This window comes from Choloepus didactylus, chromosome 2 (assembly GCF_015220235.1).
Source record: "Choloepus didactylus isolate mChoDid1 chromosome 2, mChoDid1.pri, whole genome shotgun sequence".
NCBI lineage: Eukaryota > Metazoa > Chordata > Mammalia > Pilosa > Megalonychidae > Choloepus > Choloepus didactylus.
Genome location: NC_051308.1, coordinates 129,514,352 through 129,802,709, shown reverse-complemented (window position 1 = coordinate 129,802,709; position 288,358 = coordinate 129,514,352). Strand labels below are relative to the sequence as shown.

General features: G+C 40.0%; 6 protein-coding genes and 3 pseudogenes across 15 annotated transcripts; 6 read left to right on the top strand and 3 right to left on the bottom strand.

Moving 5' to 3' along the window:
• Nucleotides 1–62,244: 62,244 nt before the first annotated feature.
• DRAM2 (DNA damage regulated autophagy modulator 2) lies at nt 62,245–95,370 on the bottom strand. Of its 6 annotated transcripts, XM_037826399.1 has the most exons (10): nt 95,234–95,293; nt 93,057–93,120; nt 90,443–90,524; nt 89,051–89,200; nt 75,104–75,171; nt 73,748–73,887; nt 68,318–68,495; nt 67,725–67,807; nt 66,667–66,759; nt 62,245–64,947 (listed from the first exon to the last, which is right to left on the bottom strand). In XM_037826399.1, exons 4-10 carry the CDS (start codon nt 89,179–89,181, stop codon nt 64,840–64,842), a joined length of 801 nt encoding a protein of 266 aa, XP_037682327.1. In that variant the 5' UTR covers nt 89,182–89,200; nt 90,443–90,524; nt 93,057–93,120; nt 95,234–95,293; the 3' UTR covers nt 62,245–64,839. The 6 variants fall into 6 exon arrangements, with proteins under 6 accessions (XP_037682327.1, XP_037682326.1, XP_037682329.1 ...); XM_037826398.1 differs by lacking the exon at nt 93,057–93,120 and having other exon boundaries at nt 95,234–95,370; XM_037826401.1 differs by lacking the exons at nt 93,057–93,120; nt 95,234–95,293 and adding an exon at nt 94,019–95,206.
• Nucleotides 81,510–87,941, bottom strand: LOC119528153 (annotated as a pseudogene).
• Nucleotides 95,364–138,585, top strand: CEPT1 (choline/ethanolamine phosphotransferase 1). 4 transcript variants are annotated; one of them, XM_037826395.1, is made up of 9 exons: nt 95,364–95,453; nt 101,753–102,163; nt 109,197–109,344; nt 110,734–110,875; nt 130,655–130,739; nt 135,770–135,901; nt 136,392–136,550; nt 137,055–137,180; nt 137,796–138,585. In XM_037826395.1, exons 2-9 carry the CDS (start codon nt 101,825–101,827, stop codon nt 137,913–137,915), a joined length of 1,251 nt encoding a protein of 416 aa, XP_037682323.1. In that variant the 5' UTR covers nt 95,364–95,453; nt 101,753–101,824; the 3' UTR covers nt 137,916–138,585. The 4 variants fall into 4 exon arrangements, with proteins under 4 accessions (XP_037682323.1, XP_037682322.1, XP_037682325.1 ...); XM_037826394.1 differs by having other exon boundaries at nt 95,392–95,488; XM_037826397.1 differs by lacking the exon at nt 130,655–130,739 and adding an exon at nt 124,239–124,323 and having other exon boundaries at nt 95,392–95,488.
• A 2,315-nt stretch (nt 138,586–140,900) lies between these two features.
• Nucleotides 140,901–160,024, bottom strand: DENND2D (DENN domain containing 2D). 2 transcript variants are annotated; one of them, XM_037826392.1, is made up of 12 exons: nt 159,752–160,024; nt 154,311–154,486; nt 152,695–152,807; nt 151,888–151,957; nt 151,100–151,177; nt 149,765–149,905; nt 148,401–148,549; nt 145,828–146,005; nt 142,877–142,918; nt 142,397–142,481; nt 141,851–142,090; nt 140,901–141,417 (listed from the first exon to the last, which is right to left on the bottom strand). In XM_037826392.1, the coding sequence occupies exons 1-12, from the start codon at nt 159,807–159,809 to the stop codon at nt 141,341–141,343; spliced, it is 1,407 nt and encodes a 468-aa protein (XP_037682320.1). In that variant the 5' UTR covers nt 159,810–160,024; the 3' UTR covers nt 140,901–141,340. The 2 variants fall into 2 exon arrangements, with proteins under 2 accessions (XP_037682320.1, XP_037682321.1); XM_037826393.1 differs by lacking the exon at nt 159,752–160,024 and adding an exon at nt 155,087–155,553.
• LOC119526891 lies at nt 153,796–229,472 on the top strand (annotated as a pseudogene).
• LOC119526889 (protein lin-28 homolog B-like) lies at nt 166,249–167,548 on the top strand. Its single transcript, XM_037826404.1, is given in 3 exon segments — nt 166,249–166,809; nt 166,811–166,860; nt 167,404–167,548. Coding segments are annotated over 3 exon segments (756 nt in total).
• Nucleotides 181,081–216,456, top strand: LOC119528152 (annotated as a pseudogene).
• A 41,882-nt stretch (nt 229,473–271,354) lies between the features above and the next one.
• On the top strand, nt 271,355–272,064 carry LOC119526890 (acidic mammalian chitinase-like). Its single transcript, XM_037826406.1, has 2 exons — nt 271,355–271,494; nt 271,599–272,064. Exons 1-2 carry the CDS (start codon nt 271,392–271,394, stop codon nt 271,799–271,801), a joined length of 306 nt encoding a protein of 101 aa, XP_037682334.1. The 5' UTR covers nt 271,355–271,391; the 3' UTR covers nt 271,802–272,064.
• Nucleotides 272,065–274,028: 1,964 nt separating this feature from the next.
• On the top strand, nt 274,029–284,386 carry LOC119513300 (acidic mammalian chitinase-like). The gene is made up of 11 exons (XM_037808375.1): nt 274,029–274,153; nt 275,487–275,510; nt 275,615–275,816; nt 277,013–277,069; nt 277,559–277,724; nt 278,569–278,693; nt 279,176–279,299; nt 280,864–281,049; nt 281,899–282,015; nt 282,900–283,045; nt 284,078–284,386. The coding sequence occupies exons 1-11, from the start codon at nt 274,129–274,131 to the stop codon at nt 284,307–284,309; spliced, it is 1,404 nt and encodes a 467-aa protein (XP_037664303.1). The 5' UTR covers nt 274,029–274,128; the 3' UTR covers nt 284,310–284,386.
• Nucleotides 284,387–288,358: the final 3,972 nt, after the last annotated feature.

Below are 288,358 nucleotides of genomic sequence, written 5' to 3'. Positions count from 1 at the left end.
GTAAACAATTGAAAGTACGATTTGTTTTGTATGACTGCGTGGTATGTGAATATATCTCAATAAAATGACGATAAAAAAAAATAACCCATTAGATCTCTGAGGAGGGCCCTTTTTTTTTTTTAATCCTTTTTTCTTTTTCTAAAACAATTACTCTAAGAAGCCCAATACAGAAAGCTTCAAAGACTTGCAATTTGGGCAGGTCAAGACAAGAGCAGAACTAAGAGAGCTCTGAGACAAAACGCAATAATCCAGTGGCTGAGAAATTTTACTAAACACCACAACTTCCCAAGAAAAGGGGGGTGTCTGCTCACAGCCATCATCCTGGTGGACAGGAAACACTCCTGCCCATTGCCACCCCATAGCCCAGAGCTGCTCCAAACAACCCAGTGTGACGGAAGTACTTCAAATAACAGACACACTCCACAAAACTGGGCGTGGACATTAGCCTTCCCTGCAACCTCAGCTGATTGTCCCAGAGTTGGGAAGGTGGAACAGTGTGAATTAACAAAGCCCCATTCAGCCATCATTTCAGCAGACTGGGAGCCTCCCTACACAGCCCCGCAGCCTAGAACTGCCCTGGGGGGACAGCACTCACCTGTGACATAGCACAGTCATTCCTCAACAGAGGACCAGGAGGTGCACGGCCTGGTAGAGGGACCCATTTGCAAGTCTCAGGAGCCATACACCAATACCAAGGACTTGTGGGTCAGTGGCAGAGACAAACTGTGGCAGGGCTGAACTGAAGGATTAGACTATTGCAGCAGCTTTAAAACTCCAGGATCACCAGGGAGATTTGATTGTTAGAGCCACCTCCACTCCCTGACTGCCCAGAAACACGCCCCATATACAGGGCGAGCAACACCAACTACACACGCAAGCTTGGTACACCAATTGGACCCCACAAGACTCACTCACCCACTCACCACAAAGGCAAAGCAGGGGAGAACTGGCTTGTGGAGAACAGGTGGCTCGTGGACGCCACCTGCTGGTTAGTTAGAGAAAGTGTACTCCACGAAGCTGTAGATCTGATAAATTAGAGATAAGGACATCAATTGGTCTACAAATCCTAAAAGAACCCTATCAAGTTCAGCAAATGCCAAGAGGCCAAAAACAACAGAAGATTATAAAGCATATGAAAAAAACAGACGATATGGATAACCCAAGCCCAAGCACCCAAATCAAAAGATCAGAAGAGACACAGCACCTAGAGCAGCTACTCAAAGAGCTAAAGATGAAGAATGAGACCATAGTACAGAATACAAAGGATATCAAGAAGACCCTAGAAGAGCATAAAGAAGACATTGCAAGACTAAATAAAAAAATAGATGATCTTATGGAAATTAAAGAAACTGTTGACCAAATTAAAAAGATTCTGGACACTCATAGTACAAAACTAGAGGAAGTTGAACAACGAATCAGTGACCTGGAAGATGACAGAATGGAAAATGAAAGCATAAAAGAAAGAATGGGGAAAAAAATTGAAGAAATCGAAACGGACCTCAGGGATATGATAGATAATATAAAACCTCCAAATAGAAGATTCATTGGTGTTCCAGAAGGGGAAGAAAAGGGTAAAGGTCTAGGAAGAGTATTCAAAGAAACTGTTGGGGAAAACTTCCCAAATCTTCTAAACAACATAAATACACAAATCATAAATGCTCAGCGAACTCCAAATAGAATAAATCCAAATAAACCCACTCCGAGACATATTCTGATCACACTGTCAAACACGGAAGAGAAGGAGCAAGTTCAGAAAGCAGCAAGAGAAAAGCAATTCACCACATACAAAGGAAATAGGATAATACTAAGTAGTGACTACTCAGCAGCCACCATGGAGGTGAGAAGGCAGTGGCATGATATATTTAAAATTCTGAGTGAGAAAAATTTCCAGCCAAGAATACTTTATCCAGCAAAGCTCTCCTTCAAATTTGAGGGAGAGCTTAAATTTTTCACAGACAAACAAATGCTGAGAGAATTTGCTAACAAGAGACCTGCCCTACTGGAGATACTAAAGAGAGCCCTACAGACAGAGAAACAAAGAAAGGACAAAGAGACTTGGAGAAAGGTTCAGTACTAAAGAGATTCGGTATGGGTACAATAAACGATATTAATAGAGAGAGGGGAAAAATATATATGACAAACATAAACCAAAGGATAAGATGGCTGATTCAAGAAATGCCTTCATGGTTATAACGTTGAATGTAAATGGATTAAACTCCCCAATTAAAAGATATACATTCGCAGAATGGATCAAAAAAAATGAACCATCAATATGTTGCATACAAGGGACTCATCTTAGACACAGGGACACAAAGAAATTGAAAGTGAAAGGATGGAAAAAAATATTTCATGCAAGCTACAGCCAAAAGAAAGCAGGTGTAGCAATATTAATCTCAGATAAAATAGACTTTAAATGCAGGGATCTTTTGAGAGACAAAGAAGGCCACTACATATTAATAAAAGGGGCAATTCAGCAAGAAGAAATAACAATCATGAATGTTTATGCACCCAATCAAGGTGCCACAAAATACATGAGAGAAACACTGGCAAAACTAAAGGAAGCAATTGATGTTTCCACAATAATTGTGGGAGAATTCAACACATCACTCTCTCCTATAGATAGATCAACCAGACAGAAGACCAATAAGGAAATTGAAAACCTAAACAATCTGATAAATGAATTAGATTTAACAGACATATACAGGACATTACATCCCAAATCACCAGGATACACATACTTTTCTAGTGCTCATGGAATTGTCTCCAGAATAGATCATATGCTGGGACATAAAACAAGGCTCAATAAATTTAAAAAGATTGAAATTATTCAAAGTACATTCTCTGACCACAATGGAATACAATTAGAAGTCAATAACCATCAGAGACTTAGAAAATTCACAAATACCTGGATGTTAAACAACACACTCCTAAACAATCAGTGGGTTAATGAAGAAATAGCAAGAGAAATTGCTAAGTATATAGAGACGAATGAAAATGAGAACACAACATTCCAAAACCTATGGGATGCAGCAAAAGCAGTGCTGAGGGGGAAATTTATAGCACTAAACGCATATATTAAAAAGGAAGAAAGAGCCAAAATCAAAGAACTAATGGATCAACTGAAGAAGCTAGAAAATGAACAGCAAACCAATCCTAAACCAAGTAGAATAAAAGAAATAACAAGGATTAAAGCAGATATAAATGACACAGAGAACAAAAAAACAATAGAGAGGATAAATATCACCAAAAGTTGGTTTTTTGCGAAGATCAACAAGATTGACAAGCCCCTAGCTAGACTGACAAAATCAAAAAGAGAGAAGACCCATATAAACAAAATAATGAATGAAAAAGGTGACATTACTGCAGATCCCGAGGAAATTAAAAAAAATTATAAGAGGGTACTATGAAAAACTGTATGGCAACAAACTTGATAATGTAGAGGAAATGGACAATTTCCTGGAAACATATGAACAACCTAGACTGACCAGAGAAGAAATAGAAGACCTCAGTCAACCCATCACAAGCAAAGAGATCCAATCAGTCATCAAAAATCTTCCCACAAATAAATGCCCAGGGCCAGATGGCTTCACAGGGGAATTCTACCAAAATTTCCAGAAAGAACTGACACCAATCTTACTCAAACTCTTTCAAAACATTGAAGAAAATGGAACACTACTTAACTCATTTTATGAAACGAACATCAATCTAATACCAAAACCAGGCAAAGATGCTATAAAAAAGGAAAACTTCTGGCCAATCTCCCTAATGAATATAGATGCAAAAATCCTCAACAAAATACTTGCACATCGAATCCAAAGACATATTAAATAAATCATACACCATGACCAAGTGGGGTTCATTCCAGGAATGCAAGGATGGTTCAACATAAGAAAATCAACGTATTACAACACATTAAAAATTCGAAAGGGAAAAATCAAATGATCATCTCAATAGATGCTGAAAAAGCATTTCACAAAATCCAACATCCGTTTTTGATAAAAACACTTCAAAAGGTAGGGATTGAAGGAAACTTCCTCAATATGATAAAGAGCATATATGAAAAACCCACAGCCAGCTTAGTACTCAATGGTGAGAGACTGAAAGCCTTCCCTCTAACATCAGGAAGAAGACAAGGATGCCCACTGTCACCACTGTTATTCAACATTGTGCTGAAAGTGCTAGCCAGGGCAATCTGGCAAGACAAAGAAATAAAAGGCATCCAAATTGGAAAAGAAGAAATAAAACTGTCATTGTTTGCAGATGATATGATCTTATATCTGGAAAACCCTGAGAAATCGACGATACAGCTACTAGAGCTAATAAACAAATTTAGCAAAGTAGCGGGATACAAGGTTAATGCACATAAGTCAGTAATGTTTCTATATGCTAGAAATGAACAAACTGAAGAGACACTGAAGGAAAAGATACCATTTTCAATAGCAGCTAAAAACATCAAGTACCTAGGAATAAACTTAACCAAAGATGTAAAAGACCTATACAAAGAAAACTACATAACTCTACTAAAAGAAATAGAAGCGAACCTTAAAAGATGAAAAATATTCCATGTTCATGGATAGGAAGGCTAAATGTCATTAAGATGTCAATTCTACCCAAACTCATCTACAGATTCAATGCAATCCCAATCAAAATTCCAACAACCTACTTTGCAGACTTGGAAAAGCTAGTTATCAAATTTATTTGGAAAGGGAAGATGCCTCAAATTGCTAAAGACACTCTAAAAAAGAAAAACGAAGTGGGAGGACTTACACTCCCTGACTTTGAAGCTTATTGTAAAGCCACAGTTGTCAAAACAGAGTGATACTGGCAAAAAGAAAGACATATAGATCAATGGAATCGAATTGAGAATTCGGAGATAGACACCCAGATCTATGGCCAACTGATCTTTGATATGGCCCCCAAAGTCACTGAAGTGAGACATAATGGTCTTTTCAACAAATGGGGCTGGGAGAGTTGGATATCCATATCCAAAAGAATGAAAGAGGACCCCTACCTCACCCCCTACACAAAAATTAACTCAAAATGGACCAAAGATCTCAATAAAAAAGAAAGTACCATAAAACTCCTAGAAGATAATGTAGGAAAACATCTTCAAGACCTTGTATTAGGCGGCCACTTCCTAGACTTTACACCCAAAGCACAAGCAACAAAAGAAAAAATAGATAAATGGGAACTTCTCAAGCTTAGAACTTTCTGCACGTCAAAGGAATTTCTCAAAAAGGTAAAGAGGCAGCCAACTCAATGGGAAAAATATTTGGGGAACCATGTATCTGACAAAAGACTGATATCTTGCATATATAAATAAATCCTACAATTCAATGATGATAGTACAGACAGCCCAATTAGAAAATGGGCAAAAGATGTGAAAAGACAGTTCTCTGAAGAGGATATACAAATGACCAAGAAACACATGAAAAAATGTTCAGCTTCACTAGCTATTAGAGAGATGCAAATTAAGACCACAATGAGATACCATCTAACACCGATTAGAATGGCTGCCATTAAACAAACAGGAAACTACAAATGCTGGAGGGGATGTGGAGAAATTGGAACTCATTCATTGTTGGTGTGACTGTATAATGATTCAGACACTCTGAAAGTCAGTATGGCAGTTCCTTAGAAAACTAGATATAGAGTTACCATTCGATCCAGTGATTGCACTTCTCGGTATATACCCGGAAGATCGGAAAGCAGTGACACGAACAGATATCTGCATGCCAATGTTCATAGCAGCATTATTCACAATTGCCAAGAGATGGAAACAACCCAAATGCCCTTCAACAGATGAGTGGATAAATAAAATGTGGTATATACACACAATGGAAGACTACACAGCAGTAAGAAGGAATGATGTTGTGAAACATATGACAACATGGATGAACCTTGAAGACATAATGCTGAGTGAAATATACCACGCACAAAAAGAGAAATATTATATGCTACCACTAATGTGAACTTTGAAAAATGTAAAACAAATGGCTTATAATGTAAAATGTAGGGGAACTAGCAATAGAGAGCAATTGAGGAAGGGGAAACAATAATCCAAGAAGAACAGATAAGCTATTTAACGTTCTGGGGATGCCCAGGAATGACTATGGTCTGTTAATTTCTGATGGATATAGTAGGAACAAGTTCACAGAAATGTTGCTGCAAAAAAAAAAAAAGAGGCTAGGCCTCTCTATAATTGTGCCTAAGACCCTCCTCCTGAATGCCTCTTTGTTGCTCAGATGTGGCCCTCTCTCTCTAGCTAAGCCAAATTGGCAGGTGAAATCAATGCCCTTCCCCTTACATGGAATTTACATGGGATTTACCCCGGGGTGTAAATCTCCCTGGCAACATGGAATATGACTCCCATGGAGGAATCTAGAAACAGCATCATGGGATGGAGAACATCTTCTTGACCAAAAGGGGGATATGAAATGAAATGAAGTTTCAGTGGCTAAGAGATTCCAAAAGGAGCCAAGAGTTCACTCTAGTGGGCACTCTTATGCACAATATAAATAACTCTTTTTAGGTTTCAATGAATTGGAATAGCTAGCAGTAAATACCTGAAACTATCAAACTACAACCCAGTAGCCTTGAATCTTGAAGACAATTGTATAACAATGGAGTTTATAAGGGGTGACAATGTGATAGTTAAAGGCATGTGGATCATACTCCCCTTTATCCAGTGTATGGATTGATGAGTGGAAAAATGGGGGCCAAAAAAAAAAAAAAAAGCTAAAGGAAATATAGGGTGGAGTTGGGACAATATGGGTGTTCTGTTTTTCCTCTTAACTTTTTATTCTTACTTTCACTTTTTCCTGGTACAAGGAAAATGTTAAAAAAAATAGATCAGATGATGAATGAAGAAATATATGATGGCAATGTGATCAATGGATTATATACTCTGGATGATTGTACAATATGTGAATAACTCTTAATAAAAAAAAGGAAAAAAAAAACAAGAGTTGAAAAATTCTGATCAACTAAATAGAACCTAAATTAGAGGTCCAGGATAAGTTGAACTGAACACCAAAATTTAGAGAACAAGGCCAACCAATAAGAAAACCCTAGCTAAAAGAGTGAATATGAGCTCCAGGATCATATAATCAAGAAAATAAGATGCATAGACAGCTTAAGATAAGGAGCCATATTAGGAAAAATGAAAATATGGACCAGCCAAAGGAACAAACTGATAGTTCAAATGGGATACAGGAGTTGAGACAACTAATCCTAAATCAACTCAATGAAATGAGGGAAGATATGGCAAAAGAGATGAAGGATATAAAGAAGACACTGAGGACCATAAAGAAGAAATTTTGAACTTGAAAAAACAAATGTCAGAACTTATGGAAATGAAGAGCATAATGGAGGAGATGAAAAACACAATGGAGGGATACAACAGTAGATTTGAACAGGCAGAAAAAAGGATCAGTGAACTGGAAGACAACATTTGAATTCATACACACAAAAGAACAGATGGTGAAAACAATGGAAAAATATGACCAGGGTCTTAGGGAAGAGAGTGACAATATGAAACACACGAATATACTTGTTATGGGTGTCACAGAAAGAGAAGAGAAGGGAAAAGGGACAGAGAGAAAAATAGAAGAAATATTCACAGAAAATTTCCCAACTCTTATGAAAGACAGAAATCTACAGATTCAAGAAATACAGCATACCTCAAACAAAATAGATCCCAATAGACCTATTCCAAGACACTTACTGATCAGATTGTCCAATGTGAAAGACAAAGAGAGAATTCTTAAAGCAGCAACAGAAAAGCAATCCATCACATACAAGGGAAGCTTGATAATACTATGTATAGATTTCTCTGTAGAAACCATGGAGGTAAGAAGACAGTGGTATTCTTACCACTTTCAGTATTTAAGGTACTGAAAGAGAAAAACTGCCAACCAAGAATTCTATATCTGGCAAAACTGTCCTTCAAAAATGAGGGAGAGATTAAAATATTTTCAGACAAACAGACCCTAAGGGTTTGTAAATAAGAGACCTGCACTACAAGAAACACTAAAGGGAGTTCTTAAGGCTTATAAGAAAAGACAGGATAGAGCAGTTTGGAGAAGAGTGCAGAAATGATTATCAGGAAGGGTAAAAGGTGAGAGACAGAAAATAAGATATGACATATAAAAGCCTAAAGACAAAATGGTAGAAGAAAGTACTGCCCTTACAGTAAAAATGCTAAATGTAAATAGATTAAACTTCCCAATAAAAAGACATAGACTGGCAGAATGGATTAAAAAACAGGACCCATCTTTATGCTGTCTACAAGAAACCCACTTTAGACAAAAGGACAAAAATGGGCTAAAAGTGGAAAGTTATAAAAAGATGTTCTATGCAAACAACCAGAAAAATGCATTAGTAGCTATACTAACATCAGACAAATTAGACATCAAAAGTAAAACAATTAAAAGAGACAAAGAAGGAAACTATATATTAATAAAAGGGTCAATTCATCAAGGAAACATAACAATCATAAATATTTATGCACCAAGTCAGAGTGCCCCAAAGTTCATGAGGCAAGCACTGAACACACTGAAAGGAGAAGTAGAGAACTCCACAATAATAGTTGGAGACTCGAATACACCACTCTCATCTATGGATAGAACATCTAGACAGGGGATTAATAAGGAAACAGAGATGTTGAACTGTATGATAAATGAACTAGACTCGACAGATATTTATAGAATGCTACACCACATGACATCAGGATACACATTTTCTCAAGTACTCATGGAACATTCTCTATGATAGACCACATGCTGGGTCACAAAGCAAGTCTCAACAAATTTTAAAATACTGATACTATACAAAACATTTTCTCAGATCATAATGGAATGAAGATGGAAATAAGTAACAGGCAGATCATAAAACTTACAAATATATTGAGGCTAAACAACACACTCTTAGCAAACCAGTGGGTAAAGGAAGAAATTACAAGAGAAATTAGGAAATACCGCAAAGCAAATGACAATGAAAACACAACATATCAAAAATTATGGATCCTGTAGACAGCGTTTTGAATGAAGTACACCAGAAATAAAGGCAAACACTATAATGTATAATATCTCATGGATATGGACTAATTACAATGTGTAAACTCAGAATTGAATCTTAGAGCACAGCCTAACAGGGAAATGGTTATTGTAATGGTTCCTAGATTGTAAGCTCTTACAGCAGTCAAATCTATTCCTGAATTGTAATGGCTATCTCCAAACTCTGAGATGTTAATCCCTTGGTGTATAACCTGATAGGTCTCTGGAACATTGGGTATCTGTGCAACACCTGAAACTCAGAGCTAGAGCTCAGCAGATATGAATATCAGTATTAATGCATACAGCAACTGTTAAAAAAAACAAAGCTCAAAAAGAATCCAAACTTCAATTAGAGATATGAATGAAGCAGATCTGATTAAGACTTGGCAAATTGGGCTAAAGGATAAAGGTTGAAACTGACTGTGTGTTAAAGCTTCAACTTCCATGTGAGACCAAGGGAAGAAATGTTTATTTGGTGTAGGATCTATATTTTCTAAACAATATAACTTGTACAGTCAGTTTGTTCAAACACTAGAATTACATGGAACTTTGAATAGGAATTGAGATATAGTAGGTGTTATAGGCTAGAGTGAAGTAGCAACACATCCCAATGTAATGTGGGTGGAAAATTAAAATATGCATTTGGGGCCCCCCCTGAGGAGCTGGGGGAGAATGCAGAGGTGTTGGACTTCCACACCTGGATTATTGCTGAGGTTCTCAACAAACATTGGGGACTGACAGCTTGACATGCTGAGCCCTCTATCTTGGGACTTGCCCCTATGAAGCTTGGTACTGCAAAGGAGAGGCTAAACCTGCTTATAGTTGTGCCCAAGAGTCTCCCCCTGAGTGCCTCTTTGTTTTCAGATGTGGCCCTCTCTCTCTAAGCCACATTGGCAGGTGATCTTACTGCCCACCCTGCTATGTGGGACCTGATTCCCAGGGGTATAAAACTCCCTGGCAATGCAGGATATGACTCCTGGGGATGAATCTGGATCCAGCATCATGGGATTTAGAACATCTCCTTGACCAAAAGGGGGATGCAAAATGAAATGGAATAAGTCTTCAGTGGCATGAGATTTCAAATGGAGTTGAGAGGTCACTCTGGTGGACATTCTTACACACTATATAGATAACACTTTTTAGGTTTTAACATATTGGAATACTTAGAAGTAAATACCTGAAACTACCAAACTCCAACCCAGTAGCCTTAACTCTTGAAGATGATTGTATAACAATGTAGATTACTGTTACCCAGTGTGATTGTGAAGAACTTTTGGATTTCACTCCCTTTATCCAGTATATGGATGGATGAGTAGAAAAATGGGGACAAAAACTAGATGAAGAATAGGGTGGGATGGGGGGTGATCTGGGTGTTTTATATATATATATTTATTTATTTTTATTCTTATTCTGATTCTTTCTGGTATAAGGAAAATGTTCAAAAATAGATTGGGGTGATGAAGGCACAATTATGTGATGGTGCTGTGAACAGTTGATTGTATATCATGGATGGTTGTATGGTATGTGAATATATCTCAATAAAACTGAACTTAAAAAATGACTGATAGATGATAGAGATGATAGATAGATAGATAGATAGATAGATAGATAGATAGATCAACCAATAGCCAGGCAGATGGAAAGCACTTTTCCATTTACAAAAGCAATGCACTTCTCCTTGTAGAAAATGTAGAAAATACAAAACAGGAAAAAAAGTATCAGTGGAAAAATGTCCATGCTCCTACCTTCTGGCAGCAGGCTTCTTTTGACTCTCTTTATATGCATGCTTCATATAGTTGAAATGATACTATATGGATTATTTTGTATCCATCCATTTTTTATAACACTATCTCATAGACTTTACCTCAAGTTTTCTTCAATGGCTTCATGATATTGCATTAAAGGTCTATACCATAATGTACATAACCATTTCCTGAGGTTATTTCCAAAGTCTGGCTATTATAAATGATGCTGGGTTGAGCATCTTCTCCTCAACTTTTCCAGTCCTTCACTGAGTTCAGCCTCATAGTGATCTAGCCAGTGCAGGAAACCCCTTCAGTCATTCTTCCAGCAGGTCAAGGATTACAACTGCCTGGATTAGTCTACCTCACAAGATGGGGCTTTTCAGACGTTTGATGGGAAAAGGAAAAGAAAAGCCACATGTTGGAAAAACTCATTAACGAAAGGTGGGACAAGATGGTGGAGTGGTGAGGTGTAGGTTTTAGTTACTCCTCCTGGGCAGCAGGTAGAAATCCAGGAACTGCATGGACCAGACACCACAGAGCAATTTGGCTTTGGGCATACTTCATAAAACATTCATGAATATGTGGAAGGAACAGCTGAGATCAGTGAAATCTGTAAGTTCTTGTGGCCAGGGGATCCATGCACCTCCCTGCCAGGCTTAGTCCCATGGGAGGAGGGCCATTGGTGCTGGGAACCAGGAGGAAGAACTACAGTTGCAAGTCTGATTGAAAACTCAGACTGTTGATCAAAAATTCCAAACAGAGAGAGACTGAGACACAACACCAGAGAATCTGGGAGCAGTTAGCCCAGTAGAGAGGAGATAGGGCTAGCAAAAACAGCAAAAAATAAAATAAAATAAAATAAAATAAATAAAAATAGAGACATTTTGGAGTTCTGGTGAACATAAAACAGAGAAGGGCAGGGCTCAAACAGAATCAGGCACACATGCAAATCCAGAGGGCAAGGACCCTTATCTGAAGAGCCAGTTTCTCTGCTTTCTTGATTGTTCCTTAATGGCCCTAAACTCCTTGTCTTTTAGCACTTCAATACCCCATTAGATCTGCAAGGAGGGCCCTTCTTTATCTTTTCTTTTCTTTTTTATCTTTTCTCTTTTTCTAAAACAATTACTCTCAGAAGCCCATTACAGAAAGCCTCAAAGACTTGCAATTTGTGCCAAGACAAGAGCAGAGCTAAGCCAGCTCTGAGGGACAAAACAATAAGTCTACTACCTTAGAAAATTTGCTAAACACCACAACTTCCCAAAAACAGAGAGGCATCCACTTAAAGCCATCTTCCCAGTGGGTTGGGAATGCTCCTGCCTGGGGCCAGTGCCACAGCCTAGGGCTGTCCCCAAAAACCCAGTGTGATGGTGTCCTAGTTTGCTAATGCTGCAGACTGCAAAAAACACCAGAGATGGATAGGCTTTTATAAAACGGGGATTTATTTTGCTACACAGTTTCACTCTTAAGGCCACAAAGCATCCAAGGTAACACACCAGCAATCGGGTACCTTCACTGGAGGATGGCCAACAGCCTCTGGAAAACCTCTGCTAGCTAGGAAGGCAGCCGGCATCCACTCCAAAGCTCTGGCCTCAAAACAGCTTTCTCCCAGGATGCTCCTCTCTAGCAAGCTTGCTCCTCCTCAAAACGCCACTCACAGCTGCACTCACTGAGTTCCCTCTCTCTGAGTCAGCTCATTTATATGGCTCCACTGATCAAGACCCACCGTGAATGGGCGGGGCCACGTCTCCATGGGAACATCTCATCAAAATCATCACCCACAGCTGGGTGGGGCACATTCCAAGCAAATCTAACCAGCACCAAAACGTCTCCTCACAAGACCACAAAGATAATGGCAGTTGGAGGACACAATACATTCAAACAGGCACATTCCACCCCCTGGACCCCAAAATGACATCATCTTTCCAAATACAAAATACATTCATTCCATCACAATATCACAAAAAACTTACATCATTTCAGTAACAATAGTTAAGTACAAGATCCCATCAAAATCAATTACAGGTGTGGTGGGTCCTAAGGCACAATTCTCCTTTAGCCTTGGATCTGTGGACTCAGAACAAGTCATATGCTTCCAATATAGAAAGGAGGGACATTCATAGGATAAACATTCCCATTGCCATAAGGAGAAAGAGTAAGGAAAACAGGGTTAACAGGACCAAAACAGTTCCTAAAACCCGCAGGACAAACTCCATTAGATTCCAAAGTCTGAGAGTCATTAACAGAATAATGTTGCATCCATTGGGCTTGAGAAAGCGGGAGTCTAACGCATCCTAAGTGCCTTTGTGGCAGCCCTTTTCTCTACAAATGCTTGGGTGAGTGCTCCAACATATCCACACATTGGGGAGACCACCTTCTCGGCCCCACCCCCCTCAAACATTGGGGCAGCTCCCGGATTCCCTTCCATCTCCGGGACACACGCTCAACCCCTTCAGAACAGTGTGGTGGCAGCCAGGCTCTCCCCAATTCCCTGGGAATGTGTTCCGCCCTCTTTGGGACCTCAGATGGCAAAACTCTTCCAGAGAATCGAGGTGGAAAGCCCGCCCTCGACCTCCAAGGCAAACTCACCCTTTCCATGCATGTGGGCTGCTCCGCTCTCCCAGCCTGAGACCTCTTGACTCCAGACCTCAACTTCCCTGGCTCTGTCTTTGAAGAAATTTTTCCTTTAATTTTTTCCTTGTCTGTCTCCTCCAGTCCAGACTGGCAATGGCTCCGTCTATAAAGATCTCACAAAAATTCTGTTGGCTTTGCATGAAGCACACAGGGGTCAAAGCCATCAGACAATAAGACTTTCCACAAATCCTTTCTGCTTAACTCCTTTTCCAATCTTGGCTTGTACTGAAATGGCAGCTGGGTTCCATGATTGGTTACATCCTCACGTTGGGCTGTAGCTTCTGGGATTCCACCCCCTGGAAGCTGGTAATTTTCCAAGCCATCAGCTTCTGGTTTCTTTAAACCCAAGAGTTCAGTTCTAAGTTTATCTCTTTCTGCTCGCATTTTACTATAAGCTGCAAGGAGAAGCCAGGGCACGTCCTCCACACGTAGTCTGGAGATCTCCTCAGCTAAGTATTCCAGGCTGTCGCTTTCAAATTCTTCCTTCCATCTGACACCAGGACTCAATTTTGCCAAATTCTGTGCCACTTTAAAACAAGGATCACCTTTCTTCCAGTTTGCAACAACACATTCATCATTTCTGTTCAAGGCCTCATCAGAAGTATCTTTAGAGTCTATATTTCCACAAACAGTCTCTTTAAAGCAGTTTTGGCCTTTTCTATCAAGCTCCTCACAACTCTTCCAGAAACTCCCCATTATCCATTTAAAAAGCCGTTCCAGCATGTTTGGTATTTGCAAACTCAGCAGCAAAAGCACCCCACTTCTCTGGTACCAAAATCTGTCCTAGTTTGCTAATGCTGTGGAATGCAAAACACCAGAGATGGATAGGCTTTTATAAAATGGGGATTTATTTCGCTACACAGTTACAGTCTTAAGGCCACAAAGCATCCAAGGTAACACACCAGCAATCGGGTACCTTCACCGGAGGATGGCCAATGGCCTCTGGAAAACCTCTGCTAGCTAGGAAGGCAGCGGGCATCCGGTCCAAAGCTCTGGCCTCAAAACAGCTTTCTCCCAGGACGCTCCTCTCTAGCAAGCTTGCTCCTCCTCAAAACGCCACTTACAGCTGCACTCACTGAGTTCCCTCTCTCTGAGTCAGCTCATTTATATGGCTCCACTGATCAAGGCCCACCCTGAATGGGCGGGGCCACATCTCCATGGGAACATCTCATCAAAATCATCACCCACAGCTGGGTGGGGCACATTCCAAGCAAATCTAACCAGCACCAAAACGTCTCCTCACAAGTCCACAAAGATAATGGCATTTGGGCAACACAATACATTCAAACCGGCACAGATGGGAAGTGTTTCCAGCAACATGTGCACATGCCACAATATCTGGCATGGATAATAGCCTTTCATGCACCCACAGCTAACTGTCCCAGAGCTGGAAAGGCAGAGCTGTGTAGAAAGGGGAAAATTAACATGCCTCATTCAGATATCCTTTCAGCAGGCTGGGAATGCCCCAACATGGCCCTGCAGCCCAGAACTTTTCTTGGGGAATGGTACACACATGTGATGTAGCACAGTCTTCCCTCAGCAGAGGCCCTAGGAGGGCATGGCTTGGAAGAGGGACTCACTCACAAGTCCCAGGGACCATAGGCAAATACCAAGGACTTGTGGGCCAGTGGCAGAGACAAACTGTGGTGAGACTGATCTGAAGGATTAGACTATTGCAACAGCCTTAAATCTCCAGGAACACCTGGGAGATTTGATTATTAATGCTGCCCTTCCTCCCTAACCACTCAGACACACACCCCACATTCCAGGCAGGCAGCACCAACTACACATGCAAAATTGGTGCACCAATTGGACCCCCACAAGACTCAGAACCCCACTCACCACAGAGATAAAGTTGGGGAGAACTGGCTTGAGGGGAATAGGTGGCATGTGGATGTCACCTGCCGGTTATTTAGAGAAAGTGTACTCCATCAAGCTGTAGATCTGACAAATGAGAGATAAGTGTTTGAATAAGTCTACATATCCTAAAAGACCCTATCAAGTAAAGCAAATGCCAAGAGGCCAAAAACAACAGAAAATGTTAAAGCATATGAAAAAAACAGATGATATGGATAATGCAAACCCAAACACCCAAATCAAAAGATCAGAGGAGACACAGTACTTGGAGCAATTAATCAAAGAACTAAAGACAAACAACAAGAGCATGGCACAGGATATAAAAGACATGAAGGAGACTCTAGAAGAGCATAAAGAAGAAATTGCAAGAGTAAATTAAAAAATAGATGATCTTATGGAAATAAAAGAAACTGTCAACCAAATTAAAAAGATTCTGGATACTCATAGTACAAGACTAGAGGAAGCTGAACAGTGAATCAGTGGCCTCAAGGATGACAGAATGGAAAACATGAAAGACCAAAAGAAAGAATGGGGAAAAAATTTAAAAAAAATTGAAATGGACCTCAGGGACATGATAGATAATATAAAATCTCCAAATATGAGTCATTGGTGTTCCAGAAGACAAAGAGAAGGGTAAAGGTCTAGGAAGAGTATTCAAAGAAATTGTTGGGGAAAACTTCCCAAACCTTCTAAACAACATAAATACACAAATCATAACTGCCCAGCAAACTCCAAATGAAATAAATTCAAATAAACCCACTCAGAGACATATTCTGATCAGATTTTCACATACTGAAGAGAAGGAGCAAGTTCTCAAAGCAGCAAGAGAAAAGCAATTCTCCACTTACAAAGAAAACTGCATAAGACTAAGTAGTGACTACTCAGCAGCCACCATGGAGGTGAGAAGGCAGGGGCATGACATATTTAAAATTCTGAGACAGAAAAATTGCCAACCAAGAATTCTTTATCCAGCAAAGCTCTCCTTTAAATTTTAGGGAGAGCTTAAATTTTTCACAGACAAACAAATACTGAGAGAATTTGCCAACTTGAGACCTGCTCTACTTTACATACTAAAAGGAGCCCTACTGACAGAGAAACAAAGAAAGGAGAGAGAGAGATGGAGAAAGGTTCAGTACAAAAGAGATTCAGTATGAGTATATTAAAGGACATTAAGAGAAAGAAGGAAAAAATATATCTGACAAACATAAACCAAAGGACAAGATGGCTGATTCAAGAAATGCCTTCACAGTAATAACATTCAATGTAAATAGATTAAACTCCCCAGTTAAAAGATATAGATTGGCAGAATGGATCAAAAAATATGAACCCTCAATATGTTGCATACAAGAGACTCATCTTAGACACAGGGACACAAAGAAATTGAAAGTGAAAGGATGGAAAAAAATATTTCATGCAAGCTACAGCCAAAAGAAAGCAGGACTAGCAATATTAACCTCAGATAAAATAGACTTTAAATGCAAGGATGTTATGAGAGACATAGAAGGCCACTACATACTAATAAAAGGGGCAATTCAACAAGAAGAAATAACAATCACAAATCTTTATGCAACCAACCAAGGTGCTGCAAAATACATGACAAAAACACTGGCAAAACTAAAGGAAGCAATTGATGTTTCCACAATAATTGTGGGAGATCTCAACACATCACTCTCTACTATAGATAGACGAAGCAGACAGAAGACCAATAAGGAAATTGAAAACCTAAACAATCTGATAAATGAACTTGATTTAACAGAAATATATAGAACATTATATCCCAAATCACCAGGATACACATTTTCTCTATTGACCATGGAACCTTCTCCAGAATATATCAAATGCTGGGGCATAAAACAAGCCTCAATAAATTTAAAAAAATATTGAAATTTTTCAAATTTCTTTGACCACAATGGAATACAATTAGAAGTTGTGTGGGTTTGAATGTGTTATGTCCACCCAAAAGCCATTATCTTTGATGTAATCTTGTGTGGGCAGAACTATCAGTGTTTATTAGATTGTAATTCTTTGAGTGTTTCCATGGACATGAGCCCCACCCAGCTGTGGGCGATGACTCGGGATAATTTCCATGGAGGTATTACCCCACACATTCAGGGTGGGTCTAAATTAAATCACTGGAGCCATATAAAGGAGCTGACAAACAGAAGGAACTCATGCAGCTGAAAATGACATTTTGAAGAGGAGATACAGCCAAGAGGGACACTTTGAAGAATGCACAGAAGCTGAGAGTGTAGCTACAGATAAGAGACAGTTTGAAGATGGCTGTTGAAGGTAGACACTTGTTCTGGAGAAGCTAAGGAGGAAAAATGCCCCAAGAGCAACTAAGAGTGACATATTTGAGGAACTGCAGCCTAGAGAGGAACATCCTAGGAGAAAGCCATTTTGAAACCAGAACTTGGAGCAGACGTTGGCATGTGCCTTCCCAGCTAACAGAGGTTTTCTGGACACCATTGGCCATCTTCCAGTGAAGGTACCTGATTGTTGATGCATTAGCTTGGACACTTTATTGCCTTAAGACTGTAACTGTGTAACCAAATAAACCCCCTTTTATAAAAGCCAATCCATTTCTGGTGTTTTGCATTCCAGCATCATTAGCAAACTAGAACAGATTTTGGTACCAGAAGTGGGGTGCTTTTGCTGCTGAGTTTGCAAATACCAAACATATTGAAATGGTTTTTTAAATGGATAAGGGGAAGATTCTGAAAGAACTGTGAGGAGCTTGATGAAAAAGGCCTAGATTGCTGTGAAGAGACTGTTGGTGGAAATATGGACTCTAAAGATACTTCTGACGAGGCCTTGAACAGAAAGGATGAATGTGTTGTGTACTGGAAGAAAGGCAATCCTTGTTTTAAAGTGGCAGAGAATTTGGCAAAATTGAGTCCTGGTGTCAGATGGAAGGAAGAATTTGAAAGTGACAACCTGGAATACTTAACTGTGGAGATCTCCAGACTACGTGTGGAGGATGTACCATGGCTTCTCCTTGCAGGTTATAGTAAAATGTGAGCAGAGAGAGATAAACATAGAACTGAACTATTGGGTTTAAAGAAACCAGAAGCTGATGGCTTGGAAAATTACAGGTTTCTAGGGGTTGGAATCCCAGAAGCTACAGCCCAATGTGAGGATGTAACCAAAAATGGAACCCAGCCACCATTTCAGTACAAGCCAAGATTGGAAAAGGAGTTAAGCAGAAAGGATTTGTTGAAAGTCCTGTTGTCTGATGGCTTTGACCCCTGTGTGCTTCATGCAAAGCCAACAGAATTTTTGCAAGGTCTTCATAGACAGAGCCATTGCCAGTCTGGACTGGAGGAGAGAGACAAGGAACAAATTGAAGGAAAACTTTCTTCAAAGACAGAGCCATGGAAGTTGAGGGCTAGAGTCAAGAGGCCTTGGGCTGGGAGAATGGAGTGGCCCACATGCATGGAAATGGTGAGTTTGCCTCAGAAGTAGAGGGTGGGCATTCTACCTTGATGCTCTGGAAGAGTTTTGCTACTCCAGGTCCCAAAGAGGGTGGAGCACATTCCCAGGGAATTGGGGAGAGCCTGGCTGCCAGCCCACTGTTCTGAAGGGGTTCAGCATGTGCCCTGGAGATGGAGGGGAATCTGGGTGCTTACTTGATGTTTGAGGAGGGTGGGGCTGAGAAGGTCATCTCCCCATTGTGTGGATATGTTGGAGAACTCACCCCAGCATTTGGAGAGGAAAGGGCTGCCACAAAGGCCCTTAGGAATGGTTAGTCTCCTGCTCTCTCAAGCCCCAAGGACGCAACATCATTCTGTTAATGACTCTCAGACTTTGAAATCTAATGGAGTTTGTTCTGTGGGTTTTAGGAACTGTTTTGGTCCTGTTAACCCTGTTTTCCTTTCTGTTTCTCCTTATGGCAATGGGAATGTTTATCCTATGAATGTCCCTCCTTTCTATATTGGAAGCACATAACTTGTTCTAAGTTCACAGATTCACAGCAAAAGGAGAATTATGCCTTAGGATTGACCATGCCTATAACTGATTTTGATGGGATCTTATTGTTACTGAAATGATTTAAATTTTTGTGATATTGTTGTGGGATGAATGTATTTTGTATATGCAAAGATAATGTCTTTTGGGGTCCAGAGGGTGGAATGTGCCAGTTTGAATGTATTATGTCCCCCCAAATGCCATTATCTTTGATGTAATCTTGTGTGGGTAGACCTATCAGTGTTGATTAGATTGTAATTTTTGAGTGTTTCCATGGAGATGAGCCCCACCCAGCTGTGGGTGAAGACTCTGATTGGATAATTTCCATGGAGGTTTTATCCCACCCATTCAGGGTGGGTATAAATTAAATCACTGGAGCCATATAAAGGAGCTGACAAACAGAAGGAACTCAGTGCAGCTAAGAGTGACATTTTGAAGAGGAGATACAGCCAAGAGGGACACTTTGAAGAATGCACATAAGCTGAGAGTGTAGCTGCAGATGAGAGACAGTTTGAAGATGGCCGTTGAAGGCAGACTCTTGCTCTGGAGAACCTAAGAGAGGACAGATGCCCCAAGAGCAACTAAGAATGACATTTTTGAGAAACTGCAGCCTAGAGAGGAACATCCTGGGAGAAAGCCATTTTGAAACCAGAACTTGGAGCAGATGCTGGCCACAAGCCTTCCCAGCTAACAGAGGTTTTCTGGACACCATTGGCCCTCTTCCAGTGAAGGTATCTTATTATTTGTGCGTTACCTTGGATGCTTTATGCCCTTAAGACTGTAACTGTGTAACCAAATAAACCCACTTTTAAACAAGCCAGTCCAATTCTGGTGTTTTGCATTCCAGCAGCATTAGCCAACTAGAACAGAAGTCAATAACCATCAGAGACTTAGAAAATTCATAAACACCTGGAGGTTAAACAACACACTCCTAACCAATTAGTGGTTTAAAGAAGAAATAGCAAGAGAAATTGCTAAATATATAGGGACAAATGAAAATGAGAACACAACATATCAAAATCTATGGGATGCAGCAAAAGCAATACTGAGGGGGAAATTTATAGCACTAAATGCATACATCAAAAAGGAAGAAAGAGCTAAAAACCCAACAACTAATGGAGCAACTGAAGAAGCTAGAAAATGAACAGCAAACCAATCCTAAACCAAGTGGAAGAAAAGAAATAACAAGGATTAAAGCAAAAATAAATGACATAGAGAACAAAAAAAAAAATAGTGAGGATAAATAACATCAAAAGTTCGTTCTTTGAGAAGATCAACAAGATTGACAAGCCCTTAGCTAGACTGACAAAATCAAAAAGAGAGAAGACCCATATAAACAAAATAATGAATGAAAAAGGTGACATTACTGTGGATCCTGAAGAAATTTAAAAAATTATAAGAGGATACTATGAACAACTGTATGCCAACAAACTGGACAATGTAGAGGAAATGGACAATTTCCTGGAAACATATGAACAACTAGACTGACCAGAAAAGAAATACAAGACCTCAACCAATCAATCACAAGCAAAGAGATCAAATCAGTCATCAAAAAGCTTCCCACAAATAAATGTCCAGGGCCAGATGGCTTCACAGGAGAATTCTCCCCAACTTTCCAAAAAGAACTGACACCAATCTTACTTAAACACTTTCAAAACATTGAAGAAAATGGAATACTACCTAGCACATTTTATGTAGTTTACATCAATCTAATACCATAACCAGGCAAAGATGCTACAAAAAAGGAAAAGTATAGGCCAATCTCCCTAATGAATTTAGATGCAAAAATTCTCAACAAAATGCTTGCAAATTGAATCCAAAGGCACATTAAAAAAAATTATACACCATGACCAAGTGGGGTTCATTCCAGGAATGCAAATATGGTTCAACATAACAAAATCAATCAATGTATTACAACACATGAACAAATCAAAAGAGAAAAATCAAGTGATCATCTCAATAGATGCTGAAAAAGCATTCAACAAAATCCAAAATCACTTTTTGATAAAAACACTTCAAAAGGTAGGAATTGAAGGAAACTCCCACAATATGATAAAGAGCATGTATGAAAAACCCATAGCCAGCACAGTACTCAATGGTGAGAGACTGAAAGCCTTCCCTCTAAGATCAGGAATGAGACAAGGATGCCCACTGTCACCATTGTTATTCAACAGTGTGCTAGAAGTGCTAGCCAGGGCAATCTGGCAGACAAAGAAATAAAAGCCATCCAAATTGGAATGGAAGAAGTAAAACTGTCATTATTTGCTGATGATATGATCTGGAAAACCCTGAGAAATTAACAATACAGCTACTAGAGCTAATAAACAAATTTAGCAAGGTAGCAGGACACAAAATTAATGCACATAAGTCAGAAATGTTTCTATATGCTAGAAATGAACAAAGTGAAGAGAGACTCAAGAAACAGATACCATTTTCAATAGCAACTAAAAAAATCAAGTACCTAGCAATAAACTTAACCAAAGATGGAAAAGTCCTGTACAAAGAAAACTACGTAACTCTACCAAAAGAAATAGAAGAGGACCTTAAAAGATGGAAAAATATTCCATGTTCATGGATAGTAAGTCTAAATGTCACGAAGATGTCAATTCTACCCAACTCATCTACAGATCCAATGCAATCCCAACCAAAATTCCAACAACCTAATTTGCATCTTTGGAAAAGCTAGTTTTCAAATTTATTTGGAAAGGGAAGATGCCTCAAATTGCTAAAAACACTCTAAAAAATAAAAAAGAAGTGGGAAGACTTACTCTCCCTGACTTTGAAGCCTATTATAAAGCCACAGTAGTCAAACAGCATGGTACTGGCACAAAGATAGACATACTAATCAATGGAATCAAATTGAGAATGTGGAGATTGACCCCCAGATCTATGGCTGACTGATCTTTGATAAGGCCCCCAAAGTCACTGAACTGGGACATAACAGTCTTTTCAACAAATGGGGCTGGGAGAGTTGGGTATCCATATCCAAAAGAATGAAAGAGGACCTCTGCCTCACACACTACATAATAATTAACTCAAAGTAGATCAAAGATCTCATTATAAAAGACAGTACCATAAAACTCCTAGAAGATAATGTAGGGAAACATTTTCAAGACCTTGTATTAGGCAGCCACTTCCTAGACCTTACACCCAAAGCACAAGCAACAAAAGAAAAAATAGATAAATGGGGGAACTCCTCATGCTTAGAAGTTTCTGTACCTCAAAGGAATTTGTCAAAAAAGTGAAGAGGCAGTCAACCCAATGGGAAAAGTTTTGGAAACCATGTATCTGACAAAAGACTAATATCATGAATAAATAAAGAAATGCTACAACTCAATGACAATAGTACAGACAACCCAATTATAAAAAGGGCAAAAGACATGAAAAGGCAGTTCTCTGAAGAGGAAATACAAATGGTCAAGAAACATGGAAAACTCTTCAGCTTCACTAGCTATTAGAGAGGTGCAGATTAAGACCACAATGAGATACCATCTCACACTAATTAGAATGGCTGCCATTAAAGAAACAGGAAACTACAAATGCTGAAGGGGATGTGGAGAAATTGGAACTCTTATTCATTGTTGGTGGGACTGTATAATGGTTCAGCCACTCTGGAAGTCAGTCTGGCAGTTCCTTAGAAAACTAGATATACAGTTACCCTTTGATCCAGTAATTGCACTTTTGGTATATACCCAGAAGATCTGAAAGGAGTGACACGACCAGATATCTGCATGCCAATGTTCATAGCAGCATTATTCACAATTGCCAAAAGATGGACACAACCCAAATGTCCTTCAACAGATGAGTGGATAAATAAAGTGTGGTATATACACAAGATGCAATACTACACAGCAGTAAGAAGGAACGATGTTGTGAAACATATGACAACATGGACGAACCTTAAAGACATAATGCTGAGCAAAATAAGCCAGGCAGAAAAAGAGAAATATTATATGCTACCACTAATGTTAACATTGAAAAATGTAAAATAAATGGTTTATAATGTAGACTGTGGGGGAACTAGTGATAGAGAGCAATTAATGAAGGGGGAATGATAACCCAGTAAGAACAGGTAAGCTATCATGGGTAAATTTAATGTTCTGGGAATGACCATAAATGACTATGGTTTGTTAATTTCTGGTGGGTATGGTAGGAACAAGTTCACAGAAATGTTACTATATTAGGTTATTTTCTTGAGGTAGAGTAGGAACACGTTGGGAGTAAAGTAGTTATTTTAGGTTAGTTGTCTTTTTCTTACTCCCTTGTTATGGTTTGTTTGAAATGTTTTCTGTTGTACTTCTAAAAAAATTTTTTGATATAGTTAATAGTTAATTTAAAAAAAGAGTTAATTTTTTAAAAAAAGAAACAATGAAAAAATATGCAGAGCCCCCTGAGGAGCTGGTGGAGAATGCAGGGGTGTTGGGTTTCCCCACCTCGATGGTTGCTGATGTGCTCACAGACATAGGGTGGTTTGATGGGCTGAGCCCTCTACCATGGGACTTGCCCTTGGCAATACTGTTGCTGCAAAGGAGAGGCTAGGCCTGCCTATAATTGTGCCTAAGAGTCTCCTCCTGAATGCCTCTTTGTTGCACAGATGTGGCCCTCTCTCTTTAGCTAAGCCAACTTGGCAGGTGAAATCACTGCCCTCCATCCTACATGGGATCTGACACTCAGGGGAGTAAATCTCCCTGGCAATGTGGAATATGACTCCAAGGGAGGAATCTAGACCCAGCATCAGGGCATGGAGAACATCTTCTTGACCAAAAGGGGGATATGAAAGGAAATGAAATAAACTTCAGTGGCAGAGATTCCAAAAGGAGCTGAGAAGTCACTCTGGTGGGCACTCTTATGCACAATATTGACAACCCTTTTTAGGTTCTAATGAATTGGAATGGCTAACAGTAAATACCTGAAACTATCAAACTACAACCCAGAGCCCTTGAATCTTGAAAATGATTGTACAAAAATGTAGCTTATGAGGGGGTTACAATGTGATTGGGAAAGCCATATGGACCACACTCCCTTTTTCCAGTGTATGGATGGATCAATAGAAAAATAGGGGCAAAAAAAAGGCACCCAGTGTTCTTCTTTACTAATTGCTCTTTTTCACTTGAATTTTTATTCTTATTTTTGTGTGTGTGGTAATGAAAATGTTCAAAAATTAATTTTGGTGATGAATGCACAACTATATAATGGTACTGTGAACAACTGAATGTATGCTTTGTGTGACTGCATGGTATGTGAATATATCTCAATAAAATTGAATTAAAAAAGAAAAAAGAGAAGTCATGTGTTGTCTTGTGACTCTACAACATTCTGTTCTAGAGACACATGGTTTGAGAAAAATAGATTAAATCAATGTGCCAAAGCAGGAGGTGATATCCCAAAAGCCTGGCATGTCAGATTCCCCATATGTCATTTTTAGAATGATTGCTTGGTGTTTAGCGCAATTCTTCAGCAGGGATCAGGAACAGCATTTCCACTGTATACAAACAGGTGTTTTCCCTAAGAATAAGAATAAAGGTGAGCCTTCCCATCTCAATCTCTGAGTGCTCTGTGCAGACCAATGGAGATTTAGCCCTACCAGGTAGCTGCCTGTGGACATCAGGACGTATCAGGATGTCTGTAGTGTTGGAGGCAAGGCAAGCCCAATGCAAGATGGCAGTGTCTCAGATGAAGGTGTGGGTATTATCTAATGGAGTGAAGATATGGAAAATATTTTGCAGGGAGAATTGACAAGTCTTGGCAAGACTAGATGAGAGTGGGGAATTGGTGAAGGATGGGATGATATGGGTGCCTGTTAGACATCTGGCTTCAAGCAGCCAGCCATTTACCTAGAAGGAAAACATTGAAAACCAGCAAAATTGGAGATGGAAGATAAATATTTCAGTGACTGAACTTTTTTTAAGCAGCATTAAAATGATTATGACTTTTGTACTTATTTAAGACCTCTGACTTGCTAGGCGTTCTTAGAGTGTAAGATCTCAGGAGCTTACCATGATGTGAAACACAGGTATTATTACAAGTGTCACTAATTGTGTTTATATTAGCAATTATATCCTGGTCCTTACCACATGTCATACTTTGCATGTCTCATTTTAGGGGTCCTAGGGATATTCACTCCTACCCCACTAACTTTCCATGCCATACAATGTTTTTAAATAATGAATATAAATGTTAAGTCCACTCACCACCCCAAATGGACACATTATCTGTTTTTCACCTCAAGTTGAGCCCTGTTATCTACATTGTTCTGGCAACCAGGGGGCATCTGATTCTTAGGAGAGGTTTTAACAAGGTTTCTTAGGAGTCATTACAATAAGTTCTTTAAAGGAAATTGCATCCTTTGTTTTTTTCAGCAACTAAATAATGGCATTTGTGCCATTATAATTCATGATGGATTTCCATATTCTCTAAAATTTCTCTTAGAAAGGAAAATTAAGGCTGCTATACCATGGGATCACTTTCATTATCTTTAGCATACAAATGATTTTTAAAAAAATTTTTCCTCTACATATGTACAGTATCAATTATATGATTTATATTGCATCCTTCAGATTAACACTCTGATCCATCATCACTAACAATGCAGGGTCTTTGTTTGAGGGGCTGTTGGAAAAATGTTTTAGCTTGTGAGAATAAAATTGTTAGCATTTGAACAGAGAATGGTACAGGAAGGATTAATAGCCTCCTTTGATGGATTAGAATGTGGGGAAATTACTCAATATTAATATGAAACTGTTTGTGAATTGGTTACAAGGTGCCATCAATGGAAAATGATTATGTCTCCAAGGCCTTATCAGTTGAGACTTGACTCTTTGCAAAGACTTTCACAAAGAAAGACTGATTAGGGGGTGGACAATGGCTGGTGCTGAGAGCTGGGGCAAACCACCACCAATCCCACTCAACCATTGAATCCTTGTGTCACTTTGGGTGCCCTTTCTGTAACATGGCATGTCTTTATATTACCATAATTGAATATGATTATATAATAAAAAATAAAGGAAACTGCAGGTGATGTTATTAGTTCTATAAAAAAATTATGGGATGCAGCAAAGGCAGTGCTGAGAGAGAAATTTCTTGCCCCAAAAGCCTATATTAAAAGAGAAGAGAGAACAAAAATTGAGGAGTTACCTGTTCACCAGGAAAAAATAGAGAAAGAACAGTAAAGTAAACCCAAAGCAAATGGAAAGAAATAACAAAGATTAGAGCAGAAATAAATGAAATTGAGAACAAGACAACAATAGAGAGAATCAACAAAACCAGAAGTTGTTTCTTTGAGAAAATCAACAAAACTGATGGACACCTACTGTGCTGGTTTGGATGTACTAGTCTCCCAAAATGACATTATCTTTGAAGCAGACTTGAGTGGGCAGGAAACATATTGGTGCTGATTGTGTTAGAGACTTTTCATTGGAGGTTTCCATGGAGATATGATCACTCAACTGTGGGCAAAAACTTTCATCAGATATTTTCCATAGGTGTGGTCCCACCAATTCAGCATGGATCATGATTAGTTTACTAGAGCAGTATATAAGCTCAGACAGAAGAAGCAAGATTTCTACAGCTGAGAGGGACACTTTGAAGAAGGCATGGAAGCTGAGAGAGGAGCTGCAGATGAGAGACAGTTTGAAGACAGCCATTGAAAACAGACTTTTGCTCCAGAGAAGCTAATAGAGGAAAAATGCCCCAAGAGCAATTAAGAGTAACATTTTTAAGGAGCTGTGGCCCAGACAGGAATGTCCTTGGAGGAAGCCATTTTAAAACCAGAACTCTGGAGCTGATGCCAACCACATGCCTTCCCAGCCAACAGAGGTTTTCCAGAAACCATTCACCATCCTCCAGGGAAGGTAACCAATTGCTTATGACTTACCTTGGACACTTTATGACCTTCAGACTGTAACTTTGTAACCAAATAAACCCCATTTATAAAAGCTGATCCATTTCTGGTGTTTTGCATTCCAGCAGCATTAGCAAACCAGAACACCCACCTACGCTAACAACAACAACAACAAAAACAACAACAACAACAACAAAAAAAACAGAGAACAAGTGCAAATAAATACAATTAAAAATGGGAAAGGAGACATAACTACTGACCCTACAGAAATAAAGAAGCTAATGAGAAGATACTACAAGAAACTCTATGCTAATAAACTAGACACCCTAGGCAAAATGGACAACTTCCTTGAAAAGCATAAACTCGAGAAAAGCATTGACTCAAGAAGAAATAGATGACCTCAACAAAGCAATCACAAGAGATTGAGTCAGTCATCAAAAAGCTCCCCAAAAAGAAAAGCCCAGGATCAGATGGCTTCACATGTGAATTCTACCAGCATTCAAGAAAGAAATAGTAACAATTCTGCTCAAACTCTTCAAAAAATTGAAGAAAATGGAAACCCACTTAACTCATTCCATGAAGCCAACATCACCCTAATACCAAAATCAGACAAAGATACTACCCAAAAAAAAAAAAGAAATTTATAGACCAATAACTTTAATGAATATAGATGCAAAAATCTTCCCCAAATACCTGCAAATTGAATCCAGCAGCATATTAAAAGAATTATACACCACAACCAGGTGGGGTTTATTCCAAGTATGCAAGGCTGGTTCAACACAAGAAAATCAATTAATGTAATACACCACATAAATAAATCAAAGCAGAAGAACCACAAGATCATCTAGATCAATACAGAAAAGGCATTTGACAAAATTCAACATCCTTTCTTGAAGAAAACACCTCCAAGAATAGAATAGAAGGGAACTTTCTCAATATGATAAAGGCAATATATGAGAAAACTACACCTAACATCATACTCAAGGCGGAAAGACTGAAAGCTTTTCCCCTAAGATCAGGAACAAGCCAATATCACCCCAATACCAAAATCAAAGATACCACACAAAAAAGAAAATTATAGACCAATCTTTTTAATGAATATGCATGCAAAAATCCTCAATAAAGTACTTACAAATCAAAGCAGCACATTAAAAGAATTATACACCATGATTAGGTGGGATTTATTCCAGGTATGCAAGGCTGGTTCAACACAAGAAAATCAATTAATGTAATACACAGCATCAATAAATCAAAGCAGAAGAAACACATGATTATCTCAACTGATGCAGAAAATACATTTGACAAAATTCAACATCCTTTCTTGATGAAAACATTTCAAAGGATGGGAATAGAGGGGAACTTCCTCAATATGAGAAAGGCAATATATGAAAAACCCACAGTTAACATCATACTCAATGAGGAAAGACTGAAAGCTTTCCCTCTAATATCAGGAAAAAGACAGGATGCCCACCATGTCACCATTGTTATTCAGCATTGTGATGGAAGTGCTAGGTAGAGCAATTAGTCAACAAAAAGAAATAAGAGACATCCAAACTGGAGAGGAAGAAGGAAAACTTTCACTCTTTGCAGATATGATTCTATACATAGAAAATCAAGAAAAATCTACAGTAAAACTACTAAAACAAATCAATGATTACAGCAAAGTGGCAGGCTACAAAATCAACACACAAAAATCTGTAGTGTTCCCATACACAAGTAATGTGCAACAAGAGGAGGAAATCAAGAAGAAAACTCAATTTACAATAGCAAGGAAAAGAATCAAGTATTTAGGAATAAATTTTACCAGGGCCACAAAAAGACCTATACAGAGAAAACTATATGAAAATGCTAAAAGAAATTGAACAGGACCTTAAAAAAAATGGAAGAACATACTGTGTTCATGGATCGGAAGATTAAATATAGTTAAGATATCAATTCTACTTCAACTATAAATTGATTTATAGATTTAATGCATTACAAATTAAAATCCTGTGCTGGTTTGGATGTATTCTGTCCTCAAAAATGCAATTATCTTTGTTGCAGTCTTCTATGTGCAGGAAACGTATTGGTGTTGTTGATTAGGTTGGAGACATTTGATTGGATGTTTCCATGGAGATGTGATCATTCAACTTTGGGCAAGATCTTCCATTGGATAATTTCCATGGAGGTGGGGCCCCACTCATTCAGAATGGACATTGATTAGTTTACTGGAGCACTATATAAGCTCAGACAGATGGAGCAAGCTTGCTACAGCCAAGAGGGACACTTTGAAGAATGCATGGAAGCTGAGAGAGTAGCTGCAGAAGAGAGACAGTTTGAAGATGGTCATTGAAAGCAGACTCTTGCTCTGGAGAAGCTAAGAGAGGACAAATGCCTCAAGAGCAATAGACAGTGATTTTTTTTTTAATCTTCATTTTATTGAGATATATTCACATACCATGCAGTCATACAAAACAAATCGTACATTCGATTGTTCACAGTACCATTACATAGTTGTACATTCATCACCTAAATCAATCCCTGACACCTTCATTAGCACATAACAAAAATAACAAGAATAATAATTAAAGTGAAAAAGAGCAATTGAAGTAAAAAAGAACACTGGGTACCTTTGTCTGTTTGTTTGTTTCCTTTCCCTATTTGTCCACTCATCCATCCATAAACTAGACAAAGTGGAGTGTGGTCCTTATGGCCATCCCAATCCCATTGTCACCCCTCATAAGCTACATTTTTATACAATTGTCTTCAAGATTCATGGGTTCTGGGTTGTAGTTTGATAGTTTCAGGTATCCACCACCAGCTACCCCAATTCTTTAGAACCTAAAAAGGGTTGTCTAAAGTGTGCATAAGAGTGCCCACCAGAGTGACCTCTCAGCTCCTTTTGGAATCTCTCTGCCACTGAAGCTTATTTCATTTCCTTTCACATCCCCCTTTGGGTCAAGAAGATGTTCTCCGTCCCACGATGCCAGGTCTACATACCGCCCCGGGAGTCATATTCCACGTTGCCTGGGAGATTCACTCCCCTGGGTGTCTGATCCCACGTAGGAGGGAGGGCAGTGATTTCACCTTTCAAGTTGGCTTAGCTAGAGAGAGAGGGCCACATCTGAGCAACAAAGAGGCATTCGGGAGGAGGCTCTTAGGCACAATTACAGGGAGTCCTAGCCTCTCCTTTGCAGCAACCATCTTCCCAAGGGTAAAACCTATGGTAGAGGGCTCAACCCATCAAACCACCAGTCCCCTATGTCTGTGGTCATGTTAGCAACCATCGAGGTGGGGTAGGCCAATACCCCTGCATTCTCCACAGGCTCCTCAAGGGGGCACTACATCTTTTTTTCCTTGTTTTTCTTTTTGTTTTTTAACTTTCCTTTCTTTTTTAAATCAACTATATGAAAAAAAAATTTTAAAAAAATACAATAAAAAAACATTTCAAAGAGACCATAACAAGGGAATAAGAAAAAGACAACTAACCTAAGATAACTGCTTTACTTCCAATGTGTTCCTACTTTACCCCAAGAAAGTTACCTAACATAGCAACATTTCTGTGAACTTGTTCCTACTACATCCATCAGAAATTAACAGACCATAGCCATTCCTGGGCATCCCCAGAACGTTAAATAGCTTATCTGTTCTTCTTGGATTATTGTTCCCCCTTCCTTAATTGTTCTCTATTGCTAGTTCCCCTACATTCTACATTATAAACCATTGGTTTTACATTTTTTCAAGATCTTTATAGATGGAGCCATTGCCAGTCTAGACTGATGGAGACAGACAAGGAACAAATTGAAGGAAAAATTTATTCAAAGACAGAGACATGGAGGTTGAGGTCTGGAGTTCAGAAGTCTTGGGATGGGAGAGCAGAGTGGCCCACATGCATGGAAATGGTGAGATTGCCCCAGAGGTTGAGGGTGGGTCTTCTGCCTCCATGCTCCAGAAGAGTTCTGCCACCCCAAGCCCCCAAAGAGGGTGGAGCACATTTCCAGGGAATTGGGAAGAGCCTGGCTGCCACTACACTGTTCTGAAGGGGTTGAACATGTGCCCTAGAGATGGAAGAGAATCTGGGTGCTGCCCCAATGTTTGAGGAGGGTTGGGCCAAGAAGGTGGTCTCCCCAATGTGTGGATATGTTGGAGCATTCACTCCAGCATTTGGAGAGAAAAGGGCTGTGGAAAAGGCACTTAGGAAGGGTTAGTCTCCCAATCTCTCTAGCCCCAAGTAAGCAATGTTGTTCTGTGGATGGCTCTTGGACTTTGCAATCTAATAAAGTTTGCCCCATGGGTTTTGGGAATTATTTTGGTCCCTTAAACCCTGTTTTCCTTTTGGTTTCTCCTTATGGCAATGGTAATGTTTGTCCTGTGAATGCCCCTCCTTTTTATATTGGAAGCAGATAACTTATTCTAAGTTTCACAGGTACAGAGCCAGAGAAGAATTTTGCATTAGGACAGACCATGCCTGTAACTGATTTTGATGGGATCTTGTACTTAACTATTGTTACTGAAATTATTTCAGTTTTTGTGATATTGTGAAGGGATGAAAGTATTTTGTATATGGAAAGATCATGTTTTTTGGGGGTCCAGGGGGTAGAATGTGCTGGTTTGGATGTATTATGTCTCCCAAAATGCCATTATCTTTGATGCAGTCTTGTGTGTGCAGGAAATGTACTGGTGTTGATTGGGTTGGAGACTTCTGATTGAATGTTTTCATGGAGATGTGATCACTCAACTTCGGGCAGGATCTTTCATTGGATAATTTCCATGGAGATGTGGCCCCAGTCATTCAGCATGAGCCTTGATTAATTTACTGGAGCACTATATAAGCTCAGACAGAAGAAGTGAGATTGCTACAGCCAAGAAGGACACTTTGAAGAAGACATGGAAGCTGAGAGAGTAACTGCAGATGAGAGACAGTTTGAAGTTGGCTGTTGAAAGCAGACTCTTGCTCTCGAGAAGCTAAGAGAGGACAAATGCCTCAAGAGCAATAGAGAGTGACATTCTGAAGAGGAGCTGTTGCCTAGAGAGGAACATCCTGGGAGAAAGCCATTTTTTAACCAGAACTTGGAGCAGATGCCAGCCACATGACTTCCCAGCTAACAAAGGGTTTCAGGATGCCATTGGCCATCCTACAGTGAAGGTAACCAATTGTTGATGTGCTACTCCAGACATTTTATGGCCTTAAGACTGCAACTGTGTAACCAAATAAACCCCCTTTATAAAAGCGATACATTTCTGGTGTTTTGTGAAAAGGCATAATTAGCAAACTGGAACAAATCCCAACAACTTACATTGCAGAAATAGAAAAACCAATAACCAAATGTATTTGGAAGGGCAACATGCACTGTATAGCCAAAAACAACTTGAGAAAGAGGAACTTTTCTTTGAAACATATTACAAAGCTACAGTGGTCAAAACAGCATGTTACTGGCATAAGAATAGATATATGGACCAATGGAATTGAATTGAGTGTTCAGAAATCAATCCTCCCATGTACAGACAATTGATCTTTGATAAGGCTGTCAAGCAAAAGCAACTGGGACAGAGCAGCTCCTTCAACAAATCATGTTTGGAGACCTGGATATCCATTTCTAAAAGAATGAAAGAGGACTTCTATCTCACACCTTATACAAAAATTAACTTGAAATGGATCAAAGAACTAAACATTAAAGCTAAGACCATAAGACTCTTAGAAGAAAATGTATGGCAATATCTTAAAGCACAAGCAACCAAAGAACAAATAGACAAATGGGATTTCCTCAAAATTATACACCTTTTTCATCACAGGACTTTGTCAGAAAAGTAAAAAGCCAGGCTACAAAATGGGAGACAATATTTCAAAATGATATATCAGATAAGGGTTTTAATATCCCAAATATATAAAGGGATCCTACAACTGAAAAACAGAAAGACAAACAACCCAATTTAAAAATCAGCAAAAGACATGGACAGATACTTTTCTGAAGAGGAAATACAAATGGCTCAAAAACATATGAAAAAATGCTCAACTTCACTGGCAATTAGGGAAATGTAAATCAAAACCACAATGAGGTGTCATCTCACACCTACCAGAATGGCTGTTATTAAAAAAAAAAAAAAAAAAAAAAAGGAAAATTACAAGTGCTAGAGAGTATGTGGAGAAAGAGGCACACTTATTCGCTGTTGGTGGGAAAGTAGAATGGTGCAACCATCTGGAAGACAGTGTGGTGGTTCCTCAGGAAGCTAAGTATAGACTTGCCATATGACCAGGCTATTCCATTACTAGGTATATATTCAGAGGAACTGAAAGTTAAGACATGAATGGACATTTGTAAACTGATGTTTATTGTGGTATTATTCATGATCACCAAGAGATGGAAACAGCCCAAACATCTGTCAATGCATGAGTGGATTAACCAACTGTGATTCATACATAAGATGGAATATTATACAGCTGTAAGCAGAACAAAGACACAGAACATATAATAACATGGATGAACTTTGAGGATATTATGTTGAGCAAAGTTAGCCAGAAACAAAAGGACAAATACTGTATGGTCTCACTAATATGAACTAACATAAATGAGTGAACTTTGAGAGTTAAAAGCTGATAGCAGTCTATCAGGAGATAGAAAGAGGGTAGAGATCAGGTATTTGATGCTGAAAGACTACAGAATGTTCAGCAGGATTGACTGTATAGATCCAGAAATAGATAGCATAATACTGTGTGATGGTAGCATAATATTGTAAGTACACTGAACAAAGATATCTGTGAGTAAATCTGAAAGAGGTTGGCTAGGGGCATGTATGACACAAGAGGTAAAGGTAGACAATAAAGACTGGGACTGCATAACTTAGCAAAAACTGGAGTGGTCAATGATTTTGCCTAAGTGTACAAATATAAAAATGTTCTTACATGTGGGAGAACAAATGAATGTTAACCACGCAGAGTGTTGAAAAAGGGATGTTATTGGGGAAAAAATATAATCAAAGCAAACTGGAGTCTATCATCAACAGTAACACTGTAATATGCTCCCTTTAAATGTAACAAAGGCAGTATAGTATACCAAAGCTAAATGTGTATGAGAGGTAGATATAAGGGAGGGATATGAGATTCTTTGTGGTGGTGTTGTTATCTGACCCTACTATAATAATTTATGGTATGATATTTTATTTTTCTTTTTATTATCTTTTTATTATTTGTTAAAAAACTTTTTTATAGTAATCAATATGTTCAAGTGCTGACTGTTGTGATAAATGCACAACTATATGATGATAACATGAACAACTGATTGTACACTGTGGATAATTGTATGGTATATGAATATAGCTCTATAAAATTGTAGGAAAAAATGTAAATGGGATAAAATTGCTGGAGAAAACATGTAGAGTGATGTACCTATTTACTGTTGGTGAGGAGGCAGAATAATCTTTCTGGAGGACAGTGTGGTGGTTCCACAAGAAGCTAAGTATGTGGGGGCCATAAGGTCCTGCAACCTCATTATGGGGAATATACATGGAAGATCTGAAAGCAGGGATATCAATGGATATTTGCACCCTGGTGTTTATGGAGGCAGTATTCATGATTTGCAATGGGTGGAGGTGGCCTAAGCTACATCGGGTGAGGAACAGAATCGTGTACAATGGAATATTGAGCAACTGCAAGGAGTGAAGCTGTAAGGCACACAATGAGATGAATGGATCCTGTGGACGGCATTTTGAGTATGTCAGAAACAAAGGCAAACACTATAATGCCTCACCAACATGAACTAACTACAAAGTATAAACTCAGAATTGAATCTTAAAGCATAGCTTATCAGTGGAATGCTTATTGTAACAGTCCCTAGATTATAAACTCTTATAGAATTCACATCTATTCCTGAATTGTAATGGCTATCTCCAAAATCTGAGTTGCTGATTCCTTTGTGTCTAACCTGATTGGTCTCTGGAAATTTGGGTATATGTGTGATACCTGAAATTCAGAGTTAGAACTCAGCAGATAGGAATGTCAGTATTAGTGCATACAGCAACTGTTGGGAAAAAAAGCTGATAAAGAATCCAGTCAATTAGAGATATGAATGAAGCAGACCCAGTTAGGACTAGGGCAAATCAAGCCAAAGGGTAAAGGATGACACTGACTGTGTTTTAAAACTTCAACTCCCATGTGAGACCAAGGGAAGAGATGTTTATTTGGTGCAGGATCTATATTTTCTAAACAATATAACTTGTACAGTCAGTTTGTTCAAACACCATAATTACGTGGAACTTTGAACAGGAAGTGAGATCTGGTAGGCTTCTATTGGTTATTATGAAATAGTGACACATCCCAAAGTAATTTGGGCAGAGAATAAAAGCATATATGCAGGGCCCACCTGAGGAGCTGAGGGGAAATGTGGAAGTGTTGGACTTCCTCACCTGGATTACTGCTGATGTTCTCACATACATTGGGGACTGACGGTTTGGTATGTTGAGCATCCATCTTGGGGCTTGCATTTATTAAGCTCATTACTGCAAAGGAGAGGCTAAACTTGCTTGTAATTGTTCCCTTCTGAGTACCTCTTTGTTGTGGCCCTCATATGTGGCCCTCTCTCTCTAGCTAAGCCAACTCAGCACATGAACTCTCTGCCCTCACTCCTATGTGGGATCTGACTCCCAGGGGCATAAAGCTCCCTAGCAATGCAGAATATGACTCCTGAGGATGAATCTGGACCCCAGCATCATGGGATTAAGAACATCTTCTTGACCAAAAGGGGTGTGTGAAATGAAACAAAATAAAGTTTCAGTGGCTGAGAGATTTCAAATGGAGTCAAGAGGTCACTCTGGTAGACATTCTTATGCACTATATAGATAACATTTTTAGGTTTTAATGTATTGGAATAGTGAGAAGTAAATACCTGAAACTATCAAATTGAATCCCAGTAGCCTTGACTCTTGAAGATGATTGTATAACAATGTAGCTTACAAGGGGTGACAGTGTGATTGTGAAAACCCTATGGATCATGCTCCCTTTATTCAGTGTCTGGATGGATGAGTAGAAAAATGGGGACAAAAACTAAATGAAAAATATGGTGGGATGGGGGGGATGATTTGGGTATTCTCTTTTACTTTTTTTTATTCTTATTTTTATTCTTTGGGGTATAAGGGAAATGTTCAAAAAATAGATTGTGGTGATGAATGCACAAGTATATGACGGTTCTTTGAACAGTTGATTGTACACCATGGATGATTGTATGGTATGTGAATATATCTCAATAAAACTGAATTTAAAATTAAAATAAACTTACTACATGCCTACTCTAATCAAGAGAGTGTACTAATGGCATCAGAATAGACATACAGATCAATGGGATAGAATTAAGAGTCCAAAATTAAACCCTTAGATTTACAGTTAAATATTTTTGATATTATTATCAAGACAATCCAATGGGGAGAAATAATAGTCTTTTTAATGAATATTGGTTTGACAACCAGATATCCACATGCAAAAGAATGAAGCTGGACCCTTCCCTTACCTGATATATAAAAATTAACTCAAATGCATCATAGATCAAAATATAGGAGCTAAAACTATAAAACTCTTAGAAGAAAAGTTAGGAGTAAATCTTCATGACCTTGGATTAGGCAATGGTTTCTTAAGCATGCCATCAAATCACAGGTGACAAAAGGAAAAAAATGATAAAAATGGACATTAAAATACTTAAAACTATTGAGCATCTAAGGACACCATCTTGAAAATGAAAAGACACTCCAAAGAATGGAGAAAATATTTGTAAATAATGTATCTGCTAAGAGACTTGTATCCAGAATACACAAAGAACTCTTTCTACTCAACAATAAGAAAGACAAATAACCCAATTAATAAATGAACAAAGGATTTCAATAGGTATTTCTCCAAAGAAGATATGCAAATGGCCCATAAGCACACAAAAATAGGCTCATCATCATTAGTCACTAGGGAAATGCAAATCAAAACCATAAATGAGATGAACTTCCAATCACATCTTATTCATCCCATTTGTGAAATGGGGATACTCCACCCTAAATAGAATAAGGCTGAACATATGATACCCAGTACTGTCCAGATGAGATTAACAGCAGTTTATTAGTCACATGTATTCACACCACTGTGGAGGACCCCAGGTGCCATGCAAGACCACACGGAGATTGCAGTCAGGAAGAGAGTGAAGCAGCAGGGGCTACGGGAGGTAGGCTTTGCAGTGATAAGGTGGTGGAAGTGCACCTTGTTCTGCAGGAAGATGTGGTTGCCTTGTTTGAATAATTTTGAGGCCTAGCAGGGAACTGAAACACATTAGGTTTGGGTGGAGTGTAACTGGTCTGGCTAACAACAACTAGCCAGGTGGGGTGGGGGCCTATTTGGTGAGAGTAGGGGAATTCATGGTTAGGCCTTTTCTCACCCTGTAAGACTCAAAGACAGCACATGGATATTCACGTCTTACACCCACTAGGATGGCTAAAATAAAAATGACAGGCAATCACGAGTGGAAGATGTGGAGAAATTGGAAATATCTTTCATTGTTTTGGTAACTGTAAAATGGTGCAGTCATTTTGGAAAACAGTTTGACAGGCCTGAAAAATACGTTAAACATAGTTCTATGACCCAGTAATTCCAAACTTAGTTATATAATTAAGAAGAATGAAAACTCTTATGTCCACACAAAAACTTGTTCTCGAATGTTTATAGCAGCATTATCCATAATAGTAAAAAGTAGAAATCCAAATGCCAATCAACAGATAAATGGATAAACAAAATGTGATATATTTATGCTATGGAATCTTATTTGGCAATAAAAAGAATAAAGTACTGATACATGCTATAACAAAGATGGACTTTGAAAAGTTAACTTAGGTGAAAGAAGTCAGTCACAAAAGACCACATATTGTATTATTCCTTTTACATTAAATGTCCAGAATACACAAGTCCATAGAGACAGAAAGTAGATTAGTGGTTGCCAGGGGCTGGGGTGCAAGGGGGAATGTATACATGGCTATTTTTTGGAATGATGAAAAAAAAAGAGCCAAATATATTCTGCCCACAAGAAATACACTTATATAAAGATATGGAAAGTTCAAAATAAAAAGAAAAGATGTACCATGAAATACTAACCATAAGATGGTTGGTTAGCTATAAAATATTAGATAAAGTAGACTTTAGCACAAGCAATATTATTGAAGAAAAAGAGGAACATTTTGTAAGGATCAAAGTATTCATTCATCAATAAGACATAGCAATCCTAAATCTGTATGCACCTAATATAACAGCTTGGGTCTTGCTTTTGTTTTTTTAATTGAGGCTGACAATCATTGGCTTTTAATTGCAGCATTTAAACAGTTACATGTAATATAATTATTGATATGGTTAGGTGTAAATCTACCATTTTGCTATTTATTTTCTATTTGTCTCATCTGTTATTTTCAGCTATTTGTCTTTGATATATATATATATATATATATATATATATATATATATATATATATGAAATTGAGAAATCTAAACTATTTATTAACTGACCTTTTAAAGAAAATGATTGCTGACCCTTCCTTAAACTTAAAAGCTGTTTTTGGATGGTAGCAATTCAAAGATTTTATCAGGACTTATTAAATGAAAAATAAACTTTGTCATATTTACATTTTTAATGCATTATTGAGATATATTCACATGGCATACAATCATCTGAAGTGTACAATTGACCACAGTATTATCATATAGTTGTGCATTCATCTCCAAAATCAATTTCTGACCAATTTCATTACTCCAAAAAATAAAAATAATAAAAAATTAAAATAGAAGTAAAAAATAATACCCAAAATGTCTCTTACCCCTCCCAACCCCTATTATTCATTTACTTTTTGTCCCCATTTTTCTACTCATCTGTCCATACAAGGTTTTCACAATCACATGGTCACACCATATAAGCTATATAGTTATACAATCATCTTCAAGAATCAAGGCTACTGAGTTGCAGTTCAACAGTTTCAGGTATTTCCTTCTAGCTATTCTAATACACTAAAAACTAAGAAGGGATATCTATATAATGCATAAGAATAACCTCCAGAATGACCTCTCAACTTCATTTGGACTCTCTCAGCCACTGAAACTTTATTTTGTTTCATTTCTCTTCCCCCTTTTGGTCAAGAAGGCTTTCTCAATCCTATGATGCCAGGACCAGTCCCATGTTTGAGAGTCATATCCCACATTGCCAGGGAGATTTATACCCCTGGGAGTCATGTCCCACATAGTGGGGAGGGCAGTGAGTTTAACTGCCAAGTGGGCTTAGAGAGAGGCCACATCTGAGCAACAAAAGAGGTTCTCTGAGTGTGACTCTTAGGGACAATTATAAATAGGCTTAGCCTATCCCTTGCAGTAACAAGCATCATAAGGGCAAGCCCCAACATCAAGGGCTCAGCCTACTATACTGGTAGTCCCCAAGGTTTGCAAGAATACCAGGTATTCCCCAGGTGGAGTTTAATATTACCACATTTTACCCCAGTCCCTCTAGAGGGCTTTGCAAATACATCTTTATTCCCTGCCCAATTACTCTGGGATGTATCAGGGCTTCGTGCTATAACTTGTACTAACCAACAAGATCTCACATCCTTTCAAGTTTCCATGTAATTATGGTGTTTGAATAATCTGACCATACAAATTAAATTATGTGGTGTACTACAGAAAACATAGATTTTGCAACAAATAAACATCTCATCCTTTGCTCTCACATAGAAGCTGAAGTTTTAAAACACAGTCAATATCATCCTTTACCCTTTAGTCTCATTTACATTGGTTCCAAAAAAAACTCCATTTGGTTCATATTTAATGAAGTCTGATCTCTTTTTCAGCTTTTTTAACAATTGCTATATGGGGTTATGCTGATATTCATAGCTGTCAAATGTTGGCTCTGAGGCTCAGGTGTTACACAGATACCCAAAATTACAAGGACCACCTAGGTTTTACATGAACAAGTCAGCATCTGAGAATTTAGAAATAACCATTACAACTCATGAATGAATGTGACTGCTGTTAAGAGCTTACAATCTAGGAACCTTTACAATAAGCCTTCTCCTGATAACTTATGCTTTGATATTCAATTCTAAGAGTTTGCATATTATAGTTCACCCATATTAGTGAGGTGTTATAATGTTTGTCTTTTCTATTCTGGCTTATTTCACTCAATTTACTGTCCTTAAAGTCAATTCACCTAGTTGCATACTTCACTTCATTCCTTCTTGCCATCACTCAATATTTGAGTGAACATATATGCCACATCATCGTTCATCAGTTGATGTACCCTTAAGCCACCTCTATCCATTAAAAATCATGAATAATGTTGCCATAAACACTGGTGTGCAAATACCCATTAATGTCCCTGCTCTCAGTTCTTCAAGGTATGTATACCCAATAACAGAGTTGAAGGACCATATGGCAATGCCATTCTTAGCTTCTTGTGGAACTACCACACTGTCTTCCAGATGGGCTGCACAATTCTACTTCCCTACCAACAGGGAACAAGTACATACCTCTCTCAACATTTTCTCAAGCACTTGCATCCCTCTGCTTTTTTTTTTTAAGTTTTATTCACTCACCATACAATCCATCCTAAGTAAACAATCAATGATTCCTGATACCACATAGTTATGCATTCACCATCACAATCTCTATGAGGATATTGCAAATTCTTCCACAAAGAAAGAGGAAGAGGAGAAAAAATGAAGAAAAAGAAAATCAAAGGTAGAAGGAAAATAAAAATAAAATACAATCAACACCACCACCAAGAATCCCATACCACTCCCTTTTATCCCCCTCTTATAGACATTTGGCCTTGGTATATTGCCTTTGTTACAATTAATGGAAGCATCTTACAATGTTACTGTTAACCATAGACTCTAGTTTGCATTGATTGTATTTTCCCCCATACCATCCAATTTTTAACAACTTACAATGTAGACATTCATTTGTTCTCTCTCATTTAAAAACATTCTTACTTTTGTGCACTTAATCACCATCAAAGACCACTCTAGGTTTTTCTAAGTTATAATATCCCAGTCTTTATCTTCTCTCTTTCCTTCTGGGGTTATACATTGCTCTAGCCTTCCTCATTCAAACATGCTCACACTCATCTTTGTTCAGAGTGCTTACAATGTTGTACTACCATCACAAATAATGTGATATTCATTTCTGGATCTATACATAAATCCTGTTGATCCTTCTGTACTCCTTCAGTATCAAATGCCCAATCTCTATCTCCTGATAAACTGTGTTATTAACTCTCAATGTTTGCTCATCAATGTTAGTTTATATTAGTGAGACCATACAGTATTTGTTTGGCCTCATGTTTCTGGCTAATTTCACTCAAATGTAATGTCTACTATCTACCATTTTGTCTTTGGATTTTATATGTCATATTTTATTTTGTTTTTCTTCCCTCTTTTTAACTTTACTGATAGTCTTCATTTCTACACTCTTCTCTAAACCTCTCTCCTTGCTTTTCCTATCTGCTTTTACTGCTTCCTTTAGTATTTCTTGTAGAGCAGGTATCTTGTTCAAAAACTCTCTCAGTGTCTGTTTTTCTGAAAAAATTTTAAACTCTCCCTCATTTTTGAATGACAGTTTTGCTGGATATAGAATTCTCGGTTGGTAGTTTTTCTCTTTCAATATCTAAAACACATCATATTACTGCCTTCTCACTTCCATGGTTTCTACTGAGAAATCTGCACCTAGTCTTATCAAGCTTCCCTTATACCTGATGGATCAATTTTCTCCTTCTGCTTTCACAATTCTCTCTTTGGCTTTGATATTTGACAATCTGGTGAAGTGTCTTGGAGTAGGTCTGTTTGGATCTGTTCTGTTTGGGGTATGCTGTGTTCCTGGATTTGAAATTTTATGTCTTTCATAAGAGATGGGAAACTTTTAGTGATTATTTCCTCCATTATTGTTTCTGCCCCTTTGCCCTTCTCTTCTCCTTCTGGGACAACCATGACACATGTATCTGTGCACTTCATGTCATCATACAATTCCCTGAGATGCTGCTCATATTTTTCCCTATCTGTTCTTTTATGTGTAGGATTTCTGATGTCCTATTCTCTTGTTCATGAATCCTTTCTTCTGCCTCTTCAAATCTGATGTTGTATGTCTCCCTGTGTTTTTCATCTCTATTTTGCCTTTCATTCCCAAAATTTCTATTTGTTTTTTTCAAGTTTATGAATTATTTATGGTCAACCAGTGTCTTCTTTATATCCATCTTTTGACACATTTTCCTTCAGCTTATTGATTTATTTTGGAAGTTTGTTTGTACATCTTTAATTAGTTGTTTCAACTCCTGTATCTTGTTTGTTCCTTTGACTGGGCCATATCTTCATTTTTCCATGTGTGAATTATAACATTTTGTTGTCTAGGCATCTGGTTTCCTTGATTACTGCAGTCAGATTTTCACAGACCTGATGGGCCCAGGTCCCAGTAGGAGTGTCTAATCAGCATTAAATTTCCCTGAGGATGAGATCACACAGATTATCAGCCTTTTATGTAAGGCCCCTAGAGACTTCTTTTGCTATCCCGACCAGTAGGTGGTGTTTGTCAGCCCACAACTCCCCACTGGTATAAAGAGATGTGGTACCTTTAATTCTCAGCAGACCCTGTCACTGACAGAGGCCAAGTGTGAATCAGAAGCCAAGCTTAAGCTGTTTCTGTTTTTTGTTGTTGTTGTTGTTTGTTTTCTTTTTCTCCATGCCCTGGGGTCTGAATTCTCTGAGGAAGGGTAGCCACTTGAGTTGGGATCCCCCTACCCCTTTTAGGGAAGATAACCACTTTAAGAAATTATCTCTTTTTGACTTCTTTTTTTTCCTCTCTAAGTGTCTTAACTCCACCCTTGCCTGTGTTTGTGCTGACAATTGTAAATGCCTGAGGCTTTCACTGTTGAGCTACTTAGAATAAGAGAAAAAAAAACAAAAAAAAAGATAGAAATCCCCTTTTCAGAACCAGCCCCCAGCCCCCAGATTCACTGGTTGACCAGAGTTTGTACCCAGTTCTTTTCTTAGGACACAGCCCTTTTCCAGTATTCTGAGCTCAGCTGACTCCAAAAGCCTCTGTTTTTATTTAAATTTTTTTCATTAGCCCCACCTCCTCCCTGCTGAGAGAGACATCAGGGTTCCTTTCCTGCTTACTCCAGGTTTATCTGTGCTCATAGTTTGTATTCAGTAGTCCAAATTTGTTAATTAAAACTGTAGTTGGAGCTTGGTTGAGATATCTACCCTTGCTCCCAGAAGATATCACCTCTTTTTCCCACAGGGCAGTGTTCCTACTCAGCCTGGCCTACTGGTGTGGGAGGGGTGCCAGCTCCACAGTTTGAGGAGCTTTACTTACAGTTCTATGCTGCAGTGTCAGTTGTTTCACCCATCCCAGATTATCATACAGTCTGTGTTTGGTCATGGATGTCCACCCAACCGTTGTTCCAGACTATTTTCTAGTTATTCCTGGCTATTTGCTAGTTGTGCTAGGGGAGTAACTAAATTCCACACTGCCCTATGCTGCCACCTTGCCTGCCTATATGCTTTGTATTTTTTTTATATTTGTTGTTTTTCTCAGCATCATAAGATACAAACTTACATTTTCACAGTGAATTTATAGTTAATATAGTCCCACTCCATATAAAAATATAGAAATCTTACAACTGTAGGTCCTTCTCCTTTCCCTCACATGACACATATATTACCCCTAAATCAGTCAAAAGCCCATGCTCTAAGTATGTGCATGCATTTTAAAGAAATTAAGAGAAAAAATAGTATTATATGTTTGCCAAGATATTTATCATTTAAAATGTTATTCATTTGTTCTTGATGAATTGTGTTTCGTTCCAGTATCATTTCCTTTGGCTTCAATAGCTTCCTTTGGTGTTACAGTGCAGGTCTGGTGGTGATGAATTCTAGGTTGAAATTTTTTCTTTAAACTACTTGAAGATGTATCACTATCTTCTGGCCTCTGTGATTTCTGATCAGATGGCTGCAGTAATTCAAACTGTTGTTATCACTGTGTAATGTATCATTTTCTAATGGTTTCTCTCAAGATATTTGTCTTTAATTTGGAGCAGTTCTACTACAATGTGTCTAGGCAGTTTTCCTCAAATTTAATATTTGGTATTTGTGCCAGTTTGAATGTATTATGTCCCGCTAAACACCATTATCTTTGATGCAATCCTGTGTGGACAGACATATTAGTGTTGATTAGATTGTAATTCTATTGACTGAGTGTTTCCATGTAGATGTTACTCAATCAACTGTGGATAAGATATTTCATTGGATAATTTCCATGGAGATGTGGCCCCACCCATTCAGCATTGGCCTTGATTAGTTTACTGGAGCACTATATAAGCTCAGACAGAAGGAGAAAACTTGCTACAGCCAAGAAGAACACTTTGAAGAAGGCATGGAAGCTGAGAGAGTAACTGCAGATGAGAGACAGTTTGAAGATGGCTGTTGAAAGCAAACTCTTGCTCTGGAGAAGCTAAGAGAGCAAAAACACTCCATGAGCTAATGAGAGTGACATTTTGAAGAGGAGCTGTGGACTAGAGAGGAACGTCCTGGGAGAAAGCCATTTTGAAACCAGAACTTGGAGCAGATGCCAGCCACATGCTTTCCTAGCTAACAGAGGTTTTCCAGATGCCATTGGGCATCCTCTAGGGAAGGTATCCTTTGTTGATGGACACTTTATGGCCTTAAGACTGTAATTTTGTAACCAAATAAATGCCCTTTTATAAAAGCAAATCTATTTCTGGTGTTTTGCATTCCGGCAGCATTAGTAAATTAGAACAGTATTCAATGAGCTTCTTGAACTTTTAAGATTGTGTTTTTCTTAAAATTTGATATTATTTCTGTGCCAGTTTGGATATATTATGTCCCCCAGAAAAGCCATATTCCTTAATGCAATCTTCTGATGGCAGATTGACTAGTCTGTTGATTAGGGAGGAACCTTCTATTGAATTCTTTCTATGGAGGTGTGGAGCCCACCCATTCAGGGTGGGTATTGATTGGTTCACTGGACTAATTAAGAGGGCTCAGAGTCAATGCTGATGCTAACTGATGCTTGGAGACTCTTGGAGATGCTTAGAGATGCTTGGAGTTGCAGATAGCAGGATGTTTGGAGATGCTAAGAGATGAAGCCCAGAGTTTTCCCAGGAGAAGCTAAGAGAGGACCCAATGCTTAGAGAGAAATGTCCTCAATGAAAGCAATGGCACACAGAAGCTGAGAGAGAGGAACAAAGACAGATGCCCAGAGACATTTTGAAGGAAGCCATTTTGAGACACAACCCAGCAGCAAAGTACCAGCAGACACCAGCCACATGCCTTCTGTGCTGACAGAGGTGTTTTAGATGCCATTGGCTGTTCTTCAGTGAAAGCATCCTCTTGTTATTGCATTAGCTTGGACACTTATATGGCCTTAGGACTGTAAATCTGTAACTTAATGAATCCCCTTTATAAAAGCCAATCCATTTCTGATGTTTTGCATAACAGCAGCATTAGCAAACTGGAACAACTTCTTCAAAGATTTTTTCAATCCCCTTGACCTTCTCTTTTAATTTTGGGACTTCATTTACCCTTATATTAGACCTCTTGAATTTGCCTCAGTTTCCCAAAACTGCTCACTTCTTGCCCTAATTTTTTTCTTTTTCAAATTGAATTTCCACTGTTTTACCTTCAAGTATACTGACTTTTTCATCTTTCACTTCTACTCTGTTCTTTTTTAAAATTTTGGATATTAATTTTAGTTTTAAAATTTCCATTTGGTTCTCCTAGTATACTTCTTATTTCTGTTATCTTTATATTTATTTACTACTGCTTTTCTTCATCAAATTAAGTAAAATCATAATAGCAAATTTAAATTACTTGTCTAATAATTTCATCATCTGTATCATGTCACAGTTGACATCTGTGGATTACTTTTTGCCTTGAAAATGAATCACATTGTTCTGACTCTTAGGCATGTCAGTTAAATTTTGTTTGGATCCTGGACATAATAAAAGATATATTCTGTAGATTCTGGATTCTACTTTATTGCTCTAAAGATGGCTGATGTTTTTGTTTATCATGCAACTAACTTGATTAGGCTCAAATTATGAACTTATCATAAATGAGGAGGGTGGTTTTCCTGTTCTCAGTTCAGACTGCTTTTAGTCTGCCAAACATTGTGATTAAGGAGTCAACCATAGACTTGTGCTGGATTTGTTCACAAAATTTGGAGCTCCCATTTTCTGGCTTTTTCTTTCTAGGCTACTCCAATTACTATTTGACAATCCTGGTTGTTCCAGATCCTTCCCATGTTTCTTCCAACCAGAATGACTGTACCACTTTTTAAAAATTACTTTTATTCAGTTTTATTGAGATACATTCACATACCAATCATCTACAGTGTACAATCAGTTGTTCACATTATCACCATATAGTTGTGCCTTCATCACCACACATTTTGAACATTTTCATTACTCAAAAAAATTTTTAAATAAGAATAAAAATAAAAGTAGAAAAAGAACACCCAAACTTCCCATCCCTTCCATCTGCCCCTATTATTCATTTAATTTTTGTCCCCATTTTCTACTCATTTTTCCATACAATGGATAAAGGGAGTGTGAGTCACAAGGTTTTCACAATCACGTGGTCACACAGTGTAACCTATATAGTTATAAAATCGTCTTCAAGAACCAAGGCTACCAGGTTGCAGTTCAACAGTTTTGGGTATTAAGTGTATTGTTTTTAATACACTAAAAACAAACAAAATAAAATATCTATATAATACAAAGAATAATCTCCAGAATGACCACTCAACCCCATTTGAAATCTCTCAGCTACTGAAACTTTATTTTATTTCTCTCCCCTCTTTTGGCCAAGGCTTTCTCAATCAAACAATGCTAGGACCAGGCTCATCCCTGGGAGTTATGTCCCATGTTGCCAGGGAGATTTATACCCTAGGAGTCATGTCCCATGCGGGGGGAAGGGCAGTGAGCTTACCCTCAAGGGTAAGAGAGAGGCCACATCTGAGCACAAGAGGTTCCCTGGCAGGTGACTCAGGCACAATTATAAATAAGCTTAGCCTCTCCTTTGCAGTAACAAGCTGCATAAGGGCAAGCCCCAATATTGAGGGCTCAGCCTTCTAAGTTGGTGGTCCCCAATGTTTGTGAGAATATCAGTAATTCCCCTGGTGATGAAGTTTAATATTTCCACATTTTCCCCCAGTCCCTCAAGGGGGCTTTGCAAATACTTTTTATCCTCTGCCCAAATTACTCTGGCATGTGTCAGGGCTTCACACTAACCTGTACAAACCAGCAAAGCTCTCACTCCCTGTTCAAAGTTCCATGTAATTAAGGCGTTTGGATAAACTCACCATACAAGTTAAATTATATAGTGTGCTAAATGTACCACTTTTTTAAAAGGATTTGTCTAGGATTTATAACATGTATCTTGAATTTAACAGTCTACCTTCAAATAATATTAGACTACTTAACAAAATGTTTAAGAATTTCAAAACATTATATTTCCATTTACCCCCATCCTTTATGCTATTATTGTCATACACATTATTTCTATGTGTCATAAGCTTCACAAAACATGTTACTATTTTTGTCTCACTCAGTTATCTTTTAAAGAAACTGAAAAAGATTCAAGAAAAAAATGTATTTTGTACTTATCCACAAACTTACCATTTCTGATGTTCTTCATTCTTTTATTATCATCTGAGTTTCCATCTGGTATCATTTCCCTTAAGATTGAAAAAGTTACTTTAACATTTCTTTTAGTACAGATCTACTAATAACAACTTCTCTAAACTTCTGTTTGTATGAAAATGTGTTATTTCATCATAAATTCTGAAGTATATTTTCACTGTTATTTTACTTTCCTAGGCTGCGCAAGCAAATACCATGAAATGGATTGGGTTAAACGAGTTATTCACTCATGGATTGAACCTGAGAAAAACTCCAAATCAAGGCATCATCAAGGCAATGCTTTACCCTGAAGACTGTGGCATTCTGGGGCTGGCTGCTAGTGATCCTTTGTTTTTAGCTTGTCACATGGCAAGGCATACGGTGATATCTCCTGGTCTCTCATTTCTCTTCTGGGTGCCATTGATGTTCTGCTTGCTTCCTGTGGCTTTCTCTCCTGTCTGAAATACATTCTGCTTATAAAGGACTGCAGCAATAGGATCAAGACCCATCCTGATTGGGTTGGGCCACACCTTAACTGAAGTAACTTCATCAAAAATTCCTACTTACAATAGGTTCACACCCGCAGGAATGGATCAGATTTAAAAGCATGTTTTTCTGGGGAATATACAGCTTCAAACTACAACTGTCAATAGAGTTCTTCTTTGATATATTTTACTTTAAGCACATTTAAAATGTCATTCCATTGTCTTTCAACTTGCACAACTTTTGATGAAAAATAAGTTATTTCTTACTTTTCCCACTGTATGTATAGTGGGCAGACTCTACGATGTACCTGATGATCTCTGCTTCCTGATATTCACATACTTGTGTAATCCCCTTTGTGTCAGTGTGGGTATATTATGCCCCCCCCAAAAAGCCATATTCTTTAATGCAATCTTGTGGGGGCAGATTTATTAGTCTGTTGGTTAGGATGTGACCTATTGATTGAATGTTTCCATGGAGATTTGACCCCACCTATTCAAGGTAGGTCTTGATTAGTTCACTGGAATACTTAAAAGAGCTCCAGGCCCAGACACTTGCTGATGCTTTAGAGATGATTTGGGGATGCTAACCCAGCGTTTTGCTCTGGAGAAGCTAAGAGAGAACAAAACACCCCAAGGGCAGCTGAGAGAGACATTTAGAGAGACACTTGGGAGCTGACACTTAAAGATGCTTGGAGATGTGGACAGAAGAATGCTTGGAGATGCTAAGCTAAGAGAAACCCAGGGACATTTTGGACAAATCCATTTTGAAATGCAACCTGGGAGCAATGGAATGATCATGGAAAGACTGTGGTTTCAACAACCATATGACAAACTTGCAAGTAGACTACTCTACTCAAGCTTCAGATGAGATTGCAGCCCTGAGCAACAGCCTAACTGCAACCTCTTGAGAGCTCTTAGGCTAGAGGCACTATAATATACTTCTTAAATACTTAAGGACCATTTACATTTTTTTTGTCCAATGTTAGAAAACACTTGTTTCATATATTGTACAGTTGCTTACAGTGGGAGTATATGTTCCCATGTTATATTCCATGCAAAATTTTGGATAACTCCCTTTTCTTTTCTATCAATAGTTTACACATAAAAAATGGGATTATCTTGTCTTTGATGGTTTGAAAGAATCACCTGTGCAGATATTATTTATTTTTTGCAAGCTGGAATTAGAGGGTAGTGTGGGGAAGTGGGAGCTCTTTGATAATGTTCTCTATCTCATGGAAATTGTTTGGTTTAAATTTTCTAATTCAAATTATATCAATTTTGACAAATTGTGTGTGTGTGTGTGTGTGTGTGTGTGTGTGCGTGTGTGTGTGTATATAAATATATTATCCAAAGACCCAAAGTGTACAACCAATTTCCCATGATACCATCATACAGGTGTGCATCCATCAACACAATTAAATTTTCTTCAATTTTTAGAACATTTTCATTATGCCAGAAAAGAAATAAAAGACAAAAAAGGAAACTTGAATCCTCCCATACCTGTAAGCACCCCTGTTCCATTATTGACTCATAGTGTTGGTATAGTACATTTGTTACTATTGATGAAAGAATGTTAAAATACTACTAACTGTAGTATAGAGTTTGTGATAGGCATATTTTTCCCTATATACCTCTCTATTATTAACTTCTAGTTATAGTGTCATACATTTGTTCTAGTTAGTGAGAGAGATTTCTAGCACTTATGTAGTTAAGCATGGACATTGTCCACCACAAGATTCACTGTTTTATACATTCCCATCTTTTAATATCCAGTTTTCCTTCTGGTGACATGTGTGACTCTGAGCTTACCCTTTCCATCACCTTCACACACCTTTCAGCACTGTTAGTTATTCTCACATCATGCTACCATCACCGCTGTCCATTTTGAAACATTTAGGTTCACTCTAGTTGAACATTCTGCCCATAATAAGAAACGGCTCCCCATTATTTAGCCTCATTCTATATCCTGGTAACTTATATTTCATGTCTATGAGTTTACATATTGTAACTAGTTCATATCAGTGGGACCTTGCAATATTTGCCATTATATGTCTGTCTTATTTCATTCAATATAGTGCCCTCAAGGTTTCTTCATCAACCCATTTCTTTTAAGATAGTTTTGTTCACACACCATACATTCCATCCTAAGTAAACAATCATTGGGTCCCTGTATAGTCACGTATTTATGTATTCAGCACCATCACCACTCTCTGTATAAGGATATCTCCATTTCTTCCACAAAGACAGAGGAAGAGTCAAAGAAGGCACATAGCAAAAGAAAAAAGAAAGGAGAACAAAAAAGTAAACAAACAAAAAAACAAAACTTGATAGCTAGAAAGGAACAGAAAGGAAGATAGCATTAACCTAAAGTAGAATAAAGAGTCAGACAAGATCACCAATGCCAGGACTCCCATACCTTTCCCCTATCCGCCCCCCCCATATACATTTAGCTTAGGTATATTGCCTTTATTATATTAAAGGAAGCATAATAAAATTTTTCTGTAAATTCTAGTCTCTAGTTTGCTTTGATTGTATTTTCCCCCCAATTCCCCCCTATTTTTATCACCTTGCAATGTTGGCATTCATTTGTTATACCTCATATAAAAACTTATTTGTACCTTTTATTATAATCATTGAGCACCCTAGGTTTCCCTGAGTTACACAGTCCCAGTCTTTATCCTTTGTCTTTTGTTCTGGTGTCCCACATGGTCCCAGCCTTCCTATTTCAACCATATTCACAGTCATCTTTGTTCGGTGTGCTTACATTGCTGTGCTACTATCTCCCAAAATTGTTTTTCAAACCTCCCACTCCTGTCTTTCCCTTTCTGTCCGTAGTGCTTCCTTTAGTGTTTCCCGTAGAGCAGGTATCTTGTTCACAAACTCTGTCACTGTCCATTTGTGGGAGAATATTTTAAGCTCTCCCTCACATTTGAAGGATAGTTTTGCTGGATATAGGCCTCTTGGTTGGTGGTTTTTGTCTTTTAGTATCTTAAATATATCACCCCACTTCCATCTTGCCTCCATGGTTTCTATTGAGAAATCTGCACATAGTCTTATCAAGCTTCATTTGCATATGATGGATTGCTTTTCTCTTACTGCTTTCAGGATTCTCTCTTTATCTTTGATGTTTGATAATCTGATTATTAAGTGTCTTGGCATAGGCCTATTCAGATCTACTGTGTTTGGGGTATGCTGTGCTTCTTGGGTCCATAATTTTATGTCTTTCATAAGAGATGGGAAATTTTCATTATTTCCTCTATTATTGCTTCTGCCCCTTTTCCCTTCTCTTCTCCTTGTAGGACACCAATGATATGTAAATTCTTGCTTTTCATTTTGTCCTTAAGTTCTCGAAGATGTTGCTCATACTCTTCCATTCTTTTCTCTATATGTTCTTTTGTGCGTAGGCTTTCAGGTGCCTTGTTCTCCAATTCCTGAGTGTTTTCTTCTGCCTCTTGAGATCTGCTGTTGTATGGTTCCATTGTGTCTTTCATCTCTTATGTTGTGCCTTTCATTTCCATAGATTCTGCCAGCTGGTTTTTTGAACTTTCAATTTCTGCCTTATGTACACCCAATGTTTCCATTTTATGATTCAGCTCTTTTGCCATATCTTTCCTAAACTTTTTGAATTGACTTATTATTAGTTGTTTCAATTCTGGTATCTCAGTTGAAGTGTAAGTTTGTTTATTTGGGCCATAGCTTCATTTTTCCTAGTACTGATTGCAGTTTTCTGTTGTCAAGGCATCTGGTTTCCTTGGATACCCCAGTCAGATTTTCCCAGACTAGAAGGGGTTCAGGTCTCACAATGGGGCTACCTTCAGCATGTATCTTAGAAGTATGACAGACTTTGCAGTGACATCTCCAGTTGCTCTACTTTTCCTAATCTGCCCAGCAGGTGATACCTTTCAGTCTGTTGCTCCCAACTGGTGTAAGGAAATGTGGCCCCTTCCATTTCTATTTTGGCTGTTTTCCCCCAGGCTCTGGGGTCTGGTTCTGAAGAGAAAGCTGGGCTCCACCTCCTTCCTCTTAGGGAAGATACACCTCCTAGGGAGTTACCATCTGTATTTGAATTGTTGTCTCACTGACTCTGTTCTCTCCACCCATCTGGGCCAAGTTGCTGTGAACCGAAAATGGCTGCAGCTCTCTCCTCTGAGCCCCTCAGGTTGAGAGAGAGAAAAAGGGACAGAAATCCCCCTTTTAGAGCCAGCTTATAGTCCCCCAGTTTCATATCTGTTCTTCTGGGGTCCCTCTCCCAGGACAGATGAGTCTTCTGGTTCTTTAAGGTCAGTCATCAGTAAAAGCATCTGTCTGCTTGTTGGGGGCTTGTAGCTTGTATTCAGCAGTTCACATTTAATTAAAACACCAGTTGGAGCTCAGTTGAGTTATATTCGCTTTCTGGGAGAGTGCTGCTTTCTACCACAGTGAGGTTTTGCAGCTAAGCCTACCATGGGGGGAGGGGTCTCCCAGCGGAATTCCAAAGTTTTAAACTTATAGATTTTATGCTGCAATCTCAGGCATTCCTCCTAATCCAGGTTGGTGTATGATGTGTGGACAGTCATGGTTGTCCCCCACCAGTTATTCAAAATTATTTACTAGTTGTTCCTGGTTGTTCATTAGTTGCTCTAGGGAACTAATTAAATTCCACTCCTCTCCATGCCACCATCTTGCCCCCTCTTGCTTATTTCTTTATAGTGTAGATGGATCACAGACCATGAAACCAGTCCAATACTCATGGGTATTGAGCTTGTTCTAATCTTTTATATTATAAAGAACCAAATCAGAAGGCATAATATCTAATTTCAAGACTTACTATAAAGCTACAGAAGCAAAATAATGTAGCAATAGTGGAAGAATACACATAATGGACCAGTGGACTTTCTAGAAATATGTCCACTTACTTTTAAGTTTTGACAAAATGTCAAGGTAATTTACGGGGGGAAAAATACGTTGAACTAATGTGCTGGAACAAATGGATAACTGTAAAGAAAATATGAACATGGGTCTTTAACTTCATGATTGTGCCAGTTTGAATGTATTGTGTCCCCCAAATGCCATTATCATTGTGGTCTTGTGGGACAGACGTTTTGGTGCTGGTTAGATTTGCTTGGAATGTGCCCCACCCAGCTGTGGGTGGTGACTTTGGTGGGATACTCCTATGGAGGTGTGACCCCACCCATTCAGGGTGGGCCTTGATCAGTGGAGCCATATAAAACATGCTGACTCAAAGAGACGGAACGGAGTACAGCTGTGAGTGACGTTTTGAAGACGAGCAAGCTTGCTAGAGAGGAATGTCCTGGGAGAAAGCCATTTTGAAACCAGAACTTTGGAGCAGACGCCAGCCACGTGTCTTCCCAGCTAACAGAGGTTTTCCGGATGCCATTGGCCATCCTCCAGTGAAGGTACCTGATTACTGATGTGTTACCTTGGACACTTTATGGCCTTAAGACTGTAACTGTGTAGCCAAATAAACCCCCTTTTTATAAAAGCCAATCCATCTCTGGTGTTTTGCATTCCACAGCATTAGCAAACTAGGACAATGATATACAAAAAAATTGCATTCTAAATAGAGCATAGACTTAAATATAAAAGCTAAAATTCTAGACCTTCTGGAAGTAAACAAGGAAAAATCTTAACATTGGGGTGGGTAAATATTTTTATATAGGACACTAACAAAACACAAGGAAATGCTTTCAAGTAGAATCTTACAAGTGAGATTACCAGATCAGAAGGCAAATGTATATGCAGTTTTGACAAATATTCCTGGATTCCCCTCCATAGCAGTTGTACCACTTTGTACACTCAACTGTAAAATTGAGCATTGAGAATGCTTGTTTGTGTTCATGAATTGTGTGTTATAATCTTTTTTTTTTATTTAATAGTTGAGAAATATCTTAGTATACTTTTTTTAAATTCAGTTTTATTGAGATATATTCACATACCATACAGTCATCCATGGTGTACACTCAACTGTTCACAGTACCATCATAGTATACTTCTTAAATGCTTAAGGACCATTTACATTTCTTTTTGGTCCAATGTTAGAAAACATTTGTTTCATATATTTACAGTTGCTTACAGTGGAAGTACACGTTCTCATGTTATATTCCATGCAAAATTTTGAATATCTTTTTCTTTTCTATCAATAGTTTATACATAAAAAATGGGATTATCTTGTCTTTGATGGTTTGAAAGAATCACCTGTGCAGATATATATGTATATATATATGTGTGGGGAAGTGGGAGCTCTTTGATAATGTCCTCTATCTCATGGAAATTGGTTTAAATTTTCTAATTCAAATTATATCAATTTTGACAAATTATATTTTGAGTAGAACTGACATTTTATTGAAGATTTCAAATTTATTTCTATAGAAGAAATATGTAAAGTAGCCTCATGACTGTTAAAATGCTTGCTGCTTAATTATTCCCCTTTGGCATTACTCAATTTGAGCATTTGAACTTTTTTTTTTCATCTTTTTTCTTAATGAGGGTATCTAAGTGTTTTATTTGTTCTACTGTTTTTCTAATTATTTTCTGCTTTTATCTTTTTTTAAGTGAGGTTTAATTTACATAAAAAGACATATAGATCTAAGTGTTCAACATGAGTTGACAATTACATATACCTGTTACCCACATTCCTTTCAAGATACAGAATATTTGCATCATTCCCAAATTTTCCCTTATGTCCCTTTCCAGTCAGTTCTTTCCATTAAACCACTTTTTTGTTTTACTTCTATCACCACAGTTTTGCCTGCTCTTGTGCTTCAAATAAATAGAATCATAAGTTATGTAATTTTTTTTGAGTGTGGCATCTTTTGCTCAATACTTGCTCTTTTGATTCATCCATGTTATTGTGCATATCAACATTTCAAGTAGCAAGCAATTGTAAAAATATCCTGAACTTGTTTACCCATTCTTTTGTTGATAGGCACTAGAGTTATTGCCTAATCTGGGTTATTATGAATAAGGCTGCTATGAATATTCTTGTTACAGTCTTTCTGTGGGTAGATGTTTTCATTTCTCTTAGGTAAATTCCAATGAATCCTTTTTGCAGGTTTGCTGAGTAGATGTACATTTTCCTTTACAAGAAACTGCCATACAGTTCTCCAAATTGGTTCACCAGCAATGTAAGATTCCAGTTTCTCCATATGCTCCTCACCATTTGGTGGTGTCAGTCTTTTTGATCACAGCCATACTAACGTGTGTGTAGTAGTATCTCATTGAGGCATTTCTATTATTCCGATATTGCAGTCTTGTCACGTGCAACTTGTCTGCTTTTGCAGTTTCTTTTGTCAAATATCTATTCAGTTCCTTTGATGAGTGTTTAAAATTGGACAGTCACTTTTTATTTTTGACATGTTGTAGTTCTTTGTATATCCTGGGTACAAGTCTTTTTTTTTTTTTTTTGACAGTGACATTTTTTTTTAATTGGGATTGTTCAGATACCATACAATTATCCAAAGATCCAAAGTTTACAATCAGTTGCCCCTGGTACCCTCATACTCCTGTGCATCTATCACCACACTCAATTTTTTGTTCAATTTTTAGAAACTTTTCATTACTCCAGACAAGAAATAAAGTGAAAGATGGGGGAAAAAAAAAAAAAAAAAAGGAAAGGAAACTCAAATCCTCCTATATCCCTAACCAACTCCCCTCAATTGTTGACTCGTAGTGTTGGTATAGCACATTTGTTACTGTTTATGAAAGAACGTTGAAATACTACAAACTGTAGTATATGGTTTGCAATAGGTATATATTTCTTCCCTATATGCCCCTCTATTATTAACTTCTAGTTGTATTCTCATACATTTGTTCTGGTTCATGGAAGTTTTCTAATATTTGTACAGTTAATCATGGACATTGCCCACCATAGGATTCAGTTTTATACATTCCCATCTTTTGACCTCCAACTTTCCTTCTGGTTACATATATGACTCTAAGCTTCCCGTTTCCACCTCATTCACGTGCCATTCAGCACTGTTAATTATTCTCACATCTTGCTACCGACACCTCTGTTCATTTCCAAACATTTAAGTTCATCCTAGCTCAACAGTCTGCTCATACTAAGCAACCACTCCCCATTCTTAAGCCTCATCCTTTATCTTGGTACCTTATATTTCATGTCTATGAGTTTACATATTATAGTTAGTTCTTATCAGTGAGACCCTGCAATATTTGTCCTTATGTGTCTGGCTTATTTCACTCAGTATATTGCCCTTGAGGTTTTGACATCAACCCGTTTTTTTTTTTTTTTAAGATGGTTTTGTTCACACCCTATACATTCCCTCCTAAGTAAACAATCGATGGTTCTCTGTATGGTCACATATTTATGTGTTCACCACTATCTATATAAGGGCATCTACATTTCTTCCACAAGGCAGGAGGTAGCATCAAAGAAAGTAGAGAGGAAAAAGAAAGAGGAAAAAAATGACAGGCAGGAAGTAGCAAAAGGAAAAGCAACCACAAATCAAAGTAGGATAAAGAGTCAGACAACACCACCAATGTTGAGTGTCCAACACGCCTTCCCTATCCCCCCCTCCTATCTGCATTTACCTTGGTATATTGCCCTTGTTACATTAAAGGAAGCATAATACAATGATTCTGTTAGTTACAGTCTCTAGTTTACATTGATTGCATCCCTCTCCCAATGCCTCCCCATTTTTAACACCTTGCAAGGTTGACATTTGCTTGTTCTCCCTTGTAAAAGAACATATTTGTACATTTTATCACAATTGTTGAACACTCTAGATTTCACCAAGTTACACAGTCCCAGTCTTTATCTTTCCTCCCCTTCTGGTGTCTCACATGCTCCCAATAATCCTCTCTCAACCATATACATAGCTTTCTTTGTTCAGTGTACTTACATTGCTGTGCTACCATCTCCCAATATTGTGTTCCAAACCACACACTCCCGTCTTCTCCTATCACTCTACAGTGTTCCCTTTAGTATTTCCTGTAGGGTGGGTGTCTTGTTCACAAAGTCTCTCACTGTCTGTTTGTCAGAAAATATTTTGAGCTCTCCCTCATATTTGAAGGACAGCTTTGCTGGATATAGGATTCCTGGTTGGCGGTTTTTCTCTTTCAGTATCTTAAATATATCACACCACTTCCTTCTTGCCTCCATGGTTTCTGCTGAGAGATCTGCACATAGTCTTATTAAGCTTCCTTTGTATGTGATGGATCGCATTTCTCTTGCTACTTTCAGGAGTCTCTCCTTGTCTTTGACATTTGATAATCTGATTATTAAGTGCCTTGGCATAGGTCTATTCAGATCTATTCTATTTGGAGTATGCTGCGCTTCTTGGATCTGTAATTTTATGTCTTTCATAAAAGATGGGAAATTTTCATTGATTATTTCCTCTATTATTGCCTCTGCCCCTCTTCCCTTCTCCTCTCCTTCTGGGACACCAATGATACATAGATTCTTGTACTTTGTTTCATCTTTAAGTTCCCAGAGATGTTGCTCATACTTTTTCATTCTTTTCTCCATCTGCTCCTTTGCGTGTAGGCTTTCAGGTGTTTCATTCTCCAGTTCTTGAGTGTTTTCTTCTGCCTCTTGAGATCTGCTGTTGTGTGTTTCCATTGTGTCTTTCAGCTCTTGTGTTGTGCCTTTCATTTCCATATATTCTACTGGTTGTTTTTTTTGAACTTTCTATTTCTGCCTTATATATGCCCAGTGTTTTCTCTACAGCCTCTATCTCTTTTGTGAAATATTCTCTAAACTCTTTGAATTGATTTAACATTAGTTGTTTAAATTCCTGTATCTCATTTGAAGTGTATGTTTGTTCCTTTGACTAGGTCATAGCTTCATTTTTCTTAGTGTAGGTTGTAGTTTTCTGTTGTCTAGGCATCTGACCTCCTAGGCCACCCCAATCAGGTTTTCCCAGATGAGAACTGGCTGAGGTCACAGAAAGAGGTAATATTTCAGTATCTGGTTTCCCTGATGGCTTTTCTTAGAGGATTGAGACACCTGTGCTTTTCTGCCCAGCAAATCCACCTGTCAGCCTGTCACTGCCTGTGTAAGAGGGTGTGGCCTGTGGCACTCCTCCCCCAGGCTTTGGGGTCTGGTTCCAGAAAGACTGAAAGACAGACAGTAGAGCTGGGCCCCTCCCTTTCCTCTTGGGAAGCTATGCCCCCTTCAGAGATGTCATTTGCATATCAATAAGTTCTTTGTTTCTGTGACTCTGCTGATCGAAGTGTTTTGGTTTTAAAATGTCTGAGGCTGTCTTTACTGCAAAGCATTGCGGGCTGAGAACAGCTAAGGTTTTCTCCACAGAGAGAGAAAGGGACAGAAAAACTCCCAGGTTCACCCGTCAGCCAGAGATAGCACCCGATCCTCTGGGCTCCCCGTCCTGAGACAAATATGTCCCCCGACTCTCCCAAGGTCAGCTGTCACCAAAAGCCTCTGTCTGCTTGTTGAGGATTTGCTGTCTGTATTGAGCAGTTAATATTAAAACCTCCCTTGGAGCTGGGCTGAGAGTGTGCACCACGTGGCTTTCGTTGAGGGAGGGGCTCTCGGCTCACAGCTCTGGCTCTCAGTGCGGGTCCGCAGTTTTACTTACAGATTTTATGCTGTGATCTCGGGCATTCCTCCCAATTCAGGTTAGTGGATGATGAGTGGGCAGTCACGTTTGTCTCCCCGCTGTTATTCCAGGTTATTTACTAGTTTTTTGGTCATTTATGAATTTTTCCGGGGGGAGACTAAGTATTCCACTCCTCTCTATGCTGCCATCTTCTCTGGATCTCACAAGTCTTTTTTAAGATATATGTACTGTGAATATTTTTATCCAGTCTGTGGCCTGCCTACTCATATTCTTAGGGGTATCATCTTAGTTTTCCAGGCAGCTATGATAAATACCATACAATGGGTTGGCTTACACTATGGGAATCTGTCTCATGGTTCGGAGGCTAGACTTGCTTCCTCCTGCAATCAGTAGCATTCTGGTGCTGTCTTGCCACAATCTTCTGGTTGCTTGGCTTCAATTCCTGCCTCCCATCACATGGTGCTGTCCTCCCTTTTCTTTTCTGGGTTCCATTGATTTCCAGCTTCCAACTCCTTCTCATGGCTTTCTCTGTGTTTGAATGTCTTCTTATAAAGAACTCCTAATAATCCAGATTAAGGCCCATCCTCATTCACTTGGGCTACACCTTAACTAAAATAGCATTTCCAAGAGAGCCTATTTACAAGGGGTTCACACCCACAGGAAGGCGAATTAAGATTAAAAATTGGGGTACATAATTCAATCTATCACAGGTATCTTTTGTAAACAAAAATCTTAAATTTTCATAAAGTCCTGTTTATCATTTTTCCCTTTTATGTTCCAGAGAAATCTTTGCTTTCTCCAATATCACAAAGATATTCTAGAAGTTTTATGGCTTTGACTGTTCCTTTCAGGTCCATGATTCATCTCAAAATGTTACTATAGGAAGAAAGGGTTGAGGCTCATTTTCTTCTATATGGATGTCTTGTCATAGCAGCATTATTTGTTGAAAAGAATTTTCTTTTCCCATTGAATTGTCTTGACTCTTTGATTGAAAATCAATTGACTATTATGCATGTGTCTATTTCAGGACTCCCTTTTATGTTCCATTGATCTGTTTATCCTTATACTCCTATACAGTATACTGTCTTGATTACTATAACATAATTCATCATGAAATCAGATAGTTTAAGTCTTGTCATTTTTCCAAGGTTGCTTTGGCATTTCAATTTTAGAATTAGCTTTTTAGTTTCTTCAAACTATCCTGCTGGAATTTTGATAGGAATTACATTGAATCTACAAATCAAGTGGAATTGGGGCATCTTAACAATATTGACTCTTCCAATCCATGAATATGACATATATTTCCACCTATTTAGACATTTAAAAATTTTTCTCAGTAGTGTTTTGTAGCTTTCAGTGTAACAGTTTTGTATTTATTTCATTATATTTATTCCTAGGCATATGCTTTTCATGCTATTGTAAAGAATATTTTAATTTCATTTTCTAATTTATCCTTTGTTAATATAGAATTGCAGGTTTATTAGTAGCAGTAGTATTGAACTTCTACCCTGTAACTTTACTAAATCCACTTATTAGTTCTAGTAGTTGTAGAGATTTTATAAAGTTTTTGTATGTACCCAATCATTTTCACTTCTAATCTTTAAGGATTTTTTTCCTTATCTTATTAGACTGACTAGGACTTCTAATACAACATTGAATAGAAGTGGCAAGAACAGACATCTTTGCTTTCTTTCCAGTAGTAGTGGGAAAAGATTTACTATTAAACCAGTAAGTATGAGATTAGCTGTCAGGTTTTCAGATGCTCTTTATCAAATGGAAGGATTCTTTTATTTCTGATTTTCCTGGAGTTTTTAAAAACATAGATACATTAATTTTGTCATATTATTTTCTTGTATTTTGATATAATCATATGATTTTTCTCTTTGTGGTGTTAATGTGGTGAATCATATTGCTGAGGTAAACTCCATTTGGTCATGATGTATCATCACTTTTAATATATTGCTGGATTCTATTTCCTAATATTTTGTCAAGTATTTTTGCATCCATATTCATTGGGATATTGATCTTTTTTTTCTTGTAATCTTTCTCAGGTTTTACTATGCTAGCCTCATGAAATAATGTGTCACTTGTTCTCTCCTCTACTTTTTGAAAGAATTTGTGGAGAGTATAGTATTGTTTCTAACCTAATACCTAACCTAATAGAATTCACCAGTGTAGAATCAAGGGCTTGTGTTTCCTTTGTGGCAAAGTTTGTGATGATAATATCAATATATTAATAAACATGCAGCTACTTTTAGATCTATTTCTTCTTGCATCATTTTTGACAAGTTGTGTTTTAAAACACATTTGTCCATTTGATCCACATTGAATTTATTAGCATAAATTTTTTATAGTATGCCATTATTATCTTTACTGTAAATAGGTTATGTAGTGATGCCCCCCTTTTCCTTCCTGATGTCAGGAATTGAGTTTTCTCTTTTTTACTTAGACTTGCTAGGTGCTTATCAATTTCAAAGACATCAAAAACCAACTTATAATTTTATTTTCTCTATTGTTTATGTGTTAATGTGCTCATCAATTTGGGAAAGTTTTCTTCAAACATTTCTTCTCTATCCTCTCTTTTTGGGGCTCCAAGTATAATGATGTTAGGCCATTTGATTTTGCCTTCATAACTCAAATACTCTATTTTTTAACTTTTTTTTTCACTTTATATACTTTGTCAGCCCATTTTCAAGTTTATTAATCCTTTCCTCTATATGCAGTATAAATGTCTTCAATTTTAAAATTCATTTTTGTTATTTCCATTTCTCTGCTGAAATTCCCATCTCTTTATGCATGTTTTCCACTTTTCATCAGCTCCTTTGGCCTTTTTACCAGTCATTGGCCCTTGATAATATGTTTGTTTCTATTGACCATTTCCTCTCTTGACCAAATTTTCCTGCTCCTTTACATGTCTTTAATATTTTACTGTATGCTGGACATTTGTATAAGAGAACAGTAGAAGGTGAGTCAATTTGATCTATAGTTGAACTGGAGTTGTGCTTTACAGAAGCTTTAGTTTGATTCCCCTGGCTTCAAATATTTTTAGTGCAGGATCAGGATTTCCTTTCAGCAGTGCTTGGGATCTAGATATTGGCAAGATTCTAGTGGAATCTTTGTGCTTTTTAGCTGAGCTACCAGTTTTCCAAATAACGGAGGATTTCTCTTTTCACTACATTCCAATTGCATATTTTAGGGTCACAGGGCATTCTCTTTATAATCCACTTATACCTTCAGCTTTCTGCCTCAGGAAGATCCTATGTCATATCACCATGTTCTTTGAAGGGCACAGTTGCTTACAATGCTAAGACCCAGAATGTCTCAGAGAGACTTTTACTTTGTTTTACATCTGTCCTATATTCTTACCTTCCTAGTATGTGAGTACAATCACTTTAAAATCAGCACTCTATTTGGTTGGAAAAGGGTAACATGAACATTATGAGACTTGGAAATGCACTAGTAAGTTGGTATTTACTCAACTTTTATTTTGCACTAAATTTATATTGGATACTACAGAAGTGATAAGAAAAATTGTCTTTCTCCTTCATAAATTCACTGTGCACTTACATGACACCATTTTAAGGATCTGCAACATAATCCTACTAACTGGTATGGATATAAAATGAGTACCTGAATTACATCATATACCAGGTTTGATTTTCTAAAATCTAATTAAAAGGGAACAAGTTCAGATTCCTTCTAATTTGTGATTCTGCCACCACCTACAACCTTGTCATAAAGATCCAATTGATACAAGGGGAGAAAATTAGGAGGAAACATTACTGCTTCTTAAATCCTTAGCACAAAAATAGCAAACATATTCATTCTACTCACACTCTACTGGCTGAAATTCAGGATCATGTCTACACCTAACTGCAAGGGAGGCTGGAGGATATGGTGTTGCTGTGTACCCAGAACAAGAAAACAGTTTCCATTATCTGTTAGCAGTATCTGCCAATTTTGTTAGCTTAAGACCTCTCATCTAGAAAGCTAAACATTCAGCACAAAAATTTTGATAGAACCAAATGGACATGCCTTATCAATTCACCCAAGCTAACCAAGATAGAGTTTTACCTGACAGAAGAGAGGCACATTTGAAGAAAGGTATGGTTGACTACTTTAGTCTTAAGATGTGGGATGCACACCTCTTCCATGTTTCTCTTTATTTATTGTAGATGGTTATCTCATCCCTTCTTGAACCTATTAATTTTTTCAGCCTTTTAATTCTAAGGGTAAAAGTTAACTCAGAATTCAAATGCTATCAAATTAATATTTTCATCTTAAAACAAGTTTTAAATTGTTCCTGTATATCCATAAACCTAACATTGTAGGAAAGGACACGAGTCCTTGTTCTTTCCTGTGCTGTCATCCCCACACATAATTTATAATTTTATGAACTTTAATTGTATTTCCCTCTCAGCCTTGGGTCTTTATAAGCTAAAGACTCAACATCCTGTAGTCCTTTTCAACTTCAACTACAGCTTCCTTGAGTACAGCAATCAGCACTGGGAGTTGTTTCCCAGGTGTGGTTTCACCATGATTTTCAAAAGCATAATCTGTTATGATCTGTTTCCCAATTTTTTTGTTTTTTTTAGTGGAATGTCTCCCATGTTCACTATCTCTTGATAAAGGTAAGACAGTATTTACTTTATTCCATTTTGTCTTGTTATTCCAGAATGCCTTCAGAAATATTGCTTATTTACTCCTATATCCAGCAACTTATTCATAATTGACATCACAGGTTCCATTATGTAAGAATTTTCTCTCAAATTGCTCCCTCTTATATTTTGAACTTGTTCTTAAAATGTCTTCTGGCCATGGACCCTTCTCCTCTAAAAGGATAAACCTGTTAATCTCAGGGATCTGTAAAAGATCCTTATCTGCACAGATAGGAATCCAAATAGAAACTATCTAGCTTCTTGTGTGATAAGAGAAAAAGAGAGAAAATTGTTTACGAATGCATGCATCATAATGATTTAGCACCTAGTTTGTTTGTTTGATTGCTGAATTTGGTTCTTTAGAATTTAGATTCTACAAAGATCACATCTCCTTAAAAAGGCTCAACATTTGTCTGCTTAAGACTATTTTTATAAATGACTATAATTTGCAGTAAATGAAAATCTAAGAAGCTCTCACTGCAATTGGGAAGACTTTTGATATCAATCATACCTATTGTTATTCACAAACTTCTCAGCAGTGTATATGAACATTATTACCCCTTGCTTTATGTAAATTTATGCAGCAAGTCTCTTACTTATAGCTACCTCTCTTCTTCATTTAATTAAAATCTCATACCATACCTTAAGCTTCACTAAACTACTCCAAACGTGTCAGATAGATCAGTTAGCCTAGTACCTGGTCTTGCAGCAAAAATTTCATCAGTACTCACAGAATCTCTTGTGTAAAGCTTAAGCAAAATAAAGAGCTCACTTGAATTCAAGCCTGCTTCTCTTTATAGGTGGCTTCCAGAAGAAAAATTAAAAGACTACAAAATCTCTTTTTTGACTTTGGGGGGAATAAAGAACCTGAAAGAACCTTCTTCACTATTTCTGTACTAAAGTAGTTCCTAAATCTAGAGTTTACAACTTTGTTGATGAAGAGATATAATTAATAAGATTGCTTCAAAATCCAGTTCTTAAGGAATTACTGACCAATACTGATTATTTGGGGTCCTGAAAAATGTCTCTCATAAATGCTCCAAACAAAACATGCTTTACAGTGATTTACAAAATGTGAAATGCTGGGCCATGCAGACTGCTTGGTGTACTTCTGCATGTTTCTCTTAAATAAAGTAGAAAAACTACAACGTTGTAGTCCTTTGGTTTTATTTTCTGGAATAAAAAAGTATAGGCATGTTTACATGGTCCTCCTGATGATATCCTTTAAAATAACTTAACAAATGGCTTATTTCACATCTCTTGATTATCAGTATTCATCAATGTCTATGTCAGCCTTGATTAATTGGTTGAAAATTTCTGAGCAGAATAAGTAGCTTTGTGAATGTTTCCTCAATCCCTGAGAATCATAATCATCACAGAAATATTTGATCCCTTCATCATAAATCTCTGGAAAGTAGTCGAGTTCGTTCATTGTTAATAGGGCAAGGAGCAGTGTCATAGAGGGTTAATCCTTGTAAATTGGCTTCCACCTGTAAAGATATTTTCTGGAACAGAAAAGAAAATTATATATGTTCTGTAGACTATCATTTATAATTAGGAAAGTAAATCAATTCTAATAGGTTACAAGAATAAGACAGTTGTACTAACAAAGATTCATCTCTAGTATCAATTGATCTGGGTACTTCCTACTTCTCTGATTCAGAAAGTTAATTGGTTTCTATTAAGAACCAGTAAAAATAAAATAGCTAAAAAGCATATGAAAAGCTGCTCCACTTCACTGACTCTTAGGAAAATGCAAATCAAAATCACAATGAGATACCATTTCACACCCAATAGAATGCCTGCTATCAGACAAACAGAAAATGACAATTGTTGGAGAAGATGTGGAAAACTAGGTACACTTATTCACTGTTGGTGGGAATGTAGAATGGTGCAGCCCCTCTGGAAGGAATTTTTGGCTATTCCTCAGGAAGCTAAGTATAGAACTGCCGTATGATCCAGCAATCCCGTTACTAGGTATATACCCAGAAATGAAAGCAGGTACATGAACAGACATTTGAACACCGATGTTTACATCAGCATTATTCCTAATTCCCAATAGACAGAAACAATCCATATGTCCATCAACTGAGGAATGGATAAACAAACTGTGGTATATACATACAATGGGATAATATGCAGCTGTAAGATGAAATGAAGTCCTGATGCATGCAACAACATGGATGAACCTTGAGGACATTATGTTGAGTGAAATAAGACAGAAACAAAAGGACAAGTACTGTATGGTCTCATTACTATGCACTAACTAAATGAGCAAACTGAGAGTTAAATTTGAGGTTATCAAGATAGAGAAAATGGGTAGAGATTGGGCAATTGATGCTTAAGGAGTACAGAATGTTTAATTAGATTGATTGTAAAGGTTTAGAAATAGTGCAATACTGTGTGATGGGAGCACAATACTTTCAGTGTAATTAACTAAACTGACTGTGAATATGGTTGAAAGAAGGCTAGGGTTAAGTATGTCACCAGAAGGAAAGCTGAGGATAAAAACTGGGACTGTATAACTTACTGAAACCTAGCGTGGACGATGATGGTGTTTAATTGTACAAAAATAAGAAAGTTCTTACATGAACTAGAACAAATGTACTTCACTATTACAAGGTGTTAATAATAGGGTGGTATATGGGAAAAGATATAATTAATGCAGACTAAGGACAGTAACATTGTACTATTCTTTCAGTAAGTACAATAAAGGCACTAAACTAAAGCTAAATGTCAATAATAGGGGGGATACAAGGGATATGAGATTTTTTTCCTAGAAGAAATGGGAATGTTCCTATATGGATTGTGGTGGTGAATGCATAACTATGTACATAGGAGCCACGGATTATATACCCTTAGGATGGCTTGTATGGTGTGTGAATAGAACTGTTAAAAAAAAAAAAAAGAATCAGTAAAAATAATTGTTGAGGATTGCCTGTATAAATGTAAACAGAGTTGATAAAAATTCTGTGAAAGAATTTCTATGAATTTAATTGCTTTACAACTTTATTTTCAAGGCTAAATCTTGCTAGCAATACACTACTTCTCCGAACACAGAAACAATTCACCTGAGAAGTTACTCTTCTGGCATCACTGCTCATGGTGCCAAATTTTATAAAAAATTAATTTGCAAGAAGGCTGGAAATGCACCTATGGAAAGTTTTCTCATTCCACCTCAAGGAAGTTTGCCTCTGCATGAATCAAATTCTGTGTTTTCTTACCTGAAAATCACGGATGTAACTTAGGAAAAAACCAAAGAAGGAAAATGACATGGACCATTCTGCTGCAGTAGTGATCATGTGAAGCACATAACCCTTGAGTGAAGTGGAAAAAACAGTTTGGTGACATTTCATTCAAGTCATCTCTAATTTCTCTCAAATAAAAAAAAAAAAATTCTTATAAACCACTCTGCCTTCTCAAAATCAACCCTTCATTTATTGAACATATCTTGAGAATTAAAGGGAAGATAATAGGAAGGTCATCCTTAATGATATTAGCTATCATGGTTTCATTTAGAGCAAATACAACTTCCATTTGAATAATAAGATAGAATAGAATTTCTACTCTATACTAAAGGAGTTACTGCCTTTCCCAAAGCCATAGCATTCAATAAATGCCACTAAAAATAGTTCAAGCAATGCTCAAGATAAACTTAGTAGGCACTACTGTTAGAGTATATGGATTATAATTAGGAGAATTCACTAGTTATTTTTCATTCACTCATCCTCACAAACATATCCTATTCTGAGCTGACTATTAAAAGAGGATTTAAAATATAATGCCACTGAGTTGTTTGTGGAAATAAATGAATTCAATTTATTATCTATTTAGTATATGTCTCTCCTCTTTTATTCTTGGCATCAAAGATGTCTCCTTTCAACCACTATATTGGAACCCAAATACAGAGTCCTTGATAATGAATTTCCAGATAATAAAAGGTGGGAATATAAATTTTTTCAATGCAGAAAATGAGTATCATCATGTTAAAAGATCTCAGTTGTGTATACTGTATACTATATTCTCATTTAGGGTAGTTAATTTCTGAGAAAACTCTTGGTCATCAAAATTCTCTTTATGTCTTGAAAACATCCACTGATCACAGATGACAGAATATGGGTGGTTCTATAAAAACTCTACCACTTCTAGAAAATAATCCCAATATATAACCGATAATCTACTTAAAAAGTTTCATTGTTAGTGTCGAAATGAAAAATAGAAATATCAACTAAAATAGGCATCTTTAGTATAACAGTAAGTCTTACAGACTCTAAGTTCTTACTTTGTCCTCAGGGTTCCAATGGAGTTTCTGCACTATATCAGTGCCAAAATTGCCATTGTACAAAAGTGATGAGCAAATCAGCACTATAAAGAAATAAGTCAAGGAAAACTCTCAGAGAATACATTTACATTTAAATTACATTCAAAACAAAAATCACTTTAAAGATCAAAAGGATTACTTATACATTTGTTGCCAAGGTCCAAACCAATTTTCTTAAAGGCTTAATGTTATACGGGAGTAATAAAATTCAAAATGTGCCCATCGGATCACTACAAAATGGTTCTCAGAGTCAACCTCTCTTTGCTTAGTAAATTAGGTAGTATATCATAAGCTTCTGCTGGATAATCGTTCTCAGATAGGACATTAACTCAAGCTTCATTTCTTTGATTTACAAAAAAGTCTTTATTCCAGGCTCAGTTAATAAGATCCTATGTACACAATTTGAATTTCATGTTTCAAATCCTTTAATTTAGGGTTACTAACCCAAGAATCTCTCTGACAAAAAGGCAGCTTGCAATGTGCCAAGCCTATTCACTTTAATTTTGTAATTCAATTCCCTTTTAAGTGTAGCCACATTTTACAGTGAAGGATACTGCTAAGCGCACTGACTCCACACCAGATAGCCACCAGTAGTCTGATCCAGAAGACTTGTTTGCCATGAATTTTGGGCTGCATTTGGTAGGAAAGGATGGTCTGAACAAACATATATAATGAGCCCAGACCAAAAGTGAGTATAGCTCCACTTACATGTGCAACAAAAAGGGTTGTTTTCTGAGAGGTAGAAAGAAGAAATATATTAATAAAAGGAACTCAGAGCATATTGGCAATACAACATTTAAAAGCACAAGCCAGAGATTTCAGTAGGGCATTCACTGAGTAGGAAAACTCTGCAGATTATACAAACAAATCAATCACTTCCTAAAGTGACTTTCTCTCTTAGCACTCAGCATAAACCTAAGGATTACAGCAAAACTATTTGATATGCCATCACTGAAAATATGATAGTACTTATTTGTTTAATAATACATTTGTTGGGTGGCTATTATGTGCCAGACACTGTTCTAAGTCCTCGGATATGCAAAACAGACATAGCATTTACATTCTATCAAGGGAATACAAACAATAAATAATAAACTTGAAAAATAAATAAATTACATAGTATGTTAGATGGTGATACCTCCTTAGATAGAAAAAGCATGGTGTAAGGTAATGAGGACTAGGAACGTTTGGAGTGCTGGGGAGTAAGAAGTTTAAAGTTAACCATGATTTAAATTTAAATGCACTTTAAAGGCTCAAGAAATTGAAACATTCTTCCACTGGCTCTAGTTTGACTGGTTTGATAAATTATGCAGAATATAAATTATAATTTTGTTCTCCATTACCTTACTCTACTCTTAGTATCCATTCACATTTTACTTTTTAAAGTTAAATATATCCTCTGCTTAAAAGTGATGACAGTAGGTCTCTAAAAATTCTATAATTAAAGGTTTTTTGTTTTGTTACTCTGTTTTTCTAAACTAGTACTGTTTGTATTTTACTTGGTTGAGAATCTACTGTACTACACTTAGCAAACAGGGTGTTCACCGACTAAAGTAACGTGTGAACAGAGGTCAGGGCTGGGTTCTCTCCTTTCACAGACAACTATGCTAATTCACAAATACTATCGATGGTTCAGAGTCCAATTTTTTTAGTTCAAGATTATAGGGGGTTTCTAGTATGAAGAAGTAAGGTGACAATTTATTTACCAAAGGCACTGGATTCTCTTGGGAGAGAGAAAGGGCTATTTCTGTATGACTTGGGGTATTATAATTGTTAATAATTTATGACTATTGGGATGGGAAAAAACACATTCATTGTTGCTACCACTCTGAGTAACAAAGAGGAAAAAGAAAACTCAGCATCCATAAAAGATTATATAGAATTATATCTTCTTGGCTCAAAATTATATGAATTTATCTTTGTATATGGATAAAGACTGGAAAGATAAAGGCAAAAATGAAAACTGTAATGTCAGTACTAAGAGAGGGAATATGGATGAATTTTTCCCTTTAAAAATACTCTCATATGAATTTTTCCTTTAAAAATATTTTCATATATTGAACTAAATATAAATATTGCCTGACCAGTGCCCATTTGTGATCAGTATGCAGTTCCATTAAAAATCCTTGTAAATGAGAAAGCAAAAAGAATGAAATGCATTTACTATATTTTAATAATTGAAATGGAGGTATATAAGAAAGTGTTTTTAATTAGCAATATTTCTCATTAATATATTTAATTTCATCATTTTAGAGTGTACAGGAAAAACAGTGAAAGATTTTGAATGGACAAAAGAGATTACTAAATATCCTTTCAATGGAATACCAAGGCCTCTGGGGATTCTCTGGCTCTATAGGAGTGTGAGCACTTATTTAGCTTTGACTAAGCTATTTTACAGGGGAAACTTCTATAATAGAAGTCATATGTACATACAGAAGTTTAACTTATAGAAAACTGATAGCAATGAAATAATTCCTATCCAGAGGATGCAAATTCAGTCCTGTGAAATACAACTGATTATCATCCCATAGATATTGACCAGTTTTACTAATTTTGCGTCCATGTGTAAATTCATTTCAGCATTCCTTATCTGACTATAAATATGTGGTATTTTGACTTTCATTTGAATTGGTTTGTAATATATACTGGTTCCCTCATTAATAAATGAATTAAATCTTTATCACATGTACAAAAGTCATGATTTTATTCTTTCAAAAAATTTATCGTTTAACAAAACAAAAACAAATGAGAAATTACAGAACTATTTGTGGTCAGCAGTGAATGTCTGAGAAAGAAGTCAGAAGTTACACATTCAGTGATTGGTAATCTTTACCTAAAAGCAGTTAATGAAACATAGGAACTAATTTTCTGCCTATTGGAGCCAAAATTTCCTATCCTTTCCAAAGTCTCCTTGAGGATAAATTTTCTCAGAATAGAGTCCTCTAGTGGGCACCAAAGACACTCACCATGCATTTGTTTTGCTGAACACTACAGGCATGACCTGTTTTCAAAGTAATTCAATTTATATTTTTTAAATCAGATTTTTCAGGTATCATAACAATTTTAAGGATCTTTTTAAAAGCAGACAACCAAAGGTCATAGCAAGAGAATTTTTTCTAGCCTGCTTAGACTCTTTAGTCTCTCTTAATAAATTCCCAAATATTTAATGAAAGCAAGCTTGTGGCAAGTACTATGCTAGGTGCTGCAGATACTCTGGAGAACAAAACATTGTGCTTATAATCAATGGAAAAAATACATTAACAAAAAAAGAAACAAAACAATAAGATAGATACAAAACTACAACTATAATAAGTGCCATGAAGAATCAGTTTCCAAAGGCTTAGAGAACACACACACACAAACTTGAAATATATTAGAGGAAGAGCTCACAGAAAAGACTTCCCTGAAGAAGTATAGTCTGTACTATGACCTTAAAGATGCTTAAATCTATTTAGGCTGCCCAACAGAGGAAACAACATGTAAAATGGTGTAAAATAAGCTTGTCTTATTTAAGAACAAAAAAGGCCAGCGTGTGTCCAGTGCAGACATCCAGAAGGGGAATTTTGCAGAATGAGACTGCGGAGGTAGAGAGGAGCTAGATCATCCAAGACCTTTGAGTTAATTAAGAGTTTGGCAGTTTATCAAATTTATCAAATTACTTGTTCTCTCTTGATTACATCTCTTTTCATGCAACTTTTGGACCTATAAAGCTTTAAGCAGGGGTGCAGGGAAACAGATGTATATATATTTTCAAAAGATCACTTTGGCTGCAATATGAAGAACTGATGAGAGGGATGTTAGAGTGAATGCAGAGAAACCTTGAGGATGCTATGGCAGTAGTCTAGATGAGAGATGATGAAATCTAAGTCAGTTGAGAAGAAGTGGAGAGAGAATTAGGGACAGAAATGGAGAGAAGCAGATACAACCAAGAAATATTTAAGGGGTAAAACCAATAAGTCACTACTGTATTTAAAAGACAGGGCTAGCTTCTCTTCCCAGCCAAGCCCTAGAACTGTAAACCGTTTAATAAAACTGGTGTGTGTACAATTCTTCCCACGTGAATTAAATAGAGTTGATCTCTACATGAGAAAGGGGAAAGAGAGGAGGCAACACCCTACCACTTTAAATAGGTAGTGTAAGTTTACTTTATAAAGAAGAGAACTGTTTGATATGCAGGTAACGTTCAGGTCTGCTTATAGACAGGGCCCAGCAACGAAGCCATGAGTGAAAGAAAGATGAAGCAGATATTTAACAGGTCCAAAGTCACAAAAAATGAGATGTAATCAAGGAAGAAAAGTAATTTGATTCAAAACAACAAAATCAGTAAGACCCCTGTGGCAAGGTGAATTTAAATGAAAGCTGAAAACAAAAAAAAACCAAAGAGAATATATAAATACAAACTGTCTTAGTAGGTGAATGTGATAAAAGTAGAAAGGCTATGTGGGTGGGTCCTATCAGGTGCTACCATAAGGAGCCAAATTGGTTAGGTTGTAGAAGCAAGTATCAGTTATTAATAAAACTATGATAAATGTGGAGGTCACTTTGGGATTCATTTTTAACCATGCAAGTGAAACAGGTATTGTTAAATGGATCAAGGGACAACTGGAGCGAAGACTCACCATACATACAGTAAAAATTCCAAAGAACATATACATATTTTTTACACTGAGCTACAGAAACTAATTAGGGAAGACATGATCCTATTTGTGGCATAGAGAGCTAGCTAACTGTCCACCCAAAATTCTGTTCCCCTACCACAGTATAGAGTTGTTCCTGGGAACTGATGCCCAGCAAGACTACATTTACATTTCCCAGCCTTCCTTGCATCTAGCAAATGAATGCCTGTGGATGATGTGAGCCACTTCCAGGTTAAGGCTTTTTAAGAAACAGGTGTGTTTTTTGCATGCTCTTTTGCCATTTCAGGCAGCTGGATGCAGAAGACAAGGCCTTAGGAAATGGCAGTGTACAAAGGTGGAAAGACTCTGGGCCTTAAGTCACCTGCCAAACAAAAACACTTGTATTGGATTTATGCATGTAAGAAATAAACTATTATGTTAAGAGACTCAATTTGGGGGCTTTGTTGCAGGAGCAAGCATTACCCTAATTAGTATTCACTTGGATTATATCTATAAGGATTACTAGTAATAACCTATAATAACATGCAAATTAAGGGAGATCAATTAGAAGTACTATAGGAATGGAGGAAATTGTTAACAAAGAGAGACAGATAGAATATGCCTACATATGTGTATTTATATGGTGAATGTGTATTTGTGTTTCTGAATGGTTATCATATATCTGAACAGGTTATTAAATGTTTAAGCTGAAACTATAAAGACTCCACAGTGATAAATCAAAAAGCATCAAATGCCCAGGACACAGCCAGTAGTACTAGAAACTCATCTGAAAGAACATCAATAAAAAAAAAGAATGCTGAGAGCTTGCAAATATTTGAAGACTGTCTGCCATTTTTACTTAAAGAATTTCCTGAGAAAAAAGTGGATACGCTATAGATCCTCCCTTTACTTCCTCATTTATAGGGCTGGGTACCCAGGAATGCAGGAAATCGATGGCAACACCTAAACAAGTACGTAAAATAAGTAAATGAGTGTACATAATTCGTTAGGAATATTTAAAAAAACAAAACAAAACAATGTTTAAATCTGCAAACATATTACTTATAATTAAAATCTCCCTGTTTGGTCTTGGGGTGATCCCTAACTAAGTAGTAACAAGAGTCCAATAACTGTCCTGTGGATCCTAGAAAAAAGTTAGAATAATTTACATATGTTTAGGAGACTATTATTTTACTAATTATGAATGCAACTATTTTGAAAAGGCTCAAATAATTTAAAGGCAATGGATGCTATTTTGATAAGGGAAGGAAACAATAACTGCATGGAACAGAATGTTTCAGGTTTCCTTTTTTAACATGTGCATGTATGTACTTCAGGAAAATACATATGCTGTGCTAAAACACAAACCTGGAAGTTTGCCACAATAGAAAGTCCCAAGCAACTCAGTAATCCAAGCACAAGGCCAGCTTTGTTCAATCTGATGATACGATTTTCTTCAGGATTCAGAGCTTGAACTTGTTTATAACGAACATAAATGGTAGCAACGCCTGGAAGAGATAATCCAAAAAACAAAGTAATAAATGACCAAGGAATAAATTTGCCAAGAAAGGGTTCACAAAGGTCACAGCTACCCAGAAACACATATTTTCCTTTTAAAGTTGGTCTCAGAGAAGGAGAAAAACAATTGTAGATTTTAAAGAACTTTAAAGGTTACATTATGGACCTTCGATACCCCTGTGTGACTAAGTCATTTGCCTCATTTTTACAAATATTTAAGATAAAATTGAAAAGATATGTTGTACGTTTTCTGAAAATCTCTAATAATATGTATTATATAAAACACAAAATATAAAAATGTAACTTGTTCTAGAATATGGATAAAATGGTCCTAGGCAACAAAACAAAACAAAACCCAAAAAACCAAGAGTATTTGCCCCACTCTCATATCATTCTATTTAAAATGTACTACAACTTGGCTCAATCAGATATAATGCTCAATTACAGAGGAAAAAAAGTCCACTTCATCATCTTTATTAGTCAAGAAAGGGCCAAATCGAATTTTCCAAGGCAGAAATATTGCCAAAGAACTTAACAGTGTAGGAAGAGTAATAAAGATATGCTTTATCTTAAGTAGAAGACGTATTCCTGAAAAGTTGACACACAAGACAAATTTCTTTAAATGGAATCCTTTTCCTGACTTTTACTTTGGTCCCAAGCAAGTAATAAACTCATTATGGAAGAACGCAAATATTTAGAACAATCGCACGATGGAAAAATGTTTTAGTAAACCATTAATAAAAACTTAGTTCAAAAAAAAAAAATACTTAAAAGGAATGGAAAATACTATAGCAGGAACTCCATTCCTTTGAAGCTAACATTTCACTCAAAAATCAAAACATGGTTCCATGTTTATTCCCAAACTTCTAAGTTGTTTATCCAAAAGGAATTTAGTTGGGGTTAGTTGTGGTCAGTTGTCTTTACAGCTTTTTGTTACTTAAGGCCTCAAGGAATATTTGGTTATGCTTTACATCTTCTATTTGGATGAGGAGTTGAATAGCCCTATATATATTTTTTAATGGCTCATTTCCATAATTTATCATCTCTAGAAATCAGTTTTCTCTCAAAAAAGCATATCTGTGATCAGTAATTTCATCTTAACGTTCCCTCAAGCATAACTAACAAGTAAAACAAGTCATGGTAATCTTTAAAGAAGAAAATAGCAATTAAGCTATTATTTCTCATGAAGACATTCTCATTACTTACATAAAACTGCGGTGACATTTAACATTGCCCCAAACAAGCATTTTTCTGGAGCTACTGTACCAGTGTCACTGAAAGAAAAAAAAAAAGGTATGTGGATTTCTCAGACTAGATATACACACGTATTTCTTATAAGGGATAAGAAGTAAATGGAATTTCTCCAAATCCTTGATTTTTTATAAGTCCATGAATTCAACACTAATATCATTTAATAAACAGAACATGACAATTTGAGCTCACAAATATTTGCCTACTTCACTTTTTCCTCTTGAATCACTTAAGATATTTCTTTCCCACATAAGAGAAATCAATATACATTGCTAAAACAAAAAAGCTATCGTTGGAGTGTTAAGACTATGGTTACTGTCTTACCAGGCAGATGTGTTTATCTGTCTCATGAGAATATTCCCTAAATACTACAGGCCTTTTCACAACTCAGCCTTTTTGCACTTGTTGACTCTGCCTGTAATTCAAGTAGTACCTATTCATTCTTTGATTAAAAAAAAATTATCAAGCACTTACTATGTGTCAGGCACCATTTTAGGTACAGAAATAGAGTGGTAAGTAAAACAAAGTCCCTGCTACTCATGGAGATTACATTTGAGTTTTGAGTCCTCTCCTCTCCACAGCCTTTAGCAACTCCTCTAGCAGGTAATTAGTGACCCCCACAGCACTCTGCCCATACTTCTATTAAAACCACTCATATTTTCTTGCAATGTATCTGTTCACATGCCATCTTTCAGGGCAGTGTGCAACACAGACCCAGATTAAAAGGCCACCCTTACAACTGTGGGACCTTGAGTAAACTTTCTTTTCTCCCTAAGACTGTTCCCTCAACTGCAAAATGGAACTATTATTTCTCTCTCAGATTCACAGGATCAACATAAGGGTGAAATGAAACATGAGCTTAGTATATGTAAAGAATCTAGCATAGTAGCAAGCACAAGGGAGATAATCTTAAATTTTACTTCTTTTCCCTTCCCTCAAAGATTAAACCTACTACAAAGATTAAAAAGACAAAGTCTTTGGCCATAAATTCAAGTAATACAGGAAGGACGGAATATGGATCTCAACCAAGGTAATGCAATGAGAATAAAAACCAAATGGAGAGTCACGTCAGCAAAGAAATCAAAAGAAAAAGGAGGTATCAAAAATGAATGCTAGGAGGGCAGGGCAAGATGGCGGAATAGTGACGTGTGTATTCTAGTTAATCTTCTGGGGCAGCTGGTAGATAGACAAGAACTGTGTGGAACGGACGCCAGAGAGGATTATGAGTTTGGATACATGTATACAACAGTCTCCAGCATATGGACCAGCTGAGATCAGTGAAATCTGTAAGTTCTCGTGGCCAGGAGGCCCATGCCCCTCCCTGCCAGGCACAACAGACTATTTTGCAGCTGGTCTCCCAAGGTAAGAGGGGCTGTCCATGCTGGGAACCAGGAGGGAGAACTGCAATTGCAGCACTGATTAACAAACTCAGACTGCTGAACAAAAACTCCAACCAAAGATAAACAGAGACCAGATACTGGAGAATCTGGGAGCAGTCAGCACATTGGAGAGGAGCTAGGACTGGCAAAAACAGCAGAAAAAACAAAAACAAAAACAGAGACTTTTGGAGTTGGGGATAAACAATACACAGAAGGGCTGGGTTCAAACAGAATCAGGCACATATGCAAACCCAGGGAGCCAGGGCCCTTCTCTGAAAAGCCAGTTTTTCCGGTTTCATGTTTGCTACTCAATTGCTTTCCAAGGCCTTGTCTTTTTGCATTTCAATAGCCCATCAAAACTGTAAGGACTGAACTAAAGGGCTTTTCTTTAAATAGTCTATACTGGGCCTTTCTCTTTCTTTTTTATTTATTTTTTTTTTAATCTTTTTCTCTCTTTTTTTAAAATAACTATTCTAAATTGCCCATTGCAGAAAGCCTCAAAGACTTGCAATTTGGGCCCAGGCAAGAGCAGAACTAAGACAGCTCCAAGAGACAAAGCAATAAGCCTAGTAGGGGAGAAAATTCACTAAAGACCATAACTTCCCCCAAAACAGGGGTGTGTGGCCCAGCTCCAGGGGCAGCCCTTCTTTGAGGAACCCAGACCCCAGGGGTTGGAATGCAGAAACCAGCTGCAGTCAGCCAGGCCGCTGACAGAGTCAGGGTCACCTGGAGAACTAAAGACTCCAAACCTACTCACACTGGTCGGGGAGCTGCAGGCTGGTAAGGGCCACCTGCTGGACAGCATAGGAAAAGCACAGAATCTAAAGGCCTCATTCTCAAGGAAACCCCATACCCTCCTCCTGAGACCTGGGCCTCTCTGAACTGGGAAAACCTGACTGGGGTTGACCATATCTGAGGAGACCCTCAAACAAAAGGGTTACACAGAGGCAGGGCAAGAAACAGAAAAACAAGAGGTAACAAACTGTGATCAACTAAGTAGAACCTAAGTTAGAGGTCTAGAATAAGCTGAACTGAACACCAAAGGTTAGAGAACAAAGCAAACCAATAAGAAAACCCTAGGTAAAAGAGTAAAAACAAGCTCCAGAATAAACTAATCAAGAAATTCAGATGCTTGGAGACTTTAACATAATGAGCCATACTAGAAAACATGAAAATACAGACCAGTCAAAGGAACAAAATAATAGTTCAACTGAGATACAGGAGTTGAAATAATTAATGCTAAACCAATTCAATGAACTAAAGGAAGAACTAATTAAAGATGTTCAAACAAATCTAAATCAATTCAAAAATCAAGCCAATGAACTGAGGGAAGACATAGGAAAAGAGATGAAGGGTATAAGGAAGACTCTGGATGACCATAAAGAAGAATTCATAAACTTGAAAAAACAAATGGCAGAACTTACAGAAATGAAGGGTATAATGTAGGAGATGAAAAAGACAATGGAGGGATACAACAGTAGATTTGAACAGGCAGAAGAAAGGATCAGCAAATTGGAAGACAAGACACTTGAATTCACACACACAAAAGAACAGATAGTAAAAAAGAATGGAAAAATACAAACAGGGTCTTAGGGAGCTGAGTGACAACATGAAACACACAAATATATGTGTTATATTCTTCTCCAGAGGGAGAGGGGAAAGGGGCAAAAAGAATAATAGAAGAAATATTCACTGAAAATTTCCCAACTCTTATGAAAGACGGAAAATTACAGATTCAAGAAGTACAACGTACCCCAAACAGAAAAGATCCCAAGAGACCTACTCCAAGACACTTACTGATCAGATAGTCCAATGTCAAAGACAAGGAGAGAATTCTGAAAGCAGCAAGAGAAAAGCAATCCATCACATACAAGGGAAGCTCGACAAGACTATATGGATTTCTCCACAGAAACCATGGAAGCAAGAAGACAGTGGTGTGATATATTTACGATACAGAGAACTGCCAACCAAGAATTCTATATCTGGCAACACTGTTCCTCAAAAATGAGGGAGAGATTAAAATATTTTCAGACAAACAGACACTGAGAGAGTTTGTGAATAAGAGACTGGTGCTACAAGAAATACTAAAGGGAGTGCTACAGGCTGATAGGAAAAGACAGGAGAGAGAGTTTTGGAGAAGAGTGTAGAAATGAATATTATCAAGAAGGGTAAAAGGAGACAGAGGAAAAAATAAGACATAACATATAAAATCCAAAAGATAAAATGATAGAACAAAGTACTGCCCTTACAGTAGTAACACTAAATGTTAATGGATTAACCCCCCCCCCAATAAAAAGACACGGACTGGCAGAATAGATTAAAAAACAGGACCCATCTATATGCTGTCTACAAGAAACTCACTTTAGACATAAGGACAAAAATAGGTATAAAGTGAACAGTTGGAAAAAGGTATTTCATGCAAATAGCAATCAAAAAAAAGCAGGAGTAGCTATATTAATATCAGACAAATGAGACTTTAAAAGTAAAACAATTAAAAGAGACAAAGAAGGACACTATATTTTAACAAAGGGTCAATTCAGCACGAAAACATAACAATCATAAATATTTATGCACCAAACCAGAGTGCCCCAAAATTCATGAGGCAAACACTGAGAACACTGAAAGGAGAAGTAGATAACTCCACAATAATAGTTAGAGACTTCAGTACACCACTGTCATCAATGGACAGAATATCTAGACAGAGGATCAATAAGGAAATGGAGATGTTGAATTCTATGATAAATGAACTAGACTTGACAGAGATTTATAGAACACTACACCCCACAACAGCAGGATACACATTTTTCTCAAGTGCTCATGGAATATTCTCAAGGATAGACCACAAGTTGGTTCACAGAGCAAGTCTCAACAAATATTAAAATATTGATATTATAAAAAACACTTTCTCAGATCATAATGGAATGAAGTTAGAAATAAATAACAGGCAGAAGATCATAAAATTCACAAAGATATGGAGACTATGCAACACACTTAGAAAACCAGTGGGTAAAGGAACACATTACAAGAGAAATTAGTAAATACCTCAAGGCAAATGACAAGAATACACAACATATCTAAACTTATGGGATGCAGCAAAGGCATACTGAGAGGGAAATTTATTGCCCTCTATGCCTATATTAGAAGAGAAGAGAGAGCAAAAATTGAGGAATTAATGGTTCACTTGGTGGGACTACAGAAAGAACAGCAAACTATGCCCAAAGCAAATAGAAGGAAAGAAATAACAAAGATTAGAACAGAAATAAATGAAATTGAGAATAGGAAAAAATAGAGTATCAACAAAACCAGAAGTTGATTCTTTGAGAAAAACAACAAAATTGATGGATCCCCAGCTACGCTAACAAGAGAGAAAAAAAAAAGAACAGTTGCAAATAAATGCGATCAGAAACAGGAAAGGAAACATAACTACTGAACCTGCAGAAATAAAGCAAATAAAGGAGATAATGAGAAGATACTGTAAGCAACTATATGCTAATAAACTAAATAACTTAGATGAAATGGACAACTTCCTAGAAAAGCATAACCAACCAACACTGACTCATGAAGAAATACACAACCTCAACAAACCAATCACAAGTAAAGAGATTGAACCAGTCATCAAAAAGCTCCCAAAAAAGAAAAGCCCAGGACCAAAGGGCTTCACATGTGAATTCTCCCAAGCATTCAAGAAAGAATTACTACCAATCCTGCTCAAACTCTTCAATAAAACAAGAGAAGGGAAAGCTACCTAACTCATTCTATGAAGCCAACATCACCCAATACCAAAATCAGACAAAGATACTACAAAGAAAGAAAATTATACACCAATCTCTTTAATGAATATAGGTGCAAAAATCCTCAATAATTGCAAATTGAATTGAGCAGCAAATTAAAAGAATTAAATACCATGACCAGGTGGGGTTTATTCCAGGTGTGGTAGGCTGGTTCAACACAGGAAAATCAATTAATGTAATACAGCACATCAATAAATCAAAGCAGAAGAACCACATGATCATCTCAATTGATGCAGAAAAGGCATTTGACAAAATTCAACACCCTTTCTTGATGAAAATACTTCAAAGGATAGAAATAGAATGGAATTTTCTCAATATGATAAAGGCAATATACAAAAAACCCACAGCAAACATCATACTCAATGGGGAGCAGCTGAAAGCTTTCCCTGTAAGATCAGGAACAAGACAGGGATGCCCATTATCACCATTGTTATTCAACATTGTGCCGGAAGTTCTAGCTAAAGCAATTAGGCAAGAAAAAGAAATAAAAGGCACCCAAATTAGAGAGGAAGAAGTAAAACTTGCATTCTTTGCAGATGACATGATTCTATATGTAGAAAATCGAGAAAAATCTACAACAAAGCTATTAGAACTAATGAATATAGCAAAGTGGCAGGCTACAAGATCAACACGCAAAAATCTGTAGTGTTCTTATACACAAGTAATGTGCAAGGAGAGGAAGAAACCAAGAAAAAAATTCCATTTACAATAGCAACCAAAAGAATCAAGTATTTAGGAATAAACTTAACAAAGGCCACAAAATACCTATACAAAAAACTACAAGAAACTGCTAAAACAAATTGAACAGGACCTAAAAAAAAGGAAGAACATACCGTGTTCATGGATTGGAAGAATAAATATAATTAAGATATCAATTCTACCTTAACTGATTTATAGATTCAATGCAATACCAATTAAAATCCCAACGACTTACCTTGCAGAAATAGAAAAACCAATCACCAAATTTATTTGGAAGGGCAAGGTGCCCCAAATAACCAAAAATATCTTGAGAAAGAGGAATGAAATGGGAAGTCTCACACTACCTGACTTTGATGCATATTACAAAGCTACAGTGCTCCAAACAGCAGGGTACTGGCATAAGAATAGATTTACTGACCAATGGAATAGAATTGAGTGTTCAGAAATAGACTCTCGCATCTAGGGACAATTGATTTTTTTTTTTTTTTTTTGTTAATAATCACCCAGAAGGCAATTAATCATGCTTTATTATTAACCACAAAGAGTTCTCCATCCATTTCACCTAAAGATCATTTCACCCACTGCTCTGTTTGGCAGCCAGTCTCTTGTCTCTCTCTTCAGCAATTGTGAGGTGGATACCTTTTCCTCAGGGAAGAGAAATCCATGGCTTGTTGCCTTTGCCAATAACAAAAATGTTGGAAAGCCGGGTGGCAAAGCTGTTGCCATTGGCATCTTTCACATGAACCACATCAAAAGAGCCAGGATGTCTCTCTCTGTTGGTGATCACACCAATTCTTCCCAGATTAGCACCTCCAGTCACCATACACAGATTACCAGTATCGAACTTTATGAAATTGGTAATCTTGCCCGTCTCCAAATCAATTTGAATGGTGTCATTCACCTTGATGAGGGGATCAGGGTAGCGGATGGTATGGGCATCATGGGTCACCAGATGAGGGATTCCTTTTGTGCCTACAAAGATCTTCCTCACTTTGCACAACTTGTACTTGGCTTCCTCAGGTGTAATACGATGAACAGCAAGCGACCCTTGGTATCATAAACCAGACGGAAATTCTCTCCAGTCTTGTCAATGCTGATGACATCCATAAAACCAGCAGGACAAGTTATATCAGTCGCGACCTTGCCATCAATCTTTATGAACTGCTGCATACGATTTCTTTACTTCTTCTCCTGTCAGGGCATACTTAAGTCTGTTTCCTTAAGAAGATGATGAGAGGGAGACATTCTCTCAGCTTATGGGGACCAGTGGATGGACGAGGAGCAACACACCAGTCAGTTGTTCCGCATCCAATGCTTTGGAGCTGCTACACGCTTCAAATGCTTCTTTGGACAACGAGCCCATGGTTGCGCTAGGCACGGAAAAGCGGGACACTTGATATTTGAATAAGGCAGTCAAGCCAAACCAACAGGGACACAGCAGCCTCTTCAATAAATGGTGTTTGGAGAACTGGATATCCATTTCCAAAAGAATGAAAGAGGACTCCTATCTCACATCTTATACAAAAATTAACACGAAATGATCAAAGACCTAATCATTAGCACTATGACCATAAGACTCTTAGAAGAAAATGTAGGGCAATTTCTTAAAGATCTTGTGATAGGAGGCGGTTTCTTAGACTTACACCCAAAGCGCGTGCAACCAAAGAACAAATAGACAAATGGGATCTCCTTAAATTAAACATTTTTTGTACATCAAAGGGTCTTTGTTAGAAAGGTAAAAAGGCAGCCTACACAATGGGAGACAATATTTGAAAACCACATAATCAGATAAGGGTTTAATATCCCAAATATATAAAGAGATCCTACAACTCACAACAGAAAGACAACCCAATTAAAAAATGGGCAAAATCATGGACAGACATTTTTCTGAAGAGGAAAATACAAATGGCTCAAAAACATATGAAAAAAATGCTCAACTTCACTGGCTGTTAGGGAAATGTAAATCAAAACCACAATGAGATATCACCCTCACACCTACCAGAATGCCCTTATCTGAAAAACAGAAAATTACAAGTGGCTGGGAGGATGTCGAGAAAGAGGCATACTTATTCATTATTGGTGGGAATGTAGAATGGTACAACCACTCTGGAATACAGTGTGGTGGTTTCTCAGAAGCTAAGTACAGATTTGCCATATACGACCCAGCTATTCCTTTACTAGGTATATATTCAGAGGAACTGAAAATTAAGACATGAACGGACATTTGTTAAACCAATGTTTATTGCAGCATTATGCACAATAGCCAAGAGATGGAAATAGCCCAAATGTCCCTCTATGGATGAGTGGATAAACAAACTGTGGTACATACACATGATAGAATATTATGCAGAACAAAGACACGGAACATATAATAACGTGGATGAACCTTGAAGACATTATGTTGAGCGAAGTTAGCCAGAAACAAAAGGACAAATACTGTAGTCGTCTCACTAATATGAACTAACATTAATGAGCAAACTTTGAGAGTTAAAAGCTGATACACAGGCCACAAGGAGAAAGAAAGAGGGTCAAGATTGGGGCATTTGATGCTGAAGGACTTACAGAATGTTCAGCAGGATTGAATGTATAGATCCAGAAATAAATAGCATAATACTGGGTGATGATAGCACAATATTTAACTACACTGAACAAAGATGTCCGTGATTAAAGCTGAAAGCTGAAAGAGGTGGGCTGGGGCACAAATGACACCTGAGGTCAAGTTTGGGGACTGTTTAAACTTAGCAAAAACTGGAAATGGTCATGATAGTGACAAATGTACAAATATAAAACTGTTCTTGCATGAGGGAGAACAACTGAATGTTAACTATGGAGGGTGCTGGAAAGGGGATGGTATTGGGGAAAAAATATAATCAAAGCAAACTGGAGTCTATGGTCAACAGTAACATTGTAATATGCTTCCATTAAATGTAACAAAGGCAATATATGAAAGCTAAATGTGTATGAGACGGGGATATAAGATTCTTGGTAGTGGTGTTGTCTGACCCTACTATTATATTGTATTGTATGATATTTAATTTTCTTTTAATTATCTTTTATATTATTTGTTAAAAAATTTTTTTTCTTAGTAATCAATATGTTCAAGTGCTAACTGTGGTGACGAATGCACAACAGTATGATGATACCATGAACAACTGATTGTAGACTGTAGATAATTAAATGGTTTGTAAATATAGCTCTGTAAAATTGTATGGAAAAATATAAACAGGGATAAAAGGGCTGAAGAAAACATGGAGAGAAGGATGTATATATTTACTGTCAGGTAGGAGGTAGAATGGTATAGCCTTTCTGGAGGACAGTGGGGTGGTTCCACACGAAGGTAAGTCTGCGGGTGCCATAAGGTCCTGCAACCTCATTAGGGGGCATTTACTTGGAGGATCTGAGAGCAGGGACATAAATGGACTTTGCACACTGGTGTTTATGGAGAGAGTATGCATGATTTACAACGGGTGGAGGTGGCCTAAGAGTACATCAACTGAGGAACAGAATGGTGAACTGTGGTATGTGCATTCACTAGAATATTGAGCAACTGCGAGAAAGAGTAAAGCTGTGAGACATGCAAGGGGGTGAATGGATCCTGTAGACAGCACTTTGGGTGAACTACGCCAGAAACAAAGGCAAACACTATGCCTCACCAATATGGACTAACAACAGTGTGTAAACTCAGATTTGAACCTTAGAGCACAGGTTATCAGGGGAATGCTTATTGTAATGGTCCCTGGATCATAAGCTCTTACAGCAGTCACATCTATTCCTGAATTGTAATGGCTACCCTTAGATTCTGAGATGCTGATCCCTTTGTGTACAACCTGATTGATCCCTGGAAATTTGGGTATCTGTGTGACACTTGAAACTCAGAGCATGAACTCAGCAGATATGAATGTCAGTACTAGAACATATAGCAACTGTTAAAAAAGCTGAAAAAGTGTCCAGACTTCAACTAGATATATGAATGAAGCAGATGTGCTTAAGACTAGGGCAAATCAGGCCAAAGGATAAAGGAAAACACTGACTACATTTCAAAACCTCCAATTCTATGTGTGACCAAGGGAAGAGATGTTTATTGGGTGCAAGATCTATATCTCCTAAACAATTTAACTCATACAGTTTGTTCAAATAACCATAATTACATGGAACTTTCAATAGGAAGTGAGACATGATAGGTTTGCATAGGTTAGTGTGAAATAGCAACACATCCCAAAGTTATTTGGGCAGAGAATAGAAATACATATGCAGGGCCCCACCGAGGAGCTGGGGGAGAATGAAGAGGTGTTGGGCTTCCTCACCTGGATTGTTGCTGATGTTCTCACAAACATTGAGGACCAGCAGTTTGGTATGCTGAGTCCTCTATCAGGGGACTTGCCCTTATGAGGCTCATTACTGCAAAGGAGAGGCTAAACCTCCTTATAGTTGTACCTAAGAGTCTCCCCCCGAGTACTACTTTGTTGCTCAGATGTGTCCCTCTCTCTCTAGCTAAGCCAATTCAGCAGGTGAACTCACTGCCTTCCCTGCTACATGGGATCTGACTCCTGAGGTATAAATCTCCCTGGCAACGTGGGCTAAAACTACTGGGGATGAATCTGTACCTGACACCGTGGGACTGAGAACATCTTCTTGACCAAAAAGGGGATGCGAAATGAAATGAAACAGTTTCAGTGGCTGACAGGTTCCAAATGGAGTTGAGAGGTCACTCTGGTGGGCATTCTTATGCACTATATAGATAACCATTTTTAGGTTTTAATGCATTGGAATAGTTAGAAATAAATACCTGAACCTATCAAACTACAACTCAGTAGCCTTGATTCTTGAAGATGATTGTATAGCAATGCAGCTTACAAGGGTTGACAGTGTGATTGTGAAAGCCTTATGCATTGCAGTCCTTTTATCCAGTGTATGGTTGGATGAGTAGAAAAATGGGGACAAAAAACTAAATGAAAAATGGGGGGGGTGATTTGAGTGTTCTTTTTTACTTTTATTTCTTATTCTTATTTTCACTTTTTCTGGTACAAGGAAAATGTTCAAAAAATAGACTGGGGTGATGAATGCACAACTATATGATGGTACTGTGAACAACTGATTGTACACTTTGGATGATTGTATGGTATGTGAATATATCTCAAAAAAATTGAATAAAAAAATTGAATTCTAAGGATTGCTTCTTCCAGCTCTAAAATTCCATGAGTCTTTCTCTTAATAAATACAAATCTGCAGTGAAAATGGAAAAACCAAAAACAATTTATTTGTGAAGGAATACCAATAAAAAAATTATAAAGTATATATTCCAGATACAAAAGATTTTGTTACTCGGATTATCTTCAGGGAGAGGGATTATATTTTTTTCTTTTTCCTTCCATATTTTCAATAATGTATTAAAAATCTTATTCTCATTCTTATAATCAGAAAAAAAATCTATAAATATACTAGTTGTATTTCAAATAATGCTCCTGTTTTTGGATTAAGTAAACAACATCTGTATATTAAATATTAGTAAAGTTGAAATATTTTTAGATTAAATATACGTAAGCATTTCAACATTTTCTTCTCATAACCTACTGGATAGTTTTATGCACCCCACTTAGGCATCCACTACTTGAACCAACTAAGAGAAGACCTGAAGGGCACTTGCAGTGGAACTGCCTTTGAAATTTACCTTTGGTGACGTCCTTTGGGGCTGTAAAATTAAACCCTTTCACAAGGGTCTATGAACTGAAAGGGGACTTGGAGATTATTTAGTTTACTTCACATTTTGCATTTGAAGAAAATGTGCCTAAGGAAAGTAAAAATAACTGCTACTGAGTTTAAATGTATTAGAATGTCAGAGAAAGATTCCAGGGTAATACTAAGTTCATTAGCAGAAAAATAAAAGGCAGAAGGACTGGGCAAAAAAGGAAGCGTGGAGTATGCTATCTATAAGAAAATCACATGTAGTACCATCAGAGAACTGAAACTCCGAAAAAGAACTCAATGGCTTCTTAAATTATTGAAAGCTCTTTAAAATGAAAGCAGATAAGTTCTCAGAAGGAGAAACAGAAGTACTGAAGGACCCTCATGAATCCTAAATATGCTACCTTCTCTTCGAGTTACTAAAGCTGGACTGGCCCCTTAAGCTAAATGTTTCTCTAACAGAGTGGTACACAGTGGTGATTATTTATCAAATAATTCCAAGAATTGAGACATCAAATTCTAAAACATGCTGGAGTTTTGTAAATCTACCCAAAGTGCACCTAATTTGTTTATATCCTTTGTGCCATACCACACCATCATGGAAACAACAAATGTAGATGGTAATGCCCGTCTTCAATGTTAAATATATTTGTTGTTGTTTCGTGTCCCTGGTGGGCACAAATCAGATAAATAAATAAATAAAGAAACATATATATATATATATATAGAGAGAGAGAGAGAGAGAGAGAGAGAGAATTTAAGAAGATAAATTTAACTTCTGGTTTACCACTCTTTAAAAACTTACATTTTCTGTGTTGGAAGATTATTCTTCAGAAGGTAAATTCATGAACAAATGAAACAACTATAACAACAACAAGTTAAAGGACATTATTTTTAAAGTACAGCAATTCATTTGGCATATCCATGGAGAGAGGATGTTTCAAAGACATCATATAGAAGCTATAATACTCTTAAGTATTTTTAGACCTAATCATATCTCAAAAGATCAGAACATTGGGAATTGTTTAACCATATTTAATAATGGTATTTTAATGTCTATTTTCACCTTTTTTTCACATGCCCTAAGTAATTCTTTTAACTTTTATGTAAAAGCTTAATCCTTAGTAACTGCAGATATAATGATCCTGATTTTCTCTGACAGTCTCTCTGTGAGAGCATAAATTGATGCAACCATTTTAGAGAGATACTTGGCAGTATAAAACTAAAAATGTTAATACCCATCACCTATAAAGCAATCCCACTTTCAGGAATCTACTTCACAGGCATATTAGCATGAGTGTGTTAAGTTATGTTAAGTGGGATCTTCATTACAGCATTGTTTGTAATAGAAAAAAAAAGAAATAGTAAAAAGCAACTTGTATATCAACGTATTTTTTCATAAATGTAACAAAACAAAACAAAAAACACAAAAATCTTGAAAGTAATAGTGAAGGAGGAAGGAATGAAGATGGACAGAGAGAAAGAGAAAGTTTTGTATAAACATAGATGGCAAACCAAACCAAACCGTGGAAGGAATCCTACTAAACTATGAATCATTTCAGGAAGGAAGGAAGTAGATGGAGCAGGAAGGGACTTTAGTTTTTTATTTTTATAATAACTCTGGTATTATTTAAATGCTGTTATGATAAGCACATATTGTTTCTGTCACTGAAAAAAAAAAAAAGGGAGTTATGGACAAAGCATATGCAACTTAATAGTCATACTTACATCACTAGTTGTTTTGAAATTTCAAAAATATTTCCAATAAATTTTTAATACTTATGTCAAGAAAGATCTAGGCAACATATCATAAAGAGTAAGAGCATACCCTCTAGAGTCAAATTGCCCAGAGTTGAAACTTTGCTCAAACACTTAGGAGTTGTGTGGACCTCATTTTCTCCTCTGAAATAAAGATAACAATTCCTATCTCAAACAGTTGTTGTAAGGATTCAATTATTTTAGACATGAAGAATGCTTAGAACATTACTTGGCCCATAGTAAATACAACAATAAATATTTACATTATCATTATCTTTTAATATTACCATTGTTTGCAGCACTTTTTAATTTTAAGGGGAGAATAATTCCAATTCTATCTTCTAGGACAATCTCAAATACTTATTTGGAAGACAGGGCACTAGGGTGTCACAATCCACTAACTGAATTTTACTCCTCTGTCTCCACATTTCCCTGTCACACAGAAAGAGGCAAATGCAAGTTCCTTTTTAGATTGTAATGCCAATGTAAAATTTGAATTTTAAAATGTTGACATTAAATGTTGGCTTCAATGTTAAAATTTGAATGAGACATAAAATAAAGATTCTTCTATAAAAATAATACATTTCACTGACCTGATATAAGGCAAAGCCGGGTCAACATGGTGGAGAGTTATTGCAGTAATGTATGAAAAGATAAAAGCAGCAGCCGTCCAAATTACAAGGGCAGATGGGAGGAAACTGAGGCCTTGCTGAAACCACCACATCTCAAACAGGTCTTCTGAACTAGAAAAACCAAATTAGAAAAGATAATTCACAAGGGTATCCTCTATTCCACTTTAGCCATCCAGTCCTGCAACCTTTGGTACTTATCACCTTGAACTATTCCACTTCTGAAGTCAGCCCTACACTATCCCCCAACACCTGCTCTCCTTCACTTTCCCAGGAAATGGAACCAGGATTCACTCACTTGCCATAGTCAGAACCTCTCTTAATCTCTATCATCTTCCCACACATAATCAAACACCAAATACTGTTTATTCTACCTCCTAAATTGCTTTCAAATCTCCCCCATCTCTCCATCTTCAATGCTACTACCCTATCTAAGCCACCATCACCTCTTGGTCTCATTATCATAACCTCCTAAATGGTCCTCTCTCGGTACTGAGCACAACCAATCGAGTCCAACCTAAAGCCCAGGGTCCAGGGAAGTTATGTTATTTGCCCAGGGGCATACAATTCCTAAATGTTTGAGCCAAGATTAAAATCTGGGCAATCTGACTCGAGAGGCTGTGTGTGCCCTTACTCTTAATGATATGTTGCCTAGATCTTTCTGACACAAGTATGCAAAATTCATTGGTTATATTTTTGAAATTTCAAAACAACTAGTGATGTAAGTATGGCTATAACACCAATCTGACCAACTTGCTCTCCTATGAAGAATCTTTCAATGGCTTCCCTGTGCCCTACAGCCCTCACATGGTCTATGAGGCCTTTGCATTATCTGGTCTCTACTCACCTTTCTATATTCATCTCTGGCCACTCCTTGCCTGCTTCCAATTCCTTGCTCTAGCCATCATGACTTTCACCATCATTATAGGAGCAAACAATGTGTACTATGTGTTAGCAATGTTACTAAGCACCTTAAATACATCTCATTTACTCCTCTAATGGAAATACAAAGAGGTTAAAAGAACTGCCCAAGGTCACAGGACTGGAAAGTGGTAGAGACAGGATTCAAACCCACGCAGTCTGATTCTAACACCAAATCACTAGGCTATACTGCCTTGCCAAACCTCTTTCAGATCTTCAAAGATGTCATGCTCTCTGGCATATCTTTAGACCTTCAGATACATTGTCTGTCTGGATGACCAGATTACAGTGCTAACTAACGCCAGTTAATTCCTATAGTTTTGTCAAGTTCCAACCCTTATACCTTCAGCTGAGTGACCCTGCTTCATTTCCAATAGTTCCCTTTACTTCCCCAACCAGGACTCTCATCACACGTCACACTTAAATGTTACTTGCTTGTTTGGTTTTATCTTCCTCGCTAAACTTTAAGTTCTGTGAGAGCAGGAACCGACTGTTCTGTTCACCATTATATTTCCAGCTTGCACATGAGGAGGGAAAAAAAAAAGAGACAGCCTAAATATACACATAATATACACCACTCCTTTCTTCCTTAAATTCCAGACTGAGGAAAAGGCTAAATAATAATGAGTCAACACTGTGAATTACAAAACATTCCTATATCTTAATGCATTTAAGTTTTAAAATGTAATTAAAAATATAGAGAAATAGTCAGTTTCAAATTATAAGAAATCACCTCTTTGCTTGTGAGAATAACTTTCATGTTTGAAGGAGCATTTTCTCCTTCAACCTAAAATTAAGTATTTCCTATGAACTTTGTAAAAATTTACAACTCTTACCTCCAAAATTCTCTACTATGCTCAGCTTCCTCATCACAGAATGACTTTCCAAATAATGAAATCTCAGTCATCTTTGACCTGTATTTGTCATTTACTCCGATCATCTGACTTGTTACCACATATATATATTTGCATCTTGCTGAGTAAGTTTCGTTTCCTTTATCCCTAAAGTCACCAATTTAGACTTGATTTGAGTAATTTCCTGCCTGAAATATGGTAATTCTTCTTTTCTGCTTTTTTTTTCCCCCTTTGTCCATCCTTAACATCCCATCAACTTTTTTTCCCCTTCATCTATTTAGCTGATCAAGGAATTGTCATTCCTTGCCAAGATCCTATAGCTTTCCCTTGTATAATTGTCTGGGACAATAATTCTCAGGGTTTATAAATTTTTAGATCACTTCTGAAATCTTCATTTTAATTGTTCATCTTTTATCTTTTTAAGCTTTATTTTCATTTCTGTTTCTGATAATTTCAATCTAAATTTCTTAGGAGTCTAGTTCCACTATTTGTTGGTTCTGCTGATCCTTGCACATGTGTCTTGTGATTTTTGACAGTCAACTCACATTTGGAATGGTCTTAATCTAGAGGTATTCAAAGAGGCTTAGATTAAGGTGAATCATTCCAGAGAGGGTCTGTGTTGTTTTTGCCAGGCACCCAGGAATATTACCAACAGGAGCCAACTTTAAGTAAATTTCTTGGTTTCTAGTATGTTAGAACATGTAAGTATGTAAATTTGAACCCTGAATTTGAGTGATGGCAGACCTTAGAGTTTCAAGTTCTCAGGTGGTATTTTTATTCCCCCACCTGGAACTCAGGCGAAAATGAACAAATTTCTTTGCCATCTCCCTATGCCAAGAGGGACTTAAAGTAGCCTCTCTCTCGTCCCTCGTTGTGCTTTATTTCTGCTATCAGTCAAAAGGACCTAAGGAGCCACAATACTAGTTTACCATTATGGTTTCAGCTCTCTCTTTGACTTTTTAGTCCAGGGAATTTTCCCTTTTTCCTACAAGAAACAGTATGCATTCAAAAGGCTAATATAATTTATTAAACATTTAAGTGTTTTAGTAAAAGGAATTTTTAAATGTTTCACTCATCCCATCACTAGAAATATAACCTCTTCCCCCTTTTACTGTTTTTCATATCCAAATTCTTCCTACTCTTCAAAAGCTCAAATGCCACCTTCTGCTCACAACTTTCTCTAATACCGCAGCATCTGAAAATAACCACCCCTTCCTCTGAGAACACTTGATTTGCAAATCTCTTATAGCTCATTATCTTCTATTGTATAAAAATTTAGGAGGGTGTCTGATGTGGATAAAATCCATGATGAAGGACTCCATTTGTCTATGTAAGAATGGCAGAGGGCCTTGCCTATAGTAACCACTCAATAAATATTTGTTGAATAAACAGTCAAAACCAAATCCTCTTGCTTCCCAGAACAGTTTATGATTTCTCTACTTTAGTAAACAGCATGACCATTTTTTCCAGGTTATCCAGAGAAACCTTGGGTTCCCTTTTCTAAGGCCCCATGAACTGTCACTAAGGGATGGCAATTTGCCCCTGCGAGTTCTTTGTGACCATCCTTACCTCCCGGGTCTCACTCAGTTGAGATTCCCAATGCTCTTGGCTTAACTGTTTTTCTTAGTCCCCAAGATCCACCCTAAAGGCACTGACAAATTAACATTCTGAAGGCATTCTTTGCTCAAAAACCTTTTTTATATAGTTGTGTGATCTTGAACAAGTTTCATAACTTCTCTGAATCAGTTTATCCTTAGAAAAATGTGAGTAATATTTTCAGCACAGGCTGCACTGCTCAATACAGTAGCTACTAGCTGTATGTGGCTATTTAAATTAAAATTTATTAATATTAAATAAAATTAAATTTTAGTTCTACAGTTGCACCAGCTGCACGTTAAGTGCTCAAAGGGCAACATGTACCTAGTGGCTACCAAATAGGACAATGAAGATATAGAACACTTCCACAACAACTTGTGGAAAAGTTCTCTTGGGCTGCACAGGATAGTTATTGTACAGGTTGCACTGACATAGTAAAAGCAAAGAACTTAACACACTGCTGATGCATAATAAGTGGTAGCTTTTATTATTATCTGTTAAATAATCTAAAATAACATCATACAGATATAAATATATATGGTACTACCACAGGTGGTCAATAAATGTTTGTTCCTTCTTTAGAATGAAAGATGAATTACCTAGTATATGAGTTTACAAAATATCGGTCTTCAAATCTGCCCAAACTGGCATCTTTTGTAAGTCCTGAAATCCACATACAAAGAAAATAAGAAGTTGCTGTTTCAATTCATATGATTTTAAACATATATTCATAAACAGAGCATTATGCTTCAGTGTGGTTAACAGGTAATTTTTCTTTAAAGAATTAATATCTGTATTTTTTTATAATGATGTACCATCATAATATTTTAAATTTAGAGTATCAATTTCCATATCCTTTCTCACATCAGATACCTTTCACTACCTCAAAAAAGATAAAATAAAAAACACTGAGTTTCCTCCTATGGAATGAGAGGCAAAAATGAGGACAGATGATAGCTTTTATTTGTTTAAGCAAAATAAAGCATTAAATAATAGTCTGTGTGACCAATGAAAAAAATACAAGCTTTGAGATCACATTTACCTAAGTGCAAATCCTAGCATTACCACTTCCCAGCTATATGATTTCAGGCAAGTTACTATTAAGTTCTCTGAGCTACAGTATTTTAATCTGTAAAATAGCTCTCTCAGAGTTGTTCTTTGCAGTGAGTGCAACAGAGTAAGCATAAAATAAATTATAGCAGCTTTATCGATTTTGTAGCCAAACTAGCTACAGTTAAAGGAGATGACATACTGTCAACATGTACGAATCACCTTGGATTTGTATCTCAAAAGACTTTGAAGTTTTCAGATCTTTAAACTGACAATTTAGAGGACAACAGGGCTTGAAGTGGTTTACCAGTTGGCTAATGATAACTGAGAAATTTAAATGCTTGGATGAGGTGAGGAAGACCACTAATTGTTACCTTGGAAAGCTGGAAGTATGACTGGGTGATTGCTAACCAAGGAAGATTAGAATTTTGATGGTTAAAAACTCAAGAAACCTTTCAAAATACTCAAAAATATGCAGGAATAACCATCACATAGTAGCAAGATTGTTTACCAGAAATGTTCTTGCTTCTGTCACATATCTTCTATGCCTTCTCTGAAGTTCCATGAATCAGAACTCTGGTTACAATTTTTAAGTTTCACAAATGTTTAAATGCCACTGATGAAGATGAATTCCTTATGTTTTCTCCTCTTAGTGTTGACTGCTGAGAAATACTAAGAAAGTAGATTCCGGATGTTCCAAGCAAACAGAAGGAAAGCTCTGAGCTTCTTTTAGAGGTTCATAGAACCATCAGGCCCAAAGAAGTAGCATAACAGAAAAATGGTGACTTTTCCAAACTCTAACTTGGCCTCTCGACAAATGTAAGATTCTTGTTATGGTTAAATCCTAAAGAATCCAGAAGGTTAAGCAACTTCATAATAAACTGGATCAAATGCCACATGGAGAATCTGATGATATAACGCAAATTACAGCACTGCATTTATAATTTATAAATTAAAATTTGGGAGAATTGGAAAAATTATTTTGTGGTCTGCTTCCTGTATTTTTCAAATATATCCTAGTGTAAAGCTCGGTTATGTGGATACACAAGACTAGCAATTCTCCTTCCAGTGTTGGGACCACCCACCGGGATAGAACGGCGCGTAATATATCGAGCTGCGTAGTATACTGAGTTGCCGGTAAACACAAGGTCACCACACATCTCAATTCCAAAACCCACCCCAGTAGGGAACAGAGTCCGGAGTCACAACAGGAAAGCGAGCACTCAACGGCACTTTTTGTGAAACTGGGGCGAAGATTCGCGGTAACAGGAAAAAGGTTAGTTGCCGCTTAAAACAAACAAAAGCAAGGAAATTATTTAGACCGCTGCCTTTCCCGGAGGCGCAAAGCACTTGGGCAAAGATCTGCGCTTTGCCTGGGGCGGGGGAAAGATGAGGGAGGAGGAGCTTGGCCCGACTAGGGATAAGCAGGAAGGGATAGGGACAAAGGGGGAAGGGTAGCATGGAGACCTGAGCTCAGCCTGCACCCGACCCCTCCCTACGGGCTCCCCGGAGCCGGGACGCGACTCCGGCCACCTCTCCGGTGCCTTGAACAGTTTAGTCCCTGGAGGCAGAATGAGCACGACAGGAGTGAGAGGCTCTGTGCTGCGCCCGCTTTCCTGATCCCCCTGATCCCACCCTCTGATGCACCTCCTAGCATCAGAGGATGGATCTCCGGCTCCGGCTCCGGCTGGAGTCGGATTGGCAACTCAACCTCTTTTCGGCCTACCTTGCCTGGGTGACCCGGCCAGTGCAGCTCGCGAGCTCCGGAGCCTGCCCGCAGGATGGAGACGGGGCGGGGCCCTGAGGCGCGCTCCCGAGCAGTCCGACTAGCCCCGGAGCGCGCCCGCGCCGCCGCTCGTTCAGACCCTGTCTCCCTTTACGACAACTGCGAAAGTGTCGTGAAAGTGCTGTCGCTGATCGGAGTCACCCAGTCGCTGGAGGCGGAGGTTTTTATATTTAGGGGTGTGCTTTTGGGGTCGGGGTAAGATTGCGGGTTACGGTCTCGGGAAAACAGTAAGGATGTGAAAGAGGTGGTGGGGGACACGAAGAAAGGGGTGGAGAGAGAATCGGATGCTCTGGGTTGGGCATTGAGGTATAGGTGTGTTTGTATTCGCGCGAGGCGAATGCCGTCCTTCTTATTTGTGTGGAGTGGCCTCGCGGCAGCGCTGCAAAAAGGGCGAGGGGCGACTGACACTCTGGCCTTCTGTAGAGAGATCGAGGGGGCGAACGGCGGGCGCGGGAGCCCGGGGGCTGTTGTGTGGGAACTGAGGGGCGGGGGTGGGGAGAGTCTCGTCGGTCAGAACCGGGCGGTTTGAGGGGTAGGGGCGCTGCCTACGCGGATCCGACCTTCTTTATCAGGTCCACACCCAACACAAACCGTGTTGCATGCTGTGCCGGGGTTGCTTTCCCTTTGGAGTACGGTGCTGGTGTTTTGTGGATGGGCCACCTTTCGTAGTCGGCAACTTTTCTAGAAATTTCAGCCTATATTGACAAGCTCTGAGACTGCCAGCCAGGGTACATTTCAGCAGAATTCTTGGAAGGAGAACGGACAGGAGACTTGCTAGTGTTTGCCGGTGTTCCCAGGAACACAGGATGAAAGGAATTTTTATATTTATCCCTGTTTAATTTGTTTTCAGCAATTCGATGCTTGGCTATTTTTGTGTTACTCTTTTGCCGTTTTACCTCATTGGTATTGAATCTGTAACTAGGATTGATGTCTCTGAGTCCATCGTTGAATCCAGATTACTATAGTAGGCGAATTTACGGTTGCTTGTTAACAAACTATTAGTGTCTTATTTCGTATGTGTGCAAAGAATAAAGATTCAGTTCCTGCCTTCGAACTAATAGTATATTCAATTAGTGTGTTCTGAATTAATTTACAACCCAAGTTGTAAGGACACAGAGCATTACTAATTTAGAATCATTGGTGTTCTCCTATAATTCCGGAGATTGAAGCTTTAAAATCATTTTGCTGCATATTCTGTAAACTTCAAGCCCCTTGTTACAACTTGTCTTTAAATGTAATCCTTCTGTTTAAGAAATAAATTAGATGAATCTGCCTCTGATGATTACCTATCCAGTCTTCTGGCAAGGCTTCTTTATCTGTTGTCCAGTTAATAGATTATTATGTAGTAATTACAACTACTGTTTAATAAACTTATTCTCCTTCCTCTCTCACATCCAGTGCCTTTAAAAATGTATGTGATAAACATTATAAAATGTTTGAAATATAGCTCCAAACTTTTTTATAACCCCAGTTACTTTTTATTCCATAGTTTTGTTTTCTTCACAGCAGATTTGTTCTTTAAGCTGGCTAAAAGTTCTGGTGATGCTCTTTTTTGAGGGTCTCTTTTAAGGGAACAGGAAAATAGTCTACGGAGTGCCAGGTTTTGCTTTTTTTTCCTGGAGATTTTTTTTTCCCCTTTGTAAAGGAATGCAAGATTTCACTTCAGCAAAACACGAAGTCTGAGTTTTAGTAAACAGTGCTGCTTTTGCTTCCAAGCCTGCTGAAAAGGCTTTTGTTTTCGTATTACTTGTTAAATAATGCACAACTTAATCTTTTGATTCAGTTAGTTTTCTTTGTTTTTTTTCCTTGCTCTTTATAATTTTCCCTGTCTCCCTAATAGTATGGGTCATTAGTATATTCCTTTAAAGGTTGGGAAGTTTCACGTAGTAACCAATTCCCTGTGGAAGGACTATAAACATACTGCCAAATCAGTGCTGCTCAAAATGTGTCATCCTCAGACATGGGGGGATGGGGATTCCTATATTTCACACTACAGACTGGATACAGTGTAAGCTTACCTTATGCTCTGTTCAGCAATAGTAGTTTTTGTTTGTTTTGTTTTAGTGTGAAACTTGTCAGATGTTTCCCAATCCTGAAGTCCACACAGGAGTAATTTAGGCAGTATACTGCTATAAGCCCAGATGTTCTACATCATAGACTTTTTAAGGTCTACAAATTGTGTGTAATTTTAGTAAAGGTATTCATTAAATATCTCTCATTATATTTTTGTACCTTTGTTGGACTTTTCAATAAATATTCATGCCTGCACAAAGAAAGTTCTTTGTCAGACCATATGCCTTCTCCTCCTGTGGACTCCCACACAGTTTGTTCACAGTATAATTTGGCTGTTTACAAAACTGTCACCACCACTCCCTCCACCCACCCACCCCCTTGAGCTTCTGGAGGGCATGGAAGGTATATTTCAATTTGGTGCTCATTAAATACTAAATGAATCAATATTCATTCACTGTCAACAAATAAGCATTGATTATTAAGTTCTAAGTATAGTGTGAGAGTCTGGGGAAAGACTGTTACCAAGATTATGTAGTTTATAGACTAGTGTTTGGGGGAAGACCAAAAGTTAAAAAAACAAAAACAAAGAAAGTTCAGAGTGTGCTTAAGTGCTGTGCAAGGAGCAGAGCACTAGTCAAGTTGTAACGGAGGAGGGGAACTTACTGATTAAAAGTGGAAATGTTACAATAGCTTTAAAACTATGATCAGTATTATAAACTGACTTATAGGTGATGGGAGTTTTTTACAGTTTAAAAATATTCCTCTTTACTGTAATGAAAACATGTCCTCAATTAACAAATAGCTTTGCTATAAAAGTACAGATTTCTTTATAAGTTTGTTAGTGGCTTCCCTTTATATGAGAATAAAATCTCAACTCCTTGCTGTGGTTCATAAACCTCTGCATTGTCTGGGTTTTCAAACCTCATTATATCCCATTCTTCCATATAATTTACTACTGACCAGCAATAGTGATCTGTCAGGTACCTGAACAGGATAAGCTCTTTTTTTGCCTCAGGGCTTACCCCTTCCCCCACCTGCACCCCAGTATCCCCCCCCCCCCCCGTTTTTGGATTGTTCTTCCTGCTCTTGGAACAGCTGGCTCCTTCTCTTCCTCTTTTGGTGTAAATACCACCTCTTCAGAAACTTCAGCTGCCCTGTCTAAAACATGTACCCCCAAGCATTTTTTGGCTCAGCACTTTGTTTTCTTTATAGCACCCATCACATTGTGTAATGTCATTTGCTTGTTTGCCTGTTTTGGGCTCTTTCCCACTGGACATGAAAGGTAGGATGATGTCTGTCTAATTCACTGCACTCAGACGTTGGTCGAATGCATTTGGAACTTGGAATTCCTTTTCCCATAAGAACTTATGACTGGTGGCTAGGTTCCTAGGTTAGCCAGCAATAATTTTAATTTCTTACATGAATTCTTTTAGTTCCTTATAATATGATAAGAAAAGGATGTTTCTGCTTACTCTTTTGAGCATAGCACTGACTCCAGATAAAAAATCTCATTTAGCTTAAATTATCTTTGTAAAATATTTGTACCTTCTTTCCATATTCCATCCCTTATCCTTTTTCTCCTCATCATGTAGACCTGATCTTCCTATTATAGCTATCTGCCCTATTGTAGTCCTGTTCCCTTGAGATACGTGCTTTTGTTGAAATTCAGAAGCCCCTGTTTTTCCTGAAATGGTTTTCATGGCAATAACCTCTGGGTCTCAGATGTGATGGCAGGAAGGAAGAGTGGCTGTGAACTGGTGGGTGTGACAGCTATCTCTGTGTCTCTCTGTATTTGTTGAAATCAAAGTAAGCCATCTATATGTCAGGCTGCATGTATCTGAATTTATATTTGCAGTGTTGTCGCTAAGAACTTTACAGAGACAGTGTTGCCAAATTAAAATATTGGCAAAGAAAACATTCAAAAAACTCATTGATTCTTTTCATGTGTAAATTATATGGCTAGATCTATAAAAATTTGTAAAACTGTAAATTTTTTTCTAAAAGAGAAATGGAAGGTTAAAAAAAAAAAAAAAAAAAAAAAACTAGGTCAGAGTGGGGAAAAACCAGAAGTATCAGTTTATCAAATAATCCTGCCAAATGCTCAAACTTAAAACCATTAGAATCAGTTACTTGTAGCTGTTCAGTGCCAAAAGCAGGGCAAAACCCTCAATATATCACCTTTTTTTAATAGTAGTAAAATGCAGTACTGCAATAATAAAATATAAATTGAGTTGACTAAACTTTTTGCTCCCATTTCAGAAGAGCTAATTATAGCTTACCAAATATGGAAATACATCATCCAATTTGACTTATAGGAGATTTGGCTACTATCAGACTAAGCATTTTGATGGTTATTGGTCTGACATTTGTCCTAAAGTGATCTGGTCACCAGTTGTTTGACAAGTGAACATTGCTTAAAAACAATGTTTAATCAGTAATTCTGTGTCATGTGTGGAGGAAATTCTTTGAAATAGTAAGAAATTAACTTTGACTTGCCTTCTTGTTTTGAAAATTATTTTAATATTATTATTTCAGAGCACTTTAGTTGATTAAAGTGTGGCATTGATGATTCTTTTGAGATTTTTGAAAATTTATGTAAGGACATTAATTTGATGTACAGTAATGTATTTTCTGAACCAAATATTGAAATACATGATCTGACAGAGGATTTGGATGCTACTTTAGACCATTGGTGACTTTGAAATTTAGAATTTGTTATTTATAGGACAGAGGGAAGAAGTATTTGAAATCCTAGGCTAGTTTTGATACTAGGTCCTGGACCCTGTATCACATTTTGTATTCTCATAGTATAGCATTTCTGAGAATTTTATATTGCTTTCTGGATATTCTATGACCAAAGTATCAAAGTACACCTCTTGGTTCAATGCACTACCTTTTTAGTTTTATTGAGATAATCCCCTCCTCCCCACTTTTTAAATTATCTTATGGCTTCTTTTCCTCCTCCTGCCCCCTATCGTTTTCCCACAAAGTTGTTTATTTTTTTCCTTTTCTCTCAATGCTTAATCCTCTCAAGAACTCTTCTACTTTCTAATCGTTAACTTTAGCTTCCAAGGTGATAAACTGAAATGTTCATGTCTTACTCAAACTGCTTTGTTTTTGTCTAAAACATCTCAATTTAAATTCCAGCTATGTCTTTCCTGCCCACCCTCATCCCCAGATCCCCTCTCTTTGTCCCCCTCCAAAGCCAAAATAACAAACTGATTTTCTTTTGACAGTAGTACCACTGAGTCTCTGGCTGTTACTCCTTATTTCTTCTCCTCCTTCACCATTCATACCTATTCCTTAAGTACTTTCTGCTGATTCTTTGTTCTAAATAGACATGACTTGTAAATCTGATGGTCTGTCATAGTTCCAGTTTTACTACCTTAACTAGTCCCTCACCACTTCAAATCATTGAGATCACCATACTAATTTTTAAGTATTTTCACTACTTTCTCCATTCTGATGAATATATATAGCTATCTTTATCAGTCTTGAAAATGCTCCTTTCATTTTTGTAATGCTGCTTAATAATCTATAAAATTATATTATCTCTTTTCTAAATCAGTTGCACATACTCCAGGGATTAAACTCAAGATCCTTTATCAATAGTCATCACTTAACATACTTATACTTTTTCTTGCTACTTCCTCAATTCATCAGGCCACTCTACTAATATATAATACTCCTTTAAAAGTTAATTTTTTCATTGCTGTTTACTCCCACCTGGAATACCATACCATCTCTTAGCCCCAACAAGTTTATCTTTCAGTTTAGCTTAAACAGAAACCTTGAATTTGTTTGAATACTGCCTACCAGCTTTGAGATCTTAGGCAAGTTAATTAACCTCCCAGTGTTTTAGTTTATTTTACTATAAAGATAAGGATAATTAGTAGTTTCTACCTTCTGGGGTTATTGTGATGATTAAATGAGTTAGTGTATGAAAAGTGCTTGCCATTTTTGGCAGTTAATAAGTGCCCAAAAAATATTAGTTATTATCATTAAATAAAAATTAATTTAATACCCATGTTTATCCAGGTTATTCTTCTGATACTAATATTAATTTGCTAGGTATCTTTGGGTAAGCCTTTGGGCCTCAATTTCCTTATCTGTGAAAGGATTAGATCATTTCTAAGACTTGTTTGACTGTACTACTGAAAGCAGTGTGAGATAAGAGGAAAGAGTGACAGTTTTGAAGTCAGGCAAGCCATACGGTAACAGGAAGCTTATTACTACTAAAGTCTCTTAATATTTTTTATTTAAAGGTGAGGTTATATGACTTCTTTGACTCATACCATCAGTGAGAACTAGAACCAAAAACAGGTCCTTGGTTTTCTGATCCCTGTTTGATATTAATTATTCTATTAGCACTTTTTAAAAATGTACTGATATTGATATAAGATATAAATAGTGGCTGACTGATATATTTTTGTTGTTTGTTTTCAGGCAGACACGGCCACAAAAAGCTGTAAAACTTAAGATAAATTACAGTCTTCAAATAAAAGAAAACCAAGATCCATGAGTGGGCATCGATCAGCAAGGAAACGATGTGGAGATTCTCACCCGGAGTCCCCTGTGGGCTTCGGGCATATGAGTACTACAGGGTGTGTATTCAATAAATTGTTTCAGTTACCTACACCACCATTGTCAAGACACCAACTAAAGCGACTAGAAGAACACAAATATCAGAGTGCTGGACGCTCCCTACTTGAACCTTTAATGCAAGGGTATTGGGAATGGCTAGTTGGAAGAGTTCCCTCCTGGATTGCCCCAAATCTCATCACCATCATTGGACTATCAATAAACATCTGTACAACTGTTTTATTAGTCTACTACTGCCCTACGGCTACCGAACAGGTAAGAGGAGTTTCTTGACAAAAGTATTTGGTTAAGTACAGTATTTGTTATTAGTTATGTACCAAAAACACAATTTGGGATTCTGTATCATTTTAGCTAAAGATAAGATTATCTGAGAGCCCTCTGTCAACTATTTTTAAATATCCTATCATACATTCTCTTGATAAAACATATACTGCTGCTCATAACTATAATTGACTTTATCCAATACTGCTTATTAGAAACCAGATGCAAGAGGTGGACTCTGATGCTAGTAGGTAAATTGATAGCAGGGATTAGCCTGTAAAGTGTTCCCTTTAAAATCAGAAAATTTCAATACTTTACAAAGGTGTTATAGCCCATTTTTTTTAATGGCTGATCAGACAGAGCAGTCTTAAGTTTGAGGTGACATGGCTGGAAACCAGTCTTATCAGAAGGGTGAGAATTATTGACTATCCTTTTCTCTTGCTGTAAACCTGTATGACTGATAGTCCTCAGATATATCTCTGTTATTCTAGCAAGGCAAAGGAATTGTAAGAAGAAATAAATATATTTCTGTATCCTGCTCTGGCTGCCATTAAGAAAGGAAGCATGGTATTGCTTACGAAGACTCTCCCTAACTCTTCTCAGATCCAAACCTCTCTACTGTTGTTACTCTCTATATCCATTAAAACCAAAAACAAAACTAGCACTCTTGTTCTGAATGGGTAAAGTCATGTTTACCTATTAAAATTTCCATGCTAAAAAGTGAACTAAGGGTAGATAGATGAAAGAGAATTGGAAACATTTGTTGTGCCTGTATGAATCAGAAAGCTCAGTCTTAAGGAACCCAAGAAGATGGAAAGTGACTGTTCTAGTTTGCTAATGCTGCCAGAATGCAAAACACCAGAAATGGATCGACTTTTATAAAGGGGGTTTATTTGGTTACACAGTAACAGTCTTAAGGCCATGAAGTATCCATAAGTCATCAACAAATGGGTACCTTCACTGGAGGATGGCCAATGGCATCTGGAAAACCTGTTAGCTGGGAAGGCACGTGGCCAGTGTCTGCTCCAAGTTCTGGTTTCAAAATGGCTATCTCCCAGAATGTTCCTCTCTAGGCTTCAGCTCCTCAAAAATGTCACTCTTTGTGGGGTGTTTGTCCTCTCTTAGAGGCTTCTCCGGAGCAAAAGTCTGCTTTCAAAGGTCATCTCCAACATGTCTCTGTAAGCTGAAGCTCTTCTCTCAGTTCCAGTGCATTCTTCAAAGTGTCCTTCTTGGCTGTAGCAGCTTGCTTTTTCTGTCTGATCTTATATAGTGCTCCAATACTTTATTTCAGACCTACCCTGAATGGGCAGGACCAACACCTCCATGGAAATTATCCAATCAGCGTCATCACCTGCAGTTGGGTGGGGCACATCTCCATGGAAACACTCAAAGAATTATAGTTTAGTTAACACTGATAGATCTTCCCACACAAGATGACATCAAAGATAATGACGTTTGGGGGACATAATACATTCATACTGGCACAGTGACCCTCAAATAAAGGTGTCAACTTTATCTTTTTCTTGAAGTTAATATAAGAATACTCCGAATCTCTAAGCTTTTGAAGTGTTTTCAATAGAGATGGTCTAGTAAGTTTTTAGTAATAATGTTTTATCCCTTTAGCATGTGTTTATTTTTCCTTATGTACTCCCAAAGATGGTTTATTTGTTCAGCTCAGTGATATTACAGTTGAAAAAAAATCATTCATTAGCAAAAGGAGAAGCAGTCTCAACCAAAGAAATCAGAAATTTATCTTATTGACTATTTTATATTGAGTTGAATATTTGACTCTAACACTTTTATACTTACAAAACACAAGTATCTTGAAGGTTCTTCATAATTGCATTATAGAAGAATTCAGTATGTCATAAGTACTTTCTAAAAATTTGACATTTGACTGTGGTATCAAGTTTAATTTCTTTTGAGCCCCATGATGGAATAACTTAAAGATGAAATTGAGAAAAGTTGAAAGAAATTAGAATGTCAAATTCTGTTAAATTGTTATATGCATCTAGCTTAAGTTTTTGTTCATTAATTTATATCCACCCAATTACATAAAGCAAATTCAGATGAAACACCTGTAGTTGTGCAAGAATTTCAGTAATAATATGCTTTTATCATTGTGTTTTCTATTTAAACTTGATCTCTGTGGCATCAGGTATCATAGCCAGATTTTTTTTTCTAGATTGTTAAACTTGATAAATGAACTTTTTTTTTAAAAAAAGCACTTTCCATATTGCTATTAGTCTTTTTTTATTACAAGGTTGTTTCACAGATGTTTGACAGTAAATTTGAAGGAACCACTATTGAGCTGAATGCTTTTTTTATAGGGACATTGTATTCTTTAACTTGATCTCCACATAGCATATTAAAAACTAGCAATTCTAGCATTTAGTAAGTTGTTAAATAAAGTTGTAATACAGTTGTAGAGGGCTAAAATTAAAGTTGATTAAAGAAGAATATTCCCCTGAGTTATCTAATCGTTTCTTTAAAATGGTGCATAAATTTAATTATCTAAATACTTTTAAATCTATAGGTTATATATACCTTTGAACTATATTTTGTTTTTTGCTTGACATTTCATACCATCTAATAATTCGCAGACTTAGAAGATTGATGGCTTCAAAATTGAAATAAGTAATTAAAGGCCACAAGATTCCTCCTTTTGTTTTTGGTTTGAAGTAATAAAAAAAAAACAAAAAAAACAAAAAAAAACTTGTGTTTTTTTAGATGAGTTGTCCTTTGAGATAAAATTACTGCCATGCAACCTCCTATTGCTTTCTGTGTTCGTTTCCATATATGTCTCTTGAAGTGAATGGCTATAAAACATGTTATTTTTGTCTTCTTCCAGGTGCTCATTTCCCCTCACTCTTGAATATTTTTATATTAATTTCTTTCTTACTATGCAAATATAATCCATACAGATTGTATGAATAATTTACTGGTTTTCCCTCATTTTCTTAGCTATCTTGCTTTACGTCAATCAGGAAACATGAAGAACGAAAAGCAGTATGGTTGTTTAAATATGTCCTGGGATTCTTTGTCATGTGTTCTTTGAGCTGTTTCACCTGGGGCTTACCTGAGGCACTGACAGCTACTTCCAGAGGAATTGGGTCCAGATCTGACACATCCTTAGAGTACAGAAGAATAACAAGGATGTAGATTGATTCCACTGGAAGCCCTCTGGTATCCCAAGCTAGTTCCAGGATGGGGATCAGGAAGTGAGAGCAGATTCAAAGGTAGCTTAGCTATTAACTGTCATTTATTGAGCACCCAGAGTGTACAAGGCCCCATGTTCCCTGTACCTTTCCTAACCCCTGTCCTTAAGTGTTTGGGAATTACTGGAATCATCCTAGAATTAATTAAACCTTTGGGGGACTTCCACAATGGGAACTACCCTGATCAAAGAGTTCTTTTCAAAATTGCTGGAAAGAATCAAGGTGGAATATGACTGAGCTGCTGTTTGGAGCTCTTCAAGGGAAGGTAATGTCCAGAAAAGGATACACCTGGATTTGTTGATAGCTGCATGGTAGAAATCCTTGTTAGTCTCAGATCAGAATGCCACACTTGTCTCCCTGTTCTTATTATCTCTATGATCAGAAAGTTATGTAAATTTTCTAAATCACAGTTCATTTATCTTTTTTAAACTTATTTTGTAGTAGTAGTAGTATGAGGATTAAGAAAGATCATGTGTGTAATGTGCTAAGCAAAGTGCCTGGCATATAATGCACAGTAAATAGTACATGATTATTATTACCTATTCTTTTTCCCTACAATCCCCTTCCCATTCCTGGTTTCCTCTAATAATGCAGTATAGATGGAGTTATGAATTCATCCTAATCCTTATTGAATTTCTTATATTTTTTTCTTTATCAGTTTTTTAGAGTTAAATCATTCCACAAATTTATCACTCAGGAAAATTCTCATTTGTCATAGCCCTAATTCTTTTGGGTCATAGACTACTGGGTCATCATTAAATATTATGTTTGTATGTATTACACATTTTCCATGTATGTGTTATTAATTTTTTTAAATGCCTCAGAGTTTCAGATCTCAATCTTCCTGATAGAAAAGATTGTCACTGTTAGAGGGTAATGGTTTTAGCCAGGTTTGCCTTTTTTGTTGAAAAAAGCAAACTTTCTAATGGATGAAAAAGGAAAATCAGGTCCTTATTTTTCAGATTCCTAAGGTAGATATTTCCCTTTTTATGTGGAGTACCAGAATACCCTGGTGATCTGTTTCTGTTATTAAATATTTAAACCCCATTAGTAAGTCACTTTAGGTTTTGTTATCATAAGTTAATTTGGAATTTGTCTTACAGCTTGATATATGTTATATATGTTTGTCACCCTTGCCACAACAGACAGATAAAGGAATCGGTGTTACCTATTTTATGTGTGCAAAAACCAGAACTGAGCTATGATATTACCAATAAGTGTTCTATCAAATTTAAATATAACTTTCTGGAATATGATCTTAAGTGTTTTTCTTTAAATGCTTATTTGTTTTTATATTTCTAAGTTCAATGTGATTTAACTCACTAATGAAAAAACTTGTTAGTTTTTTTTAACATAGAAAAATAGAAAGAAAATTAAAATGGCACATTGGCCCATAATCTCACTGTCCAATTAACTCCTGTTGGCATGATCAAGAAAAGGAAAAAAAATAACCTAGAAAAATTTAAAACAGAGGAAGGTATTAAAAAAAAAAACAAAAAAAAAAAACCAGTAAAATTTTCCCTTTTCACCTGCCTTTCCTCCCTACCACTGTCTCCAATCCCTCTCATTAAAGTTAACAATGTTTAACAAATTTTTTCGTGTATGTATCCTCCCTGAAAAGAAAAAAAACACTCTTGCAACAGCATATGTATATATTTGTATGTAAACCCCTCAATTCTGTTTCAAAGCCTCAGTAAAATCATATTTCCTAGAATTCTCAGCTGAGTTAACTCATGTAAGAACATCTCTGCAAGATTTTGCAAGTTAGTTAACTGCTAGATTGTGATAAGATTGCTTATTACCCCAGTTATTCCCCACTCACCAATTACGGTGTAATGATTTCCTAGTGATGCATGAGTTCATTCATTCATTCATTGTATCTCCTAGGTAAGACAGTACTTATTCCTCAATTAAAAGACTTTCTCCTTCTTGAAACACCTCTGAAGGTTGTGAAATAATAGAAGGAGGAAAAAGCATATAAATGTTGGTGTGGTGTTCTACAGATTCACAGGAAGAACGGATAATCCAAAGAAGACAAGAAAGCTTTACTCTTTTTTTATATATATAATTATTAACCTGCTTCCTAGGATTGTGTGTCTACTAATAGTTGAAGTTGTCTCTGTTCCGGAGTTACACTTTGCTCATTAAAATATAAATTCAGACCCCAAGAATCCCTGTCTTCCCTAGTCCTCTAGAGCAATGTTGTCCAATAGAACTTTCTGTGTGATGGGAATATTCTGTGTTTATGTGGTCCAATATGGTAGCCATAGTCACATGTGGCTATTGAGCATTTGAAATGTGGCTAGTGCAACTGTGGGAGTGAATTTTTAATTTAATTTAAATTTAATAGCCACACATGACTAATGGCCACTGTATAGGACAGTGCACCTCTAGAGATTTACCGGATTCCTTTTAGCAGCAAGAAGCAGTAGATCCAAACTCCAGAAGGTGGAGTTCTCAGTCACACAGGGTTAATTTCCAAGTCCAGTGTGCTTGTATGTAAAGTATGGTTACATAACCCTGTCCACACTTTTAGGGTTTGTAACTCTGACTTAGGGGAGGTATCTTTAATGGTCCTTTTGATAGACTCACTGTCTTAAACTACGTGATTCCATGAAGTTGTTTAAGAGAGAATCCTTATCTTTTAATAACTGAGGATGAAACAGATCTCTATCAGAAATCCTTCCTATTGAAGGATTTTTTTTTTATTCATGTATGTCTTTATTTTATTACTCATGTACCCATACACTAGGTAAAAGGGGTTTCAGTCACAAGGTTTTTACAATCACAGTCACCAGATGAAGGCTGTATCATTATACGATCATTATCAAAGATCAAGGCTACTGGATTACACTTCAACAATTTCAGGTATTTCTGAAGGATTCTTTTGCAGTGCAAAATATACTGAATATTATTTGCAGCTCTGAGTAATTTTAATTTACAGCTCTGTGAGTTTAATACATTTTAACTTGGTAACCTATATCTGAGAAAATAGCTTGTGATTATAATTTTTTCTTCATGGCCTGAGCATGGGAAAATAACTAAACGGGGGTGAGGGGAGGAACCTCTCCTAACAGTCTAAAAGATAATAAATAGAAGTGCTCCTTTTTTATCGTTCAATATTTAAAGGAAAAGAGAAATTATTCCTTGAAAATGTTTGAAAAATTGTTGTTCTAGGCACTCTATGTACTAAAGCATCATTTTCCAAAGTGTTGTTCCATGGAATGTTGAAGAGGTGTGTTGACAATAAATTCCATGCTCAAATAAATTTGGAAGTAGCAGCATATTGTGTCCCCGTCCTTGGCTATTGGCAGTATGCATTGCGATATCGTGGACTGGAACAGTCTTGCGGTAGAGAAATCTCTTTACCATTATTTAACCCAGCGGTTCCCACATGAGTTAAGCTTGGGGAATTTTTTTCATATAATACCTGTAAACATCTTGAAAGGCACAATTTGGGAAATACTGGACTAGCTTATTCATTAACTGGCACAATCTAAATGTTGGGAGGAATCTTATAGAAGATACCTAGTCTAATCTCCCATAGGATTTCTGTGATATCCCTATGAAGTACTTATCAAGCATCTGCTTAAATACCCTTACTAGGCAGAGAATTCAGTTCTTTCACAGCTCTAATTGTTTCAAAAAGTTCCTTATTATGTAGTACTCAGATCTTCTCTCACATAGTTTCCAATCAATAGTGCTTCTCTGGAGAATGAAGATGGACTACCTGCAGGTAAAAAATGTATTAACCAAACATAATACCTAATATGTCTTAATACTCTTACCTTTCTTATTTTATTTCACAGGCACCTCTTTGGGCATACGTTGCTTGTGCATGTGGCCTTTTCATATACCAGTCTTTGGATGCTATAGATGGGAAACAAGCAAGAAGAACCAATAGTAGTTCTCCTTTAGGAGAACTTTTTGATCATGGTTGTGATTCACTATCAACAGGTATTGTTGATTTTTAATGTTAATGATTATTAGCAGTAATAAAAAGCAATGTAATAAACAGTGTTAGAATAAATAATTAAAAGATTTATGGTGTTGCACTAGTTTTCAGAATAAGTGGTTTTGTGTTAAATTTTAGTATTTTCAAAAGACTGAATTTGATTAATATTTGTTCATTATGGGCAGGGTTGGGAAATTTAGAAATTAAGTTAATTTCTATTTGTTATTTTTAAGCCTAAATATTATTATTTTGGCATCTGCTTGTTTTTAAAAAGTCTTAGGGGATAATTGTCATCATAAAATATATGAAAGTACAATAGTAGGAGACCAGTATGGTAATTAGTATCTTTATGTTTAACTTAATATTATGTTACAAAAACTTTGATTATAACTGTAGTCATGGTATTGGATAAAATGACTCAGAGAAAAATACACTAAAGGGGTAGCAATAGATGTCTTTATTTGCACTATTTTGCAAGTTTTTAAAATAATATTTAGTACTTCTTTAGAGGGATAAAAGAGATTTAGAAACTAAATGATAGCTTCTACCTGGTCTTACTGATAGGAACTTCACCCTCCTCCCCTTATTTTTACTTTCTTCTTCAGTTGGTTTCTTGTCATTTAGCATGATATATAAAATATTTAAGAGGAAACAAACAGAAACCTTTGTCATTTTACCTCCTGAACCCAGATTTGCAGATGTAGATGCATGTTGAGATCATTATCTCAGTGTCCTGGCAGTAGCTTATTTAATAGGGAAGGAGAAGCAACCAAGATGTTAACACCCTTTAAGACCTCAAGTCAAGGAAATCTCAGTTTTCACTGAGTAAAGGCTAGTTGGATGTTTGAAAAGCTGTTACAATTTAACCAGGTGACTGCAGAATGACAGAGGTCCTATTTTTTATTTTAACTGACAGTCATATTTGCAATATAGTATGTCACCCATAATGATAATCCACTGAGTAAGAAAGGAGAGTTATCAGTCTGAAGCAAGTAGGTCACTTTGTGGATAACCTAGATCCTTTTGGTTTTCTTTCTTTTTTGACTCTCTGCTTTTTAACTTTTTACTGCTCATTAGGACCACTATCACTGAGTTGGAAAATTATGCAAAAAATTCTAAAATATTTTAGTTGCTTTCAAGACGTTTAGTTCTACTATGTGGTTATATATATATATATATATATATATATACTATAGTGAATGAAGAGATTAAAATTATGGGGTAAAAGATAATGTTGGGATTATATCCTGCCTTCCTGTTACCATAGAAAAATGACAGCAGATTGTACATTCAAAGCATTTCTTCTCTTTGGCTCATCTAAAATCATTTCCAGCTTTGTTAATGTTTGTTATTCAAATTGTTCAGTTTTTATTGTGCTCTTTCTTCTGCAGTTTTTGTGGTTCTTGGAACTTGTATTGCAGTGCAACTGGGAACAAACCCTGATTGGATGTTTTTTTGTTGTTTTGCTGGGACATTCATGTTTTATTGTGCGCACTGGCAAACATATGTTTCTGGAACATTGAGGTTCGGAATGTAAGTAACACTTAGTACTGTTTTTGTTTTCTTTCTTAAATATGGAGAATGGTGGTTATAGGTATTGGACTATTAGTCATTGGTCAAATTACTGAATTAGTTTAACTATTACCTAATAATCTCTGTCGTATGTCCCTGTGTCTCACTTTTTGAAAGGATATATCAAAACCTCTTAATGAATATTTTTAAAGCAATATGAAAAGCAGTAGCCCCTCCTCACTCATCTCCAATTGTCCCACAGACAAATTCATCCTTTTTTTCCTGCCATTCACCTAACCTTTGTGTTTTATTTTAACATATATGATTGCATTTTCAGGAAAAAGAAGATAGTTCATGAGAGCAAAGAGCAACTCTTATCTCTGAATATCATGGCTTCTGTTAGGTTTTATTTTCACATGATTTTATTAATTTATTCAAATGTTTAAAAACTTTTTATTTTGAAATAATGTCAAACTTACTTGGAAATTGTAGAAAATAATACAAAAGCAATACAGAGAACTCCAATATATCCTCTACCCAGAAACCCAGATTTACCAGCTTTTAGCCTTCTGCCACATTTGTTACTTCATTCTGTTTATCTTTTAAACGTTTGAGAGTAGGTTGCATTCATCATACTCGTTTACCACTTCTCACTTCCATGTATTTTTCCCAAGAACGAGGATATTCACTTACGTAACCACAGTAAGTAAAGTTACAAAGTTCGAGAAATTTAACGTTTGTCTGTATTCCAATTTTTTCTTGTTCCAATAATGTCCTTTTGGGCATTTTCTCCTTTATTAGTTCCAGTCAGGGATCATGTGTTGGATTTAATTGTCATTGTCTCTTTAGTCCCTCTCTCCCTGTCTATTTTTTTTTTTTTTTTTTTTTTTTTTTTTTTTTTTTGAGATATATTCACATACCACGCAGTCATACAAAACAAATTGTACTTTCGATTGTTTACAGTACCATTACATAGTTGTACATTCATCACCTAAATCAATCCCTGACACCTTCATTAGCACACACACAAAAATAACAAGAATAATAATTAGAGTGAAAAAGAGCAATTGAAGTAAAAAAGAACACTAGGTACCTTTGTCTGTTTGTTTGCTTCCCCTACTTTTCTACACATCGATCCATAAACTAGACAAAGTGGAGTTTGGTCCTTATGGCATTCCCAATCCCACTGTCACCCCTCATAAGCTACATTTTTATACAACTGTCTTCGAGATTCATGGGTTCTGGGTTGTAGTTTAACAGTTTCAGGCATCCACCACCAGCTACCCCAATTCTTTAGAACCTAAAAAAGGTTGTCTAAAGTGTGCGTAAGAGTGCCCACCAGAGTGATCTCTCGGCTCGTTTTGGAATCTCTCTGCCACTGAAGCTTATTTCATTTCCTTTCACATCCCCCTTTTGGTCAAGAAGATGTTCTCCATCCCACGATGCCGGGTCTACATTCCTCCCCGGGAGTCATATTCCACGTTGCCAGGGAGATTCACTTCCCTGGGTGTCTGATCCCACGTAGGGGGGAGGGCAGTGATTTCACCTTTCAAGTTGGCTTAGCCAGAGAGAGAGGGCCACATCTGAGCAACAAAGAGGCATTCAGGAGGAGACTCTTAGGCACAAATACAGGGAGGCCTAGCCTCTCCTTTGCAGCAACCGTCTTCCCAAGGGTGAAACTTATGGTAGAGGGCTCAACCCATCAAACCACCAGTCCCCTATGTCTGTGGTCATGTTAGCAACCATGGAGGTGGGGTAGGCGAATACCCCTGCATTCTCCACAGGCTCCTCAAGGGGGCACTACATCGTTTTTTTTTTTTTTTTTTTTTTTTTTTTTTTTTTTTTTCCTTGTTTGTCTTTTTTCTTTTTTTTTTTTTTTAACTTTCCCTTCTTTTTTCAAATCAACTGTATGAAAAAAAAAGTTAAAAAGAAAACAAACATACAATAAAAGAACATTTCAAAGAGACCATAGCAAGGGAGTAAGAAAAAGACAACTAACCTAAGATAACTGCTTAACTTCCAACATGTTCCTACTTTACCCCAAGAAAGTTACATACTATAGCAACATTCAGTGAACTTGTTCCTACTACATCCATCAGAAATTAACAGACCATAGTCATTTCTGGGCATCCCCAGAACGTTAAATAGCTTATCTGTTCTTCTTGGATTATTGTTCCCCCTTCCTTAATTGCTCTCTACTGCTAGATCCCCTACATTCTACATTATAAACCATTTGTTTTACATTTTTCAAAGTTCACATTAGTGGTAGCATATAATATTTCTCTTTTTGTGCCTGGCTTATTTCGCTCAGCATTATGTCTTCAAGGTTCATCCATGTTGTCATATGTTTCACCAGATCGTTCCTTCTTACTGCCGCGTAGTATTCCATCGTGTGTATATACCACATTTTATTTATCCACTCATCTGTTGATGGACATTTGGGTTGTTTCCATCTCTTGGCAATTGTGAATAATGCTGCTATGAACATTGGCGTGCAGATATCTGTTCGTGTCACTGCTTTCCGATCTTCCGGGTATATCCCGAGAAGTGCAATCGCTGGATCGAATGGTAGCTCTATCTCTAGTTTTCTAAGGAACTGCCAGACTGACTTCCAGAGTGGCTGAACCATTATACAGTCCCACCAACAATGGATAAGAGTTCCAATTTCTCCACATCCCCTCCAGCATTTGTAGTTTCCTGTTTGTTTAATGGCAGCCATTCTAACCGGTGTTAGATGGTATCTCATTGTGGTCTTAATTTGCATCTCTCTAATAGCTAGTGAAGCTGAACATTTTTTCATGTGTTTCTTGGCCATTTGTATTTCCTCTTCAGAGAACTGTCTTTTCATATCTTTTGCCCATTTTATAATTGGGCTGTCTGTACTATTGTCATTGAGTTGTAGGATTTCTTTGTATATGCAAGATATCAGTCTTTTGTCAGATACATGGTTTCCAAAAATTTTTTCCCATTGAGTTGGCTGCCTCTTTACCTTTTTGAGAAATTCCTTTGAGGTGCAGAAACTTCTAAGCTTGAGGAGTTCCCATTTATCTATTTTCTCTTTTGTTGCTTGTGCTTTGGGTGTAAAGTCTAGGAAGTGGCCTCCTAATACAAGGTCTTGAAGATGTTTTCCTACATTATCTTCTAGGAGTTTAATGGTACTTTCTTTTATATTGAGATCTTTGGTCCATTTTGAGTTAATTTTTGTGTAGGGGGTGAGGTAGGGGTCCTCTTTCATTCTTTTGGATATGGATATCCAACTCTCCCAGCCCCATTTGTTGAAAAGACCATTATGGCTCAGTTCGGTGACTTTGGGGGCCTTATCAAAGATCAGTCGGCCATAGATCTGAGGGTCTATCTCTGAATTCTCAATTCTATTCCATTGATCTATATGTCTATCTTTGTGCCAGTACCATGCTGTTTTGGCAACTGTGGCTTTATAATAAGCTTCAAAGTCAGGGAGTGTAAGTCCTCCCACTTCGTTTTTCTTTTTTAAAGTGTCTTTAGCAATTCGAGGCATCTTCCCTTTCCAAATAAATTTGATAACTAGCTTTTCCAAGTCTGCAAAGTTGGTTGTTGGAATTTTGATTGGGATTGCATTGAATCTGTAGATGAGTTTGGGTAGAATTGACATCTTAATGACATTTAGCCTTCCTATCCATGAACATGGAATATTTTTCCATCTTTTAAGGTCCCCTTCTATTTCTTTTAGTAGAGTTATGTAGTTTTCTTTGTATAGGTCTTTTACATCTTTGGTTAAGTTTATTCCTAGGTACTTGATTTTTTTAGTTGCTATTGAAAATGGTATCTTTTTCTTGAGTGTCTCTTCAGTTTGTTCATTTCTAGCATATAGAAACATTACTGACTTATGTGCATTAATCTTGTATCCCGCTACTTTGCTAAATTTGTTTATTAGCTCTAGTAGGTGTATCGTTGATTTCTCAGGGTTTTCTAGATATAAGATCATATCATCTGCAAACAATGACAGTTTTACTTCTTCTTTTCCAATTTGGATGCCTTTTATTTCTTTGTCTTGCCGGATTGCCCTGGCTAGCACTTCCAGCACAATGTTGAATAACAGTGGTGACAGTGGGCATCCTTGTCTTGTTCCTGATCTTAGAGGGAAGGCTTTCAGTCTCTCACCATTGAGTACTATGCTGGCTGTGGGTTTTTTCATATATGCTCTTTATCATGTTGAGGAAGTTTCCTTCAATTCCTACCTTTTGAAGTGTTTTTATCAAAAACGGATGTTGGATTTTGTCAAATGCTTTTTCAGCATCTATTGAGATGATCAATTGATTTTTCCCTTTCGAGTTTTTAATGTGTTGTAATACATTGATTGTTTTTCTTATGTTGAACCATCCTTGCATGCCTGGAATGAACCCCACTTGGTCATGGTGTATGATTTTTTTAATGTGTCTTTGGATTCGATTTGCAAGTATTTTGTTGAGGATTTTTGCATCTATATTCATTAGGGAGATTGGCCGGTAGTTTTCCTTTTTTGTAGCATCTTTGCCTGGTTTTGGTATTAGATTGATGTTAGCTTCATAAAATGAATTAGGTAGTGTTCCATTTTTTTCAATGTTTTGAAAGAGTTTGAGTAAGATTGGTGTCAGTTCTTTCTGGAAAGTTTGGTAGAATTCCCCTGTGAAGCCATCTGGCCCTGGGCATTTATTTGTGGGAAGATTTTTGATGACTGATTGGATCTCTTTGCTTGTGATGGGTTGGTTGAGGTCTTCTATTTCTTCTCTGGTCAGTCTAGGTTGTTCATATGTTTCCAGGAAATTGTCCATTTCTTCTACATTATCCAGTTTGTTGCCATACAGTTGTTCATAATATCCTCTTATAATTTTTTTAATTTCTTCAGGATCTGCAGTTATGTCACCTTTTTCATTCATTATTTTGTTTATATGGGTCTTCTCTCTTTTTGATTTTGTCAGTCTAGCTAGGGGCTTGTCAATCTTGTTGATCTTCTCAAAGAACCAACTTTTGGTGATATTTATCCTCTCTATTGTTTTTTGTTCTCTATGTCATTTATTTCTGCTTTAATCCTTGTTATTTCTTTTCTTCTACTTGGTTTAGGATTGGTTTGCTGTTCATTTTCTAGCTTCTTCAGTTGATCCATTAGTTCTTTGATTTTGGCTCTTTCTTCCTTTTTAATATATGCGTTTAGTGCTATAAATTTCCCCCTTAGCACTGCTTTTGCTGCATCCCATAGGTTTTGGTATGTTGTGTTCTCATTTTCATTCGTTTCTATATATTTAGCAATTTCTCTTGCTATTTCTTCTTTAACCCACTGATTGTTTAGGAGTGTGTTGTTTAACCTCCAGGTATTTGTGAATTTTCTAAGTCTCTGATGGTTATTGACTTCTAATTGTATTCCATTGTGGTCAGAGAATGTGCTTTGAATAATTTCAATCTTTTTAAATTTATTGAGGCTTGTTTTATGTCCCAGCATATGATCTATTCTGGAGAAAGTTCCGTGAGCACTAGAAAAGTATGTGTATCCTGTTGATTTGGGATGTAATGTCCTGTAGATGTCTGTTAAATCTAATTCATTTATCAGATTGTTTAGGTTTTCAATTTCCTTATTGGTCTTCTGTCTGGTTGATCTATCTATAGGAGAGAGTGATGTGTTGAAGTCTCCCACAATTATTGTGGAAACATCAATTGCTTCCTTTAGTTTTGCCAAAGTTTCTCTCATGTATTTTGTGGCACCTTGATTGGGTGCATAGACATTTACGATTGTTATTTCTTCTTGCTGAATTGCCCCTTTTATTAGTATGTAGTGGCCTTCTTTGTCTCTCAAAACATCCCTGCATTTGAAGTCTATTTTATCTGAGATTAATATTGCTACACCTGCTTTCTTTTGGCTGTAGCTTGCATGAAATATTTTTTTCCATCCTTTCACTTTCAGTTTCTTTGTGTCCCTGTGTCTAAGATGAGTCTCTTGTATGCAACATATTGATGGTTCATTTTTTTTGATCCATTCTGCGAATCTATATCTTTTAATTGGGGAGTTTAATCCATTTACATTCAACGTTAAAACCGTGAAGGCATTTCTTGAATCGGCCATCTTATCCTTTGGATTATGTTTGCCATATTTTTCCCTCTCTCTATTAATATCCTTTATTGTACCCATACCGAATCTCTTTAGTACTGAACCTTTCTCCAAGTCTCTCTGTCCTGTCTTTGTTTGTCTGTCTGTAGGGCTCCCTTTAGTATCTCCAGTAGGGCAGGTCTCTTGTTAGCAAATTCTCTCAGCATTTCTTTGTCTGTGAAAAATTTAAGCTCTCCCTCAAATTTGAAGGAGAGCTTTGCTGGATAAAGTATTCTTGGCTGGAAATTCCTCTCACTCAGAATTTTAAATATATCGTGCCACTGCCTTCTCGCCTCCATGGTGGCTGCTGAGTAGTCACTACTTAGTCTTATGCTGTTTCCTTTGTATGTGGTGAATTGCTTTTCTCTTGCTGCTTTCAGAACTTGCTCCTTCTCTTCTATGTTTGACAGTGTGATCAGTATATGTCTTGGAGTGGGTTTTTTTGGATTTATTCTATTTGGAGTTCGCTGAGCATTTATGATTTGTGTATTTATGTTGTTTAGAAGATTTGGGAAGTTTTCCCCAACAATTTCTTTGAATACTCTTCCTAGACCTTTACCCTTTTCTTCCCCTTCTGGGACACCAATGAGTCTTATATTCGGACGTTTCATATTATCTATCATATCCCTGAGGTCCATTTCGAGTTTTTCAATTTTTTTCCCCATTCTTTCTTTTATGTTTTCATTTTCCATTCTGTCATCTTCCAGGTCACTGATTCGTTGTTCAACTTCCTCTAGTCTTGTACTATGAGTGTCCAGAATCTTTTTAATTTGGTCAACAGTTTCTTTAATTTCCATAAGATCATCCATTTTTTTATTTAGTCTTGCAATGTCTTCTTTATGCTCTTCTAGGGTCTTCTTGATTTCCTTCATATCCTGTACTAGGGTCTCATTGTTCATCTTTAGGTCTTTGAGTAGCTGCTCTAGGTGTGTCTCTTCTGGTCTTTTGATTTGGGTGCTTGGGCTTGGGTTATCCATATCGTCTGGTTTTTTCATATGCTTTATAATTTTCTGTTGTTTTTGGCCTCGTGGCATTTGCTGACCTTGATAGGGTTCTTTTAGGGTTTGTAGACCAGTTGAAGTCCTTATCTCTAATTTATCAGATCTACAGCTTCGTGGAGTACACTTTCTCTAAGTAACCAGCAGGTGGCGTCCACGAGCCACCTGTTCTCCACAAGCCAGATCTCCCCTGCTTAGCCTTTTTGGTGAGTGGGGGAGTGAGTCTTGTGGGGCCCAATTGGTGTCCCAAGCTTGCGTGTGTAGTTGGTGTTGCCTGCCCTGTATGTGGGGCGTGTTTCTGGGCAGTCGGGTAGGGGGGGTGGCCCTAACAATCAAATCTCCCTGATGATCCTAGAGTTTTAAAGCTACTGCAATAGTCTAATCCTTCAGTTCAGTCCTGCCACAGTTTGTCTCTGCCACTGACCCACAAGTCTTTGGTATTGGCATATGGCTCCTGAGACTTGCAAGTGGGCCCCTCTTCCAGGCTGTGCACCCCGGGTCCTCTGTTGAGGGATGACTGTGCTATGTCGCAGGTGAGTGCCGTCCCCCCAGGGCAGTTCTGGGCTGCTGGGCTGTGTTGGGAGGCTCCCAGTCTGCTCAAATGATGGCTGAATGGGGCTCTGTTAATTCACCTCTCCCTGTCTATTTGTCCCATTGTGGTAACATATATACAACATAAAATTTCCCATTTTAACCACTTTGAAGCATACATTTCATTGTTATTAATTACATTCACAATATTGTGCTGCTGTCACCACCATCCATTACCAAAACCTTTCCATCACCCCAAACAGAAACTCGGCACTCATTAAGCATTAACACCCCATTCCCCCTGCCTCACACCCTTGGTAATTTGTAATCTACTTTCTGTCTCTGAATTTGTATATTCTAGTTATTTCATGTAATTGAAATCATATACTGTCTGTCCTTTTGTGTCAAACCTATAGTATCAGAACTATAGTCCTTATTACAGCTAAATAATAATACATTGGTGTGTTATTTATTAATCTACAAATATCTGTGCCCTTGGTAATTCAGTTGGGCACACCATATGGATTATAACTGCTAATGAAATGCCTGAGAATTTCAAGAATGAAATACAGACCTTTCTTTGAAAGTTTCCTACCTGGTGATCAAATATGAATGAGTAAACCCAGTCTTGGAACGAGGTTAAAGATGGCATTCACCAACTGGTGTTTAATTCAGTATCACAGATCCTACTTACACTGCTCAAGTTATTCTTTTTTTGTGTGGCATAGGATTCAAAGAGAAGGGACTTGAGAAAGACTCTGTAAACTCTATGAAATGTCAAAATAAAAGTCTGATTGTAAATGACAGGAGAACATCTTAACCTAGTCTCCAATTTAGATGAGTCATTAATGGATTTTTTTGGTTTAGATCCCTAGTACATTTAGTTTTCTAGGCCTTGAAAAAGCAGGATGCATAGAAATTCAGCTTTTCATCTCTAAGTTCAATTTGGATAATTTTTGCTTGGAGTTTAAGATGTTCTTAACTTAACGGCAGTAACTGAAGAATTATTAATACTTTAGATGTTAACTATTTAAAGGATTGGGATGTATTAGAATAATTTCATATTACAGAGGTTTAGAGAATATGTTTAAGGCACTTCTTAAGGTGCTGTTCCGATTAGAGTCAGTAGTAGATATAAGTGTTTGAAAACTATGCCTGTGTATCATCAACAATTGATAAAATGATCATAGCTCAGAAAATCTCAAAGATTTCTGATGCAAAAAAAAGCAGTAATTGAAAATATTACGTGCTGGTGTTTTTTCTCAGTATGTCTTGTTTTTGTAGTCTTTCTCTGCATCAGGTAAAACCAAAAATGTAATGAACTTGTAAAGATAGACTTCTAATATCACTCGGTTTGCCCTATTTCAGTTTTAATTTTTGGTGCTGTTTACGTTTTCAAAAATAGCAGAATGTGTGGTTTCTGGATTTCATGCAGTTTATGTTTCGTTGGTTATCATCTCACAGTTAATTTTCCAGCCCTTATTTTGAAAGCTTATGTATTATCCAGCCTTAATTCATTCCTTTTCTCTTTCAAGTAAAGCAACACCAACCATATGTGTTGGAATCTAAAGGAAGGAGAGAGAATGAAACCGTGGTAGTAGAGGAAGAATAAATAGTATTTTTAGGAATGATTTGATATCACAGCTTTCTACTTGTCTGTCTTAGAATTTACTTCATGGTGTATTTCTTTATGTATTTGAAGAAATGCACATAGTTTCATACGGTTGGATCCTAATATGCCTGTATGGGAGTGGCAGGATATACGGCTGGGGAAGATCTAGAAAATAAAGGGCCTTCTATGCTCTGTCAAGAAATTTTGGCCTTCTGTCCTGAATCTTTGGTGAGCCTTTGCACATTCTAAAGCAGGGAATGACAAAAGTACCTTTTAGAAAGATCAATCTGGCAACATTGTGGAGAGTGAATTAGAGTGATCTGTGATAGAAGTAGGGAGACCCGTTAGGAAGCATCACTATAATTAGGGCAAGGAATCATGAAGCCTGAACTAACAGTTACATTGGAACTGTAACTCCAATAACAGTTGCTTTTGAAGAGAAAGGGATAGGTTGGAGAGAGAGTTAAGAGGTAGAAATTATAGGGCGTAGTCTCTATTTGGAAGTGGAGAATACCTGAGAGGGCAGAAACTGGTTTTCTGGATTAGGTGTTTGAGTGGAAGGTAGAAAAAGGTACTATGGAAAGAGGAACCTGTGTGATGGGGGTGTTCTATTTATATGTTAGTGATTTTAGGCATCCAGATAGAATGAGAATAGCAGAAAATTTAGCAAATCTAGAAAGAAGCCTATGAAATGACTGAAATGAAAAGCCAAGGTAGGAGGAGTCATACCAGAGAGGAAAGCCAGAAGGGGTATAAATTTCTAAAGAGAACAATTAAATGCCGCCAAGACTCAAAATGAGGACAGAAAAGTATACCTTGTATTCATAGTAGTTTCTGTGTAGTAGTGGAGTAGGGTGTGATAAGTGAATGGAAGGTAAGTAAGTAGAGACAATTAGTACAGGTATAAAATGTGTGGCTCTGATGGGAAAGAGAGAGGTCTTGGTCAGAGAACATGGGTTCAAAGGAAGGAAAGTTTCCAACATGTGAAAGGTTTGAGCATACAGAAGAAGTCCAATAGAGAAGAAATTGAAGATGCGAGAAAAAGAGGATGATTTATGGAGTAAGATTGCTGAAGATGTAGGACCAGAGTAGTATAGTACTAGGTAACAGGTAGAGGGACTAGATAGGAGGAGGATGCTCTTTCACTGAGACTGGAGTGCTTCCAGTCTTTTTATACTTCTACTGGGGTGTTAAAAAAAAAAAGAAAGAAAAGAAAGGAAATATTGAGGCCAGTTTGAATTTAAAGTTGAAATTTAAATTAATTATTAATGTTACAAGGGGTAGTTTTTGATTTGAGGAAATCTTGCACTCAAAGCAGCATTGCATTTATTTTGTCTAATTAAAAGCAGACTATACTATTCATGAAAATATGAATGCTGCTAGTGCTTTACATTTAAGGAGATACTTACCAAATATTGATGCAATGGGAAGCATATAGAATACATTATGCAGACACCCCTAAAGAAGTCTAAAAAATGCCCTTTCAGATTTCAAATATTTTTCAAGAGCAGATAGAATAGGCAAAATTATAATTGGTTAAAAATTGAAGTAAAGTTTGTCTGTTTTGGGGGGAAAAGTCAAAATTTTATTTTGTTTATTTAGGAAGAACAAGGTCAACTTTTCAAATGTGGCTTGAGTATAGAAACTTTTTAAAATCACTTGCTTTTTCTTACGTTTTTCTGGAGGAAAGTGAAAGCATTAGGTACATTAGAAATCTTATAAGATTCCTTTTAAAATACATTTTTTTAACTTTTTAAATAAATTTTAAAATATTTTTATTTCATTTGTTTTATTTTGATATGTTTACACACGAGTGAAAAAAATCACGTGATTTCCCTTATGTCTAATAAATTGTAGTTGATATACCTGTAACAACCTTAATAAATAGAATTTTTGTTGAATAAGACATCTTTGTTCTTGTTAGTCTTTTTAATGTTGCTGTTTTTTAGTTGTAGTTAAGTTTGTTCATAGTATCTCAAACAAAAATAGGCACAGTAACTTAATTCACCAGTAAGTAGAGTTTTAGCTTTGTGAGAAAGCAAATATGCTTTGAATGCATCTTCCTTAAGATTAAAAGTTGTAGTTTTGGATACATTGCTTTGATCACAGCTAAAACTGCTTTGCACAGAGAATATGAATACCTTTCTATCTAGATAGATTTGTGTCCTGACTTTGCTGGACTGAGCAAGGAGAAACCTGATGATGAGCACTGCTCATTGGGACCCTTGCAGACCTAGTTTAGCCCTTTAGGGTTTTTATTAGCCTGGATATGAAAGATTGGAGTGGGAAACAGGATTAGAAGCTAGAACTTCATGAAGGGTTTGGGTTGATAGAAAATAATAAGAATTGTGTATGAGCTGAAGCTCATTTTAAAACGTTGTTAAAAATGTTTATAGATTGCAATAAATGGAGGAGTTCATGTTTCTTCTCTTAAGGCCTACACCCTCTGTATAACTAGGTATTTTTAAATACACAACTTGTATGTGTAGAATCATTTTTATAAAATATATGCTTAGAAGCCTTAAACAATTGTTAATTAAACCATATTTATACAAAACATGGACTGCAAAAAAATGTTCCATAATGTGAAAGGTGTTATCTTTTCAAGGAAAAAAAGAAATGATAATAATGACTTGAACTCAAGCCACCGTATCTTGCCTTAAGTCTTATCTCCAGATTGTCTTGTATATACTTAATAGCTTGAGCAAGGACTATAACTTTCATGGGCCTCATTTCCTAATTTACAAAGTAAGAGTTTAAATTAAATGATCTCCTAAGTTTCCTTCAAATTATGAAATCTGTGAGTCTCCTAATTTTACAGATGTTATTTCTAATGTATTTACCCCTTACAATTACAGCAGGCAGAGTATTGGTCTTCACTTTTATTATGTTTTTCAATTCATGCTTCTAAGGTTTCTCGTTTACATTAAAAACTGCCATGAAAAGTTTATTTCTATGTAAGTAAGTAATTTTCCACTTTTTCTTTTCTGTAGTTAAATGAAAAAAGTTTATAGGCTATGTATTCTACTGGTAGTCTGACAAATCCAGTTTATCTTCTTATCCAAGGTAGTGACTTCTAAAGAAATAATTATTTGAAGACCTCCTAGTAATTAGAAACTGTTAATACATAATCCACTTTCTGTGGTTGAAGATTAGGAAACTTCCTACTGAATACCTATGTAGGATCTGCATATCTTTAAATGGTTAAGATTTATCACATGAATTAATAAATATCAAAGATTTTTCTTTCAGTTAGTAGTTTCCCTGTGTATATTTTCTCTCAGCAATGATTCGTTCATTTGGATCCCAGCTCTACTCATTTAATTTTATCAAATTGTTACAAATAATATCTTCAAACAACCAACACTCAATTATTTGTTTTCATGTAAAGCCTAGATTGTAATTTGGGCTCTCAGATCATCAAGTAAAATCGTTGACCTCTTTATATAGCCCATTAGCATTCCTCAGTTCTTTTTTATCTGTAACATATGTGTGCCAAAACTTCTTCAGTGATTGAACTGGATATTTTCCTCAGCTTTACCACTAATAAGCTAATCCAATGTAGTAGACAGTTATAATGCTGTTACAGAGTTGAGGGAAGGAAAAGATTATAAACTAGAGCTTATCAGGAAAGAAGACAAGCAGATGGCCAGTTTGGCTTTTTCTCAGCTGAGGTAAAGAAAGGTTTGAGGCAGTTGAATGGGGTGCGGAATGATTTGTGGTTTCTCAAACATGTAATCGACTATACACTAGGTCTGCTGGGAAGCATTCCTGTCCACAGGGAAATCTGGATAGGGTCAGGTGCTGAATGTCACAGACTGTGATTATTGGCCGAGTAGTATTCACCACTTCTGGGGAATTAGGAAGTGATGGCATTTTTAGTACCGGTGTTTCCAGCTCCCTATTTACAAGTTGTTTATTTGGTGTGTTACGGTTTTAGTTTTTAGCTTTTCTATTGTTTTAATTTGATTAAGAAATATACCTGTATGCATAAGGATAACAATAGTACTGTATAAATTGTACCATGGTGTCTTTATAAGGAGAATGCTACCTTTTTAAATCTATTTTTGTTACCTATTTTAGTAGGGCTCTTTAGCAAAAACTCTGAGTAAAGTTATTTTGAAATGTTTGTTTCCCTATGCATAGATTCGATGTTACAGAGTCCCAGATCATAATTATAATATTCCAGCTTCTCACAGGAACCCTGGGACCCTGGTTCTGGAACTTCACGGTAACTACTAGAATATTCATGCTGTCCAATGAACAATGGCGTGAATTCTATAAAGTCAGCACCTTTGTCATGCACAGAATAATTAAAAAATGAAAACTCAAAAGTCTTCCTGGTGGTATTTCACAGGTTATTAGAAAACATTTAAAAACATATAATAGGGCAATAAAAATCCAACCTGTTAAGCAAATTTTTTGGAAAGTAGTATTTCCAGTGATTTGATGTAAAAAACAATTTTTTCCTGTTTACCTTTTGTAACTAATACCATTTTTGCCCTATATAAGGTTTTTTAAAACAAATACCTTTCCACCATTAAATAGATTTTTTCGATATTTATATTTTGAAACAGAAGAAAGCAGTTTTCCTTAGATAAGTTAACTGAGAGGACTCTATATTAATGTGGGAATGATTCTGCATATTCTCTTTAACTGCTTTAGCATATAAGCAAGCTAGTACTATTCTGCTTCAGTTTTCAGTGTTCTTGGTTTTGCTTAAAAAATTAATGCTAGAAGCTATTCTCACTCTATTTGTTTTGTTTACTGTTTTCCTCTCTACCTTGTGTTTTCAAAACTAAATATCCTTTGCTTTTCATATCACTATAGTCATCATTTGGACACATTTTTCCGTTTTCTTTAGTTTTTTGGTTTTTTAGTTTAGTTTTGTTTTTTGAGTAAATACATGCTCCCTTAACATAGTGCTAGGTATAAGTAGTATATCTTTATCCTCTTGTATTAGAATTGTAATTTTAACCTTATGACTTTTCAAAGTTCAAAGAGATTTACTAGGAAATGTTTTCCAAATGGAATAGCCCAGAACCCTTTACACTGAAATATGAAATTGTAGTATGTATTTACAAGTAAACTAGAACTTAGATTCCATTTATTTTGCCATTCAGGGAGTGCTGGAAAACATTCATATGGAAACCTGATAGAGCACTCTAGCACCACAAGGCTGCATTAGGCTTTCTACATTTAAGTCCCCCCTACTCACCCACCCCCCAAAAAAAATTATAAACATTTTCATATTGCTTCAGTAATGTGATAGAAATGGTAAAATTCTTGGTAGCGGAGTACGTATTCTTGCTGTAAGATATATTGCAAAGTTGTAAATCCAATAATTCAATGACAGTAGTGATGACTTTGGAAACAAATTAATAGTGAAGAGTATGTCTGTATCCTTTTTCTGTATAAATTTGGAATGTGAGGAATATTGGGAAGTACTATAGATATGATTTAGGAACAAAACTAAAGCCTTTTTTGAACTGAATTTGCAATGTATTTGCCTAATTATTTGTGGAATTCCTTCACAGGGTAGAGTAATATGTATCATTCAGGGTGTGTCGCCCTTAGAACCCCTCTCCCTTTAGGCTGTCTTCTGGTATTTTTTTCCAGAGACCTGTAGCTTTGTGCTCACTGCATTTGTCTAGATTGATACTTTTTGATAGTTCACTGATTAATTCACCAATGATTTTCTCCCCCCATGTTCTTAATGATATTAATAGTCATAATATTGACTGTGTTGTTTACTTCCACCTTGTCTGATAACAAAATATCTTTTATTTATAGAGCTCTTTCTGTTAAAATGTTTGTGAAGACTAATGCATTTTGACATCATGAAAAACATTTAAACAATTTTCTCCATATATGTGTCTTCACTTTTACCATTTGCCAACTTGCAGAGATTTGCTTTTGCTTTTAATATCTGTTGGCTTTAACTGATATGGTCATTGAAATGAAGTTGTCAGATGTTTTTTTTTCCAAAGTTCAGGAAAAAATAATTTTCAGAAAGAGTTGTTCTTTCTCATTTGTTTCCAAATCAGTTGAATTTATTAGCATCTAAACTTCCTATGCCAGCTGTTGTCTGGTGTATTCTAACATTTCAAGTAAAATTTTGTTGGTTTCCTAGAAGCACCATCCTGAAATGTATAAGATCTTAGCAGTAGCAAGTTATAAAGACTTAGGTTAAATGTTTGCCCCAATTGATTTATAGGCTAAAAATTAAAAGTTTGAACATAGTATAGGAACAAAACTCCCAGTTTCTTTCAAGGCTCTTTTCACTTCCTATCTCTGTAACCTTAGAAAAGTCATTTAACCACTTTGACTGAATTTCCTTAATCTATAAATGACGATAATAATTCCTACCTCCTAGGGTAGTTGTAAAAATTAAAAGTGTTAACATAAAGTGCTAACTACAGTGCCTGGCTTAGAGTAAGTGTTCATTGTCCTTATTAATAGATTCATTTTAAGACCTGCATCAGTAATTCCCAGTAGCTTCCTTATTTCTTCTAGAATTGATTGAGAGAAAGTAAGCCATGATCCCTTTGTTTAACTCCAAGATTGTTATTAAGTGAGGTGAGAGGACACTTCCTTCCTGTTCTTTTCTCCTGTTTTCCAAAGGTGATCTGGATAGAATGGCTCTTAAATTGAGATCTAAATTCTAGTTCCTCTTATATTAGAGTACTTGTTCTATTCTAGTATTTGGCTCTATTTTTCTTCTCTCACTCATAGTCACTCCATGGGCATTTTTCTTTTTAGTTTGTTCAGATTATCTGAAGATCCATATTGTCATTAATGTAGTGGGTAATACTGTTTTTAGTAATTCAGCTTATCCCATAAATAGATGTTTAAACTTGTCTGTTTGTTCTCTTATTAACACTTGTCTTAAAAATACTCATGGTTTTCATTCAACTATACAGTTGTTGTTTGTTAACATTAGTCTAAGCTTGCCATGACCAAGCTTAGACTAATGTTAATTTGCTCCTTATCAAGAGTAGCAGGTAAAATATTGGGAGGTAATATGTTCAATTTCTATGTTAATCTTCATTCCATTCCCCAACATCTCACTCCACCCTTGGTATTTTTGGTAAATATATAATGTCGTGCTCCAGTTATGCTTGATTTTCCCAGAACTTCATATCTGCTTAAAAATAACTGCAAATCTATGGTTTATCTATCAATTGCCAGAAGATTCAAGATAGCTTCAAATGGATTACTTTTTAAACCAAATGTTTCTTTTTAAAATAACTCACAAGTCAAATTGTACAGAGTTTCTTTGGCATTGTGTATTTATCCCTATTGCACATTCCATGTTAACCAAGTTAATAGCTAACCCAAATTACAACAAAATTATATTTACTATTTGTAGTTCAACTAAAAACATTTGTTTACAAATTAACTGCAAGTATGTCTTTGAAATGCATATGCCACGTATATACTAAAAACAAATTGTCTTATTTCTGATTTTAGAGGGAAAGACATAAAAAAAAAAAACCCTCTGGAAAAAGATAACTTGCCTATCAGCTCTCACAGAATATCAGTTAAACTTCTTCACACCCTCAGTTAATACTGTCTTGGAGTTCAGACCAAATGCATTTGTTAGATATTTCTCTGAACACAGAAATGAAAATGAAACTTTAAAATAGTCAGAAATTTTCTTCATAGTTAGCTCACTTAGATTGGAGTGGCTATGTTCCTCTGTTACCTTTTAAAGTGGGGGAATCCTTTTTGTCCTTTGCCAGCCTTTACTAAAATAAAATAGAAATAGGAAATTATCTTAAGGCAAGAGCAGTCAAGATGTTTAAATGCTTTATGGTTACAGAAAATTATGTTTAGTATTGTCAATTTTCCCCCTCTGAAACTTTTAGGCAGTGGTACTCTAATGCTTTAGATATGAGTTGTTTTCCCGTATGTTTTTTAAAATATTCACTCTGGTGTTTGGGGTGTTCTTCCACCACCATATCCCTTGTTTCTTTTTAAGGGTGATTTGAAGGGCTGTTCCTTTTTCAGTGGTGATGACGGTGGTACTGGTAGATTTATTTGTTTTTTTTTTTTGTTTTGTTTTTAAGGAATAATCCCAACACTTGGGAATATTATCATCTATGATTCTCCATTTTTAAAATCATAATAATTTTAAAAAAGGAAGTGATAACACAAATGCCTAATTCCTGTCTTTATGTAATAGTCTCCCTTCTAGATAACTATTTCATTCCTGCATGGCCAGAAAGATTAAAATGAGCCCCCTCCTAATATATGTTCCAGTAAGTTCAGCCTATAATGAGAGACTTGTTAATGGGAAGGGGGAAAATGGACTATCATATAAGTAGCTCTTCTAAACAGAATCATTAACTCTTTTGTTAATGCCATCCATCCCCTTTTAGCTGGCTTTAGTTCCCATACTGAAGAGGGCCTCACATCAGCACCCTTTTTCATTGTCAGTCAAAATGAGAGCCCCATTTCTAGTAGTGATAGGCTGTTTTTGTGATTCAGCTTTGTGAGTGCAGGAGGGACTCATCCCTGCATTCAGAGGATTACTCTAAATCAGATAAGAAAACAGAAAAAATATTCCTAATTATCTACCAACTGGTAAGTAAATTTCCCCTGGCCTTCTGTGCTAACATTAAGGCATTGTTGATCTAAATACAATGACAATATCTGAATGGTTTAGAAAATTCTGTCTTCCAGTGTTTCCAGACAGAATACTCCATAAAACCTTTCTTAGGAATCCCAAAGATCTCTCATGTTTTCTGTTTTCTTTTACATTCATCCAAGGTTCAAAGATTAATTGCATGAGGTTCCCTCCATTTTTATTTTTTAATTCTATACTTCTGGCCCTTCCCCTTCCAAAAGGCTGCTTCATATATCCAGCAAAATGTTGTAAGATGTCTACCCTCCTCCACCCAAGACAGAGTCGATCATCTTTGACACCTGCTTAGTCTCCTGAGTCTTCTACTGAGTCTAACCCCCCTTATTGGCAGCACCACTCACCAGGTCAGCTCTACAGATTCTTTTTAGCCTAATGCAGTCCATTTTTTCAATAAATGTGTATATCAAGATAACTACAGCACTATATGTTTGCAGCTTAATAACCCAGTTTCAACCCAGTTATTTATTATGGGCATGAGAGCTTCTTTGTCTTAAGCTCACATTATAGATTGTCTGCTTTAAGTATCAGTTTTAGAGATGGGGACTCTATTCTGCTCTGGGAATTGAACCCCATTACACTTGTTATCTGCTTTTTCTGAACTGATTACTTTTTTTTTAAATATCCTTCTTGGATAGATAATTATTCATTTTGTTCAAAAACTAGCATTATAAAAAAGGTATACAGTGAAAAGTCTCCTTCCCATCCTTATCCCTCCTCTGCACAGTTCCTGTCTTCCCCAACAGGTAATCATTGTTCTTAGTTTGTAATGTATCTTTCCAGAAATTTGTTATGGAATTAATGGCAAAAATAGAATATTATTTTTTCTCTTTTGCCCAAAAAGTGGCATATGCATTAGTCTGCAACTTTTTTCACTTACTGTGTTTTGGCTATCAGTATGTAGGAACTGCCTCATTCTTTTTGAAAGTTTCAAAATATTCCATTGTATCTAAGTACCATAATTTATATAACCACTTTCTTATTGAGAGATTTTTTTTAAATTTGCTGTTATAAATAATGAATAACCCTGTACAAATACCATTTTGTGCAAGTATATCTGTAGGATAAATTCTTAAAAGTATAAGGGATTTAGATTAAATTATCTGATAGTGATAGTCATAAAATTATACAAAACACTAGTCTGCAGAAAGAAAGGAACACTGGAGTATGCTTTGCTCTTCGATCTTTTTGTCCATATTCTTTTTTCAGACTTTTAATTTCTGCTGCCCTGTTTTTGCATCAAGTTTGTCTCTTCTCGACTGTGGGATCATTTTCAGCACCCCAAAGTTAAATCTTGGCTGCTTCAGTATGTTCTTTCCAGAAATCCTAATGTAGTTGACCTAGTGAGAATAAGAATTTGATTGAATGAATCTTTTTTTCACGCCTATACTATGAGCAGGCATTAAATGAAGATATCTAAAGGGCAGTAAGTTTTGCAAGATCTGAAAGATTTATGTTAAAGTTTATTATTTCTTCCATTTAATACTACAGTGCACTTACTTCAGGATTTCATGTTATATAGCAGTGTGATATAATTCTCTCCTTGATACTAAAATGTATCTTTCCCCTTCCCCTGCTGGTTTTTGTTTTGTTTTGTTTTGTTTTTTGGGTTGTTTTTTGTTTTTTGTTTTTTTTTGGTGGGAAAGGTTAAGTTCTATGGTTTCAGCTCAACTTCAATGAGTTAAAAATTTCCTTTGGAAAGGAGGGGTTTTTATTGCTCTGTGAAATTCATCAAATTAAAAAGCTCTGGATTTTATTTATTTTGCTCATAAATTTTTGACACTTTTCCCCTTTCCTCAATATTTTGAGATTTTTTTCTATTGTGCATGATAGAGGAATGCTGCTAAGCTTGCAAGTAATTAACTTGAAATTGTTTTGAGTAATTCTGCTTTTTTGGCTTTTTATACCTAATCAGAATTGATGTGACTGAGGTGCAAATCTTCATAATAATCATGCATTTGCTGGCTGTGATTGGAGGACCACCTTTTTGGCAATCTATGGTAACTTTGTTCGCATTGTGTATCCTGTGTAATGCATGTTATGTCTTTTGCTTGTATTTTCTGATACAGTATAATCCAATTAAAGGGTAATGTGTAAAATTATTTTATTCTTTCTGAAAATGGAACGTCACAGCAAGGTAGGACACAAAACTTCTTTTTACAACATGGTGAGTTTGACTACTTGGAGTTTTGTAGTTTATTATTAGATCCATTCCAGGTCTATGATTTTTGAAGGCCGTAGAGAATCTGGGTTAGTATTGTCATTATTATTTTACAGATGAGGAAACAAGTAGTGTAGCAAGTTTACTAACCAGTGACAGTATTAAATCAGACCCTTTTTCTCATTCTGAGCTATGTGAGTCTGATAGTTATTCTGTCATATGCATAAAGCTGCATCATAGATTTGGGGCAGTAAATTAATTCTGGCTCCAAAACAGAATAAATCCTTATTGAAATCAGTGCCATATGATTGTTTGAACAGCTAATACTGTTTTTCAACCTAATTTGAAATGCAGTCACTCCTACAAACACAAATTCTTAGCTTCCTCCTCTGTAAAATGAGGACAGTAATAATAATACCCATCTCATAAGGTTATTTTGGGCATTAAATGAGTTACTACAGGTACGGGATTCATTAAGTAGGACTGAAGCATTACTATTGAGTGTAACTTAATTGTATATCATTCTTGAACTAAAGAACTTGAAAAATGCCCCTACACGTAAATAATTCAGTTATGGTGATTTTCCATAAATGCTTGGTGGAGACTGATAATTAAGTTAATCTTTGCTATATTTTAGTAGAATTCATTTTCATTCAATTGTTGTTATTTGCAGCAGTTATAACTAGTTCTATAAAGTCACCATGAACACTGAGTTGGCGAATACTGATCCATTGGTCCTAGAAGAAATAATAGAATTAGGTTTCTGCAAGCCTATGGCCAAAACGTTTTTACCAACCAGGCAAAACATAACATTGATTTTTGTGTGTCTCTGTTTAAAGACACCATATTTAATGTATATTGTTTATTCATTAACATTGAACTCACAGGCAACAGCACCATAACTCATGCCTGAATGGAGCTTATCTAACGCAATTTTCTCTGTACGGCATGACAGAATCTTCTTGCACTTACGAACACTAGACAGCACTTTAGCACTAAGCTTGGGGATCATTTTTTTTTTTAATAATTCAATTTTATTGAGATATATTCACATACCATACAGTCATACAAAGCGTACAATCAGTTGTTCACAGTATCACCATATAGTTGTGTGTCCATCACCAAAATTAATTTTTGAACATTGTCATTACCACACACACAAAAGTAATAAGAATAAAAATTAAAGTTGAAAACAACAATTCAAGTAAAAAAGTTCACTGGTTGCTTTTTTTTTTTTTTTGCCCCTGTTTTTCTAGTCATCCATCCATACACTGGACAAAGGGGAGTGTGATCCACATGGCTTTCCCAATCACATTGTCACCCCTCATAAGCTACATTTTTATACAGTCGTCTTCAAGATTCAAGTGTTCTGGGTTGTAGTTTGATAGTTTCAGGCATTTACTGCTAGCTATTACAATTCATTAAAACCTAAAAAGGGTTCTCTACATTGTGCGTAAGAGTGCCCACCAGAGTGACCTCTCAGCTCCTTTTGGAATCTCTCAGCCACTGAAACTTATTTCATTTCATTTCACATCCCTCTTTTGGTCAAGAAGATATTCTCCATCCCATGATGCCGGGTCCAGATTCCTCCCCGGGAGTCATATTCCATGTTGCCAGGGTTATTTACTCCCCGGGGTGTCTGATCCCACATAGCGGGGAGGGCAGTGATTTCACCTGCCAAGTTGGCTTAGCTAGAGAGAGAGGGCCACATCTGAGCAACAAAGAGGCATTCAGGAGAAGACACTTGGGCACAATTATAAGCAGACCTAGCCTCTCCTTTGCAGTAACAATCTTCCCAAGGACAAGTATTGGGGATCATTTTAAACAGTGAAGTCACTAACAAAAAAACCACAAAAAAATGCAAAAGCATGGCACTAAATATACCATGGAAAGGACACTTGTTTACAGTTTGAGACCTGAAACAAGAAGGCAGAGCTTCAACTTATTCCTCAGCTGGGAATGTGTGCATTGGGTGTCTCAAATTTTTCACCACTCTACAGGTCTGCCGATGACCACAAAAGTACTGCGAGTATTGATTTGGGCTTACGGATAAATTTTAGTGAGTAGGCAAATTTACAAAGATGAGAACGAGGATCAACTCTATGTTATATTAAATTATTAACAAACATGCAATCCCATGTTCTCTAGAAGAAAGTATCTAATCTCAAAATGATAGTGTTTCTGCTGAAATTTATAACACCCATAAGGAAATTTTATTATGCCCATAGGAAAACTAGTCTAATAGTGTAACAGCTGAATTCTGCACTAACTCGAACTATTGAACCAAAACATATGTCTGTTGTAACTTGGTAAAGGTGTTGAGAATTTATGGCCTTTTTTTTTTTCCCCATCTCTAAATCTTTTTGAAACTGAATTACAATAGATTATACTACTTGGGTGTATAACTTCATGGCATAAATTCAGAGGATTTTCATTTGGCTCCAGGGTAGACCTCATGACCTAAGGGAGTTTTTATTATTCCCAAGTCTCAAAGACTATAGAGAGACTTTGAGTAGGCCTGAGATAAAGGTGTTTTCAGTACAGCTCTCTGGCTATTTTTATAGAGTGGATGCACTTTGGCCACCTTGGTGGAGTTCCAGAGCATGTGCTGCCAGAAAGAGCAGGATTGAGAAAGGCAATGTGCCCATCTTCCATGATTTTGAGTGTGGGGGAGAAAATGACAACACTCTGTGCTTTTTATAAGTGGCTCAGTTGGTGCCAATTTTTAAGGGAAAACATGGTTAGGCTTGGGATTCCTGTGACTCCAACTTTCCCTTCACTTTGCCTCATATTTTCTTGTAGCTAACTTCTTTTTTCATTATTGATGTGGGGGCAAGATGTGTCTTCGTACTCTTCCCAAAACAGTAGTTACACGTAGAGAGTAAGAGAGACGGAAAAGACCTTAAGCTTCATCCAACAAATGTATATTGAGCACCTACAATACCCAGGCTTCTGGAGAAAAGATAAAAATCAAAATCCTGCACTCAGGAGCTCGTGATTTGGTGTACGTAGCTATCATATGTGACAGAAGTGATGAGAGCCCTAAGAGTGTTCATGATATTTGCTGCTAGGTCTATAGCTTGCTTACTTGCTATGTGGTACAAGCCATGTACTAAATTTTCCTAGCTTTTCTAATATTATTTGTTTATTCTTTCAAAGGGCAGCAATTTCCATGATCCCAAAACAATTCACCAAATTATAAATACAGTTTTGATATTCATTTACTACAAATGGAGCACAGAATACTGTGTTAAATGGAGTTGGCACTTGTTCAGTACCCCAGCCCTAATACAGGAAGACTAATGCTTCTTTTGGAATCTGGGCAAGTGTAGTATTTCTCCCTTTGCCAGAGAGGTCCTTTGTCTTTCTGGAAGAAAAAAGGCTGGGGAAGGTTAGGAAACCGGCCAGATATTGAATTTCAGCCAGGTGCCTCAGATTTAGGTTGTCATTCCCTTAGTTTCCTGAACTAGAGCAGAAAAATCTATTAGCATTCAAAGCAACCAGGGTGTTGATTTTCTCCTCTATTAAAAACAAGTTGTGAATTTGGTGTGTAGAAGTTAGAGATCAGTTAGGGAAGGAAGAAGACAACATTTAGGATGTTCCATAAAGTGCTGGACTTGATTTTTAAGTTGACCTATTTCATTTTAGATTAAACACTGTCACGGTACAACTTGAAATTTGAACCATTGATTTCAGTTTTGTTTTTTAGAGCTGCAGTTTTGCAAGAGGTCATAGAGTTGTGTAAACAAGCTAAGTTCTTGAGAGATTTGAAGAAACAGACTGTCTAAATTTTAAGATTTTGCCAGTTTTACTGGGGTTTTATACATAGAAAAAAATAGGAAATGTCATGTTTCCTATTTGATTTCTAAAGTGTAGGCAGATAACAATGCTAAAAAGTGTAAATGCTTTTAATTAAATGTTTTCGTTGTAAGAACTCATTGCCCACTAAACCACTGTGAGCTTTTGGAATCTTGTTCTTATAGTCATTTGTTTCTATTAACTAGAATATATTGCTTGTTTCATTGTTGCTCTCTTTTTAGTCCATATTGGACAAAATTTGAGACTTCAGAAAAGTTAAAGGAGGGTACAATAGAGAAGAGCATCTAAAGGATTTAAAAATTTCATTACAACTATTTCATTTTAAATGATGGATATTGTGTTTGCAAGATTAAATATATGATTTTGATCCACTCAGCCTCCCTTGAGATAAAACAATCTATATCTTCAGTATACTATAGGAATATTTTGTTAAAATTTTGGATACACAATTGTAGAGCTGTGCCTGTTTGGTTGTACTTGACATGTTTTTCTTCCTGTATATAAATGCCTTCTCAGTAGCCCTCCGCTATTACTAAGCTGCCTGTATCCTAACAATTTGGAATTGGAAACTCTTCTGAGTAGAACTCTTCCATTCTCTAGTTTGTGGATTTTTTTAAATCTATTTGTGAATATTTCTCTTCTTTTATGCTCAGTACTCACACAGCAATTAGTAATGAACTACAGAGAAAATGCACAAAGTAAAAAAGGCAAGGTACACTGCTTTTACACAAGGGCCAGAATATGGCCTGGTTCACCATTGCCAGGCCTCTCAGTTACATTAGATGAATCCTTCCTGGGTTGGTTGCATCAGTTATTTTTTTCAAAAGTTGGTGTCAAGAGAAGTGAGAATAACTTCTATATAGCCTTATCCCTTGAAACTCGTTATATTGCTTTTAATGGAAAAGAGAGGGAACCATCCATTATTTTAAGTGTTTACCAAACTGGAGGGGATAGAGAATATTTGGAAATATGAATCAAATATTGGAGTTTACTGTTTTCTTATTTCAATTTGTATGTATCTTAATTGTTCTCTCTCTCTACCCATTAAAGATTCCAGTGCTGAATATTCAAATGAAAATTTTTCCTGCACTTTGTACTGTAGCAGGGACCATATTTTCCTGTACAAATTACTTCCGTGTAATCTTCACAGGTGGTGTTGGCAAAAATGGATCAACAATAGCAGTGAGTATATTTTATGATTTCCTACAATTGTTTACACTATGACTTGGTTTTGTGATTTGTTTTTCATTTCAAATGTATGAAATCACTGGTTAATTTAGAATGTTCTGCTTAACCTTAAAAAACAGCGGTGCCCCAAGCTTTTCAGTTTTATTTATACATACATGCATTTATATACATGTATGTATATATTTGCACATACATACACATGAGTGCATGTTCATGCATACACACACGTATATACCCATATGCCTAAAAAGTATGACTTGCTTTATAAAATAAGCCTGGCCTCTGAAGTGAAATCCTCAGTTTGTGGCTAACCAATCCATGCTACTGCTTTTCATTACCTGTTCTGGTGTTCAATTATAGAAACTGCTTGCTTTCAGGTACCATGAGGTTCTTGAAAATTTCATTTGAACTGTCTTAAAGCAGATCCATGTAATACCTAATGAGTAAATACTATTAACTCTACTCTTCTCTTCACTCTATACAGGGTACAAGTGTCCTTTCTCCTTTTCTCCATATTGGATCAGTGATCATATTAGCTGCAATGATCTACAAGAAATCAGCAGTTCAGCTTTTTGAAAAGCATCCCTGTCTTTATATACTGACATTTGGTTTTGTATCTGCTAAAATCACTAATAAGCTTGTGGTAAGCACCTAAGTTTTGGTTTGGTTTGATTTGTTTGTAACATTCATGTTATTTGGGTTTTATGGCCATAGATTTCATTCTGTAGCTTCTTAAGCAATCCTAGAGCTTCCTATCAAACTTTCTTGACAGCAAGGTGGGATCTGTTTTTATACTTTTGTGAAGTTACAACATGAGGTTACCAGAGGATCTTTGAATTTCAGCAGCTTTTCTCCCTTCTGTCCCCGGTTTAGGTGTTTAGTTTATGTGCCCTTGTCGTTTTCAGTCTGGATACTCAAATTAAGGCTTATTGTGAAAAGCACCTTTGGGGAGCTTAATTGATTGTATATCCCTTTCTTTGGGGCATGGTACATACACACATTGTCATCAATTTTTTTGTTTTGGGAATTCAACAGATCTTACTAAATTTTGAAACTTGATGTTTGGGCACAAGTACTGATTTTCTCTGTAGCTCGTAATTGCTCTAATATGAAAATGTGTACATCATCGATTCTGTTTCATTTATAGGTTGCACACATGACAAAAAGTGAAATGCATTTGCATGACACAGCATTCATAGGTCCAGCACTTTTGTTCCTGGACCAGTACTTTAACAGCTTTATTGATGAATATATTGTACTTTGGATTGCCCTGGTAAGTTGTACTATGTCTTATTTCATGATTTGGAGGCTACTTGCTTTCTTGATTCAGTGGGCCAGTCCTAAGAGATAGAAAATATAATTCTAATGATTTGGAATGCTGGAAAACCACCTTTATGGGACTTTGTCAGGGTTCTTTGTATCTTTGTATTTGAGCCTTTTTTTTTTTCTTTTTTTTTTTTAAATTTTTCTTCCATCAAGGTTCATAAATTCCAAAATTCTGACTGTAAAGCAAGAGTCAGGAAACTATACCCTATGGGACTAATGACCTATTTTTGTAAATAAAGTTTTATTGGAACACTGACACACTCGTTCATTTATGTATTGTCTCTGACTGCTCTCATGATACAATGGCAGACTTGAGCACTTTTGACAAAGACAGTATGGCCCACAAACCTAAAATACTTACTTTCTGTCCCTTTAAGAAAGTTTGTTGACCTTTGGTGTAAAGGAAAGATCCATGAGGAAACTGAGTTACTAAGTTGTATGGAATTGAAGGTGAAGTTGGAGATAGGAGAATAAAGTCAGAGGCCACGCCCCTTTGCTTTTAGGAAGCTTAAGGAAGGTCTAAGCAGGTATTGAGAATCTAATAGTCTCTTTTTATTTCCAGGTCTTCTCTTTCTTTGATTTGATCCGCTACTGTGTCAGTGTCTGCAATCAGATTGCATCTCACCTGCATATACATGTCTTCAGAATCAAGGTCTCTACAGCTCACTCTAATCATCATTAATGACATAATTGATGTTATATAGGAAACTCCTGATTTCTACAGGAAAGAATCTGAACATATTAAGGAGATTGGGGTGAATAAGAACAAATATAATTTATAATAATCAATGTCATATGCCATTTATTATTTGTTATTGGTAACACTCCTTAGTGATCCTGTATAAGAATGGGAATTTCAAGTCCCATCCTGTAAATTATATGTGTTGTCATACAGGGTTTGGCCCAAGAAAGCATGCAGAAAAACATTGCCATGTGTTTGTAATTATCCTGGATTCAGAATGAAATTATCATGGGGAGCAAGCAGATCCCCAGTAGTGAAGATTTCTAATGTAGAATATTTGCAGGCCAAAAGATGGTTCCTTTAAAATTTTAACAACTCATCTTTTAGTGACATCCTTGTTTAGTGTCTTCTCAAGCTTTCTTTCCTAAGGAGTGCAATTTGTGGCACAGATAAATCCCACCTGGTTTGTGTGGTGGAACTAGTGATAAAGACCTTGAATTTGGATTGAAAGATTTCCTATCTTTACATTGTCATTGAGGAAGTCATTTTTTTTATTGCTGAAGAAATGATATCCCTCATGGGCTTGGGAAATCTTGTTAGCATGCAGAATAATGTGGTAACTTTGTCTATCCATTTTATTTTTTTAAATAAATATATGATCTGAAAGCCAGCTTTTTTTCTCAATTTTATTCAGAGAGAAGGTAAACTATAAGTTTTAATGTCATTTTAAAAATTTCATCAGAATTTCTGTTCTTTAACAAATAAGGAAATTCAGTTGACTGCATTGCTGTGATGTGTCCTGTGCCCCTTCTATTTTGTATCAACTGTTTAGCTTTTCAAAGAGCTATGTTCATTTTCCTTCCCAGTAAGTTCTTTTGGTTGTAGTTATCACCCCTGCAATTATCATTTAGGAATCTCAGACCCTTCCCCCAAATTTTCAACAATTGGCTGGACCTCACTAGGGGGTTACTGTATACTCTTTTTTTCTGACCACCTAGCATCTATACTGTAGTTTGAAATGGGAACCAGGGGTCTCAATAACTATGAACCAGATCTGTATCCATTGTATATAGATAGCTCAATCTTGCTTGAATGAAGAGGGAGACAGAAAAGATTTAAACTGCTGGCTAAAACGAGGTATCATTTTACTGATTTTTATTTATATTCTGTCTCCATAATCATGGATAACCAACAGCTATGCCGCCTTGCCTGCTTTCTTTCACTTTTAATGGTTCTAGTAATCACATGTAGATCTGTACTATCCATGATAGTGCAGCTTTAATTTCTTTGCTAATCTCTAGCAGGAAAGGGAAATCTCTCATCTCACTTTTGCTTGCTTTCAACTTCTCCAGCATCTGGACTAGAGACAGGCCTACAGGAAGGTGCTAAGGCAAATCAAGCTTTGAAAGCTAGGACAAAGCAGGAAAAAGAAGGAAAGGCCATTCTACTTGTGTGGCACATTTACACCTATTGTCTTATTTGATTTTCGGGAACAGATGCAGCAGGTGTTAATTACGGAAGTGGAAATTGAGGCCTAGGGAAGTTAAATAACAAACCAGTGTCACATAGTTAGCTACTTCTCAGAATAGGGACTAGAATCCAGATCTTCTGAATCCTGGGCTAGTGTTCTGTCCCACACCATATTGGGTTTTGAATGGGCTAAAGCTGTAAACTGAGAAGCTGGGGGCTAGTTGCAATGTGTATATTCTCCTAGAATCTTTTTCAGCATGAAGGGAATATGAGAAGTGCTCTTATACTGGTGTGTGCTGTGTTCAGCTCTAGATAGCATCCAATCATGGGCACATTTGTAGTAAACCCCAGCTGGCCCTGATTCTTTCTGTGCATTCATATCTATTGACTTAGTTTGCTACCTGGTAGTTTGTGGTTCCAAAATCTGGTTGTGCATCAAAATCACCTGAAGGTTTTTTTTTTTAATACAGAATCCTAAGTCCTATGCCTAGAGATGATTAAGTAAGTTAGGGATGGGGCCATCAAAGCATGGAGCTTCTCAGGATTCTAGTTCCAGTTTTGAAACCTTTTGAGGTACAGGTAGGTTTAGGAACCACTGCCATAATCCATCTGAAAAGATGTAATGACGCTTAGAAGCTGTGAAGAGTAGCATTGTGGTTAGGGGCAGTATATGGACGATGGAACTGCTGCTACCTGTAATAGATCTCTGCATCACCAAAATCAGATTACATGTAGGCCTTAACTTCAGTTTGGTAATCCCAGTCTCCTATCCTACCCTCCACAAAATTTGTGTTCCTTATATAGAATTCAGGGACCTCTGAGGGCTGTGCTCACAAACATACATTAAAAGGCAGAATTTTTGAAAGACAAGCTGCTTCTGAATAGTTTCCAATCTCTTCCAGTGTTTAAACAGAAATTGTCAGTAGAGATAGAGCAGGAGGATGGATTAGGTGATCGGTAAACTCATTTGGACTCTTAACAATTACGATTCCTTTTTCTCAAAGAGAAAAAAAGATCAGTGCAGGGATCCTGCCTACCTTTAGGTAGAGTTGAACTTGGCTTCTCAAAATAATGACCAGTTGGAGGTAGGATGTCTAAAACTGGAGGTAAAAGACTAATCCACACTGGGAATGATAGGCAAATAGACCTCTTTATGGAAGCGATATGGCGTTCTTCACTGACTTCTATTGCTAAAATTCCTCCCCTTAGTTTGCCCTAGTCTGTAGCTGCTTCCCTGTAGCTAGCAGCCTCTTTCTAGGAGTCTGGAAAACACACCTGACTTAAACCAAGGACCCCCCCCTGCCCTGTCTACAGTGCTGTTGCTGCTTTCACCAGGATCCCTTACCATCCTATTATTAGTAGAGGAGCTCCTGACCCCTATAATTCTACCATTCCAAACACAGCCCAGGGTTCAGGGCCATCATGACCACATCCTCCACTTTTAGTCCTGTTTATTCTCACATCTGTTGCCTTGTTTTCCTTGTTCTCCCAGAGTGGAAGCCAAAGATACACAAATAAATAGCAAGAAGATTTTCATCTTTATTCTCATTCTCACATGTCCACAGATCTCTTTCTCTGTTGAAGAGGTGAGTCTTTGGGCCACAACTGCTTTCTCCGCTTAGAAGTTTTGTAGTAGTGGTTCCTGGGAGAGGGTAGTTCCAGCAACTTCTAAACAAGCCTGTATAACACCTGCACTACAGTTTCCCTACTCTGTGTCACCTCTGCAAAACAGCATAGCTTTGAGTCCAGTTCTGTAAGCACAGGGACCAGAGACCTGAGAAAGCTGATTCCACAGATTCCAAACTCGGATTCCAGCTTGAAGCAAGACCTGGTTACCAGGACTTGGAAGGAGGCTGTGGATGCTGGGAGTTGAGTGCTTTGCTGGCCCTACCATGCTGGTATGGGCTGAAGTCCAGAACTGGCTTGTAGGTTTAGTCTCTTCTGTTCACCACAGCTTACTTCACAGTTTTGTCTCTTGATTTCTTCTGTTTCCTCTGTTCCTCATATTCAAGTATTTTCTGTTGGAAATAGCCTGTGGGTTCAGATACAGGTATTAGAGACATTTAATTTGGCTGGGCAGACTATGATGAGCTCATCCCTCTCCCCTCACACACACCCATCCCTGCCAGGATTTCTTTCCAGGCCTCTGGAGAGATTGAGGTACTCGAATTGACCCAAAAATTGGTCCACAGACAAGGGTAATTAGCAGGAATTAGTTCCAGGCTAAAACATAGAGGAAAGGGCCCACTCCAGGTAGCTGTGGAACAGAGCAACTTTTACAAAATGTTAGCCCATGAGGCATTTTCTTAGGTTTCAGGTTATTTCCTTTTAGTCCCACTGTATAAAATCTGGGCCCCTAGAGAGAAATACTTCCTTCCCTCCTCTCCATCCTTTATCGGGTCACACCTAACTTGGAGGAGGTAACCCTCTCTGGGCTTAGGCTGACAAGGGCTGTCACTGTGTACCTGCAGGAGGGTTCTTGCTCTTCTCAGCTTCCTGGATGAAAAGGGAGAAGAGCTGTGTCTTCACAAACTTCTTCACAAAACGACGGTTGGCCTTGGAGGTCAGAGCCTTACAGAAGGACCGTTCTTGGAAGTGGCCTTGCCCGATTGCCTCCCGCTTGATATAGGAAGCATAGTGGCCCACAGTCTTGACAAAGAACTGCACAAAAGGGCCTGACACATGCTCGTTGATTTGTTCTGAAGCTGCAGGGTAGCACAGAGAGGCCATCTCAAGAGGGTAGCAGAAGGATGAAATTACCCACCTCGAAGTGTAGCTTTCATTGTAGGATGAAAGCTCCTGGGGAAAGGGATGAGTGGGGTTCATAGTGACTGACTGACTGAAGTGGGAGGCTGCCATTGCTTAGGAAGAATAAATCTCGGACTTGCCCTAGGCTCTAGACCTCTTGTCCCAGGGCTGTGCTGAGTTCATTTTAGTTCTGGAATAGAATGGGTGGAAATCACGCCCTTGAGCTCCCTGGACAAACCCAAAATAAGGGGTGTAGGACTTACTCTTTAACTCATTGGTCCCTTGACCAAGAGAGTGTAAGATTTCATCTTGAAGCTTGGGTGGTAAAATGTCTTTTTCATCACCAACCTAGGAGAGGACAGAATCAGCTCAGAGGTCAAACAGTCAGGATGGAGGTGTAGAGAGAAGGGGGTTAACAGAAGAACATAAGATACACATGAGTTTTCCATTCCCACTTGCAAATAAACTGCCACTTAAGAGAGAAGCAACAGAAACTGTCTTTGAGTATTCAGTTTGGCTCTAAACATTAGCAAGATTTCTCCTCCCTTATCCCTTGCTCTAAAAGCACTAACATGAGTTGCCTTGTGGTGAAATCACCTGATTCCTTGTCTATCTGTGAGCACCTTGAGAGAGGGGAGATCTTATTAGCAGTTTCTAACTCAACAAAAGCACTTAATGCTTGTTGAAATAACTGGCTAGAGTGATTAAGGTGGTGGTGGGCCTTCCCAGGACCAGATACTTACTGACATTAAGAACGTTCTTTCACAAAGATCGACCAGCAGGACCTGAAATAAACACAGAATTGCTTTGTCTCTTCCCCTTTCTTCACAAACCTCAGGAGGGCTTACCATCTCCATTTCTGCCGTGGTTGTATCTTTCAGCCCCAATAGCAACAAAATCAATATCATCTATTCCCGTTTCCTGTCTGGCACTCTCCTTCCTTCCATTCCCTCTTTGGAGTTCCCTTCCTAAAACAAAGAACCTAGGTAAGGTGTGTGTGTGTGTGTTCACATATGTGTGTAGGAAGGGGGTTAGTGGAGAGAGCCAATGTAGAAGGGATACATATGGGAAAATCATAACCAGTTACTGCCTTAATAAAACATTGATCATAGTAATTGCTTCTATATCAAACATTTAGTTCATGGCATACATACGTGCTTTGCACATAATAGCTCATTTAATTCTAGCAACAGTCTTGGTAAGGCAGATAATATTCCCATTTTGCAGGTGAGGAAACACACCCAAATAAGGTAATTTGCCCTAGGTCATGCTGCTTACAAATAGTAGGACCAGCTTCCAAGCGTAGTTTTACTGTTCTTGGGATTGCCTTCCTCTCCTTACAGCCTTCATCTCCCTGCCCTCTGTTGGACTTGACCTTTTGCTGCTTGCAACAGCTCTACGTATAGTTGCCTGGAGTTCTACGAAAGCCTCAGAGCTCTGGGCCTTACACCAGGAAACTCAAGAAGAGAAGGAAATGAGTCCAGTGTCAATAGGAGAAGGGATGGAGAGGAAATGAAAAGACCACATACTCGCAAACTTCAGGCGAGACAAGCAGAGGGCTGGAATCTGGGGAAACTGAGTTCTAGTACCAGCTCCACCACTGCCTGACAGGCTTTAAATCCGGACCAGAGATTACAAATAGGCATCTTGCTGGCTGGTTCCAACCTGCAGATCTGTTTCTTTGATCCACCTAGTATTTTTTTTTAAAATCAAATTAGTTTCTGATGTTCTAGTTGGAAATTTTCACATAAAATATGGATTTCTGACTTCTGAACAATCAGGAGCTCTAACATGGGTCCATGTTTCTAACAGGCAACATTCAGATGGAATTGAGTAGCAGCTGCCTCCTTTGGGCAGGACACGTGCTCACCAGTTAACCATAATCCCCCCAAGTGTGTGCTAGTTACGTAAATGTCTCCTGGGCCCTTCTACGCTTTTCAGTTTGTGACCTTTGGTCTTGAAGATAGGATGAATGATCCCTCCATGCTTCCTTCTTCCAAATAAAAGGAAAAAGAGTGACTGGAAAGTATGCCAAAAGACAGCAGGCACTGCAATTATCATCATCCGAGGAAAGAGGTTCAACTAGTCCAGGCTTGAAACTGCTTGCATATGTAGGTTCAGATGCCTTCTTACAGGGAAGGCTGTTCATTTTACAGGATTGGGGGAAAAGTGTGTGAATATTTTTGTGAGTTGCTCCCAGGAATCTTTCCATTATTTGAGTGGAGTAAGCCCTTCCAGAGAGCTTATGTGGGGAGTCAGGAAATACCCCACACCCACCCTGGTCCCATGGCCCTCCCCCTTCCTCATCTCCTGCCCATTTCAGAGAACAGCTGCTGAGAAATCAAATAAACCAAGGAGGGCTCTTGGGTAGCAGGAGCTGGAGTCTGGCTGGCCATCAGGTGTCTTCCCAGTTGGCAATGGGAGGAGGAGCCCCAGCTTCTGAAGAGCTGGAGCTGCAGAGTCAGGAGGTTTCATAACTTCTGGTGTTGGGACATTTTAAGTACTTACTAAATATGGGGCTAATACTCTGTCCCAGTCAGTTAGTCACAAGGCTGGGCTGGCTCAAAGAGCATGTGTACTCAGCAGTTCAGAGGAAAAGTGGGAGGGCCAAGGGAGAAAGGAAAGGAAACAGAGCCTGTTTCTTTACTTCCCAGAAATACCCCTGGGAAATGGAATTTCTGCCTCACTTTTATTAGAAGGGCTTTGATCTTGTGTGTGCTAGGATTCCATTATTGCCTGTGTGTCAGTTCAGTTCTCCGAGCCTCAGTTTTCTCTTAAGTAAAATGGGGGAAATCTGCCCACTAGGGCTAGCTTCATACTGCTTTAGTAGCTTACTTCTAAACTTTGTTTTTCCCTTGATAGGCCCTTCGTCTGCATACAGTGCGTTAATTATTAACTGGTATAGGCAGACTTAGGTAGCTCTTCTGGCTTAAGAAACAGAAATGTGCTATCTTTTGAAGGTTCATACTGACACCTCCCCACCACAGCTCAAAGCAGAACACAGTGTTTTAAGTTTTTTTTCCAGCATTGGGGATGTATTTATACTATGAATGCCCATTTTCACAAACAAGCCCTCTGGAGTGTCTGAAGACTGGCCTATGCCCAAGAAATAAGCTAACTAACTCAAAGGGGATTTTGGACTCATACCCTTCTCATTAGCCAGCTGAGCTAATCAGAAATATGGCTTTTGCTACAAAAATCTGCCCTTTTGAGATCAGACATCAGCCAAGACTTGGTTTGCTGAAGGAGGGCATTAACTCACTTCCAAGGAACTTGAAGGAATTCCACTGGGGTGTGTGCTGTATAGACCAGCTATAATGGCCCATTCAGATGAAAGATGGGACACCCCAGAGCCTCCTCATTAGGGCTAGCTAGCTGTAGGAGAGTTGGATGATTTCAGAATAAGCTATGTGCTGTTCCTTAAGCCCAAAGAGAAATCATTCAGGAGAAGGGAGCAAACACTTCATTGAGCATCAATTATGTGTCAGGCACTGGGGCTAGGAGCTCTGTGGGGGTTATTTCCCCCAGACTCCCTGTGAATTGAACACTGTTATCCCTATTTTGCAGATGAAGAAGCTCAGACAGAGCAGTCAAGTAACTCGCTCCAGAGTCACACAGCCATTAGAAGCAGAGCTGGGATCTGAACCCAGGTCTGCCTGGCTCCAAATCATGTACTCAATTTGATGCATCATACCTCTTCCATGGGGCTGTCCATAACCTCCTGCCGAAACCGCATTTGTACTCCAACCATGAAGGGTGTGGGGCAGCAAACGGTGGCCAGAAGGCTCTCAGGGACAACAGGAATGTAGGTGTGTGCCCAGCTGAAGGGGTAGAGCAGTGCAGCGGCAGCATGGATGCACTGAGACAGGGTGCTGGGGATGGAGTACAGAGGAGAGTCAGAGGGGCCTCCAGTGCCCAGCTGAGCCTCTGGGGAGATGCCTCCCTGCATACGTTATAGAGCCCAACAGCAGCCACTACTTGTGCTGCCTGTGCCATGCAACTAAGCAGGTCTGGGGGTCATGTTGGCCACAGAGCTTGTGTCCAGCTGCTGGGAGAAAAGGTACAGAAACTAGGAAAGGCAGAGGCTCCACTGTGCAAGGACAGGCCTCTATTTGACCCTTCTTTCCAACTGCTTCTACTGGCCAGAACCAAAAGTGTCTCCAAAGGAGGGTTGGGGGGAGGAGAGATGTCTTCATTCAAACAGATAATGGATTGAGCATCTACTATATGCTCAAAACTGTGCTAAGGACGTGGACACTAGCTTGAATGAACCACTGACGCTGCTTTTAAGGAGCTCACACTCTGGTGAAGGAGACAAACGTAAACCAACCATTAGGCTCCAGTGTGAAGAACGTATATCCAGGTGCACTGGGAGTGCACAGGAGGGGCAATGCCTTTTACCCTCCTTATGTCTATCCATCCCCTTCTCCAGCCTTTACCTCACAAGGCTCCCTCTGGCCACTCGAGGTTAAAGTGACCAGATTGGTGCCTGAGTTAGCTTGGGAAATTCCTAGATTCCAGGAACTTCTGCCCAGGAATTCCTACATGGAAAGTCCCACAGAGGTGTCTCCTCTCCCCTTTCCAGTGAGCCATTCCCTGTGTAATACTGCCTAAGTCACAACCCAACCCTCACCCCATTGACCTCCCCACATACAACCCTACATCTCTATTCTCCAGTAGTTTTCATGGCTCTTTATTTCTGTAGCCAAATTGCCCCAAAGCCAAGTCCAATAAAAATACAGATGCGGAAACCTTGTTTCAGTTCTTGGTATCACACTGGCACTTCCTGAGTTAGAAAGATTGAGACTCAGAGAGTCTAGCTAAGGCTGAGGCTGACTGGAAGTCCCCTCCCTGCCTGAGCTTCAGGGACCTGAAAAACAGTGTAGGAAGGAAGTGGGGAGTGGTGGCATCTACTCGGAGAATGCTAACGCCTGGGCAGTACTTTGCCTGTGCCCAGGCTACCTGACAGCTGGAGCCACTTTCACTTCCAAACACTGATCTTTGGGGAAAAGGGCCATAACTGCAACTTCTCATTTCCAAACAGGAGTGAAAGAGCAATTTCTAAAGCAGAAGAGTGTGCTCCTTCCCTCAAGGGTTGGGCCTATGGCTCGTTCCTTTTTATCACTCTGATTTTTACAGAATTTTCAACTCACAGACCGCACATCCTGTCCAAGCTTCCTTTCCTCTAAAACCCATGACATTTCCCTCACCCTCTGACCTCTCTTGAGTCCCTAGGATCCTTTTCTTCTTCTTCCCTAAAAGACAGGCAGAGTTGTCAGCCCAATATTGTTGGCTCTCTCCGTGCCCAGATATGAATAGAATGTCAACCCCCTACTGTTTTATGATTTTTTTTTTCTTCTCAATCCTATCACAAGTCTCACCATGTCTTTCACAGATTTAGAGCCCCTCAGAGGTAGAGACCAAGTCGTGACAGCACCCTTCTACAGTTACACACAGGGATTCACTCAACTGTGAACTTATCATGAAGCAGCTGCTGGCACTTACTTGCTGCTATGTACCTGATGGAGTGCTATGTCCCTAACAGGCATTATTTCATTTAATCCTCACCATAACCTTATGAGGTAGGGATCATCATCATTTTGACTGTGCAGATGAGGATCACATTACTTCAAGAAGTTAAGAAACTAACCTAAAAGGAACCACATAGCTAAAGGTGGCTGAAGAGGATCTGAACCTTGTTCAATAGATTTTAACATCTATGTTTTCAACCACTACGTAATTCTTCATCTCCTTAGGATCAAGGCCTATGTCTTATTTATCATCATCCCAATGTTTGGCACTTGGCATGCAGCTTACACAATAAATGTTTGTTGAATGAGTGGATAAGTGGATAGATGAAATGTGTTTGTCATGAAGGATGATGGGCTTAACCTCCATACCATTATATGCATTCCTGAACTGTCCTGTCCTCCGCCCCCTTCCATCCCTCAGCCTTTCAAGGGCAAAATCATGTCTGCATCCACCCTAACTGGTCTCTCTTGGGCTGCCCCAGGAACACATCATGCTTTTCATAGAGGTAAGTCAGGAAACATCTTCAGGCCCAGGCAGCAATCACGTTTGGAGGCAGGAGCAGGGAAGTTACCACAGCTGTTTCTCTAGGCTTAAAGTACAGGTCAAGAAACAGGAAGAAGAGAGAGTAAGCACACATATCATGTGTCCTGCTTTCCTCTGGGAACCCCCGGGTCTGTTCCCTTGAACCCAGGGTTGCCGGCCAGTTCAGGCGGGCAGTTCAGTGGATGGGCCCACCTGAGACCTTCTGCCAGGAAGATGATTCTTCTCTCCAGCACTGCTGAGGCAAAGATCTGCAGAATCTGCTCAAAACTGAGACAGTGCAACAGAGAACTAAAATCCACGTGTTCTAGGTGGGAGTCCAGGGGCCGTGTCAATGAGATGAACTGTGGGGAAACCAGAGAGGAAGAGGGTCACTACCCTGCAAACTCTGCAGACCCCAGAACCTGGGCCTCTGTTAGCCTCTACTCCATTAAATTGGACCCTGTCTCTCCCCTGCTAAAAACCCATCAAGGCTTCCTCTGCTTTAAGGTAAAATAGGTTTAATCCTTGGTACGGCCCACAAAGGCCTGCCTCTCTCTAGTCTCCTTGCGCACACACCACCTCCCTCACCAGACTGCAAGTCACACCGACTTCTTTCTGCTTCTTCTGTTTTTTTTCTGTTTCCTGCATGAACTCCTTCACAGGTTAGGCCCTTACCCCAGATTGTTCTTCTCCCCTCATTCATATTCTCCTTCAGGTCTCAGAGGCCTTCCTTGGCTGCCAAATGTGACCTGTGTTTCCCCATTACTTTCTTATGGAACAACCTGCTTTTTCTTTCATTACAATTATGCAATTTTTAATTATATATTTATTTGTGTGTTTACTTATTTAATGTCTGTCTGCCCACCAGACTTTAAGCTCCTTGAGGTCAGGGACCATATGCTTTTGGTTCACCACTTTATAATAGTACAGTGCTTGGCACATAGTAAGCATGCAATATTTATCTTTAGAATGAATGAAAAAAAACCCTAGCCCTTCCCCTTATTTTTATACGAGGATGCCAAGGCTCAGGGGGGCACCCAGATTATTTGGAGCACTAGAAGTTGAAACTAGAATTCTTAGGACAATGTTTTACTGCTTACCCCTGGCTGCCTCAGTCAGCTGAGTGGCTGGAAGCAATAGCTTCTCCATGTGGCAGGGGTTGGGATTCAGGGGTGGGGATGGGTAATTAGAAATACGTAGATGAAGACCGAAAGGTAGAGATAAAGGGAAGAGACAGGAGGATAGGGTAGGGCATGGGAGCAAGCAGCACTTTGGTGGTCTAGGGACAAAGTCCTTCCCAGCACCAGGGGCCTCATCTTACATGGTAGCCTTTGTTATAAATAAAAATTTATAATATTGGTAGCTTGAATAGTAGTTAGGTCTTTGTGGATCAGGTTGGGAGGATCCAAAACTTGGGTTTTGGTTTTCAGGTCTGCCAATAATTCTAAGCAAGCCCCAGTCCCTGCCTGGCTCAGTTTCTCTGCATATTAACCTGGTGCATGGAAAACAGTGGTGAGAAGTGCCACAGCACCTACTCTCTCTTGCCAGGGATGTTCTCACCCATTTCGCTAACCCACCTCAGTGCCCGAGTCAGGGATGAAGCTCTTAAGGGTGACAGTCTTCCCAGGAGCAGGAAAGGCTGCCTCTCGGAGGCCCTGCATGAACGGGTAGATGACAGCCATGGAGATCTGGTGCCTCTTCTCCACTTCATCCAGGATCTGCATGGAGAAGGACCATGCGAGGCTCAAAAGGATGCTCCTGGGTGGGTGGCGGAGATCCCTCATGTCCCTGAGCATGGTGAGGACCCTGTGCTGGTCCAGTCAGTCCTCATGTATCTTTGAGGCCGTTCCACCAACTAGTTCTCTCTCCCTCCCGGGCAGAAGTTGATCTCCTGCTAAATAATCTACTGTTTATCTCCCACACAAGACCTGTTTCTTCCTAGTCTTCTTCTCATCCTCCCTCCACCCACTCACATTCTTCCCTTCTCTGAACACCAGCATAAAGGTACCTTCCCCAGGAAGTCATGCCAGGGTAAGTCATCATCCCTGATGGTAGCAGGTTCATTTGTACTGGATGGAGTGGGGACCTGGAAGTCTAAGCACTCAGATGCCACTTCTGTCCTCCAACTTCCCTTGGAGATGCTCCACCAGGGACTCACTGCATCCCTCAGACCACAGCACAGATGAACACACCCCCCAGGCAAAAGCTGGCAGAGTTCCCTCCCCTCCTCCTCCAAGGGTCCCTCTGGGGGAAGGGTATGCTGAAGCCCTTTATGGCCATCAAGACATTCCCCATCCATTTTGAGGGATTCCTCTTAGATCTTGACTCAGGTGTCCTGACACTCATTTTAGCTCCACCAGGAGAAGTCTTGGGGACCTCAGCTTCTCTTCTACCCTAGAAGGAGTACTTCAGAGGACTTTTGGGACCCTTATAGTATTGTAATTGTCTTCATATTTGTTGAATGATCTGCATTTTGTGAAAAGACTTCCCAAATATCACCTCATTTGAGCTTGTCACCAACCCATGAGACAGGAAGATGAGGGCTCATTATATCCATTTGGCAGATGAAGAAATTGAAATTCCAGGCAGAAGACTCCTGAAACCCCAGATTCCTAACCTGGGGCTCTACCCATTGTCCTGCTCCAACTCCCTTGTTACTCCACTGAAGTGAGAAAACCAACTCTGCAGGAGAGACATTCCCTTAGGTTAATTTCCAGCTTGTCCCTAAAATCAAGTCAAACACAACCCTCTCTCGGCCTCGGGTTTCCCAAGTGTGCATCGGTGCTTACTCCTCTGATAAGGGGAAAGAGCCCCAATAAGGGTTCAGGGAGCACAGTCAGAGGCAGGTAGCCATGCAGAGCCCACATGCCGAACAGGACTAACAGGCCCCAAGGAATCTTGGTCCACCCTACCTTGGAGAACAAGCCGAAGCAGCCGATGCAGCTGATGATGCAGTACACTTTGGGAAGGCGAGGGCCACGGCCAGCAGGCTGGGAAGAACAGAGGGTCTCCTTGAGTGCTGTGACTTTCCCAGGGGCTTTCCCCAAGTGGGGCTAATGAGGCACAAGGGCGGTGGCTGGGACGAGGGTGGGGATTTATGGTAAATGGTGAGCCAGATGGAGAAAGGCCTGGCTGTGCAGCAGTCCCCTTCACGGGACAGGCAGTAAGGAGGCCAGAGCAGCCACCAAAGAAGCACTGCCGCCTTCAGTGTCAATAGCATCTGCTGGTCAGCAAACAGAGGAGTAAAATGTGCTTTAGAGATGAGGAAATGGCTAGGGAGAAAGCACCGTAGAAGTGCCTTGGAGAATCCGCCTAAGAGCCAAGAATTAATCCGAGTTTTCCAAATCCTAGCCCATGCTCTGAGAGGCTTCAGGGGCCGTAACAAATAGGCCTAGGTAGAGACGGCAGAGAAAGTAGTAGCTGGAGTCTCCTGCAATTGAAGGGACCTCTTGAAAGCTGGGGAGAGTAAAGACCAGAGCATGGCTATCCAAGATCCTCAAGGTACAGGGTGAGGGGCTTTGTGCCCTCATTCTGTGGGGGTGCAGAAGGGGCATTAATATGGCAACAAGAGCTGGGCTTTGCTCTCTCTACAACCACCATGTTCAGGGACCCTTGGCTTTTGCTGCTGCGGTTTGAGCAAGCCCAGCTGTGGAGCCGAGCAGGATGCAGAGAGGAGGGGGGAGTTCTGAGCTACACAGACCAAGAGGCGCCTGCAGTATCCAATCTTCCTGCTCCCATCCACATTGGTCAGAACGAAGGAGAATGTTTCCCTGAGAAAGAACAGACAAGGCTTGGTTTGCATTTGCTCACTAGATTCAAAAGCAGGAGATTTAGAGGTGTCAGCATGAGGGGGGTTGTGATGGGGTAGAGAGGAGGGTAAAGGAGAGCAAAGGAGAGCTGCTGATTAGTCAGAATAGTAGGCTAACACCAGTAATTTATTCAGTGGTTATTGGGCATCAAACCTTAACTGCACTATCTCATTTAATTCACAAAACAACCCTAGGAGGTAGGCATAACAATTATTCCCACTTTAAAGATGAAGAAACTGAGGCTCTAAGAGGGTGTTTCTTATCCAAGGTCACTCAACTCAAGGAGTGGTATCAAAATTCAAATTCAAGCAGTCATGTTGTAGGGACCGTGCTGTATTGCTTTCTTAGAGGCCAAAGGTCCTCAAATAAGTCCAGCTTCTGCCACCGGCAGAGTCAAAAACGGTAGAAGAAGGGAGGGCAGTGACTATCATTCCTGGGACAGGTGAGGGAATCTCACCCTCCTCTGGAATGAGGTGACTGGTCCAACCAATGGCTACTATCACTGGCCTTGAGGGACCCCAGGTGAGGCGCTTACAAATGAATCAGTCCCACAAGAGGGAAGCAGGCAGGAATCGGCATACACACCAAGGGAGGGTGGGGCCACGGAGCCACATGGCCATCCTATGCCTTGGGTACTACTCATGCCCAGCTCTTCTCTCTCAACCCCAGACTCCCCTGCACCGGGGCTGAGCAATTACCTGGGATACTCAGTGAGTGGCGCCCACTCATTCCCATCTGGGAAGCAGAATAAGGGGATGGCGCTGAGCAGTCTCTCCTCCTCCTCCTGTTGGCCCCGAAGCAGGTTCTCCCTCTATAAGGAGAAGGAAGAGATACAAGTCAATTGTGGAGTGGGGGACAGGGGATTTACGGGCCGCAGGACTTCTTCTAAGGCTCTGAAGCATCTTAAAAATTTTTTTTTATTGTGGTAACATATAGACAATACAAAAGTTCCCATTTAACCACTTTCATGTGTACAAATCAGTAATATTAATTACATTTACAATGTTGTGCTACCATCACCACCACCCATGACCAAAACTTTTCCTCATCCCAAATAGAAACTCCATGCCTGTTAATAACTCCCCATTCTTCCCATTCCCAACCTAATCCCTATTAACCTACAATCTACCTTTTCTCTCTCTCTCTGTCTTTGCTAATTCTAGGTAATTCAAATAAGTAGAATCATACAATATTTGTCCTTCTTGTGTCTGGCTTATTTAATTCATGAAGTCTCCAAAGTTCATCCATGTTGTAGCCTGTATCAGAACTTCATTCATTTTTGTGGCTGAATAATATTCTATGGTATGTATACACCATATTTTATTTATCCATTCATTTGTCAATGGACACTTGGATTGCTTCTACCTTTTGGCTATTGTGAATAATGCTGCTATGAACATTGGGGTACAGATTTCTGTTCAAGTCTGTTTTCAGTTCATTTAGGTATACACCTAGAACTGGGATTGCCGGGTCCTGTGGTGGTTCTATGTTGAACTTTCTGAGGAACCATCAAACTATTTCTGAAACATCTTGAGGATAAGCATTTCCACCTGTCTAGGGCCCAAGGTGTTTCCACGCCTGTCACTCTGCACAGAGACTTCCTTCTGGGTCTGGCTAGAATGCCCCCAAAGCTGAGACAGCCCCTCCCTGGTCAAGTGCACATGAACCAGGGTTGGATTTCAGTATCATGAGGCTCAACCTAGTCAGGAAGGGGGTCAGGGCCACACTGAATACAGAAAGGCCCTGAGATGGCCCAGCCCCCTGGGAGGAACACGTCAAAAAGATACCACAACAGAGACAAGAAAAGCAGCCAGCTCAGTTGCTGAGCCTCCAGGGTTAACAAGAAGGATGCCCTATCCACCGCCCCCCTCCCTTCACCCAGTGCAGGATCAGACAAGAAGGAGCCAGCTATGTGCCTGTGCCACCTTCTCTTTTCCACACATCCCAGGGAGGAGATTCTTTCATGGCGGTCTGGCAGAAGGTAAGCTTCTCTTCAGAGATGGGCCACTGATGATGAAATACGTAAGAACTAGTTGGTCCCAAAAGGGGCAAAAGAACCGGGCTAGTTTTCCTGTTGAGAACAGACTGAGGCCATGCTGGGAACCTAGGGCAGTTCCTCACAAAGGAGTCAGACCTAGATTCTGTGGCTGATAACAGAAAACAGGGCTAGGCTAAGAAAGTAATACAGAGGAGCAAGCCCAGTGCAGCTCCAGACTCAAGCACTGGTGGGGGGAGGGGGACGGAGAAGGAGATTGCACATCCCCCACTACCCCCAATGCTTTCTCTGTCCCTGCCTTCTCCCTCAAGTCCTTACCTTGGGAAACTGGTAGGTGATCGTGGGCTCATAATCATCCCCAGAACGCTTTTTTTTGAGAGAAACCACGAGAAGGTATTCAAAGAAGTGCTGTCCTCCAGCAAAGTTGGGCAGGGGGTGCTCCTGGGCTCTTTCAGGTTCCTTCGCAGGGTCCCCTGGATTTTCCTGGGGACAGTCTGAAACCGAGACACAAGAGCCCATTCAGTGTATCATTGATCCATGCCCAGAGTGGAGTCTGTGGGAATCCAGGCTTCTTCCACCCCACAAGTCTGCTTTTCAAATGGAGCCTGGTTGCCTAGTTCACAAACAGCGCCTTAGGTCATGCAGCAGGATCAGAGCCAATTGGGCAGTTTCTGGGCTGCCCTGGGAGACTTGAAACCATGAGGAACCAAGAGGCAGAAAAGAAACCAGTGACTTGAAAGCCAAGATAGTGTACTGGTGAGGCCACATGGGTGTCCTCGTGTTCCAGGGTACTCTGTCCAAGCACAGGGTGCCAGGGCTGGCACAGGGGCTGGAACCAGCATGTCCCAAGTAGACATGTACTAAACATATCACAACAGGCCCACAGCGCCTGTGGCTGTGACCATGGCAACCCCCACAGAGGGCCTGGCTGACTCGGGAAACCAACAGGGGAAACCTCCCGGCCCGATCACATGGGGGACCATGTGGAGGTCAAGATATAAAAGGAAGAGGAAGAATGGGGCATTTCAAGGAAGAAATAGACCCATCTAAGAGGGCCACCCTGGGAAAAGGGAAGTGGGCAATCCAATCCAGACCTGCTCGGAGCCGGGGCAGCCGGTGGCGGAAGAGCCTGAGAGCCCGGCCTACCACTAGTCCTTCCATCTTCTCGTGCCTGTGGGGCATGGAGTGTTTCCCTTCCTTCCAACACAGACTGGCTACAGAAAGTCTGAGAAAGGGGTTGCTGCTTCAGTCTCCAACTACAGCTCTACAAAGGCGAGCCACGCACTGTCTTCCAAATAGGGGAGAGCCGTTTCCATCCTGTGCACTCTGAGGTTGAGCAAGAAGGATGTCACGGGACCCAGGAAGGCAGCCGAATGCTGCCACTGAGAGAGCAGCATCCTGGCACTGCAGCTCAGACCTCAGCTCCTCCCAAGAACCCCAGGGTGGGGTGAGAGAAAAGGTCATGAGCAAACACCTACAAGGCCCAGCTGCTTCTGGGCTAAAGGCTTTGAATTCTGATCTGTAGATTGTGCAATGAATTTATTTTACAACCTGTGGACAGTGAAGAATGCCCAGTGGCACCAGGCACTAGAAACTCATTGCTCCCAGGACAATATCTCCATAACTTTGATTCCTGACTTTTCACTTCTCAACTTGGTCAACAGCAGCTGAAAACCCCTGGAAATCCACCTGCCACTCACCGGAACTTCCAGTATTTCAGGACCTAACCAAGAGCATAAGACAAAACACACCCTGCAGCGGCAGCCAGGATGCCAACTGCCCACCCCTGATTAAGATAAATTGGCCTAGCCTAACAATTATTTCAATGGATAAATTGTTCTAGCAAAAGACGGGAGTCCTAGAAATCAATACAGACCTAAAAGTCTCCTCTCCTGGCGGTGAAATGGAGAGCAAAGTCTGTCTCTGAGCTGGAGAGCTCCTGATATTTCAGGAATACCTACAGTGGTGCATCTCTCACTTCCTGCAACACTCTCTGGGCTAACACAGGGAGTTCCCACACTGGGACCTGTTCCAGGGCTCCAGCAATGGGTCCATCTTCCAAAACAGGAAACACTGACTCAAGAGAGTCTTTCTTGGTTGCACTGGCAATCTGAGGGTCACTCAGTGGCTGTGGAAAGCATCTGGGTGACCCTTACCCCACTCCTGCTCCTGCTCAGCTTTTTTCACTGTTGGGTCAGGTCTATACTCCTGTCCAAGCTGAAAGCAGAGCAGCTGGCCCTGGGGCTCGAGTGGTAAGCCAGCTTGCTGCTGTGCCCAGAGAATGGAGGAAGGGACAGAGAATGGCAACACCTCACTTATGATTCTCACATAAACCCTTGAATGAGAAAATGCACAGTGTAAGAAAGAAGGACTTTTGTCAGGAAGCTTTCCCAAACAGGAGCATATGGCTTTGGTCCCAGTGTGTACCACTCCTGTAAAGAATTAGCAGCCCTCTGGAAGTGAGGGAGGTGCCATGGTAGTGGAGCAGGCTGCCTTGCTTCTAAGCCCTCCAGACCTGGCTTTTGTAGGATTAGTAGAAGCCAGGACTCGGTGGCCCAGCCATGACTCCTGAGAGGAAGCTCCGGTCATAGTAAACAAGGATGTTACAAATGCTGTAATGGGTGAGGAGGATGAGCCAAAACACCTGGAGCCGTCACCACACCTTCCTCACAACCTGCAGACTTGTTGCACAATCCTCACCTCCTGTCTGAAGAACAAGCATCTTCCTATTGATATAGGGAAACTGAGGCACGGAGTAATTCAGGGGCTATTTAGAATTAACAGGATCTGCTAGGGGTGGGGATATGAGAGCTCCATGGCCATGTCCCTGCCTTCTGGATGCATTATTCCTCAAACACTTCATAGAGGCAGGATGCCTCCCGTTTGCAAAGAACTTTTAGAACAAGAATCTTCTCACTGATCATTCCAGAACCTCAGGAAATTATTCATTTCCCTAAATCCTTTGGGCTGCACATTTTCATCCCATTTCCTCCTGCTTTATCGGGAGAGCCAAGAGAACAACAAAATTCACAAATCCTTGACAGAAAAAGTAATCAGGAAGAAGACTGCTTTCTTTTGAAGGTTACCAATAGAAGAGAAAGGTAGATGACAAAAATAACATCCATCACACTCATTTGTTTCATGTAAATCATCTTATTTAATCCCCAGTACCCTAGAAAAGAATTAGTATGCTGATTGTTTAATTGAGGAGGGAGCCACCCTTTCTAGGAAGTAAGGAGTCTGGTTATACTTGCTCCTCTACCAGGAAGCCCCTCCCACAGTCACTGAACTGAAGTCCCAGAACTGTCTGGAAAATAGGTGAGGGACTTTCTGGAACTTTGATCTGGAAAGCTGGCCCTTCATCTTCCAGCTCAGCTGCTCTCAATCTAGGACCCCCACCATGAACCCTCCTTCCCACCAAAATGTTTTATAAATACACACACACATCTGCCTACCATACAACTACACAACTGCCCTGAGTAAGAGCCCTGGAGGCCAAACGGCCAAAAGAGAGTGTATAAGACTCCCAAGAAGGTGGAGAATGGTATGGAAGATGGGGTAAGAAGGGCACCCCCTCCTGGCCCGGCAGGTGCAAGACCTCAGGACAGGTAATCCTGGCTGGTCACCTTACAGTTCCTGTTTCAGGAAGCTCCTACAGGCTCAATCAACAGCCCTAGGTTGGGGCTGAGGAAGGTAGGACCAACAGAAATGTCTCCTCTAGGCTGTGGGGAGCAGACCCCATCCATTCACCAGGAAAGACCTGGCCTGTGGTCTCCAGAGAAAAGAGAATACCAGACTCATCCTGCTGCTGTCACTTGATAGTCCCAGGCCCCTGCCCCAACCTGGGGTCTCTGGCCTCTCCCCCTGGAGGGGGGTAGAATGGGCAGCCTCTGAAGACCTGTGTTTAGGGAGAACCATAACGGTTGGGGTAGGAGTGGGGAGGGAAGGGTTGCAGAAGGAGTGGGAACAGGACAAAGAGCAGTGACTTAGATGCAATTCAGAGCAAGGAGCAAAGACTTCACCCCCTGGGGGCTCCCCAATTCTGAAACCTGGAGTAGGAGAAGGACTCACTCTGATAAGCAGCCATAAATGTTTGTTGAATGAAAGAAAAAATGAGTGAATTCCTAATTGCCTTCCTGCCAAAGCCCAGCTCTCCTGCTAAGAAAAAAAGAAATTAATATTGACATTAATTTAATCCCCACAGTCCTGGACAGGAGAAATCATTCCAAATTCATTGATGGGGGTTGGGGGAATAGGGTAGGGGTGACTTTGATACCTGACAAAGGTGGTGGGTTCTCTGCCCGAGAATCCTGTTCAAATGACCAATTCCTGAGACACCAGAGTTTCAAAGAGAGAAAGAGTTTTATTGCTAGGTACGAAGCATATGGACTCTTGGGCCCCAATCTGTCTCCCTGAACTGCAGTAATTCTGGTCGTTTTATAGCATCAAAAGATGGACAGGTTTTAGGATAATAAGCACAATGGCTCCAGATAATGTAATTAGAGGTGATCTAATTATTGAGCATGTGTAGATTGTTTACATGCTAAGTCACAAAACATACATAAGAAAATGGCGGTCTTAATATGATGATGGGCATGATTTTTAGTATTATAATGAGGTATAGGTCACTTATAGGATAAAGTCTAAGCTACCCACATGTCAGGTGGGCACATTTTGGTTAGATTCAGCTTCAGTTATCAAGATAACCTTGGAATTGGGGTGGGTTAGTTCTGGGCTGACCCAAAGTCTTTCATTAATAAACATTAGGGGCTGTCTTGAGCAATCACAAGACTCCAAAGTAGAAAAACCAGATAAAAGGGATACAAATAAGGATCAGTCACAAGGTTTTTGTTACAATCACAAGGGCACAAGATAAAGGCTATACAATCGTTATCAGAGATCAAGACAGCTGAATTACAGTTCAGATTTCAGGTATCTCCCTCTGTCTACCCTAATATACCAGAAAGTAAAAAAAAAAAAGAAAAAAAAAAAAGGAATATCTATATAATGATCAGTAATCATAATCATCCTTTAAATCCTAACTTCTCGGACTCAGTGGCCCAGCCATGACTCCTGAGAGGAAGCCCCGGTCCAGGTCACACACGGGGAAGCAGCTGAGCCAGGCTCTAACCCAGACCTGTCTGGGGCCGCATTCTCCAGAGCACCTCTCCGCCCCTGAGCGGAGGTGGTAACATCGGGGAGAGCAGTTTTTGTGGCCGATGGCTATGTGGGAGGTTGAGCCTGCATCTCAGCCGGGCTCCCAGCTGGTGGGAAAAGGCCACAACAGAGTCCTGGGGCAACGAGGTGGGGAGGGGCGGCGGGCAGCCACGGGTCTAAGGTGGTTTCCCTCTCGGGAGGGCTCTGCACCCGGGCGTATCGTGCACACTGCGGTTGCACCACAAACTTCCTGGCTGGAAGGACACGTGGCCCCGGGGCCCCCCAACGGTTTCCTTGGGTCGCCCGCCTCCCCCTCACCCACGCTGGCCGGGCCACTCCGTTGACCTCCGACTACGCCCCATCCCCCCCATGACCCTTTCCTCCACCTCTACCTGGCCTTCTCCAACTCACCTGACCTCTCCCCCACCCCACCTTCCCCCCCCGCCCGCCCTCCTGAATCCTACCCCTCCCCCCAACTCAAACTGCTTCCGCACCCCAACCCTCCGCGCCGCCCTCCTCCGGGTCCCCTCCCCAGTCAGCCTCTAGTCCTGGCCTTCGGACCCCCGCACTGCCCCACGCGCTCGTCCCGGCGCGGCACTAACCCCAGCGGCCGGGCTTCAGTCTCAGGCTGGCTCGGAGGCGGCGACCCAGCCCATCCATGTCCCCTGGAGCGCCGGGCACCGGCTCCCAGGTCCGCGCCGGCCCCGCCCCCAGTCCCCGGCTCTCGAGGTCCCCGACACTTTCGCTTTCACGCGGGGGGCGGCCGAGGGGCAGGCCGGGGGCGGGGCGGCACACCTTCCGGGCTCCTGCCCAACCCCCGGCGCACCTGGGCGGGCCGGCTCTCGCCCGGGCCCCTGGCAGGGCCGTGTGGGTGACAGACGGCGCTCGACGCGCGTCCGGGAGAGGGCGGCGCCGCCTCGCTCCCAGTCTCCGCGGGGCGCCCCGAGAGGCTTGTCCTCCCGAACTCTGCAGTCTCCAAACGCGCGGAGTCGCGGCCGAAGTCATCCCTTAACGCCGCGGCAAGGACTGGGCATTTCTCTGTGGGCATCGGTGCACCTTCCAGGTGGCCTTGGACTAAAGCCAGAAGGTGACAGAGTTTCGCGGTCATCACACCTTTCCTCCGCTCCATCTCTCCCCTTGCAACTGCTTAAGCGTCTAGACATTTCCAGGTCCCTTGCCATATTTATCTTCCCTCCGGGCTCCTATCTCCCACCCCCACCCCCGCCCCCACTGCTCTTTTTCCTATTCCCTTCCCCAGGGAATCGACCTGAGCTCATAGGCTCCTGAGGAGAACTGGAGATGTGGCTTAAGATCCTCACCCTTCCATGCAACCAATTTCTTGGACAGATCAGCAAAATGGGGGTAATACCTGCTCTGCCCACCGGGCAGAGGTGAAAGTAACCTTGCAGCTATCCCCAATCCCCTTGTAACCACTAGTCTCATTACAGCCTTTCAGGGCCCTTTCTCCCTTCTCCCCTTCATTGGCTTCCAAATATGTCCACACTTCAAGCCACAATGAATACTGACATCTGATAGGCCCCGCCTCTTCCTGAGGGGATCAGGCTCCCTTCTCCCTCCCAGGGCATGTATCCACAGGGGTGAGAAGAGTGGAGGGAGAGCAGGGTCTATCCGAAGAGTCTCCATTCACAGAGGTTTTAGACTCCGTTTCAGGAGTGGGAAACAGAGTGAAGAAGAGATTCTGGCAGAAATACACCTGGGATCAATGGTGATGACCCCCAGACCTACAGCCTTTTTCCCTCTCCTCATGCATGGCCTCCAGGTGACTCTCTAGTGACAGCCTATGGGTGAACAGGAGTGGGAAATCCAGCCCTAGTATTTAACTGTCTAGCCTTAGCCCAGCGGTTCTAAAAGTTGCCTCTACTCTGGGCTTAAACAATTTTGTACTTAATTACACAGTAGGTTTCTGTTTCCTGTTCTCTGTGTACTCCCCCACACAGGAGCGTGTCTCTTCCCAAAGTACCTTCTTTTGCTGGACCAGTGTCTTCTACATCCCTGGGTGAGCACAGTAACTGCTCATGATAAACTTGTCCCATTGGTTTAATGTTATTGCATCTTTACTTTCCGAACTTATTTTATGGTGTTCCCAACCAAACTACTTCCTATCTGTAAAAACAGATCAAGAAATTTGCACAAATCAAGTACAAGGATATTCATGGCAACCTTATTCTAAATAGCTTCTAACTGGGAATAATCTTAATTATCTATCAACAGTAAAATGGAAAAGGTGTGGTATAGTCTTACAACTGAGCGCTATACAGCAGTAAAAATGAATAAACCACTGCTGCATGCAGTAACATTACTACATCACACAAACAAAATATTGGGCAAAAGAAGGCAGACGCAAAAGAGTGCATAATATAAGGTTCTATTTATATAAAGTTAAAAGCAGACAAAATTAATCTAAGGTATTGAGAAGTTAGGATGGTTTTATCATTAGGGAGGAAGGAGGAAGTAATGATTAGGAAAATACCTTGGGCTTCTGAGATGCTGATAATATTCTATTTCTTAACCTGGGTGGTGGATACATATGTGTGTTCACTATGTGATTCATTCTTTGCTCTGTTACTTAAGCACTTTTCTGTATGTGTGTAGACTTCAAAGTCTTTTAAACATTCTGACAAAGTCTTTTAAACATTAATTAGAATAGTGAAGTGGTGGAGGTGGAGTCTAGTTGCGTTGAGAAGGAATTGAGAAATCATTGGGTAGTGAGGAAGTAGAGTTAGCAAGTATGTAGTATGTAAGAAATGTAGGTAACAATAGGAAAACGGAAATTGGTCCATAGGAAGAGATTTGTGTTTAAAGTGGTGGGTGAAGATGGGAAAGACTAGAACATAGATTTGGGCATAGGGATAGGAACCTGTAGAGGAAGAGATTGAAAGTGCAAGAAAGAAAGTGGCAGATGGAACAGTTTGAGAGAAGGGGAGAAGGCAGTAGTAGTCTGGGGCTTAGGTAGAAGTTTGGCTTTAATTGGGAAAAGAGAACTTTGAGGGAAAAAAGAAAAGAGGTGAGAATGGGTGTAAATGTTGACACCACGGTTTTGTAGATGAGGAAGTAGGAATTTAATGGTACTACAAAGAGGCCTTAGTTTCTGCTAAGAGAAAAGGGTTTCCCCCCTTTTCTTCTGATAGGTACCATCTCCCATTCTATCCCTCGGGTAATTCCCCCAGAGTCTGGCTATGGAGTGGATGAAAAGGACCCCCTTTTTTAAAAGGTCTTGAAAGAAAACAGATGAATAAGTTTCATTCCAGGAGGCAACATGGTAACAGAATGAGCTTGGGCACATGAGACAGACAAACCTTGACTTGAACTGCCCGCTGCCTCTCAGTTTCCGTGCAGCCTTGGATTCGGCATTTACCTGAGTCTCTCTCCAGACATAATAACATCACACTGCAGGGTAGTTGTGGGGATTAGAAAGAATATATTTATAATCTAAATGTCCAAACTTCATAATCTGCTTTAATGCTCAAATTACTGTAGACTCAGCTCTATCTCTTCTAATTGTGGAAAGCACTGTCTGCTATGAGGCTCCTGTTTCCAGGTATTTCTGAGAGACCCTCAAATATTCTTACATGTGTACCAGACCAATTCTGGTAGTTGCTTACCATCAGCGTCAGTCATAGGGATCCAGGCTATGACTTTCTTCTTCTGCAGTTACGCCATTTGTCTCAAGACAGGCTGCTACTGCTTTCCCCTTTGCCATTTTGCCCACCTTGGGTGTTGACTCTCTTCAATTCCATTCAGTGATAGCTGAAGTCAGAGAATAAAATTTAAGACTTTGTTGACGGCTGTGGGAAGAAGGATATTACAAAAAAAGAGAACTTAAAGTTCTCAAAGTCCTTTGAGTCTGCATAGGGGTCCCCTCTTGGGTACTTTTCTGCCCACGCTTTGATCTGCCCCCATGTTGCAGGGGTCAGCTGACCTGACTCCAGCGAGGACTCCCTTGAGTCCTCTCCATGAGGCTCAGAGAAGCAGCAGCTCCTCTTCAGCCCAATCTAAAACCTATCTGCTGTGTCCTCATTTCCTGCCTTAGTAGTCATATACTCCATAATGATCGACAATTGCAATGTTTATTAAATTCAGAGGGAAACTTGCCCCATCCACAAGATGTGATCTTGTCCTTTAGTACAAAGACACAAGGACTACAACAACAAACCCAAAGAATGGGCCCATAAATATGGAATAGCATGACCAATAATCTAATACAATTCCTTTTCATAGCTTGAGATGAACAGAAGCTTAAACCTGTCTGTCCTCCAAGTCATCTTGGAGTCTTGGCTTCTGATCTTCTGTGAGAAACTATTTGAACAATAGCCCATGCATCTCTCAGGTAGAAGCGATGATATCCAGGATTAGAAAAGAACATCTGAATATTGGAAACAAAGATGAACTTTTATGTTATCACAAAGAGCTCCTTGGAACCAAAGTTCTCAAAACTCTTTCTTCTAGAGGAGGGTTGGTTCTCTATATTTCCACTGGGCTAGCCTTCCTTGAATGAAGTGCCTGTGAGATCTGTCCTTTGTTTATTCTCTGGCTTTACCTTGTGCCTCTTGACTTCCTTATAACAATCTTCTTTCCATCCTTCCAGAGTACCAAGATCTTTTCAAAACCAGGACTTTTGCATATGCTGATTCCTCTGCTTGGAACGCTCTTCCTCCCACTCTTTACTCTGCTAACTTCTATTCATTCTTTATATCTTGTTTAAAAGACTGTCCTAAGAGAAGACTTTCTTGACCTTCCACCTAAATCAGGTCCTTCTATTTTAACTTGGAGGTGACTGCCCTTGGAGTTTCCTGAGTCTCCTTGGCCATCTACTTAATAGGAACAGATAGGTATCATTTATTCAGCACTTTCTATGTATCAGGTACTATGCTAAGTGTTTTATGATCATTATTTAAGATCAGCATTATCAATAATCCTTTAAATTAAGTATTACTATCCCTGCTTTATAGTTGAAGAAACAGTCTCAGAGATGTTAAGAACCTTGCCCAAGGTCACACAGCAGATAAGCAATGAAGCCTGGATTCAAAACTAAGGCCCTGCTCTAAAGCATTGTACTCTAGTATTAGAGTATTTACGTCTAATTCAACACAGATGGAAAACTCATCTCCCAGTTACTGGGTCATGCCGATGAGTCCACTTGTTATGGAATTTTCCATGAAGCTAAGAAGTAGTCTGTGCTGGTTTGTATGTATTATGTTCCCCAAAATGCCATGTTCTTTAATACAGTCTTGTGGGGGCAGATGTATTAGTGTTGATTAGGTTGGAATCTTTGGATTAGGTTGTTTCCATGGAGATTGTGACCTACCAAACTGTTTGTAATACCTTTGATTAGATTATTTCCATGGAGGTGTGGCCCTGACTATTCAGGGTGGGTCTTGATTAGTTTACTGGAGCCCTATAAGAGCTCAGACAGAAGGAGCTCAGTGCTGCAGCTGAGAGAGACATTTTGGAGATGGCTGTTGAAAGCAGACTTTTGCTGACACTTTGGAGATACTAGCCCAGAGTTTGCCCCGAGAAGCTGATGCAGAGACATTTTGGTGAACACCATTTTGAAACACCTGAGAGCAAGCAGACACCAGCCACATGCCTTCCATGCTAACAGAGGTTTTCCAGATGCTAACAGCCTTTCTCTAGTGAAGATATACTCATGTTTATGCCTTGGTTTGGACATTTTCATGGCCTTTATACTGTAAATTTGTAACCAAATAAACCCCCTTTATAAAAGCCAACCCGTTTCTGGTATTTTGCATAACAGTGCGTTAGCAAGCCAGTCCATTACTCAAACCTTCAATGATGTCCTCAAACAGATTATCTCATGTGACTACAGCCAGGCCAGTCTGCTCACTGCTCCCAATGTCCTACCCATTTTGCCTTCTACACTTTGTCCTATACTGAGGAATTTCCCAAAGTGAGGCAGCAGAGGCTCAACATAGTAGGTGTCAGAAATATAAAGGAACCCCTGGAGATCAGGCAGACATTTAAGTCTTGCCTCAGTGCTGGGAAGAGGGGGCCTCAGGGAAGAAAAGGATGAGCAGACCACCAATAAAGGGAGAAAGAAGGGGCCACAAGATCATGCAGTTTGTCAAAGATCCATAGACATTTCTACCTACAAGTAGAAATTTCCAACGTCTGATTTTCTCCAACACTTCAGACTACTGAGAGGGAAAATTTATCAATCTAACAGACAAAATTTTTCCAAGTCTTATAAATCAAACAGATTAGACTTCTAAATGTGGTAACCAGACAAAGCATAACCAAAATAGCATTCCCTGAATAAAAAATTTATAGGAAGTATTAATCCTTATTAATTTCTTTATTATCTCTCTGTTTGTACAATTTCCTAGAGCAACACATTTTTATCATCCAACTAAGGAAAACTTTAAAAACTATATAAGTCCCACGACTATAGTAACTGAAGTTTCAGAATCAGGGTGTGGTCTGAGACTCTGGACAGGGACACAAAACCTGAGTATTAATTCCAAGTTCATTCTAGATGAGCCAAAAATTAATAAACTGAACCCCTCTTATAGTAATAAGACTTTTCAATCCACATCCTTTCTAGCAATTGTAGTACATCCTCTATCACTCTTTGATTTTTGAAGAGTAAACTTTTATAACATTTTTATGAGGATGTCTTCTACAAGAATTTTAGTTCACTAATGTTAATCAAAATTCTTGTCTTCGTATCTGAATTGCAATGTCATCTCTTTATTGCCTGCTTGGATTCTGCATCCCCTTTGAACTTCTGCATTTTGTTGGTCCCATTTACCAACACACCATGGCCATTCACTGACAGAAAGAACCTGGAATTCTAGAATGTCAAGTCAGAGGGACAGAAATGGGGACATGGGTATGCTCCATACCTTCCCTGCCAGGTGGCTAGAAGTTCTGCTGGCATGGTGGTGGTTTAGTTGTCTTGGCTGCTGAAGCCAATACCATGCAAAGGATTGGCTTACACAATGAAAATTTATTGGCTCACTGTTTTGAAGCTAGGAGAAGTTCACAATCAAAGTGTCATCAAGGGAAAAGGGGAAAGTTTTCATCTCATGGGTTTGGAGTAGAGGGCCTGTGGGGCAACATGGCCGAAGGCGGGGCGAGCAAAGATGGTGGTGAAGAGCCCGGGAAGCGGCCAGAGCCGGCAGAGGAGGAATCCCAGGTTTTGCATGGAACTGGCCACTGTAAGTGGTTCAACGTGCGAATGGGATTCGGATTCCTCTCCATGATAAACCGAGAGGGAAGTCCCTTGGATATTCCAGTCGATGTATTTGTACACCAAAGCAAATTGTTTATGGAAGGATTTAGAAGCCTAAAAGAAGGAGAACCAGTGGAATTCACGTTTAAGAAATCTTCCAAAGGCCTTAAATCAATACGGGTAACAGGACCCGGTGGGAGCCCCTGCTTAGGAAGCGAAAGAAGACCCAAAGGGAAGACACTGCAAAAAAGAAAACCAAAGGGAAATAGGTGCTATAACTGTGGTGGCCTTGATCATCATGCTAAAGAATGCAGTCTACCTCCTCAGCCAAAGAAGTGCCATTACTGTCAGAGCATCACGCACATGGTGGTGAACTGCCCGCATAAAACTATTGCACAGCCGCCCGCCAGCTCTCAGGGAAGACAGCAAGCAGAATCACGGCCATGTATGTACTTCAACTCTGCCTAGAGAAGTCGGGGGAGGCCATGGCTCTACATCACCACTGTAAGAAAGGAATAAGTTTCGTTTTCACATAGAGACAGCATGGAATAAGGGAAATGGAGGCAAAACCAGTTTAAACAAGCCCCAGACAAAGAGAAGAGAGAATCTGCCTGCTCCTTATATAGAAAAGTAACCATAGTTACTGGAATGTAAAGAGATACGAGGTAATATCAGAGGCAGGAACTCACAGCAAAAAAAATAAAAATTTGGGGGGGATAGGCTGATCAGTTCAAAATCTCAATAATGAGCTAGTTGGCTCTCTAGGATTGGCTGTACAAATTAAAATCTCAAAGATGAATTAGTTAGTGTTCTCGGATAGGCTGTAACCTCTGTAGTACCCAGTCAATGGGGAAACAGGGGAGGGACTTGCGAATTAGGAGTAGGAGATTTAAAGATTGCCATTCTCTTCCTCTGGCGCGCCAGCCTTCCTTCCATGTGTTTGGCTGGACGCCGTATCTTGCAAAATCGTAAATAAATTCTTTTCTCCTCCAGAACCGAGAGAGCGTTTATTCTCTTACAGGTACCGCTTTATTTCCGACAACCACCATTTTCTTAGGAGGCACAGTCAGAGATAGCAGAACAGCTGGGCAGGTCACTTCAAGAAAATTCCTCCACGAAGTCATCTGCAGCACCAGAGGAACAAAGCATAAAGGGGCCTTCGGTTCAAAAAATGAAGAAGACTTAACACTTCTTAATGTATCGTTTTCTTTACCCAGTTGGGAAGTCTACCTCATGCAAATACAGGGGAACAGTATTTTGCAAACAGCAGCTGACCTGGAATTTTAACTATTGTTGAGGAACTGTGAATATTTTTAAACAGACAAATCACTCTAAGCAAATTAATTTGAGCAGGGTGCCGTGTTTTATGTTACTCAGAGAATGAGACACTGTGTGTATCTATATGTGTATGTATGAGAGGGAGAGAGCCTGAGTTTGTGTGTGTGTGTGTGAGGATTTTATATTTAGGAATGTAGACATATATATAAAGGTTTGTCTTTATATATGTGTATATATGGAAATAAGCACACACCATCCCTTAAATAATTGGACATCCCCAAGAAATGAATATGCAAGTGAAGAATTTTGAGTGGTTTAAAAAATAACCCCTGAAAATTTTCTTGAAATAACCACTTCTTTTTTATTACATAAACATAAGAACATGACTGTTAACTTTTGTGGGAACCAAAGGCTACTTCAGATCTCAGAGCTGCCAATCATATGGTACCAAAGGTTTTTAAGACATCCAATTTTCCCAAGTTTGGGTGGGATTGCCTTTTTTTTTTTTTTTAAATCTGTAGCGTGGCTTTTTTATTCCTGTTTGAAGGCAGTACCTTAATTTCAAATGCCTCTGACTGCCATAAGCTTTTGATTCTGTAACACATAAATCCAGAAAAGACAATGAATGTGTAATTTCTGTGCTGATATCTCAGTGTTTTAAATTAATATGTTTTGATTGTAAATTAGCTGCCAGAGTGGGGAGGGTAATGTATAAATGAAGTGACTTGATTGTTTTATACCGATTCATTGTTGTCTTCTACATGTTGTGAGGTTTTTAAGTGGCAACAGCAGCTTCCTGGGACAAGTCAATCTTTTTAACCATTGCATACCACAAGGACCCTCCTTGTTTACTACTGAAGACCTTGGAGGAAAACTCCATTTGTCTGGTATATTTTTTTGATGGCTGTTTTTATTCTCCTGAAGATTTATCTAACTTCTTTTTAAAACAAACAAAAATAGTACAGAAAGGAATAAAATAAGGAGTTTAGAATGAAAATCAAGTGGATGCCCAGAATTACGTGATACATATAACCTGTGAATGACATTAAAAAGTGCAGTTCTTGGTGGTGGACAACTGGAGTAATGAAGTCTGGGGCAGAGGTATCAAAGCCTCTTCTACCAGACAGCTGGAAATATTTTATATAATAAAATTGATCCTCCAGAAGTTACCTTCATTACCTATGTTAAAGTAACCTGTATGGTGGATTCAGGATGAATATTCTTTGCTGAAGATGGATAATCTCACATCAGCCCTCAGTTATTTCAATAAACTGGCTCAAGACCAGTCACAGTATTGGTTCCTTTAGGTTTCAGAAAGGAAAAAAAAATTATTTTAGTGTCATCCTGGTTCTAGATGTTAGGGGCCAATTTATGAAACATCTCCATGAAGGTATCAATTAATTATGCTTAACGTTGGCAATAAATGTAGTTTGTATGAGCCTCTAGGTATAAGCTCAGATAATCAGAAAAGGAAAATCACATGACTCAAGTGAGACATATTCTTCTGAGCAGTGTGCTCCCTCCTGTACTTGTCTTACCATGGGAAGCTTGTATAGTTGCTGCTGCTTCAGCAAGTTACACATAAGGAGAAAATGCCTCTGGCTGGGACGCCAGTCTATGACAGTGTTTGTGAGTATCCCCATGGTATATGCTGAAATATCAGTTTTCTGTAATGCAAAGCTTACCTTTGACAATATTGAATGTGATATAGCTGTAGAGAAATAGTTCCTTGCCTTACGTGAGGATTGTAAGCTTATTTAAATTATGTAGACAAATCAAAGTGGCAAAGCAGGCTAACAGTAAAAATGTAAAACATAATAACTCACTTTGAAAATTCAAACCAAAGTTTCTCGACCTTATGGACTTAAGAATTGGACATTCCCTGTTTACATATAAAAAGTTCAGAGCTGAGATCACTGTAAAAAGAAAAAAAACAAAAAACAAACAAACAAAAAAAAAAACACTTTAAGAACTATAGATCTTATGGGTGCAATTTGAAATCATTTTAAACTTCATATCAGACTGAACTACTAAGAGCACATACCAAACCTATCTTATGGTCAAAAGTTAGGGTTTATCTGTTATATGAGAATATTATCACTATTATTTAACATGTGCAGGACAAAGAACTTTGCTCAGGGAAAATACCATATAATGTTGTTTCTTTACAGAATAGTCTACAGTCCTGCTTTCTCAAAACAACCCAAATAATGTAGACCTTTATATGGGTATTATGTACTGATACTAGTAACTGCCTCTGAGTTTGACATAGATCAAAATTCCTGAATAGATATCAAATACCCTTTTTTTTATTTCATGTGAAAAGAACTCTAAGGCAGAATTCCTGAACTTGCATATGTGAATATCACTGATGTGAACATAGTGTTCATTTACATGGGTGAAATTTTATTCTGTTTACAGCAAAAGGCTACCTCATAGTTGATGCATAGCACACCTTTATGCTCCTCCAGCCTTTCAGGTGGCTGATAATTCTCCGGTACAGAACCTTATTATCTATAGATAGCAATTCACAGCTGCATGTTTCTGACAAACACTTGTGAATAATGAAGCGTCTCATTTTAGTTAGTGAAGTCTCCAAGCTTTTCCTTAAAGTTATCATGTACTTAGTTTGAAGAATTATGGGCACTCTTCAACTTAAGCAAAACAGAGCACAGAAACAATATTGGAAATAGCTGCTTTGCCCAGATATGGGGGAGCAGAAGGGGTTAGCAGAAGGGGAGAGATTGGTGTGTCTTCCTGCTGGGCAAACAGTATAAAAGATGCCAGTCTCACTCATTTAACTGCTCGTCTGTGCTGCCTTGAAGCCAAGCATATGGCAGCATTATTGCCCCAGGCAGGTCACTAACTAGCACTGGCTTGCCAAGGAGTGAAGGTGCAATGCCATTCCTATCTGCTAAGGTGAAGGGTCTGGGTCAAGCATTAATTTGCAGAGGTTACTAAAGGGTCTGTGAAATAGTTGTCCCTTGACCTCACCACCATGTCAAATGGAGTACTTTGGGTTGGTTGCCTTCTAACACAAAGAAGATTACTCAGAAAGATGAACTGCCAGTATCTTAGCCCTGAGAGCTATTCATTTGCTACATGGCAGATAAAAGTGGAAGCATTTTTATACTTTTGCATTTCTAGTCTTCACTAGAAGACTTCGGATGTCTTTTTACAATGGAAAGATTTAGTAAGATTTTTGCCTGCTTATAACTTGGATGTTTAGTGTGCAATGTAGGGAAAATGATCAAGAAACGTCATATATTACTAGCATTGATCCACCTCCAAATCTAGGATATTTCCATTGCCAGTGGGGTTTTTTTTTTTTTTTTTTTCTTTCATATTCTGGCTCAGTTTTAATTTTGCACCAGTTACTGTTAGTTGTATTTAGTTTGTGAATAGAAATCCATTAGTGTTAATAGACTTTGAAACATTCACTGTAAGATGGACATGGGAAATCTCATCAAGTCTTAAAGTTAATTTAAATTAATTTATCTGTTTTCTCAAAGAAATGTTTATCATAAAACATATATGTGTATTTCCCCCTTTGGTTATAAAATTTGGGAAGTATGTACAAGTGCAGCTGCACTGACTTTCATTTCTAGATGTCTTAATGAGATTTATTTTAGAGAAGACCAAGGTTTTTAAAGCATCAAATTCTGTCTTAAATAAATGCCAGCCTCTTTAAGATGTGGTGGTTGTGTGACCTGCATCATAGTTGTTAGATTACTGTGAGTGGTTGACCTCTGATATGTGTTTAAATTTTACATTTGGAATGAAGCTGCAAGTGATGGTAAAATGCTATGCTACGAGAAAGTATGATGATATTTAATACATCTGTGGCTTAACACTTGTCAGAGTTACCAGCTTGAAAATGATGGTGTTGACTACCTCTTGAATTACTTATATCTATCAACCCCTGGCACCCACCACCAAGCTGGCTTTAACTAGTGTGTTTTGCTTTTTGGTATTAACAACTCTAACTATACTAGAGACTAAAGTGAACACTGATTTCTATATGTCTTTAATAAGGTGTTTACATAGTGTTTTTAAATTATCTGGTGTAGTATTTAGATTACTTCACGGTCCATTTTGACTTGTCTATGTTTACAAGTGAAAATTAAAAACACTTGAATTGTATGTTTTTCAAAGACAAAAAGGAGGAGATGTTTGGAATGGCATTTCACTTGTGTGCAGTCATCTTTGTGGACTAAAGCGCTGTTTTTGCCTTTCTGCAGACCATGGATTTTATATTCTCACTTCATGCCTAATATCTTTTTTCTGTCAATTATGGATATTCTGAGGTTTAAAAAATTACTTTGATTAAAAATAAAACATATAACATTGGCATTTATGATGGGTTTTGGAGATTCTTCATGATTTATGTAATTGTTAAATTAAATGAATGGATACAAAGCTATTTGGTAATATTTACACCAATCTGAGCAAAAATAAAATGATTTTAACATAAAAAAAAATAGTGTCTTCAAGGTGATGCTTTCTCCCAGAAGACTGTGGCATTCTGGGACTGGCTGCCGGTGACCCTTGACCCTTGGGTTTTCTGTCACTTGGCAATGTACACGGCAGCCTCTCCTAGCTTCTCTATTCTGTTGACTTCCAGCTTCTGGCTGTTTCCCTGTGACTTTCTCTCTTTCTCTATGACCTTCCCTATAGTCCTTCAGGAATAGGATTATGAATCATCTTTATCCAGCTGGGAAACACCTTAATTGAAGTAACCTCATTGAGAGGTCCTGTTTACAGTGGATTCATACCCACAGGAATGGATTAAGTTTAATAACATGTTTTTCTTGGGTACGTAGCTCCAAACCACCACCCACAGTCCCAGCAACAGAAAAATCACCAGCCTGAGAACTTAGAGCCTGCCAATTGATGAGGAAACACAGCTGGGGAGTGAAGTCTCATCATAACATGGCTTAGGTAGTGGCTGTCAGGACCAGAACCCAGGAGTGGCTCCATCCAAGCACCTGCCTTCAGCCCGAGGGATAACTGTCCTCTTTATTTATTTTTTCCTGCCTTTTTTCACTTAATGGGCAGAGACAACCAAGGGCAGTGTGCTCCTAGCATCATTCCAGATACACAAGAGATCAGTAAATACTTGTGGATTGGCTGATTTATGCTTCCCACCCCCAGCTGTCCACATTCACCCTGAAAACAAAGCCCAAGAAGATGTAGCACCCATTTCTCCACAATTCCCTCCTCTCCCCTCACCCCTGCCCAACCCAGGAAGGAGCTTTGCTAACCAACTTTGCCAGAAAGGCTGTCTGCTAAGTGGCCACACAGTGCAGGGGAAGCCAAGGAAATGACGAAAGCCTTTGAATGAGAAGGACATGAAGAAAGGGGGAGGTCACAGTGAGCATGAAGGGAAGAGAGACGGGTGGTTGGGTGGAGAGGCCAGGCATGGTAAGCATCATCTTTACAATAAGGGCTGCCCATGTGGCTTTCAGGGGCTGCTCTTTTCCTCCTCTTTTGGCTCCTACAGAGAATATTGTTCCATGTTTTGTCTCATGTCTTATTTTAAGAGATGGATGCACTTATTTAAGGAGATGGTGTGTGTATGTTCATGGGTGCCCACGGTACCTAAATGTCGATTTGTTATGTGTTCTAAATTAATACCTGGTCTGCAAATGAATTCTGCACAGTAGAACCACTCAAACTCAGTTCCTTAGGTGGCTTGCACTCTTGGAATTACATGCCAACTTGGGGATAAGGGGCAGCCTGGGCCTCAGGTAGATGCTCTTATCAGACCAAGCAAGTGAATATGAGCAAACGAATGTGTGGACAGAGGGCTGTGTTGGTTTTGAGGAATGTACTGGTTTAGATGTATTATGTCCTTCAAAGCACCATGTTCTTTAGTGCAGTCTTGTGGGGACAGACACATTAGTGTTGAATAGGTTGGAATCCTTTGATTGTTTCCATGGAGATGTGACTCAATCAACTGTGGGCAAGAACTTTGATTGGATAATTTCCATGGAGGTGTTACTCCATCCATTCAGGGTGGGTCTTAATTGAATCACTGGAGTCCTATAAAATTGTTCATAGACAGAAGGAGGTGTTGCAGCCAAGAGAGAGACTTCAAAGAATGCACGGGAGCTGAGAGTGGAGCTGGAACACAACCTGGGATCAGCAGACGCCAGTCACATGTCTTCCCAGCTAACAGAGGTTTTCCAGATGCCATTGGCCTTCCTTCAGGCCTTCATTTGGACATTTTCGTGACCTTCAGACTGTAACTTTGTAATCAAATAAACCCCCTATATAAAAGCCAATCCATTTCTGGTAATTTACGTAACAGCAGTATTAGCAAACCAGAACAATTAGTATCTGAAACTTGTGTTAGGTGATGCAGAAGACATTCACTCTAAAACAAATGCAAGTAAACAGTGGGTTGGATCATGCTAAAAGAAGTTTAATATTACTCTGTTACAAAACGTCTCCAGCCAGAAATGAGCAATGAAGTAAGAAGTTGTTGAGAAGCAATAAAATTTTTTTGTTGTTGTCCTTTGTTGGAGTAAAATTCTAAAACATTTGTCAATATTGTTTTGATTGCTCTTAACCTTATTACCAGATAACAATAAATGATGTGGGGTTGTGTTTTTATTTAAAACAAAAACACAAACAAACCTTTGACTTTTCTAAGTGCCCAAAAGGGCTGCAGCCCACCTCATCATTTCCGCACGTCAATGTCTGCCTTTATGCCTTATGCTAACAAATCATCATGCAGCTGTCATTTACCGAGTGTCTCCTGGGTATCAGGCAGGCTGCTGAGTGCTGGAGATTGAACTACCCAAACCTGAATCTGGATCCAGGAAGATACCATCTCAGCCTTCTGAGGAGTTTGCATACCTAATATAATTTGCAGGGTTCTTGTGAGATCAAGGGAGATTTAGATATGAAAATGCTTTGAATAATTTTGAATATTTGAGTTAATATTATTTCTATATATGCCAATGGGTATATGTAATAGAGCTCACTGGAGTCCTTGCAGCTGAGAGGAAGAATAGAGTAGTAAACAGAACCTGATGGAACCTGAGGTCTGATCAGCAATCAAGTTGTAAATGTATGAGAAACCTTGAGCATCACTTTCCCAGGGTGAATGATGCAATTAAAACTGCTTTGTTTTGCTTTGTTTCTTTGTTTCTTTTTTTTTTTTTTTTTTTTTTTTTTGGTAATCTACAAAGGAAACCAAATGCAAATTGGTCCTTATTCTCTAAGGCCCAGATAACAGTCCCCTTCTCGTCAGGAAATTGAAAGTATCAGTTGCCCTAGCAACAGAGGCCTGGTTGCAGAGGCCAGGCAGGGAGGTGGGGTTGGGGTTGTTTACCCATCTTGTTCTGGGGAACGAGGTGGAACCGTCACCCACAGCACTAACCAGAGGAAACTGTCTGTGCTCTAAGGTCGTTGTGGGGCTTCCTGCCAGAGCCCTGACTCCTCAGATCATGACTGAGGAGAGCCCTCACCTCAAAGACTTTCCATAGACAGAGATGGGACCTGGGTTTGTAAATGACCAACCAACCACCTACCAGGTCAAACCCAAACTTCTTCATGCTGTCTCTGGGGAAGAGGCTGCAGTCAGACGGAGCACCAGGCTTTGAGTTGGGAATTCCCATGTTTAAAAACTGGCTCTGCCATTTGAAAGCAGTGTAACTTTGTTTTAAACTGGGGAGAGGATGTAATGCCCACTGGCTGCGAGGATCAGATAACTTTCTCTCACATTCATTTAATTTTTTTCCTTTCCTTTCTAGCTCCCAGAATTCCTTTACCCCTCCTCTTGCACTGTCAGCTGAAATGCAAAATTCTTACTTTATTTTGCAGAACAATTTAGTTTTCTTTGTTTCAGTTTTTGCATTTAGTTTGTCTAGACTGATTTAAAAATTACATTGGACACATAAAAGGGTGGTTACCTGTGGAAGAGAGATAAAGGAAGACTTTCATGTTTTGAAATATTACTTGTTCTATTTTTAAATTTTTTATAGTAGGAATCCTAGGAGCTAACTTTTCAGAACTAAATGACCATCCATTCAAGTGTTTTGCTAACCAAAAAAAGTTCTTTTCCAAGAGGCCATTTTTATGTCTTGAAGCCATGCCCTGCCCCCAGTATCCTTCCTATAACTTTCTTTCAATCAGCTTACTTATAGTCTTATATAATCCTGGTGCCATTGTGCCAATATTGTAGCAAAACACATTTATTATAAATACCTGCCAAGCACTAGGCACTGGGTATATTTGTGGGGTGAGGGCATCTTCTAACAAGTCTGCAAAAAGAAGTCAATGGTAAAAATTGCCCATTACCAACCCAATATCCTTCCCACCACCATGCCCCTTCTTCCCTGCTATCAGAACTCCAATTTATTCAGGTGCCAGTAGAAAACCTTTGACGTCAGGGAGGTAAGGCCCTCTACCCCGACCACAAGGGATGCATTGCAATTCATTTAAACCAGATGTAGTAATCTCATTCTCCTAAAGTTGGTCATGTGATCCAGTATTACCCATTGAGATATGAGAGGAAGTTTGCTGGATGTGGCTTTCAGAAAAGCTTTTTCTTTCTCCGTTAAAAGAGACAAACTCAACTGGCATTGAGTTGAGGCCTTTATCATTTCTTTTTTCCTGGAATGGTGGCATGATGCCTGGAAGTACAGCAGCCATATTGAAATCATGAGGCACAAGAAAAAGGACAAAGTAACAATCTGTTAAAGTATGGTTTGACAGAGAGATAGCAAGAAACTGGGATACTGATGACAAACTTGAACAACTGATTAGGCTCAGTGAGACAATTCTGTGAGTCAAATAAACCTCTATCTAAGTCATTGTCATTAGGCTTTCTGATTATATATACCTCAATGTAGTCCCAACTGATGTCTTCCTCTTGTCCTAAAGAAACAGTTAATGGCTTAAGCCATAGACCATAACATCATCCTTGATTCCAAAATTTGGTGCATCAATAAACCTCGTCCAGGGGAGAACCTAAGATGGTGGCTAGGTGAGACAGGGCAAAAAAACACCTCTGTGAAAAATACTAGATAAAAACTAGAAAGTGATCCAGAACACCAGTTCCAGAGTAGCACCAGCCAGACAACGTCTGCTAAATCTACAGGGACCATGCATTTGGTGAAACCAGGAGTCTGCATTCTGAAACGAGTGAGTGAGTTGGCTGAAAGTCCCTCAGCCACGCTGTGGTGTGGGTACGGTGGGTTTGCATTTGGAGACAGACTAGTTCTTTAAAAAAAAAAAGCCTGGGAGCAGCTGCAGATATGACGGGGAGAGCCACGCAGTGAAGCACGGCAGGAGTGGGCTGGGCTAACACCTCAGTGTCTGGTGTGGAGTATACCCCTTCCCACACCTGCTGCTGACTGTCTCAGGCCCAGGGGAGCAAAGGGGAGCCAAAGGGAGAAAGGACCTCATGACTTGCAGCCATCTCCCTGGCAGGCGGGGGACACTCCTGCCCCAGGCTGGGCCCGCAGCCCAGAATCACGCCAGGAAGCCCAGTGTGATGGGGAGTCTTTCCCGCAGCACCACGCACAAGCCACAGTGTCGGCCGTGGACAGTGGCCTGTAATACACCCATGGCTGATTGTCCCAGAGCTGGGAGGGCGGTGCTGTGTGGAAAGGGGGAAGTTAACGCACCCCATTCAACCATCTTTGAAGTGGGCTGGGAATGCCCCTGCATGGCCCGGTGTCCCAGGGCTTCCCTGGAGGCCAATGCACATGTGTGACATGGTGCAGCCCTCCCTCAGCAGAGGTCCCGGAAGACCACAGCAGGGAAGGGGGAACCACTCGGAAATCCCAGGGAACCCACACCAATACCAAGGACTTTTGGGTCAGCAGCAGAGAACAGACTTAAATCTCTGGGAACACCTGGAGGGTTTGATTATTAAAGCTGCCCTTCCTCCCTAACTGCTCAGACACATGCCCCTCATTCAGGGCGGACAGCACCGACAGCAAACCCAAATTAAGTGCACCAATTGGACCCCACAAGAGTCAGATTCCCACACACCACAAAGACAAAGTTGGGGAGAACTGACTTGAGGGGAATAAGTGACTCACGGACACCACCTGTTGGTTAGATAGAGAAAGTGTACGCCACCAAGCTGCAGTTCTGACATATTAGAGAACAGGTAAAGCAAATGCCAAGAGGCCAAAAACAACAGAAAGTCTTAAAGCATATGATAAAACCAGATGATATGGAGAACTCAAACCCAAACACCCAAATCAAAAGATCAGAAGACACACAGTACTTGGCGCAATTAATCAAAGAACTACAGACAGGCAATGAGAGCATGGCACAGGATATAAAGGACATAGAGAAGACCCTAGAAGAGCAAAAGAAGAAATTGCAAGAGTAAATAAAAAATAGATCTTATGGAAATTAAAGGAACTGTAGGTCAAATTAAAAAGACTCTGGATACTTATAATAGAAGATTAGAGGAAGTTGAACAACAACTCAGTGTCCTAGAGGACCAAAGAACAGAAAATGAAAGAACAAAAGAAAGAATGGGGGAAAAAATCGAAAAAATCGAAATGGATCTTAGGGATATGATAGATAAAAAAAAGAGTCCAAATTTAAGACTCATTGGTGTCCCAGAAGGGGAAGAGAAAGGTAAAGGTCTAGAAAGAGTATTCAAAGAAATTGTTGGGGAAAACTTCCCAAACCTTCTACACAATATAAATACACAAAGCATTAATGCCCAGCAAACTCCAAATAGAATAAATCCAAATAAACCCACTCCAAGAAATATTCTGATCAGACTGTCAAATACTGAAGAGAAGGGGCAAGTTCTGAAAGCAGCAAGAGAAAAGCAATTCACCACATACAAAGGAAACAACGTAAGACTAAGTAGTGACTACTCAGTGGCCACCATGGAGGCGAGAAGGCAGTGGCATGACATATTTAAAATTCTGAGAGAGAAAAATTTCCGACCAAGAATACTTTATCAAGCAAAACTCTCCTTCAAATCTGAGAGAGAGCTTAAATTTTTCATAAACAAATGCTGAGAGATTTTGCTAATAAAAGACCTGCCCTTCTTCAGATACTAAAGAGAGCCCTACTGACAGAGAAACAAAGAAAGGAGAGAGAGATATAGAAAATTTTAACAGACATGTGTAGAATATTACATCCCAGGTCACCGGGACACACATGCTTCTCTAGTGATCACGAATCTTTCTTCAGAATGGACCATATGCTGGGACATAAAAGCCTTAATAAATTAAAAAAAATGAATTTGTTCAAAGCACATTCTCTGACCACAATGGAATACAAATAGAAGTCAATAACCATCAGAGACTTGGAGAATTCACAAACACCTGGAGGATAAAAATGAGGGGGAGATAAAAACATTCCTGGATAATCAAAAGCTAAGGGACTTCATCACCAGTAGATCAGTACTATAAGAAATGCTAAAGGGAGTTGAGCAGGCTGAAAGGAAGGGACACTAAACAATTGACTGAAACTACATGAAGAAATAAAGATTTCCAGTAAAGATCACATGGTAAATATAGATACCAATACTACTGTATTTTTGATTTGTAACTCCACTATTTACTTCCTATAGCATCTAAAATACATAAACTGCACTCAATGTAAAATATGTAATTTTTGACAAGAAATACATAAAGGTGGGGGAATGATGGAGTATAGGAACATAGTTTATGTGAAATATTGAAATTAAGTTGGTATCAAAGAAAAACAAGATTGTTATAGATTTAAGATGTTAAATTTAAGCCCCACGGCAAACACAAAGAAAGTATCAGAGAATATGACCATAGAGATGAAAAGTAGAGTAGGGGTTCCGAGAAGTGGGGGAAGGGGCAATGGGAAGTTAAGAAATGAGAGTAGGGTTTCTGTTTGGGGTGAAGGAAGACTTCTAGAAATGGTTAGTGGGAAGGTGATAGCATTGCAACATTCTAAATGTGATTAATCCCACTAATGGAATGCTAGGGAGGGAGTGGAATGGGAAGATTTAGGATAGATATATGTTTCCACAACTGGAAAAAAAAAAGACAGTCTAAATAGACAACAATTAAATGCCAAGGATGATCCTGGATGGGCTCTGACAATGGAGGAGAGGAGGCTCAAAGGGACACAGTTGGGACACAAGAAAAAAAAAAAGGAAATATAGAATGTAAGCTTTATATCAATGTTGAATTTCTTAAACTTCTTAGCTGCGCTTAATGAGATTGCATAAAAGAATGTTCTTGTCCATGGGAAAGGTATATGTGAATTATACTGTTTGTTCAAAGATATGTGTAGCTTGCTCTCATATGTTCAGAGGACAGAGCAATAGATGATGGATGATAGATAGGAAGAGAGGGTGGGAGGGAGAGAGGGAGGGAAAGAAAGAAACGGTGGTGTGACAGGATGTTAAAGGTGGTGGATCAGGGTATCGGGGGAGGGGGGTCAGGGTATGATGGAGTTCTATGTATGGGGTTTGTACTGTTTTTGCAACTGCTCCCATAAGATTGAATTTATTTCAAAATAAAATTTATTAAATTAAAAAAAAAAGACTTTGGAAAAAAAAAATCTATAGGACTGTGTAACATAGTGAACCCTAATGTAAACCACAGACTATAGTTAAAAGTACAATTATAATAATATTCTTTCATCAGTTGTAATAAAGGCACAACAGTAATGCAAAGTGTTAATAATGGGAGGGGATATGAGTATTTTCTACATGATTTTTCTGTAAACCTACCAGTTCTCTAATTCCCATTCACTCAGAGTAGAAGCCACAGCCTCTAAAATGACCTTCAGGACACCCACATGATTTGACTCCCTGTTGCTTCTCTGAACATATCTCTTACTTTCTCTCCATCTGTCCTCTCTGCTTCAGCCGCACTGGCTCCCTTGCTGCTTACTGATCTAGGCAGTCATAGTCCCCTCATAGGACTTTTGCATACTATTCCCTCTGCCTGGAATTTCTTTCCCCAGGTAAATGCATGGCTTGCTCTATTACTTCCTTGAAATCTTTATTTAAAAATCACCTTTTCAAGGAAACTTCCCTGGCCACTGTGGCTAAAATTTTAATTTGTCTTCATTCTTGACATCTCCCTTTATTGTTTAACTATTCTCCTTAGCACTTATTGCTATCCAACATACAGATTTATATGTTGTTTATCTTGTTTATTGTCTTTCCTCCAACCCCCAGTACAATGTAAGCTCCGTGAAGCCAGGGATCTTTAATTCTTTTCTCCACTAGTGTTTTCTCAGAGCTATCACACAGTTTCTGGCACTAGTAAACACTCAATAAATACTCATGTAATGAATAAATGATCAAATAATTGGTAATGGATATTTGCCATCGACTTGGCCACACAAAATCCTTCCTTTTGATTTCATGGGATTTCCTCACTGAAAGACGCAGTTCCCCACCTATCACTGTAGGAAATCAAGGTGAGGGGATCCTCCCTCTCTCCATCCCTTGCAATCATGGTGCAGGTATGTAACATGGGCTCAGCCAATCAGACCTCTCTTCTAGGTCAATGAATCTTGGAGAAGAGATTCAAAGATGCAGAGTAGTTTACAGAGTATTTGTGTTAGCGGCATTGGCAAAGAGAGTCCAGCAGGGGTGGTGACCAGCATCTTGCAGCATTGACAGCCAGAGGCAGTGGTGGCTGTGCTTCCAAATAGCCTCCAAAGGCGCCTGCCTGGTGTCCATGACTGGTTCTCTATCCCTTCTATTGTTTCCTCTGAAGTATGTGATATCTTTCCAATAATTTTTTTTCTGTTTAAGTCAATCATAACTGCTTTCCATTTTCCACAACCAAGAACCCTAGATAACAGCACAGGGCCACAGTGTTCTATAGAGTGTTTTAAATAAGTACCTCCTTAATCGACTGTACAAGCTATGCACACCCAAGCTTCTATTTGTGCATGTGTTTACAATCTGAAGGGTACTCAGCAGTCGCCTAAAGTGATAGCATGTCATTGTAATCAGTGTTCTTGAACAGGGCCCTGCAGTTGTATGTGGCAGCTCTGTTTCCTTGCTGACCATCACTTTGTATATTGGGTGCAGCTTGATGTGATGGAAAGAGCAGTGGCTTTGCAGTGTACTAAATTCTTGGCCTTACCATTTATTATTTGTACTATAACCTTGGACAATTATTTGACATTTCTGAGTCTCAAGTTTTTCTTCTGTTAATGAAAGATAATAATAGCACCAGCCTTAAAGAGTTGTGAGGGTTAAATGAACTGATATGCTTTTAGTTTTGTTCCACAAGCTTTTTTGGACTCTAATTACACAAGAGTACTGGACTTCCTGATATTGTCCCATATGTCATTTAAGCTCTGTTTATTTTTTGGACATTTTTTTCTCTCTATTTTTTTGGTTTAGATAGTTTCTATTACTTTGGCTTCAAGTTCACTGGTGTTTTCTTCTGCAGGATATAATCTGCTGTTAAGCCTATCAAATGAATTTTTCTTTTTGAATATGTGTTTTTTCAGCTCTTGAAGTTCATTTTATGGTTTCTATTTCTTGTTTCATTATATTCATGATTTCCTTTAAATCCTTAAACTTATTCATAATAGTTGCTTTAAAGCCCTTCTATGTTAATCTCTGTAATTTCTGGGTCTGTTTCTATTGACACATATTTTCTTCTGGTTATGGATTACATTTTCCTGTCTTTGCATATCTAATAATTTTTTACTGGATGCTGAACATTATGAATGCTATGTTACTGAAAGTTTAGATTTTATTGTCTTCCTTTTCCTAGCAGGCAGTGAATTGCAGGTCAATTTGAGCATTTTGAAGCATGTGTTTAACTTTGTTAGTGCAGATCTATAGTAGTATTTACTCTAGAGCCAGCATAGTCTACTGAAGTTGATCTCCCAGCTGTGCAGCAAGGACTTTCTACTCTAGCTGATCTTAAATCAAATGTCTTCCAGCCCTGTGCATGCTCTAGGGGTTTTTAAGTCTTTAGCTTCCTTGTGGTGATTTTTTCTCCTTGATAATTGCTCTTTGCCCATTCTTACCCTACATATGCACCGATTAGTACTCAGTCAAAGATCTAAGGGAACCCTATGCAGATCTCTGAAGCTCTTTTTCTGCATTGCTCTCTTATCAGAGGTACTATATTGTGCAACTTATCCTCTTCAACAAACACCAATCTTTGTCTCCTTGGTTTCCTCAAGAAACTGCTGTGCTCTTCTTAGTTTCCCCTCCCTGTTCTGTCGTCTGGAAAGTGTCTCCTTGTAGAAATTCAGAGTAACAGTAGGGATCACCTCATTTGCTATTTTTCTCACTCAGGGATCACAGTCCTGTACTGCATGTTACATAATGTCCAAAAACAATTGTTTCATATATTTTATCTAGTTTTCTAGTTTATGTCATGAGACTCAGTCAGGTACCAGTTACTCTGTCATGACCGGATGTGGCTACAAAAACTTTTTAAATGTGTAGTAAATTTCAGCCTCCATGAGAGTTGCTAGGATACAAAAATGAGTTAGTATAAATTAGTGCATAGCAGAGGAACTGAAACTCAGGGTGGGGAAATAATTTGCCCAAACAAAGCTGTATTTAGAGCTAGAAGTAGAATCCAGGTGTTTTGCATTCCCAGGATGTTCTTTCATGCTCAAGCCACATCATCCCTCCCCTCAACTCAGCAACTCTGAATACCCCCTCCCTATCAGTTACCTACCGGTCCTCAGTTCTTGCTTTGTAGCACTTGGGACGCTGATTTCTTCAGCCAACTCCCTTTTGATATCTCCCCATGTCCCCATTCAGACTAGCTGAAAAGGGTCTTTAAGGCCCAAATGTATCAGACCTTTCAGGAGAACTGAGACCCACTCACTCCTTTGTGAGCCAGTGAGATGGACTTTTTGATTGTCCACACTTTGACATCTGCATTCAGTTTGCCCCAAAGGCCTCTCTCACCAACATTCAATAAGATGAGACCAGGCCTGTGAATGTGAGTTGTGAACAGCAACGCTTAAGCAAGTGGGTTTCATTAAAGAATAATTAGAGTAATAAGCACCTGTCTCTGTGTGTCAGGTGGTGAGGGGCTGAGGGTCACGAATAGAAGGCCTCTTTTCTCAAGGAGCACACACTCAAGGGACTTGCTGCCAAGATGTGGGGGTGCCATAAGCAGAATGTGTTGTCCAGGGTCTGCCTCAGATGTGGATATCATCTTGCCCCTTACCAGGTCAGTCCATAGCCTGTGTTTGATGAGGTGGGGGTATAAAAACCCAGGCATTTTACTGAAGCTGGGCATCTCTGCTAGACATCACTTGTTCTACAGCTCCCCTCTAGGTTGGCTGAAGCTTTATTGAGCCTGGATTGCAATTCAACTTCTCCCTCTGCCCAGTTCTGCTCTCTCCTGCTGCCTATCACAAATAATGGTCTCTGATTATCAACTTGTGTCCAAACTCTGACTCAGAGTCTGCTTCCAGAGAACCAACCTGGGACACAGGGAATGATCACTGGGATTTGGCAGATTTACTACAGTCCAGTTTCCCTGCAGCCGGGACTGCAAGGTCCGTCAGTGGATGACGACTCAAGAGGGTCACCCTCATATTTTGGCCCCTCACAACTCTCCACCTCCCTTCCTTATTAGTGTGAAAGAGAAATGAAATAAACATCTAGGAAGTGTTGGAAAATAATATTAGATAACATTTATTGACTGTACCCTATGAGCCAGGCACCATACTAAGCACTTCACACATGCATTGTCATATTTATTTCCTACAGTCAATCCTAGAGAAGGGGTACTCATCCTCAATTTATAGAGACCTTCCCTAGCTTCTGCCTTGGAAAGAGTCAGAACAAGTACATTGGTAGATGACAGATGATTATCTCAGGTCGCCTCCAGGGTCCTGGTTTCATCTTCTGTAGCACAAGCCTGAGAACGGCTTTGTTCTCATCTCTGGCTGGTGCTTACCTCCTTTCCCCCTTTCCTTCCCACCTCTCAATTCTGCAGGTCTGGCAGCCCCTGCTCAGCCTTGACTAGCAAATCAGAGGCACTTTCAGACTCCAACCTCCACCCTCAAAAATAAGAAGGCGAGTAGCACTCAACCCACATCCTGTATTTGAGCAAAGTTCTCACCCTTGTTTCAGCCCAAGCAAGCCTTTATGCAACAACTTTCAGCTCATAGCCAAACTAGCAACCACCACCAAATCTGGGCTCCCAAAAGGTCATTCATTCTTTCACTCATTCATTAATGATGGAATAAGGATCTGTGGTTTACAGGGGCTGTGCTAGGTGCTGAAGAACACAGATGAATCATCAGTTCATTAATTCTTGCATTTGTTCATTTAATAATGACTTATTGAGATCCTATTTTGTTTGGGGGACAAGTGCTGAAGATATAGTTGGGAGCAAGAAACAGTCTTGACCTCAAATTTCACTTAGTGGAAGGGAGAAGGGTTTAGTCCATTATTAGAATTTACAATGGGACAGTCTCACACACAAAAAGCCCAGAAGAATGTATGAAGCAGATGTTTTTAGTTCAGGTATGAGAGCTGCTTCTCATCATAAAGGCTTCTCAAAAAGATGGGTGTTTGGGTACAACCTTAGTTCTTCACCGAGTGCCTCACAGGCCCAGTCCTCTTGCAAGGGAGCAGATACCTCTCTCTGGACTTGCCCTCACTTCTCTCTTTCCCCCAAGGCACTTGGCCTCTTTTAACTTCCCTCTTAGGGTCCTGCCTTGTCTCCATAGGTGGGTCTCTCTCACCACATAGCCCTGAGCTCTTGTGCTGAGGGATGCTAAAAAAGCCTGTCTCTTCCTCTGCCTGGAGGCACATTAACAAATGCCCCTTTCTTTACACCAAGTTTTGGGCTGAGCTAGGCCCCAGAAAGGAAGGCAGGGAGGTGCCAAGTCTCAGGAACATGTGTTTGCATGTTGGGGCAAACAAGAAAAATCCCTGGTGTCTATTTAAAACTGGGTATCTCTTCCTTTTTCTGCATTTTCCCCTTTGACCTTTCCTGCTGTTCTCCTTCTGCTTCCTCCTCTCTTTTGTTCCATACTTAACTCCACAGTGAGTGGGGTCATGGCATTATCTCTCTCCCTTACCCATCCTCCCATCTTTTCTTACCCCCATCCCAAGAAGAGATTGAGGGCTTATGGGAGACTGTACCTTCTCAGAGCGCCAACCAGGCGTTGAACTGCCTCTCAACCACCACCAGCGGGGGTTATTTCCCCTCGCCTCCAGCTGTGGAGACTCCGGAACCTGGGCTGGGGGCCCTTCAGAATCACTGCAGGGGCCTGGACCCATGACACTGCCTCATTAATAAATAACCATCCTTCAGTTTCTTCCTCAAGCAAATCCTTAAACCACATTTCTGACCAAATCTTGGGTTAGTAACTAGTTTATCAAGCCCTCTCTGGGGACCAATTCAGATTCTGGATCCACCTAAGAGCCCTTTGGAACAGAGCTGGATTTTGCCTTTCCAGGCCCCTGTAAATCAAGGTGACCCAGGGCTGCCATTTAAATCTGGCTTTATGCACCAAGGAACGCAAATGCTCACACTCCCTCCCATCAGGTGATTCTCAGTTCCTGCAATACCCGTGAACTCTCGTCAGCCAAGTTTGGTCCCCTTGTCTGCTGGAAGGATCCCTGCCCCCGTCCCCAAGGTCTGGCTGCAGTGTATGTTCCCATCTCTGCTTCTGCACCCAGCAATGCCTAGACCTGCTCTCCAACCCCATTTCAAAGAGCGTTTTCTCGGGGAGCACGGCCTTTTTCTCACCTTCACCACAGGTCCTCCGTCTGGCCTATATTGCTGTTGTTTTTGTGTTCAGTTCTCTGCTCCTTCACCCTGCATCTTACTTATCTGTCCCCTGTGTTCTCTTTCCCAGCTTAGACGCAGAAGCCTTAAATGAAGACTCGCAGATTGGACCACAAAAAACCATTTTTTAAAATTGTGCAGACAAAATAAACAAAATAGGACATTTTTTGAAAGTGGGAGAATTTTTACAATAAATATGATAAACGATTAATGATAATATGAGGAAAACTCCAAAAAAATTATAACAAAAAGATGGGCAATCCAATGGGAAATTGGTTAAAGTAGATGGGCAGGCAACTCACTGAAGAAGAGGAAATCCTAATAACCAATAAATACCTGAAAAAAGAGTTGTTCAACCTTTAATTTTAATACAAATCAAAATATGGTATCTTTTTAAAAAAAAATACAAAAGATATATAAAACTGTTAATATCCAACATTTTTTAGGATGTGGTTAATAGGCATGTTCCATAGACTGTTGGAGGGAGTATAAACTGAAGCACATTTTGAAGAATAAGATGAGAATAGGAAGAGCATGTTCTTTTATACAAACTCATTTCATTGCAGCATTATCTGTGATTGTGAAATTTGGAAACAATTTAAACATCCATCCATCAATAATGGATTATAACCATTGAAAATGACACGTAAATTGACAAATCTATATTAATGACATGAGAAGGTTGATTTAGCACAAATTGTAGAGTGTAAAATATCTATATATGTGAGTATAAAGATACATACATACAGAGAGAGAGAGAGAAAGAAAGAGAGCGAGAATGGGGGAGAGAGGGGGCAGAGAGAGAGAGAGAGGAGAGAGAGAGTTAGGAGTGATGTATACTAAGCTATTAACAGTGGTTTCTTTAGGGAATGAGTAGGTACTCTCATTTTCTGCTTTATATACTTTCTTATCCATAAGGGTTTTTTTTTTCCAATGTACATCTGCTACTATGATACTTTTAGAAAAATATTTCCACCTTTGGATAAAAAGGAATAATTTACTTACGTGTTTATTTTCCCCACTAAAGATGTAAGTAACTAGAAAGCTGGAACCAAATCATATTTCTATTTATCAGTAATTGACATAGAATAAACACTCCATTAATGGTTACCTAATTGATTTTATTTTATAAATTTTATACTCTTTTTAGCATATACTTCATTCCCTATTGGGTTATATTTACCTGCTTATATTCTTGCTTCCCAAAGCAGAATGCAAATTCCTCCAGGCAGAGCAAATATATCCCCTGTAAGCCCCCAGCAGATCACTGCGAAGAGTAGACTTTCAATAAATGTTTGTTGGACGCTGAATGATTGTAGGCCTTACCCTCTTCCCTGGCCCAACCCCTCCACTTATATTTTCTTCCTTTTCCCCAGTGGGACTTTAAGTTTAGAACATATTAATGTCTCTTGTGACTGGCAAAGAACATGAATTTAGTAATGAATGTCTCCAAGTTAGGTTTTGAGTTGTAATAGACAACATAACAATAACACAGAGGAAGGCCTTGCTGGGAAGACAATTTATAACTTGAACCTGGAAGGAGACTCAATTAAAAACAAAGTCTGTAAAGAATTATCATGAGCATGACAATAAAACCCAAAATCTGAGTTTCTGGGACAGTTTATCATTTTACAGAATTAAAATGAAGGTAGGAAAAAAAAAAGACATCTCTTCATCCACCAACATAATAAGACATAATGTCAAGAAAGAGGAGTTTACAAATTCTTAGTGACTTTATTTAGTGGATAATCTCTAATACTGTTAGTGGACTTGGTCATTTGGTTAAATAATGAGATGGATATCTGCAAAGAAATGCAGGGATGTGTGCAATTCATAAGCACATTTGTGAAATGCTAGGGTTGCCTTTTTCAGCAGGGCAGGAAATACCTACCATAAGAGGGCAAGACCTCAGTTCAAACTAATACAGAATACCAAACTAAGGCCAAGAGCCCAGGGGTTTAATTTCTAGGTTCTGATTCTACCTAGATGTGGGATCTTCTCCATCCTGACTGCCTCTCTTGATCCAGGAATGGCTTCAAAAAGCAGCCTAGTCAGTGACCAGTTAGTATCTGAAAAACCAACTGAATACAAAAATGCTTTTAATGTACCATCTCCTCATCTGCAACACAGCCTGATGAACCTTTTCATTCTTTTTAGCCTTGACATCTATGCTTTGGTAACCACACTGTTCTAATTTGCTAATGCTGCCAGAATGCAAAACACCAGAGATGGATTGGCATTTTTTTAAATTCATTTTTATTGAGATATATTCACATACCATGCAGTCATACACAGTGTACATTCAGTTGTTCACAGTACCATTATATAGTTGTGTGTTCATCACCAAAATTAATTTTTGAACATTTTCATTACCCCACACACAAAAATAATGAGAATAAAAATTAAAGTGAAAAAGAACAATTAAAGTAAAAAAGAACACTGGGTGCCTTTTTTTTTTTTTTTTTTTTTTTTTTTTGCCCCCATTTTTCTACTCATCCATCCATACACTGGACAAAGTGGAGTGTGGTCCATATGGCTTTCCCAATCACATTGTCACCCCTCATAAGCTACATTTTTATACAATAGTCTTCAAGATTCATGGATTCTGGGTTGTAGTTTGATAGTTTCAGGTATTTACTGATAGCTATTCCAATTCATTAGAACCTAAAAAGGGTTGTCTATATCATGCATAAGAGTGCCCACCAGAGTGACCTCTTGGCTCTTTTGGAATATGTCAGCCGCTGAAACTTATTTCATTTCCTTTCACATCTCCCTTTTGGTCGAGATGTTCTCCATCCCACGATGGTGGGTCTGGATTCCTCCCTGGGAGTCATATTCCACGTTGCCAGGGTGATTCACTCCCCTGGGTGTCAGATCCCACATATGGGGGAGGGCAGTGATTTCACCTGCCAAGTTGGCTTAGCTAGAGAGAGAGAGGGCCACATCTGAGCAACAAAGAGGCATTTGGGAAGAGGCTCTTAGGCACAGGATTGGCTTTTATAAAGGGTGTTTATTTGTTACACAGTTACAGTCTTAAGGCCATAAAGTGCCCAAGGTAATGTATCAACAATTGGGTACCTTCACTAGAGGATGGCCAATGGTGTCCAGAAAACCTCTGTTAGCTGGGAAGGCATGTGGCTGTCATCTGCTCCAAAATTCTGGTTTCAAAATGGTTTTCTCCCAGGATGTTCCTCTCTAGGCTGCAGTTCCTCAAAAATGTCACTCTTAGTTGCTCTTGGGGTGTTTGTCCTCTCTTAGCCTCTCTGGAGCAAGAATCTGCTTTTAAGCCGTCTTCAAACTGTCTCTCATCTGCAGCTACTCTCTCAGCTTCTGTGCATTCTTCAAAGTGTCCCTCTTGGCTGTAGCAAGGCTGCTCTTTCTGTCTGAGCTTATATAGTGCTCCAATAAACTAATCAAGGCCTAGGCTGAATGGGCGGGGCCACATCTCCATGGAAATTATCCAATCAGAGTTATCACCCACAGTTGGGTGGGGTACATTTCCATGGAAACAACCTAATCCAAACCATTCCAACTTAATTCCCACTAATATGACTGCCCCTACAAGACTGCATCAAAGAACATGGCTTTTTCTGGGGGACATAATATACACAAACTGCTACACACACCGAAAGACTCCATTTAAAACCTTACTTTATTTTATTATTTTGGGGCTATATTTCACATCTAACTCATTTGTGAGAGTTCCTTTGGATATGGTCCCATGCAAAATAAACTGTTCTTGGGAAACGTGTATGACAAAATGGTAAAGTTTTAATAAAAGTAGAAATAAAAGTATATATGCAATGTGCAACAATATTAAAATGCACAGATGATCAATGAACAGAACATGAGGACAGAGAATGGACAAACTGACTCAAACACCTATGGGAATTTTTATCACTGATTGTGGCACTGCAAATCGGTAGGGAAAAGATGAATATTTAATAAATGATATTGAGACTCCTAGATAGCTATTTTGGGGAAAAACACTGGATCCACATGCATTAAAAAAATTAATTCCACTTAGTTCAAAGATTAAACTGCAAAAAAATACATAACAAAAAATTAGAAGAAAGCACCCAGTGATTTTTTTAATATCATTTTGTATCAAGGAGACCTATTTTTGCTTAAGCAAATTTGGAAATAACTTCAATATCCATCAATCAATAGGGGATTGTAACCACTGAAAAGGGCATATAAAGCGATAGCTCAACATTGATGAAATGATAAAGCTCAAAGCCACAAAGAAAAAGTTATTAACTATACATAAACTTAAAAACACTGCAGTTTAAAGTACCATAAACAAAAGCAAAAGTAAAAGACAAAGTGGGAAGATACATCTGCATCATGTTTGACAAAGGTCTAATTTACTTACTATATAAAGACAGGGTTAATTTATTTATTGTTTAAAGAGTTCTTCTTATCATCAAAACAACTTTATTTTTGTCTCCCACTGCCCGGTTTGCTGCTCAGTCAGACTGATTCTGCACTGTTCTTGGATTTTTCTGCTGATTTGGAAGTAATGAACATTCTATACTCACAGTGAGTTGCAAACCCAGTCTCAGTTTACTAACCAGTTACAGATAATAATTGACTCCAGCCTTGACTGAATGTTAAATCTGCTCCCCTTTCCCAGTTGGGCCTGCTGTGGGCTGCCATTTGTAGGTATCTTTCTTTTCTTTATCCTTGCCTTATTTTTCCACCCTTCATTTCCCATCTTGTTACTATGAATTCTGAAGTCGCTTTAATCAAAGCAAAGGGCAGAGAAGAGGAATAAGAGGAGTAGGATAGTTCTCACTTAATGGGTATTGTCTTAAGGGGGCTTCATGCTTGCTGGGCCTGGCAGATATGTAAAGCTGACATTTTCTCTCTGGGGAGCATTTGTGGTTCCTCAGAATCACCCTGCCCCCACATGCACACTGAAAGTAGTCAGCTGCTGTGCATTTTCCTGCAGCTTCTCCCCCATTGGCCCTGCTTTTCTGATCAGCCCCCTCCAAACAGCAGACTTTCTTTGTTGGGGCCCATTGCCCTGCCTTGGGCAACATTTGAAATGGATCTAGTCCATTTTTCTCTCCCACATGACACACTCCTGGTATATGAGAAATAGCATTCAGGAAGGTGCAAGGCCTGAAAGGGGGCTTGGAGGATTAATGTACAGTGGGAGAACAAAGAGAGAGAAAATCAGATAGACAGACAGACAGACAGACACGTGCACATACACAGACAGAACCAATTATGTAATAGGAAATTGGAGAGGTAGGCAGGGACCAGACCATGTGGGGCTTTAAGAATCTGAATCTTTGAATCCAGTATACAATTTAATTCTAATAAGTTAAAGGAGGATCCTCACACAGTTTTTGTACTTTGGAATAGCAAGGTCAAGTGGAAGAGAATGATGTATACACCAAAGGACTACAATACAATGTGGTAAATGCTACAGTGAAGATATGAAAAGAAATAAATGCTCTGTGAGAAAAGCCATTTCATTGTGTCCTTACCCCTTTCACCTTGTCTTGTATTCTCAAGCCATGAGAGGCTCCCGGGTAGTGGCAAGGGCCTTTTGAGTTCCCCGCCAAAGTTCTCAGCCTGGGGACCTCAGAAAGGCAGCCTATAGGGAGGCAGCACTTTGGGAAAGGGCCCTGGAGGCTCACTCAACCGGAGATATGGCAACCAGAATGTTCTGGTCATTTAGCAGGTGTGTGGAGGACTAGTGTCTTGCCTACAAAGAATGTGAATCAGCGGAAAAGAACCTTATTTCCCAGTCCTGAGCTCTATGGAGAAGGCATCAGCTCCAGTAGCTGTGTTAAGCAACTTTCTCTCTCCTTTCTAACTGTCCTTTCTTCATTTTCAGGCCCTCATGGTGCCCTAGTGAGGGTAAGTCTGGACAATATCTCACGCATGGGAGTCACAGTTCAAGGAGACTTGCCTCTTGGGTGAAGTTTCTAGGACCCAAGGGCCTGCTCTTTCCTTCTCTTTAGGAGGTTGAGTTAAGAATGGAATGATCTCACCAGTCCTCCTAGGGGAGGTGTTCTGTGGGAAGAGGCTGAGCATAACCTCAAACATGTAGGTTTTGAGCACTACCAGAGTTGGCTCACACTTCTCAATTCACCTTGCCATCTTTTAAGAATTAGTACTTATACATAGGATGACCATTAATCTCACTTTGCCAGGACAAGCCTAGTTTAAGCTATTATCCCAGGATAATTATGAACAACATCCCCTTTCACTCTCCAAAGTGTCCCATTGGATAAAAGAAACTATATGGTCACCCTATCCATATATATATCCAACTCTCCACTAGACTGTGAGCTCCTTGAGTTGGTGTCAACGTCATTTTAGTTTCCTCAGTGCCAGGGCAATGGCTGGTACAGAGAAGATGATTCCATCAATGTTTGCTGGATAAATGAATGAATGAGCAAATGACTCTGCAGTTTGTAAAGCATTTCTACCTAAAGCTGTAGGGACCCAAAGGCACCTAAGGGTTGGGGACCTCAGGGCTCGGCAAGGACACCATAGCAGCTGTGGCTGGAGAGCCCAGAGGAAGTGAGGCTGTACCTGGTATGTAGGCACACTCGCAACCCACACACCCACTGCCATCATCTGGGACAGAAGAACTAGGTTTGACTCAGCAGATTTCCCATTCTGCCCATCTGCTACAGGTTTAGTGGTCTTGCTGCTTCTTCAGGAAGTTAAGTAGTCAATGTTTTGTGTATCTCTTTGTGCATCTGTGATTCTGGTTCTATCTTGTTGTGTCTGTTTCTCTCTCTTCCTCTCTGTGTCTCTCTTTCTCATATACCTAGCCTCAATGCTGTGTGTGTGTGTGTGTGTGTGTGTGTACAAACACATATATAGAACATACAGATCATTCTCTGTTTCATTACTTATCTCTTTGTGTCTTTCATCCGTCCACACACATTCAACCTCCATGCTCCGTAGGTGTTCTATTCAATGACAATAGCAATATATACAAGTCTCACTCCAGGATCTGACTACAAATTGGTTTGCTACTTTACTGACTGGTCCCAGGATGGACAGGAACCAGGAAAGTTCACCCCTAAGAACACTGACCCCTTCCTATGCTATCACCTTATCTTCTCCTTTGCTGACATCAGTAACAATAAAGTCATCATCAAGGACAAGAATGAATGAGATGCTTCCTAGAACAACAACAGTCTCAAAACCAAGTCAGTAGGTTCAGGGTGGGAGCAACCAGAATGGGTTTTGGGGAAGGAATTTAGTCTTAAGCCACACGGTTACTAACTCATTTGTTCATTTATTCATATGTATTTCCATGGGTATAATCCTTTTCCTACCTATTTGTCTCCCCAGTGTCCCATCCCTTCACTGAACTTAATTGCTAAGCAGGCAGACCCTTTTGTCCACATTCATCTCATCAGAAATTCAGCCTTTTAGGCAATGGCTTCCCTGGCAGTCAGTAAAAAAATCAGCTTATTCTTCTATTGAAGGAATCCTTTATTAAAAATTCTCTTGTCCTTTGGAGGGTATGTGTATATTTCCAAAGGGTAAGACTGTAGGTTCTAATTTTTGTTCTTTCTCCTAAGTAATTCTAATGATCACCAAATTTTGTCCCCCTAAGCAGGGGCATTGAGCTAGGCATTGGAAGGGGGAGGGTCTTCCCTTGGTCCTGATGGCAAAATTGATCTGAGTTTAACCACCAAGTGGAGGCATGGCACTGGGTTTTCTGGGGAGGAAGGAACTCTGCAGGAGCATAGCACAAGCCCAGACACGAAAGGTCTTGGAGAAACTGGGCTGTGAGCAAATTCAGTCAGTTCTCCTCTTTTTACATGAAGGTTTTCATCTTACAGATATGGACAGATGGTTTTAGTTGGAAAACGCAATTTGTTTAATTACTTGAGGATGTGACTTTGCACCAAGGGAGGAGGTAGGGTGTGTGTGGGGGGGAGCGGGGGTGAGTTATTTTCACTTAAAATCTGGGCCCTGAGAAATGAAACAAAATAAAGATTCAGCAGCTGAGAGATTTCAAATGGAGTTGAGAGGTCATTCTGGTGGTTATTCTTATGCATTACATAGATATCCTTTTTCAGTTTTCAGTATACAGATACCCCTTTTTAGTTTTTAGTGTATTAGGATGGCTAGAAGGAAATACTTGAAACAGTTGAACTGCAACCCAGTATCCTTGATTCTTGAAGACGATCGTATAGCTATATAGCTTATACTGTGTGACCATGTGACTGTGTAATTGGGAAAATCTTGTGGTTCATACTCCCTTTAACCAGTATATGGACAGAAGAGTAGAAAAATGGGACTAAAAGTAAATGAATAATGGGGGCAAGGAGGGATATGAGATGTTTTAGGTCTTTTTTACTTTTATTTTAAGTTTTATTCTTATTTTTATTTTTTGGAGTAATTGATTTTATTCAAAAATTGATTGTGGTGATGAATGCAAAACTATATGATGATACTGTGAGCAACTGATTGTATGGTATGTGAATATATCTCAATAAAAGAATCCCAGAGGGAGGCGGGGCAAGATGGCAGACTGGTGAGCTGTATGTTTTAGTTACTCCTCCAGGAAAGTAGGTAAAAAGCCAGGAACTGCGTGGGCTGGACACTACAGAGCAATCTGTCTTTGGGCATACTTCATACAACACTCATGAAAACGTGGAACTGCTGAGATCAGCGAAATCTGTAAGTTTTTGCGGCCAGGGGACCCGCGCCCCTCCCTGCCAGGCTCAGTCCCGGGGGAGGAGGGGCTGTCAGCTCCAGGAAGGAGAAGGGAGAATTGCAGTGGCTGCTCTTATCGGAAACTCATTCTACTGATTCAAACTCCAAACATAGATAGACTGAGACCAGACACCAGAGACTCTGAGAGCAGCCAGCCCAGCAGAGAGGAGACAGGCATAGAAAAAAAACAACACGAAAAACTCCAAAATAAAAGCAGAGGATTTTTGGAGTTCTGGTGAACACAGAAAGGGGAAGGGCGGAGATCAGGCCTTGAGGCGCATATGCAAATCCCGAAGCAAGGCTGATCTCTCTGCCCTGTGGACCTTTCCTTAATGGCCCTGGTTGCTTTGTCTATTAGCATTTCAATAACCCATTAGATCTCTGAGGAAGGCCGTTTTTTTTTTGTTTTTTTTTTAAATCCTTTTTGCTTTTTCTAAAACAATTACTCTAAGAAGCTCAATACAGAAAGCTTCAAAGAATTGAAATTTGGACACGTCAAGTCAAGAGCAGAAATAAGAGAGCTCTGAGACAAAAGGCAATAATCCAGTGGCTGAGAAAATTCACTAAACAACACAACTTCCCAAGAAAAGGGGGGTGTCCGCTCACAGCCACCATCCTGGTGGACAGGAAACACTCCTGCCCATCGCCAGCCCCATAGCCCAGAGCTGCCCCAGACAACCCAGTGTGACGGAAGTGCTTCAAATAACAGGCACACACCACAAAACTGGGCGTGGACATTAGCCTTCCCTGCAACCTCAGCTGAATGTCCCAGAGCTGGGAAGGGGGAGCAGTGTGAATTAACAGAGCCCCATTCAGCCATCATTTGAGCAGACTGGGAGCCTCCCTACACAGCCCAGCAGCCCAGAACTGCCCTGGGGGGACGGCACTCACCTGTGACATAGCACAGTCATCCCTCAACAGAGGACCCGGGGTGCACAGCCTGGAAGAGGGGCCCACTTGCAAGTCTCAGGAGCCATACGCCAATACCAAAGACTTGTGGGTCAGTGGCAGAGACAAACTGTGGCAGGACTGAACTGAAGGATTAAACTATTGCAGTAGCTTTAAAACTCTAGGATCATCAGGGAGATTTGATTGTTAGGGCCACCCCCCCTCCCCGACTGCCCAGAAACACGCCCCACATACAGGGCAGGCAACACCAACTACACACGCAAGCTTGGTACACCAATTGGGCCCCACAAGACTCACTCCCCCACTCACCAAAAAGGCTAAGCAGGGGAGATCTGGCTTGTGGAGAACAGGTGGCTCGTGGACGCCACCTGCTGGTCAGTTAGAGAAAGTGTACTCCACGAAGCTGTAGATCTGATAAATTAGAGATAAGGACTTCAACTGGTCTACAAACCCTAAAAGAACCCTATCAAGTTCAGCAAATGCCACGAGGCCAAAAACAACAGAAAATTATAAAGCATATGAAAAAACCAGACGATATGGATAACCCAAGCCCAAGCACCCAAATCAAAAGACCAGAAGAGACACACCTAGAGCAGCTACTCAAAGAACTAAAGATGAACAATGAGACCCTAGTACGGGATATGAAGGAAATCAAGAAGACCCTAGAAGAGCATAAAGAAGACATTGCAAGACTAAATAAAAAAATGGATGATCTTATGGAAATTAAAGAAACTGTTGACCAAATTAAAAAGATTCTGGACACTCATAGTACAAGACTAGAGGAAGTTGAACAACGAATCAGTGACCTGGAAGATGACAGAATGGAAAATGAAAGCATAAAAGAAAGAATGGGGAAAAAAAATTGAAAAACTCGAAATGGACCTCAGGGATATGATAGATAATATGAAACGTCCAAATATAAGACTCATTGGTGTCCCAGAAGGGGAAGAAAAGGGTAAAGGTCTAGGAAGAGTATTCAAAGAAATTGTTGGGGAAAACTTCCCAAATCTTCTAAACAACATAAATACACAAATCATAAATGCTCAGCGAACTCCAAATAGAATAAATCCAAAAAAACCCACTCCGAGACATATACTGATCACACTGTCAAACATAGAAGAGAAGGAGCAAGTTCTGAAAGCAGCAAGAGAAAAGCAATTCACCGCATACAAAGGAAACAGCATAAGACTAAGTAGTGACTACTCAGCAGCCACCATGGAGGCGAGAAGGCAGTGGCACAATATATTTAAAATTCTGAGTGAGAGGAATTTCCAGCCAAGAATACTTTATCCAGCAAAGCTCTCCTTCAAATTTGAGGGAGAGCTTAAATTTTTCACAGACAAAGAAATGCTGAGAGAATTTGCTAACAAGAGACCTGCCCTACTGGAGATACTAAAGGGAGCCCTACAGACAGAGAAACAAAGACAGGACAGAGAGACTTGGAGAAAGGTTCAGTACTAAAGAGATTCGGTATGGGTACAATAAAGGATATTAATAGAGAGAGGGAAAAATATGGCAAACATAATCCAAAGGATAAGATGGCCGATTCAAGAAATGCCTTCACGGTTTTAACGTTGAATGTAAATGGATTAAACTCCCCAATTAAAAGATATAGATTCGCAGAGTGGATCAAAAAAAATGAACCATCAATATGTTGCATACAAGAGACTCATCTTAGACACAAGGACACAAAGAAACTGAAAGTGAAAGGATGGAAAAAAATATTTCATGCAAGCTACAGCCAAAAGAAAGCAGGTGTAGCAATATTAATCTCAGATAAAATAGACTTCAAATGCAGGGATGTTTTGAGAGACAAAGAAGGCCACTACATACTAATAAAAGGGGAAATTCAGCAAGAAGAAATAACAATCGTAAATGTCTATGCACCCAATCAAGGTGCCACAAAATACATGAGAGAAACATTGGCAAAACTAAAGGAAGCAATTGATGTTTCCACAATAATTGTGGGAGACTTCAACACATCACTCTCTCCTATAGATAGATCAACCAGACAGAAGACCAATAAGGAAATTGAAAACCTAAACAATCTGATAAATGAATTAGATTTAACAGACATCTACAGGACATTACATCCCAAATCACCAGGATACACATACTTTTCTAGTGCTCACGGAACTTTCTCCAGAATAGATCATATGCTGGGACATAAAACAAGCCTCAATAAATTTAAAAAGATTGAAATTATTCAAAGCACATTCTCTGACCACAATGGAATACAATTAGAAGTCAATAACCATCAGAGACTTAGAAAATTCACAAATACCTGGAGGTTAAACAACACACTCCTAAACAATCAGTGGGTTAAAGAAGAAATAGCAAGAGAAATTGCTAAATATATACAGACGAATGAAAATGAGAACACAACATACCAAAACCTATGGGATGCAGCAAAAGCAGTGCTAAGGGGGAAATTTATAGCACTAAACGCATATATTAAAAAGGAAGAAAGAGCCAAAATCAAAGAACTAATGGATCAACTGAAGAAGCTAGAAAATGAACAGCAAACCAATCCTAAACCAAGTACAAGAAAAGAAATAACAAGGATTAAAGCAGAAATAAATGACATAGAGAACAAAAAAACAATAGAAAGGATAAATATCACCAAAAGTTGGTTCTTTGAGAAGATCAACAAGATTGACAAGCCCCTAGCTAGACTGACAAAATCAAAAAGAGAGAAGACCCATATAAACAAAATAATGAATGAAAAAGGTGACATAACTGCAGATCCTGAAGAAATTAAAAAAATTATAAGAGGATATTATGAACAACTGTATGGCAACAAACTGGATAATGTAGAAGAAATGGACAATTTCCTGGAAACATATGAACAACCTAGACTGACCAGAGAAGAAATAGAAGACCTCAACCAACCCATCACAAGCAAAGAGATCCAATCAGTCATCAAAAATCTTCCCACAAATAAATGCCCAGGGCCAGATGGCTTCACAGGGGAATTCTACCAAACTTTCCAGAAAGAACTGACACCAATCTTACTCAAACTCTTTCAAAACATTGAAAAAAATGGAACACTACCTAACTCATTTTATGAAGCTAACATCAATCTAATACCAAAACCAGGCAAAGATGCTACAAAAAAGGAAAACTACCGGCCAATCTCCCTAATGAATATAGATGCAAAACTCCTCAACAAAATACTTGCAAATCGAATCCAAAGACACATTAAAAAAATCATACACCATGACCAAGTGGGGTTCATTCCAGGCATGCAAGGATGGTTCAACATAAGAAAAACAATCAATGTATTACAACACATTAAAAACTCGAAAGGGAAAAATCAATTGATCATCTCAATAGATGCTGAAAAAGCATTTGACAAAATCCAACATCCCTTTTTGATCAAAACACTTCAAAAGGTAGGAATTGAAGGAAACTTCCTCAACATGATAAAGAGCATATATGAAAAACCCACAGCCAGCATAGTACTCAATGGTGAGAGACTGAAAGCCTTCCCTCTAAGATCAGGAACAAGACAAGGATGCCCGCTGTCACCACTGTTATTCAACATTGTGCTGGAAGTGCTAGCCAGGGCAATCCGGCAAGACAAAGAAATAAAAGGCATCCAAATTGGAAAAGAAGAAGTAAAACTGTCATTGTTTGCAGATGATATGATCTTATATCTAGAAAACCCTGAGAAATCAACGATACACCTACTAGAGCTAATAAACAAATTTAGCAAAGTAGCGGGATACAAGATTAATGCACATAAGTCAGTAATGTTTCTATATGCTAGAAATGAACAAACTGAAGAGACACTCAAGAAAAAGATACCATTTTCAATAGCAACTAAAACAATCAAGTACCTAGGAATAAACTTAACCAAAGATGTAAAAGACCTATACAAAGAAAACTACATAACTCTACTAAAAGAAATAGAAGGGGACCTTAAAAGATGGAAAAATATTCCATGTTCATGGATAGGAAGGCTAAATGTCATTAAGATGTCAATTCTACCCAAACTCATCTACAGATTCAATGCAATCCCAATCAAAATTCCAACAACCTACTTTGCAGACTTGGAAAAGCTAGTTATCAAATTTATTTGGAAAGGGAAGATGCCTCGAATTGCTAAAGACACTCTAAAAAAGAAAAACGAAGTGGGAGGACTTACACTCCCTGACTTTGAAGCTTATTATAAAGCCACAGTTGCCAAAACAGCATGGTACTGGCACAAAGATAGACATATAGATCAATGGAATCGAATTGAGAATTCAGAGATAGACCCTCAGATCTATGGCCGACTGATCTTTGATAAGGCCCCCAAAGTCACCGAACTGAGCCATAATGGTCTTTTCAACAAATGGGGCTGGGAGAGTTGGATATCCATATCCAAAAGAATGAAAGAGGACCCCTACCTCACCCCCTACACAAAAATTAACTCAAAATGGACCAAAGATCTCAATATAAAAGAAAGTACCATAAAACTCCTAGAAGATAATGTAGGAAAACATCTTCAAGACCTTGTATTAGGCGGCCACTTCCTAGACTTTACACCCAAAGCACAAGCAACAAAAGAGAAAATAGATAAATGGGAACTCCTCAAGCTTAGAAGTTTCTGCACCTCAAAGGAATTTCTCAAAAAGGTAAAGAGGCAGCCAACTCAATGGGAAAAAATTTTGGAAACCATGTATCTGACAAAAGACTGATATCTTGCATATACAAAGAAATCCTACAACTCAATGACAATAGTACAGACAGCCCAATTATAAAATGGGCAAAAGATATGAAAAGACAGTTCTCTGAAGAGGAAATACAAATGGCCAAGAAACACATGAAAAAATGTTCAGCTTCACTAGCTATTAGAGAGATGCAAATTAAGACCACAATGAGATACCATCTAACACCGGTTAGAATGGCTGCCATTAAACAAACAGGAAACTACAAATGCTGGAGGGGATGTGGAGAAATTGGAACTCTTATTCATTGTTGGTGGGACTGTATAATGGTTCAGCCACTCTGGAAGTCAGTCTGGCAGTTCCTTAGAAAACTAGATATAGAGCTACCATTCGATCCAGCGATTGCACTTCTCGGTATATACCCGGAAGATCGGAAAGCAGTGACACGAACAGATATCTGCACGCCAATGTTCATAGCAGCATTATTCACAATTGCCAAGAGATGGAAACAACCCAAATGTCCTTCAACAGATGAGTGGATAAATAAAATGTGGTATATACACACGATGGAATACTACGCGGCAGTAAGAAGGAACGATCTGGTGAAACATATGACAACATGGATGAACCTTGAAGACATAATGCTGAGCGAAATAAGCCAGGCACAAAAAGAGAAATATTATATGCTACCACTAATGTGAACTTTGAAAAATGTAAAACAAATGGTTTATAATGTAGAATGTAGGGGAACTAGCAGTAGAGAGCAATTAAGGAAGGGGGAACAATAATACAAGAAGAACAGATAAGCTATTTAACGTTCTGGGGATGCCCAGAAATGACTATGGTCTGTTAATTTCTGATGGATGTAGTAGGAACAAGTTCACTGAAATGTTGCTATATTATGTAACTTTCTTGGGGTAAAGTAGGAACATGTTGGAAGTTAAGCAGTTATCTTAGGTTAGTTGTCTTTTTCTTACTCCCTTGTTATGGTCTCTTTGAAATGTTCTTTTATTGTATGTTTGTTTTCTTTTTAACTTTTTTTTTCATACAGTTGATTTGAAAAAAGAAGGGAAAGTTAAAAAAAAAAAAAAGAAAAAGAAAAAAGACAAACAAGGAAAAAAAAGAAAAAAAGATGTAGTGCCCCCTTGAGGAGCCTGTGGAGAATGCAGGGGTATTCGCCTACCCCACCTCCATGGTTGCTAACATGACCACAGACATAGGGGACTGGTGGTTTGATGGGTTGAGCCCTCTACCATAAGTTTTACCCTTGGGAAGACGGTTGCTGCAAAGGAGAGGCTAGGCCTCCCTGTATTTGTGCCTAAGAGTCTCCTCCTGAATGCCTCTGTGTTGCTCAGATGTGGCCCTCTCTCTCTGGCTAAGCCAACTTGAAAGGTGAAATCACTGCCCTCCCCCCTACGTGGGATCAGACACCCAGGGAAGTGAATCTCCCTGACAACGTGGAATATGACTCCCGGGGAGGAATGTAGACCCGGCATCGTGGGATGGAGAACATCTTCTTGACCAAAAGGGGGATGTGAAAGGAAATGAAATAAGCTTCAGTGGCAGAGAGATTCCAAAACGAGCCGAGAGATCACTCTGGTGGGCACTCTTACGCACACTTTAGACAACCTTTTTTAGGTTCTAAAGAATTGGGGTAGCTGGTGGTGGATACCTGAAACTATTAAACTACAACCCAGAACCCATGAATCTCGAAGACAGTTGTATAAAAATGTAGCTTATGAGGGGTGACAGTGGGATTGGGAATGCCATAAGGACCAAACTCCACTTTGTCTAGTTTATGGATGGATGTGTAGAAAAGTAGGGGAAGCAAACAAACAGACAAAGGTACCTAGTGTTCTTTTTTACTTCAATTGCTCTTTTTCACTCTAATTATTATTCTTGTTATTTTTGTGTGTGTGCTAATGAAGGTGTCAGGGATTGATTTAGGTGATGAATGTACAACTATGTAATGGTACTGTAAACAATCGAAAGTACAATTTGTTTTGTATGACTGCGTGGTATGTCAATATATCTCAATAAAATGATGATTAAAAAAAAAGAATCCCAGAAAGAAAAAAAAAAAACAACAAAAAACTGGGTCCTGGCCAGAAGCAGTCAGTGGCCCACCCTGGGTCATGGCTGTGCAACCAGATGGCCACAGAGCATACAGAGTGGCAGAGGAGATGGTATTTTCCATTTTGCTTAAAAATAAAATAGCTATTAATATGAAGCATGCTTATACATTATAGCTTTTATTCACTTGATACTCATTTGCATCAAGAGCTAAATAAATACAAATACCTACTGAAGAAAGCACTTTTTTTAATACTCTTTAACTATAGTTAATCTAATTTTGAGCTTTTTCTTCTTTAATTAACAAAAAAAGTGCAAATGTTTTCAAAAGTCCAGAGATCATAAACTCAGTCACCAAAGGTTTTCAGCATTCATGGGAAATCTGATAGTCAAACTTCCTCATGCAGCCTATCAGTACTCAGTTACAGGAGGAGTAGGTAGAGAAAAGAACTAGGTGTTAGAAGATCTGTCTAGTTGGGTGAACTAGGGTAAATTAGCAAACCTCTCTGAGCTCAGTTCACCTATCTGCAAAATATATGTAACAATAACTACTTCATAAAGTGGTTGCAAGTGTTTTGAATGACATAATGCATGTCACATCCTGCCTCATCATTATCACTTACCAAATGTCAACCCTTCTTCCTTTTTCTTATCCTTCTTTGATCCTGAATATTTTCATCTACAACATAAGTGGTTTGACCTAATTAATTTCTAAAGTCTCTAACAAGTTCTCAGATCATAGAATAGTTTCAACTCAATTTTTGCACACAGAAAGAAGGAAGAAAGATCAAGCTACCTGACTTATTTGTGTCTGTGTGAATCCCACCATGAATTCCTTTCAGTTATGTATCAGTTTCCATGGCAACTATCATTCCAATTTCCAAATTCTCTCCCTTCCTAATACTTGCTTAATTTTTTTTTTTTTTTGCAACAGAGGATTTTATTTTTTTTAATCTAAAATAACTACTTTACTTCCAACATGTTCCTACTCTACCCCAAGAGAATATACAGACTATAACCCAGCAAAGGGATAAGAAAGACAGATAACCTAAGATAGCAACATTTCTGTGAACTTGCTCCTACCATCCCCCCAGAAATTAACAATTATTCAATTGAAAAAGTCTTCATTCATTCATTCTTGCATGCATCCACTCACTCAATAAATAATTTATTGAGTGCCTACGGTGTACCAGGCTAGTGGTTAAAAGTAGGGGTTTGAAGATAGACAAGTCTGGTTTGGGTTTCCTTTTAACCATGTGCAAGCTGCGTGTGACCTTCAGCAAGTTCGTTTACATCTCTAAGCCTGGGTTTCTTTAACTATACAATGAGGATAATAACAGAATCTACCTTGGAGGTATTGTGAGGGCAGGCAATACATGTAAACTGCTTAGCATAATTAATAGTACACAATAAGGACTCAAAGTTCACAATAACTGTTATATTATTGTTGTTAATATAATTAGGTTAATGCCAGGCTTTGTCTGAGGTGCCAGTGCAGAATATAAAAAGTATGTAATACACAGATTCTTGTTTCTGAAGAACACACTGGTAAGTTTCTGTATTTGAATGGGCATCTTTCCTAAAATTGTAGGCTTCTGCCTATAGCCTCAGATATAACTGCTTTTTAGAAGGGGTATACCTCACTTTTCTTCTAATTAATGTAAGCACTTTGCAATGCAAGAGAAAAGTTAGAAACGATTGCTACCATGATTTTCTGATACTGGCCCAGTTTTCTGTGTTTTTTTTCTTTACTGTGCAGCTAGTCTAAATGCAGGAAACAAAATCTCAGTTTAATATTCAATGAAGCAAAATTATTTCAAGACTAAATTTGCCTGAGGTGGGAAGGGGGTGTTATGAAAGGTAGAAAGTGACACAAAGGATATATCCCCAGGAAAATACCAATATCTTGACTACAACTTTGGATTTTAAATGCTATTGGTGTTCTCTGTGTGGGCATCTAAGAACCAACTTCATGGCTTAAGAATTCTAGTTCAGATGAAAGCCCCTGTACAGTCACTGCTTTATGAGTTCTCCCTGCTTTGCATCAGAAGCCCTGGGGTTGGGGAGATCTGAGTAGCCTATTTGTAACTGGGCTGCTTGTTTGGGGGACGTGAAAGCCTCCTAGAAGTCCAGCTCTGTTTTGATGGAGCTTTCCTAAATGTGCTCACTTTGAGAAACATGCAGCAGGATTAGTATCCTCAATCCCAATTTAGAGATGGCCAACCTGGAACTGAGAGAGCTAGTAGTGACAGAGCTACCACCAGAAAAGACTCTGACATGGGACTTGAATCCAAATCTAACCCTAAGCTGACTATACCACTAACTGCTTTTCAAAGGATGGAAGGCAGCCCGATCATCCTGCAGGAAGGTCTGTAGAAACCCCAATCTTCCTTTACCTAACCTCATCAATTTTCTGGCCCAGCAGTCCTTTCTACAAGCCCACAATGCTTGCCTTTTTCTTCCCTTTTGTTCCAAAAGGGTTGCAGTCTGGAATAGACAAATTGTGAGAGAATATTGGCAATATTTCAGGGTTTCTGTTTTTAAAAAAAGTGTTTTGCTATGGGTATTGCTTATTCTTTCAAAAAAAAAAAAAAAAATCTGCCTTTTTTTCTATTCAGATTCCACTCCATTGTTCCATTCCACATCATGTTTGGAATTTATCAACTCTATCCTGTTTCTGATGAACCATAATTTGATGGGTTGAATATAAGCTGTATTTGCCCAGATCTGAAAAACAACACTCATTTCACTGTGCTGATTCATGTGAACATTCACCAGCATGATTTGTTTTATTAGATTTCCTTTCCTAGGCAACATACTCCATGACATACTCAGTGCCTTTAATATGCAGAATCCATGGCCTCATCAGGAATCACAAAAGAAGAGATTGGGTCTGATGGGAAGATACAGACCCTGCCCTTAAGAAGACTGCACAGATAAGTGACACCGTCAAACCACAGAGCCCCCATGACAAAAACAACATCATAACAAAACAACACCCATTTTTTAAAGTATGGGGCCATAGAATTCCTTAGGTACAGAGATAGCCCCACAGGGGAGGGATTTGGTTCAGAAAATATGTCAGGAGGGAACCCAAATAGTTTTTCTCCTGAGTGTCCTCACTTTCCTGGCTCCTCCAGCCTCCTGCCTTCTGGGGTGCCCTCCTCCACACTCTTCAATGTGGAGTGTTCCTGGGAAGATGCAGATATGTTACAGGAGATGCGGATGAGAGGATTGACCTTTTCCATCTAATGTGGGTGAAGAAACTCCATAGTCCCCAGGCAAGACCCTTAGCCTGGTACACTGGGAGGGGAGAGCTGACCCCTTGTTTTTCACAGGAATTAGCAGAAGCCTTTCAGAAGGACTTTGTAAATCCACCAAAGAAAGGCTTCTGTTGACTGCAGGAGTATCTTCAGGGAGGCAGATGACTGATAACAGCTATCAGATCAATAAACTGGCAAAGTTAGTACATTGGAGAATCTCCTCCATCCCTCTGCCTCCAACCTGGTCCACATAAATGATGTGGGTCAGTATGTCTAAGGGATGAGAGGACGGGAGACAGAGTGAAGGCCATTGTCCTGACCCCACGCTATTCAGTCAGGAAGTTCTTCATAACTAATCTTGATCCTTCTAAATGTGATCCTGCATTGAAAGCCCTTTAGGTATAATTGTTCCTGCCTCTGCTCATCATAGAAGGTTCTCCTTTGCTTTTGGCCCTTTAGAGAACTGGATTTCATCAACCTCCTGTCCTTTGGTCTTGGGAAAACCCTCTTCTCACTGGCCATGACAGCCCTCTGAGAAAGGGGCATCTAGACAGAGGAACAAGCTCCTACAACAATGTGGTGAGTTATGCAGAGGAAACGCAGTGGGATGCTGGCTGTTGGGCAGGAGCTGAAGGGGGCTCAGCATGTCTACTGTTGCTACTCTCTTGAACTGAGGAAGACTGTGTGCCCACAGGGGACTCAGGTGACCCTCGGGGCTGGTGAGTACAGTGGAAATGCTTTGACCAGACATCACTAATCTGTCAGCTGGAAGGTGTCAGAAGACCTGGTAGTTGAAGCACTGTATGCCCTGTCTCTGCCTGGCATGTTGCCCAGCCCAGTCTTCTCTGGAGTCTCTGGCTTTTATACATTTACTGGCTCCCATACAGGTGGACAGACCTTGATACCTCCCTGGATCGATCCAAGTTCCTCATTTAATTTGACCTTCAAAATGACCCATGATGTTGTCTGTGCAGGAGACATTACTGCCATTTCACAGATGATGAAACGGAAGCTGAGCAAAACCAATGACTGCTCAGGGTCACCCACACAGATGTAAATGTCCTGTCAAGTGGTGGAAATAGAAAGTCCAAGACAAAAGATTTTTTTAATGCAATTTTATTGAGATACAATCACATAACATACAGTCATTCAGTGTACAATCAGTTGTTCACAGTATGATCATATAGTTGTGCTTTCATCACCACAATCTTTGAACATTTTTATTACTCCAAAAAATAAAATGAAAATTAAAATAAAAATGAATATCCAAAACATCCCATTCCCCTCCTCCCCACATTGTTTATTTACTTTTTAATACTGTTTAATTGAGATATATTCACACATCCTACTTCACAGCATCATCATACAGTTGTGCGTTCATCACCAGAATCAATTTTTGAACCTTTTCCTTACTCCAAAATAAAAATAAAAGCAAAAAAGAACACTTAAATCTTCCCATCCCCTCCATTCCACCCTTTTCTTCATCTAATTTTTGTCCCCATTTTTCCACTCATCTGTCCATACACTGGGTAAAGGGAGTGTGAGCCACAGGGTTTTCATAGTCACACAGTCACATTGTGCAAGCTACATCGAATCAAGATCACTGGGTTGCAGTTTGATAGCTTTGGCTATTTCCCTCTGGCCATTCCAATACACTAAAGACTAAAACGTGATATCTATATAGCACATAGGAATACCCTCCAGAGTGACCTCTCGACTCCATTTGAAATCTCTCAGCCACTGGAACCCTACTTTGCTTCATTTCTCTTTCCCCTTTTTGGTCAAGAAGATCCTCTCAATCCCACAGTGCTGGGTCCAGGCTCATCTCCATGAGTCATTTCCTGCTTTGCTGGGGGGAGGGCAGTGAATTCACTTGCCGAGTGGGCTTAGTGAGAGACGGGCCACATCTGAGCAACAAAGAGGCTCTCGAGGTGGGGGTGGGGACTCCTAGGCACAATTATAAGTGGGCTTAGCCTCTCCCTTGCAGTAACTAGCCTCACAGGGGAAGGCCTAAATTGGCAGTCCTCAATGTTTGCGGGAAAATCGGGTGGGAAGTCCACCTCTGCATTTCTCCCCAGCTCCTCGGGGCAGCCCCTCAAATACACTTACACTCTGTGCCCATTTCACTCTGGGATGTGTTGGGATTTCACCCCAGCCTGTACAAACTCACCAAATCTCACTTCCCATTCACTGCTCCCTGCACCTATGGTGTTCAAAAAACTGATCGCACAAGTTAGATTATCTAGTATGCTACAGAAAACATAGATCCTGCACCAGATAAACATCGCCTCCCTTGGTCTCACACATAAGTTGTAGTTTTAAAACCCAGTCAGTATCAATCCTCCACCCTTGGGCCTGCCCTGCCCTAGTCTTAACCAGATCCTCTTCATTCATATCTCTAATTAAAGTCTGATCTCTTTTTCAGTTCTTCCAACAGCCACCATACGGGGTAATGCTGACATTCATAGCTGCTGGACTCTGGCTCTGAGTCTCAGATGTCACACAGATACCCAAAGTTCCAGAGACTGACCAGGTTATATACAAGGGGCTCAGCATCACAGGATTTAGAGATAACCACTAAAATTCAGGAATTGATGTGATTGCTGTAAGAATTTATAATCTAGATACCATTTCAATAAACATTTCCCTGATAAGCTGTTCCCCAAGATTCAGTTCTCAGAGTTTACACATCACAGTTAGTCCATACCAGCAAGACATTATAATGCTTGTCCTTTCATTTCTGGCGTGCTTCACTCAAAATGCTGTACTCAAGATCCATTCACCTAGTTGCATGCCTCACAGCCTCGTTTCTTCCTGTAGCCGCACAATTTTCTATTGTATGCATAAACCACAGTTCACCATTCTGTTCATCGGTCAGTGTACTCTTAGACCACCTCTGTCTACTGCCAATAATGAATACTGCCATCACATATACTGGTGCGCAAATGCCAAGACAAAAGATTTTACCCCCAGCAATTTGGTTGTTATAGTGCTAGTGGTCTATATGTATGGATGTATATTCCTATAATTTGGGGAGAAAAAAAATGTGTTCTGTGTTGCATTATTCCAGCTCTTCACATTTAAAATTGCAACACTGCTCAGTCCAGAGCCGGATCTTCTGATTTCTAGCCTGGGACATTCTGGGATTCCATATGCTCAAGTCATATCGGCTTCGTATTACCACTTCTACCCTCACTGGCTACTTTAAAGATGAGGACACAGGTCATTATCTAATCTGGACTTTGTTCTAGAGGGCAGGAAGGCCAAAACCAGCCTCTTACCTCCTGATCTGGTCCTTTAGGTCTCAGGTCTTTGAGAGGCCTTGCAGGTCAAGAGTCTGATGGTCATCTCCCCATGACCTTCATCAGTAAGCACAATCAGCCATAGTGTGGACAAATTCCATGGGCAATTGACCCAAGGGGGAAAGAGACATGGTGACCACCTTGATTTCAAGTTTGGTAGATCACTTGCCTAGATTTCTTTTGTTATCCACTCTCCAGTTTTCTTTCACAATCTGGAAAACGCTGAACTGGTCTCTTACTGTTCTCTCTTAAATCACAAAGATTTAAGCCCATTAGACTAAAACACTCTCGACCTGCAGTTCTGCCCACATTCCACTGATGGAGGAAAGGAATAAAGGAGTCAGCTCTGTGGAGCTTGGAGTGGGGCTAAGAAAGGCCTGCCAGCTTCCTCTCCTCACACCCTGGGCATCAGCTTATCATCCCTTTCTAGGAGTAGGCTGTGGGGTACTGGATACACAAGGAATGCCAGCAGAGAAGGTGGTCATGGGCATCCCCATGTATGGACCATTCACACTGGCCTCCACAGAAACCACTTTGGGGGCCCCCACCTCTGGTCCTGGAGATGCTGGCCCCATCACCAAGTCTCCAGACTTCCTGGCCTATTACAGGTAACTCTGACTTCCCTGGGCACTCACCTGTTTCCTGGATCTGGGTAAGGGGGCCAGCATCAATCTGACAATAATAGAGTGACATGTCATGAGTGCTGTGAAGGGGAAGTACAGAGTGCTGTTGGAGCACATAATAGGAGCCTCTAACTATGACTTTGAGGGAGGGTGTCAGGGAATGCTTTCTGGAAAAGGTGACATAAGCTGAAATCTGCAGGAGCAGGAACCAGCCAGAAAGAGGGTATGGGAAATGGAAAAGGGGGACTGTCCCAAGTTTTTGACTAAGTAGACGGCAATGACATTTACTGAGTTAGGGAAGGCAAGAGAGGAAGCAGAGTGAGCATTGGTCTTGGTCATGAGATCATTCTGGACATTCTGAGTTTGAGGAGTCTGTGGGATGTCTAAATGCCTGTGGGTCATAGAGATGTCTCATGAGTGGATGAATATATAGGTTTGGATCACAGGACTCGTCTGAGCTAGAGATGTAGATTTGAAAATCATCAGCATAAAGATGGTATTTAAGCTAAAGGAATATATGCAGTCCCTTAAAGAGAAATCATACAAGGAGAAGTGAACAGGGTTCAAGACAAAATCCAAGAACCTGCTGCACCTAAAGAATGTGTTCCAGTTTGCTAATGCGGCCATTAAGCAAAATACCAGAAAGGAATTGGCTTTTAAAGGGGGTTTATTTGGTTACAAAGTTATAGTCCTACAGCCATAAAAGTGTCCAAACAAAGGCATCAACAATAGGGTACCTTCACTGAAGAACACTGATGGCATCCGGAAAACCTCTGTTAGCTGGTAAGGCGCAGGCGCAGGCTGGCATCTGCCCTGGAGTTCCAGTTTAAAAATGGCTTTCTCCCAGGATATTTCTCTCTAGGCATCTGAATGTGTTCTCTTAGTCTCTCCTAGGTGAACTCTGGACTAGCAATAGTCTACTTTCAATGGCCATTTCCAAAATGTCTCTCTAAGGTGCAGCACTGAGCTCCTTCTGTCTGAGCTCTTATAGGGCTCTAGTAAGCTAATCAAGGCCCCAGATGAGTGGGTGGGGCCACACCTCCATGGTAATAACCTAATCAGAGTTATCACCTACAGTTGGGTGGGTCACATCTCCATGGAAACAACCAATCCAAAGGTTCCAACCTAATCAAGACTAAATACATCTACCACCACTTTAAAAAACACGGCTTTTTCTAGAGGACATAATAAAACCAAACCAGCAGAATGGGCAGAGAAGGGGCACCCATCGAAGAAACTGACAAAGAGCAATAAGAGGGGTAGAAGGATCCCATACAGTTCTGTGCCAAGGAGCTTAGAGAAGTGGGTGTTTCAAGAAGGAAGGAGCAAATTGCCACAGTATGCCAAGCCTAAACCAAAAATATTCCTGAAAACCCTAAAGAATACCCTGGGAACTATCTGAGGCTCTATCATTTTACCTAGTAAGTTTATTTTTTCAGAAACTCAAGGCCTCCATATTGTTCCTATGCCAGATAAGCCCTGACACCCAGACGTACCAGTCCCTCCAAGAACATTGACCATTTCATTACTTGATCCCATAAGGTCCACACCCCTTTCCAGCATGAAGAAGTTAAAATGGTCATTGTCCAAATATCTCTGAAGATTGAGAATGATTAAATGAGAGGAAAGAGGCATAATTGAGAAATTAGGATTTAACAAATGATTATGACTACTGACTCATTATATAGATATTTCTGTTTGGTTCTACATCAGAACAGCTAGAAGGAAATACCGGAAATTGTTGAGCTGTAATCCAGTTACCCTGATCTTTGATAATGATTGTATAGTTCTAAAGGACAAAAAAAAAGTTGGTTGCCCATGTTGTGTAGATCTACTTCTGGATGTTTTATTCCATTCCATTGATCTTTATATCTATCTCTGACAATACTACACTGTCTTAGTTAACCTAATTTTATTGTAAGTCTTAAAATTGTGTAAAGGCCAATCAATATGAGGGTAAATAAGAGTGGGGAGTAGTAAGGGGTATGGAATATTTGAGTTTTTTTAAATTTCTATTTCTTGAGTAATGCAAATATTCTAAAATTGATCATGATGATGAATGCACAAATATGTGATGATACTGTGAAGCATTGATTGTATACTTTGGAGGGATTGTATGGTGTGTGAACATATCTCAATAAAATTACATTTGAAAAATACAATTTAAGTGGCAAAAAAAAAAAAAAGGAACGAAGGAGTGGTCAAATGTGTCTGATTCGGCCCAGACACCAGATAGATTTAGCATCATAAGGATAGTTGTCAAAGTTATTCATCTGATAAGGCTATCATTTCCATCTGTTCCTCAATCTGGGGGGAAAAGAAATGCATAAGGGAAACCAGAACTCAACCAACAATTCAGCTAAGAATCTTGGGACACTCTCATATCCCAGTTCTCCATCCTTATCTCAAAAGGCTCACTGTCAAGGTGGAAAGAATATAGAATAAGAATATTACTAGTTATGCAAGAGTTTCAAAACAAGCTATCTAATAAAATTAGTTAATAAAATTATAGATAATAGGATCAAAATTGGATAATAAAATTACAGTGGCATTGCAAAATAAGATGTGTTTAAATGGCCAGTGAGCGACATGGAGGACCACATGTTCAGAAATGGGTGACTGGGGAAGGCCACACGGACGTGAAGAGATTGTGCTGTGACTTGAAGGATGGGTAGGGGCTTGATCAGGTAGAGGAAAGGATATCATCTTAGATCCAGGGATGCTTCCTGGTCTCCCTTTGGAGTCCTGACCTCTCATCGTGGGTGTGGGCATGCCATGAGCCCATGCTAAGTCCTTGGCACCCATGAGGGACCCGTCACTGTAACACTCAGCCTTTAAAGTCATCACCCACACAGGGAAATGATTGAGGCACCATCAGTTCAGTTAGTGAGGAGAATGGGTTATCCTGAGAGCCTTCAGTGATTCTGGGCGTGCGTGATAGATTGGAGGAGGGAGAGAGCCTTCCATCATCAGCTACTTTGTCTTTCTGTCTTTCTGTGTAAGTAACAGCTACTAAAAAAGAGAAATCTTAAGAAAAAAAAATACTTTCCAATATCACATATATAAAAGTTCTAGTCTGATAGCAATAACCCTCTCAATATAAAGGACAAGAGAAGTCATTGCTCAGAATCTGTTGGTAGGATTTTAATATGGACCACTGGTTGTACATGCCCCAATCTCACAAAAAGTTTAATGGGATTGTTCAGTTTATCACCCTAGGTCATAATAACTTTGATAATTGATATTTGGTTAGTCAACTTTTGGTAATCTAACTTAATTGAGATAAGCATGGGTGTGGATAATCCAAAAGCAATCCAAAATGAATTTTATATATGTGATATTGGAATGTATTTTTTTTTTTTTTTTTTTTACTGAAGATTTCTCTTTTTTAGTAGCGATTACTTATACAGAAAGACAGAAAGACAAAGTAGCTGATGATGGAAGGGGCATCCCGGGACAGCCCAGTTTAGAATAGGATGAGGTTAAGGGACAGTAATAGGCTTAAAGTAGGGGTGATCTACAAGGTGGGTAATGATGATGATGGTCATCATAATACTTTACATTGGTAGAAGAATTAACTGTTTTCAAAGTTTTAAAAATATAGATATTAGTTCATTTGATCCAAATAACACTACTATAAGGAGGCATTATTATAATAATTCCTATTTTGCAAATGAATAAATTAGAAAGTTGATTGTTCAGTGCTAAGGAGGGCCTGATTGGGAACTTCAAGTTTTTTTGGTTTCTAACTGCTTGTGGCTCCTCCTGATGAGGCCTTAAAATAAGCAGTTCTATGGTTCACTCTGGACCATCCATTCTATACTTTAAATCAGGTCATTTCCCTCATTGTCTGGTCTCTGGGATAATGGGTCTGATATTTTCCCCAAAGCTCCTTGTGGCTTCCCATCCTTGTCTATGTCAATAAGTTTTTAGAATAGCCTATCATTGACTTCCTTCTTGCTCGCTCCCTGACAGATATGCCAGTTTCTGCAAGGAGCCAGGATCACAAGGATTCAGGATCAGCAGTTTCCCTACGCAGTCGAGTAGAACCAGTGGATGGGCTATGATGTCATGGGGAGTGTAGAGATCAGGTAGGTAGGCAAGGGGCTGTGGGGACAAGAGGGCATGCCTTTGTGGGGGATGGGAGAATGGCAATGTATCGTAAAATGCATTAAACCTTCTGTTGAAGGAGAATTAGGGGCCCTAGACTCTAGGACAGGATCCAGGGGCCTCTAACACTGACATCTAGTAGTGACCCTAAGTCATACCTGTGAGGCCTTGTGGTACAAGCAGGAGAGGTGGAAAGGGTGCAAGAAAGAATTGGAACTGAAAATGAGTGGAGAAGTGAGGAATAGGGAGAAGGGAGGAGCAGAGGAAAGGGAGAGGGCATAAAATGATGCCTCAACCATCTCAGGGCAAACCCTTCAGTCATTTTTGTGGATTATCTACCTACCTACCTAGGAGTCTCTGAGCCTACCAGGCTTATGACATGAAGGGGGCACCATGTACCTGACAATCCCATCCCACAGTAATATCTGACCTACAGAGAAGGGTGACTACAGAGCTCTTCAGGGATGATGGAGCTAGTCTCACAAATTTATTCCTCACAGTCCTGGTAAAAGGTGTGTCCTCTGGACATTCCAGGGATGTGTGAGCAGGTCTTCCATGATAAATCCACTTTAACATTCCAGTCTCTCTAAGCCTTTGAATCCCGTCCTCTACATTATGCTAGGGCAGTTCTGGCATTTTGACCTCAGATAATCAGTCTACCTTTTGATCCATGTTTCAGCCAACCACCCAAACAAACTAATGCCCTTTCTAACCCCTCAAGCTATAATATTGAATGCAGAATCTCTCCTTAGTGGGCCAATATCAATAAATTCAGCCTGATGCAACTTTACATTCCTTCCACCATTGTCCCACACCCTTAATATCCATTCCCACACATATTTCCCCTGATTTCTGTCTGTATAAGTTGGAAAACCCTTACAGTTCTTTTGGAGTATAGTGTATCTCCTCATGCGTCACACTTTGTACTTCACCCCTCTGGGCCTGTTGGGACTTTAGTCTAGTTTTAGGTCTTGAAGCAAAGACTGGTGGTGAGGGTGGGTCCTTAAAAGAATTAGAAGTATCCCTCAAGCCATTTACCTCAGGACATTCTGTTACAGTTTCATCTGGTGAAACAGCATTAATCTCTCCAGACAGAGGAGTGAGGGCTGCTTCCTCTGGGGAGGTGACTACAGGTTTAGCAGGCACTGAAGGGTTAATCTCTTTAGGTGGAGATTGGATGGCAGGCTCCTCAGGGCAGACTGGAGGTGGGGTAGAGGGGCTGTTTCCTCAGGACAGACCACTACAGGTAAATCTAACAAAGACTCAGCAGAATCTAGGGTTCCAGTGTCCTCACTACCATTATTATCAATCCATATGTCCCCATCCCAAGTTTCAGGATCCTATTCTTTTCCAATCAATGCCTTTACTTTAACAGCAGACACCCTGCGAGGTTGAGATTTTAGTTTACGTTGTAAATCTGCTGCTTGCACAATGCGAATCTGGATCTGGTTTTCAGAAATCTCAAGTCTGCAGCCATAGGAAATAAGATTTTCTTTTAGGGCACACATAGAAACCTTTACATCTGTCATACGGTGCTTAAGTTTCAAATCTGAAGCCTTTAGCTCATCCCTTTCTCTTATAACTTTATCTGGCGTATCTAAGATGAACTAGCCAACATCATTATACCTCTTGACTCTGCAAAACTCTGTTAAGGTGTCAAAAACACTGTCACCCAGAGCCTTGCTTCATACAACAGTATGATTAGGAGAATCAAACAGTGATATTTTGCATATCTCCATTGCCAGCTCACGCCATGAGCTGTCAGTGCTGTCTTGATTATGGAAATGGAGTCATTAGTGCCTTTGAATTTAATCAGAGTAGAAAACCAATTGTAAAAGCCCACTTTAAGACTCTGTTTCTCAAGAACCATTCCCGGTACCAAGTTGTATTAGTTTGGATTTTCTAGGGAAACAGAATCAACAAGAGATATCTAAAGAAAAGATTTTATAAAAGTGTCTCTCGCCACTGTGGGTCTGCACGAGTCCAAATTCCGTAGGGCAGGCAGCAAACTGGCAACTCTGATGAACTCCTCAGGCAGTGAGCTGGCAACTCTGATGAACTCAGGAAATGCTTCACTGGCTAGCAGCAGCAGCAGAAGGTCCTCTATCTGTCTTGCTTAAAATACTTCAACTGACTGGATTAAATTCAGCTGATTGAATTCTCTCATTGTGGAAGACATGCCCTTTCTTGATATAATCAGTCACAGCTGCAGCCAAATGACTAATGATTTAATAATCCAGCCTTCTGGTTTATTAACCAGCCACAAATGTCCTTGCAGTAACAGGCCTGTGTTTGCTTGACCAGACACCTGGGCTCCATCACATGGCCAAATTGACACATGAACCTAACCATCACAATGGGGTAGCTTCCAGATTTCTCTCCTCCTTCCACTAACTTTATCTCAGACCTGGAACTGGGCCTGCTTTTTCTCCTGCAGCTGCTGACTTGTTTTCCTGAGGCATAATAAAAAAAACTTCTTTTTCCAACAAGTGTGGTCTCATTCATGCAGTCCAGGGTAAGGCTGTCCTGCCTTCGCTATTTGTGGGGTCTGTGTACAAATGTGGGCACCCATGTCATATGTTTAAATATTTAAAAGACCTAACTGTTACAATATGATTTATGCTCCAACATTGTCAGATATGCCTTTATGCGGTCGCAGTTGACTCGTCTGGGGGGGGGTGGCGGCCGGTTGCTAAATCCTAGGCTCCCAGGATTGCTCCGAGGGTACCGGCGGCGGGGGCTCTTTCCCGGAGGCGAGGGCGAGGCGGGGGACTTGGCCAGGTCCCCGGCGGGAGGCGTGCAAGTATGGAGGGCGGCGAGAAAGGAACAGGCGGGACACGATTTCTTTTAAGGATGATGAAAACCAAGAGAGAGAGAGTTTATTAGGGGAGAGTACAAGTTTATATCGGGCGGTTTAGAGGGTGGGGTAGCTGTAAGGGTTAAAGGCTTGGATTGGTTCTGAGAGGACGCGGAAGCTGTTTGTCACGGGCAGGAGGTGCTCTGGCAACAATGCATGCGCACTGGCGGTGGGGGAGTTGCTCTGGCAACGGGGAGTGGGTGGGCAAGGTAAAGGGGGCGGTTTTCTCTGGCAAGCCCTCCCCAATGGTTTTTACTTTGGGGTGAGGAAATGGGGCCTGCATTCGGCTCCACTTTCTCAGGCCCGGGGGGCCGTGGAGGGCGCAACCACCCGTGCCCCACTACCTTTCCTAGGGGCTGATCAGTTCCCCTGGCCCAGGCCCGCCAAGTCAGAACTCGATAACAGTGTCCCGCACCTTTATAACAACCTAGAAGATCAGGTATGAATTGAAAATTCTCAGGTTCCTTAGAATTCTGCATTAGAATGTGGCAGCATGTACCCTTGACACCCAGCCCCAGGCAACCCCCTTCTCTTCCCACCTGCAGCTCTGTCTCCCTGAGCTGGGCCTGACACACCCTTGGGGACATCTCAGTCTTTGCATCCAAGTTTGTCTAGACCTCCCATAAAGAGCCTCGGGGCTAGGAGTGTGGATACCAGCAGTACCCCCCACCCTCAGGATGATGGACCCTGAGGCAAGAGGCCTGTGCAGACCCTGAATGTGGGCATGAGGACCTGGTGGGGCAGGAATCCTGGGTATCTGGTTTGTGATCTACAGCAGGGAGGGATGTGTACCTCAGGTATGTGAGCCCCTATCCCTGCAGTCCCCTCACCTCATGGCTCATGGGCCAAATTGGATCTGCTGCTTGTTTTGGTACATAATTTTTTTTTAGTATGCAGCCACATTCAATTCAGTTTACATAATTTTTATAGAATGTCTATGGCTGCTTTCCCACTACAAGAGCAGTGTTGGGAAGTTGTAGACCATAAGACCCCCGAAGCCTAAAATATTTTCTGTCAGACCCTTCACAGAAAAGTTCACCAAATCCTGCTCTAAAGCATGGTGCCCAAGATGAGGAGCTCTCTTGCCCAGGTCTGGGGCTGTTTCTGGGTTTAGTAACCCTGATTTTAGGGTGAACTGCATTTTTTGCCTTCTTCCACTTCCCTTCCAATCCTTTCTTCTAGAAAAATGATTTTTTTTCCTAATCTTCAAACAACAGTTTTGGGCCCATATCTAATCCTCATGGTGTGTGAGCTATGCAATGTAAACTTCATGTGCAAGTTGCTAACTGGGATTCAGGGAGGGTAATTTCACACATCTAGTAAGGGGTGGGGATTAGACTGAATTTCAGGACATGGTGGCTACATGATCTGAAGGAGAGAGAGGGTGGGAATAGTAGATATGTTTCAAAACTGCTTTCAAATGCCACCTTAGTTAGGACTGAGAAAACATCAGAGGTATATAACAAAGGACTGGGGTGTCCAGCACTGATGGAGACTGGAGGATATTAGCCCATGAGATCCTCCAGTTTTCAGATCTTTTAACTACAAGATAAATGTTACCTTGCTTGGGGTACCTCTCTGGTTTTCTAACTCTGGGTCAGTCCTTTATATCCCCTGATAATCCAGGTTCTCTAGAAGCAGAGCATGAAGTAATTAAGATCACAGTCTGGAGTCAGATGCCAGGGTTTGCATTCTGACTTTGTCACTAACTTATTGGCTGTTTAACTTTGGGCAAGTTATCTAACTCCTCTGTACCCCAGTTTTCTGATCTGTAAAATGGGGATAGTATGTTACCAACCTCCTGTTTTTGTGATGGTTCATAAAATAATACTTGTAAAGCACTGAGGCCAGAGTCTGGTACATCATGGATGTAACTGAAGTGTTTGTTGATTCACCTATCACTATCTAGTTGTCATGGGCCACAAGGCAGAGTACGGACAGCTGCCCAACACATTAACCTTGGTCTTGAGTGGAGTCTAAGAGCCTCTATGGAGCCCTCTCTCAAACCTCTTAGAGGAGAGAACAATTTGCTTTGCAAACATCTGGGGGCAGATTAAGGAGATTCAGGCCTCTCTTTTGACTGGAGTGGGGAGAGACTTTGGTCAGTAGCTTTTACCCCAGATCACCATTTTCAGGTGATCTTTTAAGGCCAGGAGTCCTCTGCCAAAGAGGAGCCATATCTGATGGTTGCATGGGGCAGTGTGGGTGAGAAGCAGTAGGGCCTAATGGTTCAGAACTGAGGCTTTAGAGTCAGGAGGTCTCTACTTGGATTGCAGCTCTGCTACTCATCAGTTGTGTAAATTACGGGAAGTTATTTAGTCTCTTTGTGCCTCAGTTTTCCCAATCTGTAAAATATAAGATAATCATAGTATATGTCTCAAAAGGTTGTTTTGAGGATTAAATATATTAATACATGTGAAGCACACAAGACATAGCAGGTACTAAGTGAAGGTTAGCTATTATTAGTATTTTCATGATGGGTCCAATTCTAGTTATCAATGCTTCAAGTTCTTGGCAGTCTCCTAGGGTTCTGATGGAGGCCAAACAATTCATCCTGGAAAGGATTAGGGGATGACTGTGGAGATAGCCTTGGGGGTGCCCCTGATCCCTGAGGCCTGCTTATACTTGTATGGAAGTCATTGGGACCCTTTCCTACATCCCATTAAATGGGTCTAGGCTAGAAGTTCTCAAGGGTCTGAACAGCATCTTTCAGAAGATCTTGCAAACTCACCTAGTAACATCTAAGCGGAAGGTATCACTACACTCTGTCACATAGTTGTGTGGGGAGTACAGCCAGCAGTGCCACCCTCTCAGAAGCTGTCAGTGCCAAAGTAAAGCAAGGCCCACCTTGGAGGACAGCAGGCCCTACTTTGCTTCTTTTATTACCTTCTAGGGCCAGGATCCACAGACATGGTCTGGAGACCTATGACGAGGCATCATGGTGAGCTCCCTGTATGGGTAGTAGGTAAGGCTGGGCATGGAGCAGAAAGAGACAGGTCCTGCAATACTGTAACTTTCAGAGCTTCGATTCATGGGCATTTTTGCAACTGTCTTTTTTCTGATGTACATGGCTCCCTGGTACCTTCTCCCAGGTCTTGCTACTTCTCCCTGATTAAAAATGTCTTTGTCCCAGATGAACTTCTTCCATTCTATGTAAACAGTGAGTAATCTTCAATTAAACAGAGGCAACTTTAGAAAATGAGGCTTTCTCATGTGGAATTTGATGAAATCTAACAAACTTCTAGCTACTACACAACATCTATTGCTATAATAGAATCAAGGAAGAGGGGCTTGTACAGGAGCTACCCACCATTGTTTCCCAGAGATAAAGCCCAGTCAAATGGCTGTCTAACTTCCCCTGTCCATACCCCTCCCCTAAGATCCAGCTTGTCTCTTTTGACCCACATGGCCTATTCTCACCCCGTAGTGACTTTAAACCCAAGACCAGCCTCGTATGAGTGCCAGATATGCCATTTTGCTAAACGTACTTTCAGTAAACAGCCAGTTCACTTTGGAGACTGTTCTCTCCAAGTCTCCACTGTGTCCTTAGGTTGATTACCCAAGATGGAAAACACATATAAGATTCAGAGAGTGAAGGGGAGCCATGGAGCCCACCTGCCCCTTTATCCCTGAGCTCCTACTTTGCCTCTGAAGGGAGCCAGGTGCAGGTGGGAGGCCTGTAGTGCTCCCTATAAAAAGCATTTGAGAGCACATTGAGGCTTGGAACAAACATTCAAGACTTCCCATCAAAATGGGCAAAATGCTAATTCTTGCTGGTGAGTCTTTCCCAGGCAAGCCTAGGTGCACTTTCAGGGCAGCTGCTTTTCCTCCCCCTTTCACTCGTTATTTCTTATCCCACTGCATTGTCTCTTTTATCTCTTCCTGCATCCTTGGATTCATAATATAGTGTGGAGAGAAGGGCCCACGGAGCCCCTAGGTCTTCATATGGGAGGGAAAATGGACAACTCTGGCAGACCGGGACAAGGCCATTTCCCCACATGTAAAATGATGGAAGATTTGGGCTTGCCCTTCCTGTTCTGTGCCAGGCAGAGCATGAAGCTTAATGCATAGCCTTGGTCATGGGTTAATCAACTAACAGGAGAAATCATATAAAAATGACTGAGTCAGATTTTTTTTTGAATGACAGGGAATGGGGAAGGAGGAAGAAAAGACCTTAAAGGGCAGTTCCTCAAGTACTGACTTGTACCCCAGAACTGAGACCAAACTGTGTATAGGAGCCCAAGGACAGTGATCACTGCTGAGCACAACAGTGTATGGTTGGGTGGGTTGGAAGAGAATAAAACTTAGAGGCATCATATGACTCGAAAAGTAGAGTGAATTTGGTTCTGGAAAAGGTGAGTTCTAGGCCTAGTGTTTTCCTACTGCTACGGAAAGGGGCCCTCTCTCTTCTCCACCTCCAATTCCTCTTCTACCCTTTCCCACTAATTTGGCTTATCTTTAGAATCCATTCAAATGCATAATGATAAAATTGACTATATGTCAGGCATTGTGCTGTGTAGTGGGGGTTCTGAGGAATAAACAGTCTTGGCCTTCAAGGAGCTCAGAGTCTAGTAGACAGATCAATAAACAATGATCTTTCAATGGAAGTGCTGTGATAGAGATGAGGCAGCACAAATACCAGCAGAGCCTACAGGGAGAACAGGGAGGCCCAGTGCAAACATCAAGTCTCTTGGGAACTCTTTTATGACATCTGTTTTCCCTAATAATCTATGCGTATCTCGAGTTCATTGCTTGACTCACTGCATTGCACTTATTTGTTTACAGGTTTGATGTCCTCACTAGGCTGTGAGCTCCTTGAGGGCAGGCACCCTGTCTAGTTTTCCCCCTTCTCACCAGCAATTGAAACTTAATACAGCTTTATTGAAACAGTAACAACAAAATCCTCCTGGTTCCTGAGCCCTGCACCTGAAGAAATGACTACCTTAACCACCTGCTCCAGAAGTATCATGCAGGAGCCCATGCAGGGAGAGGATTTATAGAGAAGGGGGGGCATCAGGAGCCAGCTCCGTTATCCATTTACTGACCAGTGATGCTGCAGATCTACTTCTTCCCAGCCAGGGAAAGGATGATCCTGGCACTCTCTGACCAAGGTCTCTTTTCTTCTTTAGGGCTGGCCTTGCTGCTACAGCTGGGTAAGTACCTCATGTGAGGGTAGGCTGTGCCAGGGCTACTTGGGGGTGAGAGACTGGAAGACGTTAGTCAGGGCAGGCCTATCTCTTACTTCTCTGCCCTTCCAGGCACAGCAACCAAAATCATCTGCTACTTCACCAACTGGAGCCAGTACCGGCCTGCAATTGCCCGCTACATGCCTGAGAATCTGGACCCCTGCCTCTGCATACACATCATCTATGCCTTCGCTGGCATGGCCAACAACCAGATCAAAACCACCGAGTGGGACGATGAGGCCCTCTATGCTGGCATCAACGGCCTCAAGGATTAGTGAGCTCTGGGCTTGGGCTCTGTGCTGGGTTGGAGGCTCTCGTCTAGGCCTTTGAGAAGTTCCTTGAGAGACACTGGCATCAGAATTCTTAGCCTTTGAGTGCTGTCCACAGTCACTCTCGTGCCTGATTAGCAGAGCTGTTAGCAACATTCTCCCCAGGAGAGGCAGGTTCATCCCTCAAATCTCCCTGCCATGCCAGGATCCATCAGCCCACTGTCACCGTTGAGAGTGAAAACCTGTCCAATGAGTCTCTATACTGTGACTTGGAGGTACCCATAGGAAGAGGGCACCTTGCTCCTACAGAGATGCTGCTCCCAATATAAAGTTATAGACTGGTGATGGGGCAACCCTGGGGCTTGCTTAAGTGTGGATGGGACGGTAAATGGAGTAACCAGCATATAATACCTCCTTGCAAGTGGAACTCCTTTTATATATGTATCTTTCTTATCCCCAGCAACACTGAGCTGAAAACTCTACTATCTGTTGGTAGCTGGAAATTTGGAACTCAGGGTAAGAGTACTTGAATGACTGAATCAGTCCCACATTACTCAGTCTCTTCCAAATTTCAAGGGCTCTGAATTTCTCTGAAGCGGGAGGCACCTGGGTATCTAACTCCAGTTCAGACATTTCAAGGTCCTTCTCTGACCAGCTCTCCCTGAAGCCTGGCTTACCTCCATCATAGCTCTTAAACTATGGCATTGGAATTGCCTATTCATTTGTCCACACCTTCCTCCCTATGGTCTCCTCCAGCACAGAAACTCTATTTTACTCACAACTGTAAACTCAGCACTCACTAACTGTTGATTAAGTGACTGAATAACTGAATGTGTATCTGGGCAAATGGGAGGCTAAGTGACAAGCTAGAGTCTTCAAGGGCTTAGGCCACCATTGTTTTCTCCTGTCACCCCCAATGTGCCCCATGGGTAAACTTTGCTATCAGGCAAGTTCATGTCAAAGTCCATTACTGCCAGTAAGATCATAATGACTCGCTTCTTTCAGATTCTCCGATATGGTCACCACTGCTGAGAACCGCCAGACCTTCATCCAGTCGGCCATACAGTTTCTGAGGAAGTACAATTTTGATGGGCTGGACATTGATTGGGAGTACCTGGGCAATCGTGGGAGCCCAGCTGACACCTAGCAGCTCTTCACCGTCCTGTTAAAGGTGAGTCACCCTCCCTTTGTCCAGCAAACATAGAATCTGGCCCACAGTGGGCTGAGCAAGGCCTCTATTAGTCTGGTGAGGGGTCCTGTAGTGACTGAATACACCCCAGCCCAGAGTGGGATCACATCCTTGCCAGCTCAAAGCCTGATTTCTTTAGTACAAGGTCAGATTCTTATTTTGGAGAAAACTCACACTGCCCAAGTTAGAGAGACTGGTGCATGACAGAATAATGATAGCTAATAGATTTATGGTGAGAAATGTAACTGCCTAGAGGACTGTCCTCCCTATCTCTAGACCCAGAGATGCCCCAAACTGTCCCTCGGTGGGCAGCATTTATGACAAACTGAGTTTTTTACAGCTCTGGGATGTTCAATGGCACTAGGTGGATGCATAAACCTCCAGGGAAGAGGCACTCCTGCCACCAGGACCAGACATAGTTATTGGGTCAGCATGCCCTCTCCCTGGTGAATGTTTTCTTTTATACTCTTGTTGCTTCTTTTCCGTGACTGATTTTTTCTGATCATTAGATTCAATCACATACAGTTTTCAGGCTGGGAGCCATTTTGTCTCCTTAATATAAACATTTTTTCTTTAATTTTTCACTTCTGGTCATTATTTCTTCATGTTAAATTCTCAAAGGGTGACCAAATGCCCCTTATTTCCAATTTGGGTGGCAACTCACTATTGTCCTCAGGGACCAACAAGATCTTATAGGATCAAAGAACTCTACACTGAGCACCTTATGGCTTTCTTTGTAAGAATTATGACCTCATGACATACTCACTGGTCCTTCCAACAGTGTCCTCTGTTTCTCAGGAAATGTATGAGGCTTTTGAGCAAGAAGCCACCCAGAGCAACAAGCCCAGGTTGCTGATTTCTGCTGCTGTGTCGGCTGATAAAGAAAGCATTGAGACTGCCTATCAGATCCCTGAGATATCTAAGTAAGTAAACCCAAGCCCAAAAGCCAGGTCAGGGACATGTGTCCCTGGAGCCACCCCATAGAGTGGTAATGTCCAGATACCAGTGGCCAATATTAGGTAACCTGGACAGAAAGGGCACAATGTGAAAGGGGTAAAATGACCCCAACATCTAAGGGAGAGGAATGCAAAGCCTGTATGAGTCCTAACCTTGTTTCTAAACTATTTCCAAGGTTCTCTATGGTAAAAGGCTATTTAGAGAAGGTTAGTTGAGTCTCAAACTTCTTCTTGTCCTGAAGATCTGAATGCAGCCAGGAATTGATTAGGGAGTGTCTTCTTTGTCCCAGATATTTTGGGGATAAGGGTCAGGGAGAATAAAGATTAATTAATGCATATTCCCTTATGGCATAATCACAAATATCACATTTTGCAGGGTCTAGGAGCTTTTATTTTGGGGGTTGGTGGGGGTGGGATGGAGAGCCTGATTTCTCTTGGGTCATTTCTCTTTCCTCTTGTGCCTTCCCCCTACACCCAAGGTACCTGGACCTCATTAATGTGATGACCTACGACCTAAGGGGCTCCTGGGAGGGCTTCACAGAAGAGGACAGCCCCCTGTTTGCAGGACCCAATGATCCAGGAGACTATAAATTCTTTAATGTGGTGAGTAAGGAAGTGGATTCAAGACGGCCAGTCCTAACAGATCACTTCAAAGCAAGCCATGTAATCCCAGACTGAGGACAGAAAAGGAGGCCAAAGACGTTGGATGGACAAGCTGAAGAAGATAGGATTTCAACTTCATGCTCTTTTCTTTTCTAATCCAGCTCATGTTCCCTATTCCCTGTCCCAGTGATTAATTGCATTCATTTCTCCTTCATACCAACGGAAGCTGACTAGCGGTTTGGGAAAATCCCAAATATCGGTGAATTTTTTAAAAATATAATTTCTGTTTATGCTATGAACACATTTCATGATCCATCATGCTCCCACTCTTTCTTTCCTCCCTTTCCTTCTCTTCTATCTCATGAGGTTAATCTTCCTAGCCTGCATGGCATAGGCAACTGTACCAATGATTCCTCTTAATGATTAGTAGTTGGGTAAATAAGTGGACTGGATGTGGTTGCAGTGGAGAATTTAAACAAGGATTTAAAAATTGGCACAGAAAAGCCTTCCAGGTGGCTACCCCACATGCAAACAACTCTTACTTGCCATGTTCAGCCAGTTGGGAAGACAAGTGAGGAAGTGGGTTCAAGACAGCCAGTCCTAACTGTACTATAGTCAGTCTCCAAACGCCAAGTCTGGAATGGGCGGTGGAGGATGACAGGGGAGATTTCATTCCCAGTTCTCACTGGGCTCTGTTACATAACCAATGGGCCTATTGACTGATGATGACTCCAACATCCAGTTCTAGCATGGAGGGTGCTCCTTTTCTTTCTACCAGATTGGATGTGGAAGGGGCTTGACTGGATACTGTGTCTGGAATTGGACAGAAAACCTAGGTTATTCCACAGGCCTCTGGGCACATGCTTGGTTGCTTCCTAATGGTACCTTCCTTGCCTTGCCTCCAGGATTATGCAATGAACTACTGGAAGGAGCACGGTGCCCCTGCTGAGAAGCTGATGGTGGGCTTCGGGGCTTATGCCCGCACCTTCACTCTTGCTAATCCTGCCAACAACAGCTTGGGTGCCCCCACCTCTGGCCCTGGGACAGCTGGACCCTACATTCAGGATGCCGGGACTCTTGCCTACTTTGAGGTAATAGCCTCAGAGAGCCCAGGTGACCAAGGAGAGCCACTCTCCCTGCTCCAGAGGGTTGTAGATACTTCCAAAGGGAGAGGATCTATACTTGGGTTGCTGATAGAGAGAACTCAATTGATTAGGTTAGTCTGAGTGTATCGTTGTGCTTGTGTATGTGGGAGGGAAGAAAGGGTAAGGTGAATGATTGACGAAACATCCTACGTTTTAACTTTTCAAAGCACATGTGCATCTTTAGTACTAGTTATAGCTGATATTTACTGAGTACAATGGAGGGCCTGGCTCTGTTCTAGGTGTTTTTTACATATCATATCATATCATTTATTTCTCACAACAAATTATGAGCTATTGCTATTATCTCTTACAACAAACTATGAGATATTGTTATTACCCCCACTTTACAGAAGATGATACTGAGACACAGAGGGATTAAGTAATTTATCTAGGCCACAGAAGTAGTTAGTTTCAGAGCTAGAATTCAAGCCTCAGTTGTCCAGATCCAGAATCTCCGATCTTAATCATTATGCTCTACTGTCTCCTTGTTAGCACTTTTGAGGCAAAAACTGTCAAATAAGAACGGGTACATTCCTTTCAAGGGGAAAGTGGGGCCCCAGGTACAAAGAGCCTGCTTTGTCCATTGTCACAACAATGGTATTGACAGACACGGGACTGGATTTCATGTGTCAACTCTCTGTCCAGTGCTCTCTCCACTGTCCACTAGACTGGAAAGCAAGGCAGGGGGTTGGGATGAAATTGGAATGATGTGTTCTTATCCATGAATGGAGACATTGGGGAGAAGGTGCATCCAGAAAGCCAATAGAAGGAGGAGGGAGAGGTGGCCTGAGCAGAGCAGGATGCATCTGAGTCATGACTGTTCCTCCCATGCTTGTCCCAGGTCTGCTCCTTCCTGAAAGGAAGTACCAGTGGATCGGGTACGATAACCCCAAGAGCTTCACCCTCAAGGTAATTTTATTGCCCTTCCTTCTGCACTGTTGAGAGAAGGTTGGGGGCCTCCCCTCCAGGCGTCCTTGAGCTATAATCCAAAGAAACACTTAAAAGTGGCAAGTTAAGGCCAGGCCAAGGGAGGGCTTAAGGTGTCCCAGTGAGCCAGTGACCCAGGTGCAGGGCTCGGCAGTTGGGGCAGCCCCTTTGGCTCCCATTTAGTTGCAGGTGCCTTTCTTCCTCCCTGTGCTCTGCCCCTGCCCTTCCCTCCCACTCCTTAAGACTCTCCTTGGCCCCTTCCCCTGTTCTGCTCTGGTCTTGATCCAACTCACCAATTTGTGCTTGCTGAGAAAGGCATTCTTCCCAACTCCAAAGGCCGCTGTGTAGATCACAGCGGTCCTTCCTCCTCTTTGCCCCTCTCCTGCCTACAGCAAATTCATACAGGCTAAAGCTAAAGCAGGAGGTGAGGGGTCAGCCTTTGGCCTTCGTGTGCTGAGACCAGGGGAGTATGTGCTGCTGCTTATCAAGCTCAGAGCCTTTCACCCTCTACCTCTCCTCCTGGAGCCCTCTCTCTGCCAGACAGTTTGCTCTGTGATAAGGTCTCTATCTCTTTTGAAAATCCAACCCCACCCAATTCCCAGCTCAGAAAAGCCTTCTCAGAAGTGGTTTGTGATAACAGAGGCAGAGAAAAGGGCTGCTGGGGGCCCAATATTCTCTTTCTCCCTGACTTTGTAGTACTAAATGTTTCCTTGCATAGAAATATGCCTATCAATTCCTCAAAGTTGCTGCAGGAAAGCCACTCCCTTTCCCTCCTCCCATCACTGGGCCATCATCCTCCCCTTTCATTTTGCTGCAGCCACTCCTTGTACTTGTGCAAGGACACCCCACAGTCCCTCTTGTTCTCTCCCACAGGCCGAGTGGCTGCTGAAGAACAGATTTGGAGGGGCCATGGTGTGGGCCATCGACCTGGATGACTTCACAGGCTTGTTCTGTGGACGGGGAAAATACCCTCTCATGAATGCCCTCAAGTCTGCCCTTGGTGTCTCCACTCCAAGTAAGTAGTGACTTGCCACATATCAGCCATGAGATAAACTAGACATGGTCAAGGAAGAAGAAAAGGCCTTCCAGAGCTCCTGACCACCTGGACTCAAGCAAGGCCTCCCCCACATCTTCCACCTGTCCTAGCATGTTCTGTGTGAGGCTGGCATTTAAGACTCAGAAAGGAAGAGCCAGGTGGCCTGTAAGGGGGCACCTCATGTGTGACTGCCCTAGTGAGAGAGGATCCATCAGCATTCCTGAGGGTTCTTTCCTCCCCTGTAAACCTGCTCAGAGGAGCTTCAGTAAAGTCACCAGAACAATCTGGAGACTGGGTAGGGTAAAGGACACCAGAAACACCTTGTCCCCTGTTCCAGCCTGCCCACCTCCAGCCTTTATGCATTATGTGGAGTAGAGAAGACAAAGCAAAAGAGGGATCAAAAAAGTTAGGAGAAAAGTGATGGGAGAAGGAGAAACCCTATGGTGTCCATGTGGGACCTGCCCGGTAAGGGGGGCAGAGCCACAGCTGCCCTCAACGCACAATTCTGCCCCAGCCCCAAGTGCTAGGGAAAGCCCAGGAAGCCAGAGGGGCAGGGGAGCTGTTGCTGATCATTGGATCTTTACTCTGTTGGGCCTGGTGGTTCTTCTACTTGCCATGTAATTCTCACAGGCACTCTTGGAGACAGGTGTTATTAATTCATTTTATAATAAAAATGAATAATTTTGTACTACTTTCTATGATATATACCAAACACATTGGAAAATACCTTACATGCATAATCTCATATAATTTTCATAATAATTCTGAGTTATTGCTATTATCCCACTGTACAGGTGAGGAAAGTGAAGCTCAGAGAAGTTCATGCCTAGTCCAAGGTCACGTAGGGAGTGGCAGATCCAGGCTGTTAACATGAATCCCTGATTCATGCCCAGAGCATTTAACCACTAGTTCAAGTAGGATGTGCCCTTAACTGAGAGGACCCCACAGTGACCCTATAAACATGACAGTCCTCTACAGAAAGAAGTCCACCCCAGAACATATGGAGTCCCTTTTCTTTCTCTCTTCAGGTTGCAGAGTGCCAACCTCTACCCTAGACACCAGTGCGGCCCCCATTGTCACTGCAGCTCCTGGTGGTGGCAGCTCTAGTGGATTCTGTGCAGGAAAGTCCAATGGCCTCTATCCCAGCCCCACCAGCAAGAACATCTTCTACAACTGCATGAATGGGTACACCTATCTTGAGGCTTGTCAGCAAGGTCTGGTCTTTGATACCAGCTGCTCTTGCTGTAACTGGTCTTAAATCACCCACCTTTGGAGCCTTTGAGGATTATAGGAGAGATGTATGATTAAACTAAAGTTTTGCATAAGAATGACAAGTTATCTGTTTTGCTTTGTAAATCTTCATGACATTGCCCTGTATGTGATAGAGAAAACCCACCCTGGGACTTCCCCTTGTGTGCACCCCTTAGGTCTTCAGATGTTAGGGCTGGGAGAGGAGGAAGGGTAGTTGGCCAGGACCTCCCTGAACAAGTGGGAAGTTCTGGTACTCTGGGTCCATCGTGAGGCAGAGGGGAGAAGGAATACAAGGTCTGGGGGGCAAGAAAGATTGAAGTCTTCTTCTTTCCCACATATATGTTAGTAAATGGTCTTGCTGAAGCAACTAGAAGAGTTGCTGGACTTAAGACACTTAATTTATGGCATAGCCTCCTTCAAGAACTCTTCCTTCACCAAGTTTAGTCATCTCCCAACTCCTGGGCTAAACAACCCCATGAAAGCCCCACTTGTTGTTGTTCTGAAGACAAAGCATGACAGGACAACTGTGGGTTAGTCTATATACTCCACTTCCAGATCTATAAAGTTAGCAAAAAAGACCATCACCATTGATTTAAGAAAAAATTAGTTTCCTGTCACTCTTTATTGCCACACCACACATCAACTGCACACTTCAGTTCCTTTAGGCAAGGCACCGAGGAAACTAAAAGTCACATTACAGCAGGGGTGGCAGGTCCTCTCACACCTATCATCTTCAGGAGAGTATCCCCACACTGCCGCTGCCCCAAACTCTTCCTCAAACCAGTTACCTTGCTGAGGAAGCCTAGGAAGATGGCAGCTCACAAAACAAGGAGGCATCTTTCTGTCCTACCACACTAAATGTGCTTTGGGCAGGGCGTATGTGTCTGTGTTTTATATCTTTTCTACAAGCCTGGCTCAATCAGTAAACAGAACCCCTGGAATACAATCTCCCTTTTTCCCGTCTTGCCAGTTGGGGTATGAGTGGGGTGTCTGCATATCTTGGTTTGCCTGGGATAGTTCTGGTTTTTAACTTTTTCTCCAGGGTCCCATTCAATTAGCAATTTGGCTAGTTTTAAAATTTTATTATAAAATGTTTTTATTACTAGCTGAATTAAAGTTATCTGAAATGGGTTTGATAGACCTCCACTTTATACTTTTAATATCTGCCATGTTCTGTACACAAAATTCTGACTTTAGCATGTGGTTACATCTGAATGTTTACCAGTAATAACCTGTCTCTTTTCTTTTCCTGACCCTTTTCTGACAAAAACATAACTTACAGCCCCCCTTTCAATAACCAGTTGCACTTTCTTGCTGATAAACTGAAGTGCACTTGGAAAGAATCAGCTAGGGACAGCCATCTCGTTTAGTCAACAGTAGAGGAGGGGTTGATAATGCCACCCTTGTCAACTCCCTGGCAGAACAGCTAGCCTTGCCATGGCCTGAACCACAGCCTGTGAGATGCACAAAGCCATCTGGCCACCAGCCAACGGGACAATGGGAAATGTGGGAAATTATAGATTTGGATTATATGGAATATGTACAGGGAAATAGAAGCCAAGTAATCCCATCATTGAGCCTTATAAAGAGTAGTTGGAATGTTCTTGCTACAAGGGTCTGCTCTTTCACTGTGTGGTGCAGATCTAAAATTGCCTATTTATTTTGTTATTTGGTAATATATTTTTTATTTTGCAAATAAACCCTTTGTCAACAATGGGGTTTAAAAAAAGCAGCATCTGCATAATGAAAAACTAAGTGCTGAATTTCTATTTTCCAAGAAAGTTGATGACAACTGTTAACTTGCATAAGATGTTTGTTGACATTTATTATCCACAATGGGGGCTGTTTGATACTGCATGAAAACCAGAAGACATAAATCTACTGAATAAGCATCAGTGTCTACTCAAAAGTGGCAATTATTTTAAGAGAATATTGTCTAAATGTGCAAAATCTGAGGGCTGAATCTGAGAGCATAGTTATCAGGGGATGGCTTATTGTAGTGGTTCCTAGATTTTAAGCTCTTACAGCAGTTCTATCTATTCCTAAGTTGTAACAGTTATTTTAAATTCTGAGATACTGAGCTCTTTGCGTATAATCCAGTTCAGAACAGTGGGGTGGCAGCCAGGTTCTCCCCAGTCCCCTGGGAATGTGCTCCATCATCTCTGAGGCCTGAGGTGGCAACACTCTTCCTGAATATCGAGGTGGAAGGCCCACCCTCGACCTCTGGGGCAAACTCACCCTTTCCATGCGTGTTGACCACTCCGCTCTCCCAGCCCAAGACCTCTTGACTCCAGCCCTCAACCTCCATGGCTCTGTCTTTGAAGAAATTTTTCCTTCAATTTGTTTCTTGTCTGTCTCGTTCATTCCAGACCAGCAGCAGCTTCATCTATAAAGATCTCACAAAAATTCTGTTGGCTTCACATGAAGCACACAGGGGTCAAAGCCATCAGACAGTAAAACTTTCCACAAATCCTTTCTGCTTAACTCCATCTCCATCTCCAAACTTGGCATATACTGAAATGACGGCTGGGTTCCATGTTTGGTTACAACCTCACATTGGACCATAGCTTCTGGGGTTCCACCCCTGGAAGCCCAGAATTTCCAAACCATCACTTTCTGGTTTCTTTGAACCCAAGAGTTCAGTTCTAAGTTTATCTCTCTCCACTGGCATTTTACGATAAGCTGCAAGGAGAAGCCATGCTATATCTACAATTTTTAGTTTCAAAATCTCATCAGCCAAGTATTCCAGCTTGTTGCTCTCAAATTCTTCCCTCCATCTGACACCAGGACTCAATTTTGACAAATTCTCTGCCATTTAAAAACAAGGATCACCTTTCTTCCAGTTTGCAAGAACACATTCATCATTTCTGTTCAAGGCCTTGTCAGAAGTATCTTTAGAGTCTATCTTTTTACCAACAGTCTCTTCAAAGCAGTTGAGGCCTTTGCTATCAAGCTTCTCACAATTCTTCCAGAATCTTCCCCTTATCCATTTAAAAAGCCATTCCAACATGTTTGATATTTGCAAACTCAGCAGCACCCCACTTCTCTGGTACCAAAATCTGTTCTAGTTTGCTAATTCTGCTGGAATACAAAACACCAGAAATGGATTGGCTTTTATAAAAGGGGGTTTATTTGGTTACACAGTTACAGTCTTAAGGCCATAAAGTGTCCAGGGTAAGACATCAATAATTGGGTACCTTCACTGGAGGATGGCCAATGTTGTCTGGAAAACCTCTGTTAGCTGGGAGGGCATGTGGCTGATATCTGCTCCAGAGTTCTGGTTTCAAAATGGCTTTCTCCCAGGACATTCCTTTCTGGGCTTCAGCTTCTTTCCAAAATGTCACTCTCAGTTGCTCTTGGGGTGTCTGTCTTCTCTTAGCTTCTCTGGAGCAAGAGTCTGCTTTTAAAGACCATCTTCAAACTGTCTCTCATCTGCAGCTCCTCTCTCAGCTCCTGTGCATTCTTCAAAGTGTCCCTCTTGGATGTAGCAAGCTTGCCTCTTCTTTCTGAGCTTACATAGTACTCCAGTAAACTAATCAAGGCCCATGCTGAGTGAGCAGGGCCACAGTCCATGGAAGTTATGCAATGAAAGATCTTGCCCACAACTGAGTGATCACATCTCCATGGAAACATCCAATCAAAAGTTTCAACCCAATCAACACCAATACTTTTCCTGCCCACACAAGACTGCATCAAAAATAACAGCGTTTGGGGGGACATAATACACCCAGACCAGCACACTTGCTTTTCTTCTAGTTAATGTAAGTACTTTGCAATGCAAGAGAAAAGTTAGAAATTGATCTCTACCATGGTTTTCTGATACTGATCCAGTTTTCTATTGTTTCCTTTACTGTGCAGCTAGTCTACATGCAAGAACCAAAATCTTAATTTAATATTCACCAAAGCAATATTATTTCAAGACCCTAAATTAGCCTGAGGCAGCAAGGGGGTGTTGTGAGATGTAGAAAGTGACACAAAGGATATGACCCCAGGAAAATACCAGTATCTTGTCTACAACTTTGGATTTCAAATGCTATTGGGAAGGTAGGGTCAGATGGCTAATTGGTGAGGCATGGAATTTAGTCTTCTTTTCTAGAGCAGCTGGTGGTTACCCAAGAAATATATGAAACAGTTGTTTGGGGGTCTGCAGTGACCAGTCACACATTGTACACAAGTTTGGAATCCAAGGAAAAGCTGAGATTGCAGCAAATTTTGTAAGTTACCCCAACCAGGGGTCTGGCACCCCTCCCCACCCAGACCCCAGGGACTGTCTTGCAGCTGGCTCCCTGAAAGGGACAGAAAAAAAAATCTGCTGAGGGAAAGAAGGGGGACTCAATCCAGCCTCAACTGCAGAATGAATTAACAAATTAATTTTTGGAGCTGGGGGTGCTAAAGAAGGGCTGGGCTCTGAGAAGTGGGGGGCACATAAAAGCGGGCACCCATTCCCTGGCTCCAGAAAAGCCTTTTTATTCCCCTATATTTTGTCCCTTCTCCTTTCTCACTGACTCCTTATCTTTTTGCATTTCAGTAGCCCCTAGCAGGGGCAGAATTGAAGCTGTTGGAGAGTAATTATCAGACAGTAGCCCAAAGTACATCATTAAATGCCCTATTCTGACACTAACAAAAGGTCCAGGCTGGGGAAAGCCTTTTAAAAGGGACTTCATTTTTTTTTCTCTTTTCTATTTTTTTTTAATTTAAAAGTAATGTGGTTATTTTTTATGAGACAGCCCAAGCTGAAGGTCTAGGTGAGTCTTGGGGGGAGACAGAGTACACAGAACTTCTTTGAATTCCAGATTTACTTCTGAAGAAGGTCTCTACCCCAGTCCTTAATTGGCAATTCAGGCTGATTAAGCCAGAGTTGCCCCAAAGAGGAGCGGGGAGAAGGGAGTAGTGCACCTGGGAGACAACTGGAGTCCCTAGGATTGGGAGAGTGGAGAGAGGTCCAGCTCAACTGTCAGCCCTCCTTCTGAGAATTCAGACCCCAGGGACTGGAATTCAGATTCCAGCCTCAGTCAGCCATGCCCTTAACAGGATCAGAGTCACCAGGAAAACTAAAGGCTCCATACCTCCTTACACTGGTTGGGGAGCTACAGGTTGGAAAGTGCCACCTGCTGGACAGGAGAGGAAAAGTACTGATTCTAGAGGCCTCAGAGGAGGGTCTTATTCTCATGGAAACCCCATATCCTCCTCTTGAGACCTGGGCCTCTCCAGACTGGTAAAGCCTGACTGGGGTCAACCATATCTGAGGAGACCCTCTCACAGGAAATCTACATAGAGGCAAGGCAAGAAACAGAAAAACAAGAGGTGAAAAATTCTGATCAACTAAGTAGAACCTAAGTTAGAGATCTGGAATAAGTTGAACTGAAAACAAAGATTAGAAAACAAAGCCAACCAACAAGAAACCCTTAGGTAAAAGAGTGAAAATGAGCTCCAGAATAAACTAATGAAGAAAATCAGATGCCTAAACAACTTAAGATAAAGAGCCATACTAGGAAACATGAAAATATGGATCAGGCAAAGGAATAAACTAATAGTTCAACCGAGATGCAGGAGTTGAGGCAATAAATGCTAAATCAATTCAATGAAAAGAGAATGAAGAGATACAAAGAGATGAAGGATATAAAGAAAACACTGAATGACCATAAAGGAGAATTCATAAATTTGAAAAAAACAAATGGCTGAACTTACGGGAATGAAAGCCACAATGGAGGAGATGAAAAACACAATGGAGGGACACAATGGTAGATTTGAACAGGCAGAAGAAAGGATCAGTGAACTGGAAGACAAGACATTTGAATTCATAGACACAAAAGAACAGGTGGTGAAAAAAGTGGAAAAATATGAGTAGAGTCTTAGGGAGCTGAGTGACAGCAAGAAACACACAAATATACATGTTATGGGTATCCTGGAAGGAGAAGAGAGTGGAAAAGGGGCAGAAAGAATAATAGAAGAAATACTCACTGAAAATTTCCCAACTCTTATGAAAGACAGAAAATTACAGATTTAAGAAGTACAGCATACCTCAAACAGAATAGATCCCAATAGACTGACTCCAAGATACTTACTGATCAGATTGTCCAATGTCAAAGACAAAGAGAGAATAATGAAAGCAGCAAGAGAAAAGCAATACATTACATACAAGAGAAGCTTGATAAGACTATGCGCAGATTTCTCTGCAGAAACAATGGAGGTGAGAAGACAATGACATGATATATTTAAGATACTGAAAGAGAAAAACTGCCAACCAAGAATTTTATATCCAGCAAAACTGTCCTTCAAAAATGAGGAGAGGTTAAAATATTTTCAGACAAAAGGACACTGAAAGAGTTTGTGAATAAGAGAAGAGCACTGGAAGAAATACTAAAGGGTGTGCTACAGTCTGATAGAAAAAGACAGGAGAGAGGGAGTTGGAAAAGAGTGCAGAAATGAAGATTATCAGGAAGGGTAAAAGGAGAGAGAGGAAAAAATAAGATATGGCATATAAAATCCAACAGACAAAATAGTAGAAGAAAGTACTGACCTTACTTAATAACACTAAACGTTAATGGATTAAACCCCCAATGAAAAGACACAGACTGGCAGAATGGATTAAAAAACAGGACCTGGGAGATGGGGCAAGATGGCAGAATGGTGAGCTGTATGTTCTAGTTACTCCTCCAGGAAAATAGGTAGAAAGCCAGAAACTGCGGAGACTGGACACCACAGAGCAATCTGACTTTCGGCATACTTCATACAACACTCATGAAAACGTGGAACTGCTGAGATCAGCGATATCTGTAAGTTTTTGTGGCCAGGGGACCCGCACCCCTCCCTGCCAGGCTCAGTCCAGTGGGAAGAGGGGCTGTCAGTTCTGGGAAGGAGAAGGGAGAACTGCAGTGGCAGCCCTTATCGGAAACTCATTCTACTGACGCAAACTCCAACCATAGATAGACTGAGACCAGACACCAGAGAATCTGAGAGCAGCAAGCCCAGCAGAGAGGAGACAGGCATAGAAAAAAACAGCAAGAAAAACTCCAAAATAAAAGCGGAGGATTTTTGGAGTTCTGGTGAACATAGAAAGGGGAAGGGCAGAGCTCAGGCCCTCAGGCACATATGCAAATCCCAAAGAAAAGCTGATCTCTCTGCCCTGTGGACCTTTCTTTAATGGCCCTAATTGCTTTGTCTCTTAGCATTTCAATAACCCATTAGATCTGTGAGGAGGGCCCTTTTTTTTTTTTTTTAATCCTTTTTTCTTTTTCTAAAACAATTACTCTAAGAAGCCCAATACAGAAAGCTTCAAAGACTTGCAATTTGGGCAGGTCAAGACAAGAGCAGAACTCAGAGAGCTCTGAGACAAAAGGCAATAATCCAGTGGCTGAGAAAATTCAGTAAACACCACAACTTTCCAAAAAAAGGGGGGTGTCCACTCACAGTCATCATCCTGGTGGACAGGAAACACTCCTGCCCATCGCCAGCCCCATAGCCCAGAGCTGCCCCAGACAACCCAGTGTGATGGAAGTGCTTCAAATAACAGGCACACACCACAAAACTGGGTGTGGACATTAGCCTTCCCTGCAATCTCAGTTGATTGTCCCAGAGCTGGGAAGGTGAAGCAGTGTGAATTAACAAAGCCCCATTAAGCCATCATTTCAGCAGGCTGGGAGCCTCCCTACACAGCCCAGGAGCCAAGAACCACCCTGGGGGGATGGCACTCACCTGTGACATAGCACAGTGATCCCTGAACAGAGGACCAGGGGGTGCACGGCCTGGAAGAGGGACACATGCGCAAGTCTCAGGAGCCATACGCCAATACCAAGGACTTGTGGGTCAGTGGCAGAGACAAACTGTGGCAGGATTGAACTGAAGGATTAGACTATTGCAGCAGCTTTAAAACTCTAGGATCACCCGGGAGATTTGATTGTTACAGCCACCGCCCCTCCCTGACTGCCCAGAAACACGCCCCATATACAGGGCGGGCAACACCAACTACACACGCAAGCTTGGTACACCAATTGGACCCTACAAGACTCACTCCCCCACTCACCACAAAGGCAAAACAGGGGAGAACTGGCTTGTGGAGAACAGGTGGCTCGTGGACACCACCTGCTGGTTAGAGAAAGTGTACTCCACGAAGCTGTGGATCTGATAAATTAGAGATAAGGACTTCAATTGGTCTACAAATCCTAAAAGAACCCTACCAAGTTAAGCAAATGCCAAGAGGACAAAAACAACAGAAAATTATAAAGCATATGAAAAAAACAGACGATATGGATAACCCAAGCCCAAGCACCCAAATCAAAAGCTCAGAAGAGACACAGCACCTAGAGCAGCTACTCAAAGAACTAAAGATGAACAATGAGAACATAGTACGGGATACAAAGGATATCAAGAAGACCCTAGAAGAGCATAAAGAAGACAATGCAAGACTAAATAAAAAAATAGATGATCTTATGGAAATTAAAGAAACTGTTGACCAAATTAAAAATATTCTGGACACTCATAGTACAAGACTAGAGGAAGTTGAACAATGAATCAGTGACTTGGAAGATGACAGAATGGAAAATGAAAGCATAAAAGAAAGAATAGGGGAAAAAATTGAAAAAGTTGAAATGGACCTCAGGGATATGATAGATAATATAAAACGTCCTAATATAAGACTCATTGGTGTTCCAGAAGGGAAAGAAAAGGGTAAAGGTCTAGGAAAAGTATTCAAAGAAATTGTTGGGGAAAACTTCCCAAATCTTCTAAACAACATAAATACACAAATCATAAATGCTCAGCAAACTACAAATAGAATAAATCCAAATGAACCCACTCCGAGACATATTCTGATCACACTGTCAAACACAGAAGAGAAGGAGCAAGTTCTGAAAGCAGCAAGAGAAAAGCAATTCACCACATACAAAGGAAACAGCATAAGACTAAGTAGTGACTACAACCCAGAACCCATGAATCTCGAAGACAGTTGTATAAAAATGTAGCTTATGAGGGGTGACAATGGGATTGGGAAAGCCATAAGGACCAAACACCACTTTGTCTAGTTTATGGATGGATGAGTAGAAAAGTAGGGGAGGGAAACAGACAGACAAAGGTACCCAGTGTTCTTTTTTACTTCAATTGCTCTTTTTCACTCTAATTATTATTCTTGTTATTTTTGTGTGTGTGCTAATGAAGGTGTCAGGGATTGATTTAGGTGATGAATGTACAACTATGTAATGGTACTGTAAACAATCGAAAGTACAATTTGTTTTGTATGACTGCGTGGTATGTGAATATATCTCAATAAAATGATGATTTAAAAAAAAAAAAAAAAAAAAAAAAAAAAAGACTAAGTAGTGACTACTCAGCAGCCACCATGGAGGTGAGAAGGCAGTGGCACGATATATTTAAAATACTGAGTGAGAAAAATTTCCAACCAAGGATACTTTATCCAGCAAAGCTCTCCTTCAAATTTGAGGGAGAGCTTAAATTTTTCACAGACAAACAAATGCTGAGATAATTTGCTAACAAGAGATCTGCCCTACTGGAGATACTAAAGGGAGCTCTACAGACAGAGAAACAAAGAAAGGACAGAGAGACTTGGAGAAAGGTTCAGTACTAAAGAGATTCGGTATGGGTACAATGAAAGATATTAACAGAGAGAGGGGAAAAATATATATGACAAACATAAACCACAGGAAGATGGCTGATTCAAGAAATGCCTTCATGGTTATAACGTTGAATGTAAATGGATTAAACTCACCAATTAAAAAATATAGATTCACAGAATGGATCAAAAAAATGAATCATCAATATGTTGCAAACAAGAGACTCATCTTAGACACAGGTACACAAAGAAATTGAAAGTGAAGGGATGGAAAAAATATTTCATGCAAGCTACAGCCAAAAGAAAGCAGGTGTAGCAATATTAATCTCAGATAAAATAGACTTTCAATGCAGGGATGTTTTGAGAGACAAAGAAGGCCACTACATACTAATAAAAGAGGCAATTCAAGAAGAAGAAATAACAATCATAAATGTCTATGCACCCAATCAAGGTGCCACAAAATACATGAGAGAAACACTGGCAAAACTAAAGGAAGCAATTGATGTTTCCAAAATAATTGGGGGAGACTTCAACACATCACTCTCTCCTATAGATAGATCAACCAGACAGAAGACCAATAAGGAAATTGAAAACCTAAACAATCTGATAAATGAATTGGATTTAACAGACATATACAGAATATTACATCCCAAATCATCAGGATACACATACTTTTCTACTGCTCATGGAACTTTCTCCAGAATAGATCATATGCTGCGACATAAAACAAGGCTCAATAAATTTAAAAAGATTGAAATTATTCAAAGCACATTCTCTGAACACAATGGAATACAATTAGAAGTCAATAACCATCAGAGACTTAGAAAATTCACAAATACCTGGAAGTTAAACAACACACTCCTAAACAATCAGTGGGTTAAAGAAGAAATAGCAAGAGAAATTGCTAAATATATAGAGACGAATGAAAATGAGAACACAACATACCAAAACCTATGGGATGCAGCAAAAGCAGTACTGAGGGGGAAATTTATAGCACTAAACGCATATATTAAAAAGGAAGAAAAGCCAAAATCAAAGAACTAATGGATCAACTGAAGAAGCTAGAAAATGAACAGCAAACCAATCCTAAACCAAGTAGAAGAAAAGAAATAAGGATTAAAGCAGAAATAAATGACATAGAGAACAAAAAAAACAATGGAGAGGATAAATATCACCAAAAGTTGGTTCTTTGAGAAGATCAACAAGATTGACAAGCCCCTAGCTAGACTGACAAAATCAAAAAGAGAGAAGACCCATATAAACAAAATAAGGAAAGAAAAAGGTGACATAACTGCAGATCCTGAAGAAATTAAAAAAATTATAAGAGGATACTATGAACAACTGTATGCCAACAAACTGGATAATGTAGAGGAAATGGACAATTTTCTGGAAACATATGAACAACCTAGACTGACCAGAGAAGAAACAGAAAACCTCAATCAACCCATCACAAGCAACCAATCACAAGCAAAGAGATCCAATCAGTCATCAGAAATCTTCCCACAAATAAATGCCCAGGGCCAGATGGCTTCACAGGGGAATTCTACCAAACTTTCCAGAAAGAACTGACACCAATCTTACACAAACTCTTTTGAAACTTTGAAGAAAACAGAACACTACCTAACTCATTTTATGAAGCTAACATCAATCTAATACCAAAACCAGGCAAAGATGCTACAAAAAAGGAAAACTACCGGCCAATCTCCCTAATGAATATAGACGCAAAAATCCTCAACAAAATACTTGCAAATCGAATCCAAAGACACATTAAAAAAATCATACACCATGACCAAGTGGGGTTCATTCCAGGCATGCAAGGATGGTTCAACATAAGAAAATCAATCAATGTATTACAACACATTAAAAATTCGAAAGGGAAAAATCAAATGATCATCTCAATAGATGCTGAAAAAGCATTTGACAAAATCGAACATCCGTTTTTGATAAAAACACTTCAAAAGGTAGGAATTGAGGGAAACTTCCTCAATATGATAAAGAGCATATATGAAAAACCCACAGCCAGCATAGTACTCAATGGTGAGCCTTCCCTCTAAGATCAGGAACAAACAAGGATGCCCCCTGTCACCACTGTTATTCAACATTCTGCTGGAAGTGCTAGCCAGGGCAATCCAGCAAGACAAAGAAATAAAAGGCATCCAAATTGGAAAGGAAGAAGTAAAACTGTCATTGTTTGCAGATGATATGATCTTATATCTGGAAAACCCTGAGAAATCAACGATACAGCTACTAGAGCTAATAAACAAATTTAGCAAAGTAGTGGGATACAAGATTAATGCACATAAGTCAGTAATGTTTCTATATGCTAGAAATGAACAAACTGAAGAGACACTCAAGAAAAAGATACCATTTTCAATAGCAACTAAAAACATCAAGTACCTAGGAATAAACTTAACCAAAGATGTAAAAGACCTATACAAAGAAAACTACATAACTCTACTAAAAGAAATAGAAGGGGACCTTAAAAGATGGGAAAATAGTCCATGTTCATGGATAGGAAGGCTAAATGTCATTAAGATGTCAATTCTACCCAAACTCATCTACAGATTCAATGCAATCCCAATCAAAATTCCAACAACCTACTTTGCAGACTTGGAAAAGCTAGTTATCAAATTTATTTGGAAAGGGAAGATGCCTCGAATTGCTAAAGACACTCTAAAAAAGAAAAACGAAGTGGGAGGACTTACACTCCCTGACTTTGAAGCTTATTTTAAAGCCACAGTTGTCAAAACAGCATGGTACTGGCACAAAGATAGACATATAGATCAATGGAATCGAATTGAGAATTCGGAGATAGACCCCTAGATCTATGGCTGACTGATCTTTGATAAGGCCCCCAAAGTCACTGAACTGAGCCATAATGGTCTTTTCAACAAATGGGGCTGGGAGAGTTGGATATCCATATCCAAAAGAATGAAAGAGGACCCCTACCTCACCCCCTACACAAAAATTAACTCAAAATGGACCAAAGATCTCAATATAAAAGAAAGTACCATAAAACTCCTAGAAGATAATGTAGGAAAACATCTTCAAGACCTTGTGTTAGGCGGCCACTTCCTAGACTTTACACCCAAAGCACAAGCAACAAAAGAAAAAATAGACAAATGGGAATTCCTCAAGCTTGGAAGTTTCTGCACCTCAAAGGAATTTCTCAAAAAGGTAAAGAGGCAGCCAACTCAATGGGAAAAAATTTTTGGAAACCATGTATCTGACAAAAGACTGATATCTTGCATATATAAAGAAATCCTACAACTCAATGACAATAGTACAGACAGCCCAATTATAAAATGGGCAAAATTGATGAAAAGACAGTTCTCTGAACAGGAAATACACATGGCCAAGAAACACATGAAAAAATGTTCAGCTTCACTAGCTATTAGAGAGATGCAAATTAAGACCACAATGAGATACCATCTAACACCGGTTAGAATGGCTGCCATTAACAAACAGGAAACTACAAATGCTGGAGGGGATGTGGAGAAATTGGAACTCTTATTCATTGTTGGTGGGACTGTATAATGGTTCAGCCACTCTGGAAGTCAGTCTGGCAGTTCCTTAGAAAACTAGATATAGAGTTCCCGTTTGATCCAGCGATTGCACTTCTCGGTATATACCCGGAAGATCAGAAAGCAGTGACATGAACAGGTATCTGCACACCAATGTTTATAGCAGCATTATTCACAATTGCCAAGAGATGGAAACAACCCAAATGTCCTTCAACAGATGAGTGGATGAATAAAATGTGGTATATACACACGATGGAATACTACATGGCAGTAGGAGGGAACGATATTGTGAAACATATGACAACAAGGATGAACCTTGAAGACATAATGCTGAGCGAAATAAGCCAGGCACAAAAAGAGAAATATTATATGCTACCACTAATGTGAACTTTGAAAAATGTAAAACAAATGGTTTATAATGTAGAATGTAGGGGAACTAGCAAAAGAGAACAATTAAGGAAGGGGGAACAATAATCCAAGAAGATCAGATAAGCTATTTAATGTTCTGGGGATGCCCAGGAATGACTATGGTCTGTTAATTTCTGATGGATATAGTAGGAACAAGTTCACAGAAATGTTGCTATATTAGGTAACTTTCTTGGGGTCAAGTAGGAACATGTTGGAAGTAAAGCAGTTATCTTAGGTTAGTTGTCTTTTTCTTACTCCCTTGTTATGGTCTCTTTGAAATGTTCTTTTCTTGTATGTTTTTTTTTTTTAATTTTTTTTTCATACAGTTGATTTAAAAAAAAAAAAAACAAGGAAAAAAATATGTAGATCCCCCTTGAGGAGCCTGTGGAGAATGCAGGGGTATTGGCCTACCCCACCTCGATGGTTGCTAACATGACCACAGACATAGGGGACTGGTGGTTTGATGGGTTGAGCCCTCTATCATAGGTTTTACCCTTGGGAAGACAGTTGCTGCAAAGGAGAGGCTAGGCCTCCCTATAATTGTGCCTTAGAGCCTCCTCCTGAATGCCTCTTTGTTGCTCAGATGTGGTCCTCTCTCTCTAGCTAAGCCAATTTGAAAGGTGAAATCACTGCCCTCCCCTCTACGTGGGATCAGACACTCAGGGGAGTGAATCTCCCTGGCAACGTGGAATATGACTCCCTGGGAGGAATGTAGACCTGGCATCGTGGGATGGAGGACATCTTCTTGACCAAAAGGGGGATGTGAAAGGAAATGAAATAAGCTTCAGTGGCAGACAGATTCAAAAGGAGCCGAGAGGTCACTCTGGTGGGCACTCTTATGCACAATTTAGACAACCCTTTTTAGGTTCTAAAGAATTGGGGTAGCTGGTGGTGGATACCTGAAACTATCAAACTACTACCCAGAACCCATGAATCTCAAAGACAATTGTATAAAAATGTAGCTTATGATGGGTGACAATAGGAGTGGGGAAGCCATAAGAACCACACTCCACTTTGTCTAGTTTATGGATGGATATTAGAAAAATAGGGGAAGGAAACAAACAAACAAACAGACAAAGGTACCCAGTGTTCTTTTTTACTTCAATTGCTCTTTTTCACTTTAATTATTATTCTTGTCATTTTTTTGTGTGTGCTAATGAAGGTGTCAGGGATTGATTTAGGTGATGAATGTGCAACTATGTAATGGTACTGTGAACAATCAAATGTACGATTTGTTTTGTATGACTGCATGGTATGTGAATATATCTCAATAAAATGAAGATAAAAAAAAAAAAAACAGGACCCAACTATATGCTGTCTACAAGAAACTCACTTTAGACACAATGATGAAAATAGACTGAAAGTGAAAGGTTGGAAAAAGATATTACACACAAACAACAACCAGAAAAAAGTGGGAGTAGCTATATTCATATCAGACTAATTAGACTTCAAAAGTAAAACAATTAAAAGAGACAAAGAAGGACACTATATACTAATAAAAGTGTCAATTCATCAAGAAAACATAACAATCATAAATATTTATGCACCAAGCCAGAATGCCCCAAAATTCATGAGGGAAACACTGAGGACACTCAAAGAAGTAGACACCTCTAAAATAATAGTTGGAGACTTCAGTACACTGCTCTCATTAATGGACAGAATATCTAGAAAGAGGATCAATAAAGAAATGGAGATGTTGAATTGTACGATAAATGAACTAGACTTAACAGACATTTATAGAACACTACATCCAACACTAGCAGGATACACATTTTTCTCAATTGCTCATGGAACATTCTTTAGGATAGACCACATGTTGGGTTACAAGGCAAGTCTCAACAAATTTAAAAATATTGTGATTATACAAAACTCCTTCTAGACCATAATGGAATGAAGTTGGAAATAAATAACAGGCAGAAGGTCATAAAATTCACAAGTATATGGAGGATAAACAACACCCTCTTAGAAAACCAGTGGGTAAAGGAAGAAATTACAAGAGAATTAGTAAATACCTAAAGGCAAATGACAAAGAAAATACAACATATCAAAACTTATGGAGGATCCAAAATGGTAGCATAGAGAGGAGTGGAAGCTTGTTAGTCCCCCTGGAAAAACTAATAAAAAACCAAGAACAATGAATAAATAATCTGGAATAACTGCAGGGGGTGGGAAACGTGACCATCCACTCATCATACACCAACCTGAATTGGGAGGAATGCCCGAGATCACAGCATAAAATCTGTAAGTAAAAACTGTGAATCCAAGCCGGGAGACTCCTACCCCCACAGCTGGAGCTGCAAAGCCTCATGGTGCTAGAGAGAAGCTCTCTCCCAGCAAGTGAATATAGGTCAGCTGTGCTCCAACTAGGGTTTTAATTAGGGAATGTAAACCACTAACTATGAGCTACAAATCCCCAAAATGCAGACAGAGGCTTTGGGTGATGACTGACCTTGGAGAGCCAGCGGTTCACTACGGACTAGCCCTGAAGGGGACTTTCTGTCCCTTTTTCAGCTCACTGGAGAAAGCCTCAGACATTTTCAGTTCCAAGTGCTCTGACCCAGACAAGGGTGGAGATAGCACAGGCAGAGAGAGACCATTAAAATGCTAATGACCTTTCCCTCAGGTGTATATCTTCTTTCAGAGGAAAGTTGTGGGGCCCAGCTCTACCACCTGCCTTCCATTCAGAACCAGACCCCAGAACCTAGGGGAAAACAGCCATGGGCCACATCTCCTTACACCAGTCAAGAATTACAGGCTGACAGGCACCACCTGCTGGGCAGAAAAGCACAGTGACCTGAGGCAACACAGGGTGCACCAATTTTCTAAGACACACCCTCAGGGAAACTGGATACTGAATATTTCTTCCTTCTGGAACCTGAGCCCATTCTGGTCTGGGAAAATCTGATTGGGGTAATTAAGGAAACCATGCCTAGACAACAGAAAAGTACAACCTACACTAAGAAAAATGAAGTTATGGCCCAGTCAAAGGAACAAACTTACACTTCAACTGAGATACAGGAATTGAAACATTAATAATAAGTCAATTCAAAAAGTTTAGGGAACATATGGCAAAAGAGCTGAACCAATAATGAAACATTGGGTGTAATAAGGTAGAAATTGAAAGTTCAAAAAACCAACTGGCAGAATCTATGGAAATGAAAGGCACAACACAAGAGATGAAAGACACAGTGGAAACATACAACAGTAGATCTCAAGAGGCAAAAGATAACACCTAGGAACTGGAGAACAAGGCACCTGAAAGCCTACACACAAAAGAAAGATAGAGAAAAGAATGGGAAAAACATCTCCAAGAATTTAAGGACATAATGAAAAGCAAGAATGTATGTGTCAATGGTGTCCCAGAAGGAGAAGAGGGGGAAAAGGGGCAGAAGCAAAAATAGAGGAAATAATTAATGAAAATTTCCCATGTCTTACGAAAGACATAAAATTATGGATCCAAGAAGCACAGCGTATCCCAAACAGAATAGATCTGAATAGGCGTACTCCAAGATGCTTAATAATCAGATTATCAAATGTCAAAGATAAAGAGAGAATCCTGAAAGCAGCAAGAGAAAAGCAATCCATCACATTAAAAAGAAGCTTGATAAGACTATGTGCAGATTTCTCAGTAGAAACCATGGAGGCAAGAAGGAAGTGACATGATATATTTACAATGCTGAAAGAGGAAAGACGCAGACCAAGAATCCTATATCTGGCAAAAGTATCCTTCAAATATGAGGGGGAGCTTAAAATGTTCTCTGACAAACAGGCAATGACAGATTATGTGAACAAGATACCTGCTCTACAGAAAACACTAAAGGAAGCACTGCAGACAGAAAGGATAAGACAGGAGTGAGAGGTTTAGAAAACAATTTTGGGAGATAGTAGCACAGCAATGTAAGTACACTGAACAAAGATGACTGTGAATATGGTTGAAAGAGGAAGGCTGTGACCATGTGGGACACCAGAACAAAAGGTGAGCAATAGAGACTGGGATTGTGTAACTCAGAGAAACCTAGGGTGCTCAACAATTGTAATAAAAGGTACAAATATATTTTTACATGAGGTACAACAAATGAATTCAACATTGCAAGGTGTTAAAAATAGGGTGGGACTGTGGGGAAATACAATCAATGCAAACTAGAGACTATAATTAACAGAAATATTGTATTATGCTTCCTTTAATTTGACAAAGGCAATATACCAATGCTAAATGCATATGGGTGGGTGGGGAATAGGGGAAGGGCATGGGACTCCTGGCATTAGTGATGTTGTCTGACTCTTTATTCTACTTTAGGTAAATGCTATCTTTCCTTTTGTCACTTTCTAGGTATCAAGTTTTGTTTTTTCTTTGTTTTTCTTTCTCTCTTTCTCTTTTCTTTTTCTTTTGCCTCTCTGCCTTCTTTGACTCTTCCTCCATCTTTGTGGAAGAAATGGAGATGCCCTTATATAGATTGTGGCAATGGTGCTGAATACATAAATACATGACTATACAGGGAATCAATGATTGTTTACTTAGGATGTAATGTTTGGTGTGTGAACAAAATCATTTTAAAAGAAATGGGTTGATGAAGAAATCTTGAGGGCACTATATTGAGTGAAATAAGACAGACACTTAAAGGCAAATATTGCAGGGTCTTACTGATATGAACTAATTATAATATGTAAACTCATAGACATGAAATATAAGTTACCAGGATATAGAATGAGGCTAAAGAATGGGGAGCAATTGCTTAATATGAGCAGAATGTTCAACTAGGGTGAATTTAAACATTTGGAAATGGACAGGGGTGATGGTAGCATGTTGTGAGAATAATTAGCAGTGCTGAAAGGTGTGTGAAGGTGGTGGAAAGGGTAAGCGCAGAGTCACGCATGTCATCAGAAGAAAAGTTGGAGGTTAAAAGATGGGAACATATGCAACAGTGAATCTTGTGGTGGACAATGTCCATGATTAACTGTACAAATATTAGGAATCTCTCTCATGAACTAGAACAAATGTATGACACTATAACTAGAAGCTAATAATAGAAAGGCATATAAGAAAAAATATATGCCTATTGCAAACTCTATACTATAGTTAGTATTTTAGCATTCTTTCATCAACAGTAACAAATGTACTATCCCAAAACTATGAATCAATAATGGAGGGGGGGTGGTTAGGGATATAGTAGGATCTGAGTTCCCTTTATTTTTTTGTCTTTATTTCATTCTGGAGTAATGAAAATGTTCTAAAAATTGAAACAAAATTAATTGTGTTGATGGATGCACAGCTGTATGATGGTACCTGGGGGCAATTGATTGCACACTTTGTATCTTTGGATAATTGTATGGTATGTGAACAATCTCAATAATATATATATAAATAAACTTATGGGGTGCAGCAAAGGTGGTGCTGAGAGGGAAATTTACATTAAAAGAGAAGAGAGTGCAAACATTCAGGAATTAACTGTTCACCTGGAGAAATTAGAGAAAGAACAGCAAACTAACCCCAAAGCAAACAGAAGGGAAGAAATAACAAGATTAGAGCAGAAATAAATGAAATTGAGAATAGGAAAACAATAGAGAGAATCAACGAAACCAGAAGTTGCTTCTTTGAGAAAATCAATAAAATTGATGGACTGCTAGCTAGGCTAAACAAAAAAAAAAAAAAATAGGAAAGAGACACTGGATGTAAATAAATACAAAAATACAATCAGAAATGGGAAAGGAGGCATAACTACTGATTCTGCAGAAATAAAGGAGATAATGAGAACATACTGTGAGCAACTATATGCTAATAAACTAGACAACTTAGAGAAATGGACAACCTCCTAAAAACCACGAGCAACCAACATTGCCTCAAGAAGAAATAGATGACCTCAACAAACCAATCACAAATAGAGATTGAGTCAGTTATCAAAAAGCTCCCAAAAAGGAAAAGCCCATGACCAGATGGCTTCACATGTGAATTCTACCAAACATTCAAGAAAGAATTACTACCAATCCTGCTCAAACTCTTCAAAAAAATTGAAGAAGAGGGAAAACTACCTAACTCATTCTATGAAGCCAACATCACCCTCATACCAAAATCAGACAAAGATACTACAAAAAAAAGAAAATTATAGACCAATTTCTTTAATGAATATAGATGCAAATATCCTCAACAAAATACTTGCAAATCGAATCCAGCAGCACATTAAAAGAATTATTCACCATGACCAGATGGGATTTATTCCAGATATGCAAGGCTGGTTCAACACAAGAAAATCAATTAATGTAATGCACCACATCAATCAATCAAAGCAGAGGAACCACATGATCTTCTCGATCAATGCAGAAAAGGCATTTGAAAAATTCAGCATCCTTTCCTGATGAAAACACTTCAAAGGATAGAAATAGAAGGGAACTTTCTCAATATGATAAAGGCAATATATGAAAAACCCACAACTAACATCCTACTCAATGGGGAGAGACTGAAAGCTTTCCCTCTAAGATCAGGAACAAGACAGGGATGCCCACTGTCACCATTGTTATTCAACATTGTGCTGGAAGTGCTAGCTAGAGCAATTAGGCAAGAAAAAGAAATAAAAAGGCATCCAAATTGGAGAGGAAGAAGTAAAACTTTCACTGTTTGCAGATTACATGATTCTATAGGTAGAAAATCTAGAAAAATTTATAGCAAATTGTGCCAGTTCAATGTATTATGTCCCCCAAAATGCCATTATCTTTGATGCAATCTTGTGTGGGCAGACATATTAGTGCTGATTAGATTTTGGAATCCTTTGGGTGTTTCCATGGAGATGTACCCCACCCAACTGGCAGTGATGACCCTGATTGGATAATTTCCATGGAGGTGTTACCCCATCCATTCAGGGTGGGTCTAAATTAAATCACTGGAGCCATATAAATGAGCTGACCAACAGAAAGAATTCAGTGCAGCTGTGAGTGACATTTTGAAGAGCAACTGAGAGTGACATTTTGAAGAGAAGCTACAGCCAAGAGGGACACCTGGAAGAATGCACAGAAGCTGAGAGAGGAACTGCAGTTTACAGAGATATTTTGAATTTGGCCATTGAAAGCAGACTTGCTCTGGAGAAGCTAAGAGAAGACAAACACCCCAAGAGCAACTAAGAGTGACATTTTTGAGGAACTGCAGCTTAGAGAGGAACATCCTGGGAGAAAGCTGTTTTGAAACCAGAACTTTGGAGCAGATGCCAGCCAGGTGCCTTCCAAGCTAACAGAGATTTTCTGGACACCATTGGCTATCCTCCAGTGAAGGTACCCTTTGTTGATGGGCACTTTATGGCCTTAGGACTGTAACTTTGTAACCAAATAAACCCCCTTTTATAAAAGCCAATCCATTTCTGGTGTTTTGCATTCTGGTAGTATTAGCAAATTAGAACACAAAGCTATTAGAACTAGCCAATAAACACAGCAAAGTGGTAGGCTACAAGCTTAACATGCAAAAATCTGCAGTGTTCCTATACGCAAGTAATGTGCAAAAAGAGGAGGAAATCAAGAAAACAATTGCATTTACAATAGCAATCAAAAGAATCAGGTATTTAGGAATAAACTTAACCAAGGGCACAAAAGACCTTTACACAGAAAACTACAGGAAACTGCTAAAAGAAGTCAAACAAGACCTAAAAAAATGGAAGAACATACCATGTTCATGGATTGGAAGACTAAATATAGTTAAGATGGCATTTTGCCCAAACTGATTTTTAGAGTCAATGCAATATCAATTAAAATCCCAACAACTTCCTTTATAGAAACAGGAAAAAATAACCAAATTTATTTGGAAGGGCAAGGTGCAAAATTATTACAAAACTCTAAATTCACCTGGGGCAGAAAGGGGGTGTTGTGAGAGGTGGAAAGTGACACAAAGTATATGACCCCAGGAAAATACCAATATCTTGTCTACAACTTTGGATTTTAAATGCTATTGGTGCTCTCTGTGTGGGCATCTAAGAAACAAATTCATGGCTTAAGAATTCACATGAAAGCCCCTGTGCAGCCACTGCTTTCTGAGTCCTCCCAGCTTTTCCTCAGAAGCTCTGGAGGTGGGGGGATCTAGGTAGCCTATTTATAACTGTGCTGCTTGTTTGGGGGACATGAAAATCCCCTCGAAGTTCAGCTCTGTTTTAATGGAGTTATCACTTTCAGAAATACGCAGCAGGATTAGTATCCTCCAACCCAATTTAGAGATGGCCAACCTGGAACTCAGAGAGCTAGTAGTGGTGGTGCTATCACTAGAAAAGACTCTGACATGGGACTTGAAAATAAATCTAACCATAAGTAAACTACACTGCCAACTGCTTTTCCAAGGTTGTAAGGCAGCCCGATCATCAGGCAGGAAGGTCTGTAGAAAACCCAATCTTCCTTTACCTAACCTCATCAATTTTCTGGCCCAATAGTCCTTTCTATAAGCCTACAATGCTTCCCTTTTTCTTCCCAGTTGTTCCAAAAAGGGTAGAGTTTGGAATAGACAAAAGGCGAGAGAGTATTTAGGATATTTCATGGGTTCTGTGGGGAAAAAAAGTGTTCTGCTTTGGATTTGCTAATTCTTTCCAGAAGATAATCTGTATTTTTTTCTACTCAGGTTCTACTTCATGATTGATTTTTCCACGTCTTGTTTGGAATTTATCAACTCTATCTTGTTTCTGAGGAACCATAACTTTGATGGGTTGGATATCAGTTGGATTTACCCAGATCTGAAAAACAACACTCATTTCACTGTGCTGATTCATGTAAGCCAAACTCCATGAAGCCCTCAATGCCTTTAATATGCAGAATCTATGGCTTCATCAGGAGCCACTAAGGAAGAGATTGGGTCTGGTGAGAAGATACAGACCTTGCCCTTAGGAAGAGATTGGGTCTGGTGAGAAGATACAGACCTTGCCCTTAAGAAGACCCCACAGAGAAGGGATAACATCAAACAAGTGAGCCCCCTTGACAAAACAACTTCATAACAAAACAACACACATTTTTAAAAGTATGGGGCCGTAGCTTTCCTGTAAGTACAGAGATAGCCTCACAGAGGAGGGATTGGTTCAGAAAAGATGTCAGAAGGGAACCAAAATAGTTCTTTCCTGAGTGTCCTCACTTTCCTGGGTCCTCCAGCCTCCTGCCTTCTGGGGTGCCCTCCTCCACACTCTCCAATGTGGAGTGTTCCTGGGAATATACAGGCATGAGGCATCCATATCCACAGATGGGAGACAAAAGGATTGAACTTTTCCATCTAATGTGGGTGAAGAAACTCCATAGTCCCCAGGCAAGACCCTTAGCCTGGTACACTGGGAGGGGAGATCTGACCCCTTGTTTTTCATAGGAATTAACAGAAGCCTTTCAGAAGGACTTTGTAAATCCACCAAAGAAAGGCTTCTGTTGACTGCAGGAGTATCTTCAGGGAGGCAGATGACTGATAACAGCTATCAGATCAATAAACTGGCAAAGTTAGTACATTGGAGAATCTCCTCCATTCCTCTGCCTCCAGCCTAGTCCACACAAATGATATGTGTTGGTATGTGTAAGGGATGAGAGGACAGGAGACAGAGTGAAGGCCATTGTCCTGATCCCACATTATTCAGTCAGGAAGTTCTTTGCAACTAATTTTGATCCTTCTAGATGTGATCCTGCATTAAAGCCCTTTAGGTATAATTGTTCCTGCCTCTGCTCATCATAGAAGTTCCTCCTTTGCTTTTGGCCGTTCAGAGAACTGGATTTCATCAACCTCCTGTCCTTTGATCTTGAGAAAATCCTCTTATCACTGGCTACAGGAGCCCTCTGAGAAAGGGGCATTTAGACAGAGGAACAAGCTCCTACACAATGTGGTGAATTATGCAGAGGAAACACAGTGGGATGCTGGCTGCTGGGCAGGAGCCAAAGAGCGCTCATTGTGTCTAGTGTTACCTCTCTCTTGAACTGAGGAGGACTATGTACCCAAGGGGGACTCAGGTGACCCTGGGGGCTGGTGAGTACAGGGGAAATTCTTTGTCCAGATACTAAACTGTCACCTGGAAAGTGTCAGAAGAGCTAGTAGCTGAAGCACTGCAAGCCCTGTCTCTCCCTGGCATGTTACCCAGTCCAGTTTTCTCTGGAGTCTCTGGCTTTGATACATTTACTGGCTCTCATACAGGTGGACGGAACTTGATACTTTCCTAGATCCATCCACGTTCCTCATTTAATCTGACCTTCAAAATGGCTCATGATGTTTTCTGGGCAGGAGGCATTACTCCCATTTCACAGATGACGAAATGAAAGCTGAGCACAACTGATGACTGTTCGGGGTCACCCACACAGATGTAAATGTCCTGTAAAGTGGTGGAAATAGAAATCCAAAAATTTGTTTTCATTCCAGCAATGTTTTTGTTATTATGCTGGTGGTCCATATGTATAGATGTATATTCCTATAATTTGGGGAGGAAACAAATGCATTCTGTATTGCCTTATTCCAGGTCTTCACATTTAAAGTTGCAACACTGCTCAGTCCAGAGCTGGATCTTCTGATTTCTAAACTGGGATTTTCTAGGATTCCATATGCTCAAGTCATATCAGCTTCTTTACCCCTTCTATTCTCACTGGCTACATTTAAATATGAGGATACAGGTAGTTATCTAATCTGTGACTTTTTTCTGGAGGGCAAGAAGGCCAAAACCAGCCTCTTACATCCTGACCTCATCCTTTAGGTCTCAGGTCTTTGAGATACCTTCCTGGTCAAGAGTATGATGGTCACCTCCCCATGACCTTCATCAGTAAGCACAATTAGCTATATTGTAGACAAGTTCCATGGGCAATTGACCCAAAGGGGAAAGACACATAGTGACAACCTTGATTTTGTGTTTTCTAGATCAATTGCCTAGATTTCTTTTGTTATCCACTATCCAGTTTTCTTTCATAACATGGAAAATGCTGAATTAGTCTCTTACTGTTCTCTCTTATATCACAAAGATTTAAGCCCATTAGAATAAAACACTCTCTACCTGCAGTTCTGTCCACATTCCAGTGATGGAGGAAAGGAATAAAGGAGTCACCTCTGTGGTGCTTGGAGTGGGACTCAGAAAGTCCTGCCACCTTCCTCTCCTCACACCCTGGGCATCAGCTTGTCTTCCCTTTCTAGGAATAGGCTGTGGGGTACTGGATACACAAGGCAATGCACATGGTCATGGGCATCCCCATGTATGAACCATTCACACTGACCTCCACAGAAACCACTTTGGGAACCCCCACCTCTGATCCTGGAGCTTCTGGCCCCATCACCAAGTCTCCAGGCTTCCTGGCCTATTACAGGTAACTCTGACTTCCCTGGGCACTCACCTGTTTGCTGGATCTGGGTAAGGGAGCCAACTTCAATTGGACAATAATAGAGTGACATGTCATGAGTGCTGTGAAGGGGAAGTAGAGTGCTGTTGGAGCACATAATAGGAACCTCTAACTATGACTCTGAGGGAGGGGGTCAGGGAATGCTTTCTGGAAAAGGTGACATAAGCTGAAATCTGCAGGAGCAGGAACCAGCCAGAAAGAGGGTATGGGAAATGGAAAAGGGGGACTGTCCCAAGTTTTTGACTAAGTAGACGGCAATGACATTTACTGAGTTAGGGAAGGCAAGAGAGGAAGCAGAGTGAGCATTGGTCTTGGTCATGAGATCATTCTGGACATTCTGAGTTTGAGGAGTCTGTGGGATGTCTAAATGCCTGTGGGTCATAGAGATGTCTCATGAGTGGATGAATATATAGGTTTGGACCACAGGATCCCAGTCTGTGCTGGAGATGTAGAATTGAAATCATCGGCATAAAGATGGTATTTAAAGCTAGGTGACTACATGTAGTCCTGTAAAGAGAAAGCATACAGGGGGAAGTGAACAGGGTCCAAGACAAAACCCAAGGACCTGTTGCACCTATGGTATGGGCAGAGGAAGGGGAGCCCATCAAAGATACTGACAAGGAGCAAAAGAGGGGTAGGAGGAACCCATACAGTTCTGTGCCAAGGAGCTTAGAGAAGTGGGTGTTTCAATAAGGAAGGAGCAAATTGCCACAGTATGCCAAGCCTAAACCAACAATATTCCTGAAAACCCTAAAGAATACCCTGGGATCTATCTGAGGCTCTATCAATGTTTTACCTAGTAAGTTTATTTTTTTCAGAAACTCAAGGCCTCCATATTGTTCCTATGCCAGATAAGCCCTGACACCCAGAGATACCAGTCTCTCCAAGAACATCAACCAGTTCATCACTCTGTCCCATAAGGTCCACACCCCTTTCCAGCATGAAGAAGTTGAAATGGTCACTGTCCAGATATCTCTGAAGATTGAGAATGATAAAATGAGAGGAAGGAGGCATAACTGAGAAATTAGGATTTAACAAATGATTATGACTACTGACTCATATAGATATTTCTTTTTGGTTCTACATTAGAACAGCTAGAAGGAAATACTGGAAATTGTTGAGCTGTAATTCAGTTGCCCTGATCTTTGATAATGACTGTATAGTTCTAAAGGACAAAAAAAAGTTGGTTGCCCATGTTGTGTAGATCTACTTCTGGATATTTTATTCCATTCCATTGATCTTTATATCTATCTCTGACAATACTACACTGTCTTAGTTAACCTAATTTTATTGTAAGTCTTAAAATTGTGTAAAGGCCAATCAATACTAGGGGTAAATAAGAGTGGGGGGCAGTAAGGAGTATGGGATATTTGGGGTTTTCTTTTTATTTCTATTTCTGGAGTAATGCAAATGTTCTAAAATTGATCATGATGATGAATGCACAACGATGTGATGATACTGTGAAGCATTGATTGTATACTTTGGAGGGATTGTATGGTGTGTGAACATATATCAATAAAATTACATTTAAAAAATACAATTTAAGGGGCAAAAAAAAAAAAAAAAAAGGAACGAAGGAGTGGTCAAATGTGTCTGATTCGGCCCAGAAACCAGATAGATTTAGCATCATAAGGATAGTTGTCAAAGTTACTCATCTGATAAGACCATCATTTCCATCTGTTCCTCAATCTTGGGGGAAGAAAAGCATAAGGGAAACCAGAACTCAACCAACAATTCAGCTAAGAATCTTGGGACACTCTCATATCCCAGTTCTCCATCCTTATCTCAAAAGGCTCACTGTCAAGGTGGGAAGAACATAGAATAAGAATATTACTAGTTATGCAAGAGTTTCAAAACAAGCTATCTAATAAAATTAGATAATAAAATTACAGTGGTATTGCAAAATAAGATGTGTTTAAATGGCCAGTGAGCGACATGGAGGACCACGAGTTCAGAAATGGGTGACTGGGGAAGGCCACATGAACGTGAAGAGATTGTGCTGCGCCTTGAAGGATGGGTAGGAGCCTGATCAGGTAGAGGAAAGGATATCATCTTACATCCAGGGATGCTTCCTGGTCTCCCTTTGGAGTCCTGACCTCTCATCATGGGTGTGGGCATGCCATGAGCCCATGCTAAGTGCCTTGGCACCCATGAGGGACCCATCACTGTAACACTCAGCCTTTAAACTCATCACCCACACAGGGAAATGATTGAGGCACCATCAGTTCAGTTAGTGAGGAGAATGGGTTATGCTGAGAGCCTTCAGTGATTCTGGGGATGCCTGATGCATTGGAGGAGGGAGAGAGCCTGACCTACCCAGGGGTAGTTCTAGGTTGATAGCAATAACCCTCTCAATATAAAGGACAAGAGAAGTCATTGCTCAGAATCTGCTGGTTGGGTTTTAATATGGACCTCTGGTGGTGCAGTCCCCCATCTCACAAAAAGTTTAATTTGATTGTTCAGTTTATCACCCTAGGTCATAATAACTTTGACAATTGATACTTGTTTAAATAGTCAACTTTCAGTATTCTACCTTAATTAAGGGAAGCAAGGATGTAAATAATCCAAAAGCAATCCAAAATGAGTTTTACATATGTGTTGTTGGAATGTATTTTTTTACTTATGATTTCCCTTTTTTAGTAGCTCTTACTTATACTAACAGAAAGATGAAGTAGCTGATGATGGAAGGGGCATCCCAGGACATGGCAGTTTGGAATAGGATGGGGTAAAGGGGGAGTAACATACTTAAAGTGGTGGTGATCTACAAGGTGGGTAATAATGGTGATGGTCATCATAATACTTTTTTTCTTTCCTTTTTTTTTTAATTGAGGTTGTTCACATACCACACAACGATCCAAAGATCCAAAGTGTACAATCAGTTGCCCCCAGTACCATCATACAACTGTGCATCCATCACCACAATTAAATTGTTTTTCAATTTTGAGAACATTTTCATTACTCCAGAAAAGAAATAAAGACAAAAAATGAAACTCTAATCCTCCCATACCCCTAACCATACCCCCTCCATTATTGATTCATTGTATTGGTATAGTACATTTGTTGATCTTCTCAAAGAACCAACTTTTGTTGTTATTTATCCTCTCTATTTTTTTTTTTTTTTGTTCTCTACGTCATTTATTTCTGCTTTAATCCTTGTTATTTCTTTTCTTCTACTTGGTTTAGGATTGGTTTGCTGTTCATTTTCTAGCTTCTTCAGTTGATCCATTAGTTCTTTGATGTTTGCTTTCTTCCTTTTTAATGTATACATTTGGTGCTATAAATTTCCCCCTCAGTACTGCTTTTGCTGCATCCCATAGGTTTTAGTAAGTTGTGTTCTCATTTTCATTCGTCTCTGTATAGTTAGCAATTTCTCTTGCTATTTCTTCTTTAACTCACTGATTGTTTAGGAGCATGTTGTTTAACCTCCAGGTATTTGTGAATTTTCTAAGTCTCTGAAGATTATTGTCTTCTAATCATATTCCATTGTGGTCAGAGAATGTGCTTTGAATAATTTCAATCTTTTTAAATTTATTGAGCCTTGTTTTATGTCCCAGCATATGATCTATTCTGGAGAAAGTTCCATGAGCACTAGAGAAGAATGTGTATCCTGGTGATTTGGGATGTAATGTTCTATATATGTCTGTTCAATTCATTTATCAGATTGTTTAGGTTTTCGATTTCCTTATTGGCCTTCTGTCTGGTTGATCTATCTATAGGAGAGAGTGATGTGTTGAAGTCTCCCACAATTATTGTGGAAACATCAATTGCTTCATTTGGTTTTGCCAGTGTTTCTCTTATGTATTTTGTGGCACTTTGATTGGGTGCATAAACATTCATGATTGTTATTTCTTCTTGTTGAATTGCCCCTTTTATTAGTATGTAGTGGCCTTCTTTGTCTCTCAAAACATCCCTGCATTTAAAGTCTATTTTATCTGAGATTAATATTGCTACACCTGCTTTCTTTTGGCTGTAGCTGGCATGAAATATTTTTTTCCATCCTTTCACTTTCAATTTCTTTGTGTCCCTGTGTCTAAGATGAGTCTCTTGTTTGCAACATATTGATGGTTCATTTTTTTTATCCATTCTGTGAATCTATATGTTTTAATTGGGGTGTTTAATCCATTTACATTCAACATTATAACCGTGAAGGCATTTCTTGAATCAGCCATCTTATCCTTTGGTTTATGTTTGTCATACATATTTTTTCCCTCTCTCTATTAGTATCCTTTAATGTACCCATACTGAATCTCTTTAGTACTGAACCTTTCTCCATGTCTCTCTCTCCTTTCTTTGTTTCTCTGTCTGTAGGGCTCCCCTTAGTATCTCCAGTAGGGCAGATCTCTTGTTAGGAAATTCTCTCAGCATTTGTTTGTCTGTGAAAAATTTAAGCTCTCCCTCAAATTTGAAGGAGAGCTTTGCTGGATAAACTATTCTTGGTTGGAAATTTTTCTCTCAGAATTTTAAATATGTCATACCACTGCCTTCTTGCCTCCATGGTGGCTACTGAGTAGTCACTACTTAGTCTTATGCTGTTTCCTTTGTATGTGGTGAATACATATTGCGTTCAAAACCACTGATTTGTCATTAGAGTTTGCGTATTTTATATCATGTAGGAAGTAAATAGTGGAGTTACAATTCAAAAATTATTGACTTCTATTTGTATTCCATTGTGGTCAGAGATTGTGCTTTGAAGATGTTCAATTGTTTTTTGTTTTTTGTTTTTAATTTATTGAGGCTTGTTTTATGTCCTAGCATATGGTCTATTCTGGAGAAAGATCTGTGTTCACTAGAGAAAAATGAGTGTCCTGGTGATTTGGGATGTAAGGTTCTATATATGTCTGTTAAAATTCTCTATATCTCTTTATCCTTTCTTTGTTTCTTTGTTGGTAAGGCTCTCTTTAATATCTGAAGTAGGGCAGGTCTTTTATTGGCAAACTCTCTCAGCATTTGTTTGTCTGTGAAGAATTTAAGCTGTCCCTCAAATTTGAAGGAGAGTTTTGCTGGATAAAGTATTCTTGGTTGGAAATTTTTCTCTCTGAGAGTTTTAAATATGTCATGCCACCACCTTCTTGCCTCCATGATGGCCGCTGAGTAGTCACAACTTAGTCTTATGTTGTTTCCTTTGTGTGTGGTGAATTGCTTTTCTCTTGCTGCTTTCAGAGCTTGCTCCTTCTCTTCAATATTTGAGAGTATGATCAGAATGTGTCTTGGAGTGGGTTTATTTGGATTTATTCTTTTTCTAGTTTGCTGGGCATTTATGCTTTGTGTATTTATATTGTGTAGAAGGTTTGGGAAGTTTTCCCCAACAATTTCTTTGAATACTCTTTCTAGACCTTTATTCTCTTCCCCTTATGGGACACCAATGAGTCTTAAATTTGGATGTTTTATTTTGTCTATCATATCCCTGAGATCCTTTTTGATTTTTTCAATTTTTTTCTCCATTCTTTCTTTTGTTCTTTCATTTTCTGTTCTGTGGACCTCTAGGACACTGAGTCATTGTTCAGCTTCCTCTAATCTTGTATTATGAGTATCCAGAGTCTTTTTAATTTGGCCAACAATTTCTTTTATTTCCATGAGATCTTCTATTTTTTAATTTAATCTTGCAATTTCTTCTTTATGCTCTTCTAGGGTCTTCTTTATGTCCCTTTTATTGGGCTCAATGGTCTTCTTCATGTCTTTTATATCCTGTGCCATGTTTTTATTTCTCAATTGTAATTGTTTGATTAATTGTGCCAAGTGCTGTGTCTCTTCTGATATTTTGATTTGGGTGTTTGGGATCGGGTTCTCCATATCGTCTGGTTTTATCATATGCATTAAGATTTTCTGTTGTTTTTGGCCTCTTGACATTTGCTTTGCTTGACAGGGCTCTTTCAAGTTGTAAAAAAAAAAAAAATACCAATCTAATTTTTCAGAAGTACAAGTTGGTGATGTACACTTTCTCCAACCACCCAGCAGATGGAGTCTGCGAGTCACCTATACTCCTCAAGTCAGTTCTCCCCAACTCTGTCTCTGTGGTGTGTGGGGAAATGATTTTTGTGGGGTTCAGTTGGTGAACTCAGTTTGGGTGTGTTGTTGGAGCTGTCCGTCCTGAATGTGGGGCATGTGTCTGGGTGGTTAGGCAGGCAGGGCAGCTTTAATATTCAAACCTCCCAGGTGTTCCTGGAGATTCAAAGCTGTTGCAAGAGTCTAAGCCTTCATTTCAGTTTTGCCCCAGATTTTCTCTGTCGCTGACCCACAAACCACCGGCATTGATGTAGCATCCCTGGGTTTTCCGAACGGGCCCCCCTTTTCAGCTGTGATCTTCCAGGACCTCTGCTGAGGGAAGGCTGTGCTACATCACTAGTGCACATTGTCCCTCAAGGGAAGCCCTGGGCTGCCGGGCCATGCAGGGGCACTCTGCCTGATGCAAAGATTAGCCTATAATTCTTGCCTGGTGTAAGCTCTGAATGAAAGGCAGGTAGTAGAGCTGGCCCCCTCCCTTTCCTCTTAGAGAAGATAGATGCCTTAGAGGGAAGTCATTAGCATTTCAGTGGTCTCTCTCTGCCTGTGACACACCCCTGTCTGGGTCACAGAACTGGGAACTGAAAATGGCTGAGGCTTTCTCCACTGAGTCAAAAAAGGAACAGAGCTAGTCTGAGGTGACCCTCCAGCTCTCCAAGGTCAGTTGTCACCCAAAGCCTCTGTCTACTTGTTGGGGATTCGTACCTCATAGTGAACAGTTCACACTCACTAATTAAAACCCCAGTTAGAGCTCAGCTGAGCTATATTTGCTTGCTGGGAGGAAGCTTCTCTCTGGCACCATGAGGCTTTGTAGCTCGGGCTGTGGGGGGAGGGGTCTCCCAATTTGGAGCCGCAGTTCTTACTCACAGATTTTATGCTGTGATCTCGGGCATTCCTCCCAATTCAGGTTAGTGTATGATGAGTGGACAGTCACGTTTGTCCCCCTGCAGTTATTCCGGATTATTTACTAGTTGTTTCTGGTTTTTTTTTTTTAAGTTGTTCCAGGGGGACTACTTTGCTTCCACTCCTCTCTATGCCGCCATCTTGGATCCTCTCCTCTGATCTTTTGATTTGGGTGCTTGGGCTTGGGTTATCCATATAGTCTGTTTTTTTCATATGCTTTAAAATTTTCTGTTGTTTTTGGCCTCTTGACATTTGCTTAACTTGATAGGGTTCTTTTAGGATTTGTAGACTGATTGAAATCCTTACCTCTAATTTGTCAGATCTACAGCTTCATGAAGTACACTTTCTCTAACTAACCAGCAGGTGGCGTCCACGAGCCACCTGTTCCCCTCAAGCCAGTTCTCCCCCACTTTGTCCTTGTGGTGAGTCAGGGAGTGAGTCTTGTGGGGTCCAATTGGTGTACCAAGCTTGTGTGTGTAGTTGGTGTCGCCCGCCCTGTATTTGGGGCGTGTGTCTGGGTGGTCAGGGAGGGGGGGCGGCTCTAACAATCAATCTCCCTGGTGATCCTAGAGTTTTAAAGCTGCTGCAATAGTCTAATCCTTCACTTCAGTCCTGCCACAGTTTGTCTCTGCTGCTGACCCACAAATCCTTGGTATTGATATATGGCCCTTGAGACTTGCGAGTGGGTCCCTCTTCCAGGCCGTGCACCCCCAGGTCCTCTGTTGAGGGATGACTGTGTTATGTCACAGGTGAGTGCCGTCCCCCCAGGGAGGTTCTGGGCTGCAGGGCAGTGTAGGGAGGCTCCCAGTCTGCTGAAAGGATGGCTGAATGTGGTGTGTTAATTCACACTGCTCTGCCTTCCCAACTCTGGGACAACCAGCTGAGGGTGCAGGGAAGGCTAATGCCCATGCCCGATTTTGTGGTGTGTGTGTGTTATTGGAAGCACTCCCATCACACTGGGTTGTCTGGGGCAGCTCTGGGTTATGGGGCTGGCGATGGGCAGGAGTGTTTCCTGTCCACCAGGATGATGGCTGTGAGCGGACACCCCCCTTTTCTTGGGAAGTTGCAGTGTTTAGTGAATTTTCTCAGCCACTGGATTATTGCCTTTTGTCTCAGAGCTCTCTTAGTTCTTCTCTTGTCTTGACCTGCCCAAATTGCAAGTCTTTGAGGCTTTCTGTATTGGGATTCTTAGAGTAATTGTTTCAGAAAAAGAAAAAAAGATAAAAAAAAAAGGGGGGGGCCTCCTCACAGATCTAATGGGTTATTGAAATGCTAAGAGACAAAGTAATTAGGGTCATTAAGGAAAGGTCCAGGGGGCAGAGAGATCAGTTTTTCTTCTGGATTTGCATATGAGCCTCAGGGCCTGAGCTCTGCCCTTCCCCTTTCTATGTTCACCAGAACTCCAAAAAGCCTCCACTTTTATTTTTGGGGTTTTCTTGCTGTTTTTGCTATCCCTGTCTCCTCTACACCAGGCTGTCTGCTCTCAGATTCTCTGGTGTCTGGTCGCAGTCTATCTATGTTTGGAGTTTGGATCAGTAGAATGAGTTTCTGATAAGAGTTGCCACTGCAGTTCTCCCTTCTCGTTCCCAGCACTGAGGGCCCCTCCTCCCACAGGACTGAGCCTGGCAGGGAGGGGCGCAGGCCCCCTGGGCGCAAAAACTTACAGATTTTGCTGATCTCAGCAGTTCCACGTGTTCATGAGTGTTGTATGAAGTATGCCCCAAGTCAAATTGCTCTGCGGTGTCCAGTACGTGCAGTTCCTGGCTTTCTACCTACTTCCCTGGAGGAGTAACTAAAACATACACCTCACCAGTCTGCCATCTTGCCCCGCCTCCTCTACATTTGTTACTGTTGATGAAAGAATGTTAAAATACTACTAACTGTAGTACATAGTTTGCAATAGGTATATATTTTTTCCTATATGCCCCTCTATTATTAACTTCTAATTATAGTGTCATACATTTGCTCTAGTTTGTGAGAGAGATTTCTAATATTTATACAGTTAATCACAGACATTGTCCACCACAATATTTACTGTTTTATATGTTCCCATCTTTTAACCTCCAACTTTCCTTCTAGTGACATATGTGACTCTGAGCTCACCCTTTCCACCACCTTCTCACAACATTCAGCACTGTTAGTTATTCTCACAATATGCTAACATCACCTCTGTCCATTTCCAAATGTTTAAGTTCACCCTAGTTGAAATTCTGCTCTTAATAAGCAACTACTCCCCATTCTTTAGCCTCATTCTATATCCTGGTAACTTATATTTCATGTCTATGAGTTTACATATTATAATTATTTCATACCACTGAGACCCTGCAATATTTGTCCTTGTGTGTCTGTCTTATTTCACTCAATATAGAGCCCTCAAGTTTTCTTCATCAACTCATTTTTTAAGACAGTTTTGTTCACGCACCATACATTCCATCCTAAGTAAACAATCATTGGTTCCTTGTATAGTCATGTATTTATGTATTCAGCACCATCGCCACCATCTATTTAAGGACATCTCTGTTTCTTCCAAAAAGAAGGAGGAAGAGTCAAAGAAGATAGAGAGAGAAAAGAAAAAGAAAAAAGAAAGAGAGAAAGCGAAAAAATGACAACTAGAAAGCAACAAAATGAAAGAGAGCATTAACCTGAAGTAGAATGAAGGGTCAGACAACATCACCAATGCCAGGAGTCCCATACCCTTCTCCTATCCCCCCACCCTCCATATGCATTTAGCTTTGGTATATTGCCCTTGTTATATTAAAGGAAGAAAAATGCAATATCTCTGTTAATTATAGTCTCTAGTTTGCATTGATTGTATTTTGCCCCCAATCCCATGCTATTTTTAACACCTTGCAATGTTGACATTCATTTGTTCTACCTCATGTAAAAACATATTTGTACCTTTTATTATAATCATTGAGCACCCTAGGTTTCACTGAGTTATACAGTTCCAGTGTTTATCTTTATGTTTTGTCTCATTCTGGTGTCCCACATGGTCCTAACCTTCCTCTTTCAACCATACTCACAGTCATCCTTGTTCAGTGTACTTACATTGCTGTGCTACTATCTCCCAAAATTGTTTTCCAAACCTCTCACTCCTGTCTTTTCCTTTCTGTCTGCAGTGCTTCCTTTAGTGTTTCCTGTAGAGCAGGTATCTTCTTCACAAAATCTGTGATTGTCTGTTTGTCAGAGAACATTTTAAGCTCTCCCTCATATTTGAAGGACAGTTTTGCTAGATATAGGATTCTCGGTTGTTGGTTTTTCTCTTTCAGTATCTTAAATATATCACCCCACTTCCTTCTTGCCTCCATGGTTTCTATCGAGAAATCCACAATAGTCTTACCAAACTTCCTTTGTATGTGATGGATTGCTTTTCTCTTGCTGCCAGGATCATAAGGATTCAGGATCAGCAGTTTCTCTACATAGTCAAGAGGAACCAGTGGATGGGCTATGATGTCATGGGGAGTATGGACATCAAGGCTAGGTAGGCAAGGGGACAAGAGGACACTCCTTTGTGGGGAGTGTGGAGAATGGCACTATGACATGAAATGCATTAATATACCTTTTTAAGGAGGGTTTGGGACCCTAGGGTCCAAGACAGAATCTAGGGGTCTCTGAAAGTGACATCTAGTAGTGACCCTAGGCCATACCTAGGAGGCCTTGTGGTACAAGCAGGAGAGGTGGAAAGGGTGCAAGAAACAACTGGAACTGAAAATGAGTAGAGAAGTGAGGAGTAGAGAGAAGGGAAGAGTAGACAAAAGGGAGAAGGAATAAAATGATGCCTGTAGAGGAGTTATCTACTTCCTCAACCATCTCAGGGCAAACCCTTCAGTCATTTTCATGGATTATCAACCTAACTACCTAGGAATCTCTGAGCCTACCAGGCTTAGGACAGCAAGGGGGCACCATGTAACTGACAACCCCATCCATTTGTCTTGCTAGTGGCTTCCTTGTGTCTACCCTTGATCTTGGAGAGTTTTTAGAGCTTCTAAGGATTCTGAGCCTCAGGTGTGCAGGTGACTCCATGAACCAGGACAAGAGGTGGCTAACAGAGTATGGCCCTCTCTTGCTCTCATGAGCCTGGGAAACGTTTCCCTTCAGGAAGTCCCTGACTCCATCTAACCTATAAGTCTACTGCTATACTCTAAATTCAAGCCCACTTCTAAACCTGACTTGGGTCATGGGCCTCTCTGGGCCTCTGCTAATATCCTCATGTAGGTCCCTTTGTGTCTCACTCAGGTTCAATTTCTAAAGAATTTAAACCTGGGAGGGGCCATGATCTGGTCTGTAGACATGGATGACTTCCCTGGCAAATCCTGTAGCCAGAGTCCCTGTCTCCTTGTCCAGGCTGTCAAGAGAAACCTCAGCTCCCTGTGAAGGTAACAGAGTCCTGGGGCTAGGGCTGGGAGTGAGCAGAGTATGGGCAGAGAAGGGCACAGGTGACTGGGGAAGATCATCTACACATATTTGGGCTCCCTTTCTTGTGCTCCTTTGGACTTTCTGCCTTGTTTTCTTATTGACCAGGCAGTACTGTCTTTTTGGTAAGTTTCCCATAGACTTTAAAAATAATAACAGTAATAATTTTGGCTACCATTTATTGAGTACATTATGAACCAAGGGCTTTCTTTATATGGATGAGGGGATAAACAGTGAATCCACCCCAATTCTTATTACAGAAATATCAACTCATTTTCATTTTCTAAATCCCAATAATCATGACATTCACTGGACTATTGAGAAATCCTATCTCAGTCATTAATAAAGCTCCTTTCCCTCTCCTGACAGTTGGTCTTGCTTATTCTAGACATTTTGGACATGCCATGGCCATTACTGGTAGGCTCTTGCTGAAGCATGTTAACTGGGAGCAGATGGCTCTGCTACTGCTCCATACCTGGGCTCCAGGTACCCTTGGTGCATTGTATGTCCTCTTTGGGGGGTGTGAGCTGTTGTTGACCAACCAGCCATGCTGAGATCCATTGGTTCTAGGACAAGGGGAGGAGGGACAGGAGTCTGGGGAGAGTCATTGCAGACAGACAACTGTGGACAATTGGCCATGTTGTCCAGGAATAAAGCCCAGAAAAGTTTGAAAACTCCTGGAATGGATGACTGGGCAGCTCCCTTCAAGCTCTGAGCATTGTGTTTTAGTAACTTGATTCATCCCTCATGCTTCTGACTTGGGCATTTAAATATTGTTCCTTTTGTTTCCAGGCTTAACCTAGAGCTGGCAGGCAAGCTGTGTTTGTCTCTTGCTGCCTGTTCCCTCTCCAGGAGTCCTCATGTGGGATTCACCTTGCCAGGGAAGCTTCTAAATTTCTCTTCTCCTTCCCCTAACTTCCTCTCAGACCTGGAACTGGGCCTGGGTTTTTCTCCTGCAGCTGCTGACTTGCTGTCCTGAGGTATAATAAAAAATACTTTTTGCTCCAACAACTGTGGCCTCATTCATGCAGTCCAGGGTAATGCTGTCCTGCCCCTGCTATTTATGCAGTCTGTGTAAATATGTGGGTGCCCATGTCATATGTTTAAATATTTAAAAGAGCTAACTGTTAAAATATGATTTATGCTCCAACATTGACAGATATGCTTTTACAACAACCTAGAAGATCAGATTTGAATTGAAAATTGTCAGACTCCTTAGAATTCTTCATTAGAATGTGGCAGAATGTGCCCTTGGCACCCAGCCCCAGGCAACCCCCTTCTCTTCCCACCTGCAGCTCTGTCTCCCTGAGCTGGGCCTGACACACCCTTGGGGACATCTCAGTCTTTTTATCCAGGTTTGTCTATACCTCCCATAAAGAGCCTCGGGGCTAGGAGTGTGGACAACAGTGATGCCATCCACCCCAAGGATGATGGACTGAGAGAAGGGCCTGTGCAGACCCTGAAAACAGGCGTGAAGACCTACTGGGGCAGGGAAACCTGGGTATCCGGATCATGGTCTAGAAGAAGGGGACGTGTACCTCAGATATGTGAGCCCCTATCCCTGTATTCGCCTCACCTCATGGCCCATGGGGCAAATTGGATTTACTGCTTCTTTTCATACATAATTTTTTTAGTAGGCAGACACATACAATTCAGTTTACATAATGTTTATGTAATGTCTATGGCTGCTTTTCCACTACAAGAGCAGCGTTGGGAAGTTGCAGACCATAAGATCCTCAAAGCCTAAAATATTTTCTGTCTGATCCTTCACAGAAAATTTCACCAAACCCTGCTCTAAAGCATGGTGCCCAAGATGAGGAGCTCTCTTGCCCAGGTTTGGGGCTGTTTAGGGGTTTAGTAACCCTGATTTTAGAGTGAACTGTATTCTTGCATTCTTTTCCACTTCCTTTCCAATCTTTCTTCTAGAAAAATGATTTTTTTATCCTAACCTTTGAATAATGCTTTTGTGCCCATATCTAATCCTCATGACTTGTGAGCTAGGCATCAGCTTCATGTGCAAGGAGCTAACTGGGATTCAGGGAGGGTAATTTCACACATCTAGTAAGGAGTGGGACTAGACTGAATCTCAAAAACATGGCAGCGACACTATCTGAAGGAGAGAGAGAGTGGGAATAGTAGATTTGTGTCAAAAGTACCTTCAAATACCCCCTTTGTTATGACTGAGAAAACATCAGATGTACTTATCAAAGGACTGGGGTGTCCAGCACTGATGGAGACTGGGGGAAGTTATCCCACGAGGTCCTCCTAACCACTGCTCCAGTTTTCAGATCTTTTAACTACAAGATAAATGTTACCTTGCTTGGGATATCTCTCTGAATTTCTAACTCAGGTCACTCCGTTACATCCCCTGATAATCCAGGTTCTGCAGAAGCAGAAGCATGAAGTAATTAAGATCACAGTCTGGAGTCAGATGCTGGGATTTGAATTCTGACTTCTTCACTAACTTACTGGTTGTGTGACCTTGCACAAGTAATCTCCTTTGTGCCCCAGTTTTCTCATCTGTAAAATGGGGATAGTAGGATACCAACCTCCCAGATATGTGATGGTTCATAAGTTAATACTTGCTAAGCAATGAAGACAGAGCCTGGTACATCATGGTGATAAGCCTATCACTCTCCTGTTGTCATGGGGCACAAGGTAGAGTATGGGCACCTGTCCAACACATTAACCTTGCCCTTGAGTGGAGTCTAAGAGTTTCTATGGAGCCCTCTCTCAAACCTCTTAGAGGAGAGAACAATTTGCTTTGCAAACATCCGGGAGCACATTAAGGAGATTTTTGGTCTCTCTTTCAACTGGAATGGGGAGAGAAGTTGGTCAGTTGCTTTTACCCTAGACCACCTCTTTGAGGTCATCATTTAAGGCCAAGAGTCCTCTGCCAAAGAGGAGCCATATCTGAGAGTTGCAAAGAGGAGCCATAGCTGAGAGTTGCATGGTGCTGTGTGGGTGAGAAACAGTAGGGCCCAATGGTTAAGAACCCAGGCTCTAGAGTCAGGGGGTCTCCACTTGGATTGCAGCTCTGCTACTCATCAGTTGTGTGAACTACTGGAAGTTATTTAGTCTCTTTGTGCCTTGGGTTTCCTAAACTATAAAACAGATGACAATCATATTATTTGCCTCAAAAAGTTGGTTTGAGTATTAACTAAATTAATACATGTGAAGCCCACAACACATTGCATGTACTGAATGAAGGTTAGCTGTTATTATTATTTTCAAGACAGGTCCAATTTTAGTTAGTCAATGCTTCAAGTTCTTGATAGTCTCCTAGGGTTCCGACTGAGGCTATACTTTCTTCAAGGCCCAGGAAGGATTACGGGATGATTGTGGAGATGGTATTGGTGGTGCCCCTGAGCCCTGAGGTATCCCCATACTTGTACTGAAGTCACTGGGACCCATTCCTGCATTCCATTAGATGGGTTTGAGCTGGAATTTCTCAAGGGTCAGAGCAGCATCTCTCAGAAGATTTTGAAAGCTCACCTGGTAGATTTATCAGTGGAAAGTATCACTACACTCCATCACACAGTTGTGTGGGGAGTACAGCCAGCAGTGCCACCCTCTCCTGGATGATATTTCAGTCAATCTGAGTGGATGCCCTGGGAAAGTGTCAGTGCCAAAGGTAAACAAGGCGCACCTTGGAGGACAGTAGTCCACCACTTTGCTCCTCTCATTGCCTTCTAGTGCCATGACCTCCAGACACAGTTTCGAGATGTGTGATGGGGCATCATGATGGGCTCCACATACGGGTAGTAAGTAAGGCTGGGTGTGGAGTGGGAAGAGGCAGGTCTTGTAACACCCTACTTTTCAGAGCTTCGATTCATGGGCATTTTTGCAGCTGTCTTTTCTCTGATATACATGGCTTTCTGGGACCTTTTACCAGGTCTTGCTGTTTCTCCCTTATGAGTTAAAACATAGTTAGAAATATCTGTCCAGGTTGAATTCCTTCCATCCTATGTAAACCATGGGTAATCTTCAATTAAACAGAGGCACTTTGGAAAATGATGCTTTCTCACGTGGAATTTGATGAAATCTTATGAACTTCTTGCCACTACTCAACATCTATTACTTAAACAGAATCAAGGAAGAGGGGCATGGGCAGGAGCCACCCACCATAGTTTTCCAGGAATAAAGCCTGGTCAAATGGCTCTCTCACTTTCCCTGCCCATACTCCTTCCCTAAGATTCAGCTGGTCTCTTTTGACCCACTGGGCTTGTTCTCACCCTGTTGTGCCCTTGGACCAAAGACCAGCCTCATACATGTGCCAGATATGCTATTTTGCTAAATGTTCCTTCAGTAAACAGCCACTTCACTTTTGAGGCTGTTCTCACGAAGTATCCATTGTATCCTAAGGTTGATTACCCAAGATTGAAAACACAGATAAGTTTCAGAGAGTGAAAGGGGAGCCGCATGACACCCCTACCACTTTATCCCTGAGCTCCCACTTTGGCTCTGAAGGGAGCCAGGTGCAGGTGGGAGGGCCTGTAGTGCTCCCTATAAAAAGCACTTGAGAGCCCATTGAAGCTTGGAACAAACATTCAAGACTTCCCATCAAAATGGGCAAACTGCTTACTCGCGCTGGTTAGTCTTTCCCAGGGCAGCTGGTTTTTCTCCTCCTTTCACTCATTATCTCTTATCCCACTGCATTGTCTCTTTCATCTCTTCCTGCATCCTTGGACTCTTAATATAGTGGGGAAGGAAGGGCACAAGAACCCCTAGGTCTTCATATGGGAGGGAAAATGGACAACCCTGGCAGACCAGGACAAGGCCATTTCCCCATGTGTAAAATGATGGAAAATTCGAGCTTGCCCTTCCTGTTCTGTGCTAGGCACAGCGCGAAGCTGAATGCATAGCCTTGGTCATGAGTTAATCAGCTAACAGGAGAAATTAGTAGAAAAAATGAAAGAGTCAGATGTTTTTCTGAATGTTCTGCTCTGGGGACAGATGACAGCGATTGGGAAGGGAAGGTGAAAAGACACCAAAGAGCAGTTGCTCAAGTGCTGACTTGTTCCCCAGAAATGAGCCCAAACTGTGGATAGGAGCCCAAGGAGAATGATCACTGCTGAGCACAAAAGTCTGTGGTTGAGTGAGGTGGAAGAGAATAAAACTTAGAAGAAGCGTATGACTTGAAAAGTAGAGTGAAATTGTTTATGAAAGAGTGAGTTCTAGGCCTTAGTGTGAAGAGATTGCTATGGGAAGGGGCCCTCTCTGTTCTCCACCTTCAATTCCTCTTCTACCTGTTCCCCCAGTTTGGATTATCTTTAGGCTCCATTCAAAATGCATATTGATATAGTTGACTATATGTCAGGCACTGTGCTGTGTAGTGGGGATTCTGAGGAATAAAACAGTCCCTGCCTTCAAGGAGCTGAGTCTACTGGGCAGATCAATAAACAGTTATCTTTCAATGGAAGTGCTGTGATAGAGATAAGGCAGCACAAATACCAGGGGACCCTAGAGGGAGAACAGGGAGGCCCAGTGCAAAAATCACCTCTCTTGGGAACTCTTCCCTGGCCTCTCTTTTCCATTAAACTCTATGCATACTCAATTTTATCACTTGTCGCATTGCAATGCACTGATTTGTTTACAAGTTTGACTTCCTCACTAGGCTGTGAGCTCTGTGAGGGCAGGTAACCTCTCCAGTTTTTCTTTTCTTACAGCATCTGAAACTTAATGTGAGTTTTTTGAAAGAATAACAACAAATCCTCCTGGGTCCTGAGCCATGCAGCTCACTGAATGCGTACCAGAAGCATCATGCAGGAGCCCATGTTGGGAGAGGATTTATAGAGAAGGGGGGCATCATGAGCCAGCTTTGCTTCTACATTTACTGACCAGTGATGCTGCAGATCTACTTCTTCCCAGCCAGAGAAAGGATGATCCTGGCACTCTCTGACCAAGGTCTCTTTTCTTCTTTAGGGCTGGCCTTGCTGCTACAGCTGGGTAAGTACCCCATGTGAGGGTAGGCTGTGTGGGGCTATTTGGAGTCAAAGACTGGAAGACATTAGTCTGGGCAGGGCCTATGTCTTACTTCTCTGCCCTTCCAGGCACAGCAACCAAAATCGTCTGCTACTTCACCAACTGGAGCCAGTACCAGGATGGGATTGCCCGCTACATGCCCCAGGATATAGACCCCTGCTTCTGCACACACATCATCTATACCTACGCAGGCATGGGAAACAACAAGATCAAAACCACCGAGTGGGATGATAAGGCCCACTATGCTGGCATCAACAGCCTCAAGGATTAGTGAGCTCTGGGCTTGGGCTCTGTGCTGGGTTGGAGGCTCACATCTAGGACTTTGAGAAGTTCCTTGAGAGACACTGACATCAGAATTCTTAGCCTTTAAGTGCTGTCCACAGTCACTCACATGCCTCATTGGCAGAGCTGTTAGCAACATTCTCCCCAGGAGAGGCAGGTTGCTGCCATTCTTCTGGATTATTTTCTCACCAGGTCCTGAGTGTTGCATTTTGTATCTGAGGAGGTGACATCCAGAAGGGATTTATTGTGAATAGTGCCCCTTGGACTTTGCCATGTCACAATACAGCCCCATGTCAGCCTATTGGGTTGGTGCCAGATGTTTGCAAAGCAAACATGGACATCATTGAAGTGTTTGTTGATAGTCCTATCACCCTCTTGTTGTCATGGGGCAAAAGGCAGAGTATGGACAGCTGCCAGCACATTAACCTTGGCTTTGAGTGGAGTCTAAGAGCCTCTATGGAGCCCTCTCTCACACCTCTTAGAGGAGAGAACAATTTGCTTTGCAAACATCTGGGAGCAGGTTGAAGAAATACAGGCCTCTCTTTTGGCTGGAGTGGGGAGAGACTTTGTTCAGTTGCTTTTACCCCAGACCACCCCTTTGAGATGATCATTTAAGGCCAAGAGTCCTCTGCCAAAGAAGCAGTAGGGCCTAATGGTTAAGAACCCAGGATCTAGAGTCAGGGGGTCTCTACTTGGATTGCAGCTCTGCTACTCATCAGTTGTGTGAACTACAGGAAGTGATTTAATCTCTTTGTGCCTCAGTTTTCCTCAACTGTAAAACAGATGATAATTGTAGTATCTGCCTCAAAGGGTTGTGTTGAGGATTAACTAAATTAATACACATGAAGCACACAACACATTGCATGTACTGAGTGAAGGTTAGCTGTTATTATTATTTTCAAGACTGTTCCAATTTTAGTTACTCAATACTTCAAGTTCTTGATAGTCTGCTTGGGTTCTGATTGAGGCCAAACTTTGTTCAAGGCCTGGGGAGGATTGGGGATGATTGTGGAGGTGGCATTGGTGGTGCCCCTGAGCCCTGAGTCATCCCCATACTTGTACTGAAGTCACTGGGTCCCATTCCTACATTCTATTAGGTGGGTTTGGGCTACAGTTTCTCAAGGATCTGAGCAGCATCTCTCAGAAGATCGTGAAAGCTCACCTGGTAGGTGTGTAAGTGAAGGTATCACTACACTCCATCACACAGTTGTGCAGGGAGTACAGCCAGCAGTGCCACCATCTCCTGGATGATATTTCAGTCAATCTGAGTAGATGCCCTGGGAAAGTGTCAGTGCCAAAGGTAAACAAGGCACACCTTGAAGGACAATAGTCCACCACTTTGCTCCTCTCATTGCTTTCTAGCTAGCCCCATGACCCTCAAATGTGGTCTGGAAATCTGTGAGAAGGAATCGTGATGGGCTCCCTGAATGGGCAGTAAGTAAGGCTGTGTGTGGAGTGGGAAGGGGCAGGTCTTGTATTACCCTACTTTTCAAGCTTCGATTCATGGGCATTTTCGCAGCTGTCTTTCTCTGATATCCATGGTTCCCCGGGATCTTCTCCCAGGTCTTGCTGTTTCTCCCTTGTGAGTCAGAACATAATTAGAAATGTCTTTGTCCCAGTTGAATTTCCTCCATCCTATGTAAACCATGGGTAATCTTCAATTAAACAGAGGCAACTTTGGAAAATGATTCTGTCTCATGTGGAGTTTGATGAAACCTTACAAACTTCTTGCCACTACTCAACATCTATCCCTATAACAGAATCAAGGGAGAGGGGCTTGTACAGGAGCTACACACTATTGTTTCCCAGTGATAAAGCCTGGTCAAATGGCTGTGTGGCTTCCCCTGCCCTTATCCCTACAGGAGCTACACACTATTGTTTCCCAGTGATAAAGCCTGGTCAAATGGCTGTGTGGCTTCCCCTGCCCTTATCCCTCCCATAAGATCCAACTTGTCTCTTTTGACCCACAGGGTCTATTCTCATCCTATAGTGTCTTTGGACCCAAAGCAGGCCTCATACATTTGCCAGATGTGCCATTTTGCTAAATGTTCCTTCAGTAAACAGGCACTTCATTTTTGGAGTTCTTCTCACCAAGTCTCCATTGAGTCCTTAGGTTGATTACCTAAGATGGGAAACATAGATAAGATTCAGAGAGTGAAAGGGTTGTCATGTGACACCACTACCACTTTATCCCTGAGCTCCCACTTTGCCTCTGAAGGGAGCCAGGTGCAGGTGGGAGGGTCTGTAGTGCACCCTATAAAAAGCACTTGAGAGCACACTGAGGCTTGGAAAAAACATCCAAGACTTCCCATCAAAATGGACAAACTGCTGATTCTTGCTGGTGAGTCTTTCCCAGGGCAGCTTGTTTTTCTCCTCCTTGTTATCTCTTATCCCACTGCATTGTCTCTTTCCTCTCTTCCTGCATCCTTGGATTCATAATATAGTGGAGAAGGAAGGCCCCACAGAGCCCCTGAGGTCTCCATATCAGAGGGAAAATGGACAACACTGGCAGACCAGGACAAGGCCATTTCCCCACGTGTAAAATGATGGAAGATTTGGGCTTGATCTTCCTGTTCTGTGCTAGGCACAGCATGAAGCTCAATAAATAGCCTTGGTCATGGATTAATTAACTAACAGGAGAAATCATCAGGAAAAAATGAATGAGTCAGATGTTTCTCTGAATGTTGTGCTCTGGGGACAGATTACAGGGATTGAGAAGGGAGGAGAAAAGATGTCAAAGACCAGTTGCTCAAGTGCTGACTTGTTCCCCAGAAATGAGACCAAACTGTGTATAGGAGCCCAAGGAGAGTGATCACTGCTGGGGACAACAGTGTGTGGTTGGGTGAGTTGGAAGAGAATAAAACTTAGAAGCATGATATGCCTTGAAAAGTGGAGTGAATTTGGTTATGGAATGAGTGAATTCTAGGCCTTAGTGTGAAGAGATTGCTATGGGAAGGGGCCCTCTCTGTTCTCCACCTTCAATTCCTCTTCCACCTGTTCCCCCAATTTGTATTATCTTCAGGCTCCATTCAAAATGCATATTGATAAAGTTGACTGTATGTCAGGCATTGTGCTGTGTAGTGGGGATTCTGAGGAATAAACAAAGTCCCTGTCCTCAAGTTGCTCAGAGTCTAGTGGACAGATCAATAAACAGTTATCTTTCAATGGAAGTGCTGTGATAGAGATAAGGCAGCACAAATACCAGGGGACCCTAGAGGGAGAACAGGGAGGCCCAGTGAAAACATCACCTCTCTTGGGAACTCCTTCCTGACCTCTTTTCCATTATAGTCTATGAATATCTCAGTTTTATCGCTTGTCACATTGCATTGCATTTATTTGTTTACAAGTTTGACTTCCTCACTAGGTTGTGACCTCCTTGAGGGCAGGCACCCTGTCCAATTTTTCTTTTTCTTACCAGCATCTGAAACTTAATATGCATTTGTTGAAAGAATAACAAGAAATCCTCCTGTTTCTGGAGCCTTGTAGTTCACTGAATGCATACCAGAAATATCACGCAGGAGCCCGTGTTGGGAGAGGATTTATAGAGCAGGGGCGGCATCAGGAGCCAGCTCCCTTATCCATTTACTGACCAGTGATGCTGCAGACATTCTTCTTCCCAGCCAGGGAAAGGATGATCCTGGCACTCTCTGACCAAGGTCTCTTTTCTTCTTTAGGGCTGGCCTTGCTGCTACAGCTGGGTGAGTACCCCATGTGAGGGTAGGCTGTGCGGGGCTATCTGTAGTGAGAGACTGGAAGACGTTAGTCAGGGCAGGGCCTATGTCTTACTTCTCTGCCCTTCCAGGCACAGCAACCAAAATCGTCTGCTACTTCACCAACTGGAGCCAGTACCAGGATGGGATTGCCCGCTACATGCCCCAGGATATAGACCCCTGCTTCTGCACACACATCATCTATGCCTATGCTGGCATGGAAAATAACGAGATCAAAACCACCGAGTGGGATGATGAGCCTCTCTATGTTGGCATCAACGGCCTCAAGGATTAGTGAGCTCTGGGCTTGGACTCTGTGCTGGGTTGGAGGCGCTCATCTACACCTTTGAGAGCCTTTGGGTGCTGTCCAGAATCACTCTCGTGCCTTATTGGCAGAGCTGTTAGCAACATTATCCCTGGGAGAGGCAGGTTGCTGTCATTCTTCTGGATTATTTTCTCACCAGGTCTTCAGTGTTATATTTTGTATCTGTGGAGGTGACATACACAAGGGATTTATTGTGAATAGTTCCCCTTGGACTTGCCGTGTCACAGTACAGCACCATGCCAGCCTATTAGGTTGGTGCCAGTTGTGCTATTTAAATGATCAGCATATTTATTGGGTGATACCAGGTGTTATGTGAGGTGCTCTTCATATATTATTTCAGTTAACCCTCACAACAAACACTATTAAGTAGGCATATTAAAACCATTTTAAAGTGGAGGTAATGGAGTCATAGAGAGCTTAAAACTTTCCCCAGTCTGCACTACTAATACATAGCAGAACCCAGGAATGCATCATCAGTTTATCAGATAAGTTCATTGACTTAGGTCCAGTTGAGAATCCAATGTGTAGGTTTATGGTATAAAGGATTTCAGCTTGTGTCCTGGCTCTTCCACCTTTCTAGGTGTGTAGTCTTATACAAGTTACTTAACCTCTGGAACCTCACATAAAGGTAAAATGAGATTGATAGCTCTTGCCTGGGTCCATTGTAAGGGTCACAGAAATAATGCATGCAAAGTACCTCATACTTAACAAGCACTCAGCAAATGCTGCACACTTGCGCTGTTCCCTACTCCTTGCACTGTCCTTTGAGGGACTCAGATTCTTAAGCTTCTGGTCTTGGTTATCCCAGCAGCTCCAGAATGTGCTAAGGGACTCCTTTGAGATTCCCCTAAGCTCCCCTGGGTGACTTGTCTCTTTTTCACCCAAAGTTCCCTGCCACAGAGGATCCCAGTATCTCTCAGCCCACTGTCAGTGTTGAGGGAAAAAACCTGTCCAATGAGTATTTATACTGTGACCTGGAGGTACCCATGGCAAGAGGGCACCTTGCTCCTACAGAGATGCTGCTCCCAATATAAAGTCAGAGACTGGTGATGTGGGAGCTCTGGGGTTTGCTCAAGTGCGGGATGTGAGGGTGAAGGGACTGACCAGCATATAATATCTCCTAAAAGTGGAATTCCTTTTACATATGTATCTTTCTTATCTCCAGCAACTTGAAACTGAAAACCCTGCTATCTGTTGGTGGCTGGAAATTTGGAACCCAGGGGTAAGAGTATTTGAGTGACTGAATCAGTCCCACATTACTCAGTCTTTTCCAAATTTCAAGGGCACTGAATTTCTCTGAAGTGGGAGGCACCTGGGTATCCAACTCCGGTTCAGACATTTCAGGGCCCTTCTCTGACCAGCTCTCCCTGAAGCCTGGCTTACCTCCATCACAGCTCTTAAATTATGGTATTGGAATTACCTATTCATTTGTCTACACCTTCCTCCATATGGTCTCATCCAGCACAGAAACTCTGTTTTATTCACAACTGTAAACCCAGCACTCACTAAATGTTGATTAAGTGACTGAATAATTGAATGTGTGTCTGGGCAAATGGGAGGCTAAGTGACAAGCTAGAGTCTTGAGGGGCTTAGGCTACCATTGTTTCCTCCTGTCACCCCCAATGTGCCCCATGGGAAAACCTTGCTATCAGGCAAGTTCATGTCAAAGTCCATTAGTGCCAGTAAGATCATAATGACTTGCTTATTTCAGATTCTCTGATATGGTCACCACTGCTGAGAACTGCCAGACCTTCATCCAGTCGGCCATACAGTTTCTGAGGAAGTACAACTTTGATGGGCTGGACATTGATTGGGAGTACCCGGGCAATCGTGGGAGCCCAGCTAACACACAGCAGCTCTTCACTGTCCTGTTAAAGGTGACTCGCCCTCCCTTTGTCCAGGGAACATAGAACCTAACCCACAGTGGTCTGGGCATGACCTCTATTAGTCTGGTGAGGGGTCCTGTAGTGACTGAATACACCCCAGCCCAGAGTGGGATCACATCCTTGCCCACTCAAAGCCTGATTTCTTTAGTACAAGGTCAGATCATTCTTTTGGAGAAAACTCACACTGCCCAAGTTAGAGAGACTGGTGCATGACAGAGTAATGATAGTTAATAGATTTACACTGAGAAATGTAACTGTCTAGAGAATTGTCCTCTATCTCTAGACCCAGAGACGGGAAGTCAGATATCCTCAAGGAGTCCCTCGGTGGGCAGCATTTATCACAAGCTGAGTTCCTTATATGTCTGGGATGCTCAATGACACTGGGTAGATGCATAAACCTCCAGGGAAGAGGCACTCCTGCCACCAGGACCACACATAGTTACTGGGTTGGGTGCCCTCTCCCCTGTCCAGATCCTCGTTGAGCACCAGTGTTTGCTTTTATTCTCTTGTTGCCTCTTTTCAGTGACTGGTTTTTCTGATCATTAGATTCAATCACATACAGTTTGCAGGATTGGGAGCCATTTTGTCTCTTTAATATAAACATTTATTTCTTTAATTTTTCACTTCTGTTAACTATTTACGCATATTAAACTCTGAAGGTGACCAAATTCCCTTCATTTCGAAGTTTGGATGGCAACTCACTGTTGTCCTCAGGGATCAACAACAGTTTATAAGATCAAAGAACTCTACACTCAGCACCTTGCACTTTCTGTGTAAGAATCGTGATCTCATGACATACTCACTGGTCCCTCCAACAGTGTCCTCTGTTTCTCAGGAAATGTATGAGGCTTTTGAGCAAGAAGAAATCCAGAGTAAGAAGCCCAGGTTGCTGATTTCTGCTGCTGTGTCCGCTGCAAAAGGAATCATTGAGACTGCCTATCAGATCCCTGAGATATCCAGGTAAATAAACCCGGCCCAGCAGCCAGGTCTGGGGCCAGAGCCCCTGGAGCCACCCCATAGAGTGGTAATGTCCAGATACCAGTGACCAATGTTAGGTACCCTGGACAGAAGTGTGCTATCTGTAAGGAGAAAGATGATCCCAACACCTAAGGGAGAGGCATGGAAAGCTACCAAGAATCCTGACCATCTTTCTAAACTATTTCCAAGGTTCTCTTTGGTAAAAGGCTATTTAGAGAAGGTGAGTTGAGTCTCAAACTTCTTCTTGTCCTGAAGATCTGAATGCTGCCAGGAATTGATTAGGGAGTGTCTCTTTTGTACCAGGTATTTTGGGGATAAAGATCAGGGAAAATAAAGATTAAAAATGTGTATTCCTTTATGGCATAAACACAAATAACACCTTTTGCAGGGACTAGCAGCTTTATGGCGGGTGGAATGGAGAGCCTGATTTCTCTTTCCTCTTCTGCCCTATCCCTACATCCAAGGTACTTGGACCTCATTAACATGATGACCTATGACCTAAGGGGCTCCTGGGAGGGCTTCACAGGAGAGAACAGCCCCCTGTCTGCAGGACCCAATGACCAAGGAGACTACCAGTTCCTAAATGTGGTGAGTGAGGAAGTGGGTTCGATACAGCCAGCCCTAACAGATCACTTCAAAGCAAGCCATGTTACCCCTGACCGGGACTGAAAAGGAGGCCAAGGAGGCTGCATGGACAAGATGAAGAAGACAAGAGTTCATGTTCATGCTCTTTCTCACCTTTCCTAACCCAGCTCATGTTCCCTATTCCCTGTCCCAATGATTAATTGCATTCATATTTCCTTCATACCAAAGGAAGCAGAATAAGGGTTGGGGATAATCCCAAACTTCAGAGAATTTTTTAAAATATCATTTCTGTTTACGCTAGTAACACATTTTATGATCCATCTTGCTTCCACACTTTCTCCCCTCCTGTTCTGGTTTGCTAATGCTTCCAGAATGCAAAACACCAGAAATGGATTGGCTTTTATAAAAGGGGGTTTATTTGGTTACAAAGTTACAGTCTTAAGGCCATAAGGTGTCCATCAACAAAGGGTACCTTCACTGGAGGATGGCCAATGTTGTCCGGAAAATCTCTGTTAGCTTGGAAGGTCCCTGGCTGGGGTCTGCTCCAAAGTTCTGGTTTGAAAATGTCTTTCACCCAGGACTTTTGTCTCTAGGCTGCAGTTCCTCAAAAATGTCACTCTTAGTTGCTCTTGGGGTGTTTGTCCTCTCTTAGCTTCTCGGGAGCAAGAGTCTGCTTTCAGTGGCTGTCTTCAAAATGTCTCTGTAAACTGCAGTTCCTCTCTCAGCTTCTGTGCATTCTTCAAAGTGTCCCTCTTGGCTGTAGCAAGCCTGCTCCTTATGTCTGAGCTTATATAGTGCTCCAGTAAACTAATCAAGTTCCATGCTGAGTGGGTGGGGCCACACCTCCATGGAAACTATCCCATCAGAGTTATCACCCACAGGTGGGCAGGGGGGCACATTTTCATGCAAACAACCTAATCCAAATGTTCCAACTTAATCCCCACTAATACGTCTGCCCCCACAAGATTGCATCAAAGAACATGGCTTTTTCAGGGGGACATAATGTATACAAACTGGTATACCTCCCTTCACTCCTCTTCTGTCCTGTGAGGTTTATCTTCCTATACTGCATGGTTTAGACAGTGCAACAATGATTCCACTTAATGAGCAGTGGTTGGGTAAGTAAGTAGACTGGACGTGACTGCAGTGGAGAAGTCAACCAAGGATTTAAAAATTGGCATAGAAACAGCTTCCAGGAGGCTTCCTCATGTGCAAGAACTCTGATTTGCCATATTCAGCCAGATTGGAAGACAAGTGGATGCATGGCTGCACTACAGTCAGGCTCCAAATGCCAAGTCTGGAATGGGGGGTGGAGGATGAGAGATGAGGTTTCATTCCCATTTCACACTGGGCCCTGCTACCTAAACAATGGGCCTATTCACTGAAGATGCCTGAAACATCCAGTTCTAGAATGGAGGGTGCTTCTTTTCTTTCTACCAAGTTGAATGTGGGAAGGGCTTGACCAGATACTGTGTCTGGAATTAGGCAGAAAACCTAGGTTGTTCCACAGGCCTCTGGGCACATGCTTGGTTGCTTCCTAATGGTAACTTCCTTGCCTTGCCTCCAGGATTATGCAATGAACTACTGGAAGGACCAAGGTGCCCCTGCTGAGAAGCTGATGGTGGGCTTCGGGGCTTATGCCCGCACCTTCACTCTTGCTAACCCTGCCAACAACATGCTGGGTGCTCCCACCTCTGGCCCCGGGACAGCTGGACCCTACACTCAGGATGCCGGGACTCTTGCCTACTTTGAGGTAGTATCCTCAGAGAGCCTAGGTGACCAGGAAGAGCCACTCTTCTGCTCCAGAGGGTTGTAGATACTTCCACGAGAGAGGATCTATACTCAGGTTTCTGATAGACAGTACTCAGTTGGTTAGGTTGCTCTGAGTGTGTTGTGCTTGTGTATGTGGTAGGGAATAACGCATAAGGTGAATGAGAAAACATCCTAAGTTTTAACCTTTCAAAGCACATGTGCTTCTTTAGTACTAGTTGTAACTAATATTTACTGAGTACAAAGGGAGCGCCAAGCTGTGTTCTAGGTGTGTTTTTTACATATCATCTCATTTATCTCTCACAACAAGCTATGAGCTATTGCTGTTATCCCCACTTTACAGAAAATGACACTGAGACACAGAGGGGTTAAGTAATTTATCTAGGCCACAGAAGTAGTTAGCGTCAGAGCTAGAATTCAAGCCTCAGTTGTTCAGATCCAGAATCTCCGATCTTAATCATTATGCTCCACTGTCTCCTTGTTAGCACTTTTGAGGCAAAAGCTGTCAAATAAGAACAGGGACATTCCTTTCAAGGGGAAAGTGGGGCAGGTACAAAGAGCCTGCTTTGTCCATTGTCACAACAATGATTATTGACAGACTCAGGACTGTATTTCATGTCTCAACTCTCTGTCCAGTGCTCTCTCCGCTGTCCACTGGATTGGAAAGCAAGGCAGGGGGTTGGGATGAAATTGTAGCCATGTGTTCTTATCCATGAATGGGGGCATTGAGGAGAAGGTGCATCCAGAAAGCCAATAGAAGGAGGAGGGAGAGGTGGCCTGAGCAGAGCAGGACGCATCTGAGTCATGACTGTTCCTCCCATGCTTGTCCCAGGTCTGCTCCTTCCTGGAAGGGGCCACGGAGGTATGGAACACCCCCCAGCAGGTGCCCTACGCCTACAAGGAGTACCAGTGGATCGGGTACGATAACCCCAAGAGCTTCACCCTCAAGGTAATTTTATTGCCCTTCCTTCTGCACTGTTGAGAGGCTGGGGGCCTCCCCTCCAGGTGTCCTTGAGCTATAATCCAAAGAAACACTTAAAAGTGGCAAGTTAAGGCCAGGCCAAGGGAGGGCTTAAGGTGTCCCAGTGAGCCAGTGACCCAGGTGCAGGGCTCGGCAGTTGGGGCAGCCCCTTTGGCTCCCATTTAGTTGCAGGTGCCTTTCTTCCTCCCTGTGCTCTGCCCCTGCCCTTCCCTCCCACTCCTTAAGACTCTCCTTGGCCCCTTCCCCTGTTCTGCTCTGGTCTTGATCCAACTCACCAGTTTGTGCTTGCTGAGAAAGGCATTCTTCCCAACTCCAAAGGCCGCTGTGTAGATCACAGCGGTCCTTCATCCCCTTTGCCCCTCTCCTGCCTACAGCAAATTCATACAGGCTAAAGGAGAAAACAGGAGGTAAGAGGTCCCCCTTTGGCCTTCATGTGCTGAGACCAGGGGAGCATGTGCTGCTGCTTATCAAGCTCAGAGCCTTTCACCCTCTACCTCTCCTCCTGGAGCCCTCTCTCTGCCACACACTTTGCTCTGTGGTGGGGCCTCCACCCTTTTGTCACTGTAACCCACCCAAGTCCCAGATCAGACAAGCCTCAGAACACGGTTTGTAATAACAGAGGCAGAGAAAAGGGCTGCCTGGGGCCCAATACTCTTTCTCTCTGACTTTGTAGTGCTAAATGTTTCCTTGCATATAAATATGTCAATCAATTCCTCAAAGCTGCTGCAGGAAAGCCACTCCCTTTCCATCCTCCTCATTGCTGGGCCATCGTCCTCCCCTTTCATTTTGCTGCAGCCACTCCCTGTACTTGTGCAAGGACACCCCACAGTCCCTCTTGTTCTCTCCCACAGGCCGAGTGGCTGCTGAGGTACGGCTTTGGAGGGGCCATGTTGTGGGCCATAGACATGGATGACTTCACGGGCTTGTTCTGTGGACAGGGAAAATACCCTCTCATGAACGCTCTCAAATATGCCCTTGGTGTCTCCACTTCCAGTAAGTAGTGATTTTCCATCTACATGCCATAAGATAATAAACTAGACACGGTCAAGGAAGAAGAAAAGACTTTCCAGAGCTCCTGACAGCCTGGTCTCAAGCAAGGTCTTCCCCATATCTTCCACCTGTCCTAGCATGTTCTGTGTGAGGCTGGCACTTAGGACCCAGAAAGGAAGACTCCAGTGGCCTTCAAGGGGCCAGCTCATGGGTGACAGCCTTAGTGAGAGGGAGAGGATTTTTCAGCATTCCTGAGGGTTCTTTCCTCTTCTGTAAACCTGCTCAGTGGAGCTTCAGTAAAGTCACCAGAACAATCTGGAGACTGGGTAGGGGAAAGGGGACCAGAAACACCTGTTCCCTTGTTCCAGCCTGCCCACCTCCAGCCTTTTTGCCCTTTGTGGAGCAGAGAAGACAAAACAAAGAAAGGATTTAAAAGTTAGGAGGAACATGATGGGAGTAGGTGAAACTCTAGTGTCCAAGTGGGACCTGTCCTGTATGTGGGGCAGAGTCACAGCTGCCCTTGACATACAAGTCTGCCCCAGCCCCAAGCACCAGTGCAAGCCCAGGAAGCCAGAGGGTCTAAAGTTGGTGCTGATCATTGGATCTTTACTCTCCTGGGCCTGGTAGTTCTTTTAGTTTCCATGTAATTCTCACAGGTACTCTGGGAGACAGGTGTTATTAATTCATTTTATAATAAAAATGAGTAATTTTGCAGTACTTACTATGATATATACCAAGCACATTGGAAAATGCCTTATATGCAGTTTCTCAGATAATTTTCATAATGATTCCAAGAGTTGTTACTATTGTCTCACCATACAGGTGAGGAAAGTGAAGCTCAGAGAAGTTCATGCCTAGCATGGTCACATAGAGAGTGGCAGAATGAGCTATGATTCAGGCCCAGAACATTTAACCACTGTTTCAAGTAGGATGTTCTCTTTACTGAGAGGACCCCACAGTGACTCTACAAACATGACAGTCCTCTACAGAAAGAAGTCCATTCCAGAACATATGAAGCTCCTTTCCTTTCTCTCTTCAGGTTGCAGAGTGCCTGCCTCTACTCTAGGTGCCAGCAGTGGCCCGCATCGTCACTGTGGCTACCTATGGGTGGCAGCTCTAGAGGATCCTGTGCAGGAAAGTCCAATGGCCTCTATCCCAGACCCACCAGCATGAACATCTTCTACAACTGCGTGAATGGGTACACCTATCAGGAGGCTTGTCAGCAAGGTCTGGTCTTGGACACCAGGTTTTCTTGCTGTAACTGGTCTTAAATCACCCACCTTTTGGAGCCTTTGGGGATTACAGGAGAGAAGATGATTAAATGAAAGTTTTGCATAAGAAAGCCAAATTGTCTATTTTGCTTTATAAATCTGCATGACATTGCCCTGCATGTGACAGAGAAACCCCACCCTGGGACTTCCCCTTGTGTGCACCCCAGAGTTCTATAGAGGTTGGGGCTGGGAGAGGAGGAAGGGTAGGCGGCCAGGACCTCCCTGAGCACATGGGAAGTTCTGGTACTCTGGGTATCCTAAGGCAGAATGCGAGAAGGAATAGAAGGTTCTTGGGGGCAAGAAAGATTGAGGTCTTCTTCTTTCCCACAAATGTGTTACTAAATGGACTTGCAGAAGCACCTAGAAGGTTTGCTGGACTTAGGACAGATATGAGTAAAAAAAAAAAAGTGCCTATATAATGAAAAGCTAAGTGCTGAATTTCTGTTTTCCATCATTAATGATGACTATATAATTTGCATAAGATGTTTTTTTGACATTTACTACCCTCCATGGGGGCTGTTTGATACTGCATGAAAACCAGAAGACATAAATTTACTGAATAAGCATCAACATCTACTGAACAGTAGCAATTACTTTAAGAGGATATTGTCTGAATGTGCAAACTCTGAGGTCTGAATCTGAGAGCATATATTATCAGAGGATGGCTTATTGTAGTGGTTCCTAGATTGTAAGCTCTTAACAGCAGTTCCATCTATTCTTGAGTTGTCATGGTTATTTCTAAATTCTGAGATGTTGGGCTCTTTGTGTATAACTCAGTTGGTCCCCAGAAATTCAGGTGTCTGTGTGACACCTGAGATTCAGAGCCAGAGTTTGGCAGCTATGAACATTATTAGCCTTTCCTCATACAGCAAATGTTAAAGAAGCTGAAATGAATGAGCGAAATGGACTTGGTTAGGACTAAGGTAAATCAGACTAAAGAATAAAGAATGATATTCACTGTGTTTTAAAACTTCAACTTCTGTGTGAGACTAAAAGAAAAGATGCTTATTTGGTGGAAAATCTATATTTTCTCTAGCATGCTCTATAATTTGACTCATATGGTCATTTTATTCAAACACCATAATTACATGGAATCTTGAATAGGAATGAGATCTGGTTGGTTTGTACTGGTTAGTGTGAAGCCCCAATAAATCCCAGAGTAATTTGGGCAGAGAATAAAAATGTATTTGAAAAGCCCCCTTGAGGAACTGGGGGAAAATGTGGAAATATTAAACCTACCCACCTGGGGAATTCCTTATAGTCTCATAAGCATTGGGGACTATGAATTTAGAATGCTGAGCACACAATCCTGGGGCTTGCCCTTATGAAGTTTGTTACTGCGAAGGAGAGGTTAAGCCTACTTAAAACTGTGCCTAAGAGTCACCCCCAGTGAACCTCCTTTGTTGCTCAGTTGTGGCCTGTCTCTCTAAGCCAACTCTGTAGATAAACTCACTGCCCTTCCCCTCTATGTGGGACATGATTCCCAGAGTGTAAATCTCCCTGGCAGCATGAGACATGACTCATGGGGATGCAATTGGCCCTGGCATCATGGGATTGAGGAAGCATTCTTGGACCAAAAGGGGGAAGAGAAATGAAACAAAATAAAGTTTCAGTAGCTGAGAGATTTCAAATAGGGTTGAGACATCAATCTGGAAGTTATTCTTGTGCATTATATAGGTATCCCTTTTTAGTTTTTAGTGTATTGGAATAGCTGGAAGGAAATACCTTAAACTGTTGAAGTGCAACCCAGTAATCTTGATTTTTTAAGATGTTTTTATAACTATATAGCTTAAACTATGTGACCGTGTGATTGTAAAAACCCCGTATTTGACACTCCCTTTATCAAGTGTATGCACAGATGAGTAGAGAAATGGGGACATAAAAGTAAATAAATAATGGGGGGATAGGAAATTTTGGGTGTTCTTTTTTACTTTTATTTTTATTTTTATTGTTTTATTTATTTTTTTTGGAGTAATGAAAATGTTCAAAATGGATTGTGGTGGTGAATGCACAACTATATTATGATATTGTGAACAACTGATTGTACACTTTGGATGATTGTATGGTATGTGACTGTATCTCAATAAAATTGCAGGGGGAAAAAAGAGGATATTGCCTGAGATGACTTTTGCCAAAGTTTTCTTTCATAAATTTTCATTTAGATAGATCAAATTACTGATGGGCCAAATTAATTTCTGTGTAGGTATGTACATACATGTACAAAAGTGAAACAACCATTTGCAGAACAACTTCAGAAACTTTAAAATAATATCAAATTTATATTAATGTTCATCAGATGCTTCAAATAGAAAATCAGATAAGTAATTTTAATAATGGTTGGGTTTACTTTACCCAGTACATGAAATCAAATAAAACCTTTGGTGGTTCATTTTGTTGGTGAAATATTTGACATTATCTTAGATGCTGTTGTAAATTCAGTTAATATGTTAATTTTCAGTATTGAAAATTAGTTATTTTTTGGAGATACAATGGGTTAAAATATAGACATAGCACAACAAAATACTATGTAAAACAATATATTTTTTAAATTAAAAAGCTACAGAGCAGAAATGTCCTTGTAATTCATTGTAGGCCACAACAAATCATTCATTAATGTATCCCAAGAAAGTGTGGTATTCTATTGTTTAAAAAAAAAAGCTGTTGTCGAAATTCCAAATATATTTATATACAAAGGGTAAAGGATCTATACCTTTTTTTTTTTTTTTTTTTTATATTTCAGTTATGGTAGTTTTTTTTTTTTTTTAATCATCATTTTATTCAGATATATTCACATACCACGCAGTCATACAAAACAAATCGTACTTTCGATTGTTTACAGTACCATTACATAGTTGTACATTCATCACCTAAATCAATCCCTGACACCTTCATTAGCACACACACAAAAATAACAAGAATAATCATTAGAGTGAAAAAGAGCAATTGAAGTAAAAAAGAACACTGGGTACCTTTGTCTGTTTGTTTCCTTCCCCTATTTTTCTACTCATCCATCCATAAACTAGACAAAGTGGAGTGTGGTCCTTATGGCTTTCCCAATCCCATTGTCACCCCTCATAAGCTACATTTTTATACAACTGTCTTCGAGGTTCATGGGTTCTGGGTTGTAGTTTGATAGTTTCAGGTATCCACCACCAGCTACCCCAATTCTTTAGAACCTAAAAAGGGTTGTCTAAAGTGTGCGTAAGAGTGCCCTCCAGAGTGACCTCTCGGCTCGTTTTGGAATCTCTCTGCCACTCAAGCTTATTTCATTTCCTTTCACATCCCCCTTTTGGTCAAGAAGATGTTCTCCATCCCACGATGCCAGGTCTACATTCCTCCCCGGGAGTAATATTCTACGTTGCCAGGGAGATTCACTCCCCTGGGTGTCTGATCCCACGTAGGGGGGAGGGCAGTGATTTCAACTTTCAAGTTGGCTTAGCCAGAGAGAGAGGGCCACATCTGAGCAACAAAGAGGCATTCAGGAGGAGACTCTTAGGCACAAATATAGGGAGGCCTAGCCTCTCCTTTGCAGCAACCGTCTTCCCAAGGGTAAAACTTATGGTAGAGGGCTCAACCCATCAAACCACCAGTCCCCTATGTCTGTGGTCATGTTAGCAACCATGGAGGTGGGTTAGGCGAATACCCCTGCACTCTTCACAGGCTCCTCAAGGGGGCACTACATCTTTTTTTTTTCCTTGTTTTTCTTTCTTTCTTTTTTTTTTTTAACTTTCCCTTCTTTTTTAAATCAACTGTATGAAAAAAAAGTTAAAAAGAAAACAAACATACAATAAAAGAACATTTCAAAGAGACCATAACAAGGGAATAAGAAAAAGACAACTAACGTAAGATAACTGCTTTACTTCCAACATGTTCCTACTTTACCCCAAGAAAGTTACATAATATAGCAACATTTCTGTGAACTTGTTCCTACTATATCCATCAGAAATTAACACACCATAGTCATTTCTGGGCATCCCCAGAACGTTAAATAGCTTATCTGTTCTTCTTGGATTATTGTTCCCCCTTCCTTAATTGCTCTCTATTGCTAG

Coding starts and splice junctions, on each gene's coding strand:
- DRAM2 (XM_037826398.1), bottom strand. CDS start 89,181: ATGTGGTGGTTTCAGCAAGGCCTCAGTTTCCTCCCATCTGCCCTTGTA. Junction 75,172..89,050: donor CCGGCTTTGCCTTATATCAG/GTCAGTGAAATG, acceptor TTTTTCTTTCAG/TGACACTGGTACAGTAGCTC. Junction 68,496..73,747: donor CTATTGTGGCAAACTTCCAG/GTTTGTGTTTTA, acceptor TCTACCTCTCAG/AAAACAACCCTTTTTGTTGC.
- CEPT1 (XM_037826395.1), top strand. CDS start 101,825: ATGAGTGGGCATCGATCAGCAAGGAAACGATGTGGAGATTCTCACCCG. Junction 136,551..137,054: donor AAATCACTAATAAGCTTGTG/GTAAGCACCTAA, acceptor TTTCATTTATAG/GTTGCACACATGACAAAAAG. Junction 137,181..137,795: donor TTGTACTTTGGATTGCCCTG/GTAAGTTGTACT, acceptor TTTTATTTCCAG/GTCTTCTCTTTCTTTGATTT.
- DENND2D (XM_037826393.1), bottom strand. CDS start 155,174: ATGCCCCACAGGCACGAGAAGATGGAAGGACTAGTGGTAGGCCGGGCT. Junction 142,919..145,827: donor TGGACAGCCCCATGGAAGAG/GTATGATGCATC, acceptor TGTTTATTTCAG/GTCCTGCTGGTCGATCTTTG. Junction 141,418..141,850: donor GAGCAAGAACCCTCCTGCAG/GTACACAGTGAC, acceptor CTGAACCCACAG/GCTATTTCCAACAGAAAATA.
- LOC119526890 (XM_037826406.1), top strand. CDS start 271,392: ATGCTGCAGATCTACTTCTTCCCAGCCAGAGAAAGGATGATCCTGGCA. Junction 271,495..271,598: donor GGCCTTGCTGCTACAGCTGG/GTAAGTACCCCA, acceptor CTGCCCTTCCAG/GCACAGCAACCAAAATCGTC.
- LOC119513300 (XM_037808375.1), top strand. CDS start 274,129: ATGGACAAACTGCTGATTCTTGCTG. Junction 277,070..277,558: donor TGGAAATTTGGAACCCAGGG/GTAAGAGTATTT, acceptor TGCTTATTTCAG/ATTCTCTGATATGGTCACCA. Junction 278,694..279,175: donor CAGATCCCTGAGATATCCAG/GTAAATAAACCC, acceptor CCTACATCCAAG/GTACTTGGACCTCATTAACA.